This window comes from Cetorhinus maximus, chromosome 14 (genome assembly GCF_964194155.1).
Source record: "Cetorhinus maximus chromosome 14, sCetMax3.hap1.1, whole genome shotgun sequence".
Taxonomy (NCBI): Eukaryota; Metazoa; Chordata; class Chondrichthyes; order Lamniformes; family Cetorhinidae; genus Cetorhinus; species Cetorhinus maximus.
In genome coordinates this window covers 40,011,896-40,266,453 of record NC_135892.1, presented here as the reverse complement: position 1 = coordinate 40,266,453, position 254,558 = coordinate 40,011,896, and the positions used below count along the sequence as shown (strand labels likewise).

Here is a 254,558-nt window from a genome sequence, read left to right as displayed (position 1 = left end):
TCAGATGATCGGCCCTGAGGTCAGCTCCAACAGTGTGGGTGGACACCCCATGCCAATGGCCCTGAAGGTCACAGTGGCCCTCAACTTCTATGTGTCCAGCTCTTTCCAGGAGTCGGTGGGTGATCTTTGTGGAGTCTCCCAATCGGCTGCCCACAGTGTGTCAAGCTGGTGACAGACGCTCTGTTCAGGCGTGCATTGACTTTCATTCACTACGGCACGGACGAGGCCAGCCAGGCAGAGCGAGCTAGAGGCTTTGCCACGATTGCTGGGTTCCCCTGCATCCAGGGTGCAATCGACTGCACACATGTGGCCATCAAGGCGCCAGCGGGTGAGCCCGGTGCCTTCATCAACAGGAAGGGCTTCCAGCACATGGTGTGTGATCACAGGATGCAGATTCTGTAAGTCTGTGCAAGGTACTCAGGAAGCTCCCATGACGCTTACATCCTGAGACACTCGCAGGTGCTGAGGCTCTTCAGTGCTCAGCCGGGCTGGATGGATGGCTGCTGGGCGACAAGGGCTATCCCCTCAAAAGGTGGCTCATGACGCCTCTCTGCCAGCCATGAACAGAGTCCAAGCAGCGGTACAATAGGAGCCATGCCTCCACAAGGGCTGTGGTAGAGGGAACCATCAGTCTTTTGAAGATGCGCTGCTGATGCCTGGACTGTTCAGGGGATGCACTGCAATACTCCCCAGATTGTGTGTCACTGATAGTGGTTGCATGCTGCGCTCTACACAATCTGGCGCTGGAAAGGGGGGAACACAGTGGAGGAAGAAGATGTTGATGCAGTTGCTCTGGCAGCCAACGATGAGTCCAGTAGTTGGGAGGCTTTGATCCAATGCTCCTTCAGCTAGCCCATCAAATAAGAACCGCCACCACATGCCAGGGCTGCAGGCTCCATACTCGATACCTGACAGGAACATTTGCTTGGAGAACAACATGCACTATGTGCCATTTCAATAACATTCAATGACAAACAAGTCACTCATAACATCATGGGTTACCCCGCACCTGCAGAACTAATGAAGCACCCAGAGGCTTGTTGAACACAAACACATTTAATGGTGTGCTGCCTGGATACATAAAACAAATTAAATAGAAAGGTGTTCTGTATCACACCTAATGATAATTAACATAAAAGGGGAAAAAAATATCACCAGCCATAAGCCTGTGTTGTGCTTAAGATGCTTTAAGTTTTCGTTTGTGGGTGCTACATCTAGGTGCAACCCCCTCGCTGGCACTGGCTTTGGAGACAGCCTGCTCACTCTGCTGTCCTGTTGGCCTTGATGACCTTGACAGGCGTCCTCTGGCCCGTGGAGCCTGTGCTGGCCCCGCCTGGGAGGGAGTGGCCCATACTACAGCTGACATCTCCCCAGTCGCCATTGCCTCATCGGATGCCACGGTTACTGGTAGAGGGGCAGAAGAGCTGCTGCCCTCATCCAGAGCGCCCTGAGAGGGGCCTGCAGGGACAACATACAGCTCGTGCGCAAACATCAGGTCACTTTGGCCCTCCCTGATCACAATTGATGGACACGCACCTAGCTGGGATACTGGGTGCCCAATCCATCTCCCACAATGACAGTGACCACCTGAGATCATTGACGATATGAGGGCTTGTAGGTCCGAGCGCATCCCCAGGAACCGCTGATGCAGCTCCTAAAGCAGCCTTTGCATGAGAGTCGCCACTCACTCCATGGAGGAGGCATTGCGCTCGGCCATGAGGGTCATTGCATTGCTCATGCTCCGCATGGACTCCTCCATAATGGAGACCATGGCACGCATTCCCTCATGTATCCCCGCCAGATCCTCCCACACACCCTGCTGGACATCCAGCACCTGCTGCCTCAGGGACAACTCCATAGGCACATCATCAGCTACCGGCTGGGTGTGTCCCTGGTCCCCAGCAGTCCTCCGCCTGCACCTCAAGCAAGCGTAAAGAGCCCTCACCGCTGTGCACCGAGATACTTTCCAACGACCTAATGCCCACCGAGGTGCTGGTACCTGCGCTGGTGCCCGCCTGGCTGAGAGGGTGTGACGCTGGTAAGTTTCTATGGTCGGTGTCCTCTGGGGTGAGCAACGGGCTTTCAGGTTCCTGACCCCGACGGGCTTCTGGTGAGACTGAAAGGAAGAACAAGGACATGTCATTAGTTGAAGTCATGACACTGTTACTGTGCATGCCTGGCACCCGGATCAGGGTGCCCTCAACTTTCCATTATCAATGGGGATTCCATGTTCAAGGTTCACGTCAATATAGAGACAACAGTGGAATGGTTGCTATTACAGCCATTCTGACCTCAGTCCACTGCACTCTTACCTCCCTGTGACACCCCAACCTCATCGTGGCCAGTTGACCTAGGTGCATGGCGCCTCTTCAGCTCCAGAGCATCTAGCTCTTATCTACTCAAGGTTAGAAGGTGGGGCGGTCCTCCGCCAATCCGCAACCTTTCTGCATTGTTGTGGGATGTCCTCTCCTGAAAGCACAGAGGAGCATTGATTAGTCCACCCGGTACCTGCAATGCCATTGCAGCCTGGCCAACCCCAACTGAGGAACACCTCGCAGGACTCAGCCGATTCATGACCCTGGAGCCGCAAGACACTCATTCCAAGCAGCCAGGGCTCACCCATTTGCCCAGAAGCTGCCTCATTGACATTTTCTACTCACAATCTCAGAACTTGGGACGAAAGGGATCAAAGGGTATGGGGAGAAAGCAGGAGCAGGTTATTGAGTTGGATGATCAGCTGTAATCATAATGAATGGTGGAGCCGGCTCGAAGGGCCGAATGGCCTACTCCTGCTCCTATTTTCTAAGTTTCTACGTTTCTATGTAACTCTTGAGGTCCGGTGGTATGCTAAGTGACCCATGCCAACACGTTACTCACTCTTCCCAATCTCAGGAGATCATTGAAGCACTTATGGCACTGCACCCATGTGCGCCTCCCCACATTATGGGAACTGACCCTGGATGCCACCTCAGCCCAGGCATTTTTGGTGAGGTGGGGGGGCCTGCTCCTCTCATCCCTGGGGACATGTATATCTCTGCATGCTGCCACCTCCTCCAGGAGGGCAGCGAGACACTCGTCAGAAAAATGTGGGGCTGACTGACCCACCAACCTGCCTGTTGTGCTCAGCACTGAAGTGCTCCATACCGAGGATTCTCCAAGCCAATGGTAGCTTTCACATGGCTGCCATGGCCGCTTTTGAATCGGCCGCTGGGTCGCCATTGGACCCGGCAGACATTGAGCTCCCACCCCCTACTGCACCTTCTTGCTGATGCCGCTGTCATGTATTACGCTGGGTGGGCCTAAATTGGCCCGCCCGCGTAAAATGGCTGTACGGAGCCAATCGCAGGCGGCGGTCATGCTCCCGACCACCCCCATCCAGTCCCACCGAGCCCGCCCGACAAATGCAAAATCCTGGCCGAGGGAATTTTGGGAAATTAAAACCAGTGCATCAACTATCTCACTAGCCACTTCTTTCAAGACCTTAGGGTGAAGTCCATCCAGACCTGGAGATTTGTCAGCCCGCAGCCCCAACAATTTGCTCAACACCAATTCCCTGGTCATTGTAATTATCCCGAGTTCCTCCCTCCCTTATATTTCCTCATTTACAGCTATTTCCAGGATATTATTTGTGCCCTCTATAGTGAAGACTGAAGCAAAATACCTATTTAATTCATCCGCCATCTCCCTACTTTCCATTATCAATTCCCCAGACGCACTCTCTATAGGACCAACACTCACTTTATTGACTCTTTTCTTGTATGTATAGCAATAGAAACTCTTGCTATCAGTCTTTATATTACTAGCTAACTTTCTCTTACTCTAATCTTTCCCTCATTATTTATCTTTTTGTCGTTCTTTGCTGTTCTTTATATTCTTTCCAATCTTCTGACCTGCCAATCATCTTTGTGTAATTATATGCTTTCTCTTTAAGTTTGATACTGTCTTTAACTTTTTTAGTTAACCACGGGTGGTGGGCCCTCCCCCTGGGATTTTTCTTTCTCTGTTTCATGATTTAATAATTTATAGGATGCTGCGATATAAAATATATATAGCTCCCTATCTAGCTTCCTATCATGTCCTCAGGGCTTCCCAAAAAGCTTTGCTTTTATCTAAGCACTTTTAGAGTACCAAAACTTATTTGCGCACAACAAGAACCCAAAATAAACCAATGGCATGAATAACGATATCATGTTTTATTGTTCATGTTTTATGCTGGTGATGAAAGGTCATCTACCTGAAACCCTTTCTCTCCACAGATGCTGCCTGATCTGCTGAGTATTTCCAGCATTTTCTGTTTTTTATTTCAGATTTCCAGCGTTCACAGTATTTTGCTTTTGTATACATGTTTTTTTCAGTGTTTTTTTTAAATAGAAATGTTGGCCAAGATAGCAGGAAAGCTCCCTTGTTGTTCTTCAGATAGTGCCATCGAATCTTTAAGATCCACACTGCAGCTGAACATCAGGAGTGGGGAATTATTGGAAACCATTATTGAGGACAAAATAGACTCTCATTTGGAGAACCATTGGTTGATCAAAGAGAATCAGTATGAATTTGTTAAGGCAAACTGTGGTTGACTAACTTTAATTGAATTTTTGAGACAGGGTTGATCAAGGTAGTGCAATAAATGGATATATGGACTTGCGAAAGTGCCACAATGGAGGCTTAATGAGAAAGTGGAAACAGATGAAATTGAGATGGAAGTTTTGGTATGGTCACAAAATTGGCTTACTGACAGAAAACGAAGGGTGGTGGTGGATGTTCTCAGACTGGGAAATGTTTTGCATTGGTATCCCCCCAAAGGTCAGTTTGGGTCCTTTAGTCTTTCAGTTTTTATAAATAACCCTGGACTCAGGTGTAGGAATTCACAAATGATAAAAAAAAAACGGGCAAACTAGTAGATCATGGTGAGGAATGTTATAGGCTTCAGGGTAGTGAAATGGCCAGGAGCATAGCAGGTGGAGTTTAATGCAGATAACTGTGAAGTGATGCACTTTGGGAGGACTAATGTGGAAAGGCAGTATGCTATAATTCGCTTGATTTTGTCAAGAGTTGGCGTCTCTATAAACAAATCTTAAAAATGGCAAAGCAAGTTAATAATATGGTTAAAAACGCAAATGGGGAACTTGGATTGATGAAAGCAAAGATATTATGCTAGAACTTTTTAAATCATTGATTAGGCCTTAGCTGGAGTATTGGGGACAAATCTGTAGCACAATTCAACATGCAAAGGTCTTAGAAAGGTGAGGCTCACCAGAATCTAACCAGGAAGGAGGAACTTGAGTTATGAGGAAAGTTTGGAAAATTTGGACAGTTCCCCTCGGAACAGAGAAGGTTGACAGAGGTTTTCAAGATCACGAGAGAATTTAAAGTAGATAGAGAAAAAATGTTCCCTCTAGTGATTGGGTCAATAACAATAACATAAATTCAAAATTATTGACAAAAGAGCTAAAGGGGAGATGAGCTTTTTTTTCACTCACTGAGCTGGTGGAATGCAGAATGCTGTACCTTAAAAGGTGGTGAAGGCTGGCTGTAAATAATTTTCAAAGGGAGTTGAACAGGCACTAGGATAAGAAGCTTAGTGTTACAGATAAAAAGCGGAGATATGGGAATAAACATGCCTGCTCTTTCAAAGTGCCAGCACAGGCACAATGGGTCAAATGGTGGCCTCCTGTGCTATAAGTTTCTGTGACGCTATGAACAGATGGGGCTCGTCAATCTCACACTCAAAGGGAGCACTGGTCAAAGAATCGATACGTCAATGTGGTTGGACTGTCTTTTCCTTTGAGAGCTATCTGAACAGGCCAACAGGGCCTGTGTTTAACATCTTGTCTGAAAGACGGCACTGCCAACATTGCAAAACTTGTCCCTTATTACTGCACATAAGTATCTGCCGAGGTTCTGAGCTTGAACTTATGATCTTGGACTTGGACACAAGAGTGCTATCACAGAGCCAAGCTGACAATTAGTATAAATCTAGCAAATCAGTCAAACCAGATTTCCAAAGTTCCCAGAGTCTCTTTTGGAAATACTCTTAATTTAAATGTTTAAAGATCAATGTTTCTCCTTTCCCCATTTTAGACATATTTAATGTTACAACCAGTCCCCAGGCGAGGCTCCTCCAATTTGTTATGATCCCGGGCAAGGTACCCCAAGTTATTGTGCTCCCGGGCGACGATGAACTGGCCCTCTTTCTTTATTCAACCCCCTCGGTTGGTCCCAACAAGGTTAATTAAAAAAGGATCCTTCATGGATACCTTTTCCCAGTCCACGTGTATTTATGTTTTAAAAGGAGCCAATTTAACCAGACTGTCTTCAGTCAAAGAAAGAGTGAGTTTATTAATTACTGTTAGGCGGAGTTTAAACTAATTCGGCAGGGGGAGGGGACACAGAATGTTAACAGAATAGGGACACATCATAATACAGTAAAACAATCAAGTCAGAGGGAGTACAGCTGCAATAAGCTTCAAGGGAGTAAGGCAAGGCTGGATGGCCTCTACTTTAATGCCAAGAGTATTACAGGTAAAACGGATGAGTTAAGGGTGAGGATTGACATGTGGAATTGTGATATAGTAGCCATCACTGAGATATGGTTGAGGGAAGGGCAGGATTGGCAGTTCAACATTCCAAGATATAGAATCTTCAGGTGAGACAGGGGAGGGGGTAAAAGAGGAGGAGGTGTTGCATTATTAGTTAAGGAGTCAGTTACTGCAGTAAGGAGAGATGATGTCTTGGAGGGGGCATCAAATGAAGCTTTGTGGGTAGAGCTTAGGAATTAAAAAGGGACAGCCACATTGTTAGGTGTTTATTATAGACCCCCAGATAGTCAGCAGGAAATTGAGGAGCAAATACGTCCACAATTTGTGGAGGTGTGTAAAAATAATAACAATAGGGTAATTATATTAGGTGATTTCAACTTTCTCAACATTAATTGGGATAGACATAATGTTAAGGGCTTGGATGGAGTGGATTTCTTGAAATGTATACAGGAGAACTTTTTAGGTCAATATGTAGAGGGTTCAACAAGGGACGGTGCATTGCTGGACCTAATTCTGGGGAATGAAGCCGGACAGGTGGCTGAGGTGGTGGTGGGGGAGCATTTTAGTGATAGAGACCACAACATGGTACAGTTTAAGTTTGTCATGGACAAAGAAATAGACAAGTTGTAAAAAAATGTTTTGGATTGCGGGAGAGTGGATTTTAGTAAAATAAGGCAGGATCTGGCCAAGGTAGACTGGGAACAGTTACTTGTGGGGAAATCTACAGAGGAACAGTGGGGGGTGTTCAAAAAGGAAATGGGGATGGTACAGGCTCAACATGTTCCCTCTAGGGTGATAGGAAGGAGTAACAAGCCCAGAGAACCATGGATGACCAGAGATATTCAGGTTACAATGAGAAGGAAAAGAGAGGCTTTTAGCAGGTACAAGGGAAGCAAATCAGCAGAGGCATTAGTGGAGAATAAACAGTGCAGGGTGGAGCTTAAGAAAGCAATTAGGAGAGCAAAGAGGGGATATGAGAAAGCTCTGGCTGGTAAAAGTAGGGAAAATCCCAAGATATTCTATCAGTATATCAATGGGAAGAGGATAACCAGGGAAAGAGTAGGGCCCATAAGGGACCAAGGGGGCAATCTATGGGTGGAGCCAGAGGACATCGCTAGAGTGTTGAATGAATACTTCACGTCCATCTTCACCCAAGAAAATGAAAATGAAGGTATTGAACTCGGGGAGAGAGACTGCGAGGTTCTTAAGCAAATATCAATTTGCTTAAGAACCTCGCAGTCTCTCTCCCCGAGTTCAATACCTTCATTTTCATTTTCTTGGGTGAAAATGGACGTGAAGTATTCATTCAACACTCTAGCGTTATAGGGAGTGACAAGGTATTGGAGGTGTTGGCAGGCTTAAAAGTGGACAAATCTCCAGGTCCGGATGATTTGTGTCCCAGACTGCTGAGGGAGGCGAGGGAGGAGATCGCAGGGTCTCTGACCCAAATTTTTAATTCCTCTCTGGCCACGGGGGAGGTGCCAGAGGATTGGAAAACAGCTAATGTGGTTCCGCTATTTAAGAAGGGTTGTAGAGATAAGCCAGGGAACTACAGGCCAGTGAGTCTCATGTCAGTGGTAGGGAAACTATTGGAGAAAATTCTGAAGGAGAGAATCTACCTCTACTTGGAGAGGCAGGGTTTGATCAGGGATAGTTCGCATTGCTTTGTCAGAGGGAGGTCATGCCTAACAAATTTGATTGAATTTTTTGAGGAGGTGACCAGGCGTGTAGATGAGGGTAGTGCAATTGTTGTAGTTTATATGGATTTCAGCAAAGCCTTTGACAAGGTCCCACATGGGAGACTTTTAAAGAAGGCAAAGGCACATGGGATACAGGGTAATTTGATAAGGTGGATTCAAAATTGGCTTAGTTGTAGGAGGCAGAGGGTGATGACAGAAGGATACTTTAGTGACTGGAAGCCAGTGTCCAGTGGCGTATCACAGGAATCTGTGCTGGGCCCCCTATTATTTGTCATTTATATAAACGACATAGATGACTGTGTGGGGGATAGGATTAGTAAGTTTGCGGATGATACAAAGATTGGCCAGGTGGTTAACAGTGAGGTTGAGTGTCTTGGGCTACAGGAAGATATCGACAGTGTGGTCAAATGGGCAGATAAGTGGCAGATGGAATTTAACCCTGAGGTGATACACTTTTGAAGGAGTAATTTGACAAGGAAGTATTCAATGAACAGCATGGCACTAGGAAGTTCTGAGGAACAAAGGGACTTTAGCGTGTGTGTCCATAGATCTCTGAAGGCAGAGGGGCATGTTAGTGGGGTGGTGAAAAAAGCATATGGGACACTTGCCTTTATCAATCGAGGCATAGATTACAAAAGTAGGGTGTTCATGTTGCAGTTGTATAGAACCTTGGTGAGGCCATAGCTGGAGTACTGTGTGTAGTTCTGGTCACCACATTATAGGAAGGATGTGATTGCACTGGAGGGGTGCAAAGGAGATTCACCAGGATGTTGCCTGGGATGAAACATTTAAGTTATGAAGAGAGGTTGGATAGACTTGGGTTGTTTTCGTTGGAGCAGAGAAGACTGAGGGGCAACCCAATCGAAGTGTACAAGATTATGAGGGGCATGGACAGGGTGGATAGGGAGCAGTTGTTCCCCTTAGTTGAAGGGTCAGTCAGAAGGGGGCATAAGTTCAAGGTGAGGGGCAGGAGGTTTAGGGGGGATGTGAAGAAAAACTTTTTTACCCAGAGGGTGGTGACGGTCTGGAATGCACTGCCTGGGACGGTGGTGGAGGCGGGTTGCCTCACATCCTTTAAAAAGTACCTGGATGAGCACTTGGCACATCATAACATTCAAGGCTATGGGCCAAGTGCTGGTAAGTTTGGTTAGGTAGGTAGGTCAGGTGTTTCTCACGTGTCGATGCAGACTCGATGGGCCAAAGGGCCTCTTCTGCACTGTGATTCTGTGATACAAAACACGAGGAAAAATAATGATAATGCAAAACACATACACACAGCTTAGAAATGAGAAATTGAGTCCAAAGATAAAAGTTCAAAAAAAAAGATATACAAATCAGTCCTTTGGCTTGTCGTTGAGGGGTAGATGGCAAAGCATTGCGGTTGTTAAGTTGGGGCGATTCCAGCAGCGCTGACTTTGGCAATTGAGCAGTTGGTTTGGAGATTCTTGGTTCTGCAGGTTAGCTGAAAGGAGTTGTCCTGTTTCCTTTTTGATTGTGGCTTCCAGCAATCAGCGAGAAAGTTTTTTTTTACCTGCAAGCGCAGGGATGGCCAGTGATGTTCTTCAGCTATGACCTTTACAGCACACACACACACACACACACACACACACACCAGAACAGAACACCAGATACAGTCTGGGATATCTTTTTGGTGCAACATTCCGTTCTCCCTGAACTGTTCAAGTAATCTCAATAGGAATTTTCCAGCAAGTAGTTACCTTACAATCTCAGCCTGCTTTTGCTTTCTTAAAAAACATGCCTTACTTAAAAGTTCAATATGTCCATAAGTAATTCGGGGATAGGATCCGTGGTCATGACACTTCCCCCCCATGATGAATGAAATTACATTCATTCTCATTTCATTGCAAAAGGAGGGGGGAAGGAATTAAATGTAAAACAACAAACACACTAACCCATACATTCATTCTTCTAGCCTTGGTCAAAATTATATTTTCCGTTCTAACCAGGTCTCTTTAAGTTCTGGACAGGGCATCTGCAATCACATTTGATTTCCTGACAATGTGGGTGATTTTTAGGTGGCACAGTTGGAGAAGCAAACTCCAGCAGAATAACCTGGCTTTCTGTGTCTTAAATTTTTCCACAAAAGTTAATGGGTTGTGGTCAGTATAGGCTGTGGTCTCTCCAAATCCATTTCGCACATATATTTCAAAATGTTTGAGAGCCAGTAACAAACCGAGGGTTTCCTTCTCTACTGTGGAGTACTGTTTCTGATACTTGTTTAGTTTTTTGGCGGAGTACCCGCTTGGTCTCTCTATCCCTGATTCGTCCTCCTAGAGGAGGACAGCCCCTACCCTGTTGTCACTCGCATTGATGGCTACTTTAAATGCTTGGTTAAAGATCGGAGCTGCAAGCACAGGCTCACCTATTAAAATGACCATCAGCCTTTCGAAAGCTCTCTGACATTTCTCAGTCCATACTACCTTTGCTTTTTTCCGTAGTAGGTCTGTTAGCGGGGTGGCTACTGTGCTGAATTTGGGATGAACTTGCGGTAGAATCCACACATACCCAAGAACCTCATGATTTCCCATTTTGTTGTGGGACTGGGAAACTGTGCTACTGCTTGTACCTTTGCAGCTCTGGGCAGTTCTTGTCCTTGACCCACTACGTGTCCTAGATAGGTCACTTGAGCCTTAGCGGCCTCGCTCTTTGCGAGATTGACCACTAGGTCAGCTGACTATGCTTTCTGGAAGAGGACTTCCAATTGCTCTGAGTTTCCCATGTGTGGCTATAAACTAGGAGGTCATCCAGGTACACTAAGCAATTGGATAAGCCCACCTCTACCTGGACCATCAGCCTCTGTAAGGTGGCTGGGGCATTTCAGAGTCCAAATGGCATGACTCAACACTGGTATAACCCATCCGGAGTTATGACGGCAGAGATTTCCTTCACTTGGGTAGTCAAGGGAACCTGCCAGTATCCCGTGAGTAAACCTATCTTTGTAATGTAGGCTGCTTTACCTAGCCAATCTATGCAGTCTTCCAGCTGGGGTATTGGGTAGGAGTCGGATTGGGTCACTGCATAACTTTTTGGTAGTCAGTGCAGAACTTTATGGAGCCATCAGCTTGTGCACAAGCACAACTGGGGAGCTCCAGCTACTGCTGCTAGGCTCTATTAGTTAGTGCTCCAGCACGTAGTTAATCTCTTCCCAAGCCTGGGCCAGTTTTTCTGGGCCTAGAAGACAGGAATATTATCTTATGGGAGGGGCCTTCCCCACATCCACATCATGTAGAGCTAGGGTGGTGCAGCCTGGCTTGTTCCTGCATAAACCTTTAAATGAAATGAGCAGCTTCATCAAGTCTGCTTGCTACTCTGCACCTAGGTGGGTGAATAGGGAGTCTAAGCTCACTAGTATCTCAATGTTGGTTAGCTGGGTAGTAGGGTTTCAATGTGGGCCTCACCCACGCCTCCCTTCAATTCATCCCCACTGCTACCCTCATCCTCTAGGTCTGTGGCAATGGGACAGACGTGTTCCCTGCTTGTCCCCCTCTCGGCTGCAATATTGCTTTATCATGTTGACGTGACACAGCCTTTGCTTTTTCCCCCAATCTGGGGTCTCAATGAGATGGTTTACTTTCCCGATCTTCTTTACTACTCTGTACGGGCCACTGAACCGGACTTTTAAGGGTTCACCTGGTATTGGTAGGAGCACTAACACATAGGCCAGGATTTTCTGGTCCAATCGCGGGCAGGACCCGTCGCAGTCGAGGCGGCGCCCCAGCCAGAAGCCCAATGCTGCGGGACCGGACGATCCCGGCGGCAGGCGGGTGCGGAAAATCCCGCCCATAGTCTCCTGGCTGAAAGCTTCGGACCCTGGCTGGTTTGTCTGCTGGTTTTTCCATAGTTGTCTGGGAGATCTTCATGTGTCCTCAGGCCACATCACAGGCTTTCATGAGTCGCTCCTGGAACACTGTTACATAGCCTAACACGGAGACTTCCTCCTTGATTTGTTTCAGAGGCCCTTGCATTTGGTGCCTGTAAACCAATTCAAACAGAATAAAGCAAGTGGACTCATTAAGTGAGCCCCTGGTTACGAAAAGCAGAAAAGCTAGTCCTTTATCTCAGTCATGGGAGTACTCGTAGCAGTATGCCCTGATCATTGTTTTTTTCTAGAGCTCCCTGTGACTGTGGGTGATATGCTGAGGACTTCAGCTGGATCACATCCAGGTTACCCATGACTTCCTGGAATATTTTGGACATGAATTCTGAGCCCTGATCTGACTGGATCGTGGTGGGCAGACCATGCCGAATAAAGAATTGGGTCAATTCCCTCACCATTGTTTTGGCAGATGTGGTTCTCAGGGGAACAGCCTCTGGGAAACAGGTAACAACATCCATGATAGTAAGGATACATTAGGTGGGCAGCCCCCTTTTGTTTTGGGCAGGGGCCCCACACAGTCCACTAACACCTTGCTGAGTGGTTCCCCAAAAGCTGGCACGGGAATCATAGGTACAGGTTTTATTGCAGTTTGGGGTTTTCCCACAAACTGGCAGGTGTGGCAGGTTCTGAAAACCTTACCACATCCCTGTGGAGGTGGGGCCAGTAAAAATGCTGGCTGATTCAGGCTTGGGTTTTGCATATACCTACACGCCCAGCCATCAGAATTTTGTGAGCTGGGCTCAACATTTCCCTCCACTACCTCAGCGGCACTACTACCTAGTGAATCACTGTTCACTCCTCGTTTTCAGGTCTGTGAGGGGGTCTCCATTTCCTCATCAGCACCTCATTTTTAATGCAGTAGCATTCAGGGACTGCTTCTGCTTCAACTTCAGCATGTGCAGTCTGAGCTGATGTTTTTAACAGTGGGTCAGCTTGCTGGTCTGCTACCAAGGAAGACCAATTTATTACCTCCTTGGGGTCTTCCAAACTCCCAAAAAAGGATTTCAGATGACCAGACTGTAGTGTCTTCTGTCTTCAGTGCCACTTCGGCCTCCACTGACAGAGCTTGTCTGGCCATAGATTGCGTTACCACACACTCAGGGAAAATGCCAGGCACTTTCTCATGCAACTGTTCTCAGTGGGCTTCTCTGAGACCATTTGGGATGCTAATACCTTTGATCCTGCCAGGTCATTGCCGAGGAGCAGGTCGACCCCATCCACAGGCAAACTGGGGACAACTCCCATGGTCACTGATCCCGACACAAGGCTGCACTCCAGGTGCACCCAGTATAAGGGGATGGGCATGTACCCTCCTTAAATCCCCTTTACCGACACCTTGGCACTTGCTGCAATCTCTAGTGGGGAAGTCATGTCTTTTCCCAGCAGTAGAGCTGGCTGGCCCCTGTGCCCCTCAGTTTTATTACAGGCTTACTCGCCTCACCCTGGGGAAATGTGGCCACCCCTCCTTTGGATACAAAATTCTTGTACCTCTCAGGGATTTGTTTAACCTCAGGAGTGCCCCTACAGGGATTCAGTGACCAGAATATTGCCACTTGATTGCACTAATAGCTCTTCCCGTCATTTTGCTGATGCTCGAGGGTGTACTGATAGGGTGGTAATTGACTGGATTAGATTTGCCCTGCTTTTTGTGGACAGGACATACCTGGGCAATTTTTCACATTGTTGGGTAGATGCCAGTGTTGTAGCTGTACTGGAACAGCTTGGCTTGAGGCACAGTTAGTTCTGAAGCACAAGTCTTCAGTATTACTGACAGGATGTTGTCAGGGCCCATAGCCTTTGCAGTATCCAGTGCCTTCAACCATTTCTCAATATCTCTTGGCGTGAATCAAATTGGTTGAAGTCTGGGGCCTGTAATGCTTGCGTACCTTAGAAGGAGGCTGAGATGGATCATCCACTCAGCACTTCTGGCTGCAATTGGTTGTAAATGTTTCAGCCTTGTCATTTGCACTGATGTGCTGGGCTCCCCATCACTGAGGATCAGGATATTTGTGGAACCTCCTCTTCTGGTTCATTGTTTAATTCTCCAATTATTCATGACTGAATGCGGCAGGACTGCAGAGCTTTTGTCCATTGCATGCTATTTCTGGCATGTTTGGCATGCAAGTAGTCCTGTATTATATCTTCACCAGTTTGATACATCATTTTTAAATATGTTTATCCTTTGCTTGATGATAATGGTAGAGTGAGAAATAAACTGGGCCAAGAGATTACAGATTGTGGTTCAATACAGTTTTGCTGCTGATGAGCCACAACGCCTCATGGCTGCCCAATTTTGAGTTGCTATATCTGTTCTGAATCTATCCCATTTAGCACGGTGGTAGTGCAACATAACAAGATGGAGGGTATCCTCAGTGTGAAGATGAGATTTTGTCTTCTCAAGAACTGAGCAATGGTCAGTCCTACCAATGCTGTCATGGACAGATGCATCTGCAGCAGGTAGATTGGTAAGGACAAAGTTTATTAGTTTTTCCCTTTCGTTGGTTCCTTCACCACCTGCTGCAGGCCACTCTGACAAATATATCCTTCAGGGCTTGGCCAGCTCAGTCAGTAGTCATACTACTGAGTCACACTTTGTGGTGGACATTGAAGTCCCCCACCTGGAGTACATTCTGTGCCCTTGTCATCCTCAGTGCTTCTTCCAAGTGGTGGTCAACATGGAGGAGTACTGATTCATCACCTAAGGGAGGGCAGTAGGTGGTAATCAGCAGGAAGTTGCCTTGCTCATGTTTGACCTGATGCCATGAGACTTCATGGCGTCCAAAGTCAATGTTGAGGGCTCTTGGGGAAACTTCCTCCCGACTGGATACCACTGTGCCACCAGGTCTGGTGGGACTGATCTCCCGGTGGGACAGGAATGGTGATAGTGGTGTTTGGGACACTGGCTGTAAGGTATGATTCAGTGAGCACGACGATGTCAGGCTATTGCTTGACTAGTCTGAGGGACAGCTTTCCCAATGTTGGCATAAGCTCCCAGATGTTAGTCAGGAGGACTTTGGAGGTCAATGGGGCTGGGTGTGACTTGTATTTTCCAGTAGCTTGGTTTGCCTTCACAGAGATTCAGGAGTATTTGTTTAGTCCACATCGCAAAGGAGTAAGTTATAAAAGCCAAAACTAATAGCTGTTAAAGTTAGGGTTCACTTGGTTGATGTTAGTGGATTCCTTCTGCATCCTTGTGATGACACGAAAAGGTTCATTTAAGCTTCAGCTGCTTTTAACATTTTCTCTCTTCCCCAACCCCCCCATCCTTACTCCCACCTGAAACTCACTCATGTGCGAGCCTAACATTGGTGGTAAGCTGTTCAATCTTAAAAGGCATCACTGCCAAGTCCATCCCTTTTCATATTGAGCATCTGCACATCCACATTACCAGCAGGGGTCACAATGAAAATTAGAATCTTCTTTCCTCTAGGCTGATTTACTCTGCCCAAGGCCATCCAACTAAAACCTCAGCGTAGACTCGGGATTAAGGGATCTTTATTATTCCTTTGGCACAAGAAGGTTGACTTTAGCAGCCTTCTAAATCAGCGCTAGTCACTAATTCTTCAATATTAAACCAGTCCTATAGAACTCATTTCTTTCTTAATTATGTTTTGTTTTTTTGTTTACTCTTGACATAGACTCTTGACATAGGTACAGGTGTGATAAGTGGAACAAGGCTCGATTTAAATGTGACTGGGCTTTCATTTCCCTCCAGAAGTGGGCAGGTATCATCTTGCAAATTGATATCATAAAAATGGGGAATTACATTGATGGCCCAATCTTTGGGGATGAGATTCCCTTGAGGAAATGGTTTTACACCATTTCAGGTTGACACCATATGCAGTGTAAATGCAATATGGAGTCGCATCTGAGTGCTAATGGTTCAGGATTGGATCTCCTGGGAAATTGTTAACTCAATTTGATCTCAATTTAAACATCGAGTCATGTGCCTTCTCTACTGTTCAAGCTTTCCAATGACTAACTTCTGGGAAAGCCATTTGTATAACAGGTATACCCAGAGCTCTCTCTTGGGCAGAACCAATAAAATAGCAGTCAGGTGGCAGCCAGGCAGTGTAAATAGCTTCTGCCTGCCTCACAATGGCAACTGTAGTGCAAATGAGCCCTAAGTTACAGGGAGGCTCTAATACAATGTTGTAGAGTAATTTACAGCACAGAAGGAGACCATTCAGCCCATTGAGTCCATGCTGACTCCCTGCAGAGTAGCACAGTCAGTCCTACTCGGTCCTCATAGCCCTGCAAGTTTATTTGCTTCAAATGTTCCTTTTGAAGTCATTGATTGTTTCTCCATCCTCGTGGGCAGCGAGTCATCACCAGGTCATTACCACTCGCTGCGCAAAAAAGTTCTTTTTCACATTCCCATGCATCTCATGCCCAAAATCATAAATCTGTACCCACTAGTCCTTATACAGTCAGCTAATGGGAAGAGATTTTCCATGTCTCCATGTTTCCATTATATAAGCTTGTCATAATCTTGTACATCTCTATCCATGAGCCCTCAATCTTATTTTCTTCAAGGAGCACAACCCCAGCCTTCCAAACCAATCCTGTAAATTTTCACTTCACCCTTTCAAGGAGCTTCACATATTTCCTAAAGTGTGGTGACCAGAACTGGACACAATACTCTAGTTGGGATCTAACCAAAACTTTATAAAGATTCAGCAAAACTTCCCAGTTTTTGTACTTGATGCCTCTATTTATGATGCCCAAGATTCCATATGCTTGACTAACCACTCTCTCAATATGCACATTCAAGTTGCATTGTTTACTGACTATTTATTAAGCCTTATTATTCTTGTATTCTCCATTCATAAATTTATAATTGATGTCATACAATGCTAATATATCATCCCTTCTGATAGCTGTTTGCAAGAGACTGGCACCAGATGATGTCACACTATGTGCTACTGTTCCATGTCACACTGAAGCTGTTAAGTGTTAACATTTACTGGGGAGATTTCATTAGCACTACAGATTAAACAGAAAAGGGAAATTTTCATATACTAATGGATATTTTAGGCTGTGGTGACAGAATTTCTTGTATGTAAACTCAGGTGGCAACAACAAGCGGAGTGACACCTGGACATCATGACAAAAACTGCTGACAGACGTTTCACAGCAATCACAATGTTGAAATGTACCAATTCTGCCACATGCATTTTTTGAAAACCCCTTTTAGTATTGATGGCCGTGGGCATTTGGACTGCTGGCCTCACTCAGTAATGACAAGACCAGCAAAAACCAACTGGTAAGAATTGGGTAATCCCAACCGATAGATTTACCAATCCAGTAGGTTACTTGATATTGCTGCCGACTATACTAGCGTCTGCACTAATACCCAACTGACTCAAGATAAAAGAATCTTTTAGTACAAAAGAAATTAAATCTCTGGTAGGTAATCAACACTGGGCAGGGTTCTAAAAATTAAACAAGAATTGGTGTATTTGGATTGCTGAACCTTAATTCATTATTTTTGAAATTGTCCAGCATACGCAAACAATTACAGACATTATGAGAAATAATCATGTGAATATGTGTAGTCCTACATAGTTAATTAAAAGATTAATGTTTCTATCCAAGTTCTTTGTTCAGTCACAGATTATTTGCCTATCTGCATGTCTGACCACAGGCTTAAAAACATAAAGAAAGATTATAGAGTTAATCGCTCAATTTCCATTGAAATCATGGGGCAGAATTTTTCACTGAATGGGCGTAAAATAGCACATGATGACGTCGGGCAAGCGTCCTGACGTCATTGTGCACTTGCACAATATTTCGGTTGGCGGGCGCACACAGGATTCAGAGCCGCGCCCGCCATCAACTACAAGGCCATTTAAGGCCTTTAAGAAGGCAATTAAGTTAGATTTTACGTTGCCCGTGCAATTTCACACTCGTCACACAGGCAAAACAGGCAGGCGGGCAGCCAACAATTTGCAAAACCTCATCCAAGGGCAGGATAAAAAGGGTCAGCAGCATTGCCAGTGTGAGTAGTGAGAGGTTTTGAAGCTAGTTTGCTGCTGGTTGCTTATTGGTACTTGGCAGCTTCATCTCTGTTCAGGGCTTCATTTTTAACATTTCCAGGCTTCATTTCAGGACTTATTGGTGTATCCAAGGCCCCAGAAGATTCAGACCTTGTGGACCCTTCCAGGTATCAGACAGCTTTCCATTACCCTGGTAATGGGGGTTGTGGTCTCAGCTGGTGGCACCTCTTCTGAGGAGGAAGAGAAGGGCAGAAGGGAGAGGAGGCCACTTGTCCCTATACATCTTCCAGGGGAGGGACCTGTGGGAGGAGAAGCACAGGCACAAGGGGTGCAGAGCCAGCAGGAAGTCCAAGCCGGAAGGGGCCACAGAAGAGGCCACTATCCTGCTGCCAGTGTTTACAGGCAGCAGTGCAGCTACCTCAATATGTCTGAGGTGCAATGTCGAAGGAGGCTCTTCCTCTCAAGAAAGACAGTGACCTCCATTCGTCAGATGATTGGGCCTGAGATCAGCTCCGATCGTATGGGTGGACATTCCATGCCAGTGGCTCTGAAGGTCACAGTGGCCCTCAACTTCCATGCTTCCATGTGGACAGCGGGGGATCTGTGAGGAGTCTCCCAATCAGTTGTCCACAGTTGCATCAAGCTGGTGACAGAAGCTCTGTTCAGGCAGTTATGGACGTTTATTCCTTATCGTACGGACAAGGCCAGCCAGGCTGAGAGAGCCAGAGGTTTTGCAGCGATTGCTGGGTTCCCCCACATACAGGGTGCCATCGCCTGTACACATGTGGTCAACAAGATGCCAGCGGGTCAGCTGGCTGCCTTCGTCAACAGGAAGGGCTTCCGCTCCATGAACGTGCAGATAGTGTGTGACCACAGGATGCAGATTCTGCAAGTCTGTGCAAGGTACCCTGGCAGCTCCCATGACGCTTACACCCTGAGACACTCCCAGGTGCCGAGGCTCTTCAGTGGTCCAGCCCGACTGGATGGATGGCTGCTGGGTGACAAGGGCTATACATTGAAAAGGTGGCTTATGACACCACTCCGTCACCCAAGAACAGAGGCAGAGCAGAGATACAATAGGAGTCATGCCTCTATAAGTGAGGTGGTAGAGAGGATCAAAGGTGTTCTGAAGATGTGCTTCTGATGCCTGAACCATTCAGGGGGTGCACTACAATACCCCCAAGAGCAGGTGTCACTGATAGTGGTGCCATACTGCACTCTCCACAATCTGGCATTGGAGGAAGAGCATCTTGACGCAGCTGCACAGGCCACAGATGATGAATCTAATGATGAGTCAGAAGAGGAGCTCGGTGAAGAGAACACTGAGGGCATGGAGGCAGACCTCAGTAACCTCCAGGGAGGCAGGGACACCAGGCATGCCTTGATCCAACACTCCTTCAACTAGGCTGCCAAAGATCTGCTTCTGCCCCATGCCAGGGCTGCTGCCTCCATCCAGGATATCTGAAATGACCCTTTCATTTGAACCCAAAGTCCACTCAATGCCTGTGTAATGAAGTACCCAGCCACTCACGTCCAGCATTACATACCGGCGTACACTGCACCAGAAAAAAAAAGGTGAAGCATACTCAGGCGATCAGAACAAAAGCAAATTTAATGTTATTGTCACATTGAATGCATAATGACATTACCATTACTGGTGTTGATGTCCACTCCACACCCGCAGACATGTAAACCAAACATAAATGAACAGAAAATCACCCTGGAACTGTCCCTCTTCAGCCCATGGTGCCTTTAACTTATGTTTCCGAGTGCTACGTCTTGTTGCTCCCCCCTTGCTGACATCAGCATTTGGGACAGCCTGCTGACTTTGCTGTCTTGTTGGCCATGATGATCTTGGTGGTCGTCCTTTGGCCCGTGGAGACTGTGCTGGCCCTGCCTGGGAGGGATTGGCCAGTGCCATGGCTGGCATGTCCCCTGTCGTTGCAGCCTCATCACACGCCGCAGTCACTGGCAGGGGGGCGGAGGAGTTGCTGCCGTCATCCAGAGCGCCTTGAGAGGAGCCCACAGTGACAACAAGCAGCTCATGTGCCAACGTGAGGTTGCTCTGAACCTCCCTGCACACAACTGATGGACGGGCACCATATTGGGTGCCTCATCCATCTCCCACACTGGCACTGACCACCTGAGGTCAGTGCCTGTGTGAGGGCTTGCAGGTCTGAGTGCAACACCTGGAACCCCTGATTCTGTCCCTGGAGCTGCCTCTCCATGACAGTTGCTGCTATCTCAATGGAGGAGGCATTAGGCTAGGCCATGAGGGTCAACGCAGTGCTTATGTTTCGCCTGGACTCCTCCACAACAGAGACCATGGCACACAGACCCTTATGGATCTCTTCCAGACCCTCCCGCACATCCCACTGGGCATCCAGCACCTGCCGCCTAATGGACAACTCCAGAGGCTCATCATCTGCCTTCAACTCAGCATCGTCCTGGTCTCCAGCAGTCCTCCGACCGCTGGTGACCTGGGCACTCTCCACTTCCGCCTGTACCTCAAGTGAGTGTGAAGTGCCCTCACCAATGTTCACCAACATTCTAGCTGCCGATCTAATGCCCACCGAGGTGTTGGTATCTGCACTGGTACCTGGTTCAGAGAGCAGGTGTGACACAGGTGCAAATGAAGACTGGTAGTCCTCTGGCGTCAGGATCCCTTTGGGATCCAGAGAGCAAGTATGTGCTAGCGAATCTAAGGGAGAACAAGGACATGTCATTAGTTAAAGTCATCACACTGTCACTGTGCATGCCAGGCACCCTGAGGAGACAATGGAGATCTGCATCCTGGTGCCATTTTCTTTCAATTATCAATGGGGACTCAAGGTTAGAGGTTACAATAGAATGGTTGCACATTTCGAAACTCTCACCTCTGTGCACTGCACTCTTTCCTTCGTCTGGCACCCCCGTCTCTCCACGCCTGGTTACACATGGCTCTCTAGCTCTAGCGTGTCCTGCTCGAACCGGGAGAGCAGCAGCAGGTTGGGCAGGCCTCTGACTGTACGTGACCTCTCTGATTGGTTATGGCTAGTCTTCTCCTGAAAGGACAGAGGAGCATTGATTAGTCCACTCTCTACCTGCAGCGCCATTGCAGCCTGGCCAACCCCAGTTGAGGAACACCTCGCAGGGCACATTTGAGTTGTAGCTATCGAGCCGCAAGGCACTCAGTCCAAGCAGCCCGGGCTCACCCCCTTGGCCAGCTCCGGCATCATTGACAATTGGCACTCAGACTCTTGCACCCCTGAGGTCTATGGGGGACGGCCACGCTTTAACACTTCTGCACACTGACTCATGCCAACATGGTACTCATCCTTCCTGAACGCAGCAGGTCATTGAACCTCTTCTGGCACTGCACTCAGGTTCGCCACACCACTTCATGGCTGCTAACCTGCGCTGTAACCTCTTTGTGAGGTGCGGTGGCCTATTACATTCAAAAGTTGACATAAACATGTTCCCACATGTGACTCAGTCACATAAAGAGGAACATGTTTGAAATGAAGTTGAAAAAAAATTTTCCACTTTTTTATTTGCCATTGGGAACCTCATCCAGTCCACGGATGAGGTTTCGTAAAAAATGCAAAGGCTGCCTGACTATATGCCCGCCCGCCAACCGAATCTGCTTAAGGGCCTTAATAGCTCTCTTCATTGTTGGCAGGTGTGCTGCCGACTCTTACACGTGCTCATTGACCGAAAGATCTCGAGAGTGTGCGATGACATCAGGATGTTCACCCAACGTCATCACACATGATTTTGCGCCCATTCGGGTCAGGTGCGCGCCTGCCTGACTTAAGTAAAATCCTGCCCGTAGTGAAACACTGGGAATTTGTATTCAAGGGGGAAAATATGGATAAAGGAGATAAGGCTATCTGCAAGGGAAGGCATTCTAAGATCTAAACAAGTGTGAAAAGCATTCAGCATCTATATACCTCAAGGCGCTGTCTAAAAAGAACTGAAGTTAAGAAAACTCAATTTGAATTGGATTGTTCAGGGTATCGTGTTTTTTTGCCTGGGTCTTTTAAAATCTATGTGCCTTACTGTTGCCTTAACGAAAGTGTAACTGGGAGTTAGATTAACCAAGCAATTAGAAGTTATCATAGCAGTAATTTGTAGATCTATGTATGTATTTAAAATCATTTCTTCCATTAACAATGGTTTAATAGTTTTGTAAGAAACCTATAAGACTTGGTGGTCTTATTACTACTGAATTCAAGGCACGCATGTCGAAATTTTTTACAAATTGCAAAACAGTTGTAGCAGTTGTTTCAAGTTTCCCTTTGGGATTTGAGCAGCTCAGCATTTACCATCGGCTGTGCCATAACAAAGTTTGGGTATCTTGGCTGGATTTATTTGAGATTTCTTGATTGATTTGGAGTTGGTGAATCTTAAGGATACAAGTATGAGAAGCACTTTGAATTCAGGAAAAACTGAGAGGTTTTTTTGAAGTGGTGAGACTGCAATATGGCTTTGGCAGTTGCTAAGACTTGTTTGGGACTTGAAGTTCTAACTTTGGCTGGCACACCAGCTGAACATTGATGGAATGGAACCCTTTTCTGTTAATGAACATCAGAGGCTGCTGCCATGGAGCTCTCAAAGCCACATGTGTGCAATCTGATTGAGGGAAACCTGAGATAGCCACGAAGCCCAGGAATCTAGCAAGCTCGCTAGCTTCATTGAGTGTGAACTTCACATAATGATAAGCCTTACTGTAGAGGGCATCTGTCACTTCCTTGATACATTTATGTATTGAGGACTGAGATGCCGGATAGGTCCCCTGTGGATCTATGAAATGATCCACAGCAAAAGAATTGAGCATGGCGGTGACCTTCAGGGCCACTGGCAGGGGATGCCCTCCCAGTCTATGGGGTGTTAAATCCACCCACAGATTGTGGCAGATATGATCCATCACATCTCTTGACAAGCATAGACATGTGCAACATTGTCTTTCACTCATCTCTAGATAGGAAAGCCTTCTTCAGTGGACCCTTGGTCACGCAAGTCACCTCTGTGGGATAGGTCTAACCTCCTCATCTCTGGGAGCTGCTGGGGTTCCCCTTGGCCATGGACTTCAGGCTTTGCCCTCTCTCAAAGCTGCTCTAGGTGGTGCCGGGCGCTTCTCCTCCTCAATCAGATCACTGCCATCAAGAAGGCAGCATTGAGCGCAAACTCCATTATTCAATCCTCCTTCTCCCTGGGGACTGATAGATGCAACAGATTAATGAACATTGGGAAAATATAGTAGACCACCCACTCACAAACAGAAAGCCAATGTCACGCCCTAGAGCTGCGTCTGTGCTACTAGCTTCTCGCTGATATAGCCCTGCAGCTGAAGCGCACACTCACAGATCTGGATGACCACAGTGCGAACCCTGACCCTTGACATCTCCATCCCACAGAGTTTGGAAGAGGTTTGGACACATTCATGAAATGTACCCCCTTACCAAAGGCACTGCTGCAATCTCTGATCTTTTATGCTGATCAACTTCAAGTTGTACTTCAGCAATGACTGGATGCCCTTTGGCCCATTCTCCATGCCAATTGGAGGAAACGCATCAAAGGCTTTCATTGATCTAGCAGATATGCAGCAGCTGTGCTTCCTTAACATTTGCCTGCGTTTTCCATTCTCACATATCTCTCTGTTAAAGCTCAGAATGAGAGATTAAAGGCAGTCCTGGGCTTTGTGTGCATGACACGCACATTGTAGTCCCGCTCCAGGAATGGGCAAGGCCTGTGAGCTCAATTGGGATATGCAACTTCTTGATGTGCAGGGTGTTCATGGTCTTACGGTTAGTGGCGATAGGGTTGTCTGACTCAGCACTGGGCTGCAGATGGGATGGTCATTGTTAGGGGAGGCATCTGCAGCCTGTAAATGGGGAAAATGTAATAAAGGGGTATTTTAAAACTCTCCTGGTGGGGTTGTCCTCTTTATGTGACTGTGCACACAGCCTCAAGATGGGGAGGGGGTGAGGTCCACATGGGCTATGGGGACATCAACATTGATGGGTTCAAGGGAGAGGGCTGGAATGTCCACCACAATTACATGGATACTATTACAGGGTTACTGGGGGAGGTTGGAGAATAACCAAAGGGAGCTGTACCTGCACATCATGAGATTCCAGGAAGATTGGAGCGACCCAATCACTGACGGGGGGAGGGTCAAAGCTGATCTCAAAATAAAAATGCAGCACCGCCATCTTGCAATTCATAAGTTGTGGCACAGTTTGAAGTCGAAACTCAAAGAATCTGCACGGGAGGGTTCTGAGAAAGTGTAGGATGAACTCACTGCTGGATTAAGGGACCCTTTCAGGGGCCATCCTCAAATTGCTTAGAATCACAACATCAATACCGAGTCAGAGCTGAGAGAAAAGAGAAGGTGCTTCCTTGAGAAGGTGCAACTGGAGCCATTGCCTTTTGATGCACTTTAACGAGAGACTGCAGGAGTCCTTGGCTTCACAATACATAATCTGACCTTGGGATCCTGAAGCCTGTGGGAAAAACCCTCACCTAGGTGTCTGAAATTGACAGCGGGACATCTTTCCCCCTCCCTCTTTCCCTCTCCCCCCTCCCCCTCTCCCCCCTCCCCATCTCCTCCTTCCCTCTTTCCCTCTGCCCCGATTCCTCTCCCCCTTCCACTTTTCCCTCACCCCTCCCCCCTTGCCCTGTCTGCCCTCCCCCTTTTTCCACTTCCCCTTTCCCACTCCCCCTCACCTTTTCTCACTCTCCTTTCTCTGTTCCCTTCTCTGCCCCATCCCTCACACCCCTCCCCACTTTCCCTCTCCCTCCCCTTTCCGTCTCCCTCTTCCCCTTTCCCTCTTCCCCCTTCTCCTTCCCCTCTCACCCTTCCCCCTTTCCCGTCCCTCATTTCCTCTACCCCCTTCCCCCTTCCGTTTCTCTCTCCCCTCCCCCTTTTCACGGCCCATTTTCACTAACCTACCTGCTTTCCCTCACCCCTCCCCTCTTTCCCTCTCCCTCTCCCATTTCCCTCTCCCCATCTCCCATCTCTCTCCCCTCTCCCCCTTTCTCGACTCCCCTTTCCCTCTTCCCCTCCCTCCTTTCCCTCTCCCACTTCCACCTTTCCCTCTCCCCCACCCCTTTTCCCTCCCCACCTCCCCAGCCGCTCTTCCCCCCACCATTCCCTCACCCCCTCTGCCCTTTCCCTTGCCCTCTCCCCTTTCCCTCACCCCCTCCCATTTTTCCCTCCCCCTCCCCCTTCCCTCACACCCCATCCCCACCTTCCTGCCCTCCCCGTCCCACCTTTTCCCTCTCTCCCCTTCCCCCTTTCCCTCCCTCACGTTCCCCACCTTTAGCTCCCACCCTCTTTCTCTTCACCCCCTTTTCCTCCCACCCTCGCCCCCTTTCTCTCACCCCCTCGTTCCCATTTCCCTCCCCTTTTCTCCCCCTTTCCCTCCCTCCTTATCCCCTTTCCCTCCCCTCACCCACCTTTCCCTCCCCCCACCCCCACTTTCCCTGCCTCCTCACCCCCATTTCCCACTTCCTTTCCCTACCCCCCCACCTCCTCTCTTTCCCCATCCCCATTCCCTCCCCCATCCCCTTTCCCTCTCCCTCTTCCCCCTTTCTCTCCCCCCATCCTTCCTTTCCCACCCCCCATTCCCTCCCCACCTCCCTCCCCCAATCCCACTTTCCCTTGCCCCTCACCCCCTTTCCATCCCCCATCCCCCTTTCCCTCCCTCTTACCCCCCTTTCCCTCCCCCACCTTCCCTTTCCTGCCACCTAGTCCCCACTTTCCCTCCCCCCCTTCCCTCCCTCCCCACTTACCCTACCTTTCCCTCCCCCCTTCCCCCCCTCCCCCCCACCCCCCAACACCCTCAGAGACTGGAGGTGGGGGTGGGGGAAGAGAGTTTAGAGCCAGAGACTGGGGTCGGAGGGGCGTTGGGGTTGGGGGCAGATCTTAGACTTGAGACCTGGGTGATGGGTGGGTGGAAACAATAGACCCTGAGACTAAAATGAATTAAGAACTGATGGGGATCATGTGGTGCTCTCAAGCATGTACTGTATAGCGGAATGTTATTTTTGGACTAAGTGAAAAGCTGAATAAATTCAGATATTGTTTAAGTAATTAATTTCCTTGTATTTTTCAATACAGGTTGCTTAGCGCATTTGATCGCCTTGAATGCACACAGATCGCTTTGACCACGTACCGCTTTGAGCGTGTACGAGTATAGCTTTCGAGCATATTCAATAGCTTTGAGCACAATATCAAATTTGATGTCAAATTCATTCCTAACGAGGACTTTTGATGTCAAACTGTAATTGAGAGCACTGCATACACTTGAAAGCAAAAATGATGTTAACATTTGTTGGTAGGATACTGAGGAGTTGGGAACATTCTGAAAGATAAATATGAAATGTTTCACACCACCAAATGCCACTATTAGGTGCCGTATTGTAATTCAGATGTGTTTTTAATGCAGCGATTCAACATAGGGATCTGTCTTTTAAAGGTAATTTGACCCTTACATTGACCAACAACGTGTAACCATTCATATATATTCCAGTTTTTCAATGAGCAAAGCACCATAATGCAGTGAAACATGTAAAAAGACATTCTCTTATGCTATGTTTTTGTGCTCTGATTTGATTGGACTCTCAGGTCTGGCTGTTTTAAAAACAAATTGCAAAATGTTCTGTACTTGCTCCCCCTCCATTGATTGACAGGCATTCTGCTTTGAAATGGAAATGGCTGTCTGTTCTGTCAATGGAGCTGGGAGATTTTGTTATGACATCTGCTCCATGATGTATGCTTGGCTGAGTTTCAAAAGCTTCAGTTTACCAGGTGGTCTTAGAACTACAGAAGCTTATACGAGACCTATAAGAACAGAATGTGTCTTTGATGTGGTTTCTTGTTTGTTTACAAACCTAACAGGCAATTAAGGGAGGCTTTTATGGAAACATAGAGGGGGCATGGAGTGGCCTGGGTGATCTGAGGGGAATTGGCTGGCATGGGAGGTGGGTGGGGATGAGGGGAGTGAGGCCTGAGGTTTAGGAGGTCTTTAAACAATGTTGGGAGCTTGGCTGCTGTGTTGGAGATCCAAGGCGGGCCTTCTAACCAGCCCGCCTCCTTCATACAAAAACACTTCATGTACTCCATCACACATCACAAATTGCACCACAAAACTGACCCCTTTATGAAAATAAATGGCGTCTGAAATCACACAGGGCCGGGTGTGTAGCTTGCGTGCTGCAGAATTGCACTTGTTGGGTTTTCTCGGATGTAGATTCTGCTTTAGATTAGGGACTAATCTTAAATTTATTTTTAATAAGTTTAGATAATAGTCTGTTAAGTAGAGGCACTTAATTTTTTTTTAACACAGGTGAGATGGAGAATGACCCTCCACAGAAGCTAATCCTATCCAACAGGCAAAAGTACTTGCTGGCTGTAATAATAAGGATGAAAAGACTGTCAGAAGGACAGCTAGAATGTAGACAGCCAGGAAGCTGTCAAAAGGGGAAAGGTGGAGGAGAAGAAGTATAATTTTGACGTTATAGTAGATTCAATAATGAAGGGGACAAATAGAATCCTTTGTAAATAGAATCAAGAGTCCTTTGTGGTTTGTTGCCTTCCCAGTGTCGGGGTGAAGGATGACTGGTGCCAGGGTGAGAGACAGCTTGAACTGATTTGAAAGCATATTGGAGAGGGAGAAGGAAGATCCTCTTGATGTGATCCATGCTGGGACAACCAATATTGGGAACAATAGACAAGAGGCCTTGGTTGGAGAGTAACAGAAACTATGAACTAAAGTGAAGGACGTTGAAGATTATTAACTGAACCATATGTGACCTGGTATATAAACAAATTACAGAGATGAGTACGTAGCTTAAGATGTGATGTGGGAAAGAGAGGTTCCATTTCATTGGACATTGGGACATTATTGGGACAAGAGGGAATTGTATAGTTTGGAGAGGCTCCGCCTGAACCAAGCTGCAATAAATGTGTCCTAGTAGAAAGGATAAATAGAATGCTCACAGGGACTTGAAAATAGTGAATGAGCAGGAGGGCTCAGGTGGAAAGGAGAGTGTAAATAATAGTGCAAAAATAAACAAAAATGAAGAGTAAAGTAACAGTCAAAAGTTGTGCTTTAGGCACTAAAGGGAAAAACTAAAAGATGTAAATTGATTAAAGCAGGAGAGAGAAATAACAAATACTGTATGTGAGTAAAACATTGGAGCAAAAGGACAAGTTAGGATGTATGGCCCAAATATGATTGGCATCCTTCCCTCTGTGAGAAATGATGGGAATGCAGACTCAGAACTTTGGTGAAAACCGATGAGATCATCTGCTGCATTTCTTTTGATGGCTGAACAAGCCAATTATGGAAAGACAAAGAGCAGAATCGTCCTAGAGTTGCCCTAAGTGCAGCAGTGGGCACAAAACAAGTCGTTTTACCTGCCAGCCACAACGGCTTTTCATTCCCCTTCCCAGCACATCCCACCTCATTAATAATGCATTTATGGGAAGCACGCCAGATGACTGGCGGGTGGGTTCAGATTTGCCCGCCACACCGTGACCTCAGCGCTTCCTCGCTCTGGACATCAATTTAAAGCGCACCAGAACACAGCCTACTCCATGCCAGAATTTTTAGCCCATTGGGCAGGTGCGTGCCCGACCTGAATGAGCATAAAATGACACACGATGATGTCGGGCGAGCTTCGCAATGTCACGCAATATTTTGGTCGGCCGGTATGCACAAGGGTTGGCAGCGCACCCGCCGGCAATTAAAAGGCCTCTCAAGGCCATTAATGTAATAACTGAATTAAATTTTTCACTGCCGGTCAAAGGCTAAGCGGCCTTTGGAATTTTTAGGAAACTTCATCTACGGGTGGGATGAGGTTTCCAACAGCTTTTTTAAGAATTAAACAAAAATTTTAACATTTCGTTAATAACATGTCCCTGCTCATGTGACAGAGTCATATGCTTTGTACCATTTTAAAGTTCTTTATTTTTAATTTTTAAAATCTTCATCTCCCTGAGGTGGCTCTGTGCCATATGAAGCTTTACCTGCGCGCACCTGCGCACATGCGCAAAGTTCCCCGCTCGCCCTCCTCCCCCCCACATAGGCAGCGCTGAGCGCTGCAGCATGCATTTCACACTGGGCAGGCCTTAATTGGCCGGCCAGGGTGATATCACATTCGTGCCCTGATCGCAGGCGGCAGTCAGCTTTCCAACGGCTCCCACCCGCCCCGGCCGAGAACGCCCAATGAGAGCAAAATCCTGGTCCATGTCTTCAGACCAAGACTGCACCAGGCCACAGATTTCCCCGAAAGCAAAGAAGATGGCAGCCCCCAAATTTAGTGACGCCTCTCTGGGGCGCCTGTTGGATGCAGTGGAAGGCCGCCGCGTTGTCCTCTACCCTCCAGTCTGGCTGTTGGAGGTCCACCAGAGTTACCAATTCAACCTGGGGCGTGGTGGCAGCAGCGGTCAGTGCCACTGCAGCACAGAAGAGGTCAGCCATCCAGTGCAGGAAAAGGTTGAATGCTCTCATCCGTTCCTCCAGGGTAAGTCAACCACCTCATCACTTTCAACTCACACACTCACAAACCCATCACGCATTCACTGGGGTCTCACTTCATCCTGTCCATGTCTCCGCTCACCACACAAACATTCCATGCAGTCCTGCTCATACTCTCTCCATCTGTTTTCATGCAGGAGAAGCTGGCTCACAACAGCAGGTAGAGGTCCCAGACTGGGGGCGGAGTGGCCCACATTAGGCCCGCTCAATCACTTTGAGGAGTGTGCCATGGCTTTTGTTCACAGGGAGCTCTGCCAAGCAACCAACACCCTCAGCCCACCAATCCCTCAGCTCCATCCACGTACTCACCTCCAGCTAAGAGTACTCCTCTTCCATTGTAGAGCTGAAGATAAGCAGAGTGGAAGACTTGTCACAGCGCTTACCCACACCATTCACCAGTGCAGCGACACATATCTCGGTAAGACCTAGATCTATAGCAGGCTCGGGTTCACAATCTGGTGGTCACCGCATTATCACATGTCCGCAGCAGGAGGAGGCAGGTTCAGCTAGCCCCCGGCACTCGGAGGACTGGGGAAGATCTGTGAGGTATAATTCAGATGACGAGCCTCTGGAGATTCAGCATAAGCTGGGGGAACATCACACAGAACTGCTGGAAGCCCTCAACAGAGTGGCATGCAAGTCAGAGGAGTGCATCCACCTGCTCTCTGATGAAGTGGTGCCCACATGTGCGCGCATGGAGGTCTCCATGGGAAGAATGGTAGAAGCCATGGAGACCCTGGTCCAGCAGAATGTGGAGATGCATGCAGATCTACACTCCATCGTGGTAGCTGTGGGTGAGTTCCTGCAGTGACAATGTGAGAGGGAAATGAGGCACTTGATGTCCCTCCAGGTGCTCCCTCCCATCAAGGAGTCAGGCCACAGTTCTCAGGCACCCGAAGGGAGGAGGAGCGGCAGCTGGACACCTCAGCTTATCTGCTCAGGAATCTCAGAAGCTGTTCTCTCCCTCCGAGTCCTCTTTGCCTGTGACCCCCCTCAAACTCGTCCTCTGTCATTGCAGAGGGAGCAACTGGCCCATAGGGGGACAGTCAAAGCAAACCGGGGCCCCAAGGCCTTAGCTCTCCAGACGATGCACACCAAAGTCATCAGAGGCAACAGGGCCAACGATTGCACAGGCTGTCTTCACCCCTGCTGTAGATGTCAGGGTAGCACCTAGAAGTGGTAGGCCCAGAAAAGTTAAGAAATCCTGATTACACAAGTGGTTGCACGGGCGAACACATATTTTAATAAAAGCAAAATACTGCGGATGCTGGAAATCTGAAACAAAAACAAAAATTGCTGGAAAAACTCAGCAGGTCTGACAGCATCTATGGAGAGGAAGACAGAGTTAACGTTTCGTGTCCGTATGACTCTTCATCAGAACTAAAGAGAAATAGAAATGTGATGACATATAAGCTGTTTAAGGGGGGCTGGGACAGGTGGAGCTGGATAGAGGGCCAGTGGTAGGTGGAGGCAAAGGAGAGATTGCCAAAGACGTCATAAACAAAAGGTCAAAGGGGCATTGATGGTGGTGATATTATCTAAAGGATGTGCTAATGGTGACATTAAGGGTAGAAAGCAGGATGAGCAAGCGACAGATGGCACTAGTGGGGGTGGGGTGGGGGGAAGGGATCGAAATAGGCTAAAAGGTGGAGATAAAACAATGGATAGAAATAAATTTTAAAAATAATAATAGAAATAGGTGGGAAAAGAAAAAAATATATATTAAAAAATATATAATAATTATTACAAAAAAAGAGGATCAAAAAGGGGTGCGGATGGAGGAGAGAGTTCATGATCTGAAGTTGTTGAACTCAATGTTAAGTCCGGAAGGCTGTAAAGTGCCTAATGGAAGATGAGGTGCTGTTCCTCCAGTTTGCGTTGAGCTTCACTGGAACATTGCAGCAGGCCAAGGACGGACATGTGGGCATGAGAGCAGGGTGGTGTATTGAAATAGCAAGTGACATGAAGGTCTGGGTCATGCTTGCGGACAGACCGAAGGTGTTCTGCAAAGCAGTCACCCAGTCTACATTTGGTCTCTCCAATATAGAGCAGACCGCATTGGGAGCAGCGAATGCGGGGGACTAAATTGAGGGAAGTGCAAGTGAAATGCTGTTTCACTTGAAAGGAGTGTTTGGGCCCTTGGACGGTGAGGAGAGGGTAAGTAAAGGGGCAGGTGTTGCACCTTCTGCGGTTGCTTGGGAAGGTGCCGTGGGAGGGGGTTGAGGTGTAGGGGGTGATGGAGGAGTGGACCAGGGTGTCCCGGAGGGAACAGTCCCTACAGAATGCCAACAGCGGGGGGTGAAGGGAAGATTTGTTTGGTGGTGGCATCATGCTGGAGTTGGCGGAAATGGTGGAGGATGATCCTTTGAATGCGGAGGCTGGTGGGGTGATAAGTGAGGACAAGGGGGACCCTATCATGGTTCTGGAAGGGAGAGGAAGATGTGAGGGCGTATGCGCGGGAGATGTACTGGACACGGTTGAGGGCCCTGTCAACCACTGTGGGTGGAAAACCTCGGTTAAGGAAGAAGGAGGACATGTCAGAAGAACTGTTTTGGAAAGTGGCATGATCGGAACAGGTGCAACGGAGGCGAAGGAACTGAGAGAATGGGATGGAGTCCTTACAGGAAGCAGAGCGTTAGGAGCTGTAGTCAAGGTAGCTGTGTGAGTCGGTGGGCTTGTAATGAATATTGGTGGATAGTCTATCACCAGAAATTGAGACAGAGAAGTCAAGGAAGGGAAGGGAAGTGTCAGTGATGGATCATGTGAAAATGATGGAGGGGTGGAGATTGGAAGCAAAATTAATAAATTTTTCCAGGTCCAGACGAGAGCATGAAGCAGCACCGAAGCAATCATCAATGTACCAGAGAAAGAGTTGGACTGGAACAAGGAATGTTCCACATACCCCATAAAGAGACAGGCATAGCTGGGGCCCATGCGGGTACCCATAGCCACACCTTTTATTTGGAGGAAGTGAGAGGAGTTTAAGGAGGAATTGTTCAGTGTGAGAACAAGTTCAGCCAGACGGAGGAGAGTAGTGGTGAATGGGGATTGTTTGGGCCTCTGTTCAAGGAAGAAGCGGAGAGCCCTCAGACCATCCTGGTGGGGGATGGAGGTGTAGAGGGATTGGATGTCCATGGCGAAGAGGAGGCAGTTAGGGCCAGGGAACTGGAAATTGTTGATATGATGTAGGATGTCAGAGGAATCATGGATGTAGATGGGAAGAGACTGGACAAGGGGAGAGAGAATGGAGTCAAGATAGCAAGAAATGAGTTCCGTGGGGCAGGAATAGGCTGACATGATCGGTCTGCCGGGACTGTCCTGTTTGTGGATTTTGGGTAGGCGGTAGAAGCGTCCAAGGCTGGGGGACTATGAGGTTGGAAGCTGTGGAGGGAAGATCTCCAGAGGAGATGAGGTCAGTGACAGTCCTGGAAACAATGACTTAATGTTCAGTGGTGGGGTCATGGTCCAGGGGGAGGTAGGAGGAAGTATCTGCGAGTTGGCGCTCAGCCTCTGCGAAGTAGAGGTCAGTACGCCAGACAACTTGTCGGCAGGTTTGATAACAAAGTCAGGGTTGGACCTGAGAGAATGGAATGCAGCAAGTTCAGAAGGAGACAGGTTAGAGTGGGTGAGAGGAGCAGAGAAATTGAGACGACTGATGGTCACACTGATGAACACGTATTTTATCTCTTTATAATCTGAAAATATATTCACCCTCACTGAATAATGTGTAGTGCTGTCTTTCAGCTTAATTGACAGGCTTCATGAGCCCTCCCGTTGCATCCACACCCCACTCCCGCCCCCCAATAGCAGTTCAGCTGCATGCAGCAGGACCCTGAGTGAATCTGGAGGGAGGAGTGTGTGTGTGTGTGTGTGTGTGTGTGTGGCAGAGCCTTTCAGAGCCTCGTACAAGCATTCTCCCACACACACAGAGCCTTCCTCAATCACCTTCATCTCACTGTCCTGAGCATTTTCAATGCTGCCTGCTGGGGTTCTCTTTCAGTTGTCCATCTGAGCTGACCCGCGTCTCCGCCCACCCACTGATCATACTCCCATGCAGCACCTGTGCCCGTCCAACACAAGGCTCCGCTCACTTTCAATTTCTGCAAAGTGGTATTGTCAAGTTTACTGTCAGCTCCCCCACCCTTCTCCCTCCCCCAGTCACCCATGTCCTTTTCCCCGCCACAGACCACTCCCTTGCACGCTCACCTGGGCATTCCCCCCATTACTCCACCCTTACTCCCTCCTCCCCTCTGCCCTCCTGTCTCCGAACTGCCTCCCTTACACCTTCCTTCCCCTTTACACCTACCTCCGCACTTGCCGCATTCTCCCCCATTATACCCTCCTCCCCCCTACACCCTCCTTTCTCCTCCCAACCTCACCACCCCCCCAGACACCTTCATCCCCCACCTCCCAACCTCACCTACCCCGGTATACGTTCCTCTCCTAATCGAACGTAGACCTTCTTCCCCCATCCACCCACCCGCCGCCACCCCAGTACACCCTCCTTTCCCAGTCACAGCTGGACCTTCCTCTCCCCGCCTAACTGATCATCCATAACAGCCCATAGCCAAGACTGGATATTCCAAAGTAGACCCAAAGCATCAATGGTGACCTCCCACCTTCCGTGAGCTGCTTCATGGCGGAGCCATGACCATGAGAATCCACCCAGCATGCGATGCATGCGTTCCTCCAAGGTCTGGTAGCTGTGGGGCTCCAGTATCATCATCTCCTCGGATGTCCACAATCTGAGCAAGGCCTTAATGATAAGTCCCTGCACGTCTGCACGTCACACTTATCCAGACGTGTTCTGGGCCAGCGTGTTTTCCTGCTGGCGTAATAGTAAATCAGGCATGGAAGGACGATTCTACTTTGCATTTCATTACCAGGATGAAAATCGGGTTCACGCCAACCTTCATTGGGATTCATATTCCACCATGGTGGACACCATCGAATGATCCCGCTGTACTTTCACGCCGGCATGAAACCAATTTCTGCCCCTCACACTGAAGTGCGCCCCTCCTACCCACCATGAAGCCTAATGCCAATGAGACTGTGCAATTCCACCCAAAGTCTGTCACAAGTGCCACACATGAAGTTTTCCCTTGTTGGTGGTGCAGAATGATCTCTGCTTGTTTGCAGTGCTGCCATCTGCTTTGAAGCTTCTGAAACCAAATTCCTGCCCTCAGCTGGTTGCACCATTCGCAACGATCACTGGCTAGGGTTTCCCTCTTGTCGGTGTTTATGTTGAAGGCTTTCATGTCTCTTGACAGCATCCTTGAATTGGAGCTTTGGGCACCCTGCTGGTCTCTTGGCATGGGCTACCTCCCCCTATATTATATCCTTGAGGATCTTCCATCCTGTGCATTTGCCCAAGCCAGCAAAGATTTCTTGATTAGCATTAGCATGCTGCCATGTTTGCCATAGAAATTGAATGTTTGCTTCAGTGGTGACTTTCCATGTGATACCAAGGATACACCAGAGGTGGAATTTATTGAGCCTTTTTTCATGATAAGTGTACTTTGTCCTGGCTTTTTGCCATCCAGCAACATGCTGAGGATGCAGGCCTTTTGGATATATAGCTTGGTCCTGCGGGTCAGTTTGTTGTTTCTCCATATCCATTTTGTTAGTCAGCCAAAGTTGGTGCCTGCCTTTCCAATGCATGTGCTAAGCTCTTTGTTATGAGACAGGTTGTCAGTCACAATAGATCCAAGGTAGCAGAATTTGCTAATTTCTTCCAGCGGTGTGTTGAGGCTGATCACAGGTAGAGACAAAACACCCTGTCCCATAATTACAGTTTTATCGACACTGATGGTGAGAGAAAACATGACACAGTCAGGGAACAGATGATCCATGAGCCTTTGGATCTGGCCTTCTGTCTGGGCAACTAGTGCAGCAGCATCAGTGTACAAAAGTTCTCTGATCAGGACAAACTACTTTTGGGTGGAATCTTCTGCCCTCCCACCTAGCGAGTTTGTTGGTAGAGGGCATTTAATCAGGCAGAAAGGTGGCGGTGGGAAGACCACCAGCCTTCCTGTCTCCAGCCTGATCAAGTCCTTGGCAAGAAGGCCCGTGGACAGCCTTCCCACCTTGCTGTCAATTGAGGCCTTTAAGTGGGCAATTAATGCCTAATTAAGGGCCTCATCCCACTGCCATTGGTAATAACCCAGCAGCAGGCATGCACAACGAGCATGTTTGCTGGCATATTTGCTTGCAGGCTCCCGGGGCGGTTCCTCCTTTAAAGGCACTCAAGCTTTTTAAATTCGCTAGGCTCAAAACCGGCTTTGCAGGTGCGGGGGCGGAGTGGGAGGAGCGGGAGGAAGCGCACACTTCCTGTAAAATTAACCCCAATATTTTCTAGAGCCAACGAAGGACAGACCATGTTAGACCGATAGTAATGAGCGTGATTTAATTAACGGTGTATGTATCTCAGTTCTAGGACATCACCGTGGGAGTTTCTCAGGGTAGTGTCCTCAGCCCAACCATCTTCAGCTGCTTCATCAATGACCTTCATTCTGTCATAAGGTCAGAAGTGGGGATGTTCGCTGATCATTGCACAATGTTCAGCACCATTCACCTTTCCTCAGATACTGAAGCAGATCATGTCCAAATGCAGCAAGACCAGGACAATATCCAGGCTTAGGCTGACAAGTAGCAAGTAACATTCACGCCACACAAATGCCAGGCAATGACCATCTCTAACAAGAGAGAATCTAACCACCACCACTTGACATTCAATGGTATTACCATCGCTGAATCCCCCCATTATCAACATCCTGGGGGTTACCATTGACCAAAAATTGAACTGGAAGAGCCACATAAATACTGTGGCTACAAGTGGCTGGGAATTCTGCAGAGGGTAACTCACCTCCTGACTCCCCAAAGCCTGTCCACCATCTACACGTCACAAGTCAAGAGTATGATGGAATACTCCCCACTTGCCTGGATGAGTGCAGCTCCAACAACACTCAAGAAGCTTGTCACCATCCAGGATAAAGCAGCCCACTTGATTGGCACCCTATCCACAAACATTCACTCCTTCCACCACCGACGCACAGTAGCAGCAGTGTGTACCATCTACAGATGCACTGTAGGAACTCACCAAGGCTCCTTCGACAGCACCTTCCAAACCCACGAGCACTACCATCTAGAAGGACAAGGGCAGCAGATAGATGGGAACACCACCACCTGGAAGTTCCCCTTTAAGCCACTCACCATCCTGACTTGGAAATATATCGCCGTTCCTTCACCGTCGCTGGGTCAAAATCCTGGAACTTCCTCCTAAAGGCACTGTGGGTGTACGTACACCACATGGACTGCAGTGGTTCAAGAAGGCAGCTCACCATCGCCTTCTCAAGAGCAACTAAGGATGGACAATAAATGCTGGACTGGCCATCCCACGAAAGAATTTAAAAAATGAACAGTTATCTAATAGCGATCATAGTTCAATGTAGTATTTGAAAGGGAAAGATGTGAAACAGCTCATCATTTTCAGGTTTGGATTAGACCAGTTTCAATGTGATGAGACATAGGCTGTCCACTGTAAACTGGACAAATCTGTTAATGGGTAAAACAACAGAAGATGAGTGGAAGGTGTTCAAGAAGAAAATGATGTGATACAGCACCAGTTTATACCTAAGGGGAAAGTGCTTTACTTGCCAAAAAAAATTAGGTACGAGACAACATGAAAATAAATGAAAAAACATACAAAAATGCAAAGAATAGCACAAGTCCTGGTGAATGGTAGATACAAAGAACAGCAAAGGATGACAAAGCAAATAGTAAGAGCTATAAAAAATCTGTAAGCAAAGAAACTTGCAAGCGATTTCAAAAAAATGTTTACAATTCTATAAGGAAAATAAATGTTGTGAGAAGCAGTATGGGCTACTTGAAAACTGATAACAGTGATACTGTAATGAAAAAACGAAAATGACGAACATGTTCTCGTTACTGGTTCTGTTTGTTCTAGTACATATCTGGCCACACATTACAGGAAAAGATGTGATTGCACTGGAGAGGTGCAGGGAAGATTTATGTGGATAATGCCTTGTAGCTGGAAAATTTTACCTATGAGGAAAGAATTGCCAGGCTAGGATTGTTTTCCTTGGAACAGAGAAGGTTGTGGAGTGACTTAATTGAGGTGTACAAAATTATGAGGGGCACAGGTAAATAGGGTCAAATCTGCCTTCACAGAGGGGTCAAAAATCATGGGGGGAAGGGTTTAAAGTAATTAGTAAAAGAATTAGAAGGGAGGCAAGGAAGCATTTTTTCATCCAGTAGGTGATAGGGACCTGGAACTCACTGCCTGAAAGGGTAGTAGAGACACAAACTCTCACCACATTTAAAAAATACTTGCATGTTTACTTGAGGAGCCATGACCTGCAGGACTATGGACCTAGTGCAAGAGGTAGCATTAGGCTGGGTAGCTCTTTGTTAACCAGCACAGACACAATGGGCCAAATGGCCTCCCTCTGTGTCATAAGTTTTCTATGGTTTCCATGGTTTCTATGTTGAATAATTACTTTGTGGCAGTATTGTGGCAGTAAAGAAAAAGATAAGGAGGCCAGAAATCCCAAGGAAACCAATATTGGATCAAGAATAGAGATTCACTAAAATTAACATAAGCAAAATAACAGTAATGGCTCTAAAGAATAACAAAATCTCAGAGTGTATAGTATCCAGCCAAGGATTGTAAAGGAAGTAGGTGAGAACATTTCAATGCCCCAACTAAAACCTTTCAAACACAAACACAAAAATACCTGGAAAAACTCAGCAGGTCTGTCAGCATCTGTGGAGAGGAACACAGTTAACGTTTCGTGTCCATATGACTCTTCAACAGAACTAAGGAAAAATAGAAAAGAGGTGAAATATAAGCTTGTTTAAGGGTGGGGGGTGGGACAAGAAGAGCTGGTTAGAGGACCAGTGATAGGTGGAGATAACCAAAAGATGTCATAGACAAAAGGACAAAGAGGTGTTGAAGATAATTTGATAAGGCGGATTCAAAATTAGCTTAGTTGTAGGAGACAGAGGGTGATGACAGAAGGCTGCTTTAGTAACTGGACTCTTGTTAAATAGCAGAACCACATTAACTGTTCACCTGTCCTCTGGCACCTCCCCTGTGGCCAGAGAGGAATTAAAAATTTGGGTCAGAATCCCTGTGATCTCCTCGCTTGCCTCCCTCAGCAGTCTGGGACACAAATCATCCGGACCTGGAGATTTGTCCATTTTTAAGCCTGCCAACAACTCCAATACCTTGTCACACCCTATATCAATTTGCTGAAGAACCTCGTAGTCTCTCTCCCCGAGTTCGATATCTTCTCCTCATTCTCTTGGATGAAGACGGATGTGAAGTATTCATTCAACACTCTACCGATGTCCTCTAGCTCCACCCATAGATTTTCCCCTTGGTCCATAATGGGCCCTACTCCAGCGTCCAGTGGCGTACCACAGGGATCTGTGCTGGGTCCCCTATTATTTGTCATTTATATAAACGACATAGATGACTATGTGGGGGGTAGGATGAGTAAGTTTGCGGATGACACAAAAATTGGCTGGGTGGTTAACAGTGAGGTTGAATGTCTTGGGCTACAGGAAGATATAGACGGGATGGTCAAATGGGCAGATAAGTGGCAGATGGAATTTAACCCTGAAAAGTGAGAGGTGATACACTTTGGAAGGAGTAATTTGACAAGGAAGTATTCAATGAATGGCATGACACTAGGAAGTTCTGAGGGACAAAGGGACCTTGGTGTGTGTGTCCATAGATCTCTGAAGGCGGAGGGGCATGTTAGTGAGGTGGTGAAAAAGGCATATGGGACACTTGCCTTTATCAATCGAGGCATAAATTACAAAAGTAGGGAGGTCATGTTGGAGTTGTACTCAACCTTGGTGAGGCACAGCTGGAGTACTGTGTGCAGCTCTGGTCACCACATTATAGGAAGGATGTGATTGCATTGGAGGGGGTGCAGAGGAGATTCACCAGGATGTTGCCTGGGATGAAACATTTAAGTTATGAAGAGAGGTTGGATAGACTTAGGTTGTTTCCATTGGAGCAGAGAAGACTGAGGGGCGACCTGATTGAGGTGTACAAGATTATGAGGGACATGGACAGGGTGAATAGGGAGCAGCTGTTCCCCTTAGTTGAAGGGTCAGTCATGAAGGAACACAAGTTCAAGGTGAGGGGCAGGAGGTTTAGGGGGGATGTGAGGAAAAACTTTTTTACCAAAGCATGGTGACGGTCTGGAATGCACTGCCTGGGAGGGTGGTGGAGGCGGGTTGTCTCACATCCTTTAAAAAAGTGCTGGATGAGCACTTGGCACGTCATAACATTCAAGGCTCTGGGCCAAGTGCTGGTAAATGGGATTAGGTAGGTAGTTAGGTCAGGTGTTTCTCACGTGTTGGTGCAGACTCAATGGGCTGAAGGGCCTCTTCTGCACTGTGTGATTCTATGATTCTGTGATTCTGTGGCATGCTGCAGCCCAAGAGGGACTGTAACTATAGCCCCCATTAGTGAAAAAGTATTTTCTGCTGAAGGCCTTGAAACGCTACTTAACTCTTCGGAAAAGTCCAGCACTACTCCCTTCTGACTTAAACAAAACAGTACTTGCACTAGCTCCGTAGCAGCAAAAGAAGGTCAAATGTACCTCACCCAAACGTCCCATGCTGATTCCTTTGAATTGCACTTGAGGGCGACGCTCTACAGCTGAATGCACATTTGGCTGAGAGTGTTTAACAGGATCTGTGAATCCAAAATGGCAGATCAGCCCCGATCAGCATTAAACACAGTTTGATGTTCCAATCTTCTCACTCTGCATGCTTCTGGTACATGCATGGCAAGCCCATGATAAAGCATTTACAAGGATGATGGGCCACACAGTGGCCAGAAGCAAATTGCCCACCATTTTCAGGTCTCAGGGCTTTCATTGCACAGACACCTGTGGCACTACTGTGCCAGATGTTCAGACAGTATTGTTACTGCAGCCAACCAGGATCCCACGAGTGTAAAATTCCTTTATAGTTAGTTGTAGATACTTCTGTTCACTGTAGCTTTGTGGCATTAGTCATGAATCTTTAGCAATTTATGGGTTACAGGACAGCATTCAAAAGAGAGAACTCTTGTTGAATTCCCGTCGCTCTGGGACACTAGAGAGCCATTGTAATGATTCTTATATTGCCACCTCACCTAATAAGGTTGAAACCTAAGGGCTATTTATTTCTGTATTTGGCTACCAACAGGGAACTCCCTCATTTCACACACATCAAAGAATGTCAGCCTGTATTTTCCATCCATAATGCTCTGTCCTTATTACTGATTCACCAGAGAGGGGCAGGGTTTAGATTTTGTTTCCTAATCAATGTATGCATTTAAGGATATTTATTATTAAAGTATTACACAAACAAATAATAAAAGCAAATTGACATTGTTATTGTGAATGGCTTCTTAGAGGAACATTGTTATCTCTGGTAAGATGTTTCCAACATTTGTAAACAGGGTGTACACAGCCACAACATCAGAGCATTATGAGATTCACAGATTAATTCACTGTACATATGACAGCCAGGCTGTTTTAATAAGAAGCTTATTACTGAAGCCATGGTTACAAAGCTATCTGCATTTCAGCAGATAAAGTAGATCAACGTTAACCTCCCCCACCTGCTGTGACAAAGCCCTGTTACGCAGGTATGTCAGTGGTACTCATAATACATTTCAGGGTTACTTGTAATCCACCTCCCTTTCACCTATGATCCTCAGCAGTCTAATCCACTATACCTCTGAGTCTTCTTCATAACACGTTGCCAGAGATGGGTTTTAACATTGTTCCTTCTCCATTTCTTGATCAGAAGGTTTTTAGGAAGTAGCAATATTCAGAGTGAAAGCATAGAGCTAAAATGATTGGACTTTTAACTTTTATAAACTATATTGCATCAATAGTTTTATATCTTTCCAGAAGTAGGACCAAAAGGTTGGCCAAAGAGGTGTGACATTGCTTGACTGGTAACCATTATAAGTCAGCGAGCACAGGAGTGATAGGTGACTGGGACTTGATGCGAGTTAAGACACAGACATGAATAAGGGTTTCAGCAGCAGATGAGTTGTGAGAGGCAACGTCAGGTGATATTGTAGAGGTGGAATAGGCGGTCTTAGTGATGGCATGAATATGAGGTTGGAAGCTCACCTCAGGATCAATAATGACAGCAAGATTGCAAACAGTTTGATTTAGTCTCTGACTGTGGCCAGGAAGAGGGATGGAGCCAGTAGTTAGGGGTCAGAATTTGGAGCAGAAACTGAAAACAATGGCTTCAATCTTCCCAATATTTAGTTGGAGGGAATTTTTGTTCATCCAGTACTAGATTCTGGATAAACAGTCTGATAATTTAGTAACAATGAAGGAGTCAGGAGAGGTGGCGGTGAGGTCGAGCTGGGAGTTGTCAGTATACAGGTGAAAACTAATGATATGTTTTCGGATGATGCTGCCAAGGGGCAGTATGTAGATGAAAAATAGGAAAGAGACAAGGATAGATGCTTGGGGTACACCCAAGAGGTAACAGTGCAGGCTTGAGAAGAGAAGCCATTGCAAGCAATTCTGTAGCTACAATTAGAATGGAACCACATGACGGCAGTCCCACCCAGCTAGACAACAGTGGTGTGACATTGAAGGAGGACAATGTGGTCAACTGTATCAAAGGCTACAGACAGGTTAAAAAGAACGAGGAGGGAAAGGTTACCTTTGCCATAGCCACATAGGATGTCATTTGTGACTTTGATAAGAGCTGTTTGAGTACTGTTACAGGGATGGAAATCTGATTGGAGGGGAATTCCGCGAAGGATGGGTATGAATTTGGAAGGCGGCAACAGTTTCAGTGACATCATCTGAAAACACAGTATGAGTTTTCACAATTACACTGATGACACCCAGCTCAACGTCATCACCACCACTCTCAACTCCTCCATTGTCGCTAAATTATCAGATTTTTAAGCATACTTTCACACAGTATGAAGAATGAACAGTGGTTTGGAATGAGCAAATATCTTCCATAATCACTTAAATAACTGAAAAAAGCTAAGATTTGGGAAGGAAAAAGAAACAAGTAAGTAAAAAGCTTACAACTTAATTCTGCTGCAGGAGGTAGAACAAGAAATGTATAGTTTGATATTGTTGATTTCCCCTGATGGTATGAAGTCAGTGTAATCTTCAGATGAAGAAGCCATAGTAAAATTGGACAGTATTCTCACAGGCATTATTTAAAGGCACAATTCTGTCCAAATTTCTGTATTTCCATTAAATTTTTTATGATCACCCAAGTGACATTTGTCAAACATTCATATCACTGTCTGACAGTGCCAGCATCTTCACTGGAGTGATAGGGTGTAATGAAAGCATGAAATGTTTACATAAGCAATTTCCATTATATCTGTAGACATAGGAATTTATTAAAAAAATGCAATGCCCAGTATAGGCATGAAGATATTAAAAATTTTAAAGCTATATTCTTTTAAAAAATAATACAAAGCTTTTAAGATGGCTAGCAGCATGTCATGTGACTTTGGCAGTATTAGCTCCATACAGACCTGAAACTCAAGCAACTATCTAATTAAAATGTGGACAAACACAGCCACTTGTGAAATTCACACATTCTTTTGTGTACGGATGAACCGTCAACAAACAGGACTAACATACCAGCCGACTCACCTTTCTATATCACTATGGACAAAAGAGACAGCGAAATTCAGTGGGTGTTAGCCAAATACGAAATGGATCTCATCAATCTTTCATTGTATTGTGATAGCTCCTCATCCCAAACACCAAAACCTAGGCTGTCTCAAACACTCAGGTGTGAAAAGCCACAATATAGGATATGTATCAAACTAACGCACCACCTTATTTGGAAAAGGACTTTGGAATTGTAACAGGTCACATGGGTAAGGCAGACATGTTTGTTACCTGCCTTTAAAAGTAATAGCATAAGCTATTCTGAGACAGAAACACCATGACAGATACCATCTGAAACGCCATCTGAAAAGCTATCAAACCAGCTACAAGACAACTACACAGCCAAGGTGAAACAGCTATACCTTGTAAGTGGGAGAAGGAATCTCCCCTGAACCTGCTCCAACTTCAAGTTCACCTGAGGGCCCACCACCTGGCAATTCAACCACAAGGAACCTTGCAGCCTACCGAGTACCCCTGCTTTTACAAGACCTCCACTTTAGCCAAAGCATCTATTAACCGAAGAAATTATAGGCCTGCTACAAAAGAGACTGAAATAATTCCAGATTGTAATCATATTGTTTTGTTCTTCATGTGTATCTTATATTTGTGTGTGAGACATCACATTTTGAACTCTGGGGCAAGCGTGTAATAATAAGTAGTCTTGTTTATTTTTAAATTCACAAAAAAGTTTTCTGTTGAAGCTATTTAAATTGGGGCAAATCACTCTGAGGGTAAGAAATGCATGCTAAGAGCATCAGCGCTGCTGGGTTGGGGGCGGGAGGAGTGTGAGCGCTGAAGTGTGCACATGTGCAGGAGAGCGTGCACTGAAAGCCTCCTAAAGGCACAGAGCTGCCTCAAGGAGCTGAAGAATTTTTAAAAAAAAAATAAACTTTTTACAAATGATATAAGTATGTCCCGTTATCCTGAAGCTATCCACTTCGGCAGGAAATACAGAATGGCAGAGTCTTATTTAAATGGTGATAGATTGGGAAATGTTGATGTACAAAGGGACCTGGGTGTCCTTGTACACCAATCACTGAAAGCAAGAATGCAGGTGCAGCAAGCAGTTAGGAAGGCAAATGGTATGTTGGCCTTCACTGTACAGGGCTTTGGTGAGACCACACCTGGAATATTCTGTGCAGTTTTGGTCTCCTTGCTGAAGAAAGGATACGTTTGCCATAGAGAAAATGCAGCGAAAGTTCACCAGACTGATTCCTGGGATGGCAGGATTGTCGTATGAGGAGAGATAGGGCTGACTAGGCCTGTATTGACTGGAGTTTAGAAGATTGAGAGGGGATCTCATTAAAATGTATAAAATTCTGACAGGGCTGGACAGACTGGATGCAGGGGTGATGTTTCCTCTGGCTGGAGGGTCTAGAACAAGGGGTCACAATCTCACGATACAGGGTAGGCCATTTAAGGCTGAGACGAGGAGAAACTTCTTCACTCAGAGGGTGGTGAACCTGTGGAATTTTCGATCACAGAAGGCAATGGAGGGCAAGTACATATCTGAGAAGGAAATAGATAGATTTCTATTCTAAAGGCGTAAGGGATATGGGGAGAGAGCGGGAGTATGGCATTGAAATAGAGGATTTGCCATGATCATATTGAATGGCGGAGCAGGCTCGAATGATCTACTCCTGCTCCTATTTTCTATGTTTCTATGTGCCTCATCCATCTCTCAAATTGGCAGTGATCTGCTGAGATCGCTGCCAGTGTGTGGGCCTGCAGGTGTGAATGCAAACCCAGAAACCCCTGATTGAGCTCCTGGAGCTGCCACTCCATGAGAGTCACTATTCTCTCTGTGGAGGAAGCTGTGTGTTCAGAGCTGAGGGTCAACGCATGGCTCATGCTCCACATGGACTCCTCTAATACAAAGGCCATGGCATGCAGACCCTCGGCGATCTCTGCCAGATCTTCACATGCATCCTGCTGAACATCCAGCATCTGCAGTCTAATAAACAACTCCAGAGGCTCATCATCTGCCTCGGCCTCAGCATCGGCCTGGTCTTCAGCAGTCCTCCGACTGCTGGCACCCTGTGGACTCTCTGCCTCCGCCAGCTCCTCAGCGATTTTGGTGTGTCTTCCCCAGCGCGTACTGCCAATCACTGTGAAACCCATATGCCCACTGATATGCCTGTATCTGTGCTGGTGCATGGGTGCAGAAGGAGGATGTGACACGGGTGCACCTGGCTGCAGGTCATCATCTGACGTCACTGGAGGGTCCTCGGGGTCCTTCTGCGGTCTAGAGGATGTTCCTTCTGACAGAGGAAGAAAGAATGTCAGACTCGAAGAGCATTATGATCTCAGTGTGCATGCAGTCTGGTTACTTCTCAGAATGGACATCTGGAGGTTGTGTAGGAACAAAGGCACTGGGGTGCATATGCATTGATTTTTAAAGATTACAGAACATATTGAGACAGTGGTGAGCAAAGCATATAGGATCTTGGGCTTCATAAATAGAGGCATTGAGTACAAAAGCAGGGAGGTTATACTGAACCTTTAAAAAGCTCTGACGAGGCCCTAATTAGAGTTTTGCATCCAATTCTGTTCACCGCACTTTCAGAAAGATGTGAAGGTCCTTGAGAGGGTACAGAGGAGATTTACCAGAATGGTTTCCGGGTTGGGGGATTTTAGTTACAAGTTAGCATGGAAAGGATGGGATTGTTCTCTTTTGGAGCAAAGGAAATTGAAGGGAGATTGGATAGAGGTGTATAAGATTATGACAGGCTTAGATAAGGTAGACAAGGAAAAGCTGTTCCCATTAGCTGATGGTACAAGGACTAGGGGACACAGATTTAGGATTTTAGGGAAGAGATGCGGGGGGAATGTGAGGAAGAACTTTTTACACAGCATTTTTCTAAATTCATTCAAGTGATCTGGGCTTTGCTGGCTAGGCCAGCACTTATTGCCCATCTCTAATTGCCCTTGAGAAGGTGGAGGTGAGCTGCTTTCTTGAACCGCTGCTATTCAAGAAGGCACCCACAGGCACAAACTGCTTCAGTAGCTGAGGAATTGCAAATGGAACTGAACGTTTTGCAATCATTAGTGAACATCCCCACTTCTGACCTTATGATGGAGGGAAAGTCATTGATGAAGCAGCTGAAGGTGGTTGTGCCGAGGATACTGCTCTGAGGAACTCCTTCATTAATATCCTGGGGCTGAGATGATTGGCCTCCAACAACCGCAACCATCTTCCTTTGTGCTCAGTATGACTCAAACCTAGTAGAAAGTTTTCCCCCGACCTCCATTGACTTCAATTTTACTAGGGCTCCTCGATGCCACACTCAGTCAAATAATACCTTGATTTTAAGGGTAATCACTCTCACCTCACCTCTGGAATTTATGTTTGTACCAAGACTGTAGCGAAGATTGGAACTGAGTGATCCTGACAGAACCCAGTCTGAGCATCAGTAAGCAGGTTATTTGTGTGTAAATGCCTTTTGATAGCACTGTCAATGACACCTTCCATCACTTTGCTGATGATCAAGTGTAGACTGATGGGGTGGGTTGGATTTGTCCTGCTTTTTGTGGATAGGACATATCTGGGTAATTTTCCACATTGTCGGAAAAATGTCAGTGTTGTAGCTGTACGGAACAGCTTGGCCAGGGGAACAATTAGTCTTCAACAAGTCATCAACAATATAGTTGTCGGCACTGTATAAAGTTGTCGGCACTGTGGTTAGGCCACAGCTAGAGTATTGTGTGCAGTTCTGGAATCTGCATTATAGGAAGGATATGATTGCACTAGAGAGAGTGCAGAGGAGATTTACCAGGATGTTGCCTGGGCTGGAGAGTTTTAGTTATGAGGAGAGATTGGATAGACTGGGGGTTATTTTCCCTGGAGCAGGGGAGATTGAGGGGGGGCATGATTGAGGTGTATAAAATTATGAGGGGCATAGATAGGGTACACAGGAAGGAACTTTGAGGGATCAATAACCAGGGGGCATGGATTTAAGGTAGGGGGCAGGAGGTTTGGAGGGGATGTGAGGAAGAAATTTTTCACCCAGAAGGTGTTGGGAATCTGGAACTCGCTGCCTGAAAGGGTGGTAGAGGCAGAAACCTTCATAACATTTAAGAAGAAATTGGATGTGCACTTGCGATGCCATGGCCTAAAAGGCTAAGGGCCTAGTGCTGGAAAATGGGATTAGAATAGTTAGGTACATGTTTGACCGGTACAGACTCGATGGGCCAAAGGGCCTTTTTCTGTGCTGTAGACCTCTGACTCTATGACTCTATGACACTTCACCTCTGCTGTACCCAGTATGGCCAGCTATTTCTTGATATCAAATGTAATGAATTTATTTGGCTCAAGTGTTCAAGTATCTGTGGCGATATGGGGCTTCAGGAGGAGGCCAAGATGGATCATCCAATTGGCACTTCTGGCTGAAGACATATGCAAATGCTTTGTATTTTGTACTCCCGTGTTGGGCTCTGCTATCATTGAGGACATGGATGTTCATTGAGCCTCCTCCTCCAATTAGTTGCTTAACTGTCCACCACCATTCATGACTGGATGAGTGGGGACTGTAGAGTTTAGATCTGATCTGATGGTTTTTGAATTTTTTAGCTCTGTCTAAAGCATGCTGCTTCTGCCTTTTAGTCTTGTGCTGTAGCTTCACAAACTTATTTAAAGCTTTAATAGAAACAGAAAATGCTGGAAAAGCTCAGCAGGTCTGACAGCATCTGTGGAGAGAGAAACAACTTCCAAAACGATGCTTCTGATGCCTTCCTTCTTCTTTAACCACTATGGTTGACAGGGCCCTCAACCGTGTCTGACCATCTCCCTCACCAGAACCATGATTGGGCCCCCTTTGTCCTCACTTTTCACTCCACCAGCTTCTGCATTCAAAGGATCATCCTCCGCCATTTCCGCCAACTCCAGCATGATGTCACCACCAAACATATCTTCCCCTCACCCCCCTCCCCACCCCACCAGCATTCCGTAGGGACCATTCCCTCCAGGACATCCTGGTCCACTCCTCCATCACCCCCAACACCTCATCCTCTTCCCACGGCACCTTCCCATGCAGTCGCAGAAGGTGCAACACCTGCCCCTTTACCTCCTCCCTCCTCAATGTCCAAGGGCCCAAACACTCCTTTCAGATGAAACAGCGCTTCATTTGTACCTCCTTCAATTTAGTCTACTGCATTCACTGCTCCCAATGCGCTCTCCTCTACATTGGAGAGACCAAACACAGACTGGGTGACCGCTTTGCGGAAAACCTTCGGTCGTCCACCAGCATGACTCAGACCTTCCCATCACTCGCTGTGTTAACACACAACCCTGCTCTCATGCCCACATGTCTGTCCTTGGCCTGCTGCAATGTTCCATTGAAGCCCAACGCAAACTGGAGGAACAGCACCTCATCTTCCGACTAGGCACTTTACAGCATTCCGGACTTGACATTGAGTTCAACAACTTCAGATCATGAACTCTCTCCTCCATCCTCACCCCTTTTTTAATCCCTTTTTTAAAATTTATTTTTATTTTTCATTTATTTATTTTTATTCATTGTTTTATCTCTTTTTAAATCCTTTTTCTATCCTTTTTCCCCACCCACCTCCCCCTCCCCCCACCCCACCCCCTAAGGGATTACTTGTTCCATGTTGTTCTTTCACAGAGTGCTTACCCTTGTTCTCCTATTCACACACTCTGCTTTCTTATCTTTATGCCACTATCAGCACCTTCTTTAGCCCTTAACACTACCATTAACACTCCCTTTGTCTTTTTGTCCATGACATCTTTGTCAATCTTTCCTTTGCCTCCACCTATCGCTGACCTTCTATCCAGCTTCACCTGCTCCACTCACCTTAAACAGTATAAATTTCATCACATTTCTACTTCTCTGTAGCTCTGAAGAAGGGTCATACGGACTCGAAGCATTAACCCTGATAGTCTCTCCACAGATGCTGTCAGACTTGCTGACTTTTTTCCAGCATTTTCTGTTTTTATTTCAGATTTCCAGCATCTGCAGTATTTGGCTTTTATTTAAAGCTTTGCCTGGTGCTGTTCCTGACATGCTATTCCACACTCCTCATTAAAAAGTGTTAGTCCTCTGGCTTGATAATGGTAGAGTGAGGGATATTCAAGGCCATGAGATTACAGACTATGGTGGAATATAAAGGACAGCTTGATGTGCCAGCTCCCAAGAGGGTGACGTGGTATACAAGTTTTACTGCAAAGGAACAAAGTTCTCCTCAAAGGGCTTTGACGAGACAATTTACAGTAGAACACTGATGAACATACACACTAAGATGTTTGTTGCACTGGCAGGCCTGCCTGACAGCACATTGTCACTGTCAGGAGCAAGGTAGAGTCTGGCTCCAACGTGGCAGTGTAAGAAATGGCTGTCTCATAACCTTTTAAAATTTTAAGAAATGCAGCATGAAGCCCATCATTTCCAGCATGTGACTAGTGGCCAACATGACCCAAGAGCAGCATTTGGTGGCCAACATCTCATCTTCCATTGCAGCACAGGTAGAAGTCAGGTATGCTGCAGCGGAAGCTCAGACGGATGTCACGAGATCCATGCTTGCTGCCATGTAGGCTGAGACTGCTGCCACAATGGCTGTACATCTCAGTGCTCAGTGGGGCATGCAGATTCTCACAGCAGCCCAGCAATCTGCTCTCCAACAAATTGCTAGGATTGCTGAGGCACTGCCCCTGGAAGTGACAGTAGCACTGTGGAGCAAGAATCTGCTGCCCTCTCTTGGTGTATTCGTGCTCCCAGCACTGCCAGTACCCTTGCTGTTACCTTTCAGCCAGCCCAGACTGCCACCACACATGAAAAGGTGGTACGCTCTGAAGCTGGACTTTCAAGGCCCAAAGCTGCTCAAGAGCGTCCTCTGAGGTTATCCAGTCACTCTCACTGAAAGTCAGCAGCCCTCCACCAGTCATGCTGGGGTAGCACTGTACTAGGTCAGGCAGAGGGACCCCTCAAGACAGGCACTAAGAGGATGAACAGGGTGAATAGTTCAGGTTTGTATCTGTTTTTGGAGGTATTGTTGGATAAAGTTGTTTTAGAAATGCTTTTTGTTACTGGCATTTATTTCAGGATTTTGGCCAAGAGGATGCTCTGATGTTACATTGCAGATGGATTGAAAGGCAGAGAACTGTGGAGCGACTGTGATGATGGGATGATATCTTAGAGAAACCTGAGTCTCTATAGTCATTCGCACAGCCCATCTGGACGGAAGAGGCCCCTTCCTCATCCTCTTCTTTTTCCTTTGTTGCCTCCTGAGTTGGTCTCTGAATGCCTAATGGAAAGGGTTAGCAATGTTGTGGAGAACACAGCAGACCAATATGAACTTGGACATGAGCTCTGGACACAGGGCTCCCTGTCAGCAATCCGGGCAGCAGCACCGTTGATTTCAGATGCAATGGCTTGCTCCACAGTGTTCCTCTTGCCTGCTTGACTCTCATTATAAGTGCATTATCCTTGCGTGGAACAGTAACAGAAGGGAGTCATGAGCCAGCTGGACAATGGATATTCTGTGCCATCAAGAACTTCGGTTCATCATGATGGTCCAAAAACAGCGCAGGAACAGCTGACTGTCTCAGTAAGTGTTTTGGCTTCTTACAAGCCCATCACACATCCATAGGTATCTCATTCACTGCCAGTTCAAGGGACATGCCCATTCACTCTCTCTCCCACACACCTTCAATGTCCTCATCCCGTCCATGGGACTCCTCACCACCCAGGGGCACTCCTTGGGAACCATGCACACACTGGCAGGATGCATTTGTGGTGGTCGCACTCCAGCTGAACATTCAGCTAGTGGAAGCTCTTATGTGGATGTAGTTGACTGCTTATTGCCACGGAGATCTGAGCACCACATGAGTGCAGTCAATGGCACTCTGCACCTGAGGAAAACCCGAAATCTGGGCAAATATGGGCGTCACTAACTTGACGCTCTGGGCATGGTCACACACCAACTGCATGTTAAGGATAAGGCACCCCTTGCAAATATGCTACATCACCCCATTTCTATGTGGAGCCTGCAGTGTCATGTGCATGCAGTCAATGGCTCCCTGCATTATTACTACCCTGGCTAAGTCACTTGACCAGTCCTCCCGCTTCTCTCTGGTTGGAGAGAAGACTTGGAAGTCCTCTTTCCTGGAATTAGGTGAAGCCTGATGCAAAGATGCGTAGCAAACTGGAAAATGTTGACAATGCCACCTGCTCCCATTTAAAAGTATATGCATTCTTAGGAGTTGAGGGTGACATAGTGACCTTTACTGGTAGTGCCATCCTCACCCTGTTCTACATCTGTAGTTCATTGAAGCAGATGGCTTAGCTCAGTGGTCACCTCTTTGGTGAACCATACATGCTTCAGACATTGCTCCCGGCTGAAGTAGAGATAAAAGATGTGCTCCTTGAAATCTTGTCGTTAGCCTCCTCTGTTGAGAGCCTTCCTCCTTCTCATCTTTCCCCTCTCTGCTGTCTGTGCTCCATGTCCCTGTCATGTTGCAAATGAAGAGACCCCATAACTCTAATAGGCTTTCTATACACAGGACAGAAAACTCCTCTGACCTCCCTATCAGGATGTAGCAACACTCCCTTCAAAATCCACCAAGTCACCAAAGCTCCTGCAAGAAGTCACCACAGTATTTCACAACATTTGTAAATCAAAGACCCCTCACCTGCAAGTTGAACGAGTAGGCCTTTAACTAACATTAGTTGGGTGGGGGGTCCATCGTGAATGAATAACAGAGGGCATTATCTGGACCTGCGCAGTTCAAATTGGTAGATTGTGCATCACATCAGCATTAGAGACTGTTTGTCGCTATGACCTGCCCAATCTGCATTCTTTTGTCACATACACAGCATGCCCATGCTTGCACCCTGTCAGTGCAGCATGCTGTGCAGGGGGGCTTAACAGATGCGTTCCTGCTGCCATTTTTCCTCTTCAGAGCTTCTGTTGCGCTGGCACCAGTTAGAGCCCAATTTCACAGCCAATTTGTTTTAGTGCTGTTTGTTGAGGGATAAATACTGGACAGGACACCAGGGAAAACTCCCCTGCTCTTCTTTAAAATAGTGCCTTGGGATATTTTATGTTTACCTGAGAGAGCAGTTTGCACTCGAACAATTTTTTCCAAAGTGGATTCAGTGCACGGGTAATGTTGAGCAGCCATCGAGCTGGTATTTTTTAAATCAGAAATCTGAAGATTTTTTGTTTAGCCAGCCATCCAAACACATAAGTTGATTGCAAAAGACTGGGAGGAACTTCACCACATGGACTGCAGCAGTTCAAGAAGCAGTTCACCACCACCTTCTCAAGCGATTAGGGATGGGCAATAAATGTTGGCCATGCCAGTGATGTCATGTCCCCATATGAAAAAATGCTATGATGCAGAGGAAATTATTTAAGTTTACTTAGCAGAACCTCCTGCTTCACCACAACAACAGCAAACATTTAACACAACTTCACGCACACTCACACCTCCAGTTGTCATTGTTTTAACTATACTATTAAATAATTAAGAAAGAATACACACACTGTGGATTGGGCTACTCTTCTAATGTAAGGACAGCCAACACTGTAAAGGAACTTGCTCCAATCTCCCTTTTAATAGCTGCCTATTTATAATGCCTTGGCCCCATTGGCCAGAAGCATAACGAGGCGTTCCCCTGTTGTGAGCATTCCAGCTATTTGTAGTAATCACAGGATTGGCTCTAATTCATGGGCTGTACCTTTGTGCGATGAGCTGCTTTCCCCACTGCTCAATAACTCTGCAGTCACCTGACACCTAGCCTGTTGCCATGGCCACAATGTTTGTGGACAAACTTCAGGGTGGGTTCAGCCAGCACCCGATAGATCCAATGATCTGAATTACTTTTCTCATTGCAATCTATTGAGTTAACGTGACTAACCAGAAGTGTTCTGAATGAATACATACCGCCTCTGTACTTTCCCTAACTCTGAGGCTGAACTGCAAGTCCAGCCCAATGATTTTCCAATACTTAACAATCCTATTTTTCTTGTGTGAAACCAAATTATTTTGCAGCAATGAACTAAAATAGTTTTCTCATCACAGGGGGATTCCTGCAGTAACTGCTTTGCTTGTTTACTGATGAGATGAAGAAGTGACTTTGATCATTCCAAAGCATCTGATATCTGATTTCATTCAAAAAAAGTACTGATCTTCTATTCTTCACCTTCCAAATGCATTTGTGAAAACAGCTTGTGAAAATATTTATTCATAGGAATAGTGCTCCTTTAAAATTGTACCAGTGTTTGGACAACCTGAAGCACCAATAACTCAGTTCACTGGTTCCTACTATGACAGCAATCTGCACAACAGCCAGTAATAAAAACAGAAACTAATCACCTACAGGAGCTTTGTCACTTATATCAAAAACATTTCATTACAAGACAGAGAGGCTGAAGAGCAGCCAGGAACTGGGGAGTAGGGTCTGGAATGGCCAGAGAATAGGGAGTAGGATCTGAAGCTAAAATAAAATAAAATAAAATACTAAAAAAGGAAATCAGGAAGGCAAAAAGAAGACATGAGGTTGCTTTGGCAGATAATGTGAAGGAAAACCTGAAGGGTTTCTACAAGTATATTAAGATTAAAAGGATAGTAAGGGACACAATTGGTCCCCTTGAAGATCAGAGTGGTCATCTATGTGTGGAGCCTCACGAGATGGGGGAGATCTTAAACAGTTTTTTTGCATCAGTATTTACTCAGGAAACTGGCATAGTGTATAAGGAAGGAAGGGAAACAAGCAGTAGTGTCATGGAACATATAGAGATTAAAGAGGAGGAGGTGCTTGCTGCCTTACAGAGAATAAAGGTAGATAAATCCCCCGGGCCTGACATGATATTCCCTCGCACCTTGAGGGAGACTAGTGTAGAAATTGCAGGGGCCCTGGCAGAAATATTTAAAATGTCCTTAGCCACAGGTGAGGTGCTGGAGGATTGGAGGGTAGCTCATGTTGTTCCGTTGTTTAAAAAAGGCTCCAAAAGTAAACCAGGTAATTACAGGACAGTGAGCCTGACGTCAGTAGTAGGTAAATTATTGGAAGGTGTTCTGAGAGATATACAATTATTTGGAGAGCCAAGGGCTGATTAAGGATAGTCAGCATGGCTTTGTGCGTGGTAGGTCGTGTTTAACGAACCTTGTAGAGTTTTTCGAGGAGGTTACCAAGAAAGTAGATGAAGGAAAGGCTGTGGATGTTGTCTACATGGACTTTAGTAAGGCCTTTGACAAGGTCCCACATGGGAGGTTAGTTCAGAAGGTTCAGACACTAGGTATCCATGGAGAGGTTGTAAACTGGATTCGAAATTGGCTGTGTGGGAGAAGACAGAGAGTGGTAGTGGATGATTGCTTCTCAGACTGGAGGTCTGTGACTAGTGGTGTGCCTCAGGGATCTGTGCTGGGACCATTGTTGTTTGTTGTCTATATCAATGATTTGGATGATAATGTGGTAAATTGGATCAGCAAGTTTGCTGATGACACTAAGATTGGAGGCATTGTGGACAGCAAGGAAGGCTTTCAAAGCTTGCAGAGAGACTGGGAAACTGATAAACTGGGATAACTGGGAGACTGATAAACACCAGATCAACTGGGAAAATGGGTCAGAAAATGGCAGATGGAATTTAATGCGGAAAAGTGTGAGGTGTACCATTTTGGAAGGACAAACCAAGGTAGGACATACACAGTAAATGGTAGGGCACTGAGGAGTGCAGAGGAACAAAGGGATCTGAGAGTTCAGATACATAATTCCCTGAAAGTGGCGTCACAGGTAGACAAGGTTGTAAAGAAAGCTTTTGGCATACTGGCCTTCATAAATCAAAGTATTGAGTATAGGAGTTGGGATGTTATGGTGAGGTTGTATAAGACATTGGTGAGGCCAACTTTGGAGTATTGTGAGCAGTTCTGGTCGCCTAACTACAGGAAGGATATCAGTAAGATTGAGAGAGTGCAGAGAAGATTTACTAGGATGTTGCCAGGTCTTAAGGAGTTGAGTTACAGGGAAAGATTAAACAGGTTAGGACTTTATTCCTTGAAGCGTAGAAGAATGAGGGGAGATTTGATAGAAGTTTACAAAATTATGAGGGCTATAGACAGAGTAAATGCGAGTAGGCTCTTTCCACTTAGATTAGGACAGATAAACACGAGAGGACATGGCTTTAGGGTGAAAGGGGAAAGGTTTAGGGGGAACATTAGGGGGAACTTCTTCACTCAGACAGTGGTGAGAGTGTGGAACGAACTACCATCTGATGTGGTAAATGCGGGCTCACTCTTAAGTTTTAAGAATAAATTGGATAGATACATGGATGGGAGAGGTCTGGAGGGTTATGGACTAGGTGCAGGTCAATGGGACCAACGGAATAATATTTCGGCACAGACTAGAAGGGCCAAATGGCCTGTTTTCTATGCTGTAGTGTTCTATGGTTCTATAGTTCTATGAAGCAGCCCAAGTTTGGGAAATAATGTCTGGAAAAGCCTAAGGCTGGACAGGAGGTTCTGGAACAGCCTGAAGTTGAGTAGTACGTACTGGAATAGCCTGAAATTGGAAATCCATGGGCAAGATGAGGTTTCCAAAGCAAATAAAAATAAAAACTTTAATTTTTCATTAATAACATGTCCCTGCTCATGTGACAGAGTCACATGAGGGGACATGTTTTATAACATTTATAAAATCTTTATTTTTGAAACCTGTTCATGTCCCTGAAGCAGCTCTGTGCCTCAGGGAGATTATGAAGTGCGCACGCATGCACAAGTGCAAAGTTCACGCTCGCCCCGCTCTCCCTTCTCCCCCCGCCCCACACAGACAGCGCTTCCGGCCCCAAACACGGCCTGCGGTCAGCTTCCCGACCGCCTCTGCTTGCCCCCGCCGAGCCCGCCCAACATGAGTGAAATTCTGCCCACAGTCTGAGAGATCTTTGTGCTTTAAATTTACTACCCAGACAGCACTGGTAATCACTGTAGAGGGCTAGGATCAATTGCCAGGGGAGTAGGAGTCGAGGAGGATACATGGGGGAGGGGAGGAAGGGGGAAATGGAAACAGGGAATAAGTTCTCTTAGGGGAAGTATTAGGGGAATACAGGGAATAACAATCAAGTCCTTTCCATGCCTAACATCATAGGCTCTGCTAACTGGGAACTGCCAAGGAGCATTGCCTTAGAAGATAGCATTTAGCCCAGAGACTGTGATAGATTTAGACATCCCATTGACATGCCACAAAATTTTCAATCCATTAATGTCCTGTTCACCCATGCTGCCTGTGTTTGCTGACCAATATTGTCACCCAGCCCACCAACACCTCAATTTTAAAAAGAATATCCTTGAATTCAAATACCTCATGCTCTTGACTCTTCCTCTGTCTATAACCTCCTCCAGCCAAGCAAGATGAAGGTTGCTGCAAAATAGTAAATGCATTTCCTTTGATCTTCCAGGATTCTCTCGAGTCTGGAACATTCCCCATGAAATGGAAGTAGAAATCTAGCTGTTAAAGAAGGGATAGGAGGAGAAAGAAAAGAGGAACTATAGACCATTAGCCTGACATCGGTAGTAGGAAGAATTCTCTTTTTGAGTGCACAGTAATGGGGCGCTTGAAAAATCACAGATTGATTAGGCAGAGTAAACACAGCTTTATGAAAGAGAAATTAGAATCTAGTAGAGTTTTTCTCGGGAATAACTAGGGTAGATAAGGGGCAACCAGTGGATGCAGCATATTTGGGTTTTCAGAAGGTATTCCATAAGGTACCAAACAAGATTGGGGGCTACATATTAGCATAGATTGTGGTTTGGTTAACAGACCGAAAACAGAGAGTAGGAATAAATGGGTCTTTAGGTGGCAGGGTGGAGGATCGATCCTCAGAGCTTTACAATCTATATCAACGACTTAGATGAGGGGATCAAGTGTGATATATCCCAAATTTGCTGAAGTTATAAAGCTAGGCGGGAAAGTAAGCCATGAGGAGGAAACAAAGAGGCTGCATAAGGATATAGCTAGGCGAAGCAATTGGACAAGAAGGTGGTTGATGGAGCATAATATGGGGAAGTATGAAATTGTCCCCTGAGGAAGGAAGAATAGAAAAGCAGAATATTTTTTAAAAGGTAAAAGACCAATATATGTTAGTATTCAGTGGGATTTGTGTGCCCTTCTATGTGAATCACAGAAAATTAACATACAAGTACAGCAAGCAATGAGGAAGGCAAATGATGTATTGGCCTTTAGAACAAGTAGGTGAAAGTATAAGATTAAGGAAGTCTTTCTGCAATGAAGTAGGGCTTTGGTGAGACCAGGCCTGGTGTACAGTGTACAGTTTTGATCTCCTTACACAAGAGTGTTCACCTTGGTTTTGTGCCCAAGTCTTGCAGTGGAACTTGAACCTATAACTTTCCGACTCAGAGCTGGTACTACCAATTGCGTCACAGCCTATGGGAAGAATTTTCCCGTCCGCGAGTGGGTGGTGGGGCCCGCTCACTGACACATAAAATGACGTGTGGTGACATCGGACAGGCTCCCCGATGTCACCGTGCGTCATTTAGATTGTCAGTTCGGTGGGCACGCAGCTGACGCGGCTGCGCGCCCGCCGAACTGACAAAGGACTATTAAGGCCATTAAGAAAGTCATTAAAGCTGTTGAGAATGCTGCCCGTCCAACCTTAAGGCTGGCGGGCAGGCAAAGAGCCCAGGTGGCCTTCGCGTTTTTCATGAAACCAGCTCAGAGGGATGTGGATGCTCAGTCGATGAGTATATTCAGGACTGAGATTGAAACATTTCTGGGCACGAAGGGAATCAAGGATGAATTAGAATAGATCGGGATTCAATGCAAAAGTTCTGTCATGATCTTATTGAATGTTGGCGCAAGTTTGAAGGGCAGTATGGCCTACTCCTATTCCTATTTCCTACGTTCCTATGAGATTTCTGTGATCCTTAAAATTTGGCCTCTTGTGCATTCCAACTTCCTTCACCACACCACTGCTAAATATTACTGCAGCCACTAATTTAAAAGCAAAATACTGCATATGCTGGAAAACTGAAAAAGAAAGAGAAAATGGTGGAAATATTCAGCATCTCTTGAGAAAGAAACAGAGTTGCTCCTTAAAACTAACCTCTTTGTCCAAGCTTTCAATCACCTGTCCTCATGTCTCATTCTTTGGCTTGGTGTTCATTTTTGTCTGATAACACTCCGACAACGTAGCTTGAGATGCTTTACTATGTTAAAGGTACAATATGAATGCAAGTTGTTAAAATTAATGAATGGAAAATCATGCTACACGCTATCAGGCACATAGATTCCTGAATCAAATTCTTAATACCAGCTGTGCCTGGTGCGCTAAACAGTAAAGTACAATGACCAGAACTTAATGTGAAGGTGAAAAGAAAAATTGGGATTTAGAAATAAAGGGCAGACTCTTCCGTTCAGGAGTCTAAGCCCAGTGGCGGGCTGGAAAGTTGGTTTGATTCCCACTCGGCGGCAGGACAGCTGAATAACCGTGATTTTCCGCTGTTCAGCTCATCAATTATGCATCCACAAGGAGCTCAGCGAATCTTGTGGCAGGGCAGGCAGGAAGTTGCCAACCCCACCATTACCTCATGGGGTCAAATGCCCTGGCGCCATATATAAACGGCACCTGGGCAGCCAGACCCAGAATCGTGGGGGCTGCAGCTCATACTGGAGAGGCGGCAGATGTGAGCAACCACATCCCAGGACATACAAAGGCGCCTCTGGCATTGCCCCTTGCTCATTTCTAGATAAGAACACTGCCTGCAATACACACATGATCGGGTCAATGCTCACTGTTGCAGTGTTCCATGTATCACCAGCATCTCGACCTTCTCGAGGTTCCACTCCCTCTTGTTGCTCGGACCCTAGCTCCTCCTGACCCTGTGCCAACTGGCGATGGACCCTCCTCCTCATCTGGATGAGAGACATTACCAAGGCAGGGCTAACTGCATCATCGATGAGTCAGTGGGTGTGAGAGTGAATTGAAGTGATACATTTAGTGTGCATATCCTTTACACATTTCCCGACATCTCAAAGCCAGCAGGAATTGCCTGCCCTCCATCTAGACATGGCATCCCCACCCCACCCTTTCCAGGAAAAGGACATTCCAGAGGACCAGAGATCATACATGACTGTGTATGGGGACATTGCTCTTTGCCAGGGTGATGAGAGCCATGTGCAAGAAGCCTCCCTCTTTTCTATTTGTCTCCACTATCCTCAAAACTCTATAGAAAGACCATTCCCTTGGCATCATAGAAAGACTAACCGCGTGAGCCCTTGTCAGCCATGACCATTCACAGAATTAGAATCACAGAATCACACAGTGCAGAAGAGGCCCTTCGGCCCATTGAGTCTGCATCGACACATGAGAAATACCTGACCTACCTACCTAATCCCATTTACCAGCACTTGGCCCATAGCCTTGAATGTTATGACGTGCCAAGTGCTCATCCAGATACTTTTTAAAGGATATGAGGCAACCCGTCTCCTCCACCCTCCCAGGCAGCGCATTCCAGACCGCACCACCCTCTGGGTAAAAACGTTTTCCCTCACATCCCCACTAAATCTCCTCCCCCTCACCTTGAACTTGTGTCCCCTCGTGACTGACCCTTCAACTAAGGGGAACAGCTGCTCCCTATCCACCCTGTCCATGTCCCTCATAATCTTGTACACCTCGATCAGGTCGCCCCTCAGTCTTCTCTGCTCCAACGAAAACAATCCAAGTCTATCCAACCTCTCTTCATAACTTAAATGTTTCATCCCAGGCAACATCCTGGTGAATCTCCTCTGCACCCCCTCCAGTGCAATCACATCCTTCCTATAATGTGGCGACCAGAACTGCACACAGTACACCAACTGTGGCCTCACCAAGGTTCTATACAACTCCAACATGACTTCCCTACTTTTGTAATCTATGCCTCGATTGATAAAGGCACGTGTCCCATATGCCTTTTTCACCACCCAACTAACATGCCCCTCCGCCTTCAGAGATCTATGGACACATACGCCAAGATCCCTTTGTTCCTCAGAACTTCCTTGAATACTTCATTCATTGAACACTTCCTTGTCAAATTACTCCTTCCAAAGTGTATCACCTCTCGCTTTTCAGGGTTAAATTCCATCCGCCACTTATCTGCCCATTTGACCATCCCGTCTATATCTTCCTGTAGCCCAAGACACTCAACCTCACTGTTAACCACCCGGCCAATTTTTGTGTTATCCGCAAATTTACTAATCGTAACCCCCACATAGTTATCTATCTATGGCGAATAATAGGGGACCCAGCACAAATCCCTGTGGTACGCCACTGGACACTGGCTTTCAGTCACTAAAGCATCCTTCTGTCATCACCCTCTGTCTCCTACAACTAAGCCAATTTTGAATCCACCTTATCAAATTACCCTGTATCCCATGTGCATTTGCCTTCTTTATAAGTCTCCCATGTGGGACCTTGTCAAAGGCTTTGCTGAAATCCATATAAACTACATCAACTGCACTACCCTCATCTACACACCTGGTCACTTCCTCAAAAAATTCAATCAAATTTGTTAGGCATGACCTCCCTCTGACAAAGCCATGCTGACTATCCCTGATCAAACCTTGCCTCTCCAAGTTGACATAGATTCTCTCCTTCAGAATTGTCTCCAATAGTTTCCCTACCACTGATGTGAGACTCACTGGTCTGTAGTTCCCTGGCTTATCTCTACAACCCTTCTTAAATAGCAGAACCACATTAGCTGTTCTCCAGTCCTCTGGCACCTCCCCCATGGCCAGAGAGGAATTAAAAATTTGGGTCAGAGCCCCTGCAATTTCCTCCCTTGCCTCCCTCAGCAGTCTGGGACACAAATCATCCGGACCTGGAGATTTGTCCACTTTTAAGCCTGCCAACACCTCCAATACCTTGTCATTCCCTATATCAATTTGCTCAAGAACCTCGCAGTCTCTCTCCCCGAGTTCCATACCTTCATCCTCATTCTCTTGGGTGAAGACGGATGTGAAGTATTTGTTCTAGACTCTACCAATGTCCTCTGGCTCCACCCATAGATTGCCCCCTTGGTCCCTAATGGGCCACACTCTTTCCCTGGTTATCCTCTTCCCATTGATATATTTATAGAATATCTTGGGATTTTCCCTACTTTTACCAGCCAAAGCTTTCTCATATCCCCTCTTTTCTCTTAATTGCTTTCTTAAGCTCCACCCTGCACTGTCTGTACTCCACTAATGCCTCCGCTGATTTGCTTCCCTTGTACCTGCTAAAAGCCTTTCTTTTCCTTCTCATCATATCCTGAATATCTCTGGCCATCCATGGTTCTCTGGGCTTGTTTATCCTTCTTATCACCCTAGGGGGAACATGTTGAGCCTGTACCCTCCCCATTTCCTTTTTGAATGCCCCCCACTGCTCTTCTGTAGATTTCCCCACAAGTAACTGTTCCCAGTCTTCCTTGGCCAGATCCTGCCTTATTTGAATAAAATCCGCTCTCCCCCAATCCAAAACAATTTTTTGCAACTTGTCTATTTCTTTGTCCATAGCAAGATTAAATTGTACCAATTGGGGATGTGCGACCATAATATGATAGAATTCTTCATCAAGATGGAGAGTGACGTAGTTGATTCTGAGACTCGGGTCCTGAATCTTAATAAAGGAAACTACGATTGTATGAGGCGCGAGTTGGCTATGATGGATTGGGAAATGTTACTTAAAGTGATGACGGTGGATAAGCAATGGCAAATATTCAAAGAGCGCATGGGTGAACTGCAACAATTGTTTATTCCTGTCTGGCGCAAAAGTAAAATAGGAAAGGTGGCCAAATCATGGCTTACAAGGGAAATTAGAGATAGTATTAGATCCAAGGAAGAGGCATACAAATTAGCCAGAAAAAACAACAAACCTGAGGATTGGGAGCAGTTTAGAATTCAGCAAAGGAGGACCAAGGAATTGATTAAGAAGGGGAAAGCAGAGTACGAGAGTAAGCTTGCAGGGAACATAAAAACTGACTGTAAAAGTTTCTATAGGTATGTGAAAAGAAAAAGATTGGTGAAGACAAATGTAGGTCCCTTACAGTCAGAAACAGGAGAATTTATAATGGGGAACAAAGAAATGGCTGACCAACTAAATACATACTTTGGTTCTGTCTTCACAAAGGAGGACACAAATAAAATACCAGAAATGTTGGGGAACACAGGGTTTAGTGAGACGGAGGAACTGAAAGAAATCAGTATTAGTAGGGAAATGGTGAGCATGGGAGGAGGTTGCGGAGATTGTGACCTCCTACGACGTGGTGCAGCACTCAAGGACCCAGTGCCGCAAGCGCTTCAACAACCTGATGCAAATGGGAAGAGTGAGTAGCATGTTGGCATCGTTCACTGCACCCATCATGTAACCTTCTCCCCCGCTGGCGGGCCACCGATGTCCGAGTGGCCTGAATGCAATAAGTCAGTGACGGCATGTGTCCATAGCTCGGCAGGCCACCAGAGATTGCCTATGCGTTTGTCAGCATGAGAGGGTTGTGATGAGATGGGTTCTGCACCCGCAGCATTTGGTGGAGTGAAATCCACGTGATTGTGGTGGGGTCAACCTGGAGGAGCTACACCCAGGCGCACTGGTCAAACTCCATGACATGTCAAAGTCAGGGTGATGACATGGTGTGAGGGGATCTTCAAGGTCTTGTGGCACAGATGGATCTGCTGCCCCTGCGGTCCACGTCATTTTGCCTCCATGCAACGGGTGGTACAACTTGTGCTCTCAACTGTGATGAAGGCAGCATGTGGGTGGGGGAAAGGACACACCAGGCATGTTAGTGTCAGGGCCAGCCACCAGCAGGGGAAGAATACACTGCAGCCCTGCAATGGCCAACTGGGCATGGGGTGGTCTGGCCGCAAGGAGATTGATGGTACAAGTATCACTTATCAATGCAATTTTTTCAGTTACAGGAGAAGAACACCTAGCGGCTGAGGAGTGGCGGTGGGCCAGGCCAGATTTTTATGCTGAGCCACTTTGAGCAGGAGGCTCTCGACCTGGAGTGGACCCAGTTCCACTGGAGCCGGAGAGGTTGGGGTTCCATGGGCAGGTGTGTAAGGCCAGCACTCACCTCAGCAGTAGTCTCTCAACATCCATGCCATTGCTGATTGCTCAGTGAGTGACGTTTCCAACATGGCTTGCCCAGTGCCTGTGGAATGATGAGTGCTTGATGATCCGGGGGACAGGCATGTACATTGACATTGCCCACAGGCTAACTGATCGAGTTTCCTTACTCTTCCTTTCAGCATCATCGGCGCACGGCCGGGAGCAGGAGCAGACACCTGAGGGCTATGAAGTTTCACCATTAGAAGCATCACACCATCTCTACCAGGCAGGCACCAGCACAGATACTGGCACTTCGGTGGGCATCATATCTTCGGCTAGTGTTCCGGGTCACAGCGGTGGGGGCACTTCACAGTCACTGGAGCAGCTAGTGGAGACAGAGAATGTCGATGGCACCTGCAGCCAGAGGATGAAGGGGCCCAGGCACATGCTCAGTCCGTGGTAGATGATGAGCTTCTGGAGTCGTGGGCGATGCAGCCAAATGCTGATATGTGGCCTGGTGTTCAGGAGCATCTGGTGGAGATACATGAGGCTCTGCTTGGCTTGATGTCAGTGGTGGAGGAGTCTACACCAACACACTATTGAGCATCATGGCTGAGCACCAAAACTTCCTCCATGGAGAGATTGGCGACTCTCATGGAGAGGCAGCTCCAGGGACAGGGTCAGGGATTCCTGGGGTTGCGCTCAGACCTGCACGCCCTCACAGGGACATTGACCTCGTCTGGTCAGTGCCCGTGTGGGCGGTAGTTTGGCCACCAGGTATCCCACCTCGGTGCTCAACCATCTACGGTAAGCAGGGAGGGCCAACCGTCCACACGTCAGTAGAGCAGCTGCCTGTTGTCTCTGCTGGCGCCTCTCAGGGCACTGTGGATGAGGGCAGCAGCTCCTCTGCCCCTCTGCCAGTGACTGTGGCACCCAATGAGGCTGCGACGACTGGGGAGATGCCAGCTGTGGAACTGGCAGCTCCCTCCCAGGCAGGTCCCTCACAGGCTCGACGTGCCAGAGGACGTCCATCAAGGTCATCGAGACTAACAGGACAGCAGAGAAAGCAGGCTGTCTCAGATGCCAGTGCGAGCGACAGGGCACCACAAAGACGTAGCAGCCGCAAACGAAAGATGAAGGCACCTTAAGCACACCCCAGGTTCAACACTGCTGCTTTTCTGTTGCCCCCCCTCCCCCCATGAGTTGTATCGAGGTTTGTGTGAAGTGCAACACCATTTTATTTCTGTTATGTGAAAAGACTTTGGTTACAATATTAAATTTATGCCATCTCAAATGGCTGTGGGTGCCTCTTTATTTGGAATTGTGCATGGATTCCTGAGGTTTGATGAGTGATTTGTGTGTCTTTTAGATTTATTCACTGCGCCCATCGCCAATCTTCCTATCCAGACAGATGAGGTTTCCAAGATGGAGGACACATGCCAAGCTTGTGTTGCACATTCATATGTGCTGTGCTAGCTAAAGGTTCCTTGGATTAGAGCATCCTGGGTATCCCTGCCTGCCTGGAGCATGCCCGGGTCAGCCTGTGCCCCCTCATCATTTCCCTCTGCATGTTCATCCTCGGACTCACTGCTGGACTCATCGTGCTCAGCCCCAGCTACTCTGTCCACATCTTCTTCATCCACAGCGTCAGCCCTTTGCAGAGCTAGATTATGCAGAGCGCAGCATGCAACCACCATCAGCGACACTTGACCTGGGGGGTACTGGAGTGTGCCCCTGGAATGGCCCAGGCATCTGAAGCGCATTTGGAGAAGACCAATGGCTCTGTCCACCACAACCCTTGTGGTGGCGTGACTTCTATTATACTGCTGCTCACCTTCTGTTCTTGGATGGCGGAGAGGCGTCATGAGCCACCTTCTGAATGGATGGCCCTTGCAGCCATCCATCCAGCCGGGCTGGAGCACTGAAGAGCCTCGGCACCTGGGAGTGTCTGAGGATGTAGGCGTCGTGCCAGCTGCCTGGGTACCTTGCACAGACTTGTAGAGTCAGCATCCTGTGATCACACACTATCTGTATGTTCATGGAGTGGAAGCCCTTCCTGTTGATGAAGGCATCGGGTTCACCTGCTGGCGCCTTGATGGCCACACGTGTACAGTGGATTGCACCCTGGACGCGGGGGAAGCCAGCAATGGCCGTGAAGCCCCTGGCTCGCTGTGTCTGACTTGTCTGGTTGCAGCGGTAGTGGATGAAGGTCAATGCACGCCTGAACAGAGCATCTGTAACCTGCTTGACACAAGTGCGGACAGGTGATTGGGAGACACCGCAAAGATCACCCACCGAACTCTGGAAAGATCCAGAGGCATAGCAGTTGAGAGCAGCTGTGACCTTTAGAGACACGGGCATGGGGTGTCCACCCACAGAGTTAGTGGAGATCTCAGGCCCAATCATCTGACAGATATAGTTGACTGTCTCCCTTGACAGACGGAGCCTCCTTCGGCACTGCACCTCAGACATATTGAGGTAGCTGCTTCGCCGCCTGTAAACCCTGGCAGCAGGATAGTGGTGTCTTCTGCGGCCCCTTCCGCCTTGGACTGCCTCTTGGCCCTGCACCCCTTGTGTCTGCGCCTGTCCTCCCAAAGGTGGCTCCCCTGGAGGCTGAATGTGCACTCCTGGCCTCCTCCCCCCTTTTAGCCCTCCCTTCCTCCTCAGATGAGGTGCCTCCAGTGGAGAGATCACCTCCCATTCCCAGGCTCAGGGAGGCTTGCTGAAACCTACAGGCCCCAAAACAAATCTTCACTGAAGAGTGCTGACCTGAAGGTAATGAGTGCAGTCCAAGCAGCTGCTATGCGTTTGAGACTTCTCCACCTCACACAGGCAACTTTCAATAACTTCTGAGCACCAACTATTAAATGTCTGGATTCGCAAAAACAATGATCCCTCTTTCCCGCCCATGGATGAGGATCATTAAAGTTTCGGATAGCTGCCTGCGTGTTGCGCCCGTGCGACGAGCCGAATATCGCACGGACTCCTTAAAATCCAGGACAATTGGAGCCATAACTACCTTAATTGGCCCGGTAATGACTGGCAGGCACACAACAGACATTGTCGCGCGTCTGCCCAGTGAGATATCATGATGGCGCGCGGTGGCATCGGGACGTGCACCCAACATCACTGCGTGTCATTTTACACATCAGCCTGCAGGTCCTACCCCCTGCACGCTAACGGAAAAATTCTGCCCGAAGGATAGGAATGAACAGGTCTTTTTCCGAATGGCAGGCAGTGACTAGTGGGGTACCGCAGGGATCGGTACTGGGACCCCAGTTATTCACAATATATATTAATAATTTAGATGAGGGAATTAAATATAATATCTCTAAAATTGCAGATGACACAAAGCTGGATGGGAGGGTGAGCTGTGAGGAGGATGCAGAGATGCTTCAGTGTGATTTGGACAAGCTGAGTGAGTGGGCAAATGCATAGCAGATGCAGCATAATGTGGATAAATGTGAGGTTATCCACTTTGGTAGCAAAAACAGGAAGGCAGATTATTATCTGAATGGCTATAAATTGAGAGAGGGGAATGTGCAACGAGACCTGGGTGTCCTCATACACCAGTCGCTGAAGGTAAGCATGCAGGTGCAGCAGGCGGTAAAGAGAGGATTCGAATACAGGAGCAGGGATGTCTTGCTGCAATTATACAGGGCCTTGGTCAGACCATGGCTGGAATCCTGTGTGCAGTTTTGGTTTCCTTATCTGAGGAAGGATGTTCTTGCTATAGAGGGAGTGCAGCGAAGGTTTACCTGACTGATTCCTGGGATGACGGGACTGACATTTGAGGAGAGATTGAGTCGGTTAGGATTATATTTGCTGGAGTTCAGAAGAATGAGGGGGGAACCAATAAAATTCTAACAGGTCTAGACAGGGTGTTCCCGATGGTGGGGGAGTCCAGAACCAGGGGTCACAGTCTGAGGATTTAGGACTGAGATGAGGAGAAATTTCTTCACCCAGAGTGTGGTGAGCCTGTGGAATTCGTTACCACAGAAAGTAGTTGAGGCCAAAACATTGTATGTTTTCAAATAGGAGTTAGATATAGCTCTTGGTGTGAAAGGGATCAAAGGGTATGGGGAGAAAGCGGGAGCAGGCTATTGAGTTGGATGATCAGCCATGATCATAATGAATGGCGGAGCAGGCTTGAAGGGCGGAATGGCCTACTCCTGCCCCTAGTTTCTATGTTACCTTCCAGAATCAATCCGCCACCTTCTACCCTCCCCCCGCAAACCTCCCATCATCATAGACTCACCCAATATCACCATTCCTCTCTCCTCTGTCACCCTTGAACCTCCCCCAATTACCTTGGACGCTATCACAATCCACTCCACATGGCTTCCCTGCCCTCAGAGCTGACACACATGACTGTTCACATGACTCTACCCTTTCTCACCTCTTCAGTCCCCCACTGTGAACCCCCCCGCCATGAGACATTCACACACCAAGCTCTCACCCTGGACCTGTCCCCTGCCACATCCAATTCCCTCCTCTGACTGTTCCTGTTGCTTCTTATCACCAGTACCCTGAGTCCGCCCCCCAAGACCCACTGTCGACATCACTGACCCCAACCTCTTAGACACTGCTCCCACTTCCCCAGATACTCTCCCCCTCCTTCTCTGGACATTCTCCCCCCACTCCCGCACTTAGCCTGCCTCTCCTGCTGCCTCTCCTGACCAGCCTTCACTCCACCCTTCCACCCTACACCCCACTTCCAGCGTTCGCCCACCTTCCATGTCCAGCTTTGACGCAGCTTTTGTTACACCATGTAGCTGATGTTATGCGAGGTTGCCAAGAAAGTGAAAGCAGCATCCACAGACCTCAAAGTAATGGAAGAGGTGAAGCTCACCAGGTGCACACCACTTATATACAGTCATAAAACTGAACGTTCTAAATTCTCACTGGCGGAGAACTTAATTTGGAGGGCAAATTTAATTTCAGCAATGAGCATGCATGCGATGCTAATGCGTGCAAATGAAGTTCCCAACATTGTTCATCGGGATACTCGACCTGCCTTTAACCCATCTTGAAAGTCAGGAGAACAAATTTCACAGTTTATTCCGCCATCGGGAATACGTTTTTTTGCCTCCCGCCAGATTAAGTGCCCCCACCCGCCATAGTTCCAGCTGCTGGCGGGACTGGAAGACATAAATTCTCAAATTAAGGATATTCTGATAAATTTGTACAAGGTAATTGTTAGGCCACAGTCAGTGAACTCTAATTTTGAAAGCCTGATGACAGAATAAAAATTAAAGCTGGGTTGAATTTAAACCTCAATCCAGCGGGTGAATAAATTTCAACTTCACTGGGTAGGATTTTCAGGCCCCGGTCAGGAATGGAGGTGGATGGGGCCTGAAAATACCAGTACCAGCCAGCGTGCCATTTTCCCAACACCATTTGCAGTGTCAGCTATCTTGGGTGAGGCAGATTTGAACCTTGGCAAGGCTGTCTTCCCCCATGAGGCAGGCAATTAGGTTTATTAAGAGCCTTGTTAAGGGTAGGAGGAAAATTCCAGTCAGTCTCCAGTTTTTTTTTGCAAAAATGTACTTTATTCATAAAATATCTGAAAGAAAATTACAAAACATTTCAAAGTGCCATCACAAGAAGTGCAGTAATATTCAAGTTTTCCACATAGATCATGCCGTACCCTGATGTGCTTCAATACAATCAAAGGAACATTACAGACATTTCAAAATGGTCATTACAGACAGTCAGACAGTGCAATGGTATTTAAGTTGTCTACATAGATCACGTTGCACTCTGAGATGCTGCAATACAATTATGATACACGTAATATTCACTGCATACATTCAGTGTGAGTCATACAGCCCGAGAGGTCGATACAATTCCCAGCCCCTCAGTTCACAATGGCTGAATGGTCATAGGCAGCAACCTTTCCCCATTGCCCCTTTGTGGCAGCTGCCCCAAGCTTTAGTGCGCCCCTCAGCACGTAGTCCTGGACCTTGGAATGTGCCAGTGGCAGTCAGCCTTCAGTTTTTTTTTCCAAAAATATACTTTATTCATAAAATAGCTGAAAGAACATTACAAAATATTTCAAAATGGCCATCACAAAAAGTGCAATCATATTCCGGTTTTCCACGTAGATCATGAGGTGCTTCAATACAATCAATGAACATTACAGACATTTCAACATGGTCATTACAGACAGTCAGACAGTGCAATGGTATTTGTTATCTACATAGATCGTGGGGAGAATTTTTCCTATGGCAGTCTATGGCGGGAGCGGGTGGGGGCAGGCATGGAGCCGATCGCCGCCCAGGTTCGGAAGTGCGCCATCATTTTACGCGGGCGGGCCAATTAAGGTCCACCCAGCATAACGTGCGGCTGGTAGCGCTCAGTGCTACCTATGCAGGTGGGAGGAGGAGGGAGAGTCGGGGCCTGTGTTCTTTCGCACGTGCGTGCGAAAGAGCGCAACTATCTCCCTGAGGCACAGAGCTGCCTCAGGGGGATTAAGTAGCTAATAAAACTTTATCATAAATAAAGTAAAAAATTATTTAAACATGCCCCATTATGTGACAGTGTCACATGAGCTGGGACATGTCTGTGAAGTAAGTAAAATTTATTTATTTATTTTATAAAACCTTCAGGAAACCTCATCTCGCCTGTGGTGAGATTTCCTGAAAAATGCAAAGGCCGCTTGGGCTCTTCGCCTGCCCGCCAACCTTACGTTGTTAACAACTTTAATTACTTTTTTAATGGCCTTAATAGGCTGTTGACAGTTCGGTGGGTGCGCAGCTGCCCCCAGCGCACACCCGCCGAATGAAATATCGAAGTGATGCGCAATGATCTCGCGATGCACACCCGACATCATCGTGTGTCATTTTACGCATCGGTGTGTCGGGCCCACCCTCGCACACCGACGGCAATATTCTGCCCCATGTTGCACTCTGAGGTGCTTCAACACGATTATGATAGATTTAGTATTCACTGCATACATTCAATGTGAGTTATACAGCCCGAGGGGTCTACACAATTCCCAGCCCCTCGGTGCACAATGGTAGAAAGGTCTTAGACAGCGACCATTCCCCATTGCGGTGTCCGCCACAAGCTTTAGTGCGTCCCTCAGCACATTGTCCTGGACTTTGGAATTGTGCCAGTCTGCAACACTAGTTCGGGGACAACTCTTTCCACTGGAAGACCAACAAGTTTCGGGCAGACCTAGAAACATCTTTCATCAAGTTGATGATCCTCCAGCTGCAGTTGATGTTTGTCTCAGTGTGCGTCCCTGGGAACAGCCCGTAGAGCACAGAGTCCTGTGTCACAGAACTGCTCGGGATGAACCTCGACAAAAACCACTGCATCTCTCTCCAGACCTTCTTTGCAAATGCACAAGGATGTGAGCAACGGTCAGAATGGTGGGGATGACCACCACAGCTACCTCGAAGGCAGCGTGCAGAGGGGGTGAGACTCCTGGCGTGCAAGAAGGATCTGACAGGGAGGGCCTTTCTCACCACCAGCCAAGCTACATCTTGCTGCTTGCTGGAAAGTATAGGCGATGAGGCATTCTGCCAAATGACTTTGACAGTCTGCTTGGGGAATTATCCGACAGGATCCACTGTCTCCTTTTCCCGCATGGCCTCTAGGGCAACATGTGTTAACCGCTGCCTGATGGAGTTGTGGTCAAAAGTGTTTCTCTGCATGAATTTTTCCATGAGGCTCAGGTGGTACAGCACGGTCCAACTACTTGGAGCATTCCGCAGCAGCGTGGCCAGACCGATCCTTCAGTCTCCAGTTTCCCAATGCGATTGTGGGGGAGCAGTTCAACTGTCTGCAGCCAGACACCCATCACCCATCAGGATGCCTACTGGTTCTCCCTGTTCTGCCTGGTTGTGGTTGCAGCCACAGGTCACCCTGTAGAGGGGCTTTCCACACTACCCACACAGTACTAGCCTGAATGCTTATTCTATTTTTTGATTAAGTTTTTTCAAAAAGTTGTTGACAGTACACCTTCATGTTGAAATGCCCTCTCACTTAATTACCATTCATTACAGTGGGCTGCTCATCTTAAGATAGAAGGCCTCTGATTGGCCCTCCAGCTTCAAGACATGACTACCACTATTAATTGGACAGGAAACCTGTCTCTATGCCAATTAATGTGACATCCCAGCCAAAAATCCCAACAAGTGACTGTTTCCCCCTGGGGACAGGTTCAGGACCAGGAAATTTTCTTTGTTCTTTGCCTGGTCTGGAGGTTATTAGCTATGAGGAGAGGTTGGAGAAACTCGGATTGTTCTCACTAGAGCGACGGAGATTGAGGGGCGACTTGATAGACGTTTACAAAATTATGAGTGGCATGGACAGAGTAGATAGTCAGAAGCTTTTTCCCAGGGTGGAAGAGTCAATTACCAGGGGACATAGATTTAAGGTGGGAGGAGAAAACTTTAGAGGAGATGTGCGGGGCAAGTTTTTTACGCAGAGGGTAGTGAGTGTCTGGAATTCGCTGCCAGAGGAGGTGGTGGAAGCAGGTACGATAGTGGTGTTTAAGAGGCAGCTTGACAAATACATGAATAGGATGGGAATAGAGGGATACGGACCCTGGAAGTGCAAAATGTTTTAGTTGACGGGCAATATGATTGGCGCAGGCTTGGAGGGCCGAAGGGCCTGTTCCTGTGCTGTACTTTTCTTTGTTCTTTGAAATAGTCCAGACTCCTGTTTTCCACCTCCAAAGAGAAAATTAGTCCAGGAATCTAAGGAAAGCCCTTGTGGCTGTATGTTTGACATGCATTGTATATTGTAAATATAAACTGTAATAGTAAGTATAGTGAGGCACCTGAGAGGGCCACATACTCAGTTGAACAAAATTGAAACTGCACTTAAACTGCACCAAGAAATTGCATTTAATGTATCACAGAATCACACCAATTTCAACAGCTTGGTGATGTATTTTTACAAATTTTATGAATAGAATATATTTTAGAAAAACATCTTTTGAGGAACAGCATAAATTGCCATGTGGATCATTTCTCTGGGGTTCTGACTGATCTTCAGCCAAGCTTAGAGTGTTGGGAAACCTGCAAGGAAATTCTGCTCCATTGAACATAGCAGGTACAGCAAATTTCTGAGCTGTCCAATTCCAGTCTGCTGCATTTGGCAATAGCAGAGCCTCACACTTGGAGCACTTGAAGAGCTTTGTTTCAATAGGTTATATTTCTCTCATCAGCGACAGGGCTCTCATTACCTGCATACCATAGATAAACTTCCAAGGTGGGTTGTGGAAGAATTCCAAGTATGTGATAGCACTGTACTGGTGTCAGTCAATTCAATGCTCAGGTGCACAAAACAGAAGTAACATTGTTTTCTGAAGTTAAGACTGTATTGGATTTACGATTAGCTTTTAACTCTTGACTTCCAGGCTGAATCTAGAGCAAAAAGGATGTTGAAAGTTCAAATTAATTTAATATTGAAATGACTACCAATGATAATAGTGGATGAACACTGAACACATTGTGGGCAATACTTGGGTAAGAGTGATCATTATATCATGAAGTGTAAATTCGTAATGGTGAAGAGCAAGGAACAACCGAAAGTAGAACTTTTAAATTGGAAGAGGATAATTTCAATAGGATGAGAGGGAATCCATACCAGGTAGAATGAAACCAAAGTTTTACAACATAAATTCTAACTGAAAATGAGTGATTTTTAAGGAAGAGATGTTTCAGGTATAAGCTATGTACATTCTAACAGGAACAAAAGGTAGGGAGACCAAAACCAGGGCTCTTTGGATGATAAGGGAGAAAGTGACTATGATGAAATAAAAAAAGGTTATGATGCATGTCAGGTGAATTCTTCAAGAACCAGGTCAAATACAATAAGTTGAGAGTGAAAATGAAGAAGAAAACAAGACTGGCAAAGACAGAATATAAGGTTAACGTAAAAAGAAATCCAAAAATGTTTTACTGGCATGTAAATAATAAGTGGGTAGTAAGAGGTGGGGTGGGTCCCATTAGGGATAAAGAGGGTGATATATATGCTTAGAAGCACAGGGCAAAACTAGAATACTTAACAGCCAGGATTTTCACCTTGTCGAGCGGGCACCAGCCAGCGTGAATTGCGAGCTGCAGTGCTCAGCGCTGCCGGGGTGGGGGCGGGAGGAGGGCAAGCACGCAAGTTCGTGTATGCACATGGGCGTGCACAATGAAAGCTCCCTGAGGCAGCTCTGTGATTTATAAACTCAAAAATTAAAAACTTAAGCAATGTTAAAAACATGTTCTCTCATGTGGCTCTGTCACATGAGCATGTTACGAATGAAACTTAAAATTTTTAATTTAATTTTTATTTGCTGTTGGAAATCTCATCCCACCCATGGATGAGGTCTGAAAGTTTTCACTTAATTATTACTTTAATGGCCTTAATAGGCATGTTAGTTGTCATGCCAACTCCTGCGCGCATCCACCAACAGACATATTGCGCGAGTGTGCGATGGAATCGGGACGCTCGCCTGATATCATCACACGTCATTTTATGCTCAAGCGGGTCGGGTGTGCACCTGCTCACTCAGCACAAATTTCAGCCCAATGAGTATTTTAAATCAGTGTTTACTAAGTAAGAGGATGTTGATAAAATATCCAAAGAAGCAGGTAGTATAGGTAATGGTGGGATAAAAATTTGTCGGAAGGATGCAATGGAAAGACGGTCTATGCATATAGAGTGGATAAATTACCTGGTTCAGAAGGCTTGCCGTAATCTTCCAATCTTCCCTAGATACAGGGGAGCTGGTAGAGGATTGGAGAGTGGCAAACGTGACACTCTTATTCAAGAAAAGGTATAAAGACACTACTAGGAACTAAAGGCTGGTCAGTTTAACATCAATAGTGGGTAAGATTTTAAAAACAATAATCAGAGGAAAAAAAATTAACAGGCACTTGGAGAAGTTTGAGATAATTAAGGAGAGCCAGCACGGATTTGTAAAAGGACGACCATGTCTGACTAAATTAATCGATTTTTTTTGATGAAGTAACCAAGAAGGATGATGAAGGGAAGGCAATGGCATTGTCTACATGAATTTTAAGAAAGCATTTGGCAAAATACCATAAAAGGCTGATTAACAAAATTGAGGCTCCAGAAATAGGAAGGTCAGTGCCATCTTGGATGAAAAGTTGAGTAAAGCACAGAAACAGCGAGTTGTGGTAAATGGCTGTTTTTCAGATTAGAGGATGGTAGACAGTAATAAAAACAGGAAGTGCTGGAAATACTCAGTATCTATGGACAGGGAAACCACAACCATCTTCCTATGTGCTAGGACTTAATATTCATAATTCAACTTAAAACATTAACTCTAAGTCCTAGCACAAAGGAAGATGGTTGTTTGTTGGAGGTCAATTATTTCAGTCCCAGGAGTTCCTTAGGGTAGTGTCCTGGACCCAGCCATCTTCAGTTGCTTCATCAATAACCTTCCTTCCATCATAATGTCTGAAGCTGATGATTGCACAATGTTCAGTGCTATTTGCAACTCCTCAGAAACTGAAGGAGTCCCTGTCCAAATGCAGCAAGATTTGGACAATATCCAGGCTTGGGCTGACAAATGGCAAGTAACTGTCGGGTCACACAAGTGTCAGGCAATGACCATCTCCAACATGAGAGAATCTAACCAGCGCCCCTTGATATTCAGTGGTATTACCCCGCTATCAACACCCTGGGTGTTACCACTGACCAGAAACTGAACTGGACGAGCCATATAAATACTATGGCTATAAGAGCAGGTCAGAGGCTAGGAATCCTATGGCAAGTAACTCACCTCCTGACTCCCCATAGCCTGTCCACCATCTACAAGGCACAAGTCAGGAGTGTGATGGAATCCTCTTCACTTGCCTGGATGAGTGCAGATCCAACAATACTCAAGAAGCTTGACACCATCCAGGACAAAGCAGTCTGCTTGATTGGCACTCCAGCCACAAACATTCACTCCCTCTACCACTGATGCACAGTGGCAGCAGTGTGTACCATCTACAAGATGCACTGCAGTAACTCACTAAGGCTCCTTAGGCAGCACCTTTTAAACCAATGACCACTACCATTGAGAAGGACAAGGGCAGCAGATAGATGGGAACACCACCACCTGGAAGTTCCCCTCCAAGTCACTCACCATCCTGACTTGGAAATGTATCGTCATTCCTTCACTGTCGCTGAATCAAAATGCCAACTCTACAGAGTAATCAGTCAGTCCCACTCCCTCTTTTAATCTCCATAGCCCTGCAAGTTTATTTCCTTCAAGTGCCCATCTAATTTCATTTGAAAGCACTGATAGTTTCTGCTTCTATCACTCCTGTGGGCAGCGAGTTCCAGGTTGTTGTGGTATATCTTTAAGGATATGAATATGAATCTGTATACATCATTAGAAGGGAAATGATGAAATGTATAATGTGATTCGGTCCTAGTTTCAGTCTCTGTTTGCAGTGAGCAGACAACAGCTCAGAGGTGTTTCAAAGCTCTGCAACAATGTAAGATTGCTATCATCTACCTGACCCTTAATAAATGAATTTACAATTAATGTGTTAGCCAATCCCTTACGCATAGTTGATGCCTTGATGGTTAAATAGTAAGTAAGCTTAAGGACTTATTTTATAAGATCACAACACGGTGGCAGTGCTGGATTCTTTTTTTAAGGGCAACAGCGTTCAAGTATACCCTTGACATGACAGCAGCAATTAGAGTCTCTTCTTTTTAGCAACAAAGTCACAGCTTCAAAGGGTTCTTAAAACGCAGCATGGTGACTGCAGTGAAAAGCTTTGAAAACATAATGTCGTACCAATGCTGAGACAACAGGCTGGTGAGCAGACAACATTGAGGCTTACGGCAGCGCTAAGCCAATATTGGATATGTGACCTCTAGCGAGGGATTGTAGCGCACAGTCTGTCAGTTCTACAAGTGGAACAGCACATCAAGAGTACCAACACTTGGCATTGCCCAGTTGGGAAAGGTGAGTAGCTGCAGCATGGACTGGATCGATTGCGGGCACGGGAGAGTTGAGAACCACCATGGAAATCGGGCCAAGTTTGCTATAACAGCAGGCAAAATTGGGAGTTACTGAAGAAAAAACACAATGACACCATTATTTGCATCATGGTGCAATCCTGCCACAACTCACCTTCATGGATGGAGTTTCAGAAAAGCACACAAAAGCAGCAGTAGCGGAACATGCTGTGATGAGTAGAGGAGCTACAAAAAGCCGAGAGGCAGCAATTTATTTAAAGCATCCACTGTCCTCAATTTATACAACTGCAACAGCAACAATATTTGTTTAAACAGTACAGGAGGAGAAAGACCCAGGGAATATTGCAAACATGTCTTCAAAATTCTCAAGGATAAATTGGAATACAACTGACCTACTATCTGAGTTCAAAATGTTCAAACATCGGACAGAGTTTCTTGACTCGGGCATGTCTGAACCAGATAAGCAAGCCATAAAGATTCATCTTTGGAAATTTAGGTCCACACAGGCTAAACAAATCCGGGCTAATAGATGAACAAAAAGATCACAAAAAGATTTGGACAACTTTGGAATACTAGTTCAGAACGAGATTACATCTCTGTATCCATCACCTGGAATCCATAGATCATTTCATCAGTCAACACAGAGAAAAGGGTGCATGCTGTGACTTCTCAGAAGCAGAGCTGGCAGTGAGAATTGCTGAGTTGGTGATTACATCCACCCCAATGGAAGTAATTCAGAAAGATATGCTGGACAAACTGAAAAGCTACAGCATCGCTGAGCTGCTTAAGGATGAACAGAAGTATGAAGCAATCATCGCAGGTCGACAAAGTCTTATGTACCACCCTAACCTTTGACATAGTCACTAGAATACCTAAACCTTGGAAGACGTGTGGGCTTCTACATGCACCGAAGAAATGTCCAGCATTTCATGATTTCTGCAAGACATGTGGCAGAAAGAGGCACTGGCAGCAGCAGTGCAACAGAGCAAAGGCCAAAGAAGCTACAAGCAGTCATGCAAACACGAAAAACAGACCCTAAACAGTTGGTACCTTCAACCAACAACAACAGCCGTGTCATATCCCGCAAGAAGCACATACATATGAGGTGGTTTATGAACCAGGCAACCATGATGATGTGTAAGATGATGTGAAGCACAGTGAGCACACATTCCACACTGTCAATCTCGCAGCACACATAGGTGCCACCACACCATTAGATCATCTGTCCTCAGAAAGTCAGTAACTATTCGCTATTGGCAGATAGACACAGAGGCAAGTGCCAACATACTGCCTCTGAGAATTCTACAAAACATATACTGTACCCACAGAAGTGGAGGGCCGTAGTGAAACCTATTACTGTGAAACTTTCAGCACAACGGCTCAGTAATTCCATGTGCAGGATCCATGGTGCTGGAGTGCAAGTATGACCAATCATCCTGGGTGTCCCAGATATTCTTCATCATAGGAAACAAAGGCCCAGCGATAGCAGGTCTATCGGCATGTCACGATCTCACAATGGTAACTATCCATGGAATCAGCCAGATCCCACAAGGCAGGTCAACATCAGAAATTACACCTATCACTTCAGTTCATGACCTGACATCACAATATCCAGAATGTCTCGACAGACTTGGCAGTTTTCAGGGAGCTGCAACACCATACTTGCAGGAGAATGCAATTCCATTAATTCATCCATCACACAAATGCAGCATCCAGATACAAGCCAAATTGAAGGTCGAACTGGACAAAATGGAAATAGATGGAATCATTGGAAAGATACAAGATACAAAGGCCCAGCGATAGCAGGTCTATCGGCATGTTGCAACGTGCAGCACCTCAATTTCTTTGGCTCTATTCAAGTGCTGGTATATGTCCTGACCCAAGATTGGTGCAGCTCATTTATATGTGTCATTAAAAAAAGCAGGTCACCCCGAGTATGCCTTAAACTGAGACATTTGAACACAACTTTGAAGCTTTCTCCACACAAAATACCTGCTTTTGGAGAGCTACATCTGAAATTTGCAGGGGGAAAGGTTCTTTTCAAAACTTGATGCCAAACATAGTCATTGGTTAGTACATCTAGTGGAGAAACCCCAGGAATGTACCCCTTTCAGACAATATTGCCCAATGACTTCATTTTGGGCTATCTGTTAGCCAGGATCTTTCAAGTGCATATGGATCGCATTACATGCACCATACCAGGATGCATATATATCGCAGATGATATAGCTGTTGTGAGAAGAAGAAAACAAGGATATGACCATAATTTACACCTACTGATGCAAGTGGCATGTAAGGAAGGGCTGATGTTCAACAGTCTTAAATATGACATCAACGTGCTGCACCTCAATTTCTTTGGCTCTATTCAAGTGCTGGTATATGTCCTGACCCAAGTAAACTAGAGGATATTCATGCCATGCAAACGTCCCAAGATAAAAAAGATCTTCGAAGATGTCTCTTTAATTTTTTGTCTCGATACATTCCCAATTTCACACAAAAATCATCATCTTTAAGGGAACTTTTGAAAATGGATGTGAATCTTCTGTGGCACGAAGACCAGCAAAATCTCTTCAAAGCACTGTAACAGCCATTATCAGAAGTATCTGTACTGCAATTCTCCGATCCTAGGGAGATAAACACCCGAGAAGTAGATATATCACAAAAAGATTTATGAGCATACATTCTACAAAAAGTAAACTCATTGCATTTGCATCAAAATCCCTATTTGTGGTGCAGTCCAATTACTCTAACATTGAGCAGGAAACATTAGCCTTGGAGTTTGGAATTATGTGTTTTCACACCAATTTACTCAGCAAGAGGTTTGTGGTAGAAACCAATCACAAGCCACTGGAGATGATTTGGAGGAAACCATTGATCAGTGCACTGCTGAGGCTGCAATGTCTCTTGATAAAGATCTGAGTTTATGACTGTGAGATTAGGTACAAGCCTGGTAACTCAATGGTCATATCGGATACACTTAGCAGATTGCCTAATCCATCAAAAACAGCAGATATATCCTCAGATCTACATGTTGACTTGATTGACATTGAATTTGAAGATGTTCTACAAATTGACCTGATGCATTTTGTATAATACAAATGTTACAAGAGAAAACAGATTCTACACTGCAGAGACTCTGGGAAACCACCATTGAATGATAACCTGCCCCATTCAATATGTCCATGAGCACATGAGACCCTTTTGGCCATATTGGGATGCACTAGGTATCTCTCGGGGAGTCATCATATTGGAATCTTTGTGACATGACATAGTACGACAACTTCATCACTCGCACATGGGCAAAAATCAGACAAGGAGACTCGGAAGAGAACAGTCTAGGCTGGGTATAAATAATAACGTTGAAGTCATCATTCAGAAGTGCGAGGTATGTCAAGAGAATATGCCAAGTCAGCACAAGCCACTTATACCACATGAAGTTCCTATTCATCCATGGTCCAAGCTTGCTTTCATCCTTTTCCATATTCATGGCACTGTGCATGGCCACATTAGTTGTCACCAAGTACTTTTCCAAATACCCTATCATCCATCAGCTGCACGATACATCAAGCGCACAAGCAGCACACACTCTAAGTGTTATTTTCCATTTATTTGGCGCACCCAGAGAGATCACCTTGGATAACAGTCCCCAGTTTATTGGTAAGCCATTTCAGGGTATGTGTAAGAAGTGGAATTCAATCACACTACTTCTTTCCATTACCCTAAACCTAAAAACCTGGCCAAAAGAATAATTCGTATGGTGAAATCCCTAATTCTCAAATGTAGACAGACCAAACAAGATCTACACATTGCACTGTTAAGCCTGAACTATTTCATCAGTGGCTGAACTCATGTTTGGCAGACCAGTACAAAACAATCTACTCAGTCTTACTACTGTGCTCTTTCAGAAGCTAGAGAGCACTTTAAAAAATACAGGGAGGATGGCGGACATGCACAACAAGAATGCGGGTGCAGAGTTGCCAAGCTTATAGCTGGGACAACAGTTCAAATCCAAGATCCCACAGAAGATGTGTGGCAACCAGCCAAAGTGACAAGGATCTTACAGAACGGAGGTCCCATGAAGTCATCACACACAAAGCTGTGAGGCATGACTGAGGAGAAATCAGAAATATACCAATTCCTCAATCACTGTGCAATTCCATTGCATCCTAAGATCCCAAATATAACCAGGAATAAGATCCAAGAGTGACACTACCACAGACCACTGTGAGAAGATAAAGAAACCTCCAGACAACAGATCACCTTTGCACTTCAGAAATTATGGGCGGAATCATTCGGTCCCATTGTCGGTGGGTGTCATGGCGGGCAAGGGGGTACAACTTGGCATGAGAGGCAGAAATCGGTTTCATGCCAGAGTGAAAGCACTACAGGATCATCCAATGGCGTCTGCCATGGCGGAACGTGAATCCTGCTGGAGTCCAGAGTGAACCCGATTTGCATCCTGCTAATGGGATAGAAAGTAAGGCCTGACCAGAATGGTCCCCCCACACCCGATTTACTATTACGTCGGTGGGAAAACATACCGGCCCAGAACATCTCTGGGCAAGCGAGACATGCAGAAGTTGGGACTTACCTTTAGGGCCTTGCTCAGATCACGGATATCCAAGGAGAAGAAGAGGCTGGAGACCAACAGCTACTGGACCCTGGAGGAACACATGGATCGCATGCTGGGTGGATTCCCATGGACATGACTCCACCGCAAAGCAGCTTAAGGAAAATGGGAGGCCTCCCTTGATGCTTCGGGTCTGCTTCAGAACATCACAGTCTGGGCCATGGGCTGCTACAGATGGTCGGTGAGGCAAGGAGAGGAAGGTCTAGCTGTGAATGGGAGAGGAAGGTGTACTGGGGGGAGGGAGGGTGAGGTTGAGTGGGGAAGGTGTAGGGGTGGTGAGGTTGAGAGGGGTGGAGCAAAGTTATCACTGGAGTGAATGAAGGTGTTGGGGGGTGAGGTTGGGAGGGGAAAGGTGTGGGAGGGAGGAGGGAGTAAGGGTGGAGGAGAGGGTGGATGTCCAGGTAAACGTGCAAGGGAGGGGTCTGTAGAGTCAATGACTGTCTTCTGGGGAGCAAACTGAAGGCAGGTGTGGCAGGAGAGGGTGGTGACTATGAGAGGGGGTAGAGGGAGCTGGGTGAGGTTGCATCAGTAGCGGTTGAAGGGACGGCGAGGGTGATTGGTGGGGGCCCTGGGGGTGGGAAGGAGGAGGTCGAGGAGGTCAATGTAGATGGGGGTGGGATTCTCAGGAAGGTCAGGAACGTGCATATTGACCTGGGCATGCTGGAAAGAAATGGGTTTGGGTTGGTAGGTGACAGTGAGGAGATGGAAGGTGATGCCAGGGGCATCGACAGTGATGGGGGAAAGAACATGTTTGACGGGGTGAGGGGAAAGGACGGAGAGAGCTGATCCAAAGCTTCACTACAAATGTGGTTGTCAAAATCGAAAGTGAGCAGAGCCTCATGTTGGACAGGCACAGGTGCTGCATGGGAGTGTGTTCAGTGGGTGGGCAGAGATGCAGGTCAGCTCAGATGGACAACTGAAAGAGAACCCCAGCAGGCAGCATTGAAAATGCTCAGGACAGTAAGATGAGTGTGATGGATGGAGGATCTGTATGTGTGGGAAAGTGTTTGTATGAGGCTCCGAAAGGCCCTGCCCCACAAACACTTCTCTCTCCAAAATCACTCGTGGTCTGGCTGCATGTAGCTGAACTGCTAATGGAGGGGGTGAGGACTCGCTAAGCCTGTCAGTGAAGCTGAAAGACAACATTATACATTATTCAGTGAAAGCGAATATATTTTCAGATTATAAAGTGGCAAAATGTGTTCATCCGTGCAACCAATTTGATCAGAATTTCTTAACTTTTCTAAGCCTACCACTTCTTATAGGTGCTGCCCTGACAACTACAGAGGGGTGGAGGCAGCCTGTGCAATGGTTGGCCCTGTTGCCTCTGATGACTTCGGTGTGCGTCCTCTGGAGAACTGAGGCCTTGGGGGCCCCGGCTTGCTTTGACTGTCCTTCTGTGGGCAAACTGCTCCCTCTGCGGTGACAGAGGATGAGGTTGAGGGGGTCACAGGCAAAGGGGACTTCGAGGGAGAGAACAGCCTCTGAGATTCTTGAGTGCATGACCCAGGGAATTCCAACAGCCACTCCTCCTCCCTTTGGGTGCCCAAGGGCCCCGGCCTAACTCCCTGGGGGGAAGGAGCACCTGGAGGGATGTTGAGGTGCCCTTTTCCCTCTCACACTGCCACTGCAGGAACTCATCCATGACTACTGCACTGGAGTACAGGTCTGCTCACACCTCTGTGTTCTGCTGAACCAGGGTCTCCATGGCATCCACCATCCTTCCCATGGAGACCTCCATGCATGCACATGTTCACACCACTTCATCAGAGAGCAGGCGGATGCACTCTTCCGACTCTATGTCCCACCGAGGTGCGTGCCTTCCACTGCATCCAGCAGGCGTCCCAGAGAGGGGTCACAAAATTTGGGGGCTGCTGTCTTCTTTTCTTTCAAGGCCATCTGTCACCTGGAGCAGTCCTGGTCTGCAGACATGAAGTAGGCTACGCTCTGGTGCGCTTTAAATATGGCGCCTGGAGCGAGGAAGCGTTGAGGTCACAGTGTAACATAGAAACATAGAAAATAGGAACAGGAGTAGGCCATTCGGCCCTTCGAGCCTGCTCCGCCATTCATTATGCTCATGGCTGATCATCCAACTCAATAGCCTGCTCCCGCTTTCTCCCCATACCCTTTGACCCCTTTCGCCCCAAGAGCTATATCTAACTCCTTCTTGAAAACATACAATGTTTTGGCCTCAACTACTTTCTGTGGTAGTGAATTCCACAGGCTCACCACTCTCTGGGTAAAGAAATTTCTCCTCATCTCAGTCCTAAATGGTCTACCCCATATCCTCAGACTGTGACCCCTGGTTCTGGACTCCCTCACCATCGGGAACATCCTTCCTGCATCTACCCTGTCTAGTCCTGTTAGAATTTTGTAGGTTTCTATGAGATCCCCCCTCATTCTTCTGAACTCCAGTGAATATAATCCTAACCGACTCAATCTCTCCTCATATATCAGTCCCGTCATCCCAGGAATCAGTTGGGTAAACCTTCGCTGCACTCCCTCTATAGCAAGAACATCCTTCCTCAGAGAAGGAGACCAAAACTGCACACAATATTCCAAGTGTGGTCTCACCATGGCCCTGTATAATTGCAGCAAGACATCCCTGCTCCTGTACTCGAACCCTCTGGCTATGAAGGCCAACATACCATTTGCCTTCTTTACTGCCTGCTGCACCTGCATGCTTACCTTCAGCGACTGGTGTACAAGGACACCCAGGTCTCGTTGCACTTTCCCCTCTCTCAATTTATAGTCATTCAGGTAATAATCTGCCTCCCTGTTTTTTGCTACCAAAGTGGATAACCTCACATTTATCCACATTATATTCCATCTGCCATGCATTTGCCCACTCACACAGCTTGTCCAAATTACCCTGAAGCATCTTTGCATCCTCCTCACAGCTCACCCTCCCACCCAGCTTTGTGCCATCTGCAAATTTGGACATATTACATTTAGCTCCCTCATCTAAATCATTAATATATATTGTGAATAGCTGGGGTCCCAGCACCGATCCCTGCGGTACTCCACTAGTCACTTCCTGCCATTTGGAAAAAGACTCGTTTATTTCTACTCTTTGTTTCCTGTCTGCCAACCAGTTTTCTATCCATCTGAATACACTACCTACAATCCCATGTGTTTTAATTTTACACGCTAATCTCTTATGTGGGACTTTGTCAAAAGCCTTCTGAAAGTCCAAATAAACCACATCCACTGGCTCCCCCTCATCAACTCTACTAGTTACATTCTCGAAAAATTCCAGTAGATTTGTCAAGCATGATTTCCCTTTCGTAATTCCATGCTGACTCTGTCCGATTCTGCCACTGTTTTCCAAGTGCTCAGCTATTAAATCTTTTATAATGGACTCTACAATATTCCCCACTACTGACGTCAGGCTGACTGGTCTATAATTCCCTGTTTTCTCTCTACCTCCCTTTTTAAATAGTGGGGTTACATTAGCTGCCCTCCAATCTGTAGGAACTGTTCCAGAGTCTATAGAGTGTCGGAAGATGACCACCAATACATCCACTATTTCTAGGGCCACTTCCTTAAGTACTCTGGGATGTAGATTATCAGGCCCTGGGGATTTATCGGCCTTCAATCCCATCAATTTCTCCAACACCATTTCCCTACTAATACTGATTTCTTTCAGTTCCACCCTCTCACTAAACCCGGTGTTCCTCAACATTCCTGGTATGTTATTTGTGCCCTGCTTTGTGAAGACAGAACCAAGGTATGTATTTACTTGATCAGCTTACAGATGCTGTTTTTGTAGACCTGTCAGCAGCATACGATACAGTGAACCACAGACATCTCCTCTGCAAGATCCTAGAAATGACAAAAGATATTCACTTAACGGAGCTGTTAGAAAGCATGCTTCAGAATCGCTGGTTCTATGTTGAACGAGGTGGGAAGCGCAGCAGGTGGCATTTTCAGAAGAATGGTCTTCCTCAAGGAAGAGTACTTGCACTGCTGCTGTACAACATCTACACGAATGACCAACCTATAGACGGTGTCACACGCCGTTTTATATATGCTGATGACTTATGCGTCACTGCCCAATGCACTGATTTTAACACCGTGGAGAAAACGCTTTCTGAGGCCTTGGAGGGACTAACATCCTACTATGAAGAAAACCACCTTCACGCAAACCCATCAAAGATGCAAGTTTGTGCATTCCACCTCAGAAACCGTGAAGCCAAATGCCAGCTTAAAGTAACTTGGTGTGGAGCAACACTGACGCATTGCGAGCACCATATCTACTTAGGAGTCACCCTTGACAGATGCCTCACCTTCAAGAACCACATCGAAAAGACAAAGGCAAAAGTGAGTGCACGAAACAACATCCTGAATAAGCTCACTAACACAATGGGAGCAAGCTCAAAAACATTGCGAACCAGTGCACTTGCTCTTTGTTATTCCACTGCCAAATACGCCTGCCCTGCATGGGAAAGATCTACTCACGCTAAGAAGATGGATGCCGTTCTGAATGCAAGCTGCCAACTTATCACAGGTTGTTTAAAACCAACAAACACCAACAGCCTATATATCCTGGCGGGTATCGCTCCCCCTGATATAAGAAGAATGGTAGCCAGCAAGAAAGAGCGGCTCCATCAAACATCAGATGAGAGGCACCCTCTACATGGTCATACGCCCACACCCAGCCGCCTAAAGTCAAGGAAGGGCTTCATGAACAGTGTTGTCCATTACAATCAACCTCATCTGAAGCTCGCATCACCTTGTGGAAAGACATGCTCGCCAGTCTCGAACAACCCCCAGCGATGGAAATTCTACTGGATGAAAGCCTTCCCCCAGGAGCTAATTGCAACTGGGCAACCTGGAAGTGCCTTAACAGACTTAGGACTGGTGTAGGTCGTTCAAAGGTGTCACTAAGCAAATGGGGATATACAACTAGCCCGACAACTTGTGAATGTGGAACTGAGCCACAGACTATGCAACATCTCCTGCAATGCCTATCGCTAGAGGAACCCTGCACTGTTGCAGATCTTGCCGAATTTAACAACAAGGCTCAAAAATGTGTCCAGTTCTGGCTGGACCATGTATAGACTGTCCGTGGACACAATAAGAAGACTTGATCAGCTATTTCTTAGTTCCCCATTATAAATCCCCCTCTTTCAGACTGTATGGGACCTACATTTGTCTTCACCAATCTTTTTCTCTTCACACACCTATAGAAACTTTTACAGTCAGTTTTTATGTTCCCCACAAGCTTACTCTCGTACTCTATTTTCCCCTTCTTAATCAATCCCTTGGTCATCTTTTGCTGAATTCTAAAGTGCTCCCAATCTTTAGGTCTGTTGTTTTTTCTGGCCAATTTGTATGCCTCTTCCTTGGACCTAATACTATCTCTAATTTCCCTTGTAAGCCATGGTTTGGCCACCTTTCCTATTTTACTTTTGCACCAGACAGGAATAAACAATTGTTGCAGTTCACCTATGCGCTCTTTGAATGTTTACCATTGCCTATCCATCTTCATCCCTTTAAGTAACGTTTCCCAATCTATCATAGCCAACTCGGGTCTCATACCATCATAGTTTCCTTTATTAAGATTCAGGACTCTAGTCTCAGTATCAACTACGTCACTCTCCATCTTGATGAAGAATTCTATCATATTATGGTCGCTCATCCCCAAGGGGCCTCGCACAACTAGATTGCCAATTATTCCTTTCTCATTTCACAATACCCAGTCTAGGATGGCCTGTTCTCTAGTTGGTTCCTCAACGTATTGGTTCAGAAAACCATCCCGTATACAGTCCATGAATTCCTCCTCTACGGTATTGTTACTAATTTGAGTTGCCCAATATATATGCAGGTTAAAGTCACCCATAATTACAGATGTTCCTTTATTGCATGCGTCTCTAATTTCCTGTTTAATGCCATTCCCAACATCACCACTACAGTTTGGGGGTCTATATACAACCCCCACGAACGTTTTTTTGCCTCATGGTGTTTCTCAGCTCTACCCATACAGATTCCATATCGTCGGAGCTAATATCTTTCCTCACTATTGCGTTAATTTCCTCTTTAACCAGCAAAGTAACTCCACCGCCGGTGTGGCAAGCAAATCCGAGTCCACCTGCCAGCGATCCGGCGTGCTTCCCATGAATGCATTATTAATGAGACAGGATGTGCCGAAAAGGAGACAATATGGGCAAAAACCTGCTATTGCAGCCAGCAGGTAAAATGACTTTTTTCACACTTAGTGCAAATCTGGAACAATTCCATCCTATAAGTGAGCTTCTCAGATCACAAATCTGTAAAGTGCAAATAAGCACATGCCTGTATTGCAAATAGTTACAGTTATTTGGAAGGGAGTATCTTTAAAAAAAATTAGGGGAGTTGTTGTAGTATACCTTTAAGGGAATATCTATATACGTCACTGAAAGGGAAATGTCGCAATGTATCATGTGATTCGGTCCTAGTTTCAGTCTCTGCAGTGAGCAGACGATAGCTCAGAAGTGTTTCCAAGCTCTGCAACAATGTAAGATTGCTATCATCTACCTGACCCTTAATAAATGAAGCTACAATTAATGTGCTAACCAATCCCTTGTGTGGTTGGTGCTTTGATGTTTATATAGCAAATAAGCTCAAGGATTTATTTAGTGAGAATATGACAAGTGGTAATTACCGCTCACTGTGTAAAAAAATTCTTTCTCACATTTCCCCTGCATCTCTCGACTGAAACCTTAAATCTCTGTTACCTCGTCTTTGTACTATCAACTAATGGAAACAGTTTTTCTTTGTCTACATTCTTCCAACCTGCCATAATCTCGTACACCTTTATCAAATTCTACCTCAATCTCCCTTGCTCTAAGTAGAACAGCCCCAGCTTTTTAAACCTAACCTTCTAACCAAAATCCCCTATCCTTAGAACCATTCTGGTAAGTTACTAACGTGTTGTGATCAAAATTGGACACAATACTCTAGCTGTGGACTTTATAAAGGTTCAGCATAACTTCGCTACTTACCGCCTCTATTTTTGAAGTCCAAAATCCCATATGCTTTGCCAATCACTCTCTCAACATGTCCTGCCATCTTCAAAGATCAATGCACATGCATCCCCAAATCCCTCTGTTCTGCACACTCTTTAGAACTGTGTCAATAAGTCTGTATTGCCTTTCCCTATCCCTTCTGCCAAACTGCGTCACCTCACACTTCACACTTGCCTGACCATTCTGTTAGCCTCTCTATGTCAATTTGCAGGCGATTCATATCCTCACTGCCACTCCTCCAAGTTTGGTATCATCGGCAAATTTTGAAATTTGATTCTGTATTTTAAGAACCAAATCATTAAGAAATAAATACAAAAGCAGGGAAATTACGCTGAAGCTTTATAAAGTTCTGGTTAGGCACATGACAGTCCAGTTCTAGTCACCACACTTACCCTAGTGCAGAGGAGATTTATCAGAATGGTTCCAAAGATGAGGGATATTAGCTACAAGGTTAGCCTTGTAACTTTTTTGAGTCAAAACAAATGAACTAAATTAACAAATCAAGGGACAAATTAAAAGGCAGCCCCTTAAGGGAAACTGCAAAAACAAAAGATAAAATTTAAAGGAAACTTAAAAACATTAAACCAAAATGTGACCTGTAGGTGTACCTATGCCAGATGGATTTCAGCAGTAAATGAAGGCAGCACACCACCACCTTCTGAAGGGTTATTAGGGATGAGCAACAAATGATGACCTTGCCAGCAACATTTATATTCTCTTGGGAGCAGAGCAGATTGAAGGAAGATTTGAGAGAGGTATAGAAGATTGTGACAGCTTTAGATAAGGTAGAGAAAGAAAAGCTGTTCCCATTAGCTGATGATACAAGGACTAGGGGACACAGATTTATGGTTTTGGGCAAGTGATGCAGGGGAAATGTGAGGAAGAACTTCTTTTATGCAGCAAATAATAATGACCTAGAACTCACTGCATATGGGAAGCTGAAGTGGGATCAATAATTTCACGAGCAAAATAAACTAGCAGGACTACAGAGGTAGAGTGGGGGAATGGGACTGATTGGTTTAATCTACAGAGAGTTAGCAGGGACACAATGGGCCAAATGGCTGCCCTCTGTGCCCTAATGACTGTATGACACTATGACTTATTTGTAGCACATTGCCACAAGATCTGAGCTGTCAGCCACAGATCAGTGGTGGTTTTCCCAAATCAAGTGGTTCAGATCCTGTTCCAGAGATTCAGCACATAATCAAGCCTGACACTCCAGTGTAGTACTGAGGGAGTACTGTACTGTCAAAGGTGACAACTTTTGGGTAAAACAAGGCTCTATCTGCCCTCTCAGGTGGATGCAATAGATCCCATGGCACTATTTGGAAGAAGAGCAGAGGAGTTATGCCCGATGTCCTGGCCAATGCTTAGGCCTCAATCAACAGCACAAAAACAGATAATCATTATCACATTGCTGTTTGTCAGAGCTTGCTGTGTGCAAATTGGCTACTGTGTTTCCTACATTACAACAGCGGCCAGGACTTCGTTGGACCTGTGATGGGCGGGATGGAAAATTCGGCAAGGCAGCCAAATGTCCATTGATTTTGGGTGGGAATCGGACCGGAAACTCTCGATCTATACTTCAAAATGTTTTATTGTCTGTAACGTGCTTTGATATATCCAGTGTTCTTGAAAAACACTATAGAATTGCAAGTCTCTTTTTCTTAGAATAGTGGGTGTAGGAGAAATAAACATATGAACACATGGAGGTTGAACCCAAAGTGCTCTGACATGGAAATCATAAGACACCAGTTTATCAATGGAAAATCCTGGATTGCCACCTGCAATTTCCTGCTTCTATGCTCTGTGGCTTAATGCCGTCAACCTGCCTCGGTTCTCATATCTTTTTATATACTTGGCTAGCAAAAACCTATTGATCTCAGGTTTAAAAAGATTAATCGAGCAAGCATCTACTGTTTTTTGCATGGTTGAGAGTTCCACACTTCTATCACGCTTTGTGTGAAGAAGTGTTTCCTAACTTCTCTCCTGAATGGTCTGTCTCTGATTTTAAGTGGAGGACTGGTTTGAGTTACCTGAAATGAGAAGAGTCCATCCCTAGCACCTTTCACCTTGTGCGAAACAAAGGCTGCAGTTTTATGTGTCGTGTATTCGACAGCGAAAGTTACTGATAGGTAAGAAGCAGGAATAATGGCCGAGTTTCTCCTCCCCCTACTGCTCCCCCACCTCAACCCAGTGTCACTGAGGCCAGTTTTGTCCCAGATGTCCCTATATGCATTGCAGTTTAGAAGAATGGCAGGCTATCTTATTAAAATGTATAAAGTCCTGGGTGGGGTGGGGTGGGAGGAGGTGCTTGATAGGGTGAATGCTGAGAGGATGTTTCCCCTTGTGGGGGAGTCTAGAACTAGGGGATAAAGTCTAAAAATAGGAGTCTCTCATTTGAGACTGAGACGAGGGGAATTTTTTTTCTCTCCATGTGTTGTTAGTCTGTGGGATTCTCTTCCCCAGAAAATAGTGGAGGCTGGATCTTTGAATATATTCAAGGTTAGTTAGGCAGATTTTTGATCGACAAGGGAATCTAAGGTTATGGTGGGCTGACAGCAAAGTAGAGTTGAGGCCACAATCAGATCAGCCATGATCTTATTGAATGACTGAGCAGGCTCAAGAGGCTGAATGGCCTACTCCTGCTCCTAATTCTCATGTCCTCAGATTGCCCTTTGTATGCTAGTGGTGCCTAGTTGCAGTATCAGCATTGGATGTTGTAATTGCAGGTTAACTTCGCTGAAATATTTACATATTTCCAAACTTTACCTTGATCTTGGTACTGAAACACCCTGGACTAGTGAACAGTATAGAGGCATCACAACTGTATCCCACAGACCTAAGATAGTAGACTCAAAAGTCAGTGACCACTAGCAGTGCTTCCCCTTTAGGCTCACCTTCCTGTGTATAGCTGCCTTACTCCAATCTACCTTAGCTGTTTCATAAGAGAGCAACCGAGCTAAAATTAATAGGTATAACGAATTATTGGGCATTCACTCTTAAGTTTATTGTTCAATGTTTTGCTTTTACTTAAATCTTCTTTGGGCAAATGCCTTGTATACTAACCAAAGTAGGTAAGGGGAGGAGAGGAGGAAGGGTAGGCTGCCACTGTGCTTTAAGGTAAACTGTCTGAGGGAGTTTGGGAGTTGTCCAGGGCAGTGTTGGTTTAATTATCCTCTTCTTGTTGGCTCTGAAACCACTCCAAATACAAACAGAGGGCTGGGTTCTCAGCTCAGTGTGCGGGCGAACACCCAACACGCATGAGTGTGAAACAGTGTGCAATGACATCGGGCGAGCGTCCCGACGTCATCGTGCACTCACTCATCGGTCATGCGCGAGTGTCAGCAGCGCGCCTGCCAACAATTAAGAGGCCTGTTAATCCCGTTAATTAATTAATTAAATTGAATTTTTCCCTACCCGTCCAATGGCGGGAGGACAAAAAGGCCAAGTGGCCTTTGGATCTTTGAGGAAACATCATCCACAGGCTGAATGTGGTTTCCAATGTTAATTGAAAATAAAATAAAATTTTTTAAATCTCATTTTTGACATGTCCCTGCTCATGTGACACAGTCACATGAGGGGACATGTTTATCTAAATTTTAAAATCTTTGTTTTTAATGTTAGAAATCTTCAGCAACCTGAGGCAGTTCTGTGCCTTCAGGGAGCTTTCACTGAGTGCACCGCACACATGCTCTGACTTCCACGTTCACCCTCCTCCTCCCACCACTCAGGCAGCGCTGAGCATTTCAGTGCATGGTTCACACTGGCTGGAATTTGATTGGCCAACCATTGTGAAATCGCAATCAGGGCCCATTCGCAGGCAGTGGACCGTTGTGCGGCCACTCCCAGGCCTGCTCGACGAGTGGAAAATCCTCCCCAGGGCGTTTTGCAAGGCAGCAGGATCACAAAGCTTACCTGATAATTGACGTTAAACAAGGTATAACTGGAATCACTGATTCCTGCACTCTGCAGTCTTTCATTAGTTGTCAAAAATGCCCACAGTTTTATTTCAATCTGGGTGTATTACAAATGTATTGGTTTACAATGCTTACTCTGGCATTGAAATATAATCCATCTGAATCCTAACATTATCAATGTATTTTGCAACATTGAAAATGAATCCATTCTCATCACAGTACAATCTTTGTTCCCTTAGTTCCTCCTAAGTTTTATTTTGATATGCCAGTGATGCTGACGGTTGTCAGTGTTGGAGGACGTTATCAAACCCAGTGTAAAAAAAAATCCCTGTACTCTGCCTTTCAATATGGCTTAATTCTAGACTTGGAACTGCATTGTAAGAAATGGTGTCTTTAAGAGTTATAGGGATCACCGACATTGAATTGTAAACCTTTAGCAGAAGGTTGTATGCTTTCTGTTTCTGTCTCTCTTCAGAAAAAAACATTCTGAGCAGCCAGGGACTAAGGCAAAACACAGATGTAGACATTCCAGAACTGATAGCATGGAATTTTCTGGCACCTGGTGTACCCTTTTATCTATATGAGTGTCTGGTAAGGGCTAGCAAATGACCCTCAGCATGAGGAAACAAAAAAGTGACCTTGAGCTAAGTGATGGACAAGGGGGGAGGTGACCATCCTGACATCTTGGGCACCTGTCCTGTATTCATTGGTGAGAAAGGTTCAAACTAGTGACTGACATAGGATAAATTACCATTCCCTAAAAATTGTGTTTTTGATATTCATTCATGCGATGTGAGCTTTGTTGGCTGGGCCAGCATTTATTGCCCATCCATAACTGTCCTTGAGAAGGCGGTGGTGAGCTGCCTTCTTGAACCACTGCAGTCCATGTGGTGTGGGTATACCCACAGTGCTGTTAGGGAGGGAGTTCCAGGATTTTGACCCAGTGACAGTGAAGGAACAGTGATATATTTTCAAGTCAGGATGGTGAGTGGCTTGGAGGAGAATTTGCAGGTGGTGGTGTTCCCATCTATCTGCTGCCTTGTCCTTCTAGATGATAGTGGTCATGGGTTTGGAAGGTGCTGTCTGAGGAGTCTTGGTGAATTCCTCTAGTGCATCTTGTATACTGCTGCCACTGTCCGTCGATGGTGGAAGGAGTGTGGATGGGGTGCCAATCAAGCGGGCTACTTTGTGCCGGACGGTGTCATGTTTCTTGAGTATTGTTGGAGCTGCACACATCCAGGCAAGTGGATGAAGTATGTTAATAAAGTTACTTGAGTATATTGAAGTATATTAATAAAGTATATTAATAAGTTCTCAGAGACAGGGGCAGTCCCCATCAGGTGGCAGGCTTCATCAGGCAGCTGCCTTTTTCAGATGGAAGATGAACCAGGGAAGATGGAGGAAGACTGAGGGAAGAGTTCCAGAACTCTTTGACTAGAGAGCAGAATGCTGCCATCACAAGCTACTGAGATCAACATACTCTGTGCAAAAGTCCGTTCACGTTCCGGGATCAATGAACTGCACTCAACTGTCACGGCTTGTATAGCTTCCCTGTCTACTTTCTACTGCATCATATCTAAACTGTTGCTTCTTAATAAACTTAATAAACGACCTTAAAATTATTTACAAATAGCCAATTGCCTATCTTGGGTATCTGTGGCTCCCGAACTCAAAATCTTGCAGCATGCTACACTGCCTCAATGGGATATTCTCACACAAGTTATCATAAAGATTGTCAGTTCATATCATCATAAAGTGGAACTTTCCATGCCCGCTGATGTCGGGCGTGTTCAGCAGCATGAGCAGACAATATGGTGAGAAGGCCAAAAATTGGTTTCATGACATCGTGAAACCAGTTTGCAATTGTCCACTCCGCCAGTCAATGGTGGGCCACATTTCCTGCCACTGGATGTCGGGAACCTCATTGTAATACATCTGCATATCATTATAAGCCTCCACACTGGATCATCCACCCACATCGTGGGAAAACACACAGGTGCAGAACACGCCTTGACAAGTGTGACCTGCAGAAGTTAGGACTTACTGTGAGGGCCTTGCTCACATCGTGGACATCCGAGGAGCAGAAGATGCCCAACAGCAATGGGACCCTGGAGGAACATTCATCGCATGCTGGTTGGATTCCAATGGACATGATTCTGCCGCAAAGCAGCTCATGGAAGTTTGAGGGTCTGCTCACAATGGATGATCATCGAGGGGGTGGAGAGGAAGGTCCAGCTGTGTTTGGGAGAGGAAGATGTACCGGGGGATGGGAGAGGAAGGTCTAGGATTGATTGGGAGAAGAAGGTGTGTTGGGGGGGTGAGGTTGGGAGGGACAGAACAAAGGTGTCGGGAGGCTGAGATTGGGAGGGGGGACAAAGGTGTGGAGGGTGAGGTTATATGGAGGGTAAGGGGGTAGGAGGGGGTATAGGGGGAGAAGACGGCAACAGAGGAGGTAGGTGTAAAGTGAGAGGAAGGTGTAAGGGAAGGAATTTGGAGGGCGGAAGGAGTCTAGAGAGTGGAAGGAATCCTGGAGAGGAAAGAGTCCGGGGGGAAGAAGGAATCCAGAGAGGAGAAGGAGTCCAGGCGGAGGAAGAAGTACGGATGCAGGAAGGAGATGGGAAAGGGTAAGGAGTAAGGCTGGAGAAAGAAGTAAGGCTGGAGGAAGAAGGGTGGGGGAAGGAGTCAGGAGTGGGGGAGGAGTAAGGGTGGCGGAAGGAGGAAGGAGTCAGGAGGGGGGAAGGACTAAGTGGGGGGGTGCGGGGAGTCCAGTGGGGGAAGGAGTTCCAAGGGGGGAAGGACTCTGGAAGGGGGAATGTCCAGGTGAACGTGCAAGGGAGGGCACTGTTGAGCCTGTGACAGCTTCCTGGGGAGCAAACTGAAGGTGGACGTTTTAAGAGGGAATGGTGAGAATGACCAAGAGCAGAGTGAAGTGGGAGGGTGAGGCAGCGATGGTATTAGTAGAAGGGACAGCGAGGGTGGTTGGTGGGGACTCGAAGGCAGACACGGACCCTTGGGGTGGGAAGGAGGAGGATTTTCAGGAAGGAAGGGAATGTACACATTCACCTGGACATCCCCAAAAGAAAAGGGTTGTGGCTGGTAGGTGACAGTGGGGAGGTGGAAGGTAATGCCAGGGGGTTTGGCAGTGATGGGGGAAAGGAAGTTGGTAACTGGGGAGGGGAAAGGATGGGGAAGCGCAAAAAAAACTGTAGCGCTATCATGCTGGCTAAATCGAAAGTGAAACAAGAGTCATGGTGGGCGGGAACAGGTGCTGCATGGGAGTGTGATCAGTGGGTGGGTGGAGAGGCAGGTCAGCTCAGATGGACAACTGGAAGTGAACCCCAGCAGGCAGCATTGAAAACACACAGGACATTGAGATGAGTGTGATGCGGGAAGGATCCACATGCATAAGAAAGTGCTTGCACGAGGCTCTGAAAGGCCCTGCCACACACACACTCTTCCCCCTCCAGAATCACTCACGGGCTGGTTGCGCCCAGCTGAACTGCTACTTGGGGGGTGGGGGGGGGGATGCAGTGGGAAGACTTACAAAGCCTATCAATGAAGCTGAAAGACAATACTACGCATTATTCAGTGAAAGTGAATATGCTTTCAGATTGTAAAGTGACAAAATGTGTTCACCCAAGCAACCAACTGTGATTAGAACTTCTTAACTTCTGAATGCCTTAGACTTCCAGGTGCTGCCCTGACACCCACAGCAGGGGTGGAGACAGTCTGTGTTGGCCATGTTACCTCTGATGATTTTGGGGCATCGGTCCCTCTGGAGAACCGAGGCCTTGAGGGCCCTGCTTGCTTTGGCTGTCCTGCTGTGGGCCAGCTGCTCCCTCTGTGGTGATAGAGGATGTGGTTGAGGGGGTCACAGGCAAAGGGGACTCAGAGGGAGAGAACAGCTTCTGAGATTCCTGAGTGGATGACCCAGGGAAGTCCAGCTGCCGCTCCTCCTCCCTTCGGGTGCCCGAGGGCCCCGGCCAGACTCCTTGAGGGGAAGGAGCACCTGGGGGGATGTCAAGGTGTCCCGTTTCCCTCTCATGTTGCCACTGCAGGAATTCACCCAGGGCTCCCACGGTGGAGTACAGGTCTGCGCACATCTCCGCGTTCTGCTGGACCAGGCTCTCCATGGCGTCCGCCATCCTCCCCATGGAGACCTCCATATACGCATATGTGGGCACCACTTCATCAGAGAGCAAGGAGAAGCACTCCTCCGACTTGCGTGCCATGCTGTTGAGGGCTTCCAACAGCTTGGCGTCATGTTCCTCCACATTCTGCTGAATCTCCACGATACGTTGGATAGCCAAATCCAGAAGCTCGTCGTTTGACTCGGTCCGCACAGATGCCTCTTCCCCAGCAGTCCTTCGAGTATCGGGGAGTTCGACTGAACTTGCCTCCTCCCCTGTGGACATGTGTCTGTGTGGTGACCACCATATTGTGAACCTGAGCCTGCTCTAGAACTAGGTCTCACCGAAGTGTGTGTCTCTGCACTGGTGGAGGGTGTGGGTAAGCGCTGCGATGGGTCTTCCAGGCTGCTTATTTCCATTTCTTCATCGGAGGAGGAGTCCTCTTGGCTGGAGGTGAGGATGTGGACGGAGCTAAGGGATTGGCTGGCTGAGGGTGTCAGTCGCTTGGCAGAGCTCCCTGTAGGGATAATTAGCAGAGTCAAAAGTGGGAGAGAAAACACTCATATTTGCAATGAGAGAGGGATGATGTGGTGCAGGAACCTCACAAAGGTGTTTACCGTTGACCTCACTGTCACCGCAGACACAGTCCACATCCTCACCAATCAATGTGATGGCACTCTTCTCAAATTGATGGAGGGGCCTAATGTGGGCCACTCCCCTCCCAGTCTGGGACCTCTCCCTGCTGATGTGAGCCAGTTGCTCCTGCATGAAAACAGATGGAGAGAGTGTCAGCAGGACACATGACACTGCGTGGAATGTTTGTGTTGTGAACGGAGACATGGATGGGATGAGGATGTGAGCTGCAGAGGATATGAGCCTGATGAAGATGTGAGGGTGTGTGTGAGAGTTAGTGGTGTTGTCCCTTCAGGTGTGAGATCCCTGTGGATCTGTGATGGGCTTGAGAGTGTGTGAGTTGAGAGTGATGAGATGAGTAACTTAACCTGGCAGAATGGATGAGACTATTCATCCTGTTGCAGCACTGGGTGGCTGTCCTCTTTTGCAGTGCTTGGCGCTGACTGCTGCTGCCACCACTAATAATGCTGGATTAGTGATGCAGCTTCCCATTCTGCGGCCAGAGCAGGGGTAGGCGACATCACGGTGGGCCTCCACTGCGCCCAAAAGGCGCTCGAGGGATGCGCCATTAAACCGGGGGGCTGCAGTCTTCTTGCCTTTTTGGGCCCAGTGTGATGAAGCGGCGAGGTGATGGCATAGTGGGCGAATGGGAGCCTGCCTGCCATCGAAACAGTGTACTTTCCAAGAATACATAATTAATGAGGCAGGATTGGGACAATATGGCACGAAAAGCCGCCATTGCGGCTGATGGGTAAAATGTCCTTTTTCTGGCCCGCTACCATACTTAGTGCAAATCTGGGACAATTCCGCCCAAAGAGTCTAGAATCACAGAATCACAGAATTTTTACAGTGCAGAAGGAGGCCATTCAGCCCATTGTGTCTGCACTGACTCTCTGAATGAGCATTATGACTCAGTGTCATTCTCCTGCCTTTTCCCAGTAACCCTGCACATTGTTTCTATTTAAATAATCATCTAATGCTCTCTTGAATGCATTGATTTAACCTGCTTCTAGCACACTTCCAGACAGTGCATTCCAGACCTGAACCCATGGGGTTGGATTTTTCCTATCGAAATGGATTGCTCGAGTCAGGAAATTTCCTGCCTCTGCAGACATGCCTTGGTAGGGAGTTCCCCATGAGGCCCAATTTTCGTTCCAGGGGAATCGTAGGGTGGGTGCAGCTGAAGTATAGAGTCGGGCCTCGGAAGCAGAGGCTTTCACAGGGCAGTAGAATTTTGTCCCAGTTGTTTTGCTAAATTTTAGATGCTCTAGCCCTTACCCCTCATGACACATTACAACCCCCATTCACTCCCCTGCCACCTCCAAGCCTCTCATACCCTCCATGCCAACCCATGCCTCCCAGCCACCCTCATGGATCCTTATAGACCCTATGCCAATTTAATGCTGATCCATTCCAACTCATCCCAGCCCACCCACCACACTTGACCTTTACACTCTTCATTCAAATCACCAAGTATCCATCATGGGCAGACCTCAGGATCCATGTTGATATTAAAGGCCTAAACTTGTAATACAGACTTCATTACATTAAAAAAATGCCATTCATGAAAGCCCATTCAAACATTGTAGATCCGCTCCAGTAGTTTATCTCTTATAAAAACAAACTTCTATTCATAATCTGTCATCAAAGACAGCTAATTCTTTAATAATCTCTTTAATTGAGCTGTCAATTAAACTGTGAATTTATAACAGCGCTACTGAGATAAATATAGCTTGTGAAAATTAGCCAAGCACTCATAAAGAGCCCATAGGGAAATGTCAACAAACAGTTAGAACAGGGTTTTTTAACCTCTCTCTGACACCAGCAGCCTATCTTTTTTCAAAATGTAAAGAGTGACACTTTGTATCATGGCAGTTATACAGACCTTATCCACCTTTCAAGAACCCTTAGGTCTACTCCATAAATTCAAGACTCTTGTACTCTGGGTTAAAGCACTTGTTACAGCCAAAATGGGGTCTGTTTGACCTCAGCATGATTTTAAATATCTCCCTAAATGTCTAATCCTCAAGGGAATTGGTCAGCTGCATTGCAATGTTATCTTTTCCTTGGCAAAGTTCCAGAACACTTCCAAATTAGATAAATAGTCGTACACATTTGTAAACAAGCTCTTACCTTTCCAACAACATACAGGAATTCAAAATCTTCACCGAAAATTTCTCAGGTGCCCAATCACTGTTTCCTGTTGCAGCTGGCGGAGTCCCATGTCAGGGATGCCTTTAAATGGGTGGCCGTGATCACCCACGTGACGTGGGCCAATTATAGGATTTTCTTGTGTGTTGTCCAAGTATGTAAGGCAGCATGATGCATGGCAATGGGGGTTAAGACGGGATGTGGGAATTGTCACACTTATCAGCTGGCAAGGAGCAGAGGATGAAGTGTGCTGCCAACAAAGTACACAATGGCCACATTTTTGAAGGCATGGTTGTAGCATAGCATCATCATTACAGTCCACCTCTTTCTTTGCAGGAGAAGTGGGTGCACAGTGAGAGAGGAGCAGGACTGGAGCCAGTATCCCCAATTGTCACAATCCTGACAGCCATCGAGGAGGAGGTCCTGGAGTTGGCTGCCAACAAAGAGAGCCAGGCTATAGGTTGAGGTGAGATAGGAGGAAGGCCCCGGGATGGTGAGAATCCAAGGGTGCTTTTTCATAATTGCAGTAAACACTGCTGAAAGGGCTGGGGAGGGGAGGGTGCTTGAAGCTGGAGAAGCTGGCAAGAAGGTAGCATGAAATAAAAACAGAAAATGCAGGAAAAACTCAGCAAGTCTGGCAGCATCTGTGGAGAGAAAACAGAGTTAAGGTTTTGAGCCCGTATGACAACTTCAGAGCTGAAGAGAGGTGGAAATGTGATGGATTTTAGACTGTTGAAGAGAGGGGGTGGAGCAGGTGGAACAAAATAGAAAGTCAGGGATAAGTGGGAACTCAGGAGAGATTGACAAAAATGTCATGGACACCAGACAAAGGTACTGGTAATGATAGTGTTAGAGACTAAGCCAGGTACTAATAGTGACATAAAGATCAGATAGCAGAATGTGTTAATAGCAGAACAATGGTTAGTGATCTCTGGAAACAAAACATAAGAACAAGTCTGGCCCTGTGGGGAGAGGTGACCTGCTGCAATGTTCCAGTGAAGCCCAACGCAAACTGGAGGAACAGCACCGCACCTTCCGATTAAGAAATTTACAGCTTTCTGGACTTAACATTGAGTTCAACAACTTCAGACTATGAACTCTGTCTTCCATTTTGATATATATATTTTTTCCCAACCCCTGTTCCCACAGGGCCAGTCAGTAACTTGTTCTTATGTTTTACATGAGGGCACCTCTCAGGGCGTTTCTGATGGACATGGCCTTTCCTCTGCTCATCTGCATTGGCACAAATGCCTCTGAATGGCGCAGCAACTGGAGAGTGTGCAGGAGACTCCAACCAGGCCGAGGACCTCACAGCCTCAAGTGACCAGAGAACAGCCGCCAAAGTCATTCCAGGGAAAGAGGCATAACGGTCAGCAGCCTGCCTCTACCGCAGTTGGCAGCACCACGGCGCTGCACCCAGAAAAGAATAAAGAAACCCCAGATTAGCCACACCTGGTGCCTTTCTTATTTTTGGAGACTTGAACATTGTTATGAGTAACTGTGCACATAAATGATTGTCATTTTTCAAATATTATCCAGATGCATCCATTCATTGGCTGGAATTTTCCAGCCTCTCACGCCGGTGGGATCTTCCGGTACCACCAATGTGAATGGAGATTTCAATGGCTCACCGGTGCCGCCACGTGGGGGTTGGAGTACTCTGGCCATTATGTCCAAGCGTATGTTGGAATCTGGGCCTGAATTTTCAGCTTGGCGGGCGGACGCAATGAGCGGGCCCGGGAGCGGTCAGAAAACAGACCGCCAACCGTGATCAGCCCCCGACCGCGATTTCAGGCTGGCTGACCAATTAACTCAGCTCAGCACTGCCGGGTGGGGGCAGGAGGTGGGCGGGTGATGATGTCAACGCGGGCACGGGTGGGGACTGACAGAAAGCTTCCTGAAGGCAGAGAGCTTCCTCGGGGAGCTGAAGACCCGAAACCCAGGAACTAAAGTTTTTTAAATCTGGAAAAAAATGTCCCAGCATTACAATCAGGCACCTGAACATATCAATTATAAAAATGCTGTCCACAGATTTCTATTTTTATTTTATTTAATAATGGAAACCTCATCCCGCCCTTGGATGAGGTTTCATGAAAAATATAAAGGTCTTTTGGCTGATTCGCTCGTCCGCCAATCATAAGGTTGGAAGGGCTATGTAAAATAACAGACAATTGTGTGGTTAATGGGCTTAATTTCCCACTTAATTGTTGGCAGGCGCGCTTCCGACTTTTGCGCGCACCTGCTGACCGAAATATCGCGTGAGTGCGGGATGACATTGGGATGCTTACCTGACGTCATCTTATGTGATTTCACGCCCGATTGGATCGGGCGCACACCCACCCGATCCGCGTAAAATTCAGCCCCCGATTTCCTTGATGCTCTTCTAATGATTCTGTGATTATGTGCATCCTTCAGATGTATGTTATTTGGCTGAGTAACATTGCCCATACGGGTCATTGGTGTTCATGTCATGGGGCTGTCATGAAGGTGATATTGAATTGGAGAAACTCAGCTAATGGAATCTTCCAATGATTAGAACTTCCCTTGTTTAATGGGCATCCAGACACCAATGGACCAGCTCGGATTGCTGCCTGCTGCAGCTTACTCTCCTCTTCCTGTGACTCCTCATCAGAGGACTGGCCTGTTTCCTTCAATTCCTCCTCAGGCAGGGTTGCCCCTCTATGGAGGGCCAGCATGTGCAGCACACAGCAGACTAGGGAGATCAGGGAGATCCTGGCTGATGCATATTGGAGTGGCCCACCTGATCTATCCAGGCATCAGAATCTTCAGCAGACCAATTGTCTGCTCAATGATGGACCTTGTCGTTGTGTGACTTTTGTTGTACCGATGCTCAGGCTCCATCTGTGAACTTTGTACTGGAGTTATCAGCCATTTTTTCAGGGTATCTATCCTTTGTCTCTGAATATCTATCCATTTAAAGCGTCTGGGCTGGTAAACATCTCTGGTGCTTGGCACGTATGAGTCATGGCTGCTTCCTGGGTGCCATACACAGGCCTGCATGATTCTTTAATTGTGGTTGCAGACAATCTGCATTATGGAGTGATGATGGTTGATGAAACCCCCTGGCTGCCTTGCTGGTGCTTTGATGGCTACATGGGTGCAATCAATGACCTCCAGAGTTGCCAACTCAGATTGAAACTATTCCAGGAGACTTTTGTTTGTCCGAACATGATGACATCATCCATTGAACTTTTGACCTGTCATTTCCAAACCCGTGCACAATAAAGCCATGATTTTATTTTAGAATGGGTGAGGGGTGATTAAAGCTACCAAACTTAAGGTTCTCCCCTTCCATAATAAACAAATGCTAATTTATTGTTACTAATGAATTATACTTTTGATTGAGGAAATAAAAATCAACTTCCTGCATTTTCAGAGTTTCAGTCATGTGTATATTATTTCAGATGGCATTCCTGCTGGCTGCCATGCCTTAATTTATCTCTACAGTCAGAATGTGGCAATTAGGTCTTAATTTTATTGCAGTGTTGTGAACAGGTTCATTTCCCAGGGTCTGTGTAACAGTTGCAACTTTGTGCAAATTATTTCAGGTAAGATTGAAACGAAACTAAAAGCACTCCAGGTCACTCATGCCACAGGCAGTATACTCACATCAATTAGGACAGCGTGGATCACTGCCAAACATGCAGTATTATGCAGCTTTAATAATTTAAAATGGATCAGTACTAAATTATTCCCTGTCTATGACAATGCCTTACACAGTTTTTTTCACATTAAGCATTACACAACAGTGTCACTGTTGCTGTTGATTTATGGCACAGTAAAATAAAGGGCAGTTCACTAACTATAGTCTGACAGCGATTCCTGAAATAAATTTCTGCATCATTTCTAGTGTAAATAATTCCAGTGTAAATAACTAGATTAGCTCAAATTGATAAAATCATGATAGTTTTATTTCAAAGTGAGAAACAGCAACATTAAACAATAAACCTTAACAAATTATAATTATATTTTAAGTATGAAGGTTTAAGTATTTATGTTTTGTTCTTAAGGCTGGGTCACCTGCGGAATGTCATTGCCCTCAGCTTCTTTCCTTTTAAATCGATATTTCTGCTGGCCTCTTGCTGCTTATAGTAACACTGGGTTCTTTTTTTAAGAACTCATGAAAGTCTGCACAGGACATATTGAAGTTTAATTGCACCTGCAGCTCTGCTTTTCACAACACTATCACTCAGTCTGTTCCTGTCCTGGTCCACAGTTCTGCCATTAAATTGAAAACTCTCTTGCAGTAGGCATTGGATACAAGAATGGAAAGTGTGAAAGAGACCAGTTTCAACATTTGGCTGTCACCACTCTCTGGCATTTGTCTGAAGGCCTCCACCAATCTTTGTTCTCTTCTCTCCTCCTTCGAAACAATCTCTTCTCTTGATCGCTGTAAAAATATAGTCATCATCATACGCCTTGTTAATGTCAATCTCAATGCCGAGTGCTGTAGCAAGAGTCTCCAAATTTCACATCGTTGTTGAGTGAGAGCACTGCCATTTGTCTGAAAACTCTTGTTTCAAATTCACACCATTTCTTCAGGTAATTAATGCACAAAGTCAATGTCTTACCCGCCTCCTCTCAGAATTTTCTGTTGTCAGATAAATGATTCCCAAAATGACGTTGGGTGATTTCCATATAATTTGTCCTCTCTTCTTCTCTTTAGTTTTGAACACCCCTGTCCCTGCGATGCCCACTGGACACAGAAGGCTTCAATGATGCCGGCAGACACCATGTGCTCCCTCTCCAGGAACACTGGCCACAAATGTAGCTGCGGAAGAGGGGCAGACAGTTAGGCCGGACAACCCCCTCGATGGCCCGCTGCCTGGACCTGTTGATGGCCAACTTGCCCAAGCCCAGGAGCAGGTTCATGAGGAGGTCGTCCTCCTCTCCCCAGTCCCCACCTCTGCACCTGGTGCCCGTAGATCAGGAATGTGGGACTGAAGTGCAAACAAAACAACAGTAAAAGATTTTTCAAATAACTGAGAAGGGAGTGCAGCCTACAACACCCTTCAATCTTGGCTTGCAAAAGTTGAATGGTGTGAAATACTGTGGTAAACTTGCCCCACTTTACCTGCGGTCACCAGGGCCTGAATTCTACCCTTGGCGGGTGTGCACGATTGGCAGGCCCACAACCAGTCGGGAAACGCTCCTGCGGTGTGCACGATCGGCCTCCGACCATGATTTCACGCTGGTTGGCCAATTAAGGCCCGCCCAGCAGGAAACGCATCTTCCCAATGGTCAGGAAGGGCAGGGCAGGGGTGGGGACCTGTCAAGCGCCAGGTCCAATGACGACCCGGCAGCTGGTTTAAAAACAGCACAGGCAGGTCTTTAAAGGCTGCCAGGGAAGAAAATATCCTCTGCATGCTAAAGGCTGAAGCTATGGCCTCGAATACAGCTGGAGATGCCAGGCGGGAGGGCAGATTGGGTGGACACTCGGCCCCCCCAGTTTTGAACGAGTGCCTTGTGGTTCTGCTGGAGGAGGTGGCTGCCAGGAGGCACACCCTCGTCCCCAGAGATGGAAGGAGGAGTCCAGCACACCTGACGAAAAGAGCTTGGGAGCAGGCGGCAGACCAGATCAGCAGCCATGACATTGTGCAGCGCACATGGGTGCAGTGCCACAAAAGGTTTAACGGCCTGCTGCGCTCGGGAAGGGTGAGTACCATGTTGGCATGGGTCAGTGTGTTGAAGTGTTAATGTCTGGCCATCCCCCCGCCCACCGTGGAGCTCAGGGGTGTTAAAATCTGAGTGCCAACTGTCAATGATGCCGGAGCTGGCCAAGGGGGTGAGCCCTGGCTACTTGGCATGAGTGCGTTGCAGCTTGAGGGCCATGACTTGGATGTGTCCTGCAAGGTGTTCCTCAGGTGGGGTTGGCCAGGCTGCAATGGCGCTGCAGGATTGATCAATGCTCCTCTGTCCTTTCAGGAGAAGACGAGCCATAGCAACATCGAAATATCAAGGACAGGCGGAGGCCCCCGAAACCTCCTAATCCCTACAAGATTTGAGCCTTGGAGCTGGAGAGGTGCCATGCACCTCGGTCGACCAGCCGCGGAGAGGATGGGGTATCAGATGAAGGTAAGAGTGCAACGCACAGAGGTGAGAGTTTCAGATGGTGCAAACATTCTTGTGTACCCTCATCATTGATGGGAGCCTCAAAACTGGAGTCCCCATTGATCATTGAAAGACGATGGCACCATGATGCAGATCTCCGTTGTCTCACCAGGGTGCCTGGCATGCACAGTGACAGTGTGATGACTTTAACTAATGACATGTCATTGTTCTCCCTTAGGTTCACCACTTATTCTCAAGACCCTGAAGAGCCACCCGACGCCAGAGGACCACCGGGCTTCAGCTGCACCTGCGTCACACCCGCTCTCTGAATCAGGCACCAGCGCAGATACCAGCACCTCAGTGGGCATTAATTCATTGGATAGTATCTCGGTGCACATTGGTGAGGGCACTTCACAATAGCTTGAGGAGTAGGCAGAGGCAGGGAGTGCCCAGGGCGCCAGCAGTTGGAGGACTGCTGGAGAACAGGACAATGCTGAGTCGAAGGCAGATGATGAGCCTTTGGAGTCGTCCATTAGGCTGCAGATGCTGGATGTCCAGCAGGATGAGTGGGAGGATCTGGTGGAGATCCATGAGGGTATGCGTGCCATGGTCTCTATTGTGGAGGAGTCCATGCAGAGCATGAGCACTGTGTTGACCCACATGGCCAAGCATAATGACTCCTCCATTGAGAGAGTGGCGACTCTCATGGAGAAGCAGCTCCAGGGACAGAATGAGGAGTTCTTGGGGCTGCGCTCAGACTTGCAAGCCCTTACACAGGCAATGAGCTCAGGTGGTCAGTGTCAGTGTGAGAGATGGATGAGGCACCCAGTATCCCGGCTGGGTGCCCATCCATCAATGGCAAGCAGGGAGGTCCAGAGTGACCTCACTTTGGCGCATGAGCTGCTTGTCATCTCTGCAGGCTCCTCTCAGGGCACTCTGGATGACAGCAGCAGCTCCTCCACCCCTCTGCCAGTGACCATGGCATGTGATAAGACCACGATGACTGGGGAGATGCCAGCTATGGCACTGGCTGCTCCCTCCCAGGCGGGGCCAGTACAGGCTCCATTGGCCAGTGGACGATCGCCAAGGTCGCAAGGCCAACAAGACAGCAGAGTCAGCAGGCTGTCTCCAATGCTGGTGCCAGCAAACATAAGTTTAAGGGCATCATGAGCACAAAAGGGACTGGTCAAGGGTGATCTTCTGTTCTGTAATGTTTTGTTTATGTTTATTGGTCTTGGAATGAAGACCAGAGAAGGTTAATTTGTTTGGATTGTGAAAATGACATAAATTTTGTTTCTGCCGTAATGGCCTGAGTAAGCTTCACCTTTTTAATTTTTTGGTGCAGGGTACGCCAGTATGTAATGCTGGATATGAGTGACTCTAAACTTTATTGCACAGGCACTGAGTAGACTTTAGGTTCAAATGAAAGGGTCATTTCAGATATCCGGGATGAAGGCGGCAGTCTTGGCTTGAGGTGGAAGCAGATCTTTGGCAGCCTAGCTGAAGGAGCGTTGGATCAAGGTGTCCTTGGTGTCCCTGCCTTCCTGGAGGTTACCGAGGTCTGCCTCCACACCCTCTGCATTCTCCTCACCTTGCTCCTCTTCTGACTCACTACTGGATTCATCCTCTGTGGCCTGTGGAGCTGCGTCAACATCCTCTTCCTCCAGTGGGTTCCCTCTTGCCAGCGCCAGATTGTGGAGAGAGCAGCATGCAACCACTATCAGTGACACCCACTGTGGGGGGTATTGTAGTGCTCCCCGTGAACGGTCCAGGCATTGGAAGCGCATCTTTAGAAGACCTCCGGTCCTCTCTACCACCGCCCTTGTGGAGGCATGACTCCTATTGTAATGCTGCTCTGCCTCTGTTCTTGGGTGGCTGAGAGGCGTCATAAGCCAACTTTTCAAGGGTTGTCACCCAGCAGCCATCCATCCAGTCAGGCTCCACACTGAAGAGCGCCAGCACCTGGGAGTGTCTCAGGATGTAGGCGTCATGGGAGCTGCCTGAGTACCTTGCACAGACTTGCAGAATCAACATCCTGTGATCACACACTATCTGCACGTTCATGGAGTGGAATCCCTTCCTATTGACGAAGGTACCCGGCTGACCCGCTGATGCCTTGATGGCCACATCTGTGCAGTCACAGAATCACACAGTGCAGAAGAGGCCCTTCAGCCCATCAAGTCTGCACCGACACATGAGAAACACCTGACCTACCTACCTAACCCCATTTATCAGCACTTGGCCCATAGCCTTGAATGTTATGATGTGCCAAGTGCTCATCCAGTCGATGGTACCCTGGATGTGGAGGAACCCTGCGATCGCTGCAAACCCTCTAGCTCACTCAACCTGGCTGGCCTCTTCCGTACTGAAATGAATAAATTTCATTACTCGTCTGAACAGAGCTTCTGTCACCAGCTTGACGCAACTGTGGGCAGCTGATTTGGAGACTCCACGAAGATCCCCCACTGACCCATGGAAAGAGCCGGAGGCATAGAAGTTGAGGGCCACTGTGACCTTCAGAGCCACTGGCATGGGGTGTCCACCTACACAGTCGGAGGTGATCTCAGGCCCAATCATATGACAAAATGGAGGTCACCGTCTCCCTGGAGAGACGGACCCTCCTTCGGCATTGCACCTTGGGACATATTGAGGTAGCTGCATTGCTGCCTGTAAACCCTGGCAACAGGATGGTGGCATCTTCTGCAGCCCTTTCCGGCTTGGACTTCCTGCTGGCCCTGCGCCCCTTGTGCCTGGGCCTCTCCTCCCACAGGTCCCTCCCCTGGAAGCTGCATTGGGCCACCTGGCCTTCTCTCCCTTCTGCCCCTCTCTTCCTCCTCAGAGGGAGTCCCTCCAGCAGAGACCACAATCTCCATAACCAGGCTTACAAAAGGCTGCCTGATACCTGGAAGGGTCTACATGGTCGAAATTCTCCGGGGGCCTTGGAGACACCAATGAGCCCTGAAATGAAGCTGAGAAATGCTAAGAATGAAGCTCAGAACAGAGATGAATCTGTCAAGTTTAAATAAGCAACCAGCAGCAAACTATCTCCTAATCACCTCACTATTCACAATGGCAATGCTGCTGACCCTTTTTATCCTGCCCTTGGATGAGGTTTTGCAAAATGTGGGCTGTCCGCCTTTCCATTTTGCCCATGTGAAGAGCACAAAATCACATGGATAAAATCTGGTTCAAATGGGTTTTTAATTACCTTAAGTGGCCTTTTAATTGATGGCGGCTCTGATTCCCACGCGTGCCTGCCGACCTGAAGGTTGTGCTCATGCGGGATGACACCGGGCCACTCGCGCTATTTTACGTCTGATCGGGTCGGTATGCACCTGCCCGCGAGGCGTAAAATTCTGCCCCTCACCAGTGTCATTCATCATTTTCGGGATTTTCTAAGCTGTACTAATAGCCATTAAAACTATTGGACTAACTTTCTCCTAGCGATAATGTAAGCAGCAGGCAGCAGCACTCCTCTAATTACGTCAGCTCGAGTGGCTCTCTCTTAGATTACTCAGGTCTCTCAGCGGAAGGCTTTCTAAGTTTAGCCTTTTAGGCTTTTTAATCAATGCAATTTTTCTAGCCCTGTTTTGGCCTCTCTTGGGGCTTTCTTTTCCGTCAGGGTCCAGGGTACTGCTTCTAGGCTGGGCCTGGGTTGGATTGGTAGGGCCGTGCACTGTGGGTCTGAATTTTCTAGAAAATTCCAGGGTGTTTTTTCCAGCCGGAGTAGTTAAAAGTTCAGAGTGGGAGACAGTTCAGTTGCCCAGCTCTATTGCTTCTTCTGGCTAGGCTGGCTCCTTTGTTTGTTCTTCTCTCAGGTCACTCGAGGACTCGACTCGAGGCTGTCTCTCAGCACCAGCTGCCATGGGAAAAAACAAGGGCAGCAAGCAGCAACGTCCACTAGGGCAGTAAGCACATACGGCCACAATGTAAATGTCAGTACGCTGGCTGTGTATGCGTGGAAGAGCTGTCGTTAAGTTAGGTGGAGTCTGGGCTGCTGGGGAATCTGAATTCTATCGGTTTAAAAATCTCCTGGACTGCTTTTAATAGCCTCTGGGAGATTGAGGGTGATTCCAGGAGTCTCCCGGCCATTCCAGGAGGGTTGGCAACCCCAATCAATCCTTGTACCTGTGGGAAAACAGCCATGACTGCAAAGCCTCTGGCTCTTTCCATTTGACTGTCATTGTCCATTGTGAAGGAGGTATACTCATGTTCACGTCTAAAAATGCCAAAATCTTTATGCAGTGATGTGCTGCAGGCTGGTTCATCCCACTGAGGTCTCCGCAGATGTCCTGAAATGACCTGGAGGGGAAGAAGTTCAAGGTGACTGCCATTTTTAAGGCCACAAGAATCCCATACACACAATTGGAGGCTATCTCAGCTGCCTGCATGTTACATAGGGATGTGACAGTCTCTCATGAAAGGCGAAGTTTCAGGAGACGCTGTCACTCCACCATCTGCAGGTAGGACATTCAGACCCTGTAAACTCGGTTGGCAGGGTATGGCCTTCGTCTATACCTGTGTGCCTGTTGCTGTCTTCCCGCCACAGCTCCGCTCTCCTCAGCAGCTTGTCCACCTTCCTGCAACATGTTGCACCTGCCCCTGGCCAGCTGGCCTCTTCTTTCTCCTTCTCCTCCTTACTGGAGAAGGAGGAGGCCAGCTGGTCAGGGGCAGGTGCAACATCAGTGTACAGTGCCCAAAGGGGACACTGTTTCACACCACATATGGTGCAGTATTCAGTGATGACCGGAGCACCAACTTTTCAGACCCTTCCCGGAGGAATAGCCCTGAATCTGATCAGAGGTGTATGAACTGCAAAATTTTCACAAACACATAACTCTCAGCAGCCTCTCCTGCTAAAGTCAGGCGTAGACCCATCTCCACCCTTTATATCCGCCCTTTCATCAGTCCCCGAATAAACACATGCTTCCCATCAGCCGTGTTTCCTGTGCACTCACCTTATTATAGCATGGGCAATAAATTACAGCAGTCAATTGGGCTGTTAAGTACCTTAATCGGCATTTAAGTACTCATTTCAAAATGGCGGGTGGACTGCCAACTTTGGAGCCCACCTGCCTACCGTATTATTGCAGACTGGTGTGATGATGTTGGGTTCATGACCCACGTCAGAACATTAGATTTTATGCTTCTGTGGGACTATGGCAGTCCCAGTTTGGCCATAAAATTCAACCCCTGATTCAGGCATGGGTCAATGATGCCTCTTGTTTGTCCTTATCCAATATGATGGCAGCACACTTATGATTTGAAAGGTGCACGTGCTTCATGACTGCTATTTTTGGACCTTAGAAGGCCACCTAGCCCCTGAGAAACAGATGCTTCATGGCCCAATTTACCCCCAGATCTAGATTCTCACTCCAGAGAAATAGTAATAAATGCCACTCAGTTAAACGTTCCATTCTTTTGGAGAAACCTCTGACTTATCAGGAAAACATAAAAGATTCCATGGCAATATTTCAAGGAAAAGAAGGGGTGTTCTCTTGATATCCTGGCTAACATATATCCTTCAACCAACAGCAATAAAAACATATATACTGATCATTTATTTTATTGCTCTTTGTGGAACATTACTGTGTGCAAATTGGCTGCTATATTTCCTCCATCAAAAGTACTTAATTGGCTGTAAAGCAAGTTGAGATGTCCTGAGGTCATGAAAGGTGATATCTCAGTGCAAACTTATCATCCTTTCTTATTAGTAAGATGAAATGGTTTAAAGAGGCAGAAGCAATGACTGAATTCTTTGTCACTGATGGAACAGCAAAAGAAGAAAATGCACGGTAAGATAAAGTTAGAGGAAGAAAAGTCTGGAAGAGATTTCAGACTTGTGAGGAGAGAGTGATAAGTGTGCTTGGAGGGACTAGTAAATGAAGACTAGAATTTTTAATCTGATACATTGTGGGACAGGGTAGTGAGGGCAGAGATGATGGGTGAGTCGGATTTGGTGTAGGATGAGGTGTTAATAGCAGAGTTTTAGATATGTTAGAGTATGCGTAGTATGTGATTAAGGATGTTGTCATGAGGGCATTTGATGAAGAGGTCTGGAGTCACCAGAAGTATAGATCAAGGTTTCAATGGTACAGGTGGGAGGCATTGCCAAGGTGGAATTGAGCAATCTTTATATTGGATAGGATATGGAATTTGACCAGCAGCTGGCTGACCAGCAGGACATCAAGGACACTGTCTGGCCCAGCCTGAATTAGCCACCAGGGTAGAGTGCAGATAGATTTTTTAGTGGGACCATATAAATTGGCTTCGCTGTTTCCAATGATAATTTGGAGGAAATTTTGACTCACCTAGGGCTTGATGCTGAAGTTTATTTCCCTAAAGTGCCCATCCAATTTCCTTTTGAAATCTTTGATCATCTCTGTTTCTGCAATCCTTACAGACAGCAAGTTACTCATCCACACATTTCATTCTACCAGTTTCCACATTCAACGAATCATATTTCACCAATCCCAAAGTGATTCCACCACCAAACTCATCTTCTCCTAACTCCCCTTTGGCATTCTGAAGGGCCTTTTTCCCTCATCATGTTGGTGTCATGAAGCTATTAATGTATATAATATTATTGGATATTATTATATAATATTAATATGTTAATGAGTAGGCAAATATTTGGCAGATGGAGATTAATGTGGGAAAATGAAAGGTTGTCCACTTTAGCAGGAAGAATAGAAAAGCAGAATGTTATTTAAATGGAGAGAGTCTGCAGAATGCTGGGATCTGGGTACCCTTGTACAGGAATCACAAAAAGTTAGCATGCAGGTACTGCGCGTAATTAGGAAGACAAATGGATTGTTGGCCTTTATTGGAAAAGGGATGGAGTATAAAAATAGGAAAGCCTTGCTACAACTGTACGCAGCATTGGTGGGGCTGTGCCTCGAGTATTGTGTACAGTTTTGGTCTTCTTACTTAAGAAAAGTTGAGCAGGTTGGGCCTATACTCATTCGAGTTTAGAAGAATGAAAGATGATCTTATTGAAAAATATAAGATTCAGAGGGGGCTTGAGAGGGTAAATGCTGAGAGGATGTTTCCCCTCATGGGGGAATTACATGGCCTTGCATAAGTATGGGGGAAGTAGTTGTAGTGTCAGTTGCTTTGCAGCTTGAGCAGGACATGCAGAGGAAGAGGCAGAAAGGGAAACCTTTGTGAAAAGGCAAGAGAAGGGAGGCTCTCCACAGATTGTACTCCAAAAGGTTCTACCGGGAGTTTCAATCCTATGTTGGGATGAACCACAGGAGGCTTTGCCTTACTGAGGAGAGTTTACTTAACAAAGGTCTCAACTTCATCCACCTATGCAAGGGTGCAATTTAAATTAAAGGGTACAATTCTAACAGGGTGCAGGAACAGAGACACCTGGGGGCATATGTGCACAAATTGTTGAAGGTGCCAGGGTAGTTTGAGAAAGTAGTTAAAAAGTCATATGGAATCCTGGACTTATACAACACAAAGGCCACTTGGGCTCTTCACCTGCTCACCAACCTTAAGGTTGGACGGGCAGCATTGTTAATAGGGTAAGTTGCTTTCTTAATGGCCTTAAAAGGCCGTTGACAGTTCGGCGGGCGCGCAGCCGCCTCCGGTGCGTGCCCGCCAAACGCAATATCGAAATGATGCACGATGATGTCGGGACGCAAGCCTGACATCATCTCGCATCATTTTACGCGTCGGTGTGACAGGCCCACCCCCACACGCCGATGGCAATATCCTGCCCATGAACTCAATGAGTTCTAATAGGAATGCCTTGAACAATAAGGCCCTCAATGTGAGCGGGCGGGGTGGTGGGGGGGTGTGGTGGGTGGTATTCCCAGACATGAACTGCTTAAACGGGAATGCACTAGTGATGACCACGTTTGAATCACTGGGTAATTGTCATGTGACAGGCCCACCCTTGTCTGTATTAAGCTCTGCTTTCTCTGCAGTAAGAGAACAAGCAGCTGAAATGCTGACAAGAGAAGACCTGAGTGAGGTCCTTCCTTCCTCTCTCTCTCTTCAACCCACCTTGCAAGCTTTGAACCCTGTTTGCTGACCATGACCACCCATGGATGTCTCTGCTGTAGACAGACACTTCTTAAAAGCATTGCCATCACAGGACATCCAAAATAGCCATCTACACTTTTAAATTGGAACCATCAAAGGAAAGAAGCAAAACCACGAATTTCAGCCTGAAGTCAGCTGAATCACTAAGCTACAGACTGTACAGCCCTTTTATTTTTACGGACTCTAATTTGACCAACTTATCCTTCTGTGTGTGTGTGTGTGTGTGTGTGTGCCTCTTTCTTTGTTGAACTCAAGAGAGCCTGTCTGATTGGTTATTTTATGATCACTGCACGTAAACTGTTAAGTACTCACTAAATTGGCAAGTATATCCTTTTAAAAGCACAAAAACCTGTTATGGTCAAATGAGGAGAAGAAGAAGAGGGGGAGCCATTCAACCCCTCCTCACCTTATCATACACATAGAACTGTTCTAATTCACATTATTTTTAAGAGTTACATTCTTTGAAATGATTCCATGGCAGTTTCTGTAGGAAAACCTTGTTCCCCACAATCTGGAAGCTGTAATTTTTCCTTCTTCTTTGAGAAATAAAAGTTGCATGACCCTTATTCATGGTGATATTCTGGAATAACATCAGACTTGGGCTACAATTCAATTCTGTTCGGCTGTTGCTCAGATGGAGCACTCTTGCCTCTGTGGCGCAAGATTACAGCTTCAAGTTCCACTCCAGGGCTTGAGCACAATAATTAAGGCTGACATTCCAGTGCAGTACTGAGTGAGTGTTGCATTGTCAAATATACCATTTTTCAGATGTGACAGTGAACTGAGGCCCCACCTGCCTGCTTCACTGGATGCAGAAGATTCCATGGCATTATTTCAAAGAAGAGCAGTGGAATTATCCTTTGTCTTCCAACCAATATTTATCCCTCAATCAAAATTACAAAAGAACAAATTATCTGATCATTATCACATTCTGTTTGTGGGAGTTTGCTGGCCTGTTTCCCACATTACAACAGTGACTACACTTCAAAAGTACTTCATTCATTGTAAAGCACTTTGAGATGTCTGGTGGTCACAAAAAGCGTAATAAAATGCAAGTCTTTCTTTCCTTCTTTTCAAGGCCTTGGCATCCATCATTCCTAAAGTGTGGCACTTAGATTTGGATACTGCAGATATACTGCTGGGGCCTACGAAGTGATTTATAAAGATTCAGCGGGAGAGATTTGTTCATGTAGCATCGCTTTGAGCAGCACTACGTGGACTTCTGTCAATTTCCCAGTTGCTTCCTATGTGGTTCGACAGGAGGAATTCATTGACATCATTGACGAGTACTGCGCAGGCCAGGCAGGTAACAGGTGAAATTGATATAGTCTGCGTAGCGGTATTATGCAAACAAATTTCTTTTAGTGTAACGTAGCATAACCATTAACCAACTCCAGCAAAATAGAATATACGGATACAACCTTTGTCTCCTGGTTCATGATATTCTAATAGAATAGTGGTTTGCAGCAGGACCAAATCTAACCAAATTCTGAGCTTGTATGTCACAGCAATTCAAGTTTTCAAAAATATCACTACTTCTAAGAATCTACTGATTTCTGAATGTACATTATGTCAATTTAAGCAGTATAATGCATTATCTAAGTACAGTATGTATTTTTCAAGAGGGAGATGCTTAGACTGGTGTCTTTATGGGGAAATGTTCACAGAGTGAACTGGAGGAAGAAGAGAGACATGCACAAATAAATACACTAAGCAGGAGACAGAGGAGATGTGAGAAAAGGAAGTGAAAAAAGAAAGGGAGGAACACGCAATGAATAAAATCTTATATCCACACTTTCATTTGGTATAATTATAAAATAGAAGGAAAGCCTTGCATTTGCAAGAATATGCTTAAAGATTAGCTTGAAATGATTGTAAGTGCAACAGAAAGGTGCAAAACAATTTGTGGTGCATATCAGATGTTGTGATTTGCAAAAAAACCTCTAGTTTCTACTGTTGACTTTTCTCAACAACCTCAATTCGATGTGGATCCAATCAAGGACTGATCATGTACCTCAGAAATCAATCAAGGTGGCACAGCAGGATTGACACTGGGGATAGTTACTTTGCCAAAAGGATAGAAGTGGAGGTTAAGACCCTTTCCAGCATGACCTCATTGAGTCAGACCATCAAAGAGAGAAGTTCCACTGAAGAAGGATTGGTCCTAGTCAGATCAAATCCAAAACACCTGTGGTTAACCTAGACTGACTAACTAGGTGGTAACTATGTTTTCTAAAATTGCTTTGTAACTCTTCTTTGTAACTCTGTAAAGAGGGCAGTTCTGAAAGTGCAGCATTTCTTCCACACTGCACAGGAAGTGTCAGCCTAGATTTCTGAGCTCAAATCTCTGGAGTGGGATTTGAAGTCACAATCTTCTCATTCAGAAATGAGAATGCTACCTAATGAACCATGGCTAACACCATTGTTATATTGTCTCTGTGTGATTCTGTGGGTCAGTGCTGAAAACATTGGGCTAGAAATTGGATAGCCCTGTTTTTGGGGTGTGGGAGTTGTTATTCATGACCTTCCCATGTTGGTTCCCAATGAGGTGGGCAGCATATAACATTGGCGCATTCACCTCATTTCTATAATTGTAGCATGGCCTCAAGTGGATCCTACATTGTACTGCTCCATAGTTCTGCTGGCAGCCTCTGCACACCACAGGCCATCCAGCATTGGGAGAAAACATGCTCCAGGCAGCCTTCCCATTATCAAGGCGCAGACCCTATAAAAAGGAAGCTGCTCTAATGCACTGCAGACTGCTGGAGATTAACTTTGGAATGCTTGGGGCCGAAATGTTGCACTATGCCACTTCAGTGACGCTGCCCTGGAGGCACTGGTCAGACAAGAGATCCGCAGAGAGGCCATGTTTCCATCAGAAGTCAGGAAGCCTCCCAGAGTGAGTCTCAGATGGGAAAGGGAAAGGTGACAAGGGCAGTTAATACCCAAAGTGGCACCCCTGGGACATGCCAGCAGAGCAGAAAGATGTTTAATGACCTCACTCAGGTAGTCAAGATGCGTGAATGCATTTGCACCTCAGATCAACCACACCATCAACTTAGACTTAGTTCCCCCAGTCCTGTGTGGGACAAAAGGCAGCAATATGCCACCACCAGCCCAGTTCATCACAATTTCTTTTGCTCCAGCCCAGGTGGTGACCCATTCTTGAAGGTCCTCCTTAAACGTAATTTCTTTGGCCGGCCCTGTCTTCATTTTCCATCGGGTGGCATCCATTCTGGCTTGTCGTACGTCTGGGAGGCAAAGTACTTGTCTTGCCAGTCTCAGTTGTCCGTCAATCATGATGTCCTGCAAATGTTTATGACCAGCTCTCTGTAGCATTTCTTTGTTGGTGATGTTGTTGCTCCATGTGATGCCCAGGATCTTACGTAGGCAATGCTGGTGAAGGACATCCAACCTATGTGACACCTTTGCTGTTCTCTTCCATGTCTCGCTGGCATAGATTGCATTTGGTACTACTATGGACATGTAGAGTTGCAGCTTCATGGCCATGTTGATGGTGATGGATGCTGGAAGATTGATGCTGCTTTGCCAATTCTTGTGTGGGCGTCGATCTCAACATCAATCTCCCTGGAGAAATTGCTTCCTAGGTGGGGGAAGTGGTCAACCTTCTGTTGGCCGATGGTGATGAGAAGGGCTTGTTGCTATCCACTCATCATTGTCTTGGTCTCCTCACAGCTGATGCGTCAACCAACCTTGGCATCACTGTTCTCAAGACTGGTGGTTATGTCTTGGAGTGTACGCATTTCTAGCCACATAACTCACCCAGCAACACACCCTGACACTCAAGAGTCACCCCTAACATCTTTATACTGCACCTCACCCACACACACACATTTTCCAATCATGGTGGCTGTGCACACACCTCTACACACCTACAGCTATTCAGCTGTTGCGGGCACATCGCTCAGGAACACACTGACGCACAGTCATTAACAGTCTGCCCTTTCTTTTGCAGGAGATGGTAGCACCAAACAAGCAGGAAAGCCAGAAGACCGGCAAAGGATCACCAGTGTGTACCATATAGAAGATGCACTGCAGAAACTCACCTAGGCTCCTTCAACATCATCTTTCAAATCATATCATCTAGAAGGACAAGGGCAGTGGATGCATGGAAAGACAACCACCTGCAAGTTACTTCCAAGTCACACACCATCCTGACTTGGAATTATATTGCTGTTCCTTCACTGTTGCTGGGTCATAATCTTGGAACTCCCATCCGAACAGCAGTGCTTGTGTACTTGCACCACATGGCATTTTCTTTATTCTTTCATGGGATGTGGGCATCGCTGGCAAGGCCAACATTTGTTGCCCATTTCTAATTGCCCTTGAACTGACCTTGCTAGGTCATTTTAGAGGGCAGTTAAGAGTCAACCACATTCCAGAACCACATGTTCTGGAGTCACATAGAACCATAGAAAAGTTACAGCACAGAAGGAGGCCATTCAGCCCATCTTGTCCATGCCAGCCCGAGGACACCCAGGTGCTCTTTCTAATCCCACCTTCCTGCACCCGACCCATAGCCCTGCAGCTTACAGCACTTAAGGTGCAGATCCAGGTACTTTTTAAAAGAGTTTAGAGTTTCTGCCTCTACCACCAACTTGGGCAGCGAATTCCAGACACCCACTACCCTCTGCATAAAAAAGTTCTTCCTCATGCACCCCCTACACATTCTGCCACTTATCTTGAATCTATGTCCCCTGTTTCTAGAATTCTCCACCAAGGGAAACAATTTTATCCTGTCCACTCTATCTATTCCCCTCATAATTTTGTACACCTCAATCAAATCACCTCTCAGCCTTCTTTGTTCTAAGGAAAATAACCCCAACCTATCCAATCTCTCCTCGTAGCTACATTTTTCTAACCCTGGCAACATTCTTGTAAACCTCCTCTGCACTCTCTCCAGAGCTATTACGTCCTTCCTGTAATGTGGTGACCAGAACTGCACACAATACTCCAGTTGTGGCCTCACCAGTGTTTTATATAATTCCAACATTATGTCCTTACTTTTATATTCTATACCTCTGCCAATGAAGGAGAGCATTCCATATTTACAACCTTCTTTACAACCTTGTCTACTTGAACTGTTGCCTTCAGGGTCCTGTGTACTTGTACGCCAAGATCTCTTACTTCATCTACCCCTCTTAGTATATTCCCATTTATTGTGTAATCCCTGTAACTGTTTGACCTCCCTAAATGTATGACCTCACACTTCTCTATGTTAAAATCCATCTGTCACTTTACTGCCCACTCCACCAACCCATTTATATCATTTTGGAGATTATGGCTATCCTCTACACTATCCACTACTCGGCCAATCTTTGTGCCATCTGCAACTTTCTCAATCATGCCCCCACGTTCACGTCCAAATCGTTAATATATAACACAAACAGCAAGGGTCCCAACACCGAGCCCTGTGGAACACCAGTTGAGACAACTTTCCATTCGCAAGGGCATCCATCGACCATTACCTTTTGTTTCCTGTTACAAAGCCAACCTTTTATCCAGTTTGCCACATTACCCTGAATTCCATGGGCTTTTACTTTCCTGACCAATCTGCCATGTGGGACCTTGTCAAATGCCTTGCTAAAATCCATGTACACAACATCCACTGCACTACCTTCATCAACCCTTCTTGTCACTTCCTCAAAGAATTCAATCAAATTTGTGAGGCAAGACCTTCCTTTAAGATATCCATGCTGACCATCCCTGACTTGTCCATGCCTTTCCACATGACAGATAATCCTATCTCTCCGGATTGATTCTACTAATTTGCTCACCACCGATATAAGACTAACTGACTTATAATTGTTTGGCATTTCCTTTGATTCCTTTTTATCAATGAAACTATGTTTGCATTTCTCCAGTCCTTCGGTACCTCCCCTGTATCTAGTGAAGATTGGAAAATCATCCTCAGAGCATCTGCTATCTCCTCCCTGACTTCCTTCAGCAGCCTCGGAAACAATCCATCTGGCCCTGGTGACTTATCAACTTTCAAGAATTTCAACCCTTCGAGTACTTCCTCTCTCTTTATGACTATCCCGTCCAATATCTCGCAGTGTTTATCCTGGACTACTATATCTACAGCCTCCCTTTATTTTGTAAACACGGAGACAAAATATTCATTCAAAACCCTTCCCACAGCCTCTGCATCTACACACAAGTTTCTATCTTCATCTCTGAATGGTCCCACTTTTTCCTTAATTAACCTTTTAGCATTAATGTATTGGTAAAACATCTTTGGGTTATCTTTAACTTTACTTGCTAATATTTTTTCATGCTCTCTCTTTGACTTCCTTATTTCCTTTTTTACTTCGTCCCTGCATTTCCTATATTCGTCTAGGCTATCTGCAGTGCTTAGTTCTTTGTGCCTATCGTACGCTTTCTTTTTCTGTTTGACCTTCCCCTGCATTCCTCTAGACAACGAGAGGGGTCTAGATTTTGGCAGTACCACTCTTATTTTTGTAGGGGACATGTCTGCTTTGTACAATTAGGATTTCGCTTTTTAATGGTTCCCACTGGTTTTCCACTGTTTTATCCTCCAGCAATGCTGTCCAGTCCACCTCAGCCCTTCTCATTTCTGCAAAATTTGCCTTCCCCCAGTTCAAGACTTTTACTCTTGCCTTATCTCTGTCCTTTTCCATGGTAATGCTAAATCTAACTGAATTGTGATCACTGTCCCCGATATGGTCGCCAACTGTCACTTCACCCACTTGGCCTTCTTCATTTCCCAAGACTAGGTCTAGAATTGCATGTCCTCTCATTGGGTTTGTCACTAATTGGTTGAAAATATTTTCCTAGACACATTGCATGAATTTTTCTCCCTCAGTGCCCCTTATATTGTTTGAATTCCAGTTGATATTAGGATAGTTGAAGTCTCCTACTATTATTGCCCTCTTGTTCTTACAAGCAGAAATTTGCCTACAAATTTTTTCTTCTATCTCCCTTTCACTATTTGTGGGTCTGTAGTATACTCCCAGTAGTGTGACTGCCCCTTTTTTATTTCTAAGCTCAATCCATAAAGCCTCATTTGTTGAACCATTTAGTATATCATCCCTTCTCACAACTGGAATTGATTCTTTAACCATTAGTGCTACCCCCCTCCTTTTTTTATCTCCTACTCTATCGTGTCTGAAGACTCTATAACCAGGGATATTAAGCTGCCAGTTTTGTCCCTCCTTTAGCCAGGTCTCCATTATAGCAATGACATCCTGCTGCCATGTGCCCTTAACTCATCTACCTTGTTTGTAATACTCCTTGCATTGAAGTATAAACAGTTTATCCCCATCAATTTCCCCTGCTGGACACTTTTTAAATTTTGCTTCTCCTGTAACTCCATATCTATCACAACGTCCCTAGCTAATGTTCTACCTCCATTTTTCTGATCTGAATCTGACCGATCTGATCCTACTCCTGAGATCCCATCCCCCTGCCACACTAGTTTAAATACTCCCCAACAGAACTAGCAAAAGCCCCCACAAGGACACTGGTCCCAGCTCTGCCTGGGTGCAGCCCGTCCGGTTTGTACAGGTCCCACCTTCACCAGAACACTCAAGACTCCACCGTGTCTCAAGAATCTGAATCCCTCCTGGCTACATCATCTCTCCAGCCATGTGTTCATTTGGTCTATCCTCTTATTCCTGCTCTCGCTAGCACGTGGAGCTGGGAGTAATCCTGAGATTACTACATTTGAGGTCCTGCATTTTAATTTATCTCCTAACTCCCTGTACTGAGCTTGCAGGTCCTCATCCCTTAGTTTACCTATGTCGTTGGTACCAATGTGTACCACGACCACTGGCTGTTTACCTTCCCTCCTCAGAATGTCCTGCAGCCGCTCCGTGACATCTTGGGCCCTGGCATCAGAGAGGCAACATACCATCCTTGATTCACGTTTGCGGCCACAGAAGCGTCTGTCTGTGCCCCTAACTATTGAATCCCCTATCACTATAGCCCTGCCACTTGTTTTCCTCCCGCCTCTCTGAGCAGCAGAGCCACCCATGATGCTGTGAACTTGGCTGTTGCTGCTTTCCCCTGAGAGGCCAACCCCCTCAACAGAATCCAAAGTGGTGTATCTGTTAGAGAGGGGGATGACCACTATCTTCCTGTTCCTGATGGTCACCCATTCCCTTTCTGCCTGTGTAATCTTCGCCTGCGGTGTGACCACCTCGCTAAACGTGCTATCCAGACTTGCTCAGCATCGCGGATGCTCCACAATGAGTCCACCCGCAGCCCAGCTCTGAAATCTGAGGTAAGGATGGCAGATTTCCTTCCTTCAAGAAGGCAGCTCGATACCATCTACTTCAAGGGCAATTAGGGATGAGCAACAAATGTTATTCTATCCCAATGATGCTTATATCCTATGAAAGAATTTTTTAAAAATCACCTGCATGTCCTCAACCTCCTTGTGGAAATGTTTCAACAAATCATCAGGACCAATGTCACAGAACCACAATAGCACTTGGCACTGCTGAAGCTATTGATGATGATGGTAAGATTTTGTCATATGTATCTTCTCCACTCACTCCAAACCCCTATCCAGAAATGGAAACTGCAGATGGTGTGACCACTGAAGTCCTGCTTTCCTCCCTTTCCTCACCTGAACCCACCTCTCATGCTTTCAGATAGCTAAGAACTGATGTTGCTCAGTCTGTATTGAGCCATGAGGAAGAGGTAGAGTAGCTCTAAAATAGCGAAGAGGTGTTACTGACAATTGACCTTACACCCACAGCCACCAGCTCAGATACTGGCACTGTGTGAAGATGAGAGATTAGTGTTGAGTTGGAATCAGGATGTGGTGAGTCGCCAAGCATGAATGGGCTGCAGCCAGGACAGGGGAATAACACAGATTTGTTGTGTGTTCCCTGAAGACAAGGCCACAGAGAAGATCTGCTACAGGGATGAGGATCTCATTGGGTGGTCTACAGGAAAATGCCAATGGTGATGGTGTTTGGTGCATTGATAGGCCTGCCAGGTAGCCTCCAGTCCATGGCAAGGAGCATGTCGGAATCTGACCTCAATGTGGCACAGGGTATGGTGCAGAGCCTGGAGCCCATCCATTCCAATGTGGAAGTGACAAGCAACTCCATCTCAGTACTGCCAGACTGACTCATGTTAGAGCATCCGTTGTCTCAACTTCCACTGCTGCACATGTGGCAGGCCCCCACGTTCTCACTGCTGCGATGGAAACTCAGAAGGGGATCGGATGGCTGTCTGCTTGTATGCTCAGACTGCTCCCATGAAGGCTTAGACTGCTGGCATGCAGGCACAGACTGCTGCCATGTAGGCATATCTGCTGCCATGCAGACACAGACTGATGACATGCAGGCACTGACTACTGCCAAGTAGGCATATCTGCTGCCATGTAGGCATATCTGCTGCCATGCAGGCACAGACTGCTGCCATGTAGGCATATCTGCTGCCATGCAGACACAGACTGATGACATGCAGGCACTGACTACTGCCAAGTAGGCATATCTGCTGCCATGTAGGCATATCTGCTGCCATGCAGGCACAGACTGCTGCCATGTAGGCATATCTGCTGCCATGCAGACACAGACTGATGACATGCAGGCACTGACTACTGCCAAGTAGGCATATCTGCTGCCATGTAGGCATATCTGCTGCCATGCAGGCACAGACTGCTGCCATGTAGGCATATCTGCTGCCATGTAGGCACAAACTGCTGCAATGTAGGCATATCTGCTGCCATATAGGCACAAACTGCTGCCATGCAGCGACAGACATCTGCCATGTAGCCGCAGGCTGCTGCCATTCAGGCATATCTGCTGTCATGCAGGCACAGACTGCTGCCATGTAGGCATATCTGCTGCCATGCAGGCACAGACTGCTGCCATGTAGGCACAGACTGCTGCCATGTAGGCATATCTGCTGCCATGTAGGCACAAACTGCTGCCATGTAGGCATATCTGCTGCCATGTAGGCACAAACTGCTGCTGTGTAGGCACAAACTGCTGCCATGCAGCGACAGACAGCTGCCATGCAGCCACAGGCTGCTGCCATTCAGGCATATCTGCTGTCATGCAGGCACAGACTGCTGCCATGTAGGCATATCTGCTGCCATGCAGGCACAGACTGCTGCCATGCAGGCAATGACTGCTGCCAAGTCGGCATATCTGCTGACTTGTAGGCTTATCTGCTGCCATGCAGGCACAGACTGCTGCCATGTAGGCATATCTGCTGCCATGCAGGCACAGACTGCTGCCATGTAGGCATATCTGCCACCATGTAGGCACAAACTGCTGCCATGCAGCGACAGACAGCTGCCATGTAGCCGCAGGCTGCTGCCATGTAGGCATATCTGCTGCCATGCAGGCACAGACTGCTGCCATGCAGGCATATCTGCTGTCATGCAGGCACAGACTGCTGCCATGTAGGCATATCTGCTGCCATGCAGGCACAGACTGCTGCCATGCAGGCACTGACTGCTGCCAAGTCGGCATATCTGCTGCCTTGTAGGCTTATCTGCTGCCATGCAGGCACAGACTGCTGCCATGTAGGCATATCTGCTGTCATGTAGGCACAAACTGCTGCCATGTAGGCATATCTGCTGCCATGCAGGCACAGACTGCTGCCATGTAGGCATATCTGCCACCATGTAGGCACAAAATGCTGCCATGCAGCGACAGACAGCTGCCATGCAGCTGCAGGCTGCTGCCATGTAGGCATATCTGCTGCCATGCAGGCACAGACTGCTGCTATGTAGGCATATCTGCTGCCATGCAGGCACAAACTGCTGCCATATAGGCATATCTGCTGCCATGCAGGCACAGACTGCTGCCATGTAGGCATATCTGCTGCCATGTAGGCACAAACTGCTGCCATGTAGGCCTATCTGCTGCCATGTAGGCACAGACTGCTGCCATGCAGCGACAGACAGCTGCCATGTAGCCACAGGCTGCTGCCATGCAGGCACAGACTGCTGCCATGTAGGCATATCTGCTGCCATGCAGGCACAAACTGCTGCCATATAGGCATATCTGCTGCCATGCAGGCACAGACTGCTGCCATGTAGGCATATCTGCTGCCATGTAGGCACAAGCTGCTGCCATGTAGGCATATCTGCTGCCATGTAGGCACAGACTGCTGCCATGCAGCGACAGACAGCTGCCATGTAGCCACAGGCTACTGCCATGCAGGCACAGACTGCTGCCATGTAGGCATATCTGCTGCCATGCAGGCACAGACTGTTGCCATGCAGCGACAGACAGCTGCCATGTAGCCACAGGCTGCTGCCATGCAGGCACAGACTGCTGCCATGTAGGCATATCTGCCACCATGTAGGCACAAACTGCTGCCATGCAGCGACAGACAGCTGCCATGTAGCCGCAGGCTGCTGCCATTCAGGCATATCTGCTGCCATGCAGGCACAGACTGCTGCCATGCAGGCATATCTGCTGCCATGCAGGCACAGACTGCTGCCATGTAGGCATATCTGCTGCCATGCAGGCACAGACTGCTGCCATGCAGGCACTGACTGCTGCCAAGTCAGCATATCTGCTGCCTTGTAGGCTTATCTGCTGCCATGCAGGCACAGACTGCTGCCATGTAGGCATATCTGCTGCCATGTAGGCACAAACTGCTGCCATGTAGGCATATCTGCTGCCATGTAGGCACAAACTGCTGCCATGCAGCGACAGACAGCTGCCATGTAGCCACAGGCTGCTGCCATGCAGGCACAGACTGCTGCTATGTAGGCATATCTGCTGCCATGCAGGCACAGACTGCTGCCATGTAGGCATATCTGCTGCCATGCAGGCACAGACTGCTGCCATGTAGGCATATCTGCTGCCAGGTAGGCACAAACTGCTGCCATGTAGGCATATCTGCTGCCATTTAGGCACAGACTGCTGCCATGCAGCGACAAACAGCTGCCATGTAGCTACAGGCTGCTGCCATGCAGGCACAGACTGCTGCCATGTAGGCATATCTGCTGCCATGCAGGCACAGACTGCTGCCATGCAGCGACAGACAGCTGCCATGTAGCCACAGGCTGCTGCCATGCAGGCACAGACTGCTGCCATGTAGGCATATCTGCCACCATGTAGGCACAAACTGCTGCCATGCAGCGACAGACAGCTGCCATGTAGCCGCAGGCTGCTGCCATGCAGGCATATCTGCTGCCATGCAGGCACAGACTGCTGCCATGTAGGAATATCTGCTGCCATGCAGGCACAGACTGCTGCCATGTAGACATATCTGCTGCCATGCAGGCACAGACTGCTGCCATGTAGGCACATCTGCTGCCATGCAGGCACAGACTGCTGCCATGTAGGCACAGTCAGATGCCACGTAGGCTCAATGTGCTGCCATGTATGCAAAGGCTGTTGCCATGTAGGCATGGACTGCTGCCACATTGGCACAGACTCCTGCCATATTGGCAAATACTGCTGCCATGTGGGAACAGACAGCAGGCATGTAGGCACAGACTGCTGCCAAATTGACACAGGCTGTTGCCATGCAAGCACAGATAGATGCCATGCAGGCACAGACTGCGACCATGTAGGCACAGACTGCAGCTATGTAGGCACAGAATATTGCCATGTAGGCACAGACTGTTGCCATGCAGCACACACTGCTGCCATGTAGGCACAGGTTGCCACCATGTAGTCACAGACTGTTGCCATGCAGGCACAGACTGTTTCCATGTAGGCACAGACTGTTGCCATGCAGGCACAGAATGTTTCCATGTAGGCACAGACTGTTGCCATGCAGGCACAGTATATTGCCATGTGGGCACAGACTGTTGCCATGCAGGCACAGAATATTGCCATGTAGGCACAGACTGCTGCCAAATTGACACAAGCTGTTGCCATGCAAGCACAGATAGATGCCATGCAGGCACAGACTGCAGCCATGTAGGCACAGAATATTGCCATGCAGGCACAGTCAGATGCCATGTAGGCACAGACTGCAGCCATGTAGGCACAGACTGCTGCCATGCAGGCACAGTCAGATGCCATGTAGGCACAGACTGCTGTCATGTAGGCACAGTCAGATGCCATGTAGGCACAGACTGCTGTCATATCCGCACAATCTGCTGGAATATAAGCACAGAGTGCTGACATGTAGGCACAGGTTGCTGCCATCATGGTTACATGTCTCCGTACTCAACAGGGATGCAGACTCTCATGACCATCTAGCAATCTGTGCTCCTGCAGATAACTAGTGTTGCTGAGATCCTGCTCCAGGGAGTGGCATTGGAACCATGGGGCAGGAACATGCTACTGTCTCTGGATAACAGCATTTGTGCTCCTACCACTGTTGCTAGTGCCCGTGCTGTCACCTCACATCCAGCCAGTCCAGACTTCTGTCACGCGTGCTGAAGTGGTCCCATTGAAAGCATCAACACCTGAAACCTCTGAAGGGCATCTTCCAAGGGCATCTGCAGTCTCTCCAGAGACAGTCAGCAGCCTTTCACCAGCCAAGTTGCAGCCACTGGGGCTGCACTGTTTTTCTAATCTTCCTGCCAAAGTGAACAAGTTCACATGAAAACCTCCATCTACCAAATTTTTGCCCTCTGATTTAATCTATTGCAAATCCACATGTAGACTCTTTATGTCCTCTTGACATCTTACTTTCCTGTGTCACGGGGAGGAGAATGGCAGCTTGCATAGAAGCTGTAAGGCATTTTGATATCTCTTGTATTTCTGTTTGTAAGTAAAATGTCATCAGGTTGTGGTGTGGACCAGTGTGTGGAGCTCACTGGATGATAGGAACATGGAGTGCAAAGGACATCAGGATGAAGGAAGGAGAATTCTAATTGAATTCTCACAGGGGCTTATATTAGACTTTTTAAAATAAAGACAGTTCAACTGAACAGGGACACACACACATACAGGCATGTCAGGACATGTCATTAAGGTGGTGGCCCAGACCAATTACACTTAGGCACTCTCTACAATGACTATCATAGAGACAGTGGCCTCACTGGATATGTGTAAATGGCTTTCTTCATACCTTATCATGATGCAGGTTGTGATTAAACTCAAAATACTTACCTTAACCAGCAGTCGTAGATCAGGAACTCCAATTCCATGCGGGCCTCAAAACTTCGGCATACGCGCTAGCTGGGAAATGGCTGCACATGCACAGTTTGTGTTTTTTCCCGTTCTTTAGGCCGGGAACTGGCACTGCACACCTGCGCATAAGAAAAGAAGCAAAGAAGTGAAATGGCGTGAAACTGCAGGTCAAGGAACCTGAACCGCAGTGCCATTACTGAGGAAGATATCCCAAGGAGCAGGACATGGAGAAGGGGACAGGAAGAGGTCCCAGAAGATAGGACCAGGTAGGGGCAAAGACAGGAATCAGAAAGAGGTCCCAGAAAGAAGTCCCAGTTAAGGGACAAAAACAGGGATCAGAGAGAGGCCCCAGAAGTCTAATTGAAAGAAAGGAGCAGAGCAATAGGCTCCAAGTTAAAGATAGAGCTAAAAGGAGCACACTTGAAGTGAAGCAGGCTTGACAGAAGCCCTGAAGATCGGAGGAGGCAGCCGAAGGTTGGTGATTCCTTGCTGCGGGATTTTTGGATCAGTGGTGTTCTGCTTGGCATGGCCAAGGATCTGAAATTGTGCTTGGAAGTTGAAGTTTGAATGTACGTGGAGGTCCAAAAGAAAGGAATCTCAGAAGGCAAGATTGAAACCCTGCGATAAAGGACATGTCCCTAACTCCCCTGTAACCATCAATGCGTGCCAACCGTGAGGCAGGCCAGTACATGGTACAGTATTGAGACTAAACTAGTCTCAATAAATAACAATGGTGCACACATAAATAGAGTGAAACCAATGTAATGTGAAACATTCACTAGTGCAATTTAAATGTGAAAAAACACCCATGCCACCTTTGAGCCCTCAATAAGTCTTATGTTAATGGAATGGAGTTGGGCAGGAAAGTTGTGACCATGATGCAGAGCCTTCTGTTGATGTTTTTTATAGCCTGCCCACATCTACAGCATTGTCAGCTGCGGGGGGGGGGGGGGGGGGGGGGGGGTGTAGGGGTGGTGCAGGTTAGGGGGTGGTTTCATCACTGAACGGCTTCCCCGGCCACAGAATTGTATGTGTCTCCCACCTGCAAGCCACCTGCATGTTAAATTTGAATGGTAATTGCTTGGGAAATGGGAAAGGCAAGAGAGCACACTTCCAGTTCTGCTGTCGGGAGCAGTGTGCCACTAATAAAATTCATTCCAAGGTGACTGTGGCAGCCGGTGGGCTTGTAGTGAATATTGTTTGATAGCTGATCCCCAGAAATTGAGATGGAAAATTCGAAGGAAGGGAAATGTTGGAAACAAGCCACATGAAAGTGAAAAAATGGGTGAAAATTGGAAACAAAGTTAATAAAATTTTTCAGTACAGGGCAAGTGCAGGAAACAACAACTGGAAAAAGGGGTGAGAGAGAGGAGGAGGGTGGAAATGAAGAATGCTACACAAATCTCACAAAAAGGTAAGACTCATAGTAACACTTTTTATTTGGAGGAAGTGAGTGGACTTAAAGGAGGAGTTGTTCAGTCTGAGAACAAGGTCAGCAAGTGGAGGAGGGTGGTGGTGGATGGAGATTGGTTGGGCCTCCATTCAAGGAAGAAGCAGAGAGCCTTCACTGTCCTGGTGGAGGTAGAGGTGTAGAAGGATTGAACATCTGAGGTGAAGAGGAATAAAAAAAAATTCTGGGAATACTCAGCAGGTCAGGCAGCAACTGTGGAGAGAAACGGATTAATGTTTCAGGTCAATGACCTTTCATCAGAACTAAACAAAGATAGAAATGTAAGAATGTTTAAGCCATTAGAAGTGAGGAGGGGCAGGAAGAATGAAAGGGAAGGTCTGTGATAGGATTGAAGGCAGGAGAGGTTAACAAAAGATTTCATTATACAAAAGCCAACGGGAAGGGTAATGAATATAATAGAGACAAAGGTTGTGTTCAGATGAGTTGTGAATGGCTACACAGCAGCCATCTGAATGCACCAAGAAGGCACAAAGAAAGAAACGACCAGAAAAAAAACTGCACGGGAAAAAACAGCAAGAAAAGAAACACATAGAACAAGATGGAGGCAGAGTTATGATCTAAAATTGTTGAACACAATGTTGAGTCCAGAAGGCTATAAAAGTGCCAAGGCAAAAGCTGACATGCTCTGTTGCATTTCACTGAAACACTGTCATGGACAGGAAAGTCAGAGTGGGAGGAAGGTGGGGAATTAAAATGACAAGTGACAGTAAGCTTGGGATCATGCTTGCGGACTGAGCTGAGGCATTCCGCAAAGCTGTCACTAAGTCTACATTTGGTCTCCCCAGTGTAGAGGAGACCACATTATGCGCAACAAATACTGTATAAGGAGACATGCTGTTGAAGCTTTTCATCTTGCACTCATCAGGACAAATGCAAGAATGCCAAATTTCATAGGTAACAACATTTTATACTGCAAAAGAAAAGGGTGTTGACTGGTTGGTAAGTCGCCTCTAATTGATCAAGACATTGCCATGGGGAATGCACCAGAGCCAACTTTCCAACAGGCATGTCTATATAACAGGGCCCTGTTCTTTGCAAACAGAAGGAAAATGGGCACACTTGCATCTGTTTCAGCTAAATAAAATAAGTGACAGCCATTCATTGACTCATTCCTCAGGCAAAGCCTTGCCCAATCAGGGTCAAACTGCCTGGTTTAAATTTCAAACAATGCTTGGCAATTAACTGTCAGTCACCATCACTGGTGCATTCTCCATGGCAACACCGCTTGCCAACCAATCGGCACTCGCTTCACATACAGTATAAATTGTTATTTTTCCCTTGTATTGGTATTCTTGAGAAGTGTCCTGATGAGTGCAAGACAAAAAGCTTAGACATGTCTCTTTTCTCAGCAATGCTCAAGTTCGAAACTACCAAGTGCCTATTTGAATACTGTATACTAAATTGAAAGAAGTACAAGTAAATCGCTGTTTCACTTGAAAGGAGTGTTTGGGACCTTGGAAGGTGAGTGGGAAGGTGAAAGGAAAGGTGAAAGGAGGCTGGTGGGGTAGAAGATGAGAATGAAGGGGGCCCTTTCATGGTTCTGGGGGAGAGAGGAAGGGGTGAGAGCAGGAGTGCAAGAAACAGACTGGACATGGTAGAGGGCCGTGTCAACCACTTTAGGTGGGACGCCTTGGTTGAGGAGAAAACATATCAGAAGCATTAAAAGAAAAATACTGCAGATGCTGGAAATCTGAAATAAAAAAGAAAATACTTTTAAAACTCAGCAGGTCTGGCAGAATCTGTGGAGAGAGAAACAGAATTGACGTTTGAAGTCCGTATGACTGAAGGAGAGTCATACATTCTCTCTCCACAGATGCTGCCGGACCTGCTGAGTTTTCCCAGCATTTTCTGTTTTTATATCACAAGCACTGGCAGCATTTTTAAGTTTCCCAGAGCTATAGTGGGAGAGGAGAAAAATCCTCTGTGGAAAACCCATCCAAATCAGGAATATTTGTGCCTGGCAATGGCACATGTTTGTTCAGCCACCTAGCATCAGTTTGAAGAGTAGAGCTCACTCCATTCTGCCTTTGGACACTCATTAACATAAGACTCAGGGATAACACATCAGACAGGCATGGGTTCAGTCTCCATTCCAGGCAAGGACCCATGCTGATATTTCAGTGCAGGAGTGAGGGAACATTTCCCTCTCAGAGGTGTCCTTTTCTTTTAATATGACATTAAACCGATGAGCCCTCATCTGAACATGGTTCCATCGTATTACTTGAACAGAAAATAAATTCTACCAGTGGCCTGGCCAATATTTGTCCATCAGCCAACATAACAAATGCAGATAATGCGGTCATTTTCCATTGTGGGAGCCCCCTATACCGAAATTGACTGCCTTTCCGTACAACAGTCCAAAGATGCTACATAAATGAAAGTTGGTTCTTACTTCATGCTGGTAGTATTGCAAGCGGATGGAAGGCAGCGTCACTGTGAAGGGAGCGGCAGCTTTAAGGGGGAGTGGCAGCAGGAATGAGGCAGGTAGGGACGGACAGAATCGGGGGAAGCAGGTAAGACGGGAACAGCCATATTGGTGACGGCAAGGAGCAGGCAACTTGAGTTCAGGTGAGGAGTGTGGGGGAGGCAGACTTGAGCAGTAATGGAAGGCTGAGGATTAGCGCTCACAGCCCGGCGTGTCTGCTTCAATCTCTGCTGAGATTGCACTGCTTTTTCTAACTGAGTTTGCAGTGCGAGTAAAGCGACGGAGGGAAACATCAAGCGTAACTTTTTAATCGAAGATTTTTTTCTTAAATTAAACTAATTTAAATTAAGATAACAAATTTTTAAAAACGCATTGAAAGTGAGTATTAAAAAGTATTTAAAATGTGAATTAAAAACGTTTTATTTTTGCACTTAAATATAACGAAGTTGATTTGAGGTAAATATGAGTCAGTGGCAGTGTGTGTGTGGAATCCACCTGAATGAAGCTATTGAAGTTGGGTTTCTGAGACACTAAACCGTCCGAGGCCCGGTTCAACCTCCCGAAGCTCGGGGAATACTGCTGGAAACAGCCCGGGGGGGACCTGGGACTGGAGCCCAGGACCTTCTGTGCCCCGTATAATCCCGCTCCCTGTCTCCACTTCCTCCCCGCCCTCCCTGGAGGTATTTACCAAGTGGGCGGCACTCGCTGCCCTTCAGTGGATTCTGTGGCTGCGCCTTGTTTTCCAGCTGAACTCTCTAACCGTGAATCGAGTATAGATTGTAGCACTGCCCACCCGGAGAGGAGAGAGGCACCCCCTCTACACTCACCCATCTCCTTACCCCGCCTTTCATTTTTGCGGCAGGTAATTGGACTTTAAACCTCAGACTCTCGGCACTTCGCATCACTCCCAGGAGAGACGGAAGTTCAAAAAACCGAAAATGCCGAAACCGGTGAGTAGTTAAAAGTTTTATTTTTTAAAAATGTTGTAACACATTTAGTAGCTTAAGATGGTGTCTTACAAAAGGTATAGTTACTTTCCATACACGTAGAACTTGTTTGAAACGCAGAAATCATTTCCTGTGTTTAAAATATGAAGGTTCCAACCTAGTGGCAGTGAACACTTCCAACGTCAAAAGTTAGGAATGATCTACACAGGATTATTTGAAGGTAAAAAATTCTGACTGGTTCAGCAGTTTTCGAAGAGTTATGTTGAAAGAACTGAAATCTGATGCTTTGGCATTGCAGTTTGCTGCAGCTGATTAGTCAATGTGCTGAACGTGAGGTGGCTGTTGGAAAGTTAGGCCTGGCAGTATCTTGTTTCGCTTCTGGATTCGACCACTCCTAGTTAGTTTTAAGTCACTACCCTTCCAAGTTTCAGAGGTGGCGGTGTGATGGACAAAGCCTACACTTGTACCAGAATGAAGCTTTCCAAAGTTTTTAGGTGGTTACTGTGGAAACACTAGAGGGTACTATTTGGTTAATGCAGTAATGTTTTTTTACGAAAAACAGACTGCCCTTACAGTTGTGCAGGAATGTGATGAGCATAAGTTTTGCTAGGTGTTTCTTCATCCTTCAGTCATGTAAATGTTACAATGTTATTTCCCATAACAGGGATCGTTTATTTACTCACCTGGCTGCATGATTTATAGTAATGCTTTTGGACTAACCAGTTGGGTTACAAATTTTGTTTAGGGGTAAGCTTAAGTCATTGTTCTCATAGATTTTGAAATCTGAACATTTGTAATCAGTGTGGATATTCTGATTTCAAGCAGATTTAATCTCTTTTTCTTATTAACTGTTATCTGAACTATACTTTGTGAGCTCATGTTTTTATCAATTCTGGATTAAACCCTATTTTGGCCATAAATAAAATGATTCATAAGTAGGTTGGTAGTTCAGTATAATCTATGTTGACCAGCAGTGATGGTACTGTGCCTGGTTGAAAAGAGAAGCTGTTTACATCAAGGGCTAAGGGATACAGATTTAAGGCTTTGGGACATGAGGAAGAACTTCTTTACATAACAGAATCTCTCAGTGCAGAAGAGGCCCTTCGGCCCATCGAGCCTATACCGACACGTGAGAAACACTGTAACAATTGGTAATGACCTGGAACTTGCCTATGAGAGTGGTGGAAACAGATGAATGATTTCAAAATAAAATTGGATGGTCAGTTGAGGTAATAAGCTTCAAAGCCTGTGGGGATAGAGTGTGGGAATGAAACTGGTTTGCTATACAGAGAGCTGCCATGGACTCAATAGGCTCAATGGTAGCATCCTGTGCTATAATAACTCTGCGGAAGAATATCTAGCAAGATCACTTCACCACCTGTTCAGCAGTAGTGAGTTAAAAAGGGAGGGGGAGAAGAGGAATCAGCACCTTTCTTGGTTATGGAAAAAATAACTTGGCATGTGACCTCATTCCCATGACCAAGATCTTTAGCTAGTCATATGAACAGTGCCTGGAATTTTCAAAGGTAATGATTAACGTGTCATGAACTCCTGCATCTTGTACACTTTTGAGTATGTGACTGATCAACATTTATGAATTAAGGTTGAATTAATGCTTGTTGAATGTGCCAGGAAATTTAACTTGAAATTATTGTGATATTGAGAATGGGATGGTGGTTAAATTGATCAAAGATTCTCCAGTTAGTATTTAAGATGGCTACACATAGCTTTATATAAAATTACACTTTTAATTGCTGAGATCTCAAGACCTACCTTTCATTCATTTAAATACAAGTGTAATGACTTCATTAAGTTGAAATGTAATAGTGGTGAATCCATATAGCAATTTAGTAAGCCACTGTTGAGTATTGTGTTCAGTTTTTGGCTCCACACTGTAGGATAGGTGTTGAGGAAATAATAAGATTGAGAGCAGACTCATTTATGTCCTAGTGCCAGGGCATAGAAATATAAAAACAACTTGTAACACTGGAAATGTTTTCATTAGATCAGAAAAGATTTATAAAATCCTCAAGAGAGTTGTTTATAATTATGAAGGGATGAGAGGAGAGATAGAAACAGTTGTTGTGGGGACATTATAAACTTAAAAATAAGATTACAGACAGCGCAGAGGGTTGTGGCCATGGAAGGTAGTATTATGGTTTGTGATTGAAGTAGATACTACAATATAGATTAGATAGCTAGCTGAAGGATATGGCAATTGGGTGGGTACATGAGATTAGGGCTACTCATGTATATCAGCAGGACTGGGCAAAATAGCCTATTTTGTGTCACCTGCTCCCGGAAACTAAATGTGCAAAATGCTAGTCATGTGTTTCTCCAATCTGATGTGCCACTGAGTTTTCATATCTCATTAGAGCCCAGCCAGCTTAGAGATTGGTATCTTCAATTATACATGGGGCTGTCTCTTCTGAGACAGGAACAAAGTTATGCCAAAGTAAAAATCTGTCTGTGGCACACCCAATTCAGATATTCAAGTCAAAAAGCTTAAATTAATACCCTGTGTTTATGATTTAACTTGTAGCAACAGCAACATATGTTTTATAATAGCGCCTTTAAAGTAAGGAAACGTCCCAAAGTGCTTTACAGGAACATTACAAAACAAAGTGTGGCACCTAGCCACAGAAAGAGGTACTGGGTCAAATGACTAAAAGTTTGGTCAGAGAGGGGGGTTTTAAGGAGTGTCTTAACAGAGGAAAGCAAGGTAAAGAGGTAAAGGGAGGGTATTCCAGAGCTTGGTGCCTAGGCAACTGAAGGCATAGCTGCCAATGGTGAGTGACTAAAATAAGAATGTGCAAGAGGCCAGAAATAGAGCAGTGCAAATATCTGAGGGTTGAGAGGCTGGAGAAGATTACAGAGTTAGGGAGGGGCGAGGCCAATAAGAATTTCAAAACCAGGATGAGAAAAAGTAGCTTGACTGGGAGCCAATGTAGGTCAGCAAGCAAAGAGGTGATAGGGGAACGGGACTTGCCGCAAGTTAAGACACACAACGGAGTTTTGGATGACCTCACATTTATGGAAGGTAGAATGTGGGAGACCAACCAGGAGAGCATTGGAATAGTCAAAACTCGAGACAATAAAGGCATGGATGAGGGCTTCACCAGCAGATGAGCTGGGAAGGGTGAAGTTGGGTGATGATACAGAGGTGAAATAGGCAGTCTTAGTGATGGCAAGAAATTAAGAAAATCAGATGTGACACGAAGGTTGTGAACATTCTGGCTTAATCTCAGATTAAGTTGCCAAGGAATGGGATGGAGTTGGAGCGAGATCCAAAAACAATGGCTTCAGTCTTCCTCATGTGTGGAGAAAGTTTTTGCTCATCCATACTGGATGTCGGATAAGTAGTTTGATAATTTAAAGACAGTGGAGATGTTAGGAGAGGTGAGGTAGAGCTAGGTGTTGTCAGTGTGCATGTGAAAACCAGCACTGTGCTTTTGGATGATGCTGAGTGGCAATATCTGATTGTATGTAATGTTATTAACTACTTTAATTATTTGAAATTTGATTTTATATTGATAGCACTGCTGGCCTTTAGGTTTGAACTTGAATTACTTGAGTTGACTTTCATTTATATAGCACATTACGATGATAGATATCACTCCTTTTAAATACGAACTTCCTGCATCAATGAGATGGAATGAGCAGTAAATCTCTTTTTGGATGCCATCTGTCATCAAGCCTCACTGAAAAGACTTGGGTACATAATCTAGGTTGGCACTCCAGAGTAGTAGAGGGTGTGCTGCAATGTCAGCTGAGCTGTTAAACTGAACTTGCTGAGTGGATGTAAAAGATCCCAGAGCACCAATCAAGAAAGAGCAGAGAGATTTTTCCCAGTGTTGTAGATGACATTTATCTCGTAATCAGATCTGTTTTAATGATATTGGTTATTTATCCCAATGCTGTTTGTGGGACCTTGCTGTGTGCAAATTGGCTGCAGTGTTTTAGCACATTACAATAGTAACTATACTTAAGTGGCTATGCCTTTCCGTTTTTCACTTTTTCATGGGCTGTGGGCATCGTTGGCTAGGCCAGCATTTGTTGCCCATCCCTTATTGCCCTTGAAGGTGGTGGTGAGCTGCCGCCTTGAACCTCTGCAGTTTATGATGTAGGTGCACGCACAGTGCTGTTAGGATGGGAGTTCCAGGATTTTGACTCAGCAACAGTGAAGGAACATCTTGAGGTCTTGACAGGTGTTGTATAAATGAAAATAATTTCTTTTTGCTCATGTTAGTAATGTAGACATGACCTGGCAGGGAAATAAGTTTTTTTTGAATAATGCAACGTAGTCTTGGACCACTGGAGTAGCCAAATGGGTTTGGTTTAATGTTACCCACTGAAGGACAGCTATTTAATTCAGCTTCAATTTAACATCTCAACTGAAAGACAAGGTTTCTAACAATGTAGCACTCATTCGGTACTGTATAAAGGATCAGCCTGGAATAGTGCCTCAAAATACAGAAATGGGAATTGAACACCAAGCCCTCTGACTCTTTGAATTCTTCTGACCTAAGTGTGAGGGCCTATTCAGATCGTAGGTTTTCACAGAATCTCACAGTGCAGAAGAGGCGCTTCGGCCCATCGAGTCTGTACCGACACGTGAGAAACACCTGACCTACCTACCTAATCCCATTTACCAGCACTTGGCCCATAGCCTTGAATGAGTCAATAACAAATTTTTAAGTTAATAACAATTCAGTTGTTCGAGATACCTGTACAGTTACAAGTTCACCTACGAATATTTTAGAAGGGTAATCTTTTAGGGAGTTGGGGAGGTGTTGGTATTGTTACTGGACTAGTAATCCAGAAATCTAGAGTGGTGGTGCTCTGGGACCTGGGCTCGAATCCCACCATGGCAAATTTTGGAATTTGAATTCAATAAAAATCTGGAACTAAAAGTCTAATGATGACTGTGAAACCATTGTCAATTATTGTAAAAGCCCATCTGGTTCACTGATGTTCTTTTGAGGAAGGCAATCTGCTGCCCTTACCAGGTCTGGCCTACATGAGACTCCAGACCCACAGCAATGTGGTTAACTCTTAACTGCCCAGAACCTACACTACATGGACTACAGTGGTTCAAGAAGGTGGCTTACCACCACCTTCTCAAGGGCAGTTAGGGATGGGCAATAAATGCTGGCCTAGCCAGCGATGCCCATATCCCATCCCATGAATGAATATTTAAAAAATTCTAAGTTGCAAAAGTAAGTTCTCATATTTCTTTACTATTGTATTGGTTTTGAGTTCAAAAGGAGTACCTTGTTTAGATAACCTCTGCAACGGGTGGTTCTTTATGTGTGAATCATACATTGGGCGGCTTCCAGCAAGTTGATCACTGCCTTTCAACATTTTTTTTAAAGAGACCTTCATTTTATTTCTTTAACCATAATTGATGAGAGTTTGCTGTATATTAGAGAACACAGAAACAAAGTCTAAAGGCTTTAATAGCTAAATGCTGCAAATTGTCACCAAAAGCTTGAATTTAAGTCTCTACACTTCACAGCCCTGTAACTCTCATGTAGTAAAAAACTAATGAAGTTAGAAAATGGAACCAAATTGAAACTCAGTTGACGACTCCTTTTCCAGTGCTTTTGATACATTCTTAATTGCTTTTTAGATTTTAGCCATATTGTAAGGGTGATTTTCATCATCCTTTCCTCTTTCCCTTGTTGGAGAATGTAGCTATTTTTTTGCTTAAGCATCTAATCTACTTGTAATTGTAGAATGCTTTTGTGCTTTAAATAGCTAAATTGTCTATAATTGAGTTAAACATTGTAAATGGTAGGATTTTCATGCTGAGAAATGGAATCAGAATTTTGAACTGCGCAACAGAACTATGTCAGTCTCTTCAAAAATTGACCTCCAGTAACTTCATGTGGCTGTAGGTTTTCATGAACTGTCCAGAAAATCACTTTTACAATCCAATAGCTACATAATTTTGTTAACATGCACTCTCTTTTAAAAGACCCACTTGCCCAGAATATGCACAAGTGTTTTCAATCTATGAAGGGATGTTGGGATCCAGTGTGAATTATAAACCAGATACAGCTTTGAATGTTGACTTGGCTGATTATTCCTGTGAATGAGTAACTGTCTGATCACGAATCCCACCCTAAATAACTATTGTATTGGTAGGTGAATGAGATAAAGAAAAGAATGAAAGAAAAGAACTTTCACGACCACAGAATGTCCCAAACGCTTTACAGCTAATGAAATACTTTTGACATCACTGTTGTACTACAGGAAATGCAGCAGTCACTTTGCTGTTTGTGGGAGCTCGTTGTATGCAATGTGAGCATGACTAGATAATCTGTTTCAGTGATGTTGATTGAGGGATAAATATTGACTAGGACATGGAGGATAACTCTCCTATTCTTCAACATAGTACTATCGGATCTTATATGTTCACCTCCGACAATGCAGCACTGCCTCCATATTGCACTGGACTGTTAGCTGAGATTTTTTTGTGCTGCTGTCTCTGGAGTGTGACTTAACCACAACTTTCTGACCTGAGGTGAGAGGGCTACCTACTAAGCCAAAACAAAAAAACAGAATTACCTGGAAAAACTCAGCAGGTCTGGCAGCATCGGTGGAGAAGAAAAGAGTCGACGTTTCGAGTCCACATGACCCTTCAACAGAACTGAGAAGTTCTGTTCTGTTGAAGGGTCATGTGGACTCGAAACGTCGACTCTTCTTCTCCACCGATGCTGCCAGACCTGCTGAATTTTTCCAGGTAATTCTGTTTTTGTTTTGGATTTCCAGCATCCGCAGTAGCTTTTTGTTTTTACCTACTAAGCCAATGCTGACATTAATCAATCAATGAGATGATGTGTTTGTTAGGGAGTGTTCCTTTAGCAGCCCATAAAGCTGGAACTGCTTTGTCAAGTGTGGCACAAAATTATAACATGACTTTGTTTTGAAATTCAAATTTGGGGGGGAAAAATGTTTGCTTTTACTTATCTCCCCTCCTCCACCTCAAATGTCTATTCTTGAGCATTGTTGAGTTTCTAGCATCTGAACTTTACACTTGTTTACTTGGTTTAAAATTGAAGATTTTCTAGGCTGAAGGTTCTTGATAATGGAAGCATGATTTCCAAATTGTATTAGTGGAATATTTTTGAAATTAAAAATGAACGTTATATTTGGGAATGTGAAATGTTATATTTGGGGTTGGTTTCACTTTATACACTAGGTGCCATTTTAAAGAGATGCTTTTTCACAGTGAAACTGATGTTGATGGTGTATATGTGCCTAAAGGTCACTTTGTTTTGAATATATTTTAGTTTCCTTAGACCTGCCTGCCTACAGGCTTGATTTTTTTCAGTCTTATTCTGAGAAGGAACTCAGTATTGATTTTTAGTGAGAATTAATGGGCACTCTTACAGTAAAGGGACACTTGTGAATATAAAAATCTGTGGTACATGTGTGCTTCTCATTATGACTTTTGGTTAGTGCTGAAAAAGATATTCAGTTGAAACGTTTCATCTTGCACTCATCAGGGCAGATGCAAGAATGCCAAATTTCAAAGGGAACAATTTATACTGCATGAGAAAAGGGTGGTGATTGGTTGGCACATCGAATCTGGTTGGTTGAGGTGTTGCCATGTAGAATACACCTTGGATCTATTGTCCCCCATGCTTTTGTTTAATTTTTAAAAAGGCGCAATGCCTTGACATACTCCTTTTGCCTGCAGAGGACAGGTCCCTGTGTAGGATTATTTGTAGCTTCGAGCAAGCATAAGTGAATAAACATTGTGAGCTTGACTGAATCTTAAATTGGTTATTAGTCTAATTCTTAGCACACTTGGGATGTTCAAGTGCTGTCCAATCGTGCAATCACATCTAACGTTCGACATTATGTTCTGAGTCTTGCAAGCAAGGTATATTGAGTAGGGCCGGTACTCTGCCGCATGTGAACAGCTGAAGGGACATGCTGTTTGATGTGATCCGCCAATTGTTGGCCTATGTACCTGGCATTGCACAAGCACTGAAATTCATGTACTGCGTCACTGACAGGTCTGTGGCCTGTCAACATCCTATTAATGAAAGATATCACTTGTGTTGCTACTGCTAGTTGAGAAATCCGCTAATGGGTTCCCTACTACTGTCTACCACAAATCTACCTTCACTGGTTGATTGAGATTCCTATAGCTCTATGTGCCATAAGATTGACCTTATCGGCAATCTTGTAAATAGGGCCAGAGTCATTTTCTCACCAACCCAGCTTGACAACAAAATAGGGCACATCTAAGCCATCTTGCGGGATAATAGCTACCCTGATCAGACCATTGCTTGCTGTGTCTTGTGCATACTCATGAATGGGCATAAGAACATCACTTTCAAACCTGAAAAGTACCCAGTCCACCTTTAAATTACCCTAACCATTTCACACAACACAAGTTCACGATTTAAAAGTTAGTTTTGAATGAATACTTGGAAATAATTCTAGACTGCAGATGGATTTGATATGCTTTGCTCTACCTGCCTCTCTGTCTGGAATTTTTTTATTTCTGAATTTATATTTTAATGAACCTTTGCTAATTTATTTTAAACATTTTCAAATATACATGGTGATCTACCATTCCAGTTATTGTAATGTACCCAGCTGTTCTCTTAATTTCAGATGTGTGGGATGAGATTCTGATGCTCAACCCAAATTAGTCAGGGGCTATGTGTAATGTGAAGTCAGTGATTTAAGTTCATGCTGTCTTGTGGCCACCAGTCAATACTTTGACATTTTGTTTGAGATATAGGTTGTGAATCCAGCTTGCTTTGTTTTAAAATTTAAAGTTTAAAAATTGAATAAATGGTTATTGTCTAATTGTTCTTTTGGCTAAAACTCAGTGTTATCAAAGCTTGTATTGTTGATAATGAGACCTACATTTTTTTGGGGATTTTGAGGGTTCCTTTGGGTGAGGGCAGGGGGTAGCGATTGATGTTCTGTATTCATTGAGCTTCTCTATTAGAAGTTTATTATTATTATTTCCTGAATCCAGCGAGATGATGCCTGCAACACTGTCCAGTTAATGGAGTCAAGTCATTTCAGAATGATCCTTCCTTTAACTACATTTTCAATCACCTCCCTAACCCTCCTACAGAGAGTACAGTAAAGTGCTTTTGAGATATTTCTTGAGAATTCGCATTCCACCTGGAACCCTCCCTCTGGTATCTTGCCTTCCTATATCTTTAATTAGGAACTGTCAGCATGACGTTGTCCATCCCCATTCTATTCCGCTGACTCACTCTAACCGACCTCCCTCTGAGCTTGCACCATTCCGTTCTCTCGGGTCCAACCTTATCATTGTCATTAAATCTACTGACAATAGTGGTGCTGTTTTATGGCTAACTGACCTCATGTTTTGTGAAGGCTGAGCACTAACTCTCTGATCCTTCTACCTCCAGCTGACCGTGACCCCATCAAGCTGTTGTTTCCGAAACTGTAACTGACCTCCTCTCATCTGGAGATCATCCCTCCATAGACTCCCCCAATCCTTCACAGCCTGCTTCTACTTCCTTCCCAAGGCCCACGCCAGGACTGACCTAATGAACCCATCCTTTCAGACTATTCTTCCAAATAGAACTGATTTCTTCATATTTTGATTCTTTTTCTCCCCTTGTCCAATCTCTTCCCACCTATATCCACCACTGTTACTAGTGGAACACATTGTAACAGTTTCCCTTCTCCTAACCCTGATTGTCCCCTTTTTCACCAGGAACGTCCAATTTTTTTACACACCCCACCCCCCCCAACCCAACCCCACCAGAACTGCCTGAGAGATCCCTGCATCTTCCTTGAACAGGGGTCCAACCAGTCCCGTTCCATCACCAATACCCTCCTTGAAATTTTTCTTGTATTAAACAACTTCCTGTTTGACTCCCTCCAAATAAAAGGTGTTATGGGAATCTGTATAGGTCCTAGCTGTTGCCCGTCTTTTCATTGGATATTGGACATTGTCTTTCTGTCTTCCAGCCCAACTCTGCTACTACTTTTTTTCTAGTATGTTGATGATTGCATTGGTGTCATTTCCTGCCTGAAACTGAAAGATTAATCAATGTTGCTTCCAATTTTCACCCTTCTTACTTTCACGTGGTCTGTCTCCGATCCTTCCTTTCCTTGGGTTTTCTCAATCTCCGTTTCTGGGGAAAGGCTGTCGACCAGTATCCAATATTAACCCACTGTCTCCCATAACTACCTGGCTGCACTTCCTCCCATGCCACTTCCTGTAATGATTCAATTCCATTCTTTGCTGTACCCGTTCTGACAATACCACTTTTCATATCAGTACTTCCGATATAATTTTTCTTCCTCAACAGGATTTCTTCACTGTTTGAAGGTGCTGTTAACAGATTCCAGCCCTACTTTCCACAAGTTAACTTTCACCTGTTCCCTTCCTCTGAAAACCATACTGGGGAATCTCCTTGTCCTCACATTCCAGATCACAACCTCCACATATAATGGATCATCCATTGCCATTTCTGCCACCTCTGGTATGATACCACCATCAAACACCCCTTCCCCTTTCAGTATGCTAAAGAACTGACACCCTGGCCATTCTTCAATACCCTCAACTCTGCCTCTCCCCATCCCATGGCACCTTCCTGTGTAAGCCTAGGAGATGCAGCACCTGCCCTTTTGCCTCCTCCCTCCCTCATTGCCTGTCTAGGATCCCAAACACTTCTTCCAGGCGATTTACTTGCGCTTCTTTCGATTTAGTATACCGTGTTCGTTGGTCATAATGCTGTCTCCTCTACACTGGTGAGACCAAATACAAATTGGGTGATGGATTTGCAGACCACCTCAGTTTGGTCTGCAAGTGTAACCCCGAGATTCCCCTTGCTTGTCATTCTAATTCTCAGCTCTGCTCCCATTCTGACCTCTCAACCTCTTAGGCTATTCCAGTGTAGCTTGAGGAACAGCACCTCATTTTTTGGTTGAATACTTCACAACTTTCCAGAATCAGCATTGAGTTTGACAATTTAGACTATCTCTACTGCTCCTGTTTTTTTTTTGTGGACAGCACCTGTTGCTGATTGCTGTTTCCATTTACACCTCCCCTAGACTCATCTTTTGTTTCTTTACCCTGCCTCTGTACTTGCATCTGACCTGTTACATCTGACTTTTTCCATTTCTGGTAAAAGACCTGAACTGTTAACTTTTTTTCCTACAGATATTGTCAGTTCTGAGTATTTCCAGCATTTTCTGTTTGAGATGTTACTGGGTTAAATGTATTGAATAAGTGCTGCTTGTTAATATGGGCCTTTTAATCACTACTAAGCCTATTATGTTGAAACTTCCCCTTTACAGCCCTTGACACAAGAGAGTTTCAACAATAGGTGGTTTCTTAACTGGATTTCTAGTAATCAAAATATTTTTAACTTTGAACGTAATTATTTATGATGCTTGGAACTGAATAACCTGGAGGTATGTCTTAGTGGAGGTACAGAAGTATTTCCCAATGAATTTTCTAAACAGGGTAACGGCAAATGAAACCAGCTCTTTGCATATTGTCTTGTCCATTAACTATCCAGTTTCTATTTTACAACCCTTCACCAGGTAGGCAGTTCTTTCATTCAGCTGGTGGTGAAGGTGTCCAGTAGTCAACCCAAAATCTAGCTGACAGTTGGCCAAATTTGTTCACTGGATTGGTGCAGTTTTAACTAGCCTGGTGCGGTGATGCATATTTGAATTTTTTAATGCAAGCATGTACTGAAGTTTAACTCAATTATTTTCCCTATTCTGCTTATTTGTTGAGGCTCTAGGGCCCTTCCTTGAAGTATATTTATTATTTTGAGCCTTTTGACAGGCAGAAGCAAATACTATTCGGAACAAAATTTTAATGATGCTGCTTTAGCTCCTTTGTGCAACATTTCAAGGGTGGTCATTGCTGTTCTTGAAAAAACTACAATGGCATTGCACATCTTGGATTTGATTTATCTCTGGGATCCTCAATGTGATCATGGTTTTCAAAAAAACAATGTGACAAGGAAGACACAAAACTTGCACAATGGACGTTTATTTGAGAGATGAACTTCAATTATAAGTAAAAGTGAGGTAGTCATTTTGATAGGAAGAATAAGGAAACCACATGTTCCTCGGAAAATAAGTACCTAAATGGGGAAAAGGAACCAAGGGATCTGAGGGAGTAAAAAAATACACACATCATTAAAAATAGAAACACAGGCTAATGCGGTCAGTTTACAATATAATTAGGAGCAGGAGTAGACCATATGGCACCTTGAATCTTATGCATCTTTCAATACGGTCATGGCCATCACTGACCTCAATTTAATTTTCAAATATGATACCCTGACATGGGTGAGGAATCTTGCTGCTGATTATCACTTGGTGCTCTCCTTCAGCTGATGAACCATATTGAACACCACTTGGAAGAAGCGCCAATGGTAGCAAGGGCATAGAATGTACTCTGGGTAGGGTATTTCAATATCCATTGTTAAGAGAGGCTCGTTGGCACCATTACTGGCCAAATCCTGAAACACACATCTGCCAGACTGGGCCTGTGGCAGGTGATGAGGAAACCAACAAGGGAAAATCTATTTGAACTCTCCCTCACCAATCTACCTGATGTAGTTACATCTGGATGTGACTGCATTAGTGGAGGTGACCACAGCACAGTCCTTGTGGAGTTGAAGTCCTCTGTTCACACTGAGGATACAGACCTAGCAGCCCAAAATTGGGTGTCCACGAGGTGCTGTGGGCCATCAGCAGCGGAAATGCTTCAAAACCAATCTATAATCTCATGGCTTGGCTTATCCCGCAATGTACAGTAAGGCACCACTTTAAATTGTTTTGTTTTAAAGTTTCGCAGTTTTTAAGGCCTGAATTCCCAATTTATAATCTTCAGTTTTACATTGGTTCTAGTCGTCATCACATCTCATTGCTCTGCGCCAATCTGCGTCACCATTTCACGTTGGTTTGATGTCTGGCCCTGACTTGATCAGTGCCATTTTTGAATCGAGTGCAAGGAGAAATGTTTAATTTGTGATTTTTTTTTTCTCAAACTCTGAAACCGATTTTTTCCAAAAAGAATATCCAAACGAACAGAATTTTTTTGCAAGAAAGCATTTGAAACCTGAGCTGCTCAGGTTTCTGTGGAAAAAAAAGGCCCATTTCATGACTCTGCAAGCTGATTTTAACTTCGGAGCCCCAGGCTGTGAAGCTTTACATTGGGTGAGGCAGGGAGGCTATTTTAAAGTTTGAGAGAAAGGCACAGCATTTGCTACTGTACAGTACACAGGTAAAATTACTTTCCTTGTCACAGTACTTGTGTTTCAGGAGCCTGACTTGTTGAACTCTGCAGCAGGTGAGGCAGAGGCGCAATGGGAGCACCCAGTATTGACGTGCTAATCACTCACAGCCAATCCCTTTATAATACTTTAGGAGTGTCCTCGGCGCTTCCCTGAAGAGGTCAGACATTTCTATAGACTCGGATAGTGCCTTACCAAAATGGAAAAAGGTTCATTTCAGAAAGCACCGTACGCAGACTTTGTTGGAAACATGCAGAGGTAAAGCCAAGGCACAGACAGAGTTCACAAACCTCCAAATAACTCATCTAACTAACCTTCAAGCAAAACTTGCCCTCACGTGGCAGAGACAACAGATCATGCTGTGATGACTTATCAACCATCTCCGAACTCTTCGAACCTGAGTGGAAACAAGTCACCTCAGAACCTGAGGAACTGCCTAGGAAGAGAAAAAAGACTAGTGAGATTCATCTAATTTGAATATATACTGTATTTCTTTAGTGATTTATTTTGCAAGTTATTTGAGCTAGGAATATATTATACTATGCAGGTATATTGTACATTGGCTTTTCCAGGTGAGAAATATCCGAAGGAGCTTAACCCTGGTTTTAACATTGATTTCTATGGGAGCCTATGATTCACTTAAACTTGTTTAACGCAACTGCAGCTTCAGTGAGGATTGCAGTACCATTATCATCAAGCCAGGGATTCACCCTGATTCAATGAGGAATGCAGGAGAGGCATGCAGGAGCAGCAATAAGTATATCTAAAAATGAGGTGCCACCCTTGTGAAGCTCCAACACTGGTTCACATGCATGCCAAACAGTGGAAACAGCATGCAATAGACAGAGCTAAGTGATTGCACAACCAATGGATCAGATCTAAGCTCTGCAATCCTGTCACATCCAGTTGTGAATGATGGTGGATAATTAACTAACCAGAGGAGGAGGCTCCACAAATATCCCCATCCTCAACGAAGTTGGGGGTAGTGGGGAGCGTGGGCTGCACATCAGTGCAAAAGGCGAGGCATTTGCAACCATCTTCAGCCAGAAGTGCCAAGTGGATGATCCATCTTGGCCTCCTCCTAAGGTCCCCAGGATCACACATGCCAGCCTTGGGTCGGTTGTGGGGGTGGGGGGGGGGTGGTCTTGGGTGGGTTGGGGGTGGGTGGTGGTGGGTAGTGGGCTAATATCACTGGACGAATAATCCTGAGGTTCTGGGCATGTGGGTTTCAATCCTACAATGGCAGCTGGTGGAATTTAAATTCAAGTAATAAATCTAGACTATAAAGTTGTTCTTAATATTGTCGATTGCCATAAAGGCTCATCTGGTTAGCTACTGTCCTTCAGCGAAGAAAACCTGCCATCTTTACCTGGTCTGGCCTACATGTGACTCTAGATCCATAGTAATGTGATTGACCCTTAACCACCCTCTGAAATGGCCTCGTAAGCCAATTAGGGATGAGCACAAATGCTGGCCTTTGCCAGCGACATCCACACCCCATGAAAGAATAAATAAAGTCTTCAGCCAATTCGATTTGCTCTGTGATAGATGTGAAGAAATGGCTGAAGGGACAGGAAAGCCTACAGGCCTCGACAACATCCCAGCAGTAGTACTGAAGAATTGTGCTCCAGAGCTATCCCTGCCCCTAGCCAGTTTTTTCTAGTACAGCTATATCATCGACATCTGCCCAACAACGTGGACAAGTGTCCAAATATTTCCCGTCCACAAAAGGCAGGACAAATCGAATCTAGCCAATTATCACCCCATTGGTTTACTCAATCATCAACAAAGTGATGGAAGGGGTCATCGACAGTGCCATCAAGCAGCACTTGCATCAATAACCTGCTCAAAGATGCTCAGTTTGGGTTCTGCCAGGGCCACTCATCTCCTGGTCTCATTACAGCCTTGGTCCAAACTTGGACAAAAGAGCTGAACTTGAGAGGTGAGGTGAGACTGACTGCTCTCTACAACAAGGCAGATTTGACCAAGTGTCAAGGGGCCCTGGCAAAATTGAAGTCGATGGAAATCAGGCGGAAAAATCTCCAATGGTTGGAGTCAAAGCTAACACAAAGGAAGGTGGTTGTGGTTGTTGGAAGTCATAAGGTCAAGTGTGCAATGTTCAGTACTATTTGTGATTCCTCAGATACTGCAGCAAAACCTAGACATATTCATGCGTGGCCTGATGAGATGTAAGTAATATTCGGGCCATATAAGTGTCAGGCAATGACTGTCTTCAACAATAGAGAACCCAACCATCTCCCCTTGACAATGCCATTGCATATCGGCGCACAGTCCCCACCATCAACATTCTGGGGGTTACCATTGGCCAGAATACTGTAACTAAGAACAGGTCAGAGGCAGGGAATTCTGCGCTGAGTAACACTCCTCTTCCTGAGTTACCAAAACCTGTCCCATCTATGAGGCACAAGTGAGGAGTCTGATGGAATACTCCATGGTCTGACAACAGCTACCAACACTTTTATATAAAAAAAACCCAAATCAACTCCTGATAACCACCACATATATAGCGCATGTGGCAGAACCTCGCTGTCTCAATTGGCCTCTTCAGCCATCAGCAAAAGTACATCATATGAATCTACCCCACCCCCAGTGAATTTACTGCATGTCCATCTTTTAGATGGAAGGATGCTGACGATAATTTCCTCTACTGGTATTAATTTCCTCACTCTTAGCTCCTTGGGTCATCTTCTACTGAGACAGATACAAAATAATTGGTTAAAGTCTCTGCCGTTTCCTTCATTCTCCAGTATAATTTCTCCCATCTCTCTCAGCCGCTAAGGCACCAATATTTATTTTGTTAGTTTTACGGACTTGTAGAAGTTCTTCCTGATCATTTATATTTGTTGTTAGTTTAGTCTCATTCATTTTTTTTGACCATTCTTTGCTGGTTTCCAAAGCTATCCCAATCTTCGGGTATGCTACTTCATTCTCAACGTTATAAGCCTCTTAATCTAATACTATTTTTAACTTCTTTAATAAGCCACGGTTAGATCATTGGGTGCATTTCTAGAGGGAAGGAATCAAAAAGCAGAAATCTTATGTTAAACTCGTATAGAATCTTCATTAGACCATGTAAAGCATGTTGTGAGCAGTTCTGGTAGGAAGGATATATAGGTACTGTAGAAAATGCAAAGGGTTTTACTAAGATGCTACCAGAACTAAGAGGTCATACCCATCAGGAAATATTGAACAGATTGTGGCTCCTTTCTCTAGAAAAGACTGAGGGGTGGTCTGATATCAAGTTTTAATATTATTATAAAAGGAATTGATAAGGTAGCTGCAGAGATGATGCTTCCACTTGCAGGATACCAGAACTAGGGGCCATCAATATAAGATAACTGTTAATTTATTAGGAAATCCAGGAGAACCACCTTTACCCAGAAGGTGGTTCGAAAGTGGAAGTAGCTACCACAAGAAGTAGAGGCAAATAGCCTAAATGTAATTAAGGGGAAGCTAGATAAACATGAGGTGGGAAAAAGAATAGAAGGACATGTTGATGGACTTTGATACAGAAGGGCGAGAGGGGGCTTGTATGGTTTGTAAACAACAGCATGAATTTGTTGGGTTTAATGGCCTTTTTTCTGTGTTGTAAACTCTTTGCAATATGCAACTTAGTCTCGTGCTTGTTCAGAAATGTCGTGTAAAAGCCTACGTATGTATTTTTAAAAAGTTTGTGATTAGCCTGTTCAAAGTTGCTCATGTGATGCAGATACCCTGGCATGGTGTTTCTTGCAAGCCTAATTGGAAGCATTTGTTTGCACTTTGATTTGTTGCTCATACTGTGTAAGGTGAGCAAATTCTTGTTTTCAGACTTACCAAAAATTTTATAGATTAAACCACTTTGTACAGTTAGTGTCAAAGAGGAGCACCTGGCAATATAAAGTAAATTTTACAATTTTAAAGGGGATATGGGAACAGAGACCCAGGGATTCATGTGTACAAATCTGAAGGTGGCAGGGCAAATTGATAATGCTGTTTTAAAATTAATACAAGATCCTTGGCCATACAAATAGAGGCATAGAGTTCAAAAGAGTATGCTAAACCTTTATAAAATACTTTTTAGGCATAAGCTGGAGTATTATGTCCAATGTAGTGTTCATAAGAGAAACACAAAACGGCTACCAAGATTCTAGATTTAAGTAATGTAATGAGACCAAGACTGTCCACAGTAAATTGGGTAAGGTGACAAAACAGTCAGAACTGTAAAAAGTGTGAAAGCATTCACAAGGTATATCAAAATCAACAATGTTTACGATTTTAGGAAAAAGAGGGTGATCAAGAAAAATGTGGGGCCCCTTTAGTCATGATCTCATTGAATGTTGAATCAGGCCCGAGAGGCCGAATGGCCTACTCCAGCTCCTATTTATGTTCTTATGTGGACATGTTGAATAATTACCTTGCATCAGTATTTACAGTTGAGGAAGCAGTCAGCATGCTGGAAGTCCCAAGGGAACTAATATTAAATTGGGGTCAGGATCTTGCCAAAATTGCCATAAGCAAAGCAACTAATAAAGAAAGTGACAGCACCGAACAGCGACAAGTTCCCAATCTGCATGTCACTTGCTATTTAAGAAACGTGTGTGAGGAAAACCAGGGAATTAAAGACCAGTTAGCTTAATACCTGTTGTCAGGAAATTATTATTGGTAACTTAAGGGGAAGTGGACTGAACAACTTAAATTTCCAACAAAAACAGAAAATGCTGGAAAAACCCAGCAGGTCTAACAGCATCTGTGGAGCGAGAAACAGAGTTAAAGTTTCAAGTCCGTATGACTCTTCAAAGCTCTGAAGAAGAGTAATATGGACTTGAAACGTTAACTCTGTTTTTTGCTGAGTTTTCCCAGCATTTTCTGTTTTTGTTTGATTTCCAGCATCCGCAGTATTTTGCTTTTAACTTAAATTTCCAGTTGATCAGAAAGGCAATGTTGATTTGTAAAGGGTAGGGTCATGCCTGACAAACTTAATTGGATTGAATTTTTTTTTAAAAAGAGATAATTTAACAAGGGAATGTCGATGGATTAAAACAGAAAATGCTGGAAAAAAACAGATCTGGCAGTATCTGCGGAGAGAGGATCAGAGTTAGTGTTTCAGGTCAATGACTTTTCATCTGAATCCCTGATGAGGGACAGTTAGCTAGAGTTGAAGCCCCTGGAATTAAAGGCTAAGTATTGACCTGGTTAGGAAGTTGGCTGAGCGATAGAAGACCTGAGTGTAGGGATAATAGGCAGATACTCAAATTGGCAGGATGTGATCAGTGATATCCTGCAAGGATGTGTTGAGGAATCAGCCATTTGCCATATTTATTAATGACTTTGACACAAAGATATGTAATGTTGTAAACAGTGTAGATGGAAGGCTAATGTTACAAAGAAATATGGATAGATTTAAGTGAATGGGGAAACTGCAGCAATGTAGGAAAATATGAAATCATCCACTTTGGACCTAAAAAGGATAGAGCAGAATACTTTCTAAATGGTGATAGAAGTATTGTAGGCCTGAAGAGAGTTGGGGTCCAGGTAACCTCCCTCTCCAATTGAATGTAAAAGACCCCATGAGACTATTTTAAAGATGATGTGATGACCTATGTGCTTTGGGAAGCAAGTATTTTCTTTGTGTGGTCCCTTTAAGACCAAAGTGCTCTGGGGAATATTCGAAGAGTGTTAATTGGTTTCCTGATTATGACATCATTAGGTTCCAAGAAATACCCATGTGTCCTGGGGTTACCATTGAGATGTACAGCTAAGAAGCATAGAGTAGATAGAAACCTAATTGCAGTGGGATTGGGTCAGCCAGTGTTTTCTGTTTGGCAGATCAGAACACAGAATTTGTGTAAAGAGGAAATGAGCAAGGTTCTCTCTGAATGGAATAGTTTTCTGTTTGGCAGTTTTAGAACAGATCCTGATGTTGAGGCAGGTCTCTGAGAATAGAGCAAGGACTGTTACTGTGTGTTATACACTTGGAAAGAGCAGGGAGAACAAAGTATTGTAGATTAAACAATGCCCATTGCTGCTGTCTTGGTGTTGGCAGAGCCCACCAGACCAGCGAGGGTTCATAGATGTGTATCTTGTTGGTGGTAACTTCAGATGGAATACAGCTGCTGGTGAACACCGCTTGAGGGCCAAAATGATTATATGGGAAGTGAGAAATTCTACAAAATGGAGACCAGATTGGAAAGACAAATTGCATGTGGCCCTACACTTCTTATTCGGGAAATAAAGCGAGTGTTTGAGAATACGTGAAGCGCATCTTTGTATTGACTATTTAAAGTGGAAGAAGTGAAATTTGCCTCTCTGAAATATCCTTCACCTGTTAATTATGTTGATTTTAGTTGGTTACAGTAAAAGTTTTACAAAGTGAAATGTTATCCAACAGTTTTCTCTCCATTGGCATTGTGGGGATTCCTCTCTCTCTCTTTTTGAGAATTATTAGCCTCTTGCTCATTGTTGCAATCTGCATAACGAGTTATTTCCAGTGCCCTGGGCAATATTTATTCTTCAGTCTTTATCACAAAAATAGATGATTTGGCCATTATCATATTGCTGTTTATGGGAGCCTGCTTTGTGTAAATTGGCTGCCACCTTTTCTACTTCAGAAGTATTTCATTGGCTATAAAGCCCTTTGAAACACCCTGCAACCGTGAAAGGCACTGTATAAATGTAGTTTTTTGGTTCGTTGAAATGCTATAAATTGTTAGTTTTGTAAATCTGTCCAAGACAAATTTGTTAACTAAATGTATTCAGGGGCATGAGACAATGGAAATGGAGTTAGGTCATAGGTAATATTGAATGGCAGAACAGGCTCAAGGACTAAATGGCCTACTCTTGTTCCTACATTACAATTAGGAAACATATATAAAAGACTTTTGGCGTGGGTACTGAGGACATTTACTAGAATGGCACCAGGAATGAGGAACCTTTGTTCTGCAGAAAGAGTAAAGAAGCTCTGATTGTTCACCTCAGAACACTGGTTATGGGATATTTAATAGCAGCGCTCAAAATTTCTCACTTGTTAGTGGAAACAGTAATCAGGGTAGAGATTTGAGTGATTAGTAAAAGAAAAAAGAACCAGAGGACAGATGGGACTCTCTTTAATCTGCAATGTGCTGCCTGAAAGATTGGTGGAAGTGGATTCTTTTGAGCAAGAGATGCAGCGGGTGTGAGGAAGAATTTTTTATGCAGTGTGTTGTAATGGCCTGTATTCATTTATGACTTTCAAAAAGGGATTGGATAAATAAACTTGAAAGGGGAAGAATTTGCAAGTCTGCAGGTCAAAAAACAAGGGAGTGTGAATACTTGGGTCTTTCAAAGAGGAAATGCAAATATCCTCCATTTGTTCTGATGATACCTTTAGGAGCGTACAGCTTTAGTTTTCTTCAGTTATTGTAGTTTATTTGTCTATATGGTGGCTGGTGTGTGGTTTAGAATAACAGCGTGGATTCAATTCCCGTTCTGGCTGAGGTAAACTTCGGACCTGCCTCCTCACCCTGTCCCTGAGAGTGGAAGGCAATGCCAAACCAGCGCTGACATAAACTGCCGTATCAGCTTAGGATGAAGCATCAGCAAAGCCAAGGACCTGCCTTTGGGCAGACCACAAACATGAATGGACAAACTTTTACATTCATTATGATTGAGACAAAATTAATTTGGAAATCTGAAACAAAGTGAGTATCTTCTCCAGAAAAGGCAGACCATAGAGCCATAGGGCCAAATTTTCAAATGGCTATGGATTAGGACAGTTGGAGGCGTGATTTCAAAATCGTGGTCCTTGAGACTGTCTTGGAATCCTGGTGTCTCTGGGACAATTTGAAATTTTCATAGGGTTGGCGAGGGGGGCGGGGGAGAAATAGGAAGCTTGTTTGTTATCAGTTAATGGCCCATTAAACTCCTTTAGGAAAAGGATATTTCTTTACAATTGTGGGGAACTTTACTGAAGCTTCATTAGCAAATTTGCACCAGGTCAATTGCTGTACCTTTACATTGCATTCTTGGCCGTTTTCCTCCTTCAAGTTTTATCCCCCCCTCCCCCTGCAACATGGCTGCTGCCTGCCTTTGCTGCTGGGCCCTGGCAGGCAGCTCCACCTGCTGGAAGTGCTCGGGGTCATTAATTGGCTGTTGAGCTTGTCTCCTGCCCAACTAGGGCATTTAAATTTAAAAATAACTCTGAACTGTGAGGAGGATAGTGTTAAACTTCAAAAGAGCATTAAACAGGTTGGTGGCATTGGCATACATGTGACAAAAATTTAATGCTGAAATTGTGGAGTGATCCATTTTGTTAGGCAGAATGTAGAAAGGCATTATGAAATAAATGGCACAATTGTGAAAGAGTGCAGGAGCAGAGGGACCTGGGGATACATGTGCACAAATCACTGAAGATGATAGGACAGTTTGAGAGAGTGTATGGGATCCTGGGCTTTATAAATAGGAGCATAAGAGTACAAAAGCAAGGAAGTGATGGTGAACCTGTATAATCACTGACCTCAACTGGTGCATTGTTTTCAGTTCTGGGCACCACATTTTAGGATGGATGTGAAGGCACTTGAGAGGGTGCAGAAAAGATTCATGAGAAGAGTTCCAGGGATGAGGAACTTAACTCATGTGGACAAGTTGGATAAGCTGGGGCTGTCCTCCTTGGAGAAGGTTGAGAGGAGATTCGATAGAGGTATTCAAAATCATGAGGGGACTGGACAGAGTGGAGTGGGAAAAGCTGTTCCCATTGGTGGAAGGATCGAAAACCAGAAAAGGCAGATTTAAGGTAATTGTCAAAAGAAGCAATGGTGACGTGAGGAAAATCTTTTTTATGCAGCAAGTGGATAGGTTCGGGAATGGATTGCCCGAGTGTGTGCTGGAGATGAATTCAGTCATGGTTTTCAAAAGGGAATTGGGTCATTACCTGAAAAGGAAAAAAATTGCAGCGCTACAGAGAAAAAGCAGGTGTAGCACTAGGTGAATTTCTCTTGCAGCGAGCCAGCAGGGACACTAATGAATGGTCTCTTTCTATACTCAAATCATTCAATGATTTGGTGAATAGCATGTGAGAATGATGCAGTTAAGGTGCAGTATCAGGACCCGGAATTCATCTGGGTGTCGGGTACTCAGCCCATAGAGTCAGAAAGCACAGAAGGAGGCTACTTGGCCCATCAGTCCATACCAGCTTTCTAGAGCAATCCAGTAAGTCCCATTCCCCCACTCTATCCCTGTAGCCCTGCAGGGTTTTATTACTGTTGTGTTTGGCCACTTTACTTTCAAAAATCATTAATTATCTCTACTTCCACCTTTCATAAGCAGTGAATTTCAGGTCACTGCCACTCGCTATGTAAACATTCCCCTGGATGTCTTTCCCAAAACCTTGAATCTGTGTCCCCTAGTCCTTGTGCCATTACCTAATGAAACAGGTTTACTTTGTCTACTGTATCTAATCTTGTATACCTCTATCAGATCTCCCATCAACCTTCTTTGTTCCAAGGAGAACAACCCCAGCTTCTCCAGCCTAACCTTGCAGCTGAATTCCCCCATCCCTTTAATCATTCTGCTAAATCTCCTTAGCACCCTCTCGAGGACCTTTTTAATCTTCCCTAAAATGTTGTGACTGGAACTGGATATGTATTCTTGGGCCTAATCGGAGCTTTGTAAAGACTTGGCATATGTTTCCTGCTGTTGTACTCTATATCTAGTGAGCCCAAGGTCACGTGTAACTTTGCTAATTACACTCCACCTTCAAAGGCCAAGGCACATGAAAGCCCTAGTCCTTCTGTTCCTGCACACTATTTATAACTATGCCATTAAATATGTTACCTGTCTCTATCCGTTTTGCCAGAATGCATCACCTTATACTTCCCTGTGTTAACTTCCATCTGCCGACTTATCTATGTTCTGTTGCAGTCAATTGGTATCATCCTCTCTGCTGCACCTCCAAGTTTGGTATCATTGGCAAAGTTTGAAATTTTGCTGCGTTCAATATCCAAGTATTTGTACATATATAAAACAAACAGTGGTCCTTGTACTGTTCCTTGGGAAACTCCACCATCTGTCATCCTCCACTCTGAAAAACAACCATTTACCATAAGATTTTCTGTCCTTGAGCCAATTTTTTTATTCAAGCTAACACTCACCTTCCTTAAGCCACAACTTTGCTAACCAGCCTTTTATGTGGTACTTAGTCAAATTATTTCATAAATTCCATATGGACAACATCCACTACATTCCCTTCATCAATCTTCTCTGTTACTTCATCAAAATGTTTAATTAGATTAGTCAAGCACAATCTGCCATTTACAAATCTGTGCTGGCTCTTTATTTAGCTTAACTCTCTCCAAGTGCCTGTTGACTTTTTTTTAAAACCTTACCACTACTGATGTTGAACTGACTTGTAGTTCCTAGGAATGTCCTTGCACCCTTTCTTTGAACAATGTCATATTTGACACTTTCCAATCCTCTGGCATTTCCCCCATATCTGGTGAAGTTTGGCCAATTATGACAGTTCTTTCTCCTTCTCTCCTCCTTTTAGCAACCTGGGGCGCAAGTCATCCGGAGCAGGCAACTTACCCAGTCTATAGCCAGCCATCCCAACACATCCTGTCTGTCAATTTTTAGTCCATCCACCTATCTACCTCTATCATTACAGCTTGTATTAATATTTTGTTAACATCCTCTTCCCCAGTAAACACCAATGCAAAGCACTCTAATTATGGTAGCCTTGGCTTGCCCTCTTACCATGTATCACCTTCTATCCCTAATAGGCCCTGCCCCAGAGTAAAATGTTTGGTTGACAGTACTTGTTAGGATTTGTAAATTATCTCTGGCTTGGATCATCAAATGTTTGAGATTGGTTGTTATGAGTGCAATATCAGTTTTTAGTGACCCTGTAGGTTAATCTAGTTTTATTTAAGAAATGTAATTGTATGATAGTTACACTATGGAATAGGGCTTGAAGTAGCCTCTAAGGATTTTTTGTGGGAGTTTGTAGTGATGTAGTACCAATACAACCAACACCTATCTTGTTATTTGGTTTTGTGATGTGTTGAAACATGTTAAGTGGTGGTACTTGTTAGAGCAGTGTTGTAGACTCTCCTGCTTTGTTGGCCTGGGTTCAAATCTAGCACAAACTGGATGAAAATTATCTGTCTATAAAGGCCCTGTCTAAAATGAGTTTGGGCAGTCTTGATCCTGATACCATTGGGCATAAGTCTCTTGCACGCATCTCCAAACGTGATGGCTAACCTCACTTGAGAAGCTACAAGATGGCTAGTGTGAGCAATAAGAAGATGGGGAGAGGATATGCATCACATTGCTGCACTGCTCCTTTGAAGATGGGGAATTAGCACATGGGGCTGAATAAAGGGAGCTTTAGTCTGGCTGTTGTAACTGACTTGGAAGTCTGAAATGAAGTTTCCCATCCCTCAGCACCAACATTCTGTATGTGGTTAATCCCTTCTGTCAGCAGTCTCAACATTCTGTGAAAGCAGTATCACTTGTGGAGGGGGAAGATGAATTAACCAGTAGTTTCCCTTTTTGTTGATTAAGCAATTTTGTCAATTCTATAGCAAATAGTGCCTAAAGCCCTTGTTCAGTTTGGTTGGAATATTGGACCCTTTAAGATGACAGATGTCAGAAGTGATTTAATTCATGGAGTGGCATTTGTTGAAAATACATATGAAAATATTTGAGAACCTATTGGGAGGGCAGAAAGTCCCTCTTCACTTTTGTATTTTGGTTCTGGGGGGGGATGAAAGGCAACATCAGTGTTGGGGTGGAAGACTGGAGCGAGTACATGACAAGGGATGATTGTGAAGGGCAAAAGGGGAGAATAAAGGGACAAGTAAAGAAACAAACTAGGCCTAGAGGCAGTGAAAATGGTAGTTAAATCATTATCAGCAGCTGCAGTCCAAAAAAATAATGGGAGCAGATGGTTACAATCTGAAATTGTTGAACACAAATTTGAGTTTAGAAAGCTGTAAATGCCTGATCCAAGGATGAGTTGCTTTTCCTTGAGTTTACATTAAAACGGTGTGAAAGCCAGGATGGGGAGTGGGCCAGAGTACTAATATCACGAGCAATTGGAAGCTCAGAGTCAGATGTTCTCAAAGCAATACGGCTCTGGATTTGTTCTCCAGAGTGAGGAGGAGACCACACTGCACACACTGGTTGTAGAATGCTAAATTCAAAGCACAAGTACATCGCTGTATCAGTTTCTCCCACCACCCCCTGCCCCTGACCTGAATACCCACTCTCTCACCCACCCATGACCTTTAAAAACTTATTTGATGTTGTGGAAAAAGGGGATGTGTCCTCTTTATCTGTCTTTTTCTTTCACTCGTCAGTCTTACACTTGAAAGGCTGTGCCAACCCATCAACGCTTCAGCTAGGATCGGAAGTCCCAGCTGAAAAATTGCAAAAAGGTCAGGTCACATATCTTCATGGGCAGTGTCAATGCGTGCAGCATCAACACTGACCGGAAGATCTAGGCCATTAACTTTGTTTCTCTCTTCACAAATGTTGCCTGACACTGAGAATTTCCAGCATATTCTACACCTAATTTTGCTCCATATCCATTGGTAGTGTTAACTAACAAGAATCTATTGATAAAACCAAAATACTGTGAATACTGCAATTTGAAATAAAAGCAGAAAATTCTGGAAAATTTCAGCAGGTCTGACAGCATCTGTGGAGAGAGAAACAGTTAATGTTTTGAGTCCATGTGACTCTTCAGAGCTAAAGAGAAGTAGAAATGTGATGAAGTTTCTACTGTTAAAGGAAGGTGGAGCAGGTGAAGCTGGATAGAAGGTCAGCGATAGGTGGGGCCTAAGGAGAGAGTGACAAAGATGTCATGGATAAAAAGACAAAGAGAGCATTAATGGTAGTGGTAAGGGCTAAAGAAGGTGCTGATAGTGGCACAAAGGTAAGAAAGCAGAATGTGTGAATAGGAGAACAAGGGTCAGCACTCTGAAAGAACAATGTGGAGCAAGTGACAGATGGCCCTGTGGGAGTGGGGTGGTGGTTGGGGAAAAAGGATAGACAAAGGATAAAAAAGGATACAACAATGAATAAATGAATAAAAATAGGTAGATAAATAAAAATAAATTTTCATAAAAGGATGAAGATAGAGGATAAAGTTCGTGGTCTGAAGTTGTTGAACTCAATGTTGAGTCCAGAAGGTTGTAAAGTGCTAAATCGGAAGATGAGATGTTGTTCCTCCAGTTTGCGTTGGGCTTCACTGGAACATTGCAGCAGGCCGAGGACGGACATGTGGGCATGAGAGCAGGATGGCGTGTTAACATGGCGAGTGACAGGAAGGTCTGGGTCATGCTTGTGGACAGACTGAAAGTGTTGCACAAAGTGGTCACCCAATCTGCATTTGGCCTCCCCAATGTAGAGGAGACCGCATTGAGAGCAGCGAATGCAGTAGACTAAATTGAAGGAGGCTCAACTGAAGCGCTGCTTCACTTGAAAGGAGTGTTTGGGCCCTTGGACGGTGAGGAGGGAGGAGGTGTTGCACCTTCTGCGATTGTATGGGAAGGTGCCGTGGGAAGAGGATGAGGTGATGGAGGAGTGGACTGGGGTGTCCCAGAGGGAACGGTCCCTATGGAATGCTGACGGTGGGGTGAGGGGAAGATCTGCTTTGTGGTGGCATCATGCTGGAGTTGGCAGAAATGGTGGAGGATGATCCTTTGAATGTGGAGGCTGATGGGGTGAGAAGTAAGGTTAAGAGGGACCCTATCATGGTTCTGGGAGGGAGGGGAAGGTGTGAGGGCATAGGTGTGGAATCTATTGATCTTAGTCATGAAAATTTCAACTGACCCAGCATCCAGAGCATTTTGGGGGAAGAAAATTTCAGATTTCCACTCCTCTGTTTGTGAAAAGTAAATGCTGATTTTACTTCTAAAAGGCTTGGCTCTAATTTTATGTTGCTTGATTCTGTATTTCCCCCATCAGAGGAAATTGTTTCTCTGTATCTATCTTATTCTCATGTTGAAGATTTCAATTAAATCACCTTTTAATTTTCTAAGCTCATGGAATGTAAGACCAGTTTATACAACTGGCACTTCATAATTTAACCTATTTCAGCTCCTGTTTTATTGTGGTGAATATGCACTGTATACCTTCTAAGACCAATATCTCCTTTCTGAGGTTCAGCCTGCAAGACTCAATTCAGTACATTAGATAGAGTCGACCAAGGCTTATGTCCAACTGAAGCATCATTGCCTCATTTCAGCAGGATGACTTCACACTTCCCTTTAGGAATGTCTTAAAGGAGGAAAGAGAGGGAGAGAGATTTAGGGTGTGAATTAGAGTTTTAAGGCCTAGACAGCTAGCAAAGGTAGATAAGCTAGAATCAATGTTCAAGAGGACAGAATTGTTTTATTTATTTGCTCTTGGAATGCGAGCACCACTGGCAAAGTCAGCATTTATTGCCAACCCCGAGATGCCCTTGAGTGCAGACATCTGAGGATTCTGTGGCTGGAGGAGATTATAGAGATGGGAAGGCATGAGGCCAGGGAGAGAATTGAAAACAAGGATGAGAATTTTAAAATCAAAAGCCTTGCTTGACTGGGAGCAATATAGGTCGGCTAGCACAGGGTGATGGGTGAAAGGGACTTGCTGCAAGCAAGGACGTGGGCAACAAAGTTTTGGATGGCCTCCAGTTTATGGAGGGTAGAATATGGGAGTCCAGCCAGGAGTGCGTTGGAATAGTTAAGACTAGCAGTAAAGAAGGTGGATGAGGGTTTCAGCAGTAGATGAGTGGAGTCGGGCAATGTTACAGAAGTGGAAATAAGTAGTTAATGGTGTGTGAAAATGTGGTTGGAAACTCATCTCAGGATCCAATATAACACCAAGGTTGCGAACAATCTGGTTTGACATAAGGCAGCTGCCATTGAGAGGGATGGAGTCGGTAACTAGGGAATGAAGTTTGTAGCAGGGACCAAAAACAGTGGTTCCTGTCTTCCCAATATTGGAGGAAATTTCTGGTCAATGAGTACTTGATGTTGGACAAGCAGTCTGATTTAGAAACAGCGGAGGACTCGAGACACAGCGGCCAGTTAAGTTGGGATATCGTCAACATGCTTGTGAAAATTAAATTATTTTTAAATGATATTGCTGAGGGACAGTATGTTGATGACAAATGGGAGGGGGCCAATGATCAATCCCTGAAGGATGCCAGAGGTAACGGGGCTGAAGTAGGAAAAGAAACTATTGCAAGTGATGCTAGTGCTCTGATTAGGTAAGAATAGAACTCGCTGAAATGAGTCGCACCCAACTGGACAAACAATAGTGATATTGGAGGAAGGTAGTGTTCAACTCTGTTAAAGTTTGTATGCTGGCCAGGAAGGATGAGGAGGGAAAGATTTTACCTTTGTCATAGTCACATAGGATATTATTTCTGATTTAAGGGAAGCTTTGGTATTTTGGCAGGCAAAAACCCAATTGGTGGGATTCAAACATGGAGCTCTAGGAAGTGGGCATGGAGTTGGGAGGAGACAACACATTCAAGAACTTTGGAGAGGAAAGGGAGGTTGGAGATGGGGCAGTAAGTTACAAATTCAGTTTGGTCAAGTGTTGTTTTTATTTTGTTTGAGGAGGTAGTGGTGATGCTGGCAGATTTAAAGAAGGGGACAATACCTGAAGAGAGAACCATTACATCAGCTAACATGGGAGCCGGGAAGGGAAGTTGGGTGGTCAGCAGTTTAGTGAGAATAGGGTCAAGAAAGCAGGAGGTGGGTCTTGTGGACAAGATGTGCTCAGAAAGGGCATGAGGGAAGATAGGAGAGGAAGTAGAGAAAGATGCAAGTTCAGGGCTAGGGCAGGAGATACTTTAGAGGATGTTTTGGACTGGGGGGCTAGTTGGGGTGGGGGTGGGGGGTGGCGGTGGCATGTGGCAGAAGGAGCTAATCAGATGGTATCAATTGTGGTGACAATGAAGCCCAGGACCTCCTTGCAGTTTTTGTTGGAGGTGAGGATGGAAGGAGACAAGAGGGAGGGATTGAAGAAGACAGTTTGTAGTAGAGGAAAGAAGCCGGGGGTTATCTTTGCAAATTTTGGGCCCCATATCTCAAGAAGGATGTGCTGGCCCTGGAGAGGGTCCAGAGGAGGTTCACGAGAATGATCCCAGGAATGAAACGCTTAACATATGAGGAATGTTTGAGGACTCTGGGTCTATACTCGATGGAGTTTAGAAGGATGAGGGGGGATCTGATTGAAACTTACAGAATACTGAATGGCCTGGATAGAGTGGACGTGGGGAAGATGTTCCATTAGTAGGAGAGACTAGGACCCGAGGGCACAGCCTCAGAGTAAAGGGAAGACCTTTTAGAACAGAGATGAGGAGAAACTTCTTTAGCCAGAGAATGGTGAATCTATCGAATTCATTGCCACAGAAGGCTGTGGCGGCCAGGTCATTGAGTGTATTTAAGACCGAGGATAGATAGGTTCTTGAATGGTAAGGGGATCAAAGGTTACGGGGAGAAGGCGGGAGAATGGGGTTGAGAAACTTATCAGCCATGATTGAATGGCGGAGCAGACTCGATGGGCCGAATGGCCTATTTTCTGCTCCTATGTCTTATGGTCTAAAATGATCCTACTATAACAAGTATTTTTAGTGTATGAAAGCAGGACCTGATGGCGCTTTGTTGTCCATCTGGAGGTAAATGGCTGAACCAGTGAGAATCATAGAATGTTGTACTTCAAAGTGACCATAATTCAGTAAGTTTCAAGGTACTGGTGGATAAGGATAACAGGAGTCCTTGGGTTAAGGTGCTTAATTGGGGGAAGGCTAATTATAACAATATTAGGCAGGAACTGAGGAATCTAGACTGGAGGCGGATGTTTGAGGGTAAATCAACAACTGACAGGCTGTGCATGCTGTCTACATGGACTTTAGTAAAGCCTTTGACAAGGTCCCACATGGGAGGTTAGTTCAGAAGGTTCAGACACTTGGTATCCATGGTGAGGTTGTAAACTGGATTCGAAATTGGCTGTGTGGGAGAAGACAGAGAGTGGTAGTGGATGATTGCTTCTCAGACTGGAGGTCTGTGACTAGTGGTGTGCCTCAGGGATCTGTACTGGGACCATTGTTGTTTGTTGTCTATATCAATGATTTGGATGATAATGTGGTGAATTGGATCAGCAAGTTTGCTGATGACACTAAGATTGGAGGCGTTGTGGACAGTGAGGAAGGCTTTCAAAGCTTGCAGAGAGATCTGGACCAACTGGAAAATGGGCCAGAAAATGGCAGATGGAATTTAATGCGGAAAAGTGTGAGGTGTTACATTTTGGAAGGTCAAACCAAGGTAGGACATACACAGTAAATGTTAGGGCACTGAGGAGTGCGGAGGAACAAAGGGATCTGGGAGTTCAGATACATAATTCCCTGAAAGTGGTGTCACAGGTAGACAAGGTTGTAAAGAAAGCTTTTGGCATACTGGCCTTCATAAATCAAAGTATTGAGTATAGGAGTTGGGATGTTATGATGAGGTTCTATAAGACATTGGTGAGGCCAACTTTGGAGTATTGTGTGCAGTTCTGGTCGCCTAACTACAGGAAGGATATCAGTAAGATTGAGAGAGTGCAGAGAAGATGTACTAGGATGTTGTCGGGTCTTAAGGAGTTGAGTTACAGGGAAAGTTTAAGCAGGTTAGGACTTTATTCCTTGGAGTGTAGAAGAATGAGGGGAGATTTGATAGAAGTTTACAAAATTATGAGGGGTATAGACAGAGTAGATGCGAGTAGGCTCTTTCCACTTGGATTAGGAGAAATAAACATGAGAGGACATGGCTTTAGGGTGAAAGGGGAAAGGTTTAGGGGGAACTTCTTCACTCAGAGTGGTGAGTGTGGGGAACGAGCTACCATCTGACGTGGTAAGTGCGGGCTCACTCTTAAGTTTTAAGAATAAATTAGATAGATACATGGATGGGAGAGGTCTGGAGGGTTATGGACTAGGTGCAGGTCAATGGGACTAGCGGAATAATATTTCGGCACAGACTAGAAGGGCCGAATGGCCTGTTTTCTGTGCTGTAGTGTTCTATGGACATGTGGGAGGCTTTCAAACGTCAGTTGATAAGAATTCAGGACCGGCATGTTTCTGCTAGAATGAAGGATAAGCATGGCAAGTTTCAGGAACCTTGGATAACGAAGGGTATTGTGAAATTAGTCAAAAAAAAAGGAAGCATTTGTAAGGGCTAGAAGGCTGGGAACAGATGATGCCCGTGGAGAATATAAAGAAAGTAGGGAGAAACTTAAGCAAGGAGTCAGGAGGGCTAAAAGAGGTCATGAAAAGTCACTGGCAACTAGGATTAAGGAAAATCTCAAGGCCTTTTATACATATGTAAAAAGCAAGAGGGTAGCCAGGGAAAGGGTAGGCCCACTCAGGGACAGAGGTGGGAATCTGTGTGGAGCCAGAAGAAATGGGAGAGATACTAAATGAATACTTCTCATCAGTATTCACCAAAGAGAAGGACTTAGCAGTTGATTTGTATAGGGAAGAATGTGTAGATAGCCTGGATCATGTTGAGATCAAAAAAGAGTTGTTAGGCGCCTTGAAGAATATTAAGGTGGATAAGTCCCCAGGGCCAGATGGGATCTACCCCAGAGTACTGAGGGAGGCAAGGGAGGAGATATCTGGGGCCTTGACAAAAATCTTTGTATCCTCACTGGCTATGGGTGAGGTCCCAGAGGACTGGAGAATGGCCAATGTTGTTCCATTGTTTAAGAGGGTAGCAGGGATAATCCAGGAAATTACAGGCCGGTGAGCCTTATGTCAGTGGTAGGGAAATTATTGGAGAAGATTCTTCGTGACAGGATTTACTACCATTTGGAAGCAAATGGGCGTATTAGTGAGAGGCAGCATGGTTTTGTGAAGGGGAGGTCGTGTCTCACTAACTTGATCGAGTTTTTCGAGGAAGTGACAAGATGATTGACGATGGAAGGGCAGTGGATGTTATCTACATGGATTTCAGTAAGGCTTTTGACAAGGTCCCTCATGGCAGACTGATACAGAAGGTAAAGTCGCACAGGATCAGAGGTGTGCTGGCAAGATGGATACAGAATTGGTTTGGTCATAGAAGACAGAGGGTAGCAGTGGAAGGGTGCTTTTCTGAATGGAGAGCTGTGACTAGTGGAGTTCCGCAGGGATCAGTGCTGTGACCTTTGCTGTTTGTAGTATACATAAATGATTTGGAGGAAAATATAACTGGGCTAATTAGTAAGTTTGCAGACGACACTAAGGTTGGAGGAGTTGCATATAGTGAAGAGGATTGTCAAAGGATACAACGGGATATAGATCGGTTGGAGACTTGGGCGGAGAAATGGCAGACGGAGTTTAATCCGGACAAATGCGAGGTAATGCATTTTGGAAGGTCTAATACAGGTAGGAATTATACAGTAAATGGCAGAACCCTTAAGTGCATCGACGGGCAGAGGGATCTGGATGTATGGGTCCACAGGTCACTGAAAGTGGCAACGCAGGTGGATAAGGTAGTCAGGAAGGCATATGGCATGCTTGCCTTCATTGGCAGGGATATTGAGTATAAAAGCTGGGAAGTCATGCTGCAGCTGTATAGAACCTTGGTTAGGCCACACTTGGAATATTGCATGCAATTCTGGTCGCCACATTACCAGAAGGATATGGAGGCATTGGAGAGGGTGCAGAGGAGGTTTACCAGGATGTTGCCTGGTCTGGAGGTTATTAGCTATGAGGAGAGGTTGGAGAAACTCAGATTGTTCTCACTAGAGCGATGGAGATTGAGGGGGGACTTGATAGAAGTTTACAAAATTGAGTGGCATGGACAGAGTAGATAGTCAGAAGCTTTTTCTCAGGGTGGGAGAGTCAATTACTAGGGGACATAGATTTAAGGTGAGAGGAGAAAACTATAGAGGAGATGTGCGGGGCAAGTTTTTTATGCAGAGGGTAGTGAGTGTCTGGAATTGGCTGCCAGAGGAGGTGGTGGAAGCAGGTACGATTGTGGTGTTTAAGAGACAGCTTGATAAATACATGAATAGGATGGGAACAGAGGGATACGGACCCCGGAAGTGCAAAATGTTTTAGTTGACGGGCAATATGATCGGCGCAGGCTTGGAGGGCCGAAGGGCCTGTTCCTGTGCTGTACTTTGTTCTTTTGTTCTTTATCACAGAAGGAGGCTATTCAGCCAATCTCTGTGCTGGTTCTCTGCAAGCGCAACTCACCTGGTCCCATTCTCCTGTCTTTTCCCCATGACCCTACAATTCTTTTCTCTTCAAATAATTATCCATTCTCTTGAAAGGCCTTGATTGAATCTGCCTTGATCACACTCAGGCAGTGCACTCCAGTCCAAATCACTGACATTTTTAAAAATTCCAGTTTTTTCTTCTTTTGCCATTCATCTTGTTGGTATGATATTTGACATTGAGATGAGCTTCTGACCACACATGAGGTAGGGTTTGGGGCTGGAAGGGTATTGTGGGTGGTGAGTAATATCAAAAACTGACCACGTCCTCATCTGCGGTATGGTGGAAGAAGTGAGGTCATATGAGATGGAAAGGTCAAAGGGATGGCTGTGAATATGAATTGGAAGTTTGCATGAAGGAGGAAATTAAGGGTGAAGAAGAGGCAGTGAGCTCAGCATGATGAGTTGGGATGGAGGCTGAAATCACCAAAGATGAGAAGCTGTTTGGTGCAGATCCTGAGGGAGTAAAACAGTGACAATATGTCAGTGAGAGAATTTTTATCCTACTGGGTGGGTGGTAAAGAACAAGGATTTTAAATGAGAAGCTGGGGTGGTGGACAAGGTCAGATGCTCAGAGGAGGAGAAATTGCCAGAGCTGTTAGAGCATCAGGCCATGGTGTGATTTGGTGATGAGCCAAACTGCCACTGTGATGGCCTTGGTAGGACAAGTGGTGTGGAAGGTATAGCCAGATGGGGAAGATTCATTTACAACGAAGGTGTCAACACCCCTCAGCCAGGTTTACCGTGAGGCTATGATGTCGATGCAATCAGCCATTCAATGGCTTCAATCAAGCCATTCAGTCATGACCTTATTGAATGGCGGCGCAGGCTCGAGGGGCCGAATGGTCTACTTCTGTTCCTATTTCTTACATTCTTATTATGAATGATTGAATATAAGTTAATGGATGGCGAAGGCTTTTTTCACAAGTGAAGGTCAGCCTGGAAGGAGAGGAAAGGGCCAGTCTGGAAAGGGCCAGTGAGAGATGATCCACTAGCAGTGTCCATGGAGTCAGCAGTGAGTTGGACAAGTAGGAGATCGGCAAGATTAGCCCCCATTGGACTCACTGTTCAGGAAGTTCAGCCAGATAGGATGGAATAATTGGAGTTGCTGCTTCTAATGAGACCAGGAAGCAACAATAACAGGGCAATAGAAGGGAGTGGGGCAGCAGATGCAAAATGAAAAGCCAGGGAATTGTTGACATTCTTCCTCCTGTGCCTCGTTAGTTGAGGCTAGTGTGTAAAGTAGATGTCCCTCCCCCACCCACTCTATTCACACTACCAGTCAATGGCTGAACTTGATTAATTTAGTATAGAACAGGGATTGAACTGGCCAGTTTTTGGTCTATATATGACTGGCTCAACACTATACCTTATAAACTTTGGTTCTGAGACCTGGTTCCTTGATGAATTCCTTGAATAAGTTTAGCCTCAAGCATTTGCTACCAGTAAATCTACCACTGGGCTACAGAAAACCAATTCAACAGTGAGTGCCAGGAGCTAGCTCTGGCAGGCAGGTCTGTCTCTTGGTCTGCCATTGCAATCTGAATTAGAGCCATATTTAAAAATAGCTGTGGTGTGCCTGCTGTTCTATTCCTTGCTAAAAATGAACACAGCAGCCTCATCAAATAGTGAATTTGTATCCTGGACTCAAAAGAAAACTCCTGCATCTTGTAGATGGCATGTACTGCTGCCACTGTGCATTGGAAGGAGTGAATGTTTAAGGTGATGGATGTGGTGCCAATGAACCAGGCAAGTTTCTTGCATGACAAAAACAAAAATACCTGGAAAAACTCAGCAGCTCTGGCAGCATCAGCGGAGAAGAGTACAGTTGACGTTTTGAGTCCTTATGACCCTTCAACAGAACTAAGTAAAAATAGGAAAGGGGTTAAATATAAGCTGGTTTAAGGGGGTGGGGTTGGGACAAGAAGAGTTAGATAAAGGCCCAGTGACAGGTGGAGATAACCAAAAGATGTCACAGACAAAAGGACAAAGAGGTGTTGAAGGTGGTGATATTATCTAAAGGAATGTGCTAATTAAGGGTAGAAAGCAGGACAAACAAGGTACAAATAGCTCTAGTGGGGGTGGGGTGGGGTGAAGGAATCTAAAAAGGCTAAAAGGTAGAGATTAAACAATGGATGGAAATACATTTCAAAATAATAGAAATAGGTGGGAAAAGAAAAATCTATATAAATTATTGGAAAAAACAAAAAGGAGGGGGAAAAAACGGAAAGGGGATGGGGATGGAGGAGAGAGTTCATGATCTAAAATTGTTGAACTCAATATTCAGTCCGGAAGGCTGTTAAGTGCCTAGTCGGAAGATGAGGTGCTGTTCCTCCAGTTTGCGTTGAGCTTCACTGGAACAATGCAGCAAGCCAAGTACGGACATGTGGGCATGAGAGCAGGGTGGAGTGTTGAAATGGCAAGCGACAGGGAGGTCTGGGTAATGCTTGCGGACAGACCGAAGGTGTTCTGCAAAGTGGTCACCCAGTCTGCGTTTGGTCTCTCCAATGTAGAGGAAACTGCACTGGGAGCAACAAATGCAGTAGATTAAGTTGAGGGAAGTGCAAGTGAAATGCTTCTTCACTTGAAAAGAGTGTTTGGGCCCTTGGATGGTGAGGAGAGGGGAAATGAAGGGGCTGGTGTTGCATCTTCTGCGGTTGCATGGGAAGGTGCCGTGGGAGGGGGTTGAGGAGTAGGGGGTGATGGAGGAGTGGACCAGGGTGTCACGGAGGGAACAATCCCTACGGAATGCCGCCAGCGGGGTGAAGGAAGTTTCTTGCATATTTTTGGAGCTGTATCTATCTCAGCACATAATTTTCACACTGTAAGGTGTCTCAGATGGCAATCAAATCAACAACAAGTTAATATTTGTATTTGGCTAGGTTTGTTTAGAGTATTGTCCAGGCCACTGGGAGGACTTCCTTGATCTTTTTCTTCAAATAGTAGCATGGGATCTTTTACATCTGCCTGAGAGTACAAATAGGGCCTCAGTTTAATGACAGCACCTCTGACAATGCAGCACTCTCTCAATGTTGTCCCAAAAGACTTCAAATCCTTGGTGATTTAGCCTTCATCTCAACTTGTGTTCTCCACAAAGTTCACTGTCCACTTGTCATCCTCTAATGTTTCCCTCCATAACAGCCCAACTTGTATTCACAGCCATCTCTTGATCTTGCCATCTCACGTGGCCTCCCTATTCCCATTGTATCAATCACTGATCCCTAATCATATTATTGTTTCAGTCTCCATTCACATATCCTCTATGCATCCAAATACAACCTCCTGTGTCTGTCTTGGGTGTGGAGGGAGGGACATTATCTCCTAATTCACTTGCAACAACACTTTCAAAATCCCAACAGTCTAGCCTTTGGCCTTCTGCTTGCCACCCTCCTGTAGCTACTGATTTGCTCAACTGTGTTGTGAACTCTAATGCCCTAGTCTCCAATAAAACCATTACTGTCTTTTCACACTGGCCTTTTCCTCATTTCCATCCCTTTCAGTCCAAGGGACACAGACTTAAATGGATACAGTGACAACTGGTTTAGTCAGTCGCTGACACATCTGGCTGGACTACAGAAATCAGTACCTGGTCCTGATTTTATCTCTTTTTTCAGGATCATCCTGAATGCAAAGATAACCTTCTTCTTATCTCCATTTCAAGCAGTCAGCTTAAACCTCTCTCCCATTTCTCCTTTGCTCTCCCTTCCAATAATAAGTGACAAGGAGGTCCATGCACTAAGTTTGAGACCATCCAATCAGCTGCCTCTCCTGCTTCCCTCCTTCCACAGGCCCATCGAGTCAAACTTCAAGTTCCCCCTGCCCTAACTCTGTACTCTCTCTAGCATGATTGCATCCTTCCTGTAATGTGATGACCAGAAAAGTACACAGTATTCTGGCAGAAATGCTGAAGCCTACCAAAGTAAACCTCTAATACATAGAAATATAGAAAATAGAAGCAGGAGTAGGTCATTTGGCCCTTCGAGCCTGCTTTACCATTCAGTATGATCATGGCTGATCCTCTATCTCAACACCATACTCCCACTCTCTTCCCATACCCCTTGATGCCTTTACAGTCTAGAAATCTATCTGTTTCCTCCTTAAATATATTCACAGACTTGGCCTCTACAACCTTCTGTGATAGAGAATTCCAAAGATTCACCACCCTCTGAGTGAAGAAGCTTCTCCTCATCTTCATCTTTATCCAGATGTTGTGATGATAGATTGCAAGTTGGTCCAATAGCCCAGTCCTTTGCACCATTTTGGCCAACAACTGACCAAGTATGTTTCATGATAACAGTTTATAATTGCTTAGTGACAGAATTAAAATGAGCAACTCTCTTCTCTCCAAGCTTGGTTTTGTGCTTTTCAGAAAACTGTGTATCATGCCTCTCAAGGGGCGTGTCAGAGATGCTGCTTTTGTAAAGGTGAAATAATGCTATCCTTGTGATGAGGGAGTATATAATATGGAACTTGGGAACACTTCCATACCACAACTTCCAATGTTGCTATGTCCTTCTTTCCCAAGATGTTCCTGTAGATATCCTGTGTAAGAGCAGCTTCTGTCCTGTTTGTTCTGACCTGCCATCTTTCCAACCCATCTCAAAAAAAATCAGTTGTTAATAACTTAAATCACATAATAAAGTCCCACAGTAGGACTTGAGCATGCAGGTCAAGTTTTTGGTCCTGAGTGTGTACCTGCATTGTTAGAGGTTTTATTCTTTACATAAGTCATTGAACATGAAGCCCCGTCTGATGGATAATAAATCTCAATGCAATGTCAAAGGAAGTTAGGAATTCTCCCAATATTCTGTTGAATTTTCTCCCTCCAACCAAAACCATTTTTAATTTTTAAAAAAATTTAACTTTTTCGATATTATTTACTTGTTTAATCACATGTACATGGTTTTTAAGTTGTTGATTAACCCACTTGATTTGCTGAATTGTTGCCCACTGCTTAGTTAGAACAAATGGAAGGCGTTTACTATGCTGGCAAGTTGTCAGAGCGATCCAAAACTAATCCCTGCATTGCTGTCCCTAAAGCCTTGAATTTTATCCTGTTTCAAGTGTTTATCCAACCTCCCAATAGATACAATGGTCTCTGCCTCAATTATCCTATGTGGCAAAACATTTTCTGCTCTAACAAACTCTATGCATAGTTTATTCTTCTGTTTTCTTTTGACCCCATTCCCTGAATCCTCTTTACTAAATATTCTAAGTTAATCCCTTGTTACTTGGAAATAATCTTTCCCTAATCATACTTCATAATTTTAAAAGCCTCTACTGAACCTCTTGCTGGTCTACATTTGATGCAGTGTCTTTGAACTCAGAGCACAGCAGCTGGGGAAGAGTGGGAGAACTAGCCAGGGTTGTTCCTTCTGGCTGTTACTTATGCTGGAAAGTTTAGCCACCAGGTGAAAAGATTAGGCACAGCTGAGATGCTTCTTGCAGCCAAATAGTCTGGCAACATTTACTGTTGAGAAATTTGAAGAATGGCTTCTTGGGGATGTAACATCCGAGGTCTGCATGCACACAAACCGTATTCCAGCAATAGTTTGCATCTTCTGGGCAGGTGGGTTGGAACTGCACTGGGCAGGTGGGTTGGAACTGCACTCTGTGCTTTATTAAAGCAAGTCTGTAAGCAAATGCTGCTCTTCAATGTTGCAAAGATTTATTTAGCAATTTGAAGTCTTCGTATGCACTGCAATTAATCTGTTGCCCCACCCCAACTTGGGTGTAGGTTTTTATTCACCATAAGACGCAGGAGCAGAAGTAGGCCATTTGGCCCATCGAGTCTGCTCCACCATTTAATGACTGATCTGATAATCCTCAACTCAATTTTCCTGCCTTTTCCCCATAACTGTTGATTCCCTTACTGAGAGAAAATGTCTATCTCAGCCTTGAATATACTTAACGATCCAGCCTCTACAGCCCTCTGCAGTAAAGAATTCCACAGATTTCACCACCCTCAGAAGAAATTCCTCCTCATCTGTCTTCCCTTACTCTGAGATTATGTCCTCTGGTCCTAGACAAGGGGAAAACAACCTCTCAGCATCTACCCTGTCAAGCCCCCAAAGAATCTTATGTTTCGATAAGGTTGCCCCTCATTCTTCTAAACTCCAATGAGTACAGGCCCAACCTAATTAACCTCTCCTCGTAAGAAAATCCCTCTATACCCAGGATCAACCTAGTGAACCTTATCTGGACTGCCTCCAATACCAGTATATCTTTCCTTAGATAAGGGGATCCAAAACTGTTCACAGTATTCTAGGTGTGGTCTAACTAGTGCCTTGTATCATTTTAGCAAGACTTCCTGATTTTTATTCTCCATTCCATTTGCCTTTCCTATTACCTGCTGAACTTGCATTTTAGCATTTTGGGATTCGTGCACGAAGACTCCCAAATCCCTGCCTGCTGCAGCTTTCTGCAGTTCCCCATTTAAATAATATTCAGCTCCTCTATTCTTCCTGCCAAAGTGCATAACCTCACATTTTCCCACATTATATTCTACCTGCCAAGTTTTTGCCCAATTGCTCAAACTGTCTATATCCTTCTGTAGACTCTGTCACCCTCACCACTTGCCTTCCCACCTATTTTTGTTATCCGAAAACTTGGCAGTAGTACATTCACTTCCCTCATCTAAGTTATTAATATATATTGTAAATAATTGTGGCCTCAGCACTGATCCTTGTGGCACTCCATTAGTTTCAGGTTGCCATCCTGAAAATGCCTTCCTTATCCCAACTTTCTTATTAGTTAGCCAATCCTCTATCCGTGCTAATACATGACCCCCAACACCATGAGCTCTTAAGTAGCCGTGTATGCAGTATCTTATCGAATGCCTTTTGGAAATCCAAATACATTACATCTACTGGTTCCCCTTTATCTATCCTGCTTGTTACCTCCTCAAAAAATTCTAATAAATTTGGCAGGCATGACTTCCCCTTCATGAAGCCATGCTGACTCTGCTTGATTATATTATGCATTTCTAAATGCTCTGCTATTACATCCTTTATAATAGACTCTAACTTTCCCAATGACAGATGTTAAGCTAACTGGCCTATCGTTACCTGTTTTTTGTCTCCCTCCCTTTTTGAATAAGGGTGTTACATTGACAGTTCTCCAATCTTCTGCGACTTTTCCAGAATCTAAGGACTCTTGGAAGACTACTACCAGTGATTCCACTATCTCTGTAGCTACTTCCTTTTTAATATCCTAGGATGCAACCCATCAGGCCCAGGGGACTTATCGGCCTTTAGCCCCATTAGTTTCCCTAGTATTTCTGCTCTAGTGATAGTTAATGTATTTATTTCCTCCACCCCCTTTGCCCCTTTTATTATTTGGTATTTTTCAAATGCTGTTAGCATCTTCTACTGTGAAGACTGATGCAAAGTATTTATTCAACTGCTCTGCCATTTCCTGATTTCCCCCATTTTTATTTCCCTAGTTTCATTCTTCAAGGGGCCTGTGTTCACTTTGGCCCCTCTCTTCCTTTTTAGATATTTAAAGAAGCTCTTACTGCCTGCTTTTATATTACTTGCTAGGTTACCATCAAAGTTTATTTTCTCCCTCTTCGTTTTTTTGGTCACCTTTTGTTGGTTTTTAAAACCTTCCCAATCCTTGGCTTACCACTAACCTTTGCCACATTGTATGTTTTGTTTTCAATTTGATACTATCCTTAACTTCCTTGATTAACCATGGCTGGCTTATCCCCTTCCTATAACCCTTCTTCCTCAGTGGGATATATCTTTGTTGTGAGTCATGAACTATTTTCTTAAACATCTGCCAGTATTCATCAACCGCCTTTTCTGCTAAACTCCTTTCCCAGTCTACTCCAGCCAACTCTGTCCTCGTTCCTTTGTCATTACCCTTATTCAGGTTTAGCACAGTTGTTTCCGACCCAAGCTTCTCACACTCAAACTGAGTGCTAAATTCTACTATGTTTTGGTCACTGTTTCCTAGGGGATCTTTTACTCAGATCTTTTATTAAACCTGCCTTGTTACACATTACCAGATCCAAAATATCCTGACCCCTGGTTGGGTCCACAACATATATTGTTTAGGAAACTATCCGGAATACACTCAATGAATTCTTGTTCTTGGCTACCTCTGCCAATTTGTTTTTCCCAATCTACTTGAAGATAAAAGTCACCCATGATTAATGCACTGTCTTTTTTACATGCCCTCATTATCTCCTGATTTATTCTCTGTCCTACAGTATAGCAACTATTAGGGGGCCTATGGACTACTCCCACCAGTGTTGTCTTCCCCTTGTTATTTCTTTCTTCCACCCAGATGGATTCTGCATCTTCCAATCCGAGATCATTTTTTGCTATCATACTTATTCCATCTTGTACTAACAAAGATACCCCATCACCTTTTCCTTCCTACCTGTCCTTTCAAAAAGTCTCATACCCCTGAATATTTAGTCCTCAGCTTTGATCTCCTTGTAACCGTGTCTCTGTAATGGCTATATGATCATCCCTATTAACCTCTATTTGTGCCATTAATTCATTTTATATTGTTCCGAATACTACATGCATTTAAGTGCCATTAATTTTGCCTTTTTACCATTTTTTACCCCTATTTGCTGTTTGTTTTTTGTTTATACGCTCTGTCCCTTCCTGTCACACTCTGGGTATCATTACCCAAATAGCTGCCCTGCAATGCTGCCATATCCTTTTACTTTAAGTGTACACATCCCCTCTCCAGAACCTGCCCCCTCCGCCCCCACACCCCCCATCTGGTTTTAAATAAAATAACATGCTTCCAATTGTAATAAGACTGGACATACTAAAATTTGCTGGAAATTAAATGGGAGACTTATTGTAGTAGTAGGAATGATTAAACAATCCACAAAAAAGGTTACACCAGGAAAGGAAATGGGTATTTAAAAACCGTAGCAGTGGTAAAGGTGGAACATGTTCCCTCAGAACATACAAGGAAGAAAGATATGGCTCAGGATAGTCAAGAAAATCCTTCCTTGATTATTGCTAAAGAGAGTCAAGCTACCAGAGGTTCTGGATGTTTTATCTCGAAGAGAGAAGTGTTCCCTCACGCCTCTAACAAAAGTAAACAAATATGGAAAGGTTTAAAGATTTTGTTTATAGAGGATGAAAACCAATAAAAATATTGGGAAACACTGGAGCAAGTCAGTTACTGATGCTGGCTGATAAAAATTTGTCTTCGAGGGGCTAATGAAGGAAAAATATTAATAGGAGGTATACACGGAGGTTGTAGAATCGTCCCATTATGTAGAGTTGGATTAATGAGTGATTTAGTGAGTGGAGAGGTTGCAGTTGGAGTAGTGCTTCAAGTCCCTTTAGAAGGAATTGATTTTTATCTTGGGGAATGACCTGCTGGTTCAAAAATATTAGGCTCACCGAGGGTGTTGGAACTACCGGTGGAAGTTAGAGAAACTGAGATGCTACAGGAGGAACATTTTGGATTGTTTTCTGACTGTTGTGACTAGATCTCAGGGCCATAAAATTAGACAGGAAGAGCAAGAATCTATGAAAAAGGGAGACTAAGTAGAAATTCAGTTGTCTGACACTATTTTCGAAAATTTAAGTAAAAAGGAGGAAGGTAGAGAGAATGAATGAGGCCGATCCTCAACGAGAGCTATATCAAACAGCCTATTCAGACTGAATCAGAACCTATTCCCAAGTTATTTAAAGGACAGTGTTACTGAGGAAATAGAGACCACCTCAAATAACGGCCGATGGGCAATTGGTCATCAGGTGGTAGTTCCATCTGGGTATTGTAACAAAATTTTACAAGTGGCTCATGAAATTCCAATGGCAGGTCACTTGGGTGTTAGGAAAAAGCAGGCTAAAATTCTGAAATATTTTTATTGGCCAGGTTTGCATAAAGACGCAGTTAAATTCTGCCAGATATCGTACATGTCAGGCAGTGGGGCAATCCCAATCATCAGTTAAATTTGCACCCTTAATTCCGATACCAGATTTTGAAAAACCGTTTAGCAGAGTCTTAATTGATTGTGTAAGACCCTTCCTAAAACAGAAGTGGGAATCAGTATCTTTTAATAATTATGGATGTTTCAACAAGATTTCCTGAGGCAGTGCCTTTGGGGAAAGCTATGAAAAAAATGGTTGGTAGTTCAATTCTTTACAAGGCATGGAGATATAATATTTGAGCCTGGATCTGATTGTGGCACAAATATTTTTTAAGAATTGTTTAGTTTGGGAATAAAACAATTGTAAATCTTCAGCTTATCATCCACAATCACAAGGAGCATTAGAAAGGTGGCATCAAACTTTAAAGACCACGATTAAAGTTTATTGTTAAGAAGGTCCTAATGATTGGGATAAGGGAGTTCCATTTTTATTATTTGCCATTAGGGATGTTCCTAACGAGTCCACAGCATTCAGTCCTTTTGTACTGATATAAGTGCATGAGATGAGAGGACCCCATAAATTAATTAAAGCCAATTTTATAAACAGAAGTTCAGTCACTACATTTTGACCTGTGTGTCAAATTCCCAGGAAAGATTAACCAAAGTGTGTGAATTGGCCAAAGCATTTGAAAATCACTCCGCAAACAATGAAAGCAAGAGCAGAAAAATGCCAAAGCCCAAAATTTTGTTACTGGAGACAAGGTGTTACTATTGTTACCTGTCCCTGGTGAACTGTTAAAAGTGAGCTTTACTGGGCCTTTTCAAATGAAAGAGAAACTCTATGTTACGTACATGATGAGTAATCTAGACAGAAGGAAAAATCAGCGAGTATGTCGCATTAGTGTGTTAAAGCACTATTATGACAGGGGAGATGGGAGAGGATCGTGTTTACAATAGTAATAGAAGTAGTGAGTGAAATAAAAATATCAGTGATTCAAGAATGAATCAGAAGTAGAATTCTAAAGTTAATCCTCCAGTAATCAGGTTGGAAAACAGGTGCTTAAAAATTTAGATGTAATATTATGCTATCTTCCAGAAAACTATTGGTGACTTGTGAAAGTTGTTATAAATTCGAAATCAATTTGTATAACAAGGCTAAACTCTTTTGGCTGTACGTGATATGGGAGATGCATCAGCCATAAAGCAACAGACTCAATCCAGAGAAGTTAGTTCAAGTGAAGGAAGAAATCAAGTTCATGATGGAAAATGGCATTATTGAACCAAGTCACCGTAGCTGGAGCTCACTTATTGTAATGGTACCAAAACCAAATGGGTCACAACAATGACTTATAGATTATCACACAGTCAATGCGGTAACAAAGACTGATTCCAATCCAATTCTACCATTAGAAGACTGTATTGAGAAGATTGGGCAAACAAGGTTTGTTAGAAAACTTGATTTATTGAAGGGATATTGACAAGTTCCATTGACAAATATGGCCAAAGAAATATCAGTTTTCTTAGCCCCAGATGGACTTTATCAATGTAAAGTCATGCCTTTTGGAATGAAGAATGAACCAGTAAGTCTTCAAAGAGCCAGGAAGGTCACTGAAGGATTATGCAACTGTATTGTATATATTGATGATTTGGTTGTGTCCAGCCAAACCTGGGAGGAACATGTAATAAACATGTAATAAATGTATGTAATAAAGGAATATCTGTAACTAAGGGTGACTTTAATGTGCATATAGATTGGGCAAATCAAATTAGTAACAATACCGTAGAGGAGGAATTCCTGGAGTGTATACGGGATGTTTTTCTGGACCAATACATTGAGGAACCAACGACAGAACAGGCCATCCTTGACTGGGTATTGTGTAATGAGAAAGGAATAATTGGCAATCTAGTTGTGCTCATCCCTTGGGGATGAGCAACCATAATACAATAGAATTCTTTATCAAGATGAAGATTGATGTAGTTGATTCTGAGACTTGGGTCCTGAATCTTAATAAAGGAAACTACGATGGTATGAGGTGCGAGTTGGCTATGATAGATTGGGAAACGTTACTTAAAGGGATGACGGTGGATAGGCAGTGGCAAACATTCAAAGAGCGCATGGGTGAACTGCAACAATTGTTTATTCCTGTCTGGCGCAAAAGTAAAACAGGAAAGGTGGCCAAACCTTGGCTTACAAGGGAAATTAGAGATAGTATTAGATGCAAGGAAGAGGCATACAAATTGGCCAGAAAAAACAACAGACCTGAGGATTGGGAGCACTTTATAATTCAGCAAAGGAGGCCCAAAGGATTGATTAAGAAGGGGAAAATAGAGTACGAGAGTAAGCTTGCAGGGAACATAGAAACTTTTACAGTCAGTTTTTATAGGTATGTGAAGAGAAAAAGATTGGTGAAGACAAATGTAGGTCCCTTACAGTCAGAAACAGGGGAATTTATAATGGGGAACAAACCAGCTGAATACATACCTTGGTTCCATCTTCACAAAGGAGGTCACTAATAACACACCAGAAATGTTGGGGAACACAGGGTTTAGTGAGAGGGAGGAACTGAAAGAAATCAGTATTAATAGGGAAATGGTGTTGAGGAAATTGATGGGATTGAAGGCAGATAAATCCCTGAGGCCTGATAATCTACTTCCCAGAGTACTTAAGGAAGTGGCCCTAGAAATAGTGGATGCATTGGTGGTCATCTTCCAAGATTCTATAGACTCTGGAACAGTTCCTACAGATTGGAGGGTAGCTAATGTAACCCCACTATTTAAAAAGGGAGGTAGAGAGAAAACACGGAATTATAGGCCAGTCAGCCTGACGTCGGTAGTGGGGAAAATTCTAGAGTCCATTATAAAAGATTTAATAGCTGAGCACTTGGAAAACAGTGGCAAAATCGGACAGAGTCAGCATGGATTTATGAAAGGGAAATCATGCTTGACAAATCTACTGGAATTTTTGAGGATGTAACTAGTAGAGTTGATGAGGGGGAGCCAGTGGATGTGGTTTATTTGGACTTTCAGAAGGCTTTTGACAAAGTCCCACATAAGAGATTGGCTGTAAAAATTAAAGCGCATGGGATTGGGGGTAGTGTATTGAGATGGATAGAAAACTGGTTGGCAGACAGGAAACAAAGAGTAGGAATAAACGGGTCTTTTTCCGAATGGCAGGCAGTGACTAGTGGGGTACCTCAGGGATTGGTGCTGGGACCCCAGTTATTCACAATATATATGAATGATTTAGATGAGGGAATTAAATGTAATATCTCCAAATTTGCAGTTGACACAAAGCTGGGTGGGAGGGTGAGCTGTGAAGAGGATGTAGAGATGCTTCAGTGTGATTTGGTCAAGCTGAGTGAGTGGGTAAGTGCATGGCAGATGCAGTATAATATGGATAAATGTGAGTTTATCCATTTTGGTAGCAAAAACAGGAAGGCAGATTATTATCTGAAAGGCTATAAATTGAGAGAGGGGAATATGCAACGAGACCTGGGTGTCCTTGTACACCAGTCGCTGAAAGTAAGCATGCAGGTGCAGCAGGTGGTAAAGAAGGCAGATGGTGTGTTGGCCTTCATAGCCAGAGGATTCGCATACAGGAGCAGGGATGTCTTGCTGCTATTGTACAGGGCCTTGGTGAGACCACACCTGGAATATTGTGTGCAGTTTTGATCTCCTTATCTGAGGAAGGATGTCCTTGCTATAGAGGGAGTGCAGCAAAGGTTTACCCGACTGATCCCTGGGATGGCGGGACAGACATATGAGGAGAGATTGAGTCGATTAGGATTATATTCGCTGGAGTTCAGAAGAATGAGGGAGCTGTCATAGAAACCTATGAAATTCTAACAGGACTAGACAGGGTAGATGCAGGAAGGATGTTCCCGATGGTGAGGGAGTCCAGAACCAGGGGTCACAGTCTGAGGATATGGGGTAGACCATTTAGGACTGAGATGAGGAGAAATTTCTTCACCCGGAGAGTGGTGAGCCTGTGGAATTCGTTACCACAGAAAGTAGTTGAGACCAAAACATTGTATGTTTTCAAGAAGGAGTTAGATATAGCTCTTGGGGCAAAGGAGATCAAGGGATATAGGGAGAAAGCGGGAGCAGGCTATTGAGTTGGATGATCAGCCATGATCATAATGAATGGTGGAGCAGGCTCGAAGGGCCAAATGGCCTTCTCCTCCTAGTTTCTATGTTTCTGTTTACAATACTCCAAATGAATTGTTTGATCAGTTACAAAGCCAACTTGTTGTCAAACTTGGCAAAAAGTGAACTTGCCAAAGTAAAAGTGGCTTACTTGGGTCATATTGTGGGGCAAGGCCAAGTAACACCTAGAAAAGCAAAAAATGAAGGATTATCCATTGCCTAAGACAAGTTGAAATGAGATTTTCTGCGTAGACATGAGTGGATTCTGTCAGAAGTTTGTTCTGAATTTCAACACTAGTGGCTGCCTTGACGAGCTTGTTAAAGAAAGGCAAAAACTTTCAATGGACATAGGAGTACCAAAGTGCCTTTTGACAGGTTGAAAGCTGAACTGACTACCGAACTAGTTTTAGCAGCACTGAATTATGCTAAGCCATTTAAACTGACTGTTGATGCCAGTGACAAGTTTTGGTGCAGTTTTATTACAGGAGGATGCTATAGGGATCGAACGGCCAATCAGTTAATTTTTCGAAAGTTGAAGTCTCTTTTTCCACAGTTGAATATTTCTGCTGGCAAGATTTTGAGTTTTGTATTGGCTGTACAACATTTTGAAACTTACATTCCAAAACTCTTCAGACACTGTTATTTATATGGACCATAATCCTCTAACCTTTTTAGCTAAGCTTCATACCAAGAATCTAAGAGACTCTCATTGGAGATTAATGCTACGACCATACAATTTGAAATTATTCATGTAGCGGGAAGAGACAGGTGGGAAAATATGAGGTCCACTTTAGCAGGAAGAAGAGGAAAGCAGAATATTATTTAAATAGAGATTGCAGAATGGTTCAGTATAGAGGGATCCAAGTACCTGAACCACAAAGTTAGCATGCTGGTACAGCAAACAATTAAGCAAATGGAATGGTGGCCTTTATTGCAAAGGGAATGATTTATATAAGTAGGGAAGTCTTGTTGCAACTGTGCAAGGCATTGGTGAGACTGCCCCTGAAGTGCTATGATCAGTTTTGCCTCCTAACTTCAGGAGAGATATACTTATATTGGAAACCGTTCAGTGAAGGTTCACTGGGTTGATTCTGGGGTGAAGAGGTCATCTTATGAGGAAAGGTTGAACTTAAATGAGAGAATTTTATTGAAATATATAAGATTCTGAGAGGGCTTGGCAGGGTAGATGCTGAGAGGATGTTTCCCCTCATGAGGGAATCTAGAACTAGGGGCCACAGTTTAAAAATTAGTTTTCTCCCATTGAGGATGGAGATGAGAAATTTCTTCCCTCAGGGGTTGTTGGTCTTTGGAATTCTCTTCCACACTGTGGAGGCTACATAATTGAATATATTCAAGTCCAAGTTGGGCAGATTTTTGGTCCAGAAGGGAGACAAAAGGGTTTAGGGACAGGCAGGAAAGTGGAGTTAAGGCCACAATCAGATCAGCCATGAAATTATCGAATGGTGGATCAGGCTCAATGGGCTGAATGGCCTACCCCTCCTTTCTTATGATCAAATTAAACAGGTTTAATTAGTTTAAATGCAAAATGGAAGTTTTGCACTTAGTGCAAAATTATTTGTCTACTGTTACTTTTTCCCCTCACAACTCTCTCTTTTTCCACCCCCCCCCTGTTTCAGATCAATGTTCGTGTTACAACAATGGATGCTGAGCTGGAGTTTGCCATCCAACCCAGCACTACAGGCAAGCAACTCTTCGACCAGGTCAGTTTGAAACCTGTTATTTTTTATGTGTACGATATTGTATGCCATTAACCTGTACCATGGGTGGGGGGGGGCGTGGAGGAGTAAGTTGTTGTGGTTCATGTAGGTACCAATGTCACAGGTAGATCAGAGAGATTTTGCTAAGGGAGTATGAGTGGCTAGGGGCTAAATTAAAAAGCAGAACTGCAAACGTAATAATCTAGGACGAAATGGTGGTGTAGTGGTTATGTCACTGGACTAGTAATCCAGAGGCCCAGGCTAATGTTCTGAGGTAATGGACTCAAATCCTACCATGGCAGCTGGTGGAATTTAAATCCAAGTACTAAACCTGGAATATAAAGCTAGTCTCTAATGGTAACCGCAAAGCTATCATCGATTTTTGTAAACAAAAAAGTTCTGGTTCACTAATGTTCTTTAGGGTGTGAAACCTGCCATCCTTACCTGGTCTGCCCTACATGTGCTGTAGGTCTGGAGTACACAGTGGTTGATTCTTAACTGCCCTTTGCAACATCCTAGCAAGTCACTCAGTTCAATTAGGGATGGGCAATAAATGCAGTGACGCTCACATTCCCATGAAAGAACTTCTAAAAATCTCCAGATTACTACCTTGGCCATGAGCAGATTGACATAGGGTAAATAATATCAGAGTTGAATAATATCAGAGTTTGAGTATAAAAGCTGGGAAGTCATGCTGCAGCTGTATAGAACCTTGGTTAGGCCACACTTGGAATATTGCGTGCAATTCTGGTCGCCACATTACCAGAAGGATATGGAGGTGTTAGAGAGGGTGCAGAGGAGGTTTACCAGGATGCTGCCTGGTCTGGATGTTATTAGCTATGAGGAGAGGTTGGAGAAACTCGGATTGTTCTCACTAGAGCGACGGAGGTTGAGGGGTGACTTGATAGAAGTTTACAAAATTATGAGTGGCATGGACAGAGTAGATAGTCAGAAGCTTTTTCCCAGGGTGGAAGAGTCAATTACTAGGGGACATAGATTTAAGGTGAGAGGAGAAAACTATAGGGGAGATGTGCGGGGCAAGTTTTTTACGCAGAGGGTAGTGAGTGTCTGGAATTCGCTGCTAGAGGAGGTGGTGGAAGCAGGTACGATAGTGATGTTTAAGAGGCAGCTTGACAAATACATGAATAGGATGGGAATAGAGGGATACGCACCCTGGAAGTGCAAAATGTTTTAGTTGACGGGCAATATGATTGGCGTAGGCTTGGAGGGCCGAAGGGCCTGTTCCTGTGCTGTACTTTTCTTTGTTCTTTGAATGTGTGAGACAAATAGGTTTTGATTCATGGGGAGCTAGCACAAGTACTGGGGAAAGAGGGAACTGCTTCACTGGCATGGCCTTTGTTTGAACCACGGTGGAACCAATGCCCTGACAAATCATATAATATGACTTTTGAGAGAGCTTTAAACTCCAATAGTTGAATTGATAGCACAAACAGAAATAAATGGGTGTGATATGATTGCAACCACACCTAAGTAATGGCTAAGTGACCAAAGCTAGGAACTGAATATGAGAGTATTTGACATTTCAGAAGGACAGGGAGGTGGGGTAGTTCTGTTAATAAAAGAAGATATCATGACAGTGGTGAGAATTGATCTTGGCTCAGAAGATAAAGATCTAGAATCAGTTTGGATGGAGATGAGAAATAGCAAGGTTTAGAAATTGATGGTGAGAGTAGTACCCATCAAGAAATAATTGGAACTTTTCGGAAAGATACTGCAATAATCATAGACACTTTTAATCATCTTATAGATTGGCAAATCAAATTGTCAAAGGTATGGTTGAGGTTGTGTTCAAGAATGTATTCTGGACAGTTTCTTAGAATGCTACATTCTGGAACCAAACAGAAAACAGGCTATTTTAGACCTGTTTAACGTGTAATGAGACAATTAATTAATGATCTCATAGTAAAGGATTATCTAGGCAAAAAAGGATAATAGAATTTCACATTCAGTCTAAGGTTGAGAAACTTGGGTATGAAACTACTGTTTTCAACTTAAAGATAATCACTAAGTTATAGAGACAGAGTTGGCCACAATGGACTTGGAAAATAAGTTAAAGGGTAAGACAGCAGAGAAGGAGTGGCAGACATTTAAGGACATATTTCATAACTCTCATCAAAGATGTATCCAGTGAGAGTCTGAGATGGATGCACCATTGCTGGCTAAATAAAGTTAAGGATAGTGTCTAATTGAAAGAAAAGACTAACCATGCTGCAAAGATTAGTGGAGCCAGAAGATTGGGAACATTTTAGAAACTAGTGAAGTATAACCAAAAAAAAAGGAAGAAATTAGAATGAGAGTGAACTAGCAAGAAATATAAAACCTGACAGTAAGAGCATCTACATATAGGATGAGACTAGGAAATTAATGGAAAGTGAGGAAATGGTAGAGACCTTGAACAAGTATTTTGTACCTGTCTTCAGAGAAGACCTAAAACAGCCCAAGAATAGTAGGAAATTGGATTATAGGAGATTTCTCATCCTCTCCTCTGTCAGATTTCTACTTTCAAGTAAATTATCTACATGACACTGGAGTGTCTCCAAAATTCACTAGATATGTGAATGTACCTAGTCTCTTTACAACAACTCCAATCTTATACTTCCCTTTGTCACTTCAGTGGTTTTTCACCATGACCTTTTGCCCAGTACTGAACTCCTAAATTTCATGCCTTGTGTATCATGACTCATCTTCACTTTCTTGTTTCTCTCTCTCTTACTTTGGTATTGATGCCTGGCTTAAGAAAACTGAACCTTGTCCTAGCAGCATGTTTAAACACTTAATTTGTAAGGTGAGCAACCTGTTGTTGACAGTGGGATTTTTCTGTAAAAGAGCAGGGAATTATCTAGCCCGTGTCAAAGAGAAACATGGAAATTACTGCCTTCCTTGTCACCTAGTAAATACTTTTGCAAAGAATCTGTGTACTTCTTTCTGCAGCACCATTCGATGGTGCTATTAGTGTATTTGACTCCATCATCCTCAGAAATATTTCAAATTCTTCTGACACCAACACCTTTGATAACCAATAAATTGCAAACCTACTTCTTAAAAACTCAAGTTTGGCACTTGTGACATAGGGCATAGACTCATCACTTATCAACTTGCTATAAGCTATTGACCAAAACAAGGTGCCCTCCCTTCAACTTCAAAGAAAGCAACATGTACTCGTTTCCACGGTTCTCTTGTGTTTGACCATAGAATGGTCGCATTCTGAGACATACTTCACAACTTTTGCCAACATTTCAGTATTTGTATCTACCTTAAGATACCAAAATAGCTCCTTGCTACAGCTTTCATACAGACTATACCTCTAGTAATATCTCTGAACCGTGGTAGAATGATGACTCTTAAACCACATAGGAGATAGCCTTGATCTACACTCAGTTCATTTCCATGCTGAAATACTCCTGCAATTTCTTATTGCAGGAGTATTTATTATTTCTTTAGGCCAGTCATTCATGACGTAATTGCACACCTTACTGAGCATTACCTTTTTCCAAGTTTTTTCACTAATTTCTCTGGCAGACACTGATATGTCATTTGTTTATGTAAGGTAATTAATAGGTAACTCAGTAGCTAGAAATGAATTAGTCTTCAAAAAATCTCAAAAGAATGTCCTTATTCGCATGATCTGCAGACTTATATTTAACATCACATTAATGGATCATCTAAATCAATGTGCACCTCGCGAAGTTGTGCTGCTGTTCAGGATGGTGCTTCCTTCTTTGAACCAAATACTATCGTAAGGGTTTGGTCGCCAGTTAACAAAGCAAACTTCCTACCATACAAGTATTTGTAGAACTTAATAACACCATATATGATCGCTAATGCCTCTTTCTCAGCTTGAGTAATTTTGCTCTGACTTTGCTAAAGTAAGTATATGCTGCAGGTTTCTGCGCACCATCTTCCATTATGTGAGATAACATCACACCTAACCCCTATGATGAGGCAGTGCATGCTGAAATCAATTTTTTCTTGGGGCCGCAGTGAGTCAAAACTGCATCATTGGTCAATACTTTCTTCACTTCAAATGCATTCTGATACTCAGCAGACCACTCCCAACCCATTCCATCTTTGAGCAGTTGATGTAGTGGAGGGAATATGTTAGCTAAGTCAAGGATGAACTTGGAATATTCATAGGGATTGTTATGTATTTTTCCAGGTATGTCTTTGTTTACTGGCCACTTTGCTTTCAAAATCCACTCAGCCTTCTCGTGCATTGTGTGGATGCCTTCACCATCCACTTGGTGACCCAGGTATTTTGCACTTGACACCATGAAGCAATACTTGTACATTTTAGATTTGCCATACTTTAGAAGTCAATCCAGGGCTTCATTCAACCTTACAAAATGCTCTTTCTCTACCTTAATGCTAATTAAATGTCATCTAAGAAGCAGCATATCCCTTTCATCCCACTTAGTACCTGATCCATGACGCTCTGGAACACTGTGGGAGCAATAGAATAGTAACATCTCGTACTGGTACAATCCTTTGTCTTTCAATTACGTACCATGCTGAGTAAGCACCGGATGGTAAGCCCTTCCTTGTTTTCGTCAGTTAATTCTAATTGCAAATATGAATTTGACAAACCTACCTTACTCAACACCTTTCCATTGGCTAAATTAGCCATGTCTACCAATGAAGGTTTGTCTAAAGTATCATTCTTAATCACCATTTTGTTTACTGCTTGCTTATAATCTCCCTAAATCCTGTCTGCTTTTTGAACTACCACTACTGCTTTTTTCTCTAATCTAATCAGCTTTTTACTACTACTAACTGTGTATGTGTTACTGGCCTAACCTTGCAAAATGTTTGCTGTACATTGTCCTTTGTCTTGACTTTGGCCTAATGATGACTAACTTTATCAATTGGTCCTCCTTGTTGAAAGACCACTTTGTGCTCTCTTAGCACTTTCTCAATGTCAGATGTACTCTTATTGATCCCTACTGGAAATAACTTGGCCCAGTTTAACCATATCATAAGCCAGTTTCTTCCCATCAGGGAAACCCTCCTACTACTATCTATGCCAAGTAATAGGATGTATCGTCATATTCCGCTCAGACGTTAACTTTACCTCGTACTAGAATACGGTTAGTGGAATAGCTAGTCAGTTTCCCACCAATTTTGCATAAGGGAATATGACTTGGGGATGTATTGTACTCTCCTGAGGTAACAGACATGGCTGCAGCTGTGTAAACCATGAAAGTAAGTTGTGAATTTGACCTTCATTTCTACTGCGGATGCTGGAATTTTATCTTACCCTATTAATTTCATTTCCATATGCTGTTTTTCTTTGAATACAGCTCTTGATCTTCCTGTTAGACTTCAGCTACTGTTTCCATACCTATCATATGCGCTAAGAGGATTTCCAAACTCCTGGACTAGCTTTAGACCTACCACAGCCATTTTTCAACAAGAAGGGCCAGGTCTTTCAGCAAGGAGGACTAATTGATAAAGTTAGTCATCATTAGGCCAAAGTCAAGATAAAGGACAATGTACAGCAAACATTTTGCAAGGTTAGGCCAATAACACATACATACACATAGTAGTAAAGAGCTGAGTAGATTAGAGAAAAAAGCAGTAGTGGTAGTTCAAAAAGCAGACGCCTGTTGCATGGCTGTGACCTGGAGCTTTATCACGACCTGAGCATTACTGTTTCCTCTACCCCAGCATACCGCTATAACTGACTTTGCCACAGGTATAGCACTTTGACGGGAAATTAGGGCATTTGGATGGTTGGTGGCTACAGTGACAATGGTAGCGTTTAAATTTCTGACTCTGAGGCTTGTGAACTTGGCTGACGTAGCCAGAATTTCACTGAAATCCAATGGAATTCCCTTGCTAACTGAGGAAAAGAACTCCCTTGCAATTTACAGCTACCTTCGTCAATTCTATGGCTGTGGCCTCATCACAAACCACCTTCCATTTCAGTTTATTGCCCTGGATTTTATTGTTCTTTAGGCCTCCTATGATCATGCCTCTAAGTTTTTAATTTCTTAATTCAAGCCATACCCACAGTGAAAAGAGTTTCTTTAATTTGTGAACGTAACCTACAACAGTCTCACTTGGCAAATTCTTCTTTTAGTGGAACATAACCCTCAGTGCAATTACATCCTTAGTCATGTCATAATGAGTCCAAAATTTTATTAATTTCAGCATATTCCATAGCCTCTTGGACAACATTGTTTAGACATCACCTCAAAAGCATCTGGCCCCATAATAAAAAAAAACATTTACTTATCCTCGACTATTTAATTTGCTTTCAGACAAATATGTAACCTTTATCTGTAATTATACCTACCCTCTTTGTTGAATTACCCCATGTCCTAAAATATGCCTTCAGTGCCATTTTCTTTCAACTACACACCATGCTGAGTCACTACATTCCTGAACATGATGTGCACATATGAAGTAATCTTTCAAATTGCACAAAATCAATTTTGAGTTTCAAATATGTAACACAATGTCCTTTCCTGCTATCACATGAGAATGGGGGTGCTAGTATTTGAGGGTGAGGTGTGTGGTGAGGCATGTGGGAGTGGGATAAAGATGTTTAATTCAAATTTGAATTCCCCCACCATCTCTTCTCCAATCCCAGCCCAATTAAAATAAAGCATCAAGTCATTGTTACAATCCCAGCTGATACTGGACAGGTCAGATGCCAGAATGAAACTTGGATTGATAGATCGTAACTTTGCTTTTTTCAGAAACCATGGAGGAAAGTTACTGAACAGATTCACAGGAGTCTGCTGATTTAACTTTTAACACGGAATAAAATATTTATTAAACAAGAAAAAATGAACTATATTACACCAGACAGATGTTGGAAAAAATCTCAATACAAACACAAGTTGATGATTCAAATATTCTCTCTTCCTTCACCTCAGCAATATCATTACAGACACTTACAAATTCAGAAAGACAATATCTAACTTATAGCCCAATATTCAGGGTATGTGTGAGTTAGCAAGCAAACTCTGGGCAGACACACCAACTCCAAAGTAAATGGCAGATGTGACCAAAGCAGATTCCATGGGTTTCTCAACAACCCACCAGATATTTGTCACATTGTGAGCCAGCCAGCCTCATAGAAACTTTGTTTTCCCACAGGGGTTTCCAAACTCCACATTTGAAGAACTTGGCTTGGAATTCTCTCCAAACATCACTCCCACTTGGATGGCTTCAACGAGGATCCACCTCCAGGGTTTCAACCTTGCCTTCCAAGATTCCTTTCCCCTAGATCTGAGTACACTTGAGCTCACCTTCCAAGCACAATCTTAGATCTTCGGCCATGCCAAGCAGAACACCAATGCTCCAAAGGGGCACCTTTGCCCCTGTGGCATGGAGTCACCAACCTTCAGCTGCCCCTTTGGACCTCCTTAGCTTCTCCCGAGCCTACTTTTTGTTTCAAGTCTGCTTTCCGCAGCTCTTTCTTTTTAACTCTGAGCATATTTCTCTGCTCCTTTCTTTTAACTTTACTTCTGGGACCCGTTTCTGACCTGTCTTTGTCCCTGCCTGGAACTTTCCTCTGGGACTTACCCCTGTCCCACCCTGTGTCTTGCTCCCTGGGACACCACCTTTGGAATGGTGCTCTGATTCCAGGTCACCTCATCTGCTTATGCGCCATTTGTTCTTTACTACACAGGAGCACAAGGCTGGCTCCAGACTGGAGACAGTAAAATAAACCAACTGTGCGTGTGTGGCCATTTCCCGGCCGGCACGTACGCAAAAGACCTGGGAGCTGGAGTTTCTTAACATAATGCAACATCAAACGGAATGTTATGATTGCTGTGTCTTATTGTGAAATTTGGCATTGTCTGTGGAGAGCATATTACTTATGAAAGAGTGACTGTCATTGTGGATATGGATTTATAACTGGGTCCAGTGTAACCAGATGCAATGAAAGTTTTCTATTTGCAGTACTAGTGATAAATTGAATTGTGCAATTTGCAAGAAACTGGCTCTACACGCTCTATATTTAAGCATAGCGCCACGTAGACCATTAAATTAAAGAGAGAAACTTAAACTATACAACCATGCACCCTGACTATGTATTATTTAAAACTATATACTTCTACCAATTTAATGCCAAGCATTTGATTTTCTTATTATTCCTGCCCATTTTTTCCTTGATTTGCATGAACCTCACACCTCTCAGATGATTCGCTAACTATTAATGTATCCTGCCACCTTCAAAGGACGATGTACAAGAACCCACAGGCCTCTCTGTTCCTGCATACTTTAGAACTGTGACATTTAGTCTATATTACTTCCCACTATCCCTTCTGCCAAAGTGCATCACCTCACACCCTCTGTATTAAATTCCATCTGTCCATTCTGCTAGCCTATCTATGGCCTGTGGCAGTCTATTATCCTGACTGACAGCCACACCTCCAAGTTTGGTATGATCAAATTTTGAAATTTTACTTTCTATTCCAATATCCAAGTAATTTAAGTAATTTATACATATCAAAAAAGCACTGACCCTTGGGACTTCACTGTCTACCATCCTTCAGTCTTGCAAACAACTGTTGACCATGATACCGTTTTCTGCCCTTAAACAAATTTTTTTTAGCCAAACTGACACTGATTCTCTTTTCATTGCAGGGGCATTCCACTTCCATACCTGTTGGTTAATTGGCATGTTTGTCATTTGCTGATTCAGGGACTGCTTCCAATTCATCTACTGAAACCAATATGTGACATTGATGTTTACTAAAGTAGAGGAACCTTTTTACAAATGTTGTTACTATTCTGTTGGGCAGTTGTGAACTTTTTTCACCCATTACTACCAGCAGTGTTTTCGTGTCTCAGCTAAAATACATCTTTGTTTCAAAATTGGCTAATTCCATTTTGGTAAACTCCATTATCAACTTTCTTACACACCATTCGAAACTTTTGAGTGTATTTAAAAACACTTCTGCCCTGATGCTGTGCTTTGCACTTGCCCCGTGGGGAGCTCAAATCTCAAACCTCCAGTCAAGATATCGTTATTTGTGGATTAGAAGTCGTCCTGTAGGTGACTGAAATAATTTGCAGATTTTGAAGTGAGAATTTATACACATTTCTTCCACAGGTGGTCAAAACAATTGGCCTGAGAGAGATCTGGTATTTTGGACTCCAGTATACAGACAACAAGGGATATCCAAACTGGCTAAAGCTTGATAAAAAGGTAAATGCACTTTGATACTTGATTATGATCAAACCTGTTTCTCTTAATGAAATCACTTTTTATGAATCCTGGTTGATTTCCCATCCTCATTTAAATGTCCAAAATGAAAAGTTTTCCTTTTGTCTTGGGTTGGTGGGGAGAGAGAAAGTGGTTTATTTAAAATTTGCACCCCTGCATCATCAAAATTGCACATGATTTGATACTCTATTTTACAGGATGTTACATTTTAGTGTTTTATTGCAAAGTATTACATTGGCTGTAACTTATCAGAGTGATTGTCATTGTGGATGTGGATTTGCAACTGAGTCCAGAGTAATTAGATGCAATGAAAGTTTATCTATTCGCAGTGTTGATGATAATGAATTGTGCAACTTGCAAGAAACTGCCTCTAAAACCCCTAGACTCAAGTATATAAATTAACACAAACTTGGTCTTTATTCAGCTCCCCCCCCCTTCATTTTTAAACTATTTTTTAAGTTGTTGATAAATCGTTGTTGTTTGGATTATTTAACATCTCACTTTGGGCATATCCCAATAAAACATGGTTGCTGATTGAGGGATAGAGCCATGGAAATTTACACCACAGGAGATCATTCAGCTTGCTCATTGCTAGAACAATACAAAACTAATCACAGCCTGGCTCTCAGCTATATCATGTAAATCATGCCCCTTTCTAAGGCCTTGTAATCATGTCTAAAATTTGGTGCCCAACATTGAAAACAATGCTCCAACTTAGAGCTAAGCAGTGTTTCTATAAAAGTTTAGCATAACTCTTATTTTTGTAATTTCTGCCTCTATTCATAAAACCAAGATGCCAGATGTTTCAACAGCCATCTCAATTTGCCATGCCACCTTCAAAGTTTTTTGTGTGCACACCCACCCTGGTGTCTCTGTTCCTGCACTCCCTTTAAAATTTTAATCATTAATTGCCTCTTTCTTGTTACAAAAATGCATCACCATACATTTGTGTTAAATTTCATCTGCCTTATGCCTTCCCATTCCATCAGTCCATGTCCCCCTGAGGTCTGAGTTGCATGTCATCATTAGATTTTATAACACTGAAGGCAGCCAGTTGGCCCAACATGCCTCTGCTACCTCTTTGAAAGAGCAGTCATGCTTAGTGTCTCATTCCTGCTTTTTATCCATAACTCTAAGTTCCTCATATCATAGACCTGTCCAACTCTTTTTTAAAGTGATTTATGGAATTAGCTGCCAACACTTTTTCAGACAGTCAGATTCCTGATCCCAGTTAAAAGTCCATGGAGTTAAAGGACAAGTGCTAATATGAATATAAAATTGGTTAAGAGACAGAAAGCAGAGAAGAGTGGTGGATGGTTATTTTTACAGACTGAAGGGGGCTAGAGTGCTGTTCTAGGTCTTTTGCCAATGATTTTAAATCTTTCACCTCTGATTAATGACACATCCATCAGAGGGAGTAGTTTAATTTTCTATATCAAAACCTTGCATCACCTTGACCTCTTAAGTCATAGACATACCTACACAGGAGGCCATTCAGCCCATTATGCCTGTACTGGCTCTCAGAAGAAGCCATTCACTTGGTGTCACTCCCCCACCTTCTCCCTGTAGCCCTGCTCTTTCTCCTTTTCAGATAACATTCCATTGCCTCCTTGAGTGCATCGATTGAACCTGCCTCCGCCACACACTTAGGCACTGCACTCCATATCCTAAACACTCACTGCATGAAAAAGCTTTTCATGTCACCATTTCATCTTTTGCCAATTACCTTAAATCTCTTCTCTCTGATTCTCAATCCTTCCTTCGATGGGAACAGTTTCTTTCCCTCTCTCTACTGTCCAGACCCCTCATGATTTTGAATGCCTTTATTAAATCCCCTCTCAACCTTCTATTCTCCAAAGAAAACAGTGTCAACTTCTCCAATTTATCTATGTCTCTACTCAGTCATCTCTAACCTTCTCTGTTCCAAGGAGAATAGCCCAAATTTTACCAAACTCCTAACAACAGAAGCCCATCAGCCCTGATAACACCCTGGTAAACTTCCTCTATACACATTCTAAGCAGTTTTACATCTTTCCTGAAATGTGGTGTCCAGAACTGTCCACACCAATCCAGCTGAGGCCCAAGAGGTGCTTCATAAAGTTCTAGTATGATATCTTTGCTTTATATTTTTTTGTACAACTTGTAAACCTAGGTAACTCTACACTTTTTAAACCAGCTTCCCATGCCACCTTCAAGGATTTATGCAAATGGACACCAAGATGTCTCTGCTCATCTAAACTTTACAAAATCCTGCCATTTATAGTATACTGTATTTCCACATTAGTCCTCTCAAAATGCATCCCTTCACACTTCTCTCTTTTCATCTTCACCTGCCATGTTTCTGTCACTGTGACCATCCTGTTGGTCACCCTGAAATTTATAATTATCCTCAACCATCTATTGTTTTGCCAAATTCCATATTGGTAAACTTAATAATGTTGCTCTCTGTACCCAAGCCTAGGTAGCCTACTTAAAAAAAAAAAATTGGTAATAATGGGCCCTAAACTGACGATTGGGAGGTGACATGCAACTGCAAACCGTTGGCAGGTCTGGCGGGAAAAAAAAATCCACTGCCGCCCTTGGGTTCCTGTCACTGAGCCAATTTTTTTATCTGTGCCACCACTTTCCCTTCAATTCCATGGGTTTCCATCTTCTTAAAATGCCTCCTGTTTGACACTTCTTGAATGCTTTCCAAAGTCTATATTTACATCTACTGCAATACCTTTTTGTTTAATTTTAACTTTTATTTCCTTTGTCGTTCCATTTGTTTGTTTCATCTATGAACTTTGAAGTTATGCCATATAAAGCCAAGTCCAGGTCCTTAATATATTTAGTGTTGTATTCATGTTACCTCTGTCCCTTTAATTCCATGGACTCCTAATTTAGCTAACATGTCTATTATGTGGTAAGACAGTAAGAAATAGCAACAGTAGGCCATACGCCCCTCTAGCCTGCTTCACTATCTGAAAACGTCGAGACTGATCTGATCATGGCCTCAACTCCATTATCCTGCCATTTCTCCGCAACCTCCGATGACTCTGGTGTTCAAAAATCAGCCTTGAGTATTTTCAGTGATTCAGCTTCCACACCTGCCTGAGATAGACAATTCCAAAGATTCACAACCCTCTTGAGAGAAGAAATTCCTCCTCATCTCCACATTAAATGGGAGACGCCTTATTCTGAAAATGTACCCATCTAATTCTAGATTTTCCTCTATGCGGGGAAACATCCTCTGTCAAGCCCCTCAAAAACATGTATGTTATAACATCACCTCTTGTTCTTCTAAACTCCAAAGAGTGTAGGCCCAGCCTCTCGACCTTTTCCTCAAGACAAGTCCCTTATCCCAGAAATCAGCTGAAAGACCCTTCTCTGAAACTCTGAAGTATGTCCCTCAAGTAAAGAGACCCCAAAAGTGTTCACTGTTCTTTAGGTGTGGTCTCATCAATGCCCTCGACAGTTGTAGCAAGACTCCCCTACTTTTTACTGTCTCCATCTGCATTAAAGGCCAACATTCCACTTGCCGTTCTACTTACTTGCTGTATCTGCATGATAACCTTCTGTGATTCATATCCGAGGACACCCAGGTCCCTCTGTACTGCAGCATTCTGTAGTTTCTAGCCATTCTGTAGTTTGCTTTCCTATTCTACCTGCCAAAGTGGACAACCTCATGTTTTCTCACATTGTAATCCTTCTACCAAATTTTTGTCCAGTTACTTACCTGTAACCCTTTCCAGACTCTTTGTAACCTCCTCCCAGCTTGCTTTCCTACTTATTTTTGTATCATCAGCAAGTTTGGCTACAGTACAGTTGATCTCTTCATCCAGTTGAGGCCCTGTGGTCCTCCACTAGTTACAGTATACAATCTGAAAATGATCCATTTATCCTCATCTGTCTCCTGATAGTTAGCCAGTCCTCTATCCATGCTAATATCACCCCCAGCACCATGAGCTCTTATCTTGTGTTGTAACCTTTTAGGTGGCACCTTACTGAATGCCTTTTGTTAATCTAAATGTGGTACATCTACTGGTTCCCCTTTATCCACCCTGCTTGTTACATCTTCAAAGAACTGTAACTTATCAAACACAAATTCCCCCTCATACAATCAAGCAGAGTCAACCTGATTTCATTGATTTTCTAAATGTCCTGCTTACGACATTCTTAATAGTGGTTTCCAGCATTTTCCCAATGAGAGATATCAGGCAAACTGGCCTGTAATATCCTGCTTTTTGTCTTCCTCCTGCCTTGAATAGGAAATATATTTGTAGTTTTCCAATCTGCTGGAACATTTTCTGAATTGAGGGAATTTGAAAGGTGAAACCAATGCATTGTCTTTATTTAAGCTTAAGGCACTTGTTTCAGATCCAAATTTCTCGCATTCAAGCTGAAAGTGAAGTTTGCCATGTTATGACCACTCTCTTCCCTGAGGATCCTTTATTATGAGATCATTAATTATTCCTGTCTCATTACACATTACCAGATCTAAAGTAGCACATTCCCTGGTTGATTCCACAATGTATTGTTCAAAGAAAACTGTCCTGAATAATTTGTCAAATGCTTTTAGAAGGTCCATGTATACAACATCTTTACCCTCATCAGCTGTCTTTATACTTCATCAAAGAACTCGGTGAATGCTGACTTTATTAGGCCATATGGCCTCATTTTGACCTCTGCATTTTTAGTCGTCATGGGAGTTCTAGCTTTGGATGCACTTCCTTTCCCCCTTCACGGGAATATGCCTATTCTACCTGAACCAACTCCGTTTGTATGACTCCCATTGATCATTTCAACTTTTGATCATTTTCTGTTTTACCAAACAATTTTTGATTGCATTCCACCTAGGCCTGATTCCCTTCAAACTCGCTGAAGTTGGCTGCCCTCCATTTTTGTGCTTGACTGTACCTTTTCTATAATTATTGTAACCTGATATTTTGGTCACTTTTCCAAATGCTCTCCAATTAAATCATGCTCCACTTACCCCGCATCATTGCCCAGAATAAGATACAACACTGCTTCAATTGTTGTTGGACTTGAAATACAGTAATCTTGTACACATTTCCAGATGATCTCCTTTTAATTGCTCTTTACATTTTTGCTGTCCCAAGCTATATTTGGGTAACTAAAAGTCATTATCATTACCCTATAGCTCTTGCCTGCAAAGTTGCTCTTTCATCTGCTTTCCACTGTTTGGCTGATAGAGGATTTATTATTAATATGTACTATTGTTCCTTAATTTTAACCAAATAGATTCTGTCCTTGAACTTTTCCACCATCTTTCTCCACTTTTCTTTTGTGATTAATATTGCCTACTGCCCTTCTTATTTGCCCTATGTACCTTGAAGCCCAGGAACATTATGTTCCCAATCCTCCCTCTTTTTTTTGAGACACATCTGTTATTTCCACTGTATCATATCCCTCTTCCAGTTCTCTGCACCTTATTTCTCCTCTCTGATATTCACCCCTGCCAAATTAGTTTTAACACTTCTAGGTGCTAACACTGGTTAACCTTCCTCGGGGGACATTGGTGAGATCCAGCCTGGCTGGTTTGTACAAATCTCTCCTTCCCTGGAACTGGCCTAATACCCCAAGAATCTGAAGCCCTCTGTCCTGCACCATTTTTCCAGCCTTACATTAACCTAGCATGTAGCTGAAACATCTCCTCCTTAAAGGTCACTCATTGTCCCATTAGTTTTTCCTGTTTCTTAATCTTCTCCATTACTAATATAAACCTTATGCAATGATCACCCAAATGTTCTCCCTTGAACACTTGCCCCAGCACCAGATCCAGCAACGTGGTCTTCCTAGTTGGACTGGGAATATAGCGGTTAAGGATGTCCTCCTGAACACATTTCAGAAATTCTCTCCCTTCCCTTTACACTACCATTATCTTAATCAATATTTGCATAATTTCAAAGTTTGCAAATGAGAAAATTCAGATGTACAAGACTGAGGATAACAACAAACTTCGGAAGTTAGTGTCGAAACGGGTAGACACATGCAAATGAAAGTTAATGTAGAAAAGTGTACATGATGTACATTAGGTAGGAAAGCAGGACAACAGGAACTAAAATAATACAATTTTAAAGGCTGTTAAAAAGGCAGATAGAATTACTTACCTTCTAAATGGAGGCATAGAGGACAAAAGCGAGGAAGCTTTGTTAAAATGTTGTAAAGCCTTGGCTAGGCCCCAGCTGGAGCATGTGGCTGATTCTGGGCACCATGCATTAGAAAGGATGTCAAGGCCTTGGAGAGGGTGCAGAGGAGATTTGCTAGAATGGTACCAATGAAGAAAGACATTAGTTAAGTGTAGAGGCTAGAATAACTGCAGTCGTTCTCTTTGGGGCAAAGAAAGTTGAGGGGAGATTTGATAGGTGTTCAAAAATCCTGCAGGGTTTTGATAGAGTAAACAAGGAGCCAGAAGAAGGGCCAGAAACCAGAGATTCAAGGTGTTTAATATAAAGTCAGAGGTAACATGAAGGGAAAAAATGTAGTGAGTAATGGACGCCAACACTGATGACTTGTGCTTTCGACTCACTGGACTTATTTACCATGCTCTTGACGTTTATGTACTTAGTCCAATCTTAATATGCCTCCTGTTTTCCCCTGGCTTACTCTTCCTATTTCTGACTTTTTATTCTATTCCTCTCCCTCTCTCTCTGTCCTCTCTGTGCCATCTCTCTGCTTGATGCTTTATCCTGGTGACCCTCTCCTGCCAAACTAGTTGCTCCCCCATAACACTAGTTAACCTCCCTGTGATAACGTTGGCCCCAGCCCCATTGAGACGCAACCTGTCCATCTAGTACACGTCCTTCCTGCATTATTTGTCCAGCCTCATTAACTTGTCTTATCCTGCTATCCTTATACTCGCTAGCACATGACATTGGGAGTAAGTCTAGCACTTAACCCTCTTACCCTGACACCTGAAAGGTAAAACACTATGCAAGACTCAGCGGTTGCAGAAATTCCAGTCTATCTCTGTCTATTGAATCCCCTTTGACTGTTGCATTTCTATGCCCTCCTGTGCTCCCCTGTGCTGCCATTTGCCTCAAAGTGTAGTGAATGTACTCTGATTGCACTTCCCCAAGATGTCATCCTCACTGGTATTCAGCACTGAAAACCAATTTTAGAGTGCTGTGTTGACAAATGATTTCTGCATTGCCTGTCTTTCTATTGTGCAAGGAGGCCATCCACTAACTATCTTTCTGAACTTTCTGTAGCTAGTGTGATCACTCCTGGAGCATGGGGCCCAGGGAATTCTCAGCTTCCTGTATGAACTGCATTGGCCCCAACCTTTCCTCAATCTCCACCTTGAGTTTGAGCAACTGGAGGCACATCTTGCACACATTTATTAAGGGCAGATGAAGTGCCCTGGAGTTCCTACATGGTATAAGAAATGTAGGCTATAAGTCTCAGCAGTCCACCTTGTTAAAATTGTAGCTGGTAAGGAGTTTGCCAGAACTAGCCATTAATGTAAAGCTTCATAGATATCAAAACAACTGAGACAATTTTCAATGAATAAAGTGGTTCTGAAGCATGTGACTATAGACCTATGTTGCAAAATAAGACATCCAAAATTAAGTTAATTTTTTAATATAGCAGAAAAAAGAATTGTGATCTTGTTTATTTTACATTGTACCTTCTTTCTTCTCTGCGTCAAATTCCCAGTCTTACCAAATTCCCCTTGTCACTCCTGAGCAGATTCCCATAACTCTGCTTTAGCAAATATCTCTCTAGTTTATATACCTCTTTTAGAAACTCAGCAATTATTAACTGGTTCGTTAACGACAGTGGTTAAAACCTAGTCAGAGACCCAGCTGATTACAACTGCATCTCAAGTGGCAGCTAAAGAAAATTAGGTTACGTTTCAGTTTGATAACACACTATATCAATACAAACCAGTGAATTCCCAATCTCACCAAATACCCACCATTACTCTGTTTGGCAAGCCACACTGGTTAGCCAATTCACCCAACTCTCACGGTTCTGTGCTCTCGACACACTTCCCAGATCTAACTGATTTCAGTTAATTTGGCACTTGTAAGGCTTTGAGTCCAGATGGAAAAACAGGTTTTGCAGATTAGTTGATTTGATCCTAGAAAATGGCAGTTTGAGCAGAAATGTTTCTATTATAATGGTGCTTACAAAGGTTGACAAGTGTTGTAGTTGCATTGTATTGCATTCTTGCAGTTGTCTTGTTTAACAATAGGTTTTACAATTTTTGAAATAACCTCTTCAGCATATATTTTTTAAGAAAAATAATTCTTCATTGAGCATCCTTTAATGTAGATTAGGTTTTTAATGACTTCTAATTAAAGGTCATTCTAATAGTGGAATATTATTTTGTTTTTGTTTTGAGAAGTAATCAAAGCCTGTGCTTTCCTGTTAGGTATCTCACCAGGATTTAAAGAAAGAAAACCCTGTTCAGTTCAAATTTCGTGCTAAATTCTTCCCAGAGGATGTGGCTGAAGAGCTAATCCAAGAGGTCACTCAGAAGCTCTTCTTCCTTCAGGTCAAGGAAGGCATCCTTTCTGATGAAGTGTACTGCCCTCCTGAAACAGCTGTGCTGCTTGCTTCCTATGCAGTCCAGGCAAAGTTTGGAGACTTCATCATGGAAACACACAAGAGTGGCTACCTTACATCTGACCGTCTGCTCCCACAGCGGTAGGTAAATGTACAGAACTTGCACGGCAGCTCGTGACTTCTGATTTAGGCTGGACCAAGCTCCAAATCTCAACTTCTACATAGTTCAGCCCTTAAGAATGCTGCATTTTAAACATCTAGTGCTGGAGGTATAGGCCCTGTTACAACAGGGGTTGTAACTTCAGGAGACAATTGGAATAACCTACTTGAGGAACCGATGATGGTGCCTGCTCATGGCTGTTTTTTGGGTTAGAGGAGAGCCCTGTTGATCCATCAGCGTTAACTCTGGGAGATTGGATTCTGCTTCCACCACTGTTTCTGGTTGGATGTTGTTCTAGAAACTACTTCACCAGTAGCGTCCTCAGTTATCCAAGGGTAGCCTTGATTTTACTATGGGGCAGGGCGAGGAGACACTCCCCAAGACTACCTCAGCCAGAACGGGGCTCATACCTGTGCTGTTGGCTTTATTCTGAACCAGATGCTAGCCATCTAGCCAACTGCATTAACTAGCCCCTCATTCTAGCACCTGTGTCTTTATAATAAAAAGCCTCCTAGCCCCTCTTTGTTTTTGTCTTGAGGTACTTCTAGCTTATTCTCTTACTTTCAACTAGTTTTGTTTTCATCATTGCCCATCATAAAATGTGACCAGCTATATGGTTATCTACTCTAACATCTGATAAAAGTCACCTTCATGCAAATTTTCCAGTTACTGTTTCCAAGGAACAAAAGTGGCCTGGTGTTTCAGTGTGTGATCGTGGCCCTGTGCACAACAACCTGCCTGCTGCAGATGCATCTGTCCATGACAGTATTGGTAGGAGTGACTGCTGCAGAGTCCTTGTGGAGATGAAGTCCTGTCTTCACATTGAGGATACCCTCCATCATGTTGTGTGGCACTACCACCGTGCTAAATGGGATAGATTTTGAGCAGATCTAGTAACTCAAAACTGGACATCCATGAGGTGTTGTGGGCCATCAGCAGCAGCAGGATTGCACTCGAACACAATCTGCAACCTCATGGCCCAGCATATCCCTCTCTCTACCATTACAGCCAAGCCAGGGGATCAACCCTGGTTCAATGATGAGTGCAGGAGGGCATGCCAGGAGCAGTACCAGGCATACCTAAAAATGAGGTGCCAACCTGGTGAAGCTACAACACAGGACTAATTGCATGCCAAGCAGCAAGCGATAGACAGAGCCAAGCGATCCCACAACCGATGGATCAGATGTAAGTTCTGCAGCCCTGCCACATTCAGTCGTGAATGGTGGTGGACAATTAATCAGCTCTCACTGGAGGAGGAGGCTCCACAAATATCTCCATCACCAATGATGGGGGAGCCCAACACATCAGGGCAAAAGATGAGGCTGAAGCATTTGCAACAATCTTCAGCCAGAAGTGCTGAATGGATGACCCATCTCGGCCTCCCCTGGAGGTCCCAGCATCACGGATGCCAGTCTTCAGCCAATTCAATTCACTGCATGTGATATCAAAAAACATCGGAAGGCACTGGATACTGCAAAGGTTGTGGGTTCTGACAATATTCTGGCAATAGTACTGAAGACTTGTGCTCTAGAACTTGCCGTCTCCCTAGCCAAGCTGTTCTGTACAGCTGCAACACTGGCATCTACCCAGCAATGTGGAAAATTGCCCAGGTATGTCCTGTACATAAAAAGCAGGACAAATCCAACCCGGTCAATTGCCACCCCATCAGTCTACTCTCAATCATCGGTAAAGTAATGGAAGGGGTCATCAACAGTGCTATCAAGCAGCACTCATTTAGCAATAATCTGCTCACTGATGCTCTTTGGGTTCTGTTGGGATCACTCAGCTCCTGATCTCATTACAGCCTTGGTTTAAACATGGGCAAGAAAGCTGAACTCCAGAGGTGAGGTGAGAGTGACTGCCCTTGACGTTAAGGCAGCATGTGATTGAGTGTGGCATCATAGAGCCCTAGCAAAACTGGAGTCAATGGGAATCGGGGAAAACTTTCCAATCTCCAACTGATTGGAGTCAAACCTAGCCAAAGGAAGATGGTTGTGGTTGTTGGAGGTCAATCATCTCAGTTCCAGGACCGCACTGCAGGAGTTCTTCAGGGTAGTGTCTTCGGCCCAAACATCTTTAGCTGCTTCAACAATGACATTCCTTCCATCATAAGGTCAGAACTGGGATGTTCACCATTCGCGGCTCCTCAGATACGGAAGCAGTCCATATCCAAATGCAGCAAAAGCTGGACAATATCCAGGCTTGGGCTGACGAGTGGCAAATAACATTTGTGCTGCACAAGTGTCAGGCAATGACCATCTCCAACAAGAGAGAGAATCTAACTGTTGCTCCTTGACATTCAATGGCATTGCCATTGCTGAATCCCCCACTATCAACATCCTGGGGATTGCCATTGACCAGAAACCGAACTGGACAAGCCATATAAATACTGTGGCTACAAGAGCAGGTCAGAGGCTAGGAATCCTGTGACGAGTAACTCACCACCCAATTGCTCAAAACCTATCCACCATCTACAAGGCAGGAGTGTGGTGGAATACTCTCCACTTGCCTGGATGAGTGCAGCTCCAACAGTACTCAAGTGCTTGACACTTTCCAGGACAAAGCAGCCTGCTTTATTGGCACCCCATCCACAAACATTTGCTCCCTCCACCAGTGATAGACAGTGGCAGTGGTGTGTACCATCTACAAGATGCACTGCAGCAACTCACCAGGATCCTTGGATAGCACCTTCCAAACCCAAGACCACTACTGTCTAGAAGGACAAGGGCAGCAGATAGATGGGAACACCACCCTCTGGAAGTTCCCCTCCAAGCCACTCACCATCCTGACTTGGAAATATATCACCGTTCCTATACTGTCGCTGGGTCAAAATCCTGGAACTCGCTCCCTAACAGCACTGTGGGTGTACCTACACTACATGGATTGCAGTGGTTAAAGAAGGCAGCTCACCACCACCACCACCTCAAGGGCAATTCGGGATGGGCAATACATGCTGGCCTAGCCATTAGTGCCCACATCCCATGAATGAATAACATAAAATAGGATTTATTTTTATATTGTACAATTGTCCTAATTTGCTGAGAAACTCAGCTGGAGATGAGTTAACTGCTCGCAAATCGAACTCATAGTTATGAGTGTACATTGTTTCCCTTTAGCAGTACCAATGGATTATATAAAATTTTAAAAGTAGGACTTGAGAAATGTTTACTCAACACCTAAAATATTCTTTTGCCCTTTGATTTGGTTCAATTTTTTCAATGTTACTATGTTCTGTGAAGTGAGATTTACAGAAACTTACAATGTTCCTTGAGCATAACAGAACATATTGGTGGCTTTTATGTTTTTAAGAATTTCCCCTTTTGGAAGTGAGCCTGAAACCAAAGTGCAATTTAAATTTGCAACATTTATATTGTCACAGCATTTACACAGCACAAACAGGACATTCAGTCGAACTGGTCTGTACTGGTGTTTATGCTACACATAAATGCAGTGGGTGTGAGGAGTTTTATCTCCATTAGCTATATTAATCTTTCCTGAGTCAAAATGGAGCGCTCGAAATCCAGGCTTCTCTCTGATTTATGCCTTCTGAAATGTTTTGAATTGGGCCCAGATGTTTGTAAAGGGCTTTTTTCTATCTGGTGGATAAATCCTAAATTCGAACATAAAGGTCTGTTGATATCAGCAAATTAGAACACTGATTTAAATTTATAAGCAGACTACTGAGCTCTTGTGGCCACATCTTTGCTGCTAAAGAACAAATGTGGATACACCTGTGTTAAGCAGTATTTTGCTATCTTGTACCATCTCACTTTTACACAGTAGCATTGGCCTTTCTCCACAAGTTTCTCTAGTTTAAAAATGTATTTCTTAATTTCTTTCTCTCTGCAGAAATGTGTGTTGAAAGTCCTTGCCAACACTTCTATACTCCCAAATACAGTGTTTGCAAAATAAGTACTTGAGGTTGAACACACTTGATATACTAGAATTTTGGATTCATAGCAAATATCAGCCTGATACCATCTGGATGTTTTTTCCTCCCTTATTCCTCCTTCCAAACTGGTATAAATATATAAAAGCTTTGCGTATTTTTTCCATGGAGAAACTTGGGCCACAGTCAATAGCATATTCAGGACCAAGATCTAGGACACAGCCATGGTTGAGAGGCCAGGCTCCATGCTTCATGCCAGCTCTATGGTTGAAGGACTAAGGTTTGAGATCCAGGGTACTACTACAGATGAAAAGCCTGGAAAAAAAAAAAATGAATTTGAGATAATTGAAGATTCATTGAGAATGAAAAACTAATTAATTTGGTACGTTTTGGCTTACTTAAAATTTTAGATTCGGAGTGACTCATTTTTTTGATCTACCCAGTAGTGATTTAATTAACAAAATACAATTAGGCCTTTTACAAGATGATCAGTACAGAATTTATTACCTTCTCCCAGGAATGCTTTGATGTACCCTCACTGATGTTAGCCATGTTGCTTTCATAGGAACATAAGAATAAACCCTTGAACCTGTTCCACTATTCAGTAGCATCATGGCTGATCTGTGACATAACTCCATATACCCACCTTTTCGCCATGTTCCTTAATATCTTTGACAAAAACCTGTTAATCTTAGATTTAGAATTAATAATTGACCTAGCATCAATTGCCATTAGCAGAACAGAGTTCCAACTTCTACCAACCATTGTGTGCAGAAGTGTTTGCTAATTTCACTTGTGAAAGATCTGGCTGTAATTTTTTTTGGCAATGGGAAGTCTAGGACTTGGGGGCAATCAGCAGGAATATTTTTTCCCCTAATTCCCCTCTCCATTCCCTTTAATAGCTTAGAAACGTTGATTAAATTACCCCTTAACCTAAATTCTAGTGAAAATACCAACCCTAGCTTGTGTAATCTCTCCTTATAGCTTAACCCTTTGAGCTCAGGAACCATTCTGTAAACCTATGCTACGGTCCCTCCAAGGCCATCCATCCTCCGATGTCGTGACCAGAACTGCGCACGGTATTCCAGGTGTGGTTTAATCAGGGCTGAGGCTGAAGTATGACTTCTACACCCCTGTGTTCTCGTCCTCTAGATATAAATGCCAGCATTCTATTGGCCTTTTAAATTAGTTTCTGTACCTATTTGTGACATTCTAATGATGTATATATTTGCCCCCAATCTCTTTGCACCACCATTATGGATTTGGGCCCGCCACAGGCAGAAGGAATAAACTAAACTACTAGATTTATTGTTTTAAATTTAAGAGTACTTTCCATATGCAATTTTGCAAGTGTTGAACTGCAAAATGCTTTTTTTTTCATCTACAGTGTTGTGGAGCAGCATAAACTTAGCAGAGAGCAATGGGAGGAGAGAATCCAGGTTTGGCATGAGGAGCACCGTGGGATGCACAAGTAAGTTTGGACTAACCAACGTGGTCAATGGGGAATACTTTGCAGAGATTTGGAAAAATTTATTTGTGGGAATGTTGGGTGTTTGGAGACTGGATTTGCTTTCACCTCTGATGCCAAAGAGTCAAGTTCAATTTAGACTAATGAGATCCTTGCAACCAGAAAGTATTAACCCAATAGGAAAGCAAACCACTTTGAGGCCTTAACCCACCACATCTCTGCAAACTCCTCAAGTCTTTATGTACCCTTCAGTTCCTATGAATCTTTGGGGTCAAAATTGAGCATGGCCCAAACATGGGTGCAAGGATCGCAATGCAGGATTACTCCATGCCCCTAGCTTCTGATGCAGATGGAACACACTTTGTGATCATTATGATCTGCCTATTCTGTATACTTCTGGCGGATGGTCACTGGATGTATATTAATCCCTTCAACTAAATGGAGTCCTGCACAATGCACACTAAAAGTGTGTGCAGAAGTCCAAAGGCCACCCCTTACATCCAAAACCAGGTACTACGCATCTGAATTTTGCAACTTTTGTTCTTATCTCTTTCACTGGCTCCACTATTTGGTGCCTGGGGCCTTCTGATTGAGAGATACTACCATGTTGCTTGTCACAAAAATTCACAATTTCTCAGCTGGGAAAGGAAAGAGGAACCATTTCATGCCTTCTAACTAAGATTAACGTGCATGTTTAATTTTCAATTACTTGGATGATTTCTTAGATCCTTCATACTAAGCCATCCTAAGTACAGTGGCACAAAACAGGAAATTTTGGAAAAACTCAGGTCTGACAGCATCAGTGGAGAGAGAAACAGGGAGTTGATATTGAGTCTGTATGACTCTTCAGAGCCTAATTGCAGTGGTACCACCTCGACTATTTTACATAGTGTCCTGGCAATAGCCATGAGGGAGCTAATGTTAGGATTGGGGTAGCACATTGTTTCACCTCCTGGGTTTGATTCCAATCCAAACCAGTGGTCTAAAGGTTTCTCCTCTATACTAACTATCTGGAAATATTCTAAGATAGCTATATATCGATCCAGCTCCTGAAGTGTAAACAATGATTATGCACTGAGCTTTGTAATCTTGGGTCTTGGGGTTTCAATATAGAAAATCAAAATGCTGTCCACATATTTGCTTTGTTCTGATGGTGGGGCAAAGTGGGAGGAGCATTATTTGACATCTGTAATCAATTTAATGTAAGTTGGGTAAAATGCAAAAGAGTGACTAGCAAACAGAAACATTAAAGTGTCCTCTTGCTTATGGATCTTAGTCTCTGGGCCCCGCCCGAAGTCAACGGACCTTTAGCTGGTCCATCAAATTCTCCGTCCCACCCTCTATCTTTAAAATATACGGAAGAGTATCTCATTTTGGGGAACTTCTCAGGCACTGCTTGTTTATTGTTTTTTGAGTCTGTATTTAAATTGTTCATCTCATCAACAGAGAAGATGCCATGTTAGAGTACCTGAAGATTGCCCAGGATCTAGAAATGTATGGTGTCAACTACTTTGATATCAAAAATAAGAAAGGAACGGACTTATGGTTGGGTGTTGATGCTCTGGGTCTCAATATCTATGAAAAAGAAGACAAGTAAGTGATTTTGTTTTAGATAACCCCTCAATGCATTACCACATTCATTGGGAATGAGTAGACTTTGTTGACTGAGTTGAGACCAATCGAAAAGAATGGGCCTGTATCGAAAGCAGCTTAATTTAGGTTATGTTTTGGTTTCCTGGTGAGGGGTGTGGCAGCTGTGATATTTAGCTGAATGTATGTAGAAAATGTTTCTCTTTATTGATTTGCTATCTTCCAATGTGTAACCATAGCTACTTGAACTGGTTTTTCAAGCTACAATACATGGTATAATGTAGTAACATGACAGTGAACTCTGTTCAGGAAGCATAGGGCTTAGTTATTATTGTTACTGATCCAGCAGCTAGTAGAGTGGTTTTGGGATCTTTTCCTGTCAGGGTTTGTGGAAGTCTCTCCTGCCAACAACCTCTTGCATTTACATAGTGCTTTTAATGTAATAAAATCTCCTAAGGTGCTTTGTAAGTGTTAAGAAGAACAATTTTCCACTGGGCTGCAAAGAGGTATTAGGGCAGGCTGCCTGACAGCAGCATCAGTAAGAGCGGGAGCAGAGCCAGGCTCTCATGGGGATAAAGAGCGGAAAACTGAGGCCTGAGAGTGGGAGCAGAGTGAGACTGGGGAGAGAATAAAGAGTGGGAGCAGAGTGCAATTAGAGGGGGAATAAAGAGCTAGGTGGGAGTGGACAGCCATGCTTGGGGTGGGGGGAGGGAGTGGGGAAGAATTATTGGTGTAACATCACAGGAAAGTGGGCAAGTGGTTGTTTGAGTATATCTCTGTTTTCCCTCTCTATAGACTAGGCCATTCATATAAACCACAAGGTGGGAAATTTAAATTGCCATCAGCTTATGTATAACAGGTGAATTAGAAGAGTATTAGCATAGAGCAGGTCCAGAGGCATTAATTAAAATTAGTAGTTTTAAGCAAACTACCAACTACATTCTAAAAGAGGGAAAAAAATAATTCTTTTACATCCTGGATTGGCAGCTGAGGCCTATTGTTTGCAATTCCTGCACATGTGGGAACTTTAGGACACTTCATGCGCCTTGGTGGGCCACACGTGTAGGAAGTATCTCCAGCTTGAGCTCAGGTTCAGGGCTTTGGAGCTTGAAGAGCAGCTGGAATCAGTGCAGAGTATCATGGAGGCTGGGTTTTCTGGATCATATGTTCCGGGGTGGCCACCCTACAGGCAGAGAGCGTTCAGGATAGTAGGTGGGTGGTCATCTGAAAGGATCTGGAAGAGGCAGAAGGCGTGGAGTCTTGAGGGTGGCATACACCCTGAGCATTGGAGATTGTTGGGAATACACAATGCAAAAGTTAGGAGCAGGAGTAGGCCAATTCGTCGTTTGAGTCTGCTCCGCCATTTGCTAAGATCGTAGCTGATCTGACTATAGCCTCTCTTGCCTGTGCTTCCCCCCCCATAATCTTTGATTACCTTGTCCATCAAGAATCTATCCAACTCTACCTTGAATATACTCTATGCTCTCTGGGGAAGAGAATTCCACAGACCAGTGACCCTCCGAGAGAAAAAATCTCCTCCTCTCTGCCTTAAATAGAAGACCCTAATTTTTAAACTGTCCTCTGGTTTTAGACTCCCCCACAAGGGGAAACTTCCTCTAGGCATCCACCTTGTCAACCACCCTCAGGATCATGTATGTTCCAATAAGATCATTTAATTCTTCTAAACTGCAATGATTATAGGCCCAACCTGCTCAATATTTCCTCATAAGATAACCCCTCGATCCCAGGAATTGGTCAAATGAACTTTCTCTGAACTAATTCAATTGAGTCCTTTCTTAAGGAGATCAAAACTGTGCACAGCACTCTAGATGTGGTCTAAGACCCTGTACAGCTGTGCAACATTTCCCTACTTTTATACTCTATTCCCCTTGCTAACATCCCATTTGCCTTCTAATCACTTGCTATAGCTACATGCTAATTTTTTGTGATTCATGAACCAGGTCACCCACATCCTTCTGTCCAGCAGAGTTCTGCAGTATTTCTCCATTCAAATAATATACTGATTTTCTATTCTTCCTGTCAATGTTTTCCCACATTATCCTCTATCTGCCAATTTTTTTTGCCCACTCACTTAACCTTTCTAAACCCCTCCTGAAGACTGTGCTCTTGACAACTTACTTTTCTATCTAGCTTTGTGTCATCAAATTTAGCTACTGTATATTCAGTCCCATCATCCAAGTCATTTAAGATAGATTGTAAATAGTTGAGACCCCAGCACTGATCCCCGTGGCACTTCACTAGTTTGCCCACCTGAAAATCACCCATTTCTTTGTACTCTCTGCTTGTTAGCTAACCAATCTTCTATCGATGATAATATGTCACTCCCTACGCCATGAGCTCTCATTTTGTGCCGTAACCTTTGTGGCACTTTATCGAATACTATTTGGGAATCCAAGGACATTATGTCTACAGATTCCCCTTTTTCCACCTTGCATGTTTTTTTTTATTCGTTCACGGGATGTGGGCTTTGCTGGCTGGGCCAGTATTTATTGCACATCCCCAGTTGCTCTTGAGAAGGTGGTGGTGAGCTACCTTCTTGAACCGCTGCAGTCCATGTGGTGTAGGTACACAGTGCTGTTAGGGAGGAAGGTCCAGGATTTTGACCCAGTGACAGTGAAGGAATGGCGATATATTTCCAAGTCAAGATGGTGAGTGACTTGGAGGGGGACTTCCAGGTCGTGGCATTCCCATCTATCTTCTGCCCTTGTCCTTCTAGATGGTAGTGGTCCTGGGTTTGGAAGGTGCTGTCTAAGGAGCCTTGGTGAGTTCCTGCATTGCATCTTGTAGATGGTACACACTGCTACCACTGTGTGTTGGTGATGGAGGGAGTTAATGTTTTTGGAAGGAGTGCCAATCGGGTGAGCTGCTTTGTCCTGGATGATGTCAAGCTTCTTGAATGGGTTTGGAGCTGCACTCATCCAGGCAAGTGGGGAGTTTTCCATCACACTCCTGACCTGTGCATTCTGGAGCTCTAATAAATTAGTCAAACATGAGTTCCCTTTCACAAAACCATGTTGACTCTGCCTGATTATATTATGATTTTCTAAATGTCCTGCTATTACCTACTTACTAATGGATTCTAACATTTTCCCTATGACAGATGGTAGGCTAACTGGCCTATAGTTTCCTGCTTTCTGTCTCCCTCCTTTCTTGAATAGAGGCGTTATATTCGTGGCTTTCCAATACACTGGGATCTTTCCAGAATTTAGGTAGTTTTGGAATATCAGAACCAATGTGTAAACTAACTCTGCAGTAACTTCTTTTAAGGCCCTATGATGCAAGCCATCAGGTCCAAGGGGCTTGTCAGCCTGATAGTTTTCCCAGCCCCTTTACCCTAGTGATTATTTTAAATTCTTCCCTCTTGATTTTCAAGTATTCTTGGGATTTTTTTTTGTCTCCTACAGTGAAGATATACACAATGCTTGTTCAAAGCTTCTGCCATTTCCTTGTTTCCCATTGTTAATTCCTCTGTCTCTTTCTTTAAGGGGCCAGTGCTTGCTTTGGTTACTCTTTCTTTTTAAATACTTGTAGAAACTCTTACTGCCCATTTTTATTTTTCTAACTAGCTCTCATACCCTAATTTCTCCCTCATTATTTCCAGAGTCTAGGGAATTTTGGAAAATCATTGTCAGAGGGATCTGGGTGTACGGGTCCACAGGTCACTGAAAGTGGCAACGCAGGTGGATAAGGTAGTCAGGAAGGCATATGGCATGCTTGCCTTCATCAGCAGGGGTATTGAGTATAAAAGCTGGGAAGTCATGCTGCAGCTGTATAGAACCTTGGTTAGGCCACACTTGGAATATTGCGTGCAATTCTGGTCGCCACATTACCAGAAGGATATGGAGGTGTTGGAGAGGGTGCAGAGGAGGTTTACCAGGATGCTGCCTGGTCTGGAGGTTATTAGCTATGAGGAGAGGTTGGAGAAACTCTGATTGTTCTCACTAGAGCAACGGAGATTGAGGGGCGACTTGATAGAAGTTTACAAAATTATGAGTGGCATGGACAGAGTAGATAGTCAGAAGATTTTTCCCAGGGTGGAAGAGTCAATTACTAGGGGACATAGATTTAAGGTGAGAGGAGAAAACTATAGAGGAGATGTGCGGGGCAGCAAGTTTTTTACGCAGAGGGTAGTGAGTGTCTGGAATTCGCTGCCAGAGGAGGTGGTGGAAGCAGGTACGAGAATGGTATTTAAGTGGCAGCTTGACAAATACATGAATAGGATGGGAATAGAAGGATACGGACCCCCGATGTGCAAAATGTTTTAGTTGACGGGCAATATGATCGGCGCAGGCTTGGAGGGCCAAAGGGCCTGTTCCTGTGCTGTACTTTTCTTTGTTGTTCTTTTGTTCTTTTGGTAATTCTTTGGTTTCTAAGATCTGTCCAATCTTCTGACCTACCATTAATTTTCACAGTATTATACACTTTTTCTCTTAACTTGATCCTATCCTTAACTAAGCTACAGATGATGCAATCTTCTCAGTCTTTCTTTCTCAATGGAATATATCTGTTGAAAGTTATGAAGTATCTCCTTAAATGTCTGCCACCACTTCGCTACCATCTTCTTACTTAATTTATTTTCCCAGTCCACTTCACGTCCTTGTAATTGTGCTTATTTGAGCTTAAGACTTTGAGCCTTAGACCCACACTTCTCACTCTCAAACCGAATGTGAAATTCTATCGTGTTGTACAAACATACGAAAAAGGAGCAGGAATAGGCCTTTCAACCCCTCAAGCCTGCTCCACCATTTAATAAGATCACGGCTGATCTGATAGTAACCTGAAATCTGCATGCCACCTACCCCTAGTAACCTGAAATCTGCATCCCACCTACTCCTGATAACCTAATCTTGCTTACCAAGAATGTATCCACCCCTGCCTTTAAAAATATTCAAAGACTCTGCTTCCACCACCTTTTCAGGAAGGGTTCCAAAGACTCACGAACCTCTAAGCGAACAAATTTCACCTCCATCTCAACCCCTTATTTTTAAACAGTGACCCCCTAGGTTTTGATTCTTCCAGAAGAGGAAACATCCTCTCCACATTCACGCTGTCAAGACCCCTCAGGATCTTTTATGTTTCAATTAAGTTGCCTTTTATTCTTCTAAACTCCAGCAGATACAAGCCCAGTCTGTCCAACCTTTCCTCATAAGACAACTCACCCATTCCAGGTATTAGTCTGGTAAGCCTTCTCTGAACTGCTTCCAACGCATTTACATCCTTCCTTATATATAGTGACCAATACTGTACGCAGTACTCAAAGTGTGGTCTCACGAGTGCCCTGTACCACTGAAGAATAACCTCCCTACTTTTGTATTCAATTCCCCTCACAATAAATGATAACATTCTATTAGCTTTCCTAATTACTTGCTGTACATGCATGCTAGCCTTTTGTGATTCATGCACTAGGATACCCAGATCCCACTGCATCTCAGAGCTCTGCAATCTTTCACCATTTAGATAATAAGCTTCTCTTTTATTCTTCCTGCCAAAATGGACAATTTCACATTTTTCCAAATTATACTCCATTTGTTGGATCTTTGCCCACTCACAGAACCTATCTATATCTTTTTATAGCCTCTTTGTCCTCTTCACAACTTAACTTTCCTACTTATCTTTGTGTAATCAGCAAATTTGGCAACCATCCCATCCATCTATTCATCCAAGTCATTTATATTAATTGTAAACAGTTGAGGCCCCAGCACTGATCCTTGTGGCACACCATTCATTACATCTTGCCAACCTGAAAAAGACCCATTTATACCTACTCTCTGCTTCCTGTTAGCTAACCAATCTTCTGTCCATGCCAATATGTTATCCTGTGTACCATGAGCTTTTATTTTCTGCAATAGCCTTTGATGTGGCATTTTATCAAATGCCTTCCGGAAATCTAAGTACAGTACATCCACTGGGTCCCCTTTATCCACAGCACATGTTACTTCCACAAAGAACTCCAATAAATTAGTTAAACACTGTTTCCCCATCACAAAACCATGTTGACTCTGCCTGATGACCTTGAGCTTATCCAAGTGCCCTGCTATAACTTCTTTAATAATAGCTTCTAACATTTTCCCTATGACAGATGTTAAGCTAATTGGCCTGTAGTTTCCCACTTTGTCTCCCTCCCTTTTTGAATAATGGAGTTACATTTGCTATCTTCCTATCTAATGGGGCCTTCCCAAATCTAGGGAATTTTGGAAAATTAAAACCAGTGCATCAACTATCTCACTAGCCAGTTCTTTTGAAACCGTGGGATGAAGTCCATCAGGACCCGGACTCTTGTCAGCCCGCAGCTCCAACAATTTACTCAGTACCACTTCTCTGATGACTATAATTATCCTGACTACCTTCCCACTTCCATTTCCTGGTTTATAGCTGCTTCTGGGGTGTTACTTGTATTGTCTTTGGTAAAAACGGATGCAAAATACCTGTTCATATATGCCATCTCCTTGTTTTCCATTATCAATTCTTCAGACTTACTTTTTCTATAGGACCAATGCTTGCTTTGTTAACTCTTTTTTTCTTTTTAAAATATTTATAAAAACTCTTACTATCTGTTTTTATGTTTCTGGCTAGCTTTCTCTCATACATTAATTTTTCCCTCCTTATTAGTCTTTTAGTCATTCTTTGCTGTTCCTTTATATTCTGTCCAAACTTCTGACCTGCCACCAGTCTTTGCACAATTATATGCTTTTTCTTTAAGCTTGATACCATCTTTAACCTTTCTAGTTAACCATAGATGGTGTGTCTGTCCCTTGGACTTTTTGTTACTTGTATATCTATTCTGTGCATTCTGAAATACTCCCTTAGAGATGCAGTGGCTAATAATTACTGACCTACCGCTTAACCTAATTTGTCAATTCACATTAGCCAGCTCAGCTTTCATGCCCCCATAATTGCCCTTATTTAAGTTTAAAAACTTAGTCTCAGGCACACTCCTCTCTCTCTCTCAAACTGAATGTAAAATTCAGTCATATTATGGTCACTGCCACCTAGGGGCTCCTTCACTATGAGATCATTAATTACCCCCATCTCATTGCACAATATCACTGTTGCCTAGAGGCTCCTTTACTATGAGGTCATTAATCCAGACACATTATCAGATTGAAAATAGCTTGTTCCCTGGATGGCCCCAGAATATACTGCTCTAAGAAGTTGCCTTGAATGCATTCCATGAACTCATCTTCCAGAAACCTTGGCCAATCTGATTCACCCAATCTATATGAAAATTAAAATCACCCATGATTATTGCAGTACCTTGCTTACAAGTGCCCATTATGTCTCCCTGTATATTCTGTCATACAATCTACTGTTCAGGCCCCTAACTACTGTTAGGGACCTGAAAACTACTCCTATAATTGACTTCTTACCTTTGCTATTTCTTATCTCTACCCGAACTGATTCTACATCTTGATCTTCTGAGCTAGTCATCCCTCACTACTGTATTAATGTTGGCTTTATTTAAGAGTTACCCCATACCTTTTCTTGCCAATCCGAAATGTCAATGTTGAATATTAAGGTCACCTTGCAACCACACCTCTGAAATGGCTATCAGGTCGGTCATATTTATTTTTATTTGTGCTATCAATTAATCTGTTTTATGATTGCTGCATGCATTCACATAGAGCCTTTAATTCTATCTTTTTACCATTCTTGCAAACTCTGGCCTTACCTGCTGGTGTACGCTTAAGTTTATACATTCTCTTCCTGCCACACTCTGCTTGTCATTACCCATATCGCTGCCCTGCTCTCTTATTTTGTCCTTTCTCTCTTTAGTTTACCACATTTCCTCTCACGTGATCCACCCCGCCCCTCCCACCACCCACCATTTAGTTTAAAGCCCTCAACAACATCTTGAAGGAATGCAGTCTGGACCATGTCACTAATGGGCAAGGGAGAAACGGCAAAGCATGGGAATGCAGTGGCTACAGAATTTTGCAGTCAAGGGACAGACAGGCATTTCTGTAACTGTCATCGTGAGTCCTGCATGGTGTGTTTGTCCCTTGGTGCCAGGGTAAAAGACATCATGAGTGTGCAGAATAGCCTGCAGGGGGAAGCCAGATGCTCTGGTACCAATGACAGGGATGAAGATATTGAGGTTCTCTGGTCAAACTTTCAGGAGATGGAACGGAAGTTTAAAAAGTAGGACCTCCAAAAGTAATAACCTCTGGATTACACCGAGTGTCACATGCTAGCTAGAGTAGAAGTAGGAAGATAGGGAGGAACTGTGCGTGACTTGAGGCTTAATGTAGGAAGGAAGGCTTCAGGTTCTTGGGGCATTGAGACCAGCACCAGATCCAGGAACCTAGTCAAATGGGACAGATTGCATCTCAACAGGGCTGGTACCACATGGGGAGACTCATTAGTGTGGCTGGGGAGGGTTTAAACTAAATTGGCAAGGGAACATAGGAAATATGAACATGAATAGGCCATTCGTCCCCTTGAGCCTGCTCTGCCATTCAACTAGATCATGGCTGATCTACCTCAATTTGTCCCGCACTATCCCTAAATGCCTTGTTACTTTTAATATCTAGAAATCTATCAATATAAGGGGATGGGCACTAGCCTATAGAAATAGAAGAGTAGAAGAGGAATAAATTGCATGAAGGAGCAGGAGTGATTGATAGGACTAGGGAAGGGAGTGGTATCATATTAAATAGAAGTAGACTAAGGAGGACTATAAGGAATACAAACACAGATTTAAAATGTGTTTATGTAAACATACAAAATAAGGTCAGTAAGGTTGGTGAGCTACAAGCTCAAATAGCCATGTGGGAATATGACATAGTGGCAATGACAGAAATGTGGCTTAAAAATGGTTAGGACTGGAAGATTAATATTCATAAATAGTGTTCAGAAAAGATAGTGAAGGAAAAAAGGGAAGTGGGGAGGCAGTGCTGAATAGGGAAGTTATTGTGGTGTTGGAAAGAGAAAAAGAATGCGCTGGCAGGGTGGCAAGGATAGAATTCATCTGGTTAGAGTTGAGCAGCAAAAGGGTTATGATCACATGATTGGCCTCTATAAATAGTGAGAGTGCAATACAGGAACAAATCTGCAGGGAAATCAGCTGTGCAAGAACTACAGAGTGGTGATATCAGGGACTTACCTAAATATTGATTGGGATAATGTTACAGTAAATGGTAAGGAGGGCTCAGGAGAACTTCCTTGACTAGTATGTTCAGTCCAACTAGGAAAAAAGCATTCCTGGATCTGGTGCTGGGAAATGAGGTGGACCAAGTGTCTGTGGAGTGACACTTGGATAAGAGTGATCGTCATAATATAAAGTTTAGATTAGTAATGGAGAAGAATATGGTGCAATCTAAAGCAGAACTTCTAAATTGGAAGAGGGCTTACTTCAATGGGATGAGATGGGATCTAGCCAGGTTAAAATAGAGCCAAAGACTGACAGGAAAAGCTGTAACAACAATGGGTCATCTTTTAAGGAGGTGTTGTTTCAGGTACAGGCTAGGTACATTCCAACAAAGTGAAAGGAAGGGGAACCCAAACCAGGGCTCCTTGATGATGAGGGATATAGAGAATATGATAAAACAAAAAAAGTTTGTCAGGTGAATTCTTCAAGTGAGATCCAGGCCAAATACAAAAGTTGAAAGGGGAAGCGAAGAGAAAAATATGAATGGCAGAGAGAATATGAGAACAAAATGGCAGTTAACATAAAGGGTAACTCAAATCTACTGGCATGCAAATGGTGCGTGGGTAGTAAGAAGCAGGATTAGGTAATGAAGGACAAAAAGAGTGAGATATGCTTCAAGCTGCAGGGCAAAGCTAGAATGAGTATTTTGTATGAGTGTTTACTAAGCAGGGGATGCTGAAAAAATATCATTGAAATGGTAGAGGTAATGGATGGGATGAAAATTGATGAACAGGATGTACTGGAAAGGCTGACCATGCTTAGTAGATTAAGTTGCCTGGATGGCTTGCATCTCAAACTGCTAAGGGAAGTGGGGCTGGAGATAGTGATGGGACTTGCAATAACCCTCATCTCGAGATACAGGGAAGGTGCCAGAGGTTTGGGAAGTGGCAAGTGTAACACCTGTGTTCAAGAAAGGATGCAAGTCAATTCCTTGTAACTAGAAGCGGATCAGTTTAACATTAGTGATGGATAAGGTTTTGGAAATTATGTTCAGGGAAGATATTAACAGGCGCTTGGAGAGGTTTGAGAGCAAGCACGGATTTGTAGAAGGCACATTTTGTTTGTCAAAGTGAATTGTTTGATTAAATAACCGAACATTGATGAGGAAATTTACTGAATATTGTCTATATGGATTTTAAGAAAGGGTTTCACAAAAGTACCACATAAAAGGCTAGTTAACAAAATTGAGGCTTATGGAATAGGACGGTCAGTGTCAGCATGCATAAAAAATTGGATAGAAGGACATAAAACAGCAAATTGTGATAAACGGTTGAATATTGCACTACAGAGAAATTTCAAAATTTGTCAATGATCCCAAACTTGGAGGTGTGGCAAAAAATGTGGGTGATACCAGTTGGCTGTGATAGGATATAGGATAGCAAGTAGCAGATGGAATTTAAAAAAAGAGAAGTGAGGTGATGTATTTTGGCAGAAGGGATTGGGAGAGGCAATATAGACTTAATGGCACAGTTATGAGTAGTGTGAAGGGAAAGAGGGACCTGGGGATTTAAGAGCGTATCTCTTGAATGTGGCAAGATATGTTGTGTAGTAAAACATTGTGGGATGTTGGGGTTCATTAGTAGAGGCTTTTGAGTACAAAAGCAAAAAGGTATGCTCATCCTTTATAAAGCCCTGGTTAGGCCCTAACTAGAATCTTGCATCCAGTTCTAGTCACCACGCTTCAGGAAAAGTCCTTGAAGGTGCAGAGGAGATTTACCAGAATGGTTCCAGGGATGAAGGATTTTAACTACAATCCCAGCTTCTCCAACCTAACCTTATTTTCCTTGGAGCAAAGGGGATTGAGGGGAAATTTGATGGAGGTCTGCAAGATTGATAGGTTTGGAAAAGGTAGACTAATAATAGCTGTCCTTAGCTGATGGTACAAGGACTAAGAGACACAGATTTAAGATTTTTGATGGAAGATGCAGGGGAAGAACATTTTTAGGCAGCAAGTGGAAGCAGAAATTGAATAGGCATTTGAGACAAATAAACTTGCAGGGCTTTGGGGATAAGAGTGGGGAATTGGGACTGACTGGATTACTCTACAGAGAGCTGGTATGGACTTGCTGAGCCAAAAAGCCTGCTTCTGTGACCAAAAACTTACTCATAAAAACCCTTCCCTTTGACCATCTTGAAGGAGAAAAAGGTCTAATGAGAGAATTATAGAGCCTTGAGGTTTAAACAGTTGAAAGCAAGGCTCCCAGTGGTGCAGTGATTAAAATAAGTGATAAAATCGTAAGACCTTGCAGCACAAAAGTAGACCTGAACTTGTTCTTTGAAAGCGGGGTTATGCTTAATCCTCCATTCTCACTTTTTTTCATAAATTCATTGAAATTTAGAAGATTACTTTGCAGAAGGGACCCATTCAGAGCATTGGTTTTGTCCATAGCCCTGTAAGTTCCTCACTCATGCACCTGTCAAAATCCCCTTTTAAAATTATTTATGGAATCAACTTCCACCATTTTTTTCAGCTGAAGCGTTCCTGATCCTGTCAACTAAATGGAAAAAAATTCTCATTTCCCCTTTGGTCTTTAGCCAGTGCTTTGAAATCTATGGCCTCTTTTGTTGTTGACCCACTCACCAGAGGGAATAGTTTTACTCGATCAAAACCTCACATCATCTTGAAAACACTTGTAAATCACTTCTTAACACTTTCATAGCCTCCATGTTCTTCCTAAAAAGTGGTGCCCAGAAATGCGCACATTATTCCACACGAGGGCTGTTTTCTTTTGTTTTCAAAGTGGGTTCAATTTCATATTAAAAATCAGTCATTCTTAATGTACATTTTTTACTATTTGTGCAAGTCTTGGATAGCTAGTTGTTCTTATGTCCTTATGATACCTTTTCTAGTTTGGGCTCTGTAACATAACTTGGTAATCATGAATCTCAATTTAACTTTTGACATTTAAAGTGTAATATTCACAAGGTAAATAACCTGTTTTTAATACCATTAATTATAGAAATTCATAATTTGTCTAAATTACTACCATTTCTCCTAATATTATGTACCAAAGATGCATCTCCAATAAATTATGGGTCTACGTAAAAGTAATGAATGTGCAGCTCTTCGTTTAGTATATGTGGAATTAAATGCTTAGTTTAGCTGAAGCTCCGAATGGAAAGTATAAAGTCATCTTTTAAATCTTAGACTAACACCCAAGATTGGTTTCCCATGGAGTGAAATTCGCAACATCTCCTTCAATGACAAGAAATTTGTCATCAAACCCATAGACAAGAAGGCACCGGTGAGTTTTCCACTTGGTTTATTTTTTAGATTTATCTTAAAAGTAGTTGTTTCTTTCTAAATGTTTAGAGTTATTCTTTTATGCATCAGTGCTTGGATTCCATGTGCACTTCAAAAGACAGAATTGACAGTTTTCAGCTGAATGTCACTATTTCATTGGCACTGCAAAACGAGGAGTTGCCTTTGTACTGGACGTCTTTATTTATATAGTCCAGGATCATATGCTTTACTAACCATTTTCTCAGCCTGACCTGTCACTTTGAACAATTTGTGCACATACACCCCCAGGTTTCTCTGCTCTTGCACCCCTTTTAGAATTGTTACCTTTAGTTTATATCATCTTTCCCCATTCTTCCTCCCAAAATGTTTCATTTCACATTTCTCTGCATTAAATTACAACGGCCACATGTTTGCCCATTCCAGCAGCCTATGTACTCTTGAAGTTTCTTACTATCCTCTTCACAGTTCACAATACTTGCAAGTTTTGTCATCTACAGATTTTGAAAGTGTCCTATCCACCCAAGCCATCTTGATCTATATTAATGATGTAAAGCAGTGACCCTAATACTGACCCCTGGAGCACACCATTGTATACCTTCTTCCAGCCAGGTCTACTGCTGTTCCCCTCTTATCTTGCAAGCTCTGGTGCCCACGCTCGCACCCTCCCCCCGCCCCCACCCCCCCTTTGTCTTTTGCCCATGCCATCCTGTCTCCCTCACTTAAAAACCCACCTCCACATTTCCCTTTGCCTGGCCCATGACAACTCCTCCCAACCAAGAGAAATATCCAGTACCTTTCAATGCTTGGAGGTTCTTCGCTCACATTTTTTGGGATGCAACAACAATTGAAACTGGAGAAGGTTAACACTTAACACATCTTTCTGCTTTTGAAAATAAGGTCTGTTATATCGACATGGCTGTGAAAGATTCTTGTGGATCAGTGCAGTGGATTCACCTTAGTTACCAAATATTGCTTCCAAACTATACACATAGCTCACATTAGACCATTTGCTTTTGCATGAGCCATTATTATGGTATACGTGTAATATTGTAAATCAACGTAACATAGTGCAAAGGGATGAAGCTCCTTTGAGCTCATTGAACTTAATTTGTTCTTCAAAATGTAAATTGCTTTCTCTGCAGTCTGTTTCTTTGACTTTTGTCTTTTTTTCCCCCCTTGGGATTAGGCCTAGATTGCTCTGGCAGAAACACAATAAGCAGAATGGCCTCCTCTCTTGCTTTTATTTCTTAGTAGTGGTTCCAATGTCTTCCGAACTGCATAGAAGTTTATTTTTTTTCCGCTATCTAAAATGAAGGCAGAGGTTTTGAATGTCATATCCAAGGTTTTGATCTGTCTGAGTGTTTCAGTGTTGCAAAATGTGAATGCTCTGCAATATTTAACCTTTATAGCGCTATTTAAAGGGTATGTATACATAGGATACTGATTCTTGGCAAACTGCAAAGCATCTTCTGTCCGCTAGTGTTAAGTTAGTAATAGTAGCAGATAGTGAAAACTAAAATAGAGGAGCAAAACAGTAGGTAAATTTCAGAAATATAACAGAAAAAATGGCATACGTCAGATACAGGATGCAATCAAAATCCAGGCAGAATGGAGTACAGGAGGAAATTGAAAAAGGGTGCAAGAAGGGCAAAGAGAAAAATTAGTGGGTAACAGAGAGAGCCCAAAATTTTTTGTATAAATGTCACACTTTAGTAATGGTATATCAGCCTTGGAGGGAGAGCTTTACTCTGAGTTATACCACAAGGGGAGAGTAAACTATCTGTGGAGAGAAAAACAGCGTTAACTCTTCGAGTCCTTATGACTCTTCACAGCAGCTCTGAAAGAGCCATAAGGACTTGAAACATTAACTCTTTTTTTCTCTCTTCACAGATGCTGTTAGATCTGCCGAGTTTTTCCAGCATTTTCTGTTTTTGTTTCAGATTTCCAGCATCTACAGTATTTTGCTTTTAAACAAACTATGGTTATTTTCCCTAGAATTTAGAAGGCTGTGGTGATTTGATTGAAGTTTTCAAATTATTGAGGAGAGCATATGGGCTAGATTGGGTGGAACTATTTCCACTACTGGGGGAGCCTAAGACCAGGAGGCGTGGTCTAAAAGTTAGAGCCAGATGTTTCAGGAGTGAAATTGGGAAACACAAAAAGTTGGCAGAAGTTTGGAACTCTTTTGCAAACAGCAATTGATAGATCAATTGTTAATTTTAAAACTGAGATTGATAGATTTTTATTAGTATTACAATCCCAGTTGATGATAATACTGACAGGTCAGATCCCAGAGTGAAACCTGGCTTAATAGATCCTAACTTTTTGTTTTTGAAACTGTAGAGCTAAGTTACTGAACTAATTCACAGAAGTCTGCTGATGTACTTTTAACACAGAATAAAATATTTATTAAATGAGAAAAATGAACTATATTACACCAGACAAAAAGGTTGGAAAGATCTCAATACAAACACAAAGTGATTCAGATATTCACTATTCCTTCACTCCAGCTATATCTTTACAGACACATACAAATTCAGAAAGATAAAGCAATTTACCATATCTATCTTATACTCTGTTCAGGGTAAGTATGCAGTACATGTTAACCAACTGGTGAACTGTGGTCAGACACACCACACTTCAAAGTCAATGACAGATGTGACCAAAGCAGATCTATGGACTTCTCAACAACCCACCTAGATGCTTGTTACACTGAGCCAACCACTCACTGAAACTCTGTCCTTTCTCACAAGGGTTTCCAATCTCCACATTCAAAGAATTCACCATGGAATTCTCTCCAAAAGTCAGATCTTCAGGGTTTCTCTCGAGCACACTTTGCTTCAAGCCTGCTCCCCACAGCGCTCTCTTAAATTTGGAGTAAGAGTTTGACTTCATGCATAGTCAGTGGTCAAATTTTACAAGACAATACTGTATAGATTTGGGGGGGTGTGGGTGAAGGGGGTGAGCTACTTCATGGATTAAGGCTGGAATTTTCCAGCTCCGTTGGCGTTGGGCGCCATGGCAAGCAGGGGTTGGGGGTCAATAAGACCAGAAGGCCAAAAATCGGCTTCGTGCCGGCATGAAAGCACAGCGGGATTGTTCGATGGTGTTCAATGAGGTTGGGAAGGAGGGAGAAGGCATTAGGGACGGTGAGGTTGGGAGGGGGGAGCAAAGGTGTCGGGGGAGGTTGGGAGGGGGGAGCAAAGGTGTCGGGGGAGGTTGGGAGGGGGGAGCAAAGGTGTCGGGGGAGGTTGGGAGGGGGGAGCAAAGGTGTCGGGGGGGAGCAAAGGTGTCGGGGGGGAGCAAAGGTGTCGGGGGGGAGCAAAGGTGTCGGGGGGGAGCAAAGGTGTCGGGGGGGAGCAAAGGTGTCGGGGGGGGGGTGGGGGGGGGAGCAAAGGTGTCGGGGGGGTGGGGGGGGGAGCAAAGGTGTCGGGGGGGTGGGGAGCAAAGGTGTCGGGGGAGGCTGAGGTTGGTTGGGGGGCGAGGGGAACCAAGATGTCAGGGCGGGGTGGTGAGTTTGGGAGGGCGGAACCAAGGTGTCGGGAGAAGTTGAGGTTGGCAGGGGGGTGGGTTGAGGTTGGGAGGGGGGAACCAAGGTGTTGGGCAGCGGGTGAGGGTGGGGGAGAACCAAGGTGTTAGGGGCAGGGGGTTGGGAGGGGGGGAGCCAAGAGGTTGGTGGGGGGGTGGGGAGAACCAAGGGGTTGGGGTGGGGGGCTGGTTGTGGAGAACCAAGGTATTCGGCAGGGGGTGAGGTTGCGAGGAGAGGAACCAAGGTGTCGGGGTGAAGTTGGGAGGAGGGAACAAAGGTGTTGGGGTGGGGGGAGATGAGGTTGATAGGGGGAGCCAAGGTGGCAGGGGTGGTGGGTAGGTGAGGTTAGGAGGGGGTGCAGAGTTATTGGTGGGGGGCGAGGTTGGAGGAGGGTGAAACTGGGGAAAATGCGGCAAGTGGGGAGGAAGGTGTAATGGAAGGTGTCCGGAGTGGGAGGAGTTTGATTTGCAGGAGCCTAGAGGGGGATGGCGGGGGGGAGGGTGGCCAGATGAAGGTGCAAGGCAGGAGACTGTGGAGTCAGTGCCTCCTGAGGAGCAAACTGAGGGTGGGCATGGTTGGAGGGAATGTTGCCTATGAGGGGGGGGCTAGTGGGAGCCGGGAGGGTGAGGGTGTGACAATAGCGGTGCAAGGGATGGCGGGTGTTGTTGATTGGGTCTCTGAGGCAGACATGGACTTTGGGGTGGGAGGGAGGAGGTTGGGGAGGTCAATGTGGATGGGGGTGGGATTCTCAGGAAGGTCAGGAAGGTGCACGTTCACCTGGGCATCCTGGAAAGAAATGGGTTTGGGGTTGGTAGGTGGAAGGTGATGCCAGAGGTGGTCAACGGTGATTGGGGAAAGGACATTGGTGGCTGGGGCAGGGAAAAGGATGGGGAAGCTGACCAAAATCTTAATGACTACCATGGCTATAGAAAGTGAGCAGAGCCTCATGCTGGATGGGCACAGGTGCTGCATGGGAGTGTGATAATGGGTGGGCGGAGATGCAGGTCAGCTCAGATGGACAACTGAAAGAGAACCCCAGCCGGTAGCATTGAAAATGCTCGGGACAGTAAGATGAGTGTGACGGATGAAAGTTCTGTGTGCATGGGAGAGTGCTTGCACGAGGCTCGGAAAGGCCCTGCCCTCCACACACTTCTCCCTCTAGAATCATTCGTGGTCCAGCTGAACTGCTAATTTGGGGGGGGTTGGAGGGTGGGGCAGGAGGGGTGCAGGGTATGCATTGGAGGATTCGCAAAGCCTGTCAATGAAGCTGAAATACAACATTGCATGTTATTCAGTGAAAGTAAATACATTTTCAGATTATAAAGTGACAAAATATGTTCACCCAAGCACCCACTTGCAATCAGAAATTCTTAACTTTTCTAGGCCTATCACTTCTTTTAGGTGCTGCCCTGACATCTGCAGCATGGGTGGAGACAGCCTGTGCAATAGTTGGCCCTGTTGCCTCTGATGACTTCAGTTGTCTCTCTGGAGATCCAAGGCCCTGAGGACCCCGGTTTGCCTTGCTGCCCTCCTATCGGCCACCTACTCCTTCTGCGGTGACAGAAGATGAGGTTGAGGGGGGTCACAGGCAAAGGGGACATGGAGGGAGCAGACAGCCTCTGAGATTCCTGAATGAGTGACCCGGGGTGTCCAGCTGCCGCTACTCCTTCCTTCGGACCTTGGCATGACTGCTTGAGGGGAAGGGGCACCTGAGGGATGTCGAGGTGCCCACTTAACCCTTGTGTTGCCACTGCAAGAACTCACCCATGGCTACCACGATGCTGTGCAGCTCTGCATGCATCTCTGCTGGACCAGAGTCTCCATGGCCTTTGCCATCCTTCCCACGGAGACCTCCATGCGGGCACCACTTCAGAGAGCAGGCGGATGCACTTCTCTGACTCGCGTGCTACTCTGTTGAGAGCTTCCAACAGTGCTTGATGTTCCCCCACCTGCTACTGACTCTCCACAATGAGTTTTATAGCCGAATCCAGAAGCTCGTCCGTAAACACTATGCCGGGTCTTCCAGGATGCTTATTTCCAGCTCCTCAATGGAGGAGGTGAGGATGTGGATGGAGGTGAGGGATTGGCTGGCTGAGGGTGTTGGTCGCTTGGCAGGGCTCCCTGTGAACCAAAGTAGAGGTAATTAGTGCATGTCAGCAGAGTCTAAAGCAGGAGAGAGAGCACTCACATTTGCGTTGAGAGAGGGATGATGTAGTGCAGGATTGTCGTGGGTGTTTGCCACTGACCTCACTCACCATAGGTACGGTCCGTGTCCTCACTCATCAGCGCGATGGCTCACTCCTCATAATGAGTAACGGGCCCAATGTGGGCCACACCACCTTGAGTCTGGGACCTCTCCCTGCTGTTGTGAGCCAGCTTTTCCTGCTTGAAAACAGATGGAGAGTGAGAGAGCAGGATGCATGGCACTGCATGGAATGTTTGGTGAGCGGAGACATGGACAGGATGAGGACGTGAGCTCCAGAGGATATGAGCCTGAGAAAGATGAGGGTGTGAGAGAGTGTTAGTGGTGTTGTCCCTCGAGATGTGCGATCCCTGTCAATGTGTGATGGGTTTGAGAGTGATGAGGTGACTTACCCTGGTGGAACGGAGGGGCATTCATCCTCTTCCTGCATTGGATGGCCGACATCCTCTGTGCCCTGGTGGTACTGACTGCTGCTGATACTGCCTCCTGGGCAGGATTGGTGATTCTGGTGGACCTCCTGTATCAGATTGGGGGTAGAGGACATCGCAGCAGCCTTCCACTGCGTCCAGCAGGCACCCAGAGAGGAGTTACTAAATTTGGGGGCCACCACCTTCTTTGCTTTCAGGCCATCTATTGCCTGGAGCAGTCCTGGTCTGTAGACATGAAGTAGGTTGCGCTCTGGTGCGCTTTAATTATGGTGCCCGGAGTGAGGAAGTGCTGAAGTAATGGCATGGCAGGCAAATCTGAGCCCGTCCGCCAGTGATCTGGTGTGTTTCCCATGAATACATTATTAATGCACTGGGAAGGGAACAATACAGAGTGAAAACCCATCATTGTGGCCAGTGGGTAAAATGTCCTTTTCCCCCATCCACTACCACACTTTTTGCAACCTGGGATGATTCCAACATAATGCTTTGCAGGTTTTAATTTGTTGAAACAAATATAGATTTGTTTGGATGAAAGGGTTAAAAGTGCATCGAGCTTCTTTATGAATTGTGAATAAGCCCAAAGCCAATAACTTGCTGGCACTGTAGGACAATTATATGCTGAGTAAAGTTGACTCTAATTGCATGTTCTAGTGATGGATTTTTTGTTTGATGACTGAATTCAAGGACATGCTTTTTTTACAATTGGGTGGCAATTTGAGCGATGCCACTGCTCAGAAAAGATAGGCGAAGAGTTGGAGAGGTTTCCATATCTGGAAGAGCAAAGCTCAGATGTACCGCAGGCAAGTAATTTTCTGATGGCTGGAACCTATCTAATTCACTTCCATTATAAAGTATGTTCGCTGCTCTCAATTTTGCCCTTCGCATGGTTTCATGGGAACATGATCTTCCTAAACTTTAATGTGGTTGACTTTGTAAAAAGGACATTAAATACAAAAATGAGTAATCCATGCTTAACATTTACATATCTCTGGTTTGGTCTCTATTGTGTAAAATTGTGGAAAGGATACTGAGGTTTAGACCAGGGTACAGAGGATGTTTACTAGAATGATACCAGGAACAAAGGATTGGAGAGATTGGTGAACCTGGGATTGTTCTCCTTCAAGCATAGAAGGTTAAATGGACTACTATTTGAGATTCAGAATTGAGGGGTTTTTGGTAGACCAAGTAGGGTGAAACAGATTCCCCTGACAAGTGGGTCAGTAACCAGAAGTCATGGATTCAAATTAATTGGAAAAAGAACTAGCAGGGACATGAGGAAAGTTCTTAAGAGTTGTTGAGTTTGGGAGCACTACTTGAAAGTATGGCGACAAAGAGAAGAGAAGTAGTATAGTAAGGAAAATTTGTAGTTTTTTTAAAATGTCTGTGAAATCTAATTGTTTTTATGAATGTTTGAAGAAGACTTTTTTCTTTGACTTCAAATTGTAAAGGCATGAAGTATAGCTTTCTGGAATAATAAGAAATACTGGTCCATGTGACCTGGTGACCCTTGGCCAGGACCAGTACCAACAGGAAGGAAATTAAGACCAGAAGCCATGTGACTGGCAGACACAAAGGAGAGCTACAAGCAGAGGAGCTGGAGAGTGAAGGCACAGATTCAGCCACAAAGATAAAACAGGTGGAAAGAGAATTCTTATGAGGATAAGAAGCAAATCACCCGACGAGGTTTGTTTTTCTGCTTGGCAGAAAAGGAGATGGGAGTTCTTGGAGGCACTGTACGAGCTGGCAAAAAAGATCTAAAACCTGGAAAGCTGTGTGAATAACTCGGACACTAAGAGCTAGGTACTTCCTTGGCAGGCCTGAGAATTGAGAGGTGTTGCTGGTTGGTTGATTGAAAAGGAGCGCCATCAGGACGTCATGACCTGTGAGGGGTTGGGTTTGTAGAAGTATGCATTGCTGATGATAATCGTACCCCTGAAACTCGAAGGTGAAAGCTGTTGTCAGATAGGGCTCCTGACCTATCCTGCGTGAATAAAGAACAGCATATTGTGGAACTGTGCAGCTATGTAGTGCCATGTCTATGGAAAGTGATATGGATGCTTGTGGTGCAAGATGTCTTTGAAGTGAGGTTTAGCTCTTTTATTTGAAGTATCATTTACCTATTCATTTTTAATTTAGGTTGGTTCTGATTAGTGTTAAAGTCAGCTGCACCGCATTGGCAGCAAGTGCATGCGCAGTTGTACCACTTTACCCCGTGATGTCATTACGAGCGACTGTGATCAGAATTCTACTCATTCCTCCAATCTCAGTGATACTCATCCTCTCCGTTTTGTTTCTTGTTTTTGAAGCAAAATTCAAACTCGCGGCAATCCTAATGAGAACTGAAACCAAAGAACAAAATTAAATTAACAGTCTTAAAGATGTCAACGCATTGGAGAGAGTGCAGAAGAGGTTTACAAGAATGGTTCCAGGGATGAGAAACTTGAGTTACGAAGATAGAGTGGAGAGGCTGGGACCGTTCTCCCTGGAAAGAAGGCGGCTAAGAGGAGATTTTATAGAAATGCTCAAAATCATGAGGGGGCTGGACAGGGTAGATTAGGGAAAAGCTGTTCCCGCTCGTAAAACGAGAGGGCACAGATTTAAAGTGATTTGCAAAAGAAGCAGATGTGAAAGAACTTTTTCCACTCACCGAGTGGCTTGGGTCTGGAATGCACTGTGTGATGGAGGCAGATTCATTCGAGGCATTCAAAGATGATTATTTGCATAGAAACAATGTGCAGGGGTATGGAGAAAAAACAGGCAATGGCACTAGGTCATTATGCTCATTTGGAGAGTCGATGCAGACACTGAGCCGAATGGCCTCCTTCTGTGCCGTTAAAATTTTGTGATTCTGAGTGGAGTTTGGAAACGAGGCTGTTTTACACAGAACAAAATATAATACTGGTTTTCACCTAGGTAATTTCCTTTAGCATTATCTTTCTCTATGGCATATTTTCAGTTCTATTAAATCTTGGCAGCTCACTCATCAATGCCTGAAACATTTTGCCCTTCTCTGCACCGGTTTTAATATGAAGTCAAATACAGTCCATTGTTTTTTCTTACACAATCTGTAGTATACATAGATAAAAGCAAAAAACTGCGGATGCTGGAAATCAAAAACAAAAATACCTGGAAAAACTCAGCAGGTCTGGCAGCATCTGTGGAAGGGAGCACAGTTAACGTTTCGAGTCCGCATGACTCTTCAACAGTTCTGTTGAAGAGTCATGCGGACTCGAAACGTTAACTGTGCTCCCTTCCACAGATGCTGCCAGACCTGCTGAGTTTTTTCAGGTATTTTTGTTTCTGTAGTATACATGTTATTGTTAACAAAACTCTCAGAAATGTGTGGTTTTACTTTCCAGTGTTTTTAACTGGGTTGCATCTGTTGCCGATGCATCTGGCCAATGATATTGTGCACATATGCGACAAGTGCGCATGGTATCAGTGGCTATCTTGCATTGGCAGGAGACGCAGCGGTTAAAGTAAAAGTTACAAAAAGTGAAATCTTGGTCATTTCTTCATTTGCTGGTTGGTTGACCATTTAGGTTTACAGTTTCCCCCATGGGAATAGTAACAAAATGATGGTGGAATCCGATTCCATAACAGCCTGGAAAAGGAATTGGATATGTACTTAATGAGGACTAATTTGCAGGATTATGGAGTATGAATTAAATTGGACAGCTCTTCTACTGTCTCTGTTCTACAGGATTTTATTTTCTATGCTCCTCGTCTGAGAATAAACAAGAGAATCTTGCAGTTGTGTATGGGCAACCATGAGCTGTACATGAGGCGCCGAAAACCTGATACCATCGAAGTACAGCAGATGAAGGCCCAGGCTCGAGAGGAGAAGCACAAGAGACAGCTGGAGAGGTATTGGGCCTAATCTAATGTTTTCTCCAGACTTCTTGAAAGTAATGCGTTCACTTCACCTTTGACCAAAAGGTAGCACTTTTTTACTCAAGTGGTGTATTTCAATGAGACGTTAAACTCGGGCCCCAACTACCTGTTTTGCTAGATGTGAAATACCCCATAGCACTTTTTAAAGAAAAAAAGAAAAATAAAGTATCCTGACTAACATTTAACCCTCAGCACCAGGAGAAGCAGCTTATTTGATTATTTGTCTTATTGCTGTTTGTGGAGCCTGGCTGTATGCAAATTGACTGCTGCGTTCCCTGTATCACAACAATAACCTTTACTTCTGAATACTTTCTGAAGTGTCCATTGCTCGTGAATTGCTGTAGAATATCCTGAAGTCCATTCTTTACTTTGTCACTTTTCTTCATTGCTCCTTTTCCTTCAGGAGCAACTTTGCTTTTTTAGTTTTTTTTTACATACATTTCCCACCCTGTAACCTCATTACAGGCTTTAAAACCTTGATTTTATTTTGGATAATTTAGTCAGGTTAATGTTTAAATGCTGTAATTAGTTAATTGTTCACTTTTGCTAGATTAGCTTCCCATGGTGCACTCTAACCTAGTTTATTGACAATATGCATTAACTCTTACCAACTGAAGAATTCATGGAATTTTTTTTATGGGATGTGGGTGTCACTGGCAAGACCAGCATTTGTTGCCCATCCCTAATTGCCCTTGAACCGAGTGGCTTGCTAAGCCAGTTCAGAGCGCAGTTAAGCGTCAGTCACGTTGCTGTGATACTGGAGTCACACGTAGACCAGACCAGATATGGATGGCAGATTTCCTTCCCTCAGGACATTAGTGAACCAGATGAGTCTTCCCAACAATCAACAGTAGTCTCATGGTCACCCTTACTGAGACTAGCTTTATATTCCAGCTTTATTAATTGAATTTAACTTTAATTCAGCTGCCATGGTGGGATTTGAACCCAGAGTATTAGCCTGGACCTCTGGATTACCAGTTCAGAGACATTACCTCTACACTACCATCTCCCCCTTGAATACAAGTGTAGTCCTATTAAGGCACTTTAAAGTTCTTTTGAAATCCAAATAGTCAAAACTTTGAAGTTGCATTATTTGATTCTTCATGATCACTATTTTCTGAGCATGTTAAAATTCTGCTCTATAATTTTATGACATCAGGGAAATGGATAACATAACTATGTTTTGACAGTCTCTCAGTTTTAATATGGGTAACAGGGCAATATCTGACCACCTATCAGTAATGTTGGATGCACCCATGCTGCTTTGCTTCATGCACTCCACAACTGGTACAAACAGGAGCAACGATTTAATCTCGATCCAAAATCGCCAAAAACTGTTAAAACATATAGGGGGGGGTTGGTGTGGCTGAGAGAGGAGGGGAGGGTAGGGCAGAGGACAAGTTTAAAAATTGAGACACAAAATTGGACAAAGATGCAATCAGAGATGAGCGGTTTGGCATCTTTGTCTAATGTGGTGACTTTGAGTCCTTGCCATAATTTGTGCTCCCCTCCTAGGTACAAGAGAAAATGTCATCTACAGGTAACATGCTAAGGTGGTTGTTCGTAGCTTGGCTGAGTTGTCATTTGGAGAACAACAAATCTTAAACCTTATAACCATGCAGGGCACAGTTGGAGCAGGAAAAACAGAAGAGGGAGATAATAGAGAGAGAGAAAGAGCAGATGGAGAAGGAAACTCGTGACTTGATGTTGAAGCTGAAGCAATACGAAGATCAAACAAAGAAAGCTGAAAATGGTAAGAGTAAATTCATAGCACTCTACCTGCCATTTTGTCCAGTCTCCAGAAAATGAGTGTGGAAAAATTGTGTGGTTCTTTAATGGATTTTGTAGATGAGTCATTTGTATTGAATTTTTCACAGGAAGTGGAAGCAATCAGCAATATTGCTTACCAGAAATGTCTTGTTTCAGCAGTTGGTATTATTGTAATGATCCTATAATTACTGTGCATTAATGAGGGATGAAATAGCAGTGGCTGGCCTTAACATCAAGGCAACTTTTGACCAATTGTGACACTAAGGAGCCTAAGTCAATTGAATTGGAGGGGGTGAGAAAAATGTCGAGTGTCTGGAGTCATGCTTGGCAAAAATGAAGTTCATTGAAATTTTTGGATGTCAATCTTCTCAGCCCTGGGTATGCCCCTGGAGTTCCTCACAGCAGTATCCTAAGCCCAACCATCTTCAACTGCTTCATCAGTGGCCTTCCTTTCATCAAGTCAGAAGTGGGGCTGTTCACTGCAGTTGCAATTCATTGGTTAATGAAACAGTCCTTCCTTGTATACATCAAGACCTGGATGGTATCAAGACTTGGGGTGAATAGCGGCAAGTAACATTTGCAATACCCAAGTACCAGGCAATGCCAGTATCCAACAAGGGAACGTTGAACTTCCTCCCTTTGACATTCAATGGAATTACTATCACTGAATTCCCCCCAGTCAATGTCAAGGGGTCACCTTGAACCAGAAGTTCAATTGGATCAGCCACATAAATACAGCAGATCAGGGGCTGGGTATTCTCCTGATTCCCCAAATGCTCTTTACCACCTACAAGGCAAAAGTCAAGAGTGTGTTGGTATACCTCCCATTTACGTGGATGGGTCCAGCTGCAACAACAATCCAAATGCTCAACACTATCCAGGGCAAAGCAGTCCACTTGATTGGCACTCCATTCACCACCTTAGATACTCACTCCCTCCACCAGCAGTGCACTGTGGTTGCAGTATAATATCTACAGGGCTTCTTCAACACCACCTGCCAACCCAAAACTTGAAGCAGTACTCCAGATGTGGTCTAACCAAAGCTTTATGCAACTATAGCTAACCTCCATGCCTTTGTACTCCAGTCCCCTTGAGATGAAAGCTAACATTAGTCGTCTTCATTATTTTTATCTGTCCACTAGCTTTTATTGGCTTCTCCTGTATCTCGCTGCTCTTCTACCATTTCTAGCTTCTTTCATTTAGAAAATAAATGGATGAGAAGCCACAAGTTTTGGTTCATATCTTAGAATCAGCCCACTGAGTCATTTCAGTTCTGTTCCAATCCCCCTCGGTAATCTGTTGACCTCGCCTTCTGGTTTTAAAGTATGTATCAAAAATGAGGAGGTGTTAGGCGTCTTGAAGAATATTAAGGTGGATAAGTTCCCAGGGCCAGATGGGATCTACCCCAGAATACTGAGGGAGGCAAGGGAGGAGATTGCTGGGGCCTTGACAGAAATCTTTGTATCCTCACTGGCTACGGGTGAGGCCCAGAGGACTAGAGAATGGCCAATGTTGTTCCATTGTTTAAGAAGGGTAGCAGGGATAATCCAGGAAATTACAGGCCAGTGAGCCTTACGTCAATGGTAGGGAACTTATTGGAGAAGATTCTTCGTGACAGGAATTACTACCATTTGGAAGCAAATGGGCGTATTAGTGAGAGGCAGCATGGTTTTGTGAAGGGGAGGTCGTGTCTCACTAACTTGATCGAGTTTTTTGAGGAAGTGACAAAGATGATTGACGATGGAAGGGCAGTGGATGTTATCTACATGGATTTCAGTAAGGCTTTTGACAAGGTCCCTCACTAGTGGAGTTCCGCAGGGATCAGTGCTGGGACCTTTGCTGTTTGTAGTATACATAAATGATTTGGAGGAAAATGTAACTGGGCTAATTAGTAAGTTTGCAGACGACACTAAGGTTGAAGGCGTTGCAGATAGTGAAGAGGATTGTCAAAGGATACAACGGGATATAGTTCAGTTGGAGACTTGGGCGGAGAAATGGCAGACGGAGTTTAATCCAGACAAATGCGAGGTAATGCATTTTGGAAGGTCTAATACAGGTAGGAATTATACAGTAAATGGCAGAACCCTTAAGTGCATTAGCGGGCAGAGGGATCTGGGTGTATAGATCCACAGGTCACTGAAAGTGGCAACGCAAGTGGATAAGGTAGTCAGGAAGGCATATGGCATGCTTGCCTTCATCGGCAGGGGTATTGAGTATAAAAGCTGGGAAGTCATGCTGCAGCTGTATAGAACCTTGGTTAGGCCACACTTGGAATATTCCGTGCAATTCTGGTCGCCACATTACCAGAAGGATATGGAGGTGCTGGAGAGGGTGCAGAGGAGGTTTACCAGGAAGCTGCCTGGTCTGGAGGCTATTAACTATGAGGAGAGGTTGGAGAAACTCGAATTGTTCTCACTAGAGCGACGGAGATTGAGGGGCGACTTGATAGAAGTTTACAAAATTATGAGTGGCATGGACAGAGTAGATAGTCAGAAGCTTTTTCCCAGGGTGGAAGAGTCAATTACTAGGGGACATAGATTTAAGGTGAGAGGAGAAACCTTTAGAGGAGATGTGCGGGGCAAGTTTTTTACGCAGAAGGTAGTGAGTGTCTGGAATTCGCTGCCAGAGGAGGTGGTGGAAGCAGGTACGATAGTGGTGTTTAAGAGACAGCTTGACAAATACATGAATAGGATGGGAATAGAGGGATACGGACCCCGGAAGTGCAAAATGTTTTAGTTTGACGGGAAATATGATCGGCGCAGGCTTGGAGGGCCGAAGGGCCTGTTCCTGTGCTGTACTTTTCTTTGTTCTTGTTCTTTGTTCTTTGTATTGAATATTGTGAATTCTTCCCCGTGACTAATCCCCATAACTCTCTTGTTTGTGATGTTTCCTGATCCTGAAAAATTTGCACTGACAATGTGTGTTGCAGCTTTACCATAGTTAGTGAAATGTAGCCTGAATCTGGAGGTGGGAGCTGGTCAGACCTGAGCAGGCAGCTAGTACTATCTTGTAATGATCATAGAATAGTTACAACACAGGAAGCAACCATTCAGTTGTGTCTGTGCCAGCTCCCAGAACAATTTACCTAGTGCCACTCCCCTGTCTTTCCCCAGTAACACTTTTTTTCCTTCATATAATGATCCAATTCCCTTTTGAAAGCCACATTTGAATCTGCTTCCAGCACAATCTGTCCATTCCAGATCCTAACCATTTGCTGCATTAGCAAGTTTTCCCCATGTTGCCTTTGCTTTGCTCATCAGTCATCTCAAATCTGTGCCCTCTGGTTCTCAATCCTTCCGCTAATGGCAACAGTTTGTCCCTATCTACTCTGTCTAGACCCCTCATGATTGTTAACACCTCCATTAATTTTCCCCTCACCCTTTTCTCTAATGAAAACAGCCTCAGCCTTCTCCAATCTGACCATGTAATTGAAGTTCCTCATCCCTGGAACCATTTCTCATGAATCTTTTCTGCATCTCTAATGCCTTCACATTTGTCCTAAAGTGTGGCGCTTACAACTGAGCGCATTGCTCCAGTTGATGCCGAACTTATTTTACCGAAGTTTGTCATAACATCTTTGCTTTTATACTCTATGCCCTACTTATGGGATCCTGGGCTTTATATACTTTTTAAACCATTCTCTCTCAACCTGGCCTGTCATCTTCACAGCTTCAATGCTTTGTGGGCATGTACACTCAGTTACTTCTGCTCCTGCACTCCTCCCTCGCAACCTCCCAGTTATTGTACCCTTTACATTATATTCTCTCTCCCTGGTCTTCCTAGCAAAATGAATCACTTCACACTGCTCAGCAATTAAATTTTATGTGCCCACTTTTCTGCCTATTCCACCAATGTTTAACACTCCTCTCCTCACAGTTCACAATACTTCTAAGTTTCGTGTCATCTGCAAATTTTGAAATTGTGCCCTGTACATCAAAGTCTAGGTCATTAGTACAAGAACAGCAGGGGTCCTAACACTGACCCCTGGGGAACTCCACTATAAACCTCCTTCCAGTCTGAAAAACACAGTTCAGCAATACTGTGCTTCCTATCACTCTTCTGTACCTTTATTCCCTGATCTCTAACTTTGCTCACGAGTCTATTGTGTCACTTTATCAAATGTGTTTCAAAAGTCCATGTACACCACATAAACAGAATTACCCTCATCTACTCTATCAAAAAAATTCCAGCAAGTTAAACATGATTTGACCGTAACAAACCTATGCTGGCTTTCCTTAATTAACCTGCATATGGCCAAATGACCATTAATTTTGTCCCAAATTACAGTTTCTAAAAGCTTCCCCACCACCTAGGTTAAACTGACTGGCCTGTGGTTGCTGGGCTTACCCTTATGCCCCTTTTTGAACAAGGCTGCAACATTTGCAATTCTCTAGTCCTCTGGCACCACTTCTGTATTTATGGAAGATTGTCTGCCCAGTTAACACTCTAACTTTCCTCAGTATCTTTGGATGCACCTCATCTGATCCTGGTGCCTTATCAACTTTAGTACAGCCAGCCTATCTAATATCGCCTCCTTATTAATTTTAACTCATCCAGTGTCTCTTTCTTCTTTCACTATAACTTGGGCAGCACCTTCTTCCTTGGCAAAGACAGTTGCAAAGTATTTACTTAGTACCTCAGTCATGACCCCTGCTTCCATTGTAAATTTCTTTTTAGGTCCCAAATCAGCTCCATTCCTCTTTTTACCACCCTTTTTATTATTTATTTGCCTATAAAAGACTTTTGGATTCCCTTTTATGTTAGCTGTCTATCTCTTCATACTCTCTCTTTGCCTCTTCTATCTGATTTTTTACTAAAGCAATCCATGCCCATCTGCAGCAAGACTTGGACAACATTCAGGCTTGGGTTGATAGGCAACATTTGTTCCACACAAGTGCCAGCTGATGACCGTCTCCAACAAGAGAGATTCCAATCATCTCCCCTTGTCATTGTGGCATTACCATTGCCGAATTCCCAATTATCAATATTCTGGGGGTTATCATTGACCAGAAACTTAACTGGACCAGTCTTATAAATACTGTGGCCACAAGAATAGGTCAGAGGCTGGGAATTCAGTGGTGAGTAACTCACCTCATCACCATCTACAAGGCACAAGTCGGGAGTGTGATGGAATACTCCCCACTTGCCTGGATGAGTGCAGCCCCAACAACAATACACAGTTTGACACTATCTAGGACAAATCAGTCCACTTGATTGGCACCTCATCCAGCACCTCCAACATTCACCCCCGACACAGTGGCAGCAGTGTGTACCATCTACAAGGTGCGCTTTAGAAACTCACCAAGGCTCCTTCGACAGCATCTTCAAAACCTGTGACCTCTACCACTTAGAAGGACACCACCCTGACTTGGAATTATATTGCTTTTCATTCATTGTTGCTGGGTCAAAATCCTGGAGCTTCCTCCCTAACAGTACTGTGGGTGTACCTAGAACTGTCCTTTAAATGACCCTTACTGAAAATTGATCCACTTGGCTCACCTCATTCCCAAGTGTCGGACCCAGCAATGCCTCCTTAACGGTATAGAAAACTCTGCTGAGCACACTCTAGAAACATTTGCACCCCTATTACTATCCCAAACTATATTTGGATAACTGAAGTCCTCCATTATAACTACTCTCCTATTCTTGCACTTTTTTATAATTCCTTGGAAATTTGGTTTTCTACATCCTTGCCACCAGTTGTGGCCTACAGAATATACCCAGCAATGTAATAGTCCTTCTATAATTTCTTAGCTCTAACGAAATAGATTCGCTCTTTGACCCCTTTGGGAAACCCCCTCTCCCCAGCACTATGTTTTCCTTTATCAATATTGCCAACTCTCCTCCTTTCTTTCCCTAGCTTTCCTGAACACAGTGTATCCAGGAAAATTTAATACCTAGTCCTGTCCTTCTTTGAGCCAAGTCGGCATTATCGCCACAACTATTCCTAGATATCTTAGTATGGTGTTAATTGGCTCATTCTTAGCATGTTCATAGTGACTGGTGATTATCTGCATCCTTTAATCTCGGATCCTAGACTTGGCTGAGCAAATGCAGCGAGCAATTCATCTGGAAGAGGAGAGGACAAAAGCTCAACGTGAGGCTGAACGTCTAGAGGCTGAACGCTTGGATGCTCTCCGAGCGAAGGAGGAGTTGCAGAGACAAGCTGAGGATCAAATAAGGACCAAGGAGCAATTGGTAAGGATTGATTTGCTCTACTTGTAATTGAGGCAATGTGGCTTACAGCACATTGAGTTAGTGTAGCTAAAACTTTCAGCTGCATAAGCGATTGGTTTCTGAATGATTCTTGTACTCCCGTAGTTCCTGCTTCATTCGTACTATATCGGCAGATAAAGACTAAGCTTAGAGTGTAGTGAAAAGGCCTGAGTTTAAGTTGGTTTGAATTGAACGAGTTGGTCAGCTGAGGCATCAAAAGAAAAATTGCCTTTAAAGGCTTAGAGGATTTGTTTATACGATTTATTTTGGTATGAAGGATGTCTTGCATTTTAAGTTTGTTAAATCTTCAACTATTTGAAAATAGTTGATTGCAGTTTGTGTGGATTAAGTCATTGTAATTTACACATCAGAGTTGTTTCATTTAAAATTACTGCTATGATCTCAGAACATCAACATATTTAGTTTTTCCTTTTAGTAAATATCTAGGGTGTTGGATTCTAAAAGAATGAAGCTACAAGGTTCACGGTTTAACAAAAGAATTTTACTGCACAATCAAATAACATGTATCTTAACTACTCTCCCAGTTTTGAATAGTCAGTTATGTTGCTACTGCTGCTTATAACTACTTGTACCAGGAAATCTGATGTCATGGCATGTCACACTCTTCTGTCTTGCACCATCCTCACACATCCACTGTAGCTCATCTGCAACCGCGCTGTGTCGTCCATCATCCAACTGGGCCTAGGTCAGCCCCTCTTTCTGCTGCTCTCCACTATGCCCTCTTGGAGAGATCTCTGTAGTTTTTCAGCTCTGATCAAACAGCCAAAATATTGAGATTTTCTTTTCTGGATGCCTCAATTGGCCATTGACAGGTCGGCAGGCGCGCAGCTGATTTTTCTGTGCCCCCCCCGCCCCCCCCCTACCGGAAAATTTAAATGGGGTGTGGTGATGTCGGGAGATCCCCCGACGTCACCGTGCGTCATTTTACGTGTCGGCGAGTGGGCCCCGCCCCCGCCCGCCAACACGTCAAATCCTGCCCACAGTGATGAGGAACCCCATCTAAATGGTAAGATGGGAAAGTTGGAGCCACATGGTGGTGAAGGCATGTTGCACTGGGCAGTTGAGTTTGAGCAGGCGCTCTTGGACAGCACATGCAGAGCAAAGGCTCCTGGCTGCATCCTCGTCCTCCCTGTCCTCGTCCTCCCCTCATATATCTGTTGTAGTCTTTGTGCAGACAGGATAAAAATCCTCCATCCTTCCAGAATGGATGCACACCAACTTACCAAAAGTCAAAAACTGCTCCCCTGCAAGAGGGGTGGCTGTCCCTTTAAATGGAGATGGTGGGAGGGTTCCTCATGCAGGCGAGTGCCTGGTCAGCTGAGAGTGATTACAGACATTCACAAGACCCGTGCTCTTGCAACTTTAAGTGGCTCTTTGTTTATCTTATGGTCCGTATATGGAGTTTTTAAACTTTAAACATGAGTCTTAATATCCATATTTGAAAGGCCTCTTTTCTTCCACAGATCTTTGACTTATTGTCCAGGTTTCCGAGGCATCCAGGAAAGTGGATAGAATGTGGGATCTTATGAGTTTTTGTCTTGTTACAAGCCTGAGTTTTCTTGTTAAAATATCCTTCATCTTCATAAAATTACTTCTGGCTATCCCTATCCTTCTACCTTCTGTATCACATCTGCCATCTTCTGTTACCATTTGCCCTAAATATACAAACGTATCTACCTTTTCCATTGTGACACCATCCACTTCAATCTTCACTCTATAGAACCATAGAAAAGTAACAGCACAGAAGGAGGCCATTCGGCCCATCAATTTTATCCTGTCCACTATCTATTCCCCTCATAATTTTGTACACCTCAATCAAGTCACCTCTCAGCCTTCTTTGTTCCAGGGAAAATAACCCCAACCTATCCAATCTCTCCTCGTAGCTACACTTTTCTAACCCTGGCAACACTCTTGTAAACCTCCTCCGCACTCTCTCCAGAGTTATTACATCCATCCTGTAATGCGGTGACCAGAACTGCACACAATACTCCAGTTGTGGCCTCACCAGTGTTTTATACAATTCCAACATTATATCCTTACTTTTATATTCTATACCTCTGCCAATGAAGGGGAGCATTCCATATACCTTCTTTACAACCTTGTCTACTTGAACTGCTGCCTTCAGGGACCTGTGTACTTGTATGCCAAGATCTCTCACTTCATCTACCCCTCTTAGTATATTCCCATTTATTGGGTAATTCCTGTAACTGTTTGACCTCCCTGAATGTATGACCTCATACTTCTCTATGTTAAAATCCATCTGCCACTTTACTGCCCACTCCACCAACCCATCTATATCATTTTGGAGATTATGGCTATCCTCTACACTATCCACTACTCGGCCAATCTTTGTGTCATCTGCAAATTTCCCAATCATGCCCCCCCGCTGCGTTTACGTCCAAATCGTTAATATATAACACAAACAGCAAGGGTCCCAACACTGAACCCTGTGGAACACCACTTGAGACAACTTTCCATTCACAAGGGCATCCATCGATACCCTTGTTTCCTGTTATAAAGCCAACCTTTTATCCAGTTTGCCACATTACCCTGAATTCCATGGGCCTTTACTTTCCTAACCAATCTGCCATGTGGGACCTTGTCAAATGCTTTGCTAAAATCCATGTACACAACATCCACTGCACTACCTTCATCAACCCTTCTTGTCACTTGCTCAAAGAATTCAATCAAATTTGTGAGGCAAAACCTTCCTTTAACAAATCCATGCTGACCATCCCTGACTAGTCCATGCCTTTCCACATGGCAGTTAATCCTATTTCTAGTTGCTTCTAATTGTATTACTTCTAACTACCATTTGTTTTTGCCTTTTTGATGTTCATTCTCTATCCACATTCTAAGCTTCTAGGTTTTACTCAATCCGCGATATTTTGCAGGACCTCTTCTGATTCTGCAAGTAGTGCTGTCGCCGTCAGCGTACCACAAGTTTGTTCTTGCCTCCAATTTCTACCCCTGGAAGTACATCTAATTCTCTGAATATTCGTTCTGTGTACAGACTGAATCATTTTGGCAACAGCCTTGCCGTATTCCTCTCTCCACTTAACACGTCCAATTGTCCATCTTCTAGTCTGATGCTCGATATTTGGTTCCAATATAGGCTCTAGATAAATCTCTCATTTACTGTCAGTCATATTTCAGCAACACATTATTAATTTTTGGTGATGAGCACAATCAAATGTGTTTTTTATGCTCTAGAAAGCATATGTAAATAATCTTGTTTACTTCTAGCTATTTATCGAATATTGCTCTTGGGTTAAATATTCCCCCCTCATTTAAATCCAGACTATTTCACCAATTTTTGTTTCAAATTCCTTATTAATTCTATTTTGATTTTCAAGATCACCTCAATGAAATGACTCATTACACTTATGGTTCTAAAATGATTACACTCCATTGCTTTAGGTTTCTTGGGAACTCAACAAATAATGAATGTCTCAAGTCACTTGGAATGTATCCTTTGGTATATATTTGATCACAAATTTGTTATCACTTCTAATTCTGTTCCTCCAAGGGCCTTTAGATGTTCTGTTGTTGGTTCATCTATGCCTGGAGCTTTTCTTGTACCCATCAATTTTAAAACATTCTATACATCTGAATACATAATGTTTGTTCCTTCATTTGCCATTACCTTGAGGACTTCCCGATTTGGATCATCATACAATTCACATATATTCTGTCCGTCCTTTTGCTACTGCATCGCTTTCAAATAATAATGTTGTCTTTTGTGCACCTTTTATGCACCCCTTTCTTTATATCTGTCAAAGATTTTCATCTGGTGCCTAACTCATTGTGATTTAATTCCAGCTCCAATACTTCATTATGCATCTCATTATACCATTTCTCTTTACCCTATCCACACGTATTCTTTATTTTATTTTCTAATTCATCTAACTCAGGCATGTTTCTCTTCTAGTTACTTTTCAGCTATGTTAAAGATCTTAAAAGTACAATGAGCTCAGATACATACAAACTAAACTAGACTCCTAAATCGCCACCTGCCTTCTACACCCATTAGTCTTACACCCCAAAACTCAGATACTTAATAAAAATGGGAAGATTAACAATTTGGTCTGAGTCCTGCTTCAAAGATTCGTTAAAGGGTTGAGATCTCTTGGGCCTTCCGCTTACTCCTGGCAAGGTTGCTCCTTCAAATCTTCTCAAACCGTCCTACAGTTGCAAACTCCCTGCTCAATAAGGACGCCTCTAGCATCTTAACCATAGCCACCTCGGGTCAAAACTCTCCTGGTTCTAATATTCCTTAAAACTGGAGTTTTACATCTCTCCCTCCTGTCTCCCCCTTCCCCTGCTGCCTCCCCCACCTTAAACTCAACTGCTTGAACATAGAACCACCTCCAAAAATTAACTTACATTGACCTTTTTTTTTCTATTCTTTATCTGCCAGGCAACCTGGTCTCTCAATCATTTACTGGATGATAGGTGCTTCTGTAAATCCCCTTTAAGAGAAACCTTGTTTCTAAAGAGACCATCACCCCATTGTAACAATAAAGGATTTTTTTTCCTTAAAAGCATATGGGCCATCATAATAGGCAAACCCTAGAATTGGAGTGAGGGGGGAAAAAAATTGGACAAAGCCCAGGTGTACTGGGTCAAATACCTGTCATGCTTTAGACTGTTCAATGTTATTTAACTTATAATGCATGAAATGTTTGTAACTTTCCTTTTGCAAGGCATGAGATGGGTTTTGTGCATATGTTTCCAGTATAAACATTCACCAATTATGTTTCTAACCATCAGAAGGGTAGAGTTTTTTTCAGTGTAATATACAATAATTCTTGATGATTCTACTTGGCTTCAATTCTGTAACAGGCTTCAGAGTTATCGGAGTATACAGCCAAGATTGAAGAACTAGAGGATGCCAGGAGAATGAAAGAGGAAGAGGCACATGAATGGCAACAACGGGTGAAGTCCTATTAATTGATATCTACATTTATGTGAAAGACCTGCTCAGAAACAAAGCATTTATTTCAATCTGACCACACCAAATTCATGGGATTAACTAATTGCAGTTGTTGTATTTTGAGGTCCTTTTTTATGTTTGCCCTTCTGTAATTCCTCAGCCCTCTTTACAATGATGACTTCTCAGAATCTTTGCCAGGGAGTGTTTGAAGAAGACCATGCGATGTAACACCCTCCTCTCTCTCTTGCTGAAGTCAAGGCACTCAAAATGTCTGTGATGGTGTGGGCTACATAGTAGTTGGATGCAATATAGTCAAGTGTCACAGGCCATGTGTGAGCCTAACATACGTGTGGGTGATAAGCCTGTGCACAAAGTCCTTCCTGCAATGTAACTGCATTGGGGTTTACAGTTCAGTTCTCAAACTCTTGTTGGGATCCATCTGCAGTGGGATTTTTTTTTAAATGAAGATATTTCTTTACGCCTGTGTTCTTTACCAATTAATTGAACTCCATTTTATAATTTTCATAAAACTCAGATTTTACTTTGGACCTACTTTTTCAAGCTAGACTGTTCTGAGCAATCAGTGTTCATTTCCACATCCGTAAAACATGTCCTTGAAGAATTAGTCCAGGACTGTGGCACAATTTGGCAATCCTGGCACAATTGTGCTATATTTCTGAATGAATGTTTTTATATTCTTTCATGAAAATGGGTGCCACTGGCAAGGCTAGCATTTGCAGCCCATTGATAATTGCCCATGAGAATGTAGAGGTGAGCCGCTGCAATCTGTGGTGTCGGAAAGGATTTGCAGGTTTTCGACCTGACCACAGTGAAGGAATGGGAATGGCGATATATTTCCAAATCGAGATGATGTGTGATTTGGTGGTGTTCCCATGAATCTACTGCTCTTGTTCTTCTAGGTGGTAGAGTTGGAAGGAGCTATTTAAGGAGGCTTGGGGAGTTATTGCATTATATCTTTATAGATGGTACATATTGTCCGGTGATGGTGGAGGGAGTGAATATTTAAGGTGGTGGATAGGGCACTGATCAAGTGGGCTGCTTTGTCCTGTGATCATTCCAGCTTGTGTGTTGTTGAAGCCGCACTCATCCAGGAAAGTGGAGAGTATTACATCATACTCCGAACTGTGGCAGGTGGTGAGGGAACCAACGAGGGAAAAACGTACTTGACCTCATCCTCACCAACCTGCTTGCCGTAGATGCATCTGTCCATGACAGTATCGGTAGGAGTGACCACTGCACAGTCGTTGTGGAGAGAAAGTCCCGCCTTCACATTGAGGATACCCTCCATCATGTTGTGTGACACTACCACCATGCTAAATGGGATAGTTATTGAACAGATCTAGCAACGCAAGACTGGGCAACCATGAGGCACTGTGGGCCATCAGCAGCAACAGGATTGTACTCGAACACAATCTATAACCTCATGGCCTGACATATCCCCCACTCTACCATTACCATCAACCCTGGCTAAATGAAGGGTGCAGGAGGGCATGCCAGGAGCAGCACCAGGTACACCTAAAAATGAGGTTTCAACCTGGTGAAGCTATAACACTTGCGTGCCAAACAGCATAAGCAGTAAGTGATAGACACAGCTAAGCAATCCCACAACCAACAGATCAGATCCAAGCTCTGCAGTCCTGCCACATCCAGTCGTCAATGATGGTGGACAATTAAACAACTCACTGGAGGAGGAAGCTCCACAAATATCCCAATTCTCAAAGATTGGGGGAGCCCAGCATGTCAATGCAAAAGATAAGGCTGAAGCATTTGCTGTAATCTTCAGCCAGAAGTGCTGAGTGGATGATCCATCTCTGCTTCCTCCAGAGGTCCCCAGCATCACAGATGCCCGTCTTCTGCCAATTTGATTCACTCCACATAATATCAAGAAACTGCTGTAGGCACTGGATACTGCAAAGGCTATGAGCCCTGACAACATTCCGGCAATAGTACTGAAGATTTGTGCTCCAGAACTTGCTGCGCCCCTAGCCAAGCTGCTCCAATACAGATACAACACTGGCATCTACCTCAATTATGTGGAAAATTGCCCAGGTATGTCCTGTACACAAAAAGCAGGGCATATTCAATCTGGCCAATTACCACCCCATCAGTCTACTCTCGATCATCAGTGAAGTAACGGAAGGAGTCATCGACAACGCTATCAAGCGGCACTTGCTTGGCCATAACCTGCTCACTGAGGCCCAGTTTGGGTTCCGCCAGGGCCACTCAGCCCCTGACCTTATTACAGCCAAGGGGTTCAAACATGGGCAAAAGAGCTGAATTCCCGAGGTGAGGTGAGTGTGCCTGCCCTTGACATCAAGGCAGCATTTGACTGGGTGCGACATCAAGGAGCTCTAACAAAACTGGAATCAATGGGAATTGGGGGGGTGGGTGGAAACGCTCTGCTGGTTGGAGTCATACCTAGCACAAAGGAAGATGTTTGTGGTTGCTGGAGGTCAGTCATCTCAGTTCCAGGACATCACTGCAGGAGTTCCTCAGGGTAGTGTCCTCGGCCTAAACATCTTCAGCTGTTTCATCAGTGACCTTCCTTCCATCGTAAGGTCAGAAGTAGGGATATTCTGGTCGCCTAACTACAGGAAAGATATCAGTAAGATTGAGAGAGTGCAGAGAAGATTTACTAGGATGTTGCTGGGTCTTAAGGAGCTGAGTTACAGGGAAAGATTTAACAGGTTAGGACTTTATTCCTTGGAGCGTAGAAGAATGAGGGGAGATATGATAGAAGTTTACAAAATTATGAGGGGTATAGACAGAGTAAATGCGAGTAGGCTCTTTCCACTTAGATTAGGAGAAATAAACACAAGAGGACATGGCTTTAGGGTGAAAGGGGAAAGGTTTAGGGGGAACATTAGGGGGAACTTCTTCACTCAGAGAGTGATGAGAGTGTGGAACGAGCTACCATCTGACGTGGTAAATGTGGGCTCACTCTTAAGTTTTAAGAATAAATTAGATAGATACATGGATGGGAGAGGTCTGGAGGGTTATGGACTAGATGCAGGTCAATGGGACTAGCGGAATAATATTTCGGCACAGACTAGAAGGGCCGAATGGCCTGTTTTTCTGTACTGTAGTGTTCTATGGTTCTATTTGCTGATGATTGCACGATGTTCAGCACCATTCGCAACTCATTAGATACTGAAGCAGTCCATGTCCAAATGCAGCAAGACCTGGACAATATCCAGGCTTGGACTGACAAGTGGCAAGTAACATTCGCACCACACAAGTGCCACATCTCCAAAAATGAGAATCTAACCACCGCCCCTTGACTTTCAATGGCATTATCACTGAATTCCCCACTATTGACATCCTGGGGGTTACCATTGACCAGAAACTGAACTAAACTTGCCATAAGAAAACTGTGGCTATGAGAACAGGTCAGACGCTAGGAATCCTGCAACGAGTAACTCACCTCCCGACTCCCCAAAGCCTGTCCACCATCTACAAGGCACAAGTTAGGAGTGTGATGGAATACTCCCCACTTGCCTGGATGAGTGCAGCTCCCACAACATTGAAGAAGCTTGATACCGTCCATGACAAAGCAGCCCCTTGATCGGTATCACATCCATAAGCATTCACTCCCTCCATCACCGATGCACAGTGGCAGCGGTGTGTACCATCTATAGGATGCACTGCAGGAATTCACCAAGGGTCCTTAGACAGCACGTTCCAAACCCACGACCACTACCATCTAGAAGGACAAGGGCAGCCGATAGATGGGAACACCATCACCTGGAAGTTCCCCTCCAAGTCACTCACCATCCTGACTTGGAAATATGTCCCTGTCCTTCCACTGTCACTGGATCAAAATCCTGGAACTCCCTCCCTAACAGCACTGTGGGTGTACCTACACCTCATGGACTGCAGCGGTTCAAGAAGGCAGCTCCACACCACCTTCTCAAGGGCAACTAGGGATGGGCAATAAATGCTGGTCCATCCAGCAAAGTCCACATTCCGTGAATGAATTTTTAAAAAAAAATCTTGTGCCTTCTAGATGGTGGACAGGTTTTGGAGAGTCAGGAATGACTCGCTGCAGAATTCCCAGCTTCTGACCTGCTTTTGTAGCCACAATATTTACTTGACCTGTATATAAAGGTTACGTCATTGACTGCTAATGTTGCAGACAGGGAATCTACCTTTTTACTCATGCTATTTACTTAAGTTTGTAAGCAAATACTTGAATGATGAGAATACTGCGGCTTCTCTATCACCTTGGAGTGGCACTATAATCTGAGAGAACCCTATTTCTGGTTGTCTTTTTTTTGCATCCTTCCCATAATACAGCTTTGAAAACTGGCATGAGCAGAATGCTCAAGTAGGCAGAGGTGTATATTAGTTTTGCCCAATGCTACTTTGATAGAAGTTAAACTCCTTGTGAGTTGAATTCCCCCCTCTGCTGTATCTTGCGCTTTCTCAAGATTTAGGAGGGAGGAGGTGTGGTAGCACCATTGCACTTATGATACTAAGGACAATTCTGTGATCCAGCACTTGCAGAGGAATGCAGCATGGAAAATTGGTTATATGTCCACCTTGCAAGCACCATTTTCCCCACAACATTTTGAGTAGCGTAATAGCTCTTCCAACAATGAGTAATGCTCATGTAGGAGGAGTATGTCATAATACTGGAAGTTAGACCTTTAGACAATTGTTGGCTGCTATTTTGTTGAACCACTGTACTCTGTTTTAAAATAATACATTTTAGTACATTTACTAAGTCTGTATACTAAGTCTTCATATTAATCACTTCAGGCAAGAGTGGTCCAGGATGATTTGGAGAAAACAAAAGAGGAACTACATATGGTATTATCTGCCCCTGCCCCACCACCCCCTCCACCAGTCTATGAGCATTTAGAAGAGAATGAACATGATGATGTTGAAGAGAATCATACTATGTACAGTGCTGACCTCACAACTGAAGGCATCTTGGATCACAGAGATGAAGAAGAGCGTGTGACAGAAGTGGAGAAAAATGAACGAGTACAACAGCAACTGATGGTAAGGAGCTGTAAAGGCTGTGTAGTTGATAATATACTGCAGCGTGCAGAGTGAAATGGATATGCATTCAACCGTGTTTTAGGGCTGATATTCATAACTAGTTAAATATCTGGTTAAGAACAGGCCAGAAGTATAATTATTCTATCTAGTATTTTTGGTTCTTGTGTTACTTGGAATGTAGAAATGTAATTGTTTAGCAGACTGATCAAGGAAGGCTAAAGTAGAGTCTTGGTTTGAAAGAAATTCCAGTTTTACTTTTGGCAGTTTTATCATTTGCAGGAGTCGAACCTGAATAGATTCCTTGAAGTACAAAATGCTAGGGAAAGCAAAAAACTTGACAGTGTGAACTTCCCATAGTTGTGGGTTTCAGAAGCTCTTGTTTCATCATGACCTGGACATATTAGCCTAGGTATCCCAATGGGCATTGAATTGTCTCTGGAAAGTCCGGGCTAAATTGGAGGAGCTTAGAAAAGAGGTATTTGAAGGAGATAAGGTGGGGCCTTCTCGGATATACAAAATACTAAGTTGGATGGACAAATCAATACAGTTAGTTCAAATTGAAGCCAGAATTTAATGTAAATGAAATTTAAAACCATTAAACATTTTAAGCACTATGAAAAATTGGAGGCTGAAAGAGAAACTAGTTTAGGTAAGAATATTTAGTATCAAATGCATTGATTAATTTGAGATTTATTTGCCATGTGTACTTTTTCATGGGAGGATTGACTCGATTGTTCTTTCTCTCCTTCCCCCCCCCCTCCCCCTCAAAAGCTTTTGAGCAGTGAACTCGCCCAAGCTAGAGATGATAGCAAGAAAACATCCAACGACATCATTCACATGGAAAATGTCCGAAAAGGTCAAGACAAATATAAGACACTTCGCCAGATCCGGCGAGGGAACACCAAGCAGAGGGTGGATGAGTTTGAATCTATGTAAAATTTCACTTATAGCACTACTTGTGCATTTTCTACACAGGATGATAAACAGTTTGAAGCATTTTATTTTTTCTGGTGATCACTGGAGCAACCATCTTGGGTTCTAGAGTAGAGGTTATGCTGGGCCACAGCCTGGAGTTTCCATTCCCCCCCATCAATGGTTCTGCCAAGTCTAAATTTAACAAAAATGTGTCCAAATTTTGAATAATTTGTTTTGAATCTCTTCATTCTTGAGCAATGAACCAGATTGTTGGTCACAATATTAATTTTAAAACATTTTTGTAGGCTTTTCAGTGCTTAAGGGAAATGCTCTTCAGTCTGAAATAATGTGCTGCAGTGCAAAAACGGTTGTTTGGTGCCAAAAGTAGTTAACGAGCAAGGTTTTTTGGAAAAGGAAGGAAACTAACCTGTGCCCTAACGTTATTGCTGTAATGGCCAAGAACATGAATTGGAGAACAGAATTTTCACTGAAAGCAAATTGCTTCATTACATCACTTTGTGCCACATGATCACCCAGGTGAAAAGATTATTTTGATTAGTACTTGCCACTCTGCAGATGAGGATTCAAATTTGATCTTGCAAATATTAATGGGCATGTGGCCATAATATAGTGACCACACACATGATTAAAACACTATCGCCTTTCTCTGCATCTTGCTGCAAATTATGAACTTAGGTTTTAATGTAATATCTCAAATTATGAATGACAGCCTAGTATAGTTCTGTGCGGAAATGGATACTCTTTGTATATTTTTACTATTCCAAGATTTGCGCTTCAACACTTAAAGATGGCAACGTTATATCTATAATAGAATAAAAACTAGTTTGTGTGGTACCTAAGCAAATCTGACACTTTATTTTGTAGAACTGAATCAATTTGTAAAGATTTTTTTTATTTTAGACTAAATGAGCAATAAAGCATGTTTGTAAAAATTCAGTGGCAAGAGCAAAATCTCACGTTCTATTTAATCTGATCAACTAATAAAGACAATTATTGCAACTAAATATGCCTATCTTTAATTTAGATATTGTGAAACTTTATATGTTCTTCATACCTTGGTGAGCAACATAAAATGTCACACTGTATTATCATTACACTCTTTGATCATAATGTGCTTAGCAAAATGACCAGTTCTGTTACTCCAATCTATACTTTTGTTGTTCTGTACTTTGTACTTGCAAATCTTGTACTAAAATGGTCTTTGCAATGTTGAATTGCACCTAATAAAGATTTTGGCAATGGTTTTGGGCTTTAGGGCATTTACTCACTTGACCTTTCTTCTGTCATTAGTCATCCATTTAAATTATGCATAAATGTGCACATCATATTTTCTCTACACAATTTATTTTAGGTTGAAGCCAGACAAATTAAGATTTGGTCACCCTCTGGCAAAGCTGTCAAGCCTGATCTGACTATCATGTTGTAGAATGGCACTACTGGAGTGTAGCACTGTACAAAGTTGGTGCATTTGGTCACTGCCTCCATTGCACCCTAAAATTGACAAAATTGTATCTTTGTGCTGACTTACTTGTTACAAAGGATTAGACCAGAAAGAGATACTGCATCAGCGTTCCTTTGAAAGTCATAACTCTTAAGATTCCAATGATTAACCGAGTCTTGCAGATAAGCAAGGACCCAAGTTTGTTCCCTGCACTGCACTAACTTAGTTGATCTCACCTGGTGGCAGCAGCAATGCTATGACAAAAGCTCTTGTGCCTTCTACTGATGATGTATTTGGTAAAGGAATGGGTTCAGCTGTAAAATTGCTCATGTGAAGAATCCTTTTGCAAGCACTATTGGATGAATAATGGTACCTCATAGGGTGTGTGGCGTACAGGGCCCCTGCAAGAAGTCCAATGCTTCTCAAAGGGAAAAATCATTAAGGGTAAGAAAAGATAAATTTTGTAAGGTAAGAAAGCAAATTGGAACTAAAATATTTAGCTCTTAACTAGTCACACTATTAACTGCTCCTGGCCTTGGGGATTTTTTTTTTATTTTTGAAAACCAGACTGCAATGTTCAAATACACCCAAATAATCCTTTGGGTTGACTGTTGACATTTCTGCATTGCAACTGAGAGAATAGGACATGCTGAGTATTTTTGAATTATGACTTATTTGCACAGTTGCCTCATTTGTTGGAAAGCCAATAAAGGGTGTCACAACACAGCAAATAGGAAATCTAGGGGGAAAATTTTGTGTGGACACAATTTACATTCCCACACGATGATATTGATGGCACAGAAGCCATCATTCTTTCAATAAGCTTTGAAATGAAGATAATTCCCATAGTTGTCAATTCAAAGGTCATGATGCAGGTTCAATTTTTCAGAACTTGCCTTTTCAAAATACAGAATGCTGATGTAATCAGCTAGAGTTTGAGTCAGCACATGGTCTTCCAGATTTTGCAAACCTCGACCTCTAATTTGATCGGTGAACTTTATCATCTCTCTTTCCAGTAGATCTAAAAAAAAATGTATATCTGTGCACATGTTTTGAACCTGTATGCCCACCTTTACATTAATAGCTGCCATTCATGACTTTTTATATTTGCTCTCTAGATGTGATTGATACTGGCAAGGCCCCAACCATTAGTTGCTCAAAGATAACAGAGGGCCTTCTTGAATTGCTGCAGTCATTATGATGATCCCATGATGGGGAGCTCCAAGATATATATACAATGGAGCAGGAGCAGCAACATATGCTTCACTGTCACTGGGCCAAAATCCTGAAACTCCTTAACAGCACTGGGACTGCAGTGGTTCAAGAAGGCAGCTCACCACTACCTTAAGGGCAATTAGGGATGGACAATAAATGCTGGCCTAGCCAGTGACGCCCACATTCCATGAATGAATATTTTTTTAAAAGTCAGGATATGAAGTGAATTTAAAGGAAGTGGTTTTCCCAAAATATCACAGGCCTTGGTCATCTTGTTAGAGGTCACAGAGAAGGAAGGTACTGTTGAAGTAAACTTAGTGCGTTGTTGCAATGCATCCAATAAACTGTTGTCAGCTGTGGTTCAGTGGTAGCACGCAATGAATTGGAATTTATGGATTTAGCCCCACCCGAGCACAATATCTAGTATGACACTTCAGTGCAGTAGTGCTGGAGGTGCCGTCTTTCAGATGACACATTGAGTTTTTATGTCTGCCCCCTCAGGTGGGCATAAAGGTCAGAATTGTCCCAGATTTGCACTAAATTCATGTTTACAGACTGGGCTGCTCTAAGTGACAGATGACCCTGAAAGCAAATAAAACGGCAGCCCCCAAATTTAGTGACACGCCTCTGGGGCACCTGCTGGATGCAGTGGAAGGCTGCCGCAATACCCTCTAGCCCCGCTCCTCCTGTGGCCAGCAGGAGGTCCACTGAAGTCACCAATCCGGCCTGGGAGGTGATGGCAGTAGTGGTCAGTGCCACCGGAGGACAGAGGAGGCTGTCCAGCGCAGGAAGAAGACGAATTATCTCATCTGTTCCACCAGGTTAAGTCAACTGCCTCATCACTCTCAACTCTCAGACTCAAATACCTATCTCACATCCCACATGGATCTCACACCTCAAGGGACAACCCCACTAAATCTCTCACCCTCACATCTCCATCAGGCTCATATCCTCGGGAGCTCGCATCCTCATCCTGTCCATGGCTCCGCTCACCACACAAACATTCCACGCAATCACACTCCATCTGTTTTCATGCAGGAAAAGCTGGCTCTCAACAGCAGGGTGGAGTGGCCCACATTAGGCCCATCACTCACTTTCAGGAGTGTGCCATCGCGCTGACTGGTGAGGACATGTCCGGGCCTGTAACAATGGTGAGGGTGGTGACGAACATTCTCATGAGGATCCTGCACCACATCATCCCCCCCTCAACGCTTTCCTGCTTTTGACTCTGCTGCCATGCACTCACTATTTCTACTTTGGTTCCCAGGGAGCTCTGCCAAGTGACCAACGCCCTCAGCCAGCCAGTCCCTCAGCTCCATCCAGGTCCTCGCCTCCAGCGAAGAGGACACCTCTTCCATTGATGAGCTGGAAATAAGCAGTCTGGAAGACCAGTCACAGCGCTTACCCATAACCTCCACCAGCGCAGAGATACGCACTTTGGTGTGATTTAGATCTAAAGTAGGTTTGGTTTCACATGGACAAGTGTCCGCAGCAGGAGGAGGCAGGTTCAGCCAAGCTCCCCAGCACTCAGAGGACTGCTGGGGAAGAGGCATCTGTGGAGTTCAATTCAGATTCAGAGCCTGAACATCACACAGCTTTTGGAAGACCTCAACAGAGTGGCACGCAAGTTGGATGAGTGCGTCCGCCTGATCTCTGATGAAGTGGTGCCCACATGCACACATGGAGGTCTCCACGGGAAGGATGGTGGATGCTATGGAGACCCTGGTCCACCAGAATGCAGAGATGTGCACAGACCTGCACTCCATCACGGTATCCATGGGTGAGTTCCTACAGTGGCAACACATGAGAGAAACGGCACCGCGACCAACCCTCCAGTTGCTCCTCCCCCTCAAGGAGTTAGGCCCGGGCCCTTGGGCACACAAAGGGAGAAGGAACTGCAGCTGGACACCCCTCGGTCATCCAATCAGGAATCTAAGGCTGTCCTCTCCCTCCGAATCCCCTTTGCCTGTGAGCCCCTCGACATCGCATTTTGTCACCACAGAGGGAGCAGCTGGCTCACAAGAGGACAGCCAAAGCAAGCCAAGGCCTCGGCTCTCCAGAAGACCCATGCCGACGTCATAGAAACATAGAAAATAGGAGCAGGAGTAAGCCATTCGGTCCTTCAAGCCTGCTCCACCATTCATTATGATCATGGCTGATCATCCAACTCAACAGCCTGCTCCTGCTTTCTCCCCATATCCTTTGATCCCTATTCCCCCAAGAACTATATCTAACTCCTTGAAAAAAAAATGTTTTGGCCTCAACTACTTTCTGTGGTAGCGAATTCCACAGGCTCACCACTCTCTGGGTGAAGAAATTTCTCCTCATCTCAGTCCTAAATGGTCTACCCCATATCCTCAGACTGTGACCCCTGGTTCTGGACTCCCCCACCATCGGGAACATCCTTCCTGCATCTACCCTGTCTAGTCCTGTTAGAATTTTATATGTTTCTATGAGATCCCCCTTCATTCTTCTGAACTCCAGCGAATATAATCCTAACCGACTCAATCTATCCTCATATGTCAGTCCCGCCACCCCAGGAATCAGTCTGGTAAACCTTCGCTGCACTCCCTCTATAGCAAGAACATCCTTCCTCAGATAAGGAGATCAAAACTGCACACAATATTCCAGGTGTGGTCTCACCAAGGCCCTGTACAATTACAGCAAGACATCCCTGCTCCTGTACTCAAATCCACTCGCTATGAAGGTCAACATACCATTTGCCTTCATTACTGCCTGCTGCACCTGCATGCTTACCTTCAGTGACTGGTGTACGAGGACACCCAGGTCTCGTTGCACATTCCCCTCTCTGAATTTATAGCCATTCAGATAATAATCTGCCTTCCTGTTTTTGCTACCAAAATGGATAACCTCTCATTTATCCACATTATACTGCATCTGCTATGCATTTGCCCACTCACTCAGCTTGTCCAAATCACACTGAAGCATCTCTGCATCCTTCTCACAGCTCACCCTCCCACACAGCTTTGTGTCATCTGCAAATTTGGAGACCCTCATTTATTTAGCTCCCTCATCTAAATCAATAATATATATTGGGAATAGCTGGGGTCCCAGCACCAATCCCTGCGGTACCCCACTAGTCACTGCCTGCCATTCAGAAAAAGACCCGTTTATTCCTACTCTTTGTTTCCTGTCTGCCAATCAGTTTTCTATCCATCCCAATACACTGCCCCCAATCCCATGTGCTTTAATTTTACATGCTAATCTCTTATGTGGGACTTTGTCGAAAGTCTTCTGAAAGTCCAAATAAACCACATCCACTGGCTCCCCATCATCAACTCTACTAGTTACATCCTCGAAAAACTCCAATAGATTTGTCAAGCATGATTTCCCTTTCATAAATCCATGCTGACTCTGTCCGATTATGCCACTGTTTTCCAAGTGCTCAGCTATTAAATCTTTTATAATGGACTCTAGAATTTTCCCCACTACTGACGTCAGGCTGACTGGTCTATAATTCCCTGTTTTCTCTCTACCTCCCTTTTTAAATAGTGGGGTTACATTAGCTGCCCTCCAATCTGTAGGAACTGTTCCAGAGTCTATAGAGTGTCGGAAGATGACCACCAATGCATCCATTATTTCTAGGGCCACTTCCTTAAGTACTCTGGGATGTAGATTATCAGGCCCTGGGGATTTATCGGCCTTCAATCCCATCAATTTCCCCAATACCATTTCCCTACTAATACTGATTTATTTCAGTTCCTCCCTCTCACTAAACCCTGTGTTCCCCAACATTCCTGCTATGTTACTTGTGTCCTCCTTTGTGAAGACAGAACCAAAGTATGTATTTAGTTGGTCAGCCATTTCTTTGTTCCCCACTATAAATTCCCCTGTTTCAGACTGTAAGGGACCTACATTTGTCTTCAATCTTTTCTCTTCACATACCTTTAGAAACTTTTGCAGTCAGTTTTTAAGTTTCCCGCAAGCTTACTCTCGTACTCTATTTTCCCCTTCTAAATCAATCCGTTGGTCCTCCTTTGCTGAATTCTAAAGTGCTCCCAATCCTCAGGTCTGTTGTTTTTTCTGACCAATTTGTATGCCTCTTCCTTGGACCTAATACTATCTCTAATTTCCCTTGTAAGCCATGGGTTGGCCACCTTTCCTGTTTTACTTTTGCGCCAAACAGGAATAAACAATTGTTGCAGTTCACCCATGCACTCTTTGAATGTTTTCCATTGCCTATCCACCGTCATCCCTTTAAGTAATGTTTCCCAATCCATCATGGCCAACTCGCATCTCATACCATCATAGTTTCCTTTATTAAGATTCAGGTCCTTAGTCTCAGAATCAACTATGTCACTCTCCATCTTGATGAAGAATTCTGTCATATTATGGTCGCTCATACCCAAGGGGCCTCACACAACTAGATTGCCAATTATTCCTTTCTCATTACACAATACCCAGTCTAGGATGGCCTGTTCTCTAGCTGGTTACTCAACATATTGGTCCAGAAAACCATCCCGTATACACTCCGAGAATTCCTCCTCTACAGCATTGTTACTAATTTGATTTGCCCAATCTATATACAGATTAAAGTCATTAGAGGCAACAGGGCCAACAATTGCACCCCTGCTGTGGGTGTCAGGGCAGCACCTAGAAGAAGTGTTA

General features: G+C 44.4%; 1 protein-coding gene across 2 annotated transcripts; it reads left to right on the top strand.

Moving 5' to 3' along the window:
• The first annotated feature begins 109,347 nt into the window (after positions 1–109,347).
• On the top strand, positions 109,348–248,514 carry ezrb (ezrin b). 2 transcript variants are annotated; one of them, XM_078556834.1, is made up of 14 exons: positions 109,348–109,370; positions 131,778–131,865; positions 180,990–181,073; positions 190,162–190,257; positions 198,659–198,933; positions 204,229–204,312; positions 205,756–205,902; positions 218,217–218,313; positions 228,176–228,339; positions 229,989–230,119; positions 236,174–236,334; positions 241,219–241,311; positions 246,092–246,337; positions 247,109–248,514. In XM_078556834.1, exons 2-14 carry the CDS (start codon positions 131,854–131,856, stop codon positions 247,271–247,273), a joined length of 1,755 nt encoding a protein of 584 aa, XP_078412960.1. In that variant the 5' UTR covers positions 109,348–109,370; positions 131,778–131,853; the 3' UTR covers positions 247,274–248,514. The 2 variants fall into 2 exon arrangements, with proteins under 2 accessions (XP_078412960.1, XP_078412959.1); XM_078556833.1 differs by lacking the exon at positions 109,348–109,370 and adding an exon at positions 130,937–131,058.
• Positions 248,515–254,558: the final 6,044 nt, after the last annotated feature.

What these genes read in the sequence shown, in the direction of transcription:
- ezrb (XM_078556834.1), top strand. An exon ending in ATCTATGAAAAAGAAGACAA is followed by an intron (nt 205,903 to 218,216) that starts GTAAGTGATTTT and finishes TTTAAATCTTAG; the next exon opens with ACTAACACCCAAGATTGGTT. An exon ending in CACATGAATGGCAACAACGG is followed by an intron (nt 241,312 to 246,091) that starts GTGAAGTCCTAT and finishes TAATCACTTCAG; the next exon opens with GCAAGAGTGGTCCAGGATGA.